This window comes from Phycodurus eques, chromosome 1, assembly GCF_024500275.1.
Source record: "Phycodurus eques isolate BA_2022a chromosome 1, UOR_Pequ_1.1, whole genome shotgun sequence".
NCBI classification, from domain to species: domain Eukaryota; kingdom Metazoa; phylum Chordata; class Actinopteri; order Syngnathiformes; family Syngnathidae; genus Phycodurus; species Phycodurus eques.
This window is the reverse complement of record NC_084525.1, coordinates 14367420-14603168: the sequence shown is the minus strand read 5'-3', so window position 1 is coordinate 14603168 and position 235749 is coordinate 14367420. Positions and strand designations below refer to the sequence as shown.

General features: G+C 42.2%; 16 protein-coding genes across 39 annotated transcripts in view; 3 read left to right on the top strand and 13 right to left on the bottom strand.

The window, feature by feature from the left end:
- Positions 1 to 1075: 1075 nt before the first annotated feature.
- Positions 1076 to 7437, top strand: LOC133404031 (cytochrome b-245 heavy chain). 2 transcript variants are annotated; one of them, XM_061679597.1, is made up of 13 exons: positions 1076 to 1211; positions 2891 to 2983; positions 3312 to 3422; positions 3487 to 3571; positions 3645 to 3793; positions 3867 to 4048; positions 4127 to 4259; positions 4329 to 4421; positions 4501 to 4754; positions 5155 to 5314; positions 5572 to 5718; positions 5791 to 5915; positions 6007 to 7437. In XM_061679597.1, the coding sequence occupies exons 1-13, from the start codon at positions 1167 to 1169 to the stop codon at positions 6122 to 6124; spliced, it is 1695 nt and encodes a 564-aa protein (XP_061535581.1). In that variant the 5' UTR covers positions 1076 to 1166; the 3' UTR covers positions 6125 to 7437. The 2 variants fall into 2 exon arrangements, with proteins under 2 accessions (XP_061535581.1, XP_061535588.1); XM_061679604.1 differs by lacking the exon at positions 1076 to 1211 and having other exon boundaries at positions 2918 to 2983; positions 3389 to 3571.
- A 3705-nt stretch (positions 7438 to 11142) lies between these two features.
- LOC133404026 (dynein light chain Tctex-type 3-like) lies at positions 11143 to 15465 on the bottom strand. The gene is made up of 5 exons (XM_061679582.1): positions 15302 to 15465; positions 14907 to 14948; positions 14502 to 14625; positions 13209 to 13286; positions 11143 to 13135 (listed from the first exon to the last, which is right to left on the bottom strand). Exons 1-5 carry the CDS (start codon positions 15320 to 15322, stop codon positions 13062 to 13064), a joined length of 339 nt encoding a protein of 112 aa, XP_061535566.1. The 5' UTR covers positions 15323 to 15465; the 3' UTR covers positions 11143 to 13061.
- Positions 15466 to 18770: 3305 nt separating this feature from the next.
- On the bottom strand, positions 18771 to 30095 carry rpgrb (retinitis pigmentosa GTPase regulator b). 2 transcript variants are annotated; one of them, XM_061679547.1, is made up of 14 exons: positions 30002 to 30095; positions 29463 to 29588; positions 29247 to 29339; positions 29098 to 29160; positions 28875 to 29033; positions 28301 to 28450; positions 27438 to 27596; positions 27209 to 27364; positions 26184 to 26308; positions 25938 to 26114; positions 25693 to 25864; positions 25384 to 25478; positions 25236 to 25295; positions 18771 to 20758 (listed from the first exon to the last, which is right to left on the bottom strand). In XM_061679547.1, exons 1-14 carry the CDS (start codon positions 30030 to 30032, stop codon positions 19064 to 19066), a joined length of 3261 nt encoding a protein of 1086 aa, XP_061535531.1. In that variant the 5' UTR covers positions 30033 to 30095; the 3' UTR covers positions 18771 to 19063. The 2 variants fall into 2 exon arrangements, with proteins under 2 accessions (XP_061535531.1, XP_061535521.1); XM_061679537.1 differs by having other exon boundaries at positions 18772 to 20761.
- A 2291-nt stretch (positions 30096 to 32386) lies between these two features.
- On the bottom strand, positions 32387 to 34216 carry LOC133404011 (tubulin alpha-1A chain-like). The gene is made up of 4 exons (XM_061679560.1): positions 34166 to 34216; positions 33823 to 34045; positions 33578 to 33726; positions 32387 to 33502 (listed from the first exon to the last, which is right to left on the bottom strand). Exons 1-4 carry the CDS (start codon positions 34166 to 34168, stop codon positions 32522 to 32524), a joined length of 1356 nt encoding a protein of 451 aa, XP_061535544.1. The 5' UTR covers positions 34169 to 34216; the 3' UTR covers positions 32387 to 32521.
- A 2555-nt stretch (positions 34217 to 36771) lies between these two features.
- Positions 36772 to 57358, bottom strand: bin1b (bridging integrator 1b). 9 transcript variants are annotated; one of them, XM_061679455.1, is made up of 18 exons: positions 57075 to 57356; positions 53599 to 53679; positions 53416 to 53470; positions 52271 to 52365; positions 52054 to 52089; positions 51781 to 51876; positions 49151 to 49258; positions 47630 to 47722; positions 46037 to 46122; positions 44687 to 44762; positions 44538 to 44593; positions 44421 to 44462; positions 42134 to 42176; positions 39863 to 39952; positions 38575 to 38595; positions 37698 to 37751; positions 37532 to 37633; positions 36772 to 37441 (listed from the first exon to the last, which is right to left on the bottom strand). In XM_061679455.1, the coding sequence occupies exons 1-18, from the start codon at positions 57162 to 57164 to the stop codon at positions 37340 to 37342; spliced, it is 1326 nt and encodes a 441-aa protein (XP_061535439.1). In that variant the 5' UTR covers positions 57165 to 57356; the 3' UTR covers positions 36772 to 37339. The 9 variants fall into 9 exon arrangements, with proteins under 9 accessions (XP_061535439.1, XP_061535481.1, XP_061535455.1 ...); XM_061679497.1 differs by lacking the exon at positions 47630 to 47722 and having other exon boundaries at positions 57075 to 57357; XM_061679471.1 differs by lacking the exon at positions 52054 to 52089 and having other exon boundaries at positions 57075 to 57357.
- A 912-nt stretch (positions 57359 to 58270) lies between these two features.
- LOC133405864 (indian hedgehog B protein-like) lies at positions 58271 to 70234 on the bottom strand. Its single transcript, XM_061682891.1, has 3 exons — positions 69935 to 70234; positions 65012 to 65273; positions 58271 to 59367 (listed from the first exon to the last, which is right to left on the bottom strand). Exons 1-3 carry the CDS (start codon positions 70232 to 70234, stop codon positions 58688 to 58690), a joined length of 1242 nt encoding a protein of 413 aa, XP_061538875.1. The 3' UTR covers positions 58271 to 58687.
- A 3497-nt stretch (positions 70235 to 73731) lies between these two features.
- Positions 73732 to 99557, bottom strand: nhej1 (nonhomologous end-joining factor 1). 2 transcript variants are annotated; one of them, XM_061679441.1, is made up of 9 exons: positions 99254 to 99557; positions 98517 to 98680; positions 98221 to 98440; positions 92591 to 92812; positions 92347 to 92485; positions 90412 to 90470; positions 80318 to 80480; positions 76326 to 76432; positions 73732 to 74317 (listed from the first exon to the last, which is right to left on the bottom strand). In XM_061679441.1, exons 3-9 carry the CDS (start codon positions 98404 to 98406, stop codon positions 74243 to 74245), a joined length of 951 nt encoding a protein of 316 aa, XP_061535425.1. In that variant the 5' UTR covers positions 98407 to 98440; positions 98517 to 98680; positions 99254 to 99557; the 3' UTR covers positions 73732 to 74242. The 2 variants fall into 2 exon arrangements, with proteins under 2 accessions (XP_061535425.1, XP_061535419.1); XM_061679435.1 differs by lacking the exon at positions 98517 to 98680.
- Positions 99558 to 99967: 410 nt separating this feature from the next.
- Positions 99968 to 123036, bottom strand: ptprnb (protein tyrosine phosphatase receptor type Nb). 3 transcript variants are annotated; one of them, XM_061679389.1, is made up of 22 exons: positions 122562 to 123036; positions 120075 to 120125; positions 116108 to 116218; positions 115945 to 116041; positions 115706 to 115853; positions 113853 to 114228; positions 111880 to 112023; positions 111687 to 111721; positions 109864 to 110000; positions 109713 to 109768; positions 109545 to 109609; positions 107987 to 108202; positions 107439 to 107711; positions 106673 to 106820; positions 106517 to 106590; positions 106025 to 106102; positions 105616 to 105735; positions 104371 to 104537; positions 103469 to 103522; positions 101488 to 101552; positions 101325 to 101398; positions 99968 to 101226 (listed from the first exon to the last, which is right to left on the bottom strand). In XM_061679389.1, the coding sequence occupies exons 1-22, from the start codon at positions 122644 to 122646 to the stop codon at positions 101155 to 101157; spliced, it is 2646 nt and encodes an 881-aa protein (XP_061535373.1). In that variant the 5' UTR covers positions 122647 to 123036; the 3' UTR covers positions 99968 to 101154. The 3 variants fall into 3 exon arrangements, with proteins under 3 accessions (XP_061535373.1, XP_061535392.1, XP_061535382.1); XM_061679408.1 differs by having other exon boundaries at positions 107439 to 107696; XM_061679398.1 differs by having other exon boundaries at positions 109545 to 109603.
- A 2867-nt stretch (positions 123037 to 125903) lies between these two features.
- Positions 125904 to 135014, bottom strand: dnpep (aspartyl aminopeptidase). Its single transcript, XM_061679421.1, has 15 exons — positions 134916 to 135014; positions 134488 to 134578; positions 133864 to 133952; positions 133678 to 133791; positions 133487 to 133612; positions 132125 to 132249; positions 131079 to 131172; positions 130887 to 130994; positions 130723 to 130800; positions 129715 to 129795; positions 128236 to 128396; positions 128080 to 128119; positions 127632 to 127733; positions 126798 to 126965; positions 125904 to 126523 (listed from the first exon to the last, which is right to left on the bottom strand). Exons 1-15 carry the CDS (start codon positions 134919 to 134921, stop codon positions 126473 to 126475), a joined length of 1434 nt encoding a protein of 477 aa, XP_061535405.1. The 5' UTR covers positions 134922 to 135014; the 3' UTR covers positions 125904 to 126472.
- A 1571-nt stretch (positions 135015 to 136585) lies between these two features.
- LOC133403920 (transmembrane protein 198-B-like) lies at positions 136586 to 150337 on the bottom strand. 4 transcript variants are annotated; one of them, XM_061679348.1, is made up of 5 exons: positions 149998 to 150337; positions 142494 to 142623; positions 141653 to 142234; positions 140749 to 140948; positions 136586 to 139227 (listed from the first exon to the last, which is right to left on the bottom strand). In XM_061679348.1, the coding sequence occupies exons 1-5, from the start codon at positions 150088 to 150090 to the stop codon at positions 139075 to 139077; spliced, it is 1158 nt and encodes a 385-aa protein (XP_061535332.1). In that variant the 5' UTR covers positions 150091 to 150337; the 3' UTR covers positions 136586 to 139074. The 4 variants fall into 4 exon arrangements, with proteins under 4 accessions (XP_061535332.1, XP_061535340.1, XP_061535361.1 ...); XM_061679356.1 differs by having other exon boundaries at positions 142494 to 142761; positions 149998 to 150085; XM_061679377.1 differs by lacking the exon at positions 149998 to 150337 and adding an exon at positions 145003 to 148987 and having other exon boundaries at positions 142494 to 142761.
- A 443-nt stretch (positions 150338 to 150780) lies between these two features.
- On the bottom strand, positions 150781 to 160390 carry LOC133403915 (sterol 26-hydroxylase, mitochondrial). Of its 2 annotated transcripts, XM_061679334.1 has the most exons (10): positions 160176 to 160390; positions 159519 to 159831; positions 158535 to 158725; positions 156818 to 157017; positions 156540 to 156737; positions 154967 to 155130; positions 153398 to 153564; positions 153186 to 153267; positions 151319 to 151534; positions 150781 to 151230 (listed from the first exon to the last, which is right to left on the bottom strand). In XM_061679334.1, exons 2-10 carry the CDS (start codon positions 159717 to 159719, stop codon positions 151114 to 151116), a joined length of 1536 nt encoding a protein of 511 aa, XP_061535318.1. In that variant the 5' UTR covers positions 159720 to 159831; positions 160176 to 160390; the 3' UTR covers positions 150781 to 151113. The 2 variants fall into 2 exon arrangements, with proteins under 2 accessions (XP_061535318.1, XP_061535308.1); XM_061679324.1 differs by lacking the exon at positions 160176 to 160390 and having other exon boundaries at positions 159519 to 160137.
- Positions 160391 to 161776: 1386 nt separating this feature from the next.
- On the bottom strand, positions 161777 to 185957 carry nr2c2 (nuclear receptor subfamily 2, group C, member 2). 6 transcript variants are annotated; one of them, XM_061679269.1, is made up of 15 exons: positions 181744 to 181908; positions 180169 to 180256; positions 179885 to 179980; positions 179581 to 179781; positions 174048 to 174153; positions 173730 to 173909; positions 172970 to 173126; positions 172796 to 172880; positions 172418 to 172563; positions 171325 to 171487; positions 171041 to 171162; positions 169316 to 169455; positions 166726 to 166863; positions 166535 to 166640; positions 161777 to 163725 (listed from the first exon to the last, which is right to left on the bottom strand). In XM_061679269.1, the coding sequence occupies exons 2-15, from the start codon at positions 180226 to 180228 to the stop codon at positions 163551 to 163553; spliced, it is 1875 nt and encodes a 624-aa protein (XP_061535253.1). In that variant the 5' UTR covers positions 180229 to 180256; positions 181744 to 181908; the 3' UTR covers positions 161777 to 163550. The 6 variants fall into 6 exon arrangements, with proteins under 6 accessions (XP_061535253.1, XP_061535287.1, XP_061535272.1 ...); XM_061679303.1 differs by having other exon boundaries at positions 173823 to 173909; XM_061679295.1 differs by lacking the exon at positions 161777 to 163725 and adding an exon at positions 163732 to 165970.
- Positions 185958 to 186580: 623 nt separating this feature from the next.
- b3galt4 (UDP-Gal:betaGlcNAc beta 1,3-galactosyltransferase, polypeptide 4) lies at positions 186581 to 189777 on the top strand. Its single transcript, XM_061679244.1, has one exon. The coding sequence runs from the start codon at positions 187079 to 187081 to the stop codon at positions 188192 to 188194; it is 1116 nt and encodes a 371-aa protein (XP_061535228.1). The 5' UTR covers positions 186581 to 187078; the 3' UTR covers positions 188195 to 189777.
- Positions 189778 to 192135: 2358 nt separating this feature from the next.
- Positions 192136 to 207610, bottom strand: wdr46 (WD repeat domain 46). The gene is made up of 14 exons (XM_061679234.1): positions 207512 to 207610; positions 207148 to 207285; positions 203532 to 203615; positions 203346 to 203458; positions 203182 to 203269; positions 202994 to 203055; positions 202443 to 202547; positions 198026 to 198176; positions 196626 to 196861; positions 195036 to 195189; positions 193120 to 193267; positions 192827 to 193017; positions 192633 to 192746; positions 192136 to 192534 (listed from the first exon to the last, which is right to left on the bottom strand). Exons 1-14 carry the CDS (start codon positions 207566 to 207568, stop codon positions 192415 to 192417), a joined length of 1761 nt encoding a protein of 586 aa, XP_061535218.1. The 5' UTR covers positions 207569 to 207610; the 3' UTR covers positions 192136 to 192414.
- A 6510-nt stretch (positions 207611 to 214120) lies between these two features.
- LOC133403859 (cytosolic sulfotransferase 3-like) lies at positions 214121 to 219999 on the top strand. Its single transcript, XM_061679222.1, has 7 exons — positions 214121 to 214271; positions 214385 to 214513; positions 217260 to 217360; positions 217453 to 217579; positions 217669 to 217766; positions 219548 to 219722; positions 219806 to 219999. Exons 1-7 carry the CDS (start codon positions 214133 to 214135, stop codon positions 219916 to 219918), a joined length of 882 nt encoding a protein of 293 aa, XP_061535206.1. The 5' UTR covers positions 214121 to 214132; the 3' UTR covers positions 219919 to 219999.
- Positions 220000 to 220141: 142 nt separating this feature from the next.
- Positions 220142 to 235749, bottom strand: part of LOC133403850 (proline-rich transmembrane protein 3) — a 29046-nt gene continuing 13438 nt past the window's right edge. The window contains exons 2-5 of one of the 2 annotated variants that reach the window (XM_061679209.1): positions 230242 to 231019; positions 229845 to 230159; positions 225900 to 227330; positions 225679 to 225758 (exon numbers count right to left, since the gene is read on the bottom strand). In XM_061679209.1, the coding sequence (XP_061535193.1) occupies positions 225757 to 225758; positions 225900 to 227330; positions 229845 to 230159; positions 230242 to 230965 (2472 nt within the window). In that variant the 5' untranslated portion in view covers positions 230966 to 231019 and the 3' untranslated portion in view covers positions 225679 to 225756. Of the gene's footprint in view, positions 227331 to 229844; positions 230160 to 230241; positions 231020 to 235749 lie in introns of both variants that reach the window. The other variant, XM_061679200.1, reaches the window with a different exon arrangement.

Genomic DNA, 235749 nt, shown 5'->3' with positions numbered 1-235749 from the left:
GGCACTATGACACCGGTATGGTTGCTTCATGCTGGAGGTTGTGTAGGTTGCATCACGGGGCTGTTGATGGCTTGTAGATGAGATCAGTGTTCGCTAGCATTTATTGAGCCAAGGCACATATTTTACAAAATGTAACAACATTTCAAGGCACACTTCCAAACAAAAATGTAACCAAAAGTATATAGACTGAAATATTGATAATCTCATCTCAATTCATTCGCAATTACTTCCTGAGTGTGAAATGTGGACGTTTAGTTGAATACAAAGCTGTTATTTGTTGTATTAATGGCAACAGGTGGACACACAGGTTAATTTGACCTTCTGCCATCTAGTGGAAGAGCATGTAATTGCTTATTGCTCTGATTGTCACGATACATTCTGGGCATAGATAGTTGAACAAAGACACCTGTACATTATTGAAGTAAATCCATCCATCCATTTTCTGAGCCGCTTATCCTCACTAGGGTCGCGGGCGTGCTGGGGCCTATCCCAGCTATCATCGGGCAGGAGGCGGGGTTCACCCTGAACTGGTTGCCAGCCAATCGCAGGGAACATATAAATGAACAACCATTCGCACTCACATTCACACCTACGGGCAATTTAGAGTCTCCAATTCATGCATGTTTTTGGGATGTGGGAGGAAACCTGGGAGTAGGTGCTGGTAGTAGGTTTGAAAGAGGAAACCTAAAGCAACTAATCTTCTGTTTGCTTCAAGTTTCGAAATATGCCACTTCCTTCACGCTGTGAACATCCGATGTCAAGTTCCTCCTCAACGGTCACCTGAAAGGTGAGCGCCCAAGTGGCCAGTTTGAAGCCAGGGAGTTGTGCCTACAGTATATCTGTCACTCTTACGTGAGGCACTTTATGAAGTGAAGGTCAATGAAACGGTGTTTGCAAGGATACCGACGTTCATCATTTACATACAGTATGTCGTAGATGGCAGTGTGTAACACGGTGAGGTTTCATCTGCTTACTATAAATGATTGCCAAGTTGACAGTGAAGAAATTCCTCTGCTTACATGACATCACTTAACTGGAAGAGAACATTTCAAGAGTGCAGTCTTAAGCTCCACTTCCCTATTTGCCCCAGACAAAAAGGTTGAAGCTTTACGAGTGTGCATTTACTGTTCTGTTCTCCTGTAGCACCACACTCACTCACACTGACCATGGGAAACTTGGCAGCCAACGAGGGACTCTCCATCTTTGTCATTGTAAGAATGTTTCACTTTCTACAATCTTTACTTGCTGACTTAAGTATACTCTATACTAATGTACAAGATGTCACATATGTACATAGGTTGTATATATTGTATTGTATATAGCCAGGGATTTGTGATGTAAAAAAGGACACCAAGATAAATCATTTCAAAACTTTTTTTTCCCCCACCAAGACTGTGATTTATAACCTGTACAACTCAATGGGTTTGAAAAAAACATTTTCAAGAGAGGAAGTAAAAATAAACAACTGAGATAATGTCGTTGCACAAGTGTGAACGCCCTCTTGGCGATGTGGCTATGTTCAGAATTAACTGATCACATTCAAATTCAAACTCATGTTAAATGTGTGTCAGCACACAGCTGCCATCATTTAAAGTGCCTCTGATTAAACCCACATTAGGTTAGAATGTTCTAGTAGGCTTTCCTTGACTTTTTTTTTTTTTTGCTTTCTATTAGAAGCCTGAAGGTTTTCTGCTAACACTCACTGCTATTCCGAACTGTTCATAATTCCACCTTAATAATAATAATAACACATTTTATTTGTAAGTGCCTTTTGTGGCCCTCAAGGACATTGTACATCAATAAAGCAAAATGAAAAAGAAATTAAATTATACAGAAAAAAATAAAACAAATGAATAAAAATACAGGGCAGCACAATTCGATTGACTAGGTGATATAGAACAGGTGGGTTTTGAGTTTGGATTTGAAAGTGGTGAAAGAGACTGAGTTGCAAGGATCCTGTGGCAAAGAGTTCCAGAGCTGGGGAGCAAAGCGGCTGAAGGCTCTGCTACCCGTGGTGCTGAGACCGGCAGGTGGAATGGTCATTTGAACTGAATTCTAAATTTGACCGGGAGCCAGTGAAGTTAATCAAGGACGGACGGGGGTGATGTGATGGAAAGAGGTGGTTTTGGTGATGATACGAACAGCGGACGTTTGGAGCAGTTGGAGCTTATGGAGGGGCCAAAAAGGAGAGAGTTGTTCAACCTTGGTTTCTTTGGACCACAACATGTTTGGGAGATTTTGTTTCGGTCCGATGAAATGGAGGGAATTATGAACAGTGTGAGTGTCAACACAAAACCTTCAGGCTTCTACTAGAAAGGGGAACAATTCTCAGAAGAGCTTGCGACAAACAATTGAACTTTATTTGGGGTGAATCAGAGACACTTTGAATGATGGAAGGTGTGTGGTGGCTCCCATTGAGCATGAGTTTGAATTTGATTGGTTAATTCTGAACACAGCCACATCCACAGTTATAAGAGAGTGTACATATTTGTGCAACCACATTTTCTTGAGTGTTTATTTTTTACTTTCCCTCCTGAAAAAACAACAACAACAACAAAATAAATTGAGTTGTAAATGTTATAGGTCACATTAATGGCGGAACAAGTTTTGAATTGATTTATCGTGGTCCCTCTCTTTGTATCACCCAAAAAAAAAAAAAGGCATTTGAACTGGGGTGTGTAGACTTTTTAAACCCCCTCTAAGTAACACAAGTGTCGCATGAAACATGGAGCTTGGTGTTTGTCCTCAGTCTAAATAATCAAGTGTTGCCTCAAAAGGTAATTGAAGGTAGCTAGAGACACAAATGAACGCAGTCTAATTAATTAACAATATTGGAATGAAAAACAGTGCTATCGGATGGACTCAAAAGCCTTGTTAATATTTGCTTCAGCTGGTTTGGCTCGGGATTAACGCCTTCCTCTTCGTCCATTTCTACATGGCCTTTCTGGTTGACAAATGGTTCTACACGCGTGTGCTGCTCGGGGTAAGTCCTAGTGCTTTAGCTCCTTAATACTTGTTCATTTTAGTGTCACATCACATCTCAGGTTCATTTGAGCTTCACCGTCAGCATCCTTTTGTTTCAAATTTAGTTCTAATTGAGTTCCTTTCCAAACTGTACCAGACAGGAAACCGCTGCTCAGATTTAAAATGTAAATAAAAGCCATGATGCAGAGAGGAATTTATCACTTAGGGTGACCACACGACACCATAAGAAAGGAGATTTAGATTTATTCCACAAGCAAGTATCAAACCATTTCCTGTTTGCTGCTGGTGTGTTGACACTGGAGGTAAATGGAGTCTCTAATTTCCAGCATGCTCTTTCATGGGCCCGAGCTCCAGCCGCCTGCCTTAACTTTAACTGCATGCTCATCCTGCTTCCCGTCTGCAGGAACCTACTCTCCTTCATGCGTGGCTCCATCCAGGTAGCAAACATTCCAACGCTTTTCAGCTTCTAGGAATTGTTCTCCTAACTGAATAAGTGTTTAGTTCTGCAGCCGCACAGCCGCTCGGCAGCTGGACCGAAACATCACTTTCCACAAGCTGGTGGCATATATGATTGCCTTTCACACAGGTATTGCTGTTTCCAGCTGTTAACATGATGTTCCGCGTCACCTCTATGACCTTGTCCTGACCTCAATTTTTAGCTGTGCATATCATTGCACATTTGTTCAACTTTGAGTATTTCATGGATGCTCAGCTAAACCGCAATAGCAGCCTTCTGCCCTTCGTACTGTCTGAATTTGGCAATGGCGACAACGCGTCCTTTCTCAACCCCATCAGGTCCAATGAAACGGTGAGTAAGACACATTTCACAAAAGGTGGCGACAAAAAGAGAGCGTTGTTTGTAAATGTAAACTTTTTCACAGAACCCAACCATCGTCATGTTCACCACCATCGCTGGTGTGACCGGCGTGGTTATCACGCTGGCACTCATTCTCATCATCACTTCATCCATGGAGGTCATCCGCCGATCGTACTTCGAGGTGTTCTGGTACACCCATCACCTTTTTGTCCTCTTCTTCATCGGACTGGTATTCCATGGCTTTGGGTAGGAGAACACCGAAATCAAATGTTTTCTTTCTTCTATTATAGTGACGCTCATCAGTATTTCTGCTTTACCCCTTAGGCGGATTGTGCGAGGACAGACATCCACCAGTCTGAAAACAAATAACCCACGAGTCTGTGCAGACCGGTTTGAGGACTGGGGAAGAAATGGAACAGACTGTGGGGTTCCAGAGTTTGCCGGAAACCCACCAATGGTACGCCACAAAGCCTGCTGGGTTTAGGTGGAATTGTATGCATAATACTTCCATGTTGCATTTTTCCAGACGTGGAAGTGGATCGTGGGACCCATGATCCTTTACATATGTGAGAGGCTTGTTAGAATCTATCGATCTCACCAAAAAGTGGTCATCACTAAGGTGTGCGCTCATCAATAAGAAATGAAATGAAGAAAGTTGTGACGTCACCAACGTCAATCTGCCAAAATGGGGCCCACAGGTGGTGATGCATCCCTCCAAAACTCTGGAGCTGCAGATGAAGAGGAAAGGTTTCCACATGGAGGTGGGCCAGTACGTCTTTATCCAGTGTCCATCTGTCTCCAGACTGGAGTGGCACCCTTTCACCCTGACCTCAGCCCCAGAGGAGGATTACTTCAGTGCCCACATTCGAATTGTTGGGGACTGGACTCAGGCGTTGTATGAAGCCTGCGGAGGAGACAAAACTGAACCTCAGGAGGCCTGGAAACTGCCCAAGTATGAAAACACTATCTTTTCTTGAAATTGTCCCTGATTATGTTTGATTGCACCTACCAGCAGTTGTTGGAGAAGGCTCATCTTCACGCTGAGTGGCCCATTGTGCCACTGTAATTGTTCCCATCTAAAGAGTGTTGCAGACGGAAGCGATGCTAGCAACCATCAATAGGAACAATGTGATCTAAGCGGCATAAAATGGGTGTTGCGCTGCAACCCCGCTAGAAAATATAAAGCATTTTTCTTTTTGGATGAGACAACACCAATAATTTAGGCACGCATAACGCAATGATTCGTCTTTGAAATTCTTCCACAAACAAACAAAAAAAACCCCGAAGATTTAAGCATGTTGACAGCTGCTTGGTTCTGCTTTTAAGGAGTACCGGTACATGGGTTCTTACAGGGTGGCCATCGACGGGCCATTTGGCACTGCCAGTGAGGACGTGTTTCGATACGAGGTGGTCATGCTGGTGGGGGCGGGAATTGGTGTCACACCTTTCGCATCCATCCTCAAGTCTGTGTGGTACAAACGCATTCAGAACCAAGATGTCTTCACCCAAAAGGTAAGAAAGCTGTCAAAGTCTACCATGATAAAATGCTTTAACACCTACATGAGAACTTGAAACTTTACAGCCAGCATCATTGTTTGTGATGGTTTCAGATTAAAATTCAGGTAAAAGATAACAGGAAGTTAATGTATCATTGTTTGCTACAATCATTTAGTCAACAGAATGTTTCTGCATGAGAAGAGGTGCTGGTGAACAAAATAGTTTTCTTAGAGAAAATGAACCAGGGTCATTTCCATCATTTTCCTGTCCAGATCTACTTCTACTGGCTTTGTCCAGAGACACAGGCCTTTGAGTGGTTTGCGGACTTGCTGCAGTCGCTGGAGAGCCAGATGGCGGCGAAGAGTGTGACAGACTTCCTGAGCTACAACATCTACCTCACTCGCTGGAAGGAGGCAGAGGTGTCTGACATACAACAGTTTTTCTGACCTTTCAAAGCGGAATGGTTCCTTATTTAACCCTGTTGTTTATAGGCGGCCCACTTCTGGGTGCACCACGAGGCGGAGAATGACCCAATCACAGGGCTCAAGCAGAAGACTCTTTATGGGAAGCCTAACTGGGACACTGAGTTTACCAGCATTGCATCCAAGCATCCTGGGTGAGATCACATCTATCTCTCGAGTAAAGTTATCTATCCAGATTCCTGAACGAGACTTTGCAAAGAGCCACTTGAATTTGTGCTTTTATAGAACCAAGGTTGGGGTGTTCCTATGTGGGCCACCACAGCTGGGCAAGTCGCTGGAGAAACAGTGTTTGTCGCACTCAGAAGCAGAGGTCAAGTTCATCTTTAACAAAGAAAACTTTTAACATGCCCATCGATACCTGGGTCCAAAGCCTTAGCGATGTGCTTTGACATGCCTGTGAATATTCTCATTCATCCTGGTTGTTATACGTACTCCCAAGTCATTAAATTGATCTCAACTAGACTGGTTGTCTTAGAAGACGTTTCGCCATTCATCCGAGCAGCTACAGCCTGGAGTTGTCCTATGTAGAGCTGTTCTATCTAGCACTGGAGCTGATGAAGCCTTCTCAGATGAGATGCTAAACCAGTACAGACAAGTTGCGATCGATTCAATGCCATGAGAATGTGCTCCTACATCGCGTAAAAACCATTAGCTAGTCATAGCTTAAAAGTGATTCAGAACTCGTCTAGGAGAAACTATGACAAAACTTTTTTTTTTTTTTTTTTTTAAATCTTAGTGAGCAGGCAGGCAGAGTTGGCCCTGTTGCTTGGTATGACATACTTTTAAACACTGAAGAAAAAAAACTCTCTCACACACATAAAAGCATTCTTCTATGTAAAATAAACTTCATTATGGTCTGGCTGTTCCGTTTTGTTAAGGTCAAATATGTAATTGCGCTTCAAACATTGACATTATCACCAACAAAGATGATTCCTGCATAACCTAATCTGTAGTATTTTAAAATTTCTCATATGCAGTAAATGAAGTCTTCTCATCATCACTCCTTGCACTTTTCAGGTCTTAAGATACTTTCTCAATAGCATTCATTTATCTTTCCGACGAGCAAATCTTAGAATTGCTGAGAGTGGCATCACAAGGAGCTAATTTTTGCTCGAGGATTCTTTAATTAATTGGGCACAGAATGGTCCTGACCTTTCTTGATTTAGATTTTGAGGAAGCGCATCTCAAACTCTGACATCTGCCTTTACCAGATGTTTTGCAAATGTGCCATTGTTGCACAAAAGCAGTGAAATAAACAGACACGGTACTTTCCACGTTGACATTGTTCTGCTTTAGCGGTGTATTCATCGTTGGTTTCACAACCACGCTTCTGTTTTTCTCATTCAATAGCCTCTCTTCCACTCTCTCGGGTCATTTGTATCTCACTAGCCATCAACCACACAATGTTCATCTGAAAGCAGGAAATTTTTCACTTCTTCCTTCTGAGCCAGATGCACCAGAATTCACTAATTTGATATAAAGAACAGATATGTACACTATAAAACTGGTATACTGCCTCGAGCAGCATCTTGGCGACATGAGAAGCACACATGAATGACCCTTCTAATGACATCTGGGGATTGTGATTCACATTGCTTCTCAGTTTTTGTAATGAACATTTTTGAAAATAAAAACAAATGTTGGTATGGCTGTGCACTTTTGGCAACTTTGTCCCTTAAACTTTTTAGTTTTTTCAAGTTTCTTTTTTTTTTTTTTTTTTCCCAAGAACCTAATAGAAACATGCAAAAAATATTAGGCTTTACACGATCAGGATTTTGGGGCCGATCACCAAGTTTAAAAAAAAACGATAACCGATCACCGATCCGATCACAAGATGGAGCAATGTGTCTATTTACATGACTTGTTCATTTATTGTATATATTTGTGTACTGTATACTGTATCCATCCATTTTCTGTACAGCGTATCCTCACAAGGGCGTGCTGGACCCCGTCCCAGCTCAAATGATTCTCTTAGCATTTTAGACAAAAGTTAAAACATCAATGACCTCTCGGGGCATTCAAGGATTGGTCACTGATATAAGTTTAGGTCAAATCAACATTACAACATGACAGAAATAATGGGTGCTAACTCACTGTAATTAAATTGCTTTATTGCAATTAAATTACTTTCATAAATACTGTTAATGACATGCTTACTCTAACCTCACTGTCCCAGCTATATGGACAGGTGTTGTCCAGTTTGTCCATTTTACTTTTTTTTTTTTTTCCCCCACGCTGCGTTGCTTGAACGCAGCATCCTCCTCGTGTACATTCTTCAGGTGCTCGATCAAATTTATTGTGTTTTGAAGCATTTAGATGACGTTCCCCACGATGTACTTCAGTTGTGCACAGACTGCAAATAATTTACGTGTTGTTTGTCTGACACACCGCAAAATAGTCCCACATCGACGACGTGTTTTTTCACCGACAAGATTGAAAAAACTTTATTGGCCCTCAGATAGTTACAGTACTACGCTACAAGACACGTGACGAGGCTAAAAATTAACTAGCTTTTGGATTCATACGCGACGAAGACGCGGAGTTAAATGTCTTGTGCGGAGCCGATTGATGACGTCATTGATCTGATCGGCGAATTATGACATGAAAGCCAATCAACCAATCAGCATAAAATGCTAATTATCGGCCGATACCGATAACACCGATCAGATCAGTGTAAAGTCTAGAAAATATATTCTTTAAAAATGCTGAAACTGCCAATTTGCTGAAAACTAAATTTGAGTCACTGCCAAAAACTTTGACCAGGATTATGCATGTAGGATTTAATCTAAACTAACATTAAAAAAAAATATTTCTGTGAACAATGTTGTTTCTCATTTCTGTTTAGATCACTGATATCAATATATAACAAGTTTGATAGTTTCCAACAGAGCCTTGTTGAATGGAAACACCTTAATGAGGTTGTAAATTTAAGTATATCAAGCATCTTTGGGTGTCCTGAAAAGGATTTAAAACTGTCATCTAATTTGTTTGGTCGAGTTCTGGATGGTTGGTGGATGCCTATAATGTCCCACCAATGGTGCGGTCAACAAAGATGTAGCGGAGTGATGTTTTAGGCTGGAATAATGACGAGTGAAATGGTAGGCCGCTTTAAGGTGCCTGAAGGTGAAAAAATGACCTGTGCAAATTTTTGAAGTTTCTATTTCCTGGCATGTTATATGTATGTAAAAAAAAGAACTTTCACACACACAAGACAATGCACCATCCCATGAAAAAATACTAGTGAAGGGTGAATTGTCCTCTATCATGCTGCAGCCCAATATGGGATACCAGTAATTGTCACTTCCCTCCAGACAGAGCAGACCCTGGTTTTAGGAACTGGGGTGAAAAAGGCTTAAAAGATTGTGGCTCTTACAATGTCGGGGATCTCATGGGATCAGAGGGTGGAACGTTAATGTCATTTGATGTGTTTATTGCCACGCAAACATCAATTTAAATATCTACAGGTGAGAAACTTAATAAGATCATCTCAAAATCAGTTTGTGTCGATTGCCCTGTTGTATACTTTGGAGACGGCAGTGAAAGATTATTGCTATGGAAAGGGAATTATCTCTCAGTTAACATGTTAGAAGAGGAATCCTGTGAGCCCTCTCTACGGAAATATAATGCCTGGAGGGAAGATATACAGGAGAACGTTTATGTATATATATATATATATATATATATATATATATATATATATATATATGATTAGCCACTTTAACTTTTCTTTTTTTTTTGTAACAAAACAACCCCACAACATGATACTGCACAACCCTGTAATTAAAAGTTGGGATGGTGTTCGCAGACTTGCAAGCTTCCCTGTTTTTCCTCCAAACGTAACAATGCTCATTATAGCCAAACACTTCAAATTTAGTTTAATCAGACCACAGGACATGTCTCCAAATTTGTAAGGTCTTTGTTTCTCTGTGCATTAGCAAATCTTTTTTTGTGTGTTTATTTTGGAGTCATAGCTTCTTCGGTACACTACTCGTTTCACTGTGAATACTGATACACTTCAGCTTCAGCCAGCATGCTCACGTCGTCTTTTGCTTTTGTTCATGGGTTGATAAGCACATTTTGGACCAACATATGTTCATTTCTGGGACAGTGTGATTATTATAATTACAGGTGATAAATGTTGCACTTTCAAATACTCATATACTCATGTACTCTGTGCTTTTACCTGCTGATGTGTGGTATCTCAGTTAACTGACGTACAAGGAAGGGTAATGTGAATGTTGGACTGTAAGCTGCCCTTGATGTTTCCTTTAATGTGAGAGCAATCCTACTTCTGTGTATTTTATTGAAAACATTTTGAAAACTAATAAAGATAATGTGATAGGAAAAACACCATTGATGCTTTAGCTGCTGTGGGTATATAGAGGAAGAAAAATTCATGGTGTTGCAACCATCACGCCCTGACATCAACCTTATTGAGAACCTGCGCAGTATCCTTAAAAGGAATATTAGGGTGGACGGCAGTATGCCTCCAATCAGCAACTCTGTGAAGAAATTCTTGCATCTTCAAATGAGATACAGGCAGAAACAATCAATGGACTTACAATTTCAATGGAAGAGCATCGTTAAGGTGATACTGAATAGGGGCTCTTTGATCAGCAAAGATGTTTTTGGGTTGAAATGGAATTTTGGATGTCTATAAAATGACATGACAATCATTTACAAGCTATTTGACTTTATGAAACTTGTGCATAATTTGAAACATTGTATTTTGAGTAATATGCAGAAATAAAAATACACTGGCGGCACAGTGGACGACTGGCTAGCACATCTGCCTCACAGTTCTGAGGACCCGGGTTCTCCCTTGTGTGGAGTTTGCATCCTCTCCCTGTGCCTGTGTGGGTTTTCTCCAGGTACTTCGGTTTTCTCCCACAGTCCAAAGACATGCCTGGGAGGTTAATTGAAGACTACATTTTCCTGACTGCGAATGGTTGTCTGTCTTTATGTGCCCTGCGATTGGCTGGTGACCAGATCAGGGTGTTACCTCGCCTCTCGCCCGAAGTGAGGTGGGATAGGCGCCAGCGTACACAAAAATGGATGGATAGATACAAATCCACTGAGGTGTTCGTCATCTGTAGTTTTTAGTGAAAGAAAAATCCAGTTTATTATTGATCCTAATGTAATCGTGATTAAAAATGGTATTCAGTGAACCCCATTATTCATAGATTTTGGAAAATAAAAAACTGTGTATGCCTGATCATTTGGAACAAAGTGTACATCTGACTAAATTAAATGAATTGAACACCATCAGCATAAATACAAACGAGAAAATTAAAAAGGAAACAAAGTTAAAAGAAAAATCCGCCAAATGGATAAAAACAGTTAAATAAACTATAAACTACATACAAAATAATCAAGAGTGCTTGTTCGTTTAATTGGAAAATCAGGTACAGCAAGACAGAAATTCCTTCCTTCCTTCCTCCTGACACGTCTAAGACAGCAGACTAAAAAATAGAATAGAATAAAAAAGAATAGAATAGAATACAGTGGGCCAAAAAAGTATTTAGTCAGCCACCAATTGAGCAAGTTCTCCCACTTAAAAAGATGAGCGAGGCCTGTAATCTTCATCATAGGTATACCTCACCTATGAGAGACAAAATGAGAAAACAAAATCCAGAATATCACATTGTCTGATTTTTAAATAATTTATGAGCAAATTATGGTGGAAAATGAGTATTTGGTCACCTACAAACAAGCAAGATTTCAGGCTCTCACAGACCTGTAACAACTTCAAGAGGCTCCTCTGTCCTCCACTCGTTACCTGTATTAATGGCACCTGTTTGAACTCGTTATCAGTATAAAAAACACCTATCCCCAACCTCAAACAGTCACACTCCAAACTCCACTGTGGCCAAGACCAAAGAGCTGAACCAGGCTGGGAAGACTGACTCTGCAATAGGTAAGCTTGGTGTGAAGCAATCAACCGTGGGAGCAATTATTAGTAAATGACCACTGATAATCTCCCTCGATCTTGGGCTCCACGCAAGATCTCACCCCGTGGGGTCAAACTGATTACAAGAACGGTGAGCAAAAATCCCAGAACCACACAGGGGGACCTAGTGAATGACCTGCAGAGAGTTGGGACCAAAGTAACAAAGGCTGCCATCAGTAACACACTACGCCGCCAGGGACTCAAATCCTGTAGTGCCAGACGTGTCCCCCTGCTTAAGCCAGTACATGTCCAGGCCAGTCTGAAGTTTCCTAGAGAGCATTTGGATGATCCAGAAGAGGATGGGGAGAATGTCATATGGTCAGACGAAACCAAAATAGAACTTTTTGGTCAAAACTCAACTTGTCGTGTTTGGAGGAGAAAGAATGCCGAGTTGCATCCAAAGAACACCATACCTACTGTGAAGCATGGGGGTGGAAACATCATGCATTGGGGCTGTTTTTCTGCAAAGGGACCAGGACGACTGATCCGTGTAAAGGAAAGAATGAATGGGGCCATGTATCGTGAGATTTTGAGTGAAAACCTCCTTCCATCAGCAAGGGCATTGAAGATGAAACGTGGCTAGGTCTTTCAGCATGACAATGATCCCAAACACAGCACCCGGGCAACAAAAGAGTGGCTTTGTAAGAAGCATTTTAAGGTCCTGGAGTGACCTAGCCAGTCTCCAGTTCTCAACCCCATAGAAAATCTTTGGAGGGAATTGAAACTCTGTGTTGCCCAGCGACAACCCCAAAACATCACTGCTCTAGAGGAGTGCTGCATGGAAGAATGGGCCAAAATACGAGCAATAGTGTGTGAAAACCTTGTGAAGACTTAACAGAAAGCATTTGACCTCTGTCATTGCCAACAAAGGGTACATAACAAAGTATTGAGATGAACTTTTGTTCTTGACCAAATACTTATTTTCCATCATAATTTGCTCATAAATTCTTTAAAAATCAGACTATGTGATTCTCCAGATTTTCCCCCCTCATTTTGTCTCTCATAGGTGAGGTATATCTATGATAAAAATTACAGGCCTCTCTCATCTTTTTAAGTGGGCGAACTTGCACAATTGGTGGCTGACTAAGTACTTTTTTTTTGCCCCACTGTCGAATAGAAGAGAACAACTTTATTGTCACAGTAATTAATTAATGTGTCCAATCGTGCAAAATAGGTGTTTGGAGCTGCAGTATGTGGTACAATTATTTGCAATATTATGCACAGTACAGTCCAAAAAAGTTATACACATACTGTGGGCTCACAGCCTGTGTATTGAAGTGGCACTTGGAGGTCTTCTATTCTTTCCCAGAAAAAGATGAACTCTTGCATTCTAAGCAGTGGCAACGGCAAACACGCTGACAACACAGTACATGGTGCGGCTTTCCCACCTCACTGTGGAACTACCTATAAAGACATGATTATATTAGACAACATGCAAGAGTCATTTAGGTCAGCCTGGCTGATTGTCATCATGTACCGTCCATGGCTGTGTCCCAGTAGCAGGAGTTAGCTGTGTGGAGCCCGGCACCAGTTTTCTGCATCAGGGCACACGTAACTACAGACAAACAATTTAATACACACATTTCAGTTTAGTCATAAGAGTGAAATTCCAATAGAAAAAGGAAAGATGGGAACAAATGGCAATTGCTAATATAGTATGCTGAAACAACATCTCAAGCAGGATTCTCAAACAGTTCAGTGGAACGTTGACTTACGAGTTTAATTTCTTCAGGCACCATGCTTGTAACTCTAATCATTCATATCTCAAATCAACGTTCCCTGTTGAATTGACTGGAAATGCCATTAATCATTTTCAAAAATGTTTGTAACATGTTTTTAATAGGGAATAATAGCACCCTACCGTATTGTACAACAACATACGATAATAGCATAACAAAATACGTGAGAAAATAAACTCTCCTTAAATGCTATACTTCACTTTTACATAACTGAACCTTCTTCTAATTTTTTTTTTTTTTTGCCTTTTTCGGCACGTTTTTGTCTTTCAGCAGCTTCTCCTGTTTTTCAAAGAATGGTGTCTGCACTCTGTAGCTTAGAATTTTTTTTGTTCAATGCATTGGAGCCTTGACTTTCAAGTTTAATTCATTCCGTCACCAGGCTCATAACTCAAAACACTCACATCACAAATAATCTTTTCTCTTTAAAATGAATGGCGGTGCCAATAATGGGTTCCAACCATTGTCTCTTTCTGGTGTGTGCGCCTTGGCCACCGGGGAGCAGTATAAATAGTCATACAGAGAAAAACGAAGAAGAGTTTCACAACTAAGTGACGCAGTATGCTGCAGTAATATGAGTACTTTTTTCCCCAGAGGATAAAGAATCTATGCCTGAGTACTGTTATACTGTTCGTCTATGTGTTGTTGTATCATTTGTGTTCAAATAGCCGTTGCTTGAAGGGCTATAACACTGTTTCATTGAAGTCTGTCTGTCTGTCTGTCTGTCTGTGAACCAAACTGCTGTTCATTGTGAAGTGAGTTCAGTTCACACCCACCACCTAGCACTCGTATCTCACATTTTTGCTTGCAAGTCAAAGCAAACAATTGGCTGAGCAATGACTCATATCTTGAAAAACTCTTCAGTCATGTCACTTCTAAGACAGGGTACCACAGAATAGCCAAAACGACTCCTTCTGCTTCGGTGTCGTTAGTACATATCATACACATACTAGACCAAAAGCTAACTAAATTAGTCAAATTTTAGCACACAATATAAAAAAGAATTGATGAAGTGATTTCATAATCAAACACACCGATGAACTTATACTGTTTTCCCAGTTTGACCAGCTGTGTGAGGCAGCGCTCTACGATAGCAGAGGTCCATTTGTTCACCAGATTCTGGTTATAATCATCGTTGCCCACCACGTTCTCGATACACTGAAACACACAAGCACACACACACAACACGTCAGATGAAAGCACAGGATGGATTATGAAACAGGCCAGATAGGAGCCACAAACAGAGCTTCTTTTAAAATATGCCTCAGGCATCCTTTGGGGGGAATGCAGCAACTAATTAGTAATGGAATAGGAAAGTTAAAACCAGTTGGTAATGTGTCATCTTTACAGACCCCTCCCCAAAAGAGCAACATTTTAACATATTCTCACACAGTCGTGCAATTATTTTGGCAACATTCATTACAATGAGAAGATGTTACCTCTTTGACAATGTTATCAGCTTCTTCGGTGTTGAACGAGCCCTGAAAACAGCAAGATATAATAAGTAGTGCAAAACTGTACTTCATTACAATATTATTTATCACTCTTTCGGGCGTAATGCAACCCTTGGGTTTGAGGGGGAAAGAGCAAATAATACAGAACATTACGCAGCAACCAAAAGAAGCCAAGAAAAAAAAACATATGAGGAATTTAAGTTGATCATTTCATAGTACATACATACATACATACATAGTAGTAGTAGTAATAATGTACCATTATAACCACCATGTTGGGACCATTAGTTAAAGTGCAATAATATGTTCAGTACTGTACTCCTATATTGCAAACAAGCATTAGCTATTCCACCGCGATTAAGTACGAGACAAGTACGAACCTCGTTATGATATTCGTCCATTCTGTTGTTGTTTTCTTTTTCACTCTTGAAAATGGTCACAAAAGTGTTTATTGCTAGTTAATACGAGCAGAAAATGAAGAAAGAGGAAAAAAAGCAAAAAACTGGGCGCTGGATCCGGTGAAATTAGTCAACGAGGTGCTGAGAAGAGAAACTTCACCAGGACGCTTGGTTCACGAGTGCCCTCTGTTGGTGGGAAGAGTAATTTCCTCTTCAACTTTTCAGCAACAGACTTCAGCAAACAAATCGATTGACTCACCGCTCATCTTTGACTGTCGCCACATATTGAGGTGTATATATAAACTCAAACTCAAGTTGCAAACTCAAAACTGTTTTTATTTTTTTTAAAGAGCAATTTTTCCACACTGCAGTCTGACATTTACATGTTGTGTTACCAAAAAACATGGATCACAAATAATTGTTTGTGTGGTATTAGTTTGAGCAGACTGTAAGGTTCATATACTTTTTTTGTATGTTTTCATGTCTTTAAATTGTCATAAGGACGATCATCAGTTCGAGAACGCATGACTGCCCATGCTCACAGACAATATAAGCACGTGAAGAATAAATGTTGCGCGTCAGATATTCCCTTTCCCTGGTCTCATTTCAGAGAACTTGTTAAGAGACACTATATATATCATCAGCAGCCATTACCTGTCCACTGCAGGATGAAGGCCTCTTCTTCACGTTTCCAACTACTATGACATTTTGCCATTTGTTGCCGATGTTTTGCCCTGAATTTAAAAAAAAATGCCCCTTTTTGCTGCACACCATTATTTTTCTTCATTCATCAACATTAGATTTTTTTTTTGAGTGCCTAATCTGTCATCAATTTTACATAAAGTGTTTTGAAATCAGATGGTCATTTATTTGAGTCCTTGGGAGAATTGTACAAATGCTCCCGCCTTGCTCCCAGCACCCTTCCTTCTCCTTCTAAAAATCGGACATTTAAACAGGGGTGTGCTGACTTCTTATATCCACTGTAGCCTCCCTTAAACTCCTTTGTTAATGGTTGTATTATTGACTGCGTTGATTGTGTTAACAGAATTAAATAGATACAACTACATACTACTGTTTTTTCTTCATTGTGTGAATAATTATGGTGATGGGTGCACTTTGTTTGGCTAGAGCACCTGTCCCCAAAAATGTCAGTGCACATGCTTGACGTCCTTTATGTTTGCTTCCTTCCTGTGTGTCAGCAGTTCTTTTTGATGCGTTACTTCTTTGATGGCTGTTTTCTCCGCGAGGCTAATATGAGTAACAGCGCCTCAATAAATATGCTATGCTTGGCTAAATGTAGTCTTTTTCTCCATCATCCATTCGGAAGTCACTCGGAACCATGTGAGAAGGAAGGTTGCTCCAGCACGGTGACGTTCTTCTCGGCAAGGAGCTATCAGATGCTCAGGTCATTGTGAGCAGGCACATTGTCATAGTCTCGCCTCTTTTAGCGCACTGTAACAAGAGAAGGCCGCCCGCAGGATCTCTGAAGATGTGCTGGTTGAACATCTGGCCCACAATGAAGAGCAAAAATCATAGGTTGGGTTTGAAATATCTTTTGTGACACCAATCCAGTCACTGATAACAGTATATTGTATCACGCTGAGAAGACAAACTGCTTGTTTGTCGTGAAATGTCGTGAAATCAGTTAGGTTGAATGACACTGTTGGCATTTATTCAGATTTAAATCAAAATGCTTTTGTGATAACCCCTTTCGCTAAGGAAAATTGCAAAATGGCAAAATGTCATGACATCAGTCAGGTTGTGTGACACTGTTGGTATTTATTCCAGATTTACTGTACAGTACATCAAAATGCTTTACTGATACCCCCTCTTGCCTAATAAAATCACAAAATAAAATGATTTGACATATTAATGACAATTTTGAGTGTATAAAAAAATGCAACAGCTCATCAACACACATACAGCTCATATTAAAAGTGTAAATTTGCTCAGAAAAATTATTCACAGATAGACAGACGCACTGAGGAGAACTCAGAGGAGGTTGCAGGCTCCGGAGCGAGGTTCTCTGGTACCACTGGTACCAGACGACTGGCTCCTTGTCAGCTTTCTGTTGGAGTCAGCAGATGTAGCCTGCAACTGAGCCTTCTGTGACCTTGAGCTTGACAGCTGCCTGAAGAGAGACAACTGAAACAGACAAGACACATGTAGAGAAATCCCCCCCAAAATTAAAGCTGTGGAATCTCCATCTTTTTTCATATTCTTAAGTATCTGCCACTATGTAAATACAGGGTGTCACAAAAGTCGCTACAGTAAACACTTCCTTTTTTCTAATTGGCTTCGGGTATCACTCGGACATGACATTTGACCGCTTGGGCTTTTCGGTTTTTGTAAGCATATGCCCATGGCTCACCAACTGACACAGGAGCAGCGTTGCAAAATTGCCACCTGATGCCAACTGATGTCAGTTTGAGAACATTAATAGCCATCACACTGCTCCAGAAGTACCAATTTCGCTACCGATGGCAAGCTTCTCAAAACAGGATCTGTTCTTGACAAACCACACAGCAGAAGGCCTGCTACCACCACCACTGACGAAAACACCACCAAACTGCTGGAGCAAGCGTTCATGCGAAGCCAGTGGAAGTCTATCCGGGAGGCTGCGCTGGAACTCAGCATCCACAGAAGATCCAATCACCGGACACTTTGATGAGTGCTAAAGCTTTACCTTTATGTCGTCAATCATTGGCAACTGTGGGCCGGTGAAACCCGTTGACTCTTTTGTGATTAATGGCGATACAAATAAACTCAACCAAATATAAAAAAGCATATAGTGACATTTGGGGCACCTTGTAGAGAACCCAGGTAATTAGCAATTATTTCCCATCAGGCAGATGTTACTAAAGTGTGTAAAAACTAATTTTAATTTTACTTTTTATGTCTGCACCTTCATTTTGGTGGAGCCTGATTGGCTCTTTGAGACAATTTCGGCCATCCCATTGGCAGGTTGCGTGGCACCAAGTGTCTCTTCTTTAATTGAGTTGTCAGCTTCACTGACTCCAGACACAGTGTGTGAAAGCTCCGGTGCTTGGTCGTGCGGCTCTCCATCGGGAGCACATTCTTCCGGAAGCTTGTCAACATTCTGCGAAGCTTCCTCCAATCTCTGCACAGACATGCCTCCTGCATCCTCATCATAGTCATCCTGATCGGACTCATCTTCTTCATCTTCCTCACCTTCGCTGCCAGTCTGACCAGATTCTTTGGTGAAATCCTGACAAAAAGTGTGTGAATTCAAGAAATGAGCAGTTGCGGAGCTTTTGTTTTCATTTGCGCTCGCAGTCAAAGACGGGCGGAGCTTAAACACGGAGGAGTAAGGACATCTTAAGACAAAAGTATTTCTATACCTAACCTGAGCCGAACACAAGAAACAAGAAACAATCGAGCAGCAAGAATCTGATGATGGAAAACGACTAGAGGAAGGGATTGGGATCACTACCAGGACGATCCGACTGAAGGAAGAAAACAAGTCCCACCTGCTACTGAAAGCGGCCAGTCACAACGTTCATCCTGCAGCATTAGCCTGTGATTCCAGATTGAATTTTTACAATACTGCGGCAAGTGACAAAGTGCCATTTATACATGGGTGGGGGGGGGGTCACACTCAAGTGGACAAATTTCCTAAATTAATGTTTGAAAGTATTTCATACAACAATAAAATACCATTTATTTTTTTTTAAATGCAGATTCAAATCAAATACAGTACAACCACAGGAGAACATGTTGTGGTTATTTCAGGTTGAGGTACTGAGGTAGAACATCATCCCAGAACTCTTCTGACTCTCCAGCTGCATGACCTTTGACTCCTGACCTGGGTGTTCTCTGAGTTTTAGCACTTTTCTTATTGACCGCTTCTTCCTCCTCCTCTTCTTCTTCTTCTTCATCCTCACTTTCTTGCTCATCCTCTTCACTCTCCTCTTCTTCATCATCCTCACTTTCTTGCTCATCCTCTTCACTCTCCTCTTCTTCTTCATCCTCACTTTCTAGCTCTTCCTCTTCACTCTCTTCTTCCTCCTCCTCATCTTCATTCAGTTCTTCCTCTTCATCATCCTCTTCCTCACTCTCTTCCTGATCACTCTCATCCTCCTCTTCTCTACTCTTTTCTTCATTTTCCTCCTCATCCTCCTCCTCCTCATCCTCCTCTTTTTCAGTCTCCTCCTCCTCACCTTCTTCCATTTCATTTTCTGCTTCCTCACTACTTTCCCCCTCTTCCTCTTGCATGTTATCATCACTTCCCTTCGAAGACACAGAATCCTCTTCCTCACCCTCCTCTTCTTCCTCACTTCTATCATCCTCCGTTTCTTCTTCTTCACCTTCTGATTCATGACCTGACTCTGATTCATGACCTGACTCTTCCTCCTCTTCCTCAGTTTCTTCTTCAACAACCCTGTCTTTGCTCTCTTTCTCTTCATCCTGACTTTCCCTTTGAGCGGTCTGAGTTTTCTCATCTTCTTCCTCCTCCTCCTCTTCCTCCTCTTGAGCACTTTCACCTTCTTCCTCCTCATCAGTTCCTGACTTGGTTTCTGGCTTAAGAGTGTCACTGTCCTCTTCTGCAGTGACTTTCTCAGAGGTCTGAGTTGCCTCCTCCTCTTCCTCACTTGCATTTGTTACCTTCCAAACCCGGTCTTCCTCTTCCTCCTCTGTTTCTGCACTTGTCTGTCCATCCTGGTCATCCTCCTCCTTGTCCTTTGTGACTGAGTCTTTAATGCTTTGTCTTCCTCTTTTGATTGAAGGACTGCTGCTGACACTCAGTGCAGATTGATTGTTGTGAGACGGAGTCGCTCTGTCCCCGGTGTCATGGTGGCTGCTGTCAGATGGCGCGGGCAAGCTGAAGGCCGCCACCTCCTGGAGCAAGGAAGCAGCTCCAGCAAGCAGGTGCAAAGATGGCGCTGCTTCTTCATTTGTTGACTTTTGGTCTTTTTTGTTTCTCTCCTTTTTTGATGTCTTAGGATCTTCGGAGCAGGTTTTCTCAGACTCAGTTTTTCCCTTAGGGCGCTGTTGTGGGCTCACTTCACGTGCATCACTTAAACTGAAGTCTGACGTCTGCCTTGTGACAAGTGTTGGTTTTCCTGTACACCGTTTTGAACCTGTTTTATGATCTGATTCCAGTTTCTTCCCACCATCTATCTTCAGACCTCTGGATGCCGATGGCTGAAGCTGCCGTCTGGCTGTTGCTTTCTTGAAGTCTCCTGAACGCCCCCGAGGCTCCTTAGAAGCTGTGATACGATTCTCCTTGTTCTGCTTGGTCATCTTCTGAGATGGAACACTAGAGCTCATGAGCTTGGTGGGTGCTGCTTTGCGAGCAGCCAGAACCTCACAGTTATGTGATAGGGATGTTGCAGAGAAACCGGGCCGCTCTGAGAGCTTTCTCTCTTTTAATGGTTTCTCTTTCGGACTTGTTAAGGTCTTACCATGTTTACCCTTCTTCTATTCCAGGAACCAGAGAGCAAGAAGATAGAGAAGAGGCATGCATTAGCAAGGGAAGAAATGCAGCAAAGAATAAAAATCATACAAGATCAAGTCATAAAACCTGAAGATAAAGATTACAGGGTGGGAGTCAGCAGTTTTCTTGGAGCTGACACTTGCTAGCATGGCACTATAAATCACTACGAAAGAGAAATTTTCAGTAGAATATCCAATGGGAAAACATATTTTGTATGCATGCTAAGGTACAGTGCTGTGAAAAAATATTTGCCCCCTTCTCAAATGCTTATTTTTTTGCAGTTTATTCACTTGAATGTTTAAGATCATCAAACAAATGGAAATATCAGACAGTGTTGTTTTTGGCAGCCATTTTAATTTTAGTCTTAGTTTTATTCTCTTGGATGAAAATACTGATTAGTCTTAGTCACATTGTAGTCCAGTTTTAGTCAATGAAAATTCAAAAAGATTTTAGTGTAGTTTTAGTCACGCTTTTAACGTCCGTCCATCCATTTTCCATACTGCTTCTCCTCACTAGGGTCGCGGGCGTGCCGGAGGCTATCCCAGCTGAGTCTGTGAGAGAGGTACACCCTGAACTGGTCGCCAGCCAATCGCAGCGCACATATAAACAAACAACCATTTGCACTCACATTCACACTTCCGGACAATTTAGAGTCCCCAAATAACCTACCATGCATGTTTTTGGGATGTGGGAGGAAACCGGAGTGCCCGGAGAAAACCCACACAGGCACGGGGAGAACATGCAAACTCCACACAGTCGGGGCCGGGATTTGAACCCCGGTCCTCAGAACTGCGAGGCAGACGCTCTAACCAGTCGACCACCATGCCGCCTAGATTTTCATAATTAATAAAATAATAATTTATACTGAATAATAATTCATAATGAATTTCATAATTTTGACAAAATACTACTATTATGTTAAGAAAATATAATGGCCTTAACTATCAAACAATCAAAACAAAAGCACGTTTTGATGGATTATTAACCAATGGCTAAAATTATAATGTACGGTATCTGTAGTGTTCGGTTTGTTGTTGTTTTTTGTGGGGTGAATAGCAACAAGTCTAAAATGCAGGTGTTACAAAAAAATTATATTTAATAATACGTAAGTGGAAATCCAATCATACCACTATAAATTTGCCTCAATCAGGTCCTCCTTGCAAGATTTCTGACAAAGGAGTGCAAAGAATAATCAGAAGAGTTGTCCAAAAGCCAAGGACCACCTATGGAGAGCTTCAAAAAGACCTGCAATTATCAGGTACTTGTCACAAGGAAATCAGTAAGTAATGCACTCCGCCACCATGGCCTATATGCATGCTCACCACGCAAGACCCCATTGCTGAAAAAAAAAAGCATGTCAAAGCTTCTTTAAAGTTTGCTGAACAATACTTGGACAAGCCAGTTAAATACTTGAAGAATATAGTCTGGTCTGATGAGAGCAAAATGTAACTGTTTGGATGCTATAAAACACCATACTAACAGTGAAGTTCAGAGGTGCGAACATGATGGTGTGGGGCTGTTTTTCAGCAAATGGTCCTGGTAAACTTCACATTATTGAAGGGAGTATGAATGGGCAAATCTACCGAGACATTCTTGACAAACATCTGCTGCCATCTCCGAGGATGAAAATGAAATGAGGGTGGATGATGCATAACATACTGCCAAGGAAACTCTCAATTGGTATAATATGGTATAAATAAAATAAAGCTGCTAGAATGGCCCAGCCAATCACCTGACTTGAATCCGATCGAAAATCTATGGAAAGAACTGAAACTCAAGCTCCATAAAAGAAGCCAATGGAACCTTCAAGATTTGAAGACTGCTTGTGTGGAGGAATGAGCCAAAATCACAGCAGAGCAATGCATGCGACTAGTTTCTCCATGCAGGAGGCATCTTGAACCTGTTATTGCAAACAAAGGCTTTTGTAGAAAGTATTAAATAAATACTAGTTGGCGTGTTCAATACTTCTTCCCTGTGTCATTTCACATTATTACACATAACTTAATTTCTGAGCTTATCTGTTCAACTTTCGTTGTATGTACGGATTACTTGGGTTGTTCCCAACATCTGGTGACATTTTCATGTCAGTAGCACCATGGGAAATATATTTAGTGAGAAAAATGGTGACGTTAAATACTAATTTCAGCCGCTGTATCATGACTCAGGTGGTCTAAACTTCAGCAACAAACAGATATTACAAACATGAAATGGCGATGTCAACTCCTCTCAAAACGCACACGCTTAGAAAATATATATACCTCTTGAGGAAAACTAACACACTTTATGTTCATAATCTACTAAATATGCGTCACACTATTCAAACTGCGCAACGACCGTGCGGTCACGAGCCACGGAGGACACAGATTAGCTGCCCTAACATTGCCTGCCTAAAAATACAAACAACATATGTCTTTTGTACAGCAATCATTTTGAACGTCTGACAGACCACCCACTAAAATTTCGTCGCGTCTCATCTCGTCAACGAGTCTGGGCACACATCTCATCGTGATTTTTCAAGCATAAACTGCCTTCTTGAGGTCATGCAGTTTGAATAGCATTTCAATCGCATTTAATTCCTGAGTTTGACTAGGCCACTCCAAAACCTTCATTTTGTTTTCAAAAAAACTTTCAGAAGTTGATTTGCTGGTGTGTTTTGGATTATTTTCCTGCTTCACAACCTTAGTGCGCTTCATCTCGAACTGATGACATTCCCCTTCAGGATTTTCTGTTAAGAAGCAGAATTCATTGTTCCATCAATCACAGCAAGTTGTCCAGGTCCTGAAGGAGCATAGCAGCCCCGGACCATCACACTACCACCACAATGTTCAACTGTTGCTATGATGTTCTTTTCATGAAATGCTGTAGTACAGATGTAACGAGACACACACCTTCCAAAAAGTTCAACTTTGGTCTCGTCAGTCCAGAGAATATTCTCCCAAAAGTCTTGGGAACTACCGTATTTTTCGGGCTATAAATTGCAGTTTTTTTCATAGTTTGGCCGGGGGTGTGACTTACACTCGGAAGCGAATTATATGTGACATTATTAACACCTTACTATATAATTTCACGTTATTGTCACACTGACAACCGCAAGAGGGTGCTCTAGGGCTGTGTATCTGTACCTGCAACTGACAATGAGTCTGACGAAAGCAACGTAGAAGAGGAAACGGCGCATCGTCTACCTCCGGAGTTGGCGGAGTTGTTTAGAAGTGACACCAAGGATGAAGATTTAATTGGATTTCGTGATTTGGAGTGACACTGATGGTGTGGTAAACTTTTTAGCATGTTCTTTATGCTATAGTTATCTGAATAACTGTTAATATAACATACCAGGCACGTTCTCAGTTCGTAGTTTATGCGTCATGTAACTTTAGCTGAATGTGTTACGTTAGCATACCGTACACCTATTCAGCCTGTTGTTCTATATTCTAGTTTTATTTTAAATTGCCTTTCACGATTAAATGTCTGTTCTTGGTGTTGGATTTTATCGAATACATTTCCACCAAAAAAATGCGACTTATACTCCAATGCGACTTATATATGTTTTTTCCTTCTTTATTATGCATTTTTTGGCTACTGCGACTTTTACTCCAGAGCGACTTACAGTCCGGAAAATACGGTATTCAAATTATTATTATTATTTTTTTTTTGCAAAAATAAGAGGAGCTTTTATGTTCTTTTTGGTCAGCATTTGTTTTCACCTTGGTTCTATGCCATGGATGCCATTTCTGCACAGTCTCTACCGTATTGTTGATTCATGAACACTGACCTTAACTGAGGCAAGAAAGGCCTGCAGTTCTTTAGATGTTGTCCTGGGCTCCTTTGTGACCTCCTGGATGAGTCATCGCTGTGCTCTTGGGGTAATTTTTGTAGGGCAGCCACTCCTCGGTAGGTTCACCACTGTTCCATGTTTTCTCCATTTGAGGATACTGACTATCACTGTGGTTCACTGGCCATCCTAAAGCTTTATAAATGACTTTATAACCCCTTCCAGACTGATAGATTTCAATTACTTTATTTTCTGCTTAACTTTCTTCAGATCGTAGCATTTTGTTGCAGCTTTTTGAGATCTTTTGGCTCCCTTCATTTTGTCAGATAGGTTCTATTTAAGTGATTTCTTGATTGAATGGGTCTGGAGGTAATCAGGCTTGAGTGTAGTAGTAAAAATTCAGTCAGCTTTCCAAAAAGTGTGTTTAGCTATGGTTAATTCATGATTTAATAAGAGGGCAATTACCTTTTCACACAGGGACATATAACTTTGAATAGTTTTTTCCCTTAATAAATCAAATCACCATTGAAAAACTGTATTTTATGTTTACTTGGATTTTCTTTTTTTTTTTTTTTTTTTTTTTTTAGAAAAATAAATAAATAAATAAAATAAGAATTTGAGAGGGGGGTAAATACTTTTTTACAGCACTGTATGAAGATCTCAAATGGTAATCAAAAAAAGTGACTCACCTTGTGAACTGGAGAAAGTGTAAATGTTTTATCACCAGGGTCCATCTTCATCACATGTGTCTGTTTGCCAGAAAACATGAGAGGAGACATGAGCAGACACATCGCTGTTCTCCACTTTGTCGCACCATTTAGCTGGTAGCTCTCTCACCATGTTGAGGAAATCTGTGGTTTCTCCCAAACCTTTCACGCTGTCTGTGTCACTCAGACTCTCCACCACGTCATCACCCTGGTCCCGAGACAGTTCTAATCACATATGGCACAATGTGACAAACACCCATCAGTCAGTAAAATCTTCTGAAAACTGTGGAATTCTTCAGTTAGGATGCCATGACAAGCAACATGATGCACGTGGACCAGCACAGATGAAAATGTACACATTCTGTCACATCTTTTACTATATCTGGGTGTTTGCTGGTCAATGAACTAGAGGATAAGAAGTTAGAGGTGAGGTAGCTACCCTTGTTGCCATGTCGATGAGCGCTATGGAGCACCTTTCTGTGGGCCAGCTCTGATGAAGACAGGCTGTGCAGGGTGGTGTGGCTGGAGACAGGAAGTGGTGGCTGGAGATAACCTGATGTCATGGTGGGTAATGTACAGGATATGTTGCCAAACTGCTCCGGTGACTGTTCCTTTGGCGGTAAAGTTGAGAAAAGCACGTCCAAAAACATATTTAGTAGAAAGACGTGTATGTTTCAAACCCACCCTCTCTCTGCGGCGAACACGGGCCGGGTTGCAGGTGTCGCCCATGTCCCCCAGTAGCTCCACATATGGCCTCTCCAGGTAATCTTCAGAGACGTCATTGTCCTCCAGCAACACTGCCCCGCAGCTCGCATCCCTGGGTCGCGCCAGCACGACCATGTGACAACCACCACAAACTACCTGCCAGTGGTATTGTCAAAAAAGCTTTGCAATGGCAACACGTGCGTGATTTAATAGGAAAACACATACTTCTTGGACCTGACACTTGATGAAGCGTGGACACAGAGTTGGCTTGAACTGGTTTGTGAAGTTTTCTTCTCCCAGACCAAGTTTGCCATGTCTGCCGTCACCAAAGGTGTAAAGCAGGCCGCTGTCTAAAAACAGAAAAGAGCAATACCTTCTATTTTAAAAGCCAAACTGGTAGTAGGACCATCCGTAGCAAACCTAGTGGTAATTGTAAAATTGCCCAAGTGAGCTCTCCCTGGGGCAGTCAGCTTTTGCGACACAATACTCTCAAATGTGGAATGCATTACCAATGTGTATGAAATAAACAGACACAAAGACTATAACAAATGCAAGTGGCTTAAACAAAATCAGAGATCTGAGCACTTAATTACTCCAGGTTTTGATGTTATTTTATGCAACTATGATGTAAGATTTTATTGTTTAGTCTTTTAATTTATCAAGTGTAATTGTCTTTGTGCAATTTCTATGCAAACGTGATATCGATACTTGACCTTTCATTTTCTAAAAGCCTTACTGGGGACAGCAGATGGAAACTAGCAAAAGTTATAATCTCTATACAATGAAAAATCTGTAACTTTTACCTTGTTTGTAACGGGCTGTAATTTTGCACTGTCGCTATCAAATAAACTCACCAATAAATACATTTTATATAACACCTTTAAAAACACACATTGACAAAGTGCTTTGACAAAAGCATGTGTAAAACAAAATGAGACACAGTCACAAGTATAAATAAACAACTGACATAGACAGCAGCTGTCATATAAAACCAACTGAAGAACCCATGAAATGCAAGAACCCCACAACAGGAAGTTGTGACCAGGAGAGTTGGTTGTGGGATGATAAAGTTAAAAAAAAAATAATAATAATAATAAAATAAAATAATTTTTAAAAAAGAAGTAAATTAAGTGTGTTTCTGTGTGTGTCAGTCTGTAAAAGTGAGTTGTAAAAAAAGTGATTTAAAAAATATCCCCAATTTTACGTTAACTAATGATATGAGATGAAAAAAGACCAAAGCTTTCAGACACCTGTGATGACCGCTGAGTGGTTCTCGCCGCATGTCACCTGGCGCACTCGACCCTTCTTGAAGTGCTCTATCTGGTGCGGCAGCCGAGACTCAAATATGAATGTCCCATGTCCCAACTGACCGAACTGGCCCAGCCCGAAGGCGTAAACACCATTCTCTAAAAGACAGAGGAAGATTGGGTGCTGCCAAAAAGTCGACTAAGCATAATTCGTAAAGAGTTTTTTTCTTACCTGTAATGGCCAGAGTGTGCCCCCCACCACAGGCCACCTGGGTGACCGGCTCAGACATGCTCTTCACGAGCTGAGGGACTCGATGACGAGCCAGCTGGTCTGTTCCCAAACCCAGTTTACCACTGTCACGTTCTCCAAACGTGTACAGAGCTCCGTCCGCTAGCGGTCACAAAAATTTATTTCACAAGAAAATGGGTGAAAAAACGTGAGGCCTGATTTACTAAACTCACAAAAAGCAGGCGCTAAATTCCATGCTCACCCACAAACAGATCGCACATGCATTTGTCAACAGGTGTAAAAGTAGTGGAGACAGCAGTATTTAAAAGAGGGTTTTGTGTTTTAGGAAGCTCTAATGGTTTTAACCATGGAAAATGTGGGAGAGCATCACAAGCGTGAAGTTTGAAATGAAGGAACTGTTCGTGGAAGAGGCAAACAAACACTACTGAGTTACAGAAAAATACATCTATTTTTCTGATAATTTTATGGAAGACAGCAACTGCACAATAGCCATGTTTTGTTTGAGTTAACTGGGAATTGGATGCATCGGCAGGTCCTGTGTAACATTACATTTAAAACTTGGGACAGTACACCTGAAAAACTGCTCTTGGAGAGGCCAGCACCAATTGCCACAGAGTGTTAAAATGACCAATGCAGACTCCCAGAACATGCTAAATTAACTGCGCTGCAATTTTGCCAGTTTGGCAGCCACAATCCTGGCTGTACCCAGTTCATATATCAGCTTCCACACATCTGTTTGTGTAAGCAATCAAGTTTCCACCTGATTTTGTATGCACAAACCTTCAGTAAATCAGGCCCATGGTGTCTACTTTAAATGCTGACAGTTTTCAGCTATTCCAGCTCACCTGTAACATAGGCAGAGTGGTAGTACCCACAGGACACCCAGGCGATGGGCTGTCCCGCGCTGACCTCCTGTGGCGAGCAGGCGTGGCTCTCCTTCCCCAAGCCGACTTGACCTTCAGAGTTGTCTCCCCACATGAACAGCTCACCACTTTCTGAAACCAGGAGATGGAAAAAAAGAACAGCAACCACTGTTCACATTTATCTGCGCATAATTAATTGGTGGTGGTGAGGCCGGGGAACAGTTGTGTGGGGAGCGGACTAGTATTATCATGCGACTATTATATTACTGTTGTTGATACAGCTGTTGGTGTGCCATTTTCTCTTGTCACTCAACCCCTTTATCCTGTTTTCTCTCTCTATCTACCCTCTGCCCTTCTATTCTGTCTCTCTCTGGGGTTTAAAGTTTTTTTTAAATGTATGAGGGGTCTGCTTCTTAACCTGCTCAATGTGTGACGTGCATTGAGTTAACATCTGTTGTGAATTGGCGCTGTAGAAATAAAATTGACTTGAGTCCCATGAGTCATTTCAGCTGTAGTTGCCATAAACAGCTGGATGGCGTGACATCAAGTCTCTCACCAGTGAGGGCTGCTGACGTGTTTGAACCAGCAGCAAGCATTCTGATTGGCCCGCAGGAGTCAAAGAACTCCAGTCTCCGGAAGGAAGTCCTCTCATCGCAGTCGCCGAGGCCCAGTTGACCCTCGCTGTTGCCGCCGGTGGCGTACACATGCCCCTGAGCTTGGGTGGAAAGAAAGATGGGAAGAGAGGCAAGAAGGCTTTAATGTGATCTTGTGATGCTGACCTGTACAGATGAGTGTATGGGTTCTTCCACAGGCCACGAGCTGTACATTCTGCATCTTCAGGGCTTGAAACAAACAAACACGCATGAAGTGCAGAAATTAGTGCACATTCATCAGTATGTTCATCACAAATGCTTGATTAAAGGCAGACCTCTGACACAAGTGGGCTTGTTGACGGTCACTTTGGACCCCAGGCCGAGCTGGCCCCAGTTGTTGCTGCCAAACATAAAGAGTTTCCCATTTTCTGTGAAGCCAAAATAAACAGGTAGTGTGACTCTATGGCTTTTTAACTAGTAAACAACAAATCAAAGACAAGAGTTAAAGATGCTGAAGCTATGGCTCATACTAAGCACATGTGAGCAGGTACCTGTTATTAAGGCGGTATGTTCATCCCCACAGGCTATTTTTCGAGGAATATCATTTTTAAGCCAAAATTTACTGGGAAGGTTGTCAGCAAATTTACTCTTCCCGAATGTGAAAACTGCTCCGGATTCTGCAATACAAGAATAGAGGAAGTTGTTTTATTTTTCTTTTGCATGAATTGTTTACCAATCACATTATATATAAACAATCATATTTATACGATTTTTTTCTTAATCGTATTAAAAAGGAAAAGGATTGAAAAGTGAATGAAAAAAAGGATTTAGCTGCGTGGGGGCAATCAGTTATACGACAATAAGGGAATAAGCTTTTTTTGTGCAAAACAGTGCATGGTATTGTAGCAGATGAACATTAAATGTGCGAGTTATTTGCCGGTATTTAAATGCAATTCGTTTTTATTTTAACGTTGCTTTGAAACTAACATACTGCACTGTATACCATTGGCCACTGTAACGACGACATGGTACAGCTAACAGTAATTTGACTCCAACACGCGTGAAAAGGTGCAAGAAGCGTTTCATTTACCAGGCATCTCATCCACATCCTCCCCTGCCATCTCTGTGGCATTTTAATCCGCTTTGCTCCGCGTCCTGGGCGTGTTTGCGTCCCTCCTGTTTGTGACCTGCTAACCCGGAAGTAAACACAATATCGCCTTGGCTACGGTCACGTGATTTTTAAAGGGACAGTTCGCTTTTTACACCTCCGTGCTGTCCCTGCGAGTTTTTGTGAGATTGACGTTTCGTGCACTTTAAATCAAGTTTGGTCAGACAGTGACGCAAATCAAAGTTCGTTATCGCAACGTCAGTGAAGTTCATTGGAGGATGACATAACTAATAATTTTCCAAAGGTGTGAGATGTGAGACATTGGAACAGTTTTTGAGGGCAATGCAAACATGCTGAGCTCAGTTATGCTCCAAATGAATTTACTGTAATTGTTGTAATTCATGTATTTAGACTAAATAGTGAATTGTATTGTGTTAAAAGCTACATTTTGACTCAAGGCAACTATTTGTTGATTTGTGCCTGGATTATTAGAAATTGCATGGGAGGGGTAAAAAGTTATGTTTCCTCCAATTCTGGAATGGCCCCGTATGTTTCTATAACTTGGAAATAAAAATATTCAACAAAACACACATGTAGAATTTCCCCTTGAGCTATTGTAATCAGGTCACTGATGGTGAAGTGGTACGTCTGATTTTGGTGTAGGCAGCGTGATTGTTATTCAGTAACAGTGTGAATGTCAGTGCGAATGGTTGCCCATGTCTATATGTGCCCTGCGACTGACTAGCGACCAGTTCAGGGTGTAGTCCACCTTTCGGCCAGTCAGCTGGAATTGGCTCCATTGTCCCATGGCCCTGAACAGGATAAAATGTATTGAGAATGGATGGATTATAATCAGTATAATCCGTTCCATCTTCTTCCATTTAGAGGCGGTACAGGAAACCCAGACTTCTCTCATAAATCAAAATAATTACAAATATTACCATTATATTACCCTTTAATTAAATTCACCCAAAAAACTTTTGCAGTGTGTATCCATTTTTCTATATTTTTAAAAATTGTGCGTACATTTTGAGCACAAACTGCTACCTCATATTAGCCGTTCCGAGTTGTGACGCCGCTTCACATTTCGGAGGTCATGGGTTCAAATCCGAATTCCGGCCTGGAGTTTGCATGTTCTTCCTGTGCCTGTGTGGTGTTTCTCCAGGTACTCCAGTTTCTCCCACATTCCAAAAACATGCATGTTAGGTTAGTTGTCCATAGTTGTGGACGTGAGTGTGACTACATGTGCCCTGCGATTGGCTGGCGAGGGGCGACCAGTTCAGGGTGTGACTCGCCTCTCGCCCAAAGTTATCTGAGATAGGCTCCAGCACATCCACGACCCTAGTGAGGATAAACGGTACAGAGAATGGACGAATCGATAGTTGGGACTCCCGAATGATTATCAGGGCAAATCTTCCTAACCCTCCTCCCTGCACCGTGCACGAAGAATGTTGTGAACATGAGGACCACTGTTGCCATTGTCACTTTTTTTGAAAAATAGTTGCTATAGGGACCGGGAAAGTGGCTAACTATAGCAGCACAGGGCTAAATTGGCAACAATGTAGACAGAAGATTTCGCTCTTCCAAGTATTGCCAAATTATCGGTAAGGAAAGTAGCTATTGGCTGTTCCTTGAAGTGGCTAGATGACGTAATTTCCTCATTTGCATAATTTGGACCAAGTCGCAGTTGAAGGTATGTGAGTCAAATGCAGTGATTTATGTTAGCGAGATTTAATTTGCAGTCTGGACGCGGTGGTGTGTGGGTCTCTCTGCTCTGACTGCATCTGAGACTGTCGCGCGAGGCTACTGTGAACCTGGCCGCCTCTGAGTGCTTTGCGATGGCGGAAGGGCTCACGGCAGCACCTGCTGCTCGTTGAGGACATTAACTGCTGAGTGATACGTGCTTTCATACCACCAAAACATCTGAAGAGTCGCTAGATTTGTCGCTAGTCGCTTTGTGGAAAATAAGTCGTTAAGAGGAGTTGTAAAGTCACCAGATTGAGCAAGAAAGTGGCTCTTGCTCGCCCACACACAAGCAAATTGTGCCTTATAGATTGGGGTTTATTCTCCTCTCACAGATTTCACGTTGCTGTGTATTGTTAACTGACCACAAGACAGATTTATTTATTTATTGGTTTATTAATGATGCTATGATTGTTAAAAATCAATAAGTGAAACTCATACAGAATTTGAGAGGATGTATTGCCAAATACAAACTTTGTGTTGGACAGACACAGGACTGCAATTAAACAATTCAACAACGTTCTTGTGAGCTCTTACAGGTCACCCGACAACAGACTTGTTGGTTCACCTGAGTTGTGGTTTGTTGTTGTTATGCACCCTTACAAGTGGATGAGAACAGGACAGACATGCCTTTTACAGCAGTTGAACAGTTACAAATGACGCCATCTGTCAAACAGCGAAACATTGAAACTATCACTTCACATGTGACAGAACAAAAGCCTGAGAATGTTAAATAATGATACAGTATCGCTTTTACAGTTAGTACTCTTCCCCCTCTTCCTCTTCTTCATCCCCAATAGTGTCTGTGCCCACCTCCTCGTAGTCCTTCTCCAGGGCAGCCATGTCCTCTCTGGCCTCGGAGAACTCTCCCTCCTCCATCCCTTCGCCGACGTACCAGTGCACAAAGGCCCTCTTGGCATACATCAGGTCAAACTTGTGGTCCAGTCGGGCCCAGGCCTCTGCGATGGCGGTGGTGTTGCTCAGCATGCACACGGCTCTCTGGACCTTGGCCAGGTCTCCCCCAGGAACCACAGTGGGGGGCTGGTAGTTGATGCCCACCTTGAAGCCGGTGGGACACCAGTCCACAAACTGGATGGTGCGCTTGGTTTTGATGGTGGCGATGGCAGAGTTGACATCTTTAGGGACCACATCACCGCGGTAAAGCAGACAACACGCCATGTACTTGCCGTGGCGAGGGTCGCATTTCACCATCTGATTGGCTGGCTCAAAACAGGCGTTGGTGATCTCTGCGACAGACAGCTGCTCATGGTACGCCTTCTCTGCCGAGATGACGGGGGCATAGGTCGCCAGAGGGAAGTGGATGCGCGGGTAGGGCACCAGGTTGGTCTGAAACTCTGTCAAGTCCACATTCAGAGCGCCGTCAAAGCGCAGCGAGGCTGTGATGGAAGAGACAATCTGACCAATCAGCCTGTTGAGATTGGTGTAGGTGGGACGCTCAATGTCCAGGTTCCTGCGGCAGATATCGTAGATGGCCTCGTTGTCCACCATGAAAGCACAGTCCGAGTGCTCCAGGGTGGTGTGTGTGGTCAGAATGGAGTTGTATGGTTCCACGACTGCAGTCGATACCTGAGGAGCAGGATAGATGGCGAACTCCAGTTTGGACTTCTTGCCATAATCCACTGAGAGACGCTCCATCAGCAGAGACGTGAACCCAGAACCGGTTCCTCCTCCAAAGGAGTGGAAGATAAGAAAACCTTGGAGTCCAGTGCATTGGTCGGCCTACCATGGTAAAAAAAAAGACCTTCATTAGTCAGAAAGCGTAAACGTCTGATCAGATTATCCAATAAAGCTCACCAGTTTTCTAACCCTATCCAAAACCAGGTCAATGATCTCCTTGCCAATAGTGTAGTGACCACGAGCGTAGTTGTTGGCTGCATCCTCCTTCCCTGTGATCAGCTGCTCAGGATGGAAGAGCTGACGGTAGGTTCCTGTACGCACTTCATCTAAAAGGCAAATATTGACAGGCACAGATTTTGCATGATGAAAATGATGGGAGGGGTTGTTCTACTGTGAAACTACTTGTGCCAGTGTTGTCTCACCGATGACTGTGGGCTCCAAGTCCACAAAGACTGCCCTGGGAACATGTTTGCCAGCTCCAGTCTCGCTGAAGAAGGTGTTGAAGGAGTCGTCTCCTCCTCCGATGGTCTTGTCACTGGGCATCTGCCCGTCCGGTTGGATGCCATGCTCCAGACAATACAGCTCCCAGCATGCATTGCCCATCTGGGCCCCAGCCTGGCCAACATGGACGGAGATACATTCACGCTGCAAGAAGATGTTGTTCAGAAGTTAAGAATAAGAAGTACAGTGCACATTGTAGTTCAACTAACACAATGTAAATATGATTTATGTGAATCGATCGGAATGCTTGTGTTGACTTCTCACCATGACTCTTGAAGAGGTCTCTTGTTCACCTGAGATGAGAGCTTGGGGATGTTGTTGCGTCCAAAAGCAGGACACTGCTTTATATTGCAGTGTTGCCTGGCAACAACTTGGCATGTTGTGGCAACCAAAGGAGCTACTGAGGCAAACACTACTCAAGGAGGAGCACAGAAAAGCTCACAAGTCTGACCTCTGACAATGGTTGTTGTTAGCAACCAGCAAAGAGTGGATGTGCCGTGAAATGCGACACGCAACTGCTGAATCTCCTCATGTTTCACTTCTTACATACACCTGCCTGTCTTGTGAAGAGATGCACCAGAGATGGCAAAAGTACTTACCCTCTGTACTTGAGTAGAAGTACAAATACTTGTGTAAAAAAACAACTGGTAAAAGTAGGAGGACTGATTCAAATCCTCTATTTATGTAAAATAAAATAAATACAGACTGGCAAAACTGAATTTTTACTGTCAATTATATACAATAGCCGTTTCAGAAAAAAAACAAAAACTTCTCTGCACACAAAATAGTTTTCCTCATTGACTCACTTACAGTACAGTACATCGTACTCGTACTGAGGGGAAGGAATTTTTTAAAAACGCTATAGCAATCTTGACAATGACAATGTTCTTTTCAGACAGGAACCAACAGATGCTCAGGGCACTGTGAGCAGGTGCGCTGTCATGGGGAAGCAGCCACAGGTTGTCACACTAAATGAAGCAAATAACACAGGATCTCTTTGTAGCTGTGCCGGTTGATCGTCTGGCCCACAATAGAAGGGAAAAAGAATAGTTTGAAATACACAGTTTCTTTTGTGACGTCAGTCCTGGAACTTTACTGACACACCTTTTATATCTGTTTTCGAATGTACGGAGTAAAAAAGGAAAATTGTCAGGAAAATAAAAAGTCAGGTAAAGTACAGAGACCTGAGAAATCTAACTTTAGGACAGTCATGAGGTACAGTATTTGTACTTTCGTGACTCCCCACCACGTGGTATGCACAAAGAACTGACTCCTGTGCCGGAAGCATATGATGATCACATTCGCAAAAACAGGTAGGATGGTATTTCACAGAATTCCGATTGACCTGATGAGACTGGAGGTTCCACGTGTGTGATACAATATGTCAGCTCTTTAGGCTCAATGTTACCAGGAGCTAAAAAACCCAAAGAGATCATTTGCCCCTACAGCTGAAGATGGTTGGTTTAGTGAACATTGCATGTTTGACTTGACTTGTGCCTTCCAGGGTAGCCTGGTAACAGTAACCTGCCACCATTCAGCTTCCCTGGTTACTTTTTGTTGACTTACACTGCACAACTCCTGTTGGAGGACATTTAGATCCACTAACCCATCAACAGCTCAATCTAATCGTACCAAAACTGAAATGCTCTTCATCTAGTGCATATTGACCATCCTTCACAAGGTGGTGACTGTGAGACCCTTTCATATTTGTTGAGATACATGGGTGCACCAAGGAGTTCCATTCCTACGGCAGCAACGCAAACTCAATTTGTACCTAAGTTGGAACGCTAACCTACACTATTGCAGTAGGAAATATAGATTTGTATGAAAACGCTACTCAGCCATGAATACAAAACAATCGAATTACACATTAAGTATGGCGGTAAGTGAGCATGCCTTCGTTTGCCGCTTGACTAATTGTACAGTTCACTGTACTTCGTTTGTGACATGTAAAGCATGTACTCGATGTTGGGGCCTATAAACCGAGGACTCCCTGTACATAGGACTCCCTAAAGTGGAACTCCCCGAAGTTATAGATTTCATTTTAGGGTTGATAGGCTTCTGGTTGCTCCAAAATACGCATATTGTACAAGACTTCAGTATACCAAGCATGAAAGGTTTAACAATTGGCATTTACTCCAAAAGAAGAACCAGCCTCTACAAGAGGTGTTAAGAGAAGAACACGAGAAGACCGTACATCCAAAGTGAATGAGACTCCAGTATCAGCATACATATCACCAGAATTTTTTTTTTCTTTTTACAGTTGACAACTTGTCGTGACAATTAAGAGTAAAATATAAGTTGCATGAGGCGCATTGGCAACAACTCAACTTTGCATTATGCCTTCATCATTCTTCATTAAATTAAGGCCAAATGGCAAAAATGGTAAAAAAAATTTCAAGTGTTACTATTGACTGGATGGAATTTCACAGAATTCCGATTGACCTGATGAGACTGGAGGTGTTCCGGGCACGTCCCACCTGGAGGAGACCCCGGGGACGACCCAGGACACGCTGGAGAGACTACGTCCTTCGGCTGGCCTGAGAACGCCTCGGGATCCCCCCGGAAGAGCTGGATGAAGTGGCTGGGGAGAGGGAAGTTTGGGCGTCCCTGCTAAAGCTACCGTCCCCGCGACCCGACCTCCGATAAGCGGTAGAAAATGGATGGATGGATGGATGGATAGATGGATGGACTATTAACAATGGTTACCTTATCTGTACATGTGCATGGTAAATAATTGAAAAGTGACTTAAATAATTGCCTGTAGCATTCAGCCTTTGAGACGTTGGTTACCTGACAGGTCACAAACTCACCTTTGTCAATTTTCCCCTCCAAAACACGAAATCCCATTTGTAATAAAACACAACACGACAGTTTTCATCAATCTTTAATGATAATAATATAACGTGACTGCTTCATGGAGGTTCTCCACCTGATTGAACATCGCCCAAAATATTTTATGTCCTTTAAAAAAGGAAAGACAATGCACGGAAGCAAGGATATCAACGTGACAAAAACAATCAAACTAAACACGAAATATCAAAAGTTGAGGGGAGATTTCCTTTTTTCCATCTTTGACCAATCTCAGTTATTAGCACTCTGGTCAGGTCACTTCAGTGTCACCTCAGTGTGAGCTTGACTTTTTATGTCACTGACGCACACCATCTATTACTTCCTGTCTTGTTCACTTGTTATCAATGGTTGTGGGTGAACTCTCCACAAAAATAAAACGTGAAGAATGAGAACTCCAAAAAAGATAAGATACCTTCTGTGAATCAGGATTCCATGTAACAAATAAGATGCATTTAGTTGACTTCGATTTGAAATTAGTTCTCGACTTTATAAATGACAATTTTTAGACTCACAAATATATCATTAGATATCTCATGTTTTATTCCAAATAACTCAGTGAGCACCATGAGGAAGGCGGTGTGAACTTCAAAGCTTCTGCGTGAAGTTTTCGGGGAAGACACCTTTGGATGAAATATCTTTGTTACGTATCCAGAGAGATTCCTGCACACCCATGAGCCAGCCGTCGTCCTATACAAACACATGCATACACACATTAACAAACACTACAGCAGTCACACACATGCACCAGAGTGCAAATTCTGGAGGGACATTACTGACTTGCTCATCAGGGTTGTCAAAGGCCAAAACGAGGACAGTGTCCCCAATATTGAGCTCCAGCTCGTCCCCATCAGTGGCAGCATATTCGTGGATGGCTTTGACCTGGAGCAGGACACTTGAGTCAATACATAAAGTCGCACGGTCCATCGGCAGTGTAATGGCTCACCTTGTAGACAAATCCAGGAGGGAGCTTGTATTCTGAGCTGTTGGATTCAGAACCCTGCCAAGAAAGAAAAAGTCATTTGTGGGTTATTTGAGGAGAATATTTGAACCAAGTCGTTTACCCCCAAACAATCTGACAGATAAAAGCACGCCGAACATAGCAAAAATCACTGAGTAATCGACGCCCACCTTAAAAAGGTTTAAAGTAAACCCTCACATTCACAGGTCCACAGATTTTTTTAACATGTCCTCTGATTTATTTATTTTTCTTTTTTTAAATCACCTGCTTGCTGTTTTGTGCTCAGGCCAAAGCCCTGTCTGAAAAATATTGCTTTGGCGCCATCGTGTGGCAATCATACATTGAACCCCTGCTATTGGCATGGGATGGGGACTGAGCCAATCGTGAAAATGTGCTGGTAATTGACACCCCCCTAAAAAGGTTTATAATTGCTTATAGATGCCTTATAGAGGGTAGCAAACCTCATTTTTGTTTTCAATTTGACAAGACTATGGCCTGACCAAACATGTCAACATAGTAACAAAGCACTACTTGTGTCTAAATGAAGGCCTTAAACTCACGTCAACATAGTTCCTTGACACAAAGACGGCAGCAAAGCACTATTTTGTTTAAAAGAAGCTCCTCAACTCACTTCCATTCAGTTCCTTGGGACCAAGATGGCAGAAAAACACTACTTTTGTCTAAAAGAAGCTCCTCAACTCACTTCAACTTCAGAAGGATGTTGGTGGGAGGCGTTTAGTAGGTGTTTAGTAGGTGAGAGGGTGGGGTTGTGTTAGTTGTCAACATGCAGAAGAGGAGAAAGCAACTTGAAGTGATAAGCCTATATCGCTTTTAAATCCAAAAGAAGGGAGTCCATTCTTACCCACGAGTCCCAAGATGGCGCCTTCATGTAGCAGTAAAGACAAAATGAGTAGCTTAATAAGGCTGACTAAGCTTAATGAGGCTAAAGAGCAGCAAAATAGAGTTAAACAAAAACAACAAACAGAAGAGATCGGGGTGGTATTAAAGTGAGCTCCGATTGAAATGACAAATACATTTAATTTTACAACTACTGACATCTGTTACTGAAATATAGTGGTATATATTTATAATTTATTTCCATAGGTTAACAAAAACGATTTTTATTTTTTTTTAAGACCATAATATCATACACTATCACCACCATGTTTTAGCATGTGCAAAGCATTCTGGGAATGATGACATAGAATGGCTGTTGTAAAATTATTACATTGCTGCTCTCCACGGAGCTAAGTTAGCCATTTGCGAACAACTTATCGTCAGCGAAAAGAGTTAAATATGTCATACTGCGCCGCTTTTGGATGCAATTTCCAATCAGGACAGAATGCAAAAAAGGAGGGAAGCATTCATCGCTTTCCCAAAGATAGAAAGTTGAGGAAAACGGTTGGAGGATGCGGTCAGAAGAGTTGAGCTGCCGAAAGATCTGTGGCTGTGTTCTTGTCACTTCAGCCCAGATTCTTTCTTTTTATTCTTTCCTCACAAGGAGCCTAAATGGCCGCGTGCAAGCGAACAAACCAAGTACAGTATTTAGTATTTCTTTACACTTGTATCTGTGTGTGAGTGTTGTAGCCACCAATGCAGCCTTGTCTTTCGCCTCATCAGCACCCACCACACCCACCTGGGGAGCTGGACATGTGATGGGCTGTAAACCATGCAAATCCAGCAGGTTGACCTGTGGCCAGGGCTCACACTACCTCACACACACACATGGTCACACACGAGGGCATGGGTGTCAAACTCAAGGATTCGGCCCGCCATATCATTTCATGTGGCCCGCGTAAGCAAATCAGCGCGTCTACTTCTGGACCAAAATTTCCAAAGTTAGGAGCGACGTGGGCAGACGGATGCGTTTTGTGTTTGGAACATTCTCAACTGTACAAAAACCAGGACAAGATTTTGGCAAAAAAAAAAAAAAAGGTCAAAAACTACGGCATATGAAAACCAAGGTTCCGCTGTGTATGTAAGGATACGTTGAGGCGATTATACATTTATATGGTTCCACAGACATAACAGCCCTCTGAGGTAAACAATAACTACAATGTGCCCTGCAACAAACATTTGTTTGACACCCCTGCACTAGGGTTACTAAACATCTCGCACACTATGTGGGTTCAGTCCAACCGCCGGCTGACCTGTGTTCTGGACTCTGTGTTAATGTCAGAAGTGTCGTCATCGAGCGGCTCATCATGCTGCGGAGGCCGGCTGGGCAGCGGGTTGGGCCTCTTCCAAACACATATGCACATGCAGAAGCACACACTTCAGTATACAGTGGTCACTCGACTTATGAGTTGAATTAGTTCCATGATGAAGCTTGTACTCGTTGGTCAAATAAATTTTGCCCACTGAAATTAATTGAATTGCCATTAATCCGTTGCAAAAGAGAAGAAAACACATTTTTTTGTTTTCTATTTGATGAATATATATATATATATATATATATATATATATATATATATATATATATATATATATATATTGTTTAAAAACAATCAAATATAGTAAAAGAGAATGGAAAGAAACTGGTTTTATAAACTGTAATTACTGTGCGTTGTGACAAGCCGAAAGTCAAAAAAACAACAACAACTGTGTGTTACGCTATTTGTGAGGTTGTCTACTCTTTTCCTAAATCCAAGATAATGTACTAATTACATTCCACTGTAATGTAGTTGCGGCACGGTGGACGACTGGTTAGACCCAGGTGGAGTTTGCATGTTCTCCCCGTGCCTGCGTGGGTTTTCTCCGGGCACTCCGATTTCCTCCCACATCCCAAAAACATACATTAATTGGAGACTCTAAAATTTGCCCGTAGGTGTGACTGTGAGTGCGAATGGTTGTTTATTTGTATGTGCCCTGCGATTGGCTGGCAACCAGTTCAGGGTGTACCCCGCCTCCTGCCCGATGAGAGCTGGGATAGGCTCCAGCACGCCCGCGACCCTAGTGAGGAGAAGTGGCTCAGAAAATGGATGGATGTAATGTAGTTTCCGGTTGACTACCATTAAAGTATTGCATATCAGTAAAGAACTCACTCCTTGTATCGTTTTTACAGAATTGCGTTTAGCTCCCTTGCTGCCAACATAAAACAGGCGAAAACAACCCTCCAGGGTCGACTGATACCAAACAAGCAAACTCCCAGTGGACCCTCGCTATACTACATCTGTTCCGTGCAAAGCTTCGGGCGTTTCTACCCCCATGCACGCCACTGATCAGTTACATGACTTAATAAATGCTGTGGGTTACGAGTGTACTATACTTACTGATTTACCTGGAGCTCACTTGTATCTAAAATTTTGGCTTTTAACACAAAGCAACAACAACAACAAAACGACAAGTGCCAGCTCTTAACTTGAAAAATACAAAAGATTGGGGCACTCCTACAGGTACATCTCCATAAATAAGTGTCAAAGGCGGAATTTAGTTGTGTAGTTCAATTCAAAAAGGCAAACTCATATGATAGGAATGCACTACACACACTCAGAATGAAATCCATCCATCCATTTTCTGTACTCCTATCCTCACTAGGGTCACGGGTGTGCTGGAGCCTATCCCAGCTACCTTCGGGCGAGCGGCGGGGTACAACCTGAACTGGTCGCCAGCCAATCGCAGTCAGAATGAAATATTTCATGATTTTTTAAAATTTATTTGTATGTAGAATATTGATGATTAAAACTTACAGCAAATGAAAACATAAAATTCACCATCTCAAGAAACTATAATATTACCTAACAAACAATCAAAAAATAATGAAAATTATTTTAAATGTAGAAATTAGGCAGGTTTTTGCACTCTGAAAAATGTTTTCCCAAGCGTTTAATGAATCTACAGGTTGATTGAAAAGTAACTCCCTATTTTTAAGTACTTTTTAAGTAATTTATTTCTGAACTATAATTCTTACAAGAAATTAACATGAGAAGAAAGTGTATTGCATGGAGTTTTATTTAAAATTCGATATGGGCGCCAGTATTAGCCACCGGTTTCTCAAGCCGCCTGGGAACCGCATTAACTGATTTCACAAGGAACTCTTGTGAGATGGAAGACATAACTTCTCGTATTCACCCTTCAAGTTCTTCCAAAGTCGTTGGTTTCGTAGAATAGACTTGTTCCTTTAATCATGGAACATACACACACAAAAAAATTGAGAAGAATATTACAACATATGAATAAATAAGTATTTTAAAATAGTGAGTTATTTTTCAATGACCCTGTATATAATGTATGAGCACTGAAATCAATTTACTTTTCTACGATAGTCTAAATTACTGCGCTGTACCAGTAAGTCAAGGTACCACTGTAGATGCTTGACATTTGACTGAGGTGTTAGTTAATGACGGGATGCAGCACCATTAAGCCAAAGTACAAAGAGGGATTATTATTATTAATATTTTATTATTAATATTTTTTGTTACCGTTGGTGGCGAGCTGGCTGCCTGGCTGTGGTTGGCTTCTTCACTGCAAGACACAATGACAGGTGGAGAGAAGTGACAAAAAAGGTACATGTTCCTGCAAAATGATGGGAAAATGACACATCTAATCACACAATCACTGCCACGACTGACCATGTTGTGACTGACCATGGAAATAACGTAGACAGTCACGAATACTCAGTAAGCTGCAGTAGTATTAGTTTTTATAGTTGTTTATTAGTTGTATTTCAAAGAGGAAAAAGAATAAAGGCCTCTGAGTATTGTTATATTATTTGCTCCAATATCTGTTGCTTAAAAGGGTTTTAACAGCAACATTGATGGTATTCGTTGGCCCGTCTAAAGAGTTTGCTTTGATTTTTAGCATTAAGCTAGGAGGCTTTTGTTTAAGGCAAAGTTATGTGGTTGTTTTAAATAAATGTGTAATTCTTTGTTTTATGTTTAATATGACAGTAAACCTCAACTAGGAGTGGCAATAAACAGCTTGAAGAAAGCACTTGACATCTTTTTGAAGAATTATTCACTAGATGCCAAACTGCTGCTCATTGTGCAGTGAATTCTAGTACTTGTATCTCAAACGTTTGCTCACAAGTCAAGGCCAACCTCGGCCATCTCTCGAAAAACTCTCAAGACCCAACATTCAAAGGTCTAGGTACCACCATATACATTTTCTCATTTTGCAATTTTTAAAGATGTTTGTTGGACTGGTCAAATAACAAAAACAGTTACGTGTCTAAACCAAGCAGGTGCGTCAAACTCATTTTTGTCGCCGGTTTCCTACAGAGGGACGTTATGACTTTTAAATCATATAAATGTTTGATTGCGTCATCATAAAATAAGGAATAATAAGGAAACTAAGTATTTGGTGACCTACAAACAAGCAAGATTTCTGGCTCTCACAGACATGTAACTTCTTCTTTAAGAGGCTCCTATGTCCTCCACTCATTACCTGTATTAATGGAACCTGTGTGAAGTTGTTATCAGTATAAAAGACACCTGTCCACAACTTCAAACAGTCCTGCAGAGAGCTGGGACCAAAGTAACAAAGGCTACGATCAGTAACACACTACACATCCAGGTACTCAAATCCTGCAGTGCCAGACGTGTCTCCCTGCTTAAGCCAGTACATGTCCAGGCCCGTCTGAAGTTTGCGAGAGAGCTTTTGGATGATTCAGAAGAGGATTGGGAGAATGTCATATGGTCAGATGAAACCAAAATAGAACCTTTTGGTAAAAACTCAACTTGTGTATGGAGGAGAAAGAATGCTCAGTTGCATCCAAAGAACACCATACCTAATGTGAAGCATGGGGGTGGAAAAATCATGCTTTGGGGCTGTGTTTCTGCATAGGGACCAGGACGACTGATCCGTGTCAAGGAAAGAATGAATGGGGCCATGTATCGTGAGATTTTGAGTGAAAACCTCCTTCCATCAGCAAGGGCATTGAAGATGAAACGTGGCTGGGTCTTTCAGCATGACAATGATCCCAAACACAGCGCCCGGGCAATGAAGGAGTGGCTTCCTAAGAAGCATTTCTAGGTCCTGGAGTGGCCTAGCCAGTCTCCAGTTCTCAACCCCAAAGAAAATCTTTGGAGGGAGTTGAAAGTCTGTGTTGCCCAGCGACAACCCCAAAACATCATTGCTCTAGAGGAGAGCTGCATGGAGGAATGGGCCAAAATACCAGCAATAGTGTATGAAAACCTTGTGAAGACTTACAGAAAACGTTGGACCTCTGTCAACTTTTGTTATTGACCAAATACTTATTTTCCACCATAATTTGATAACTTCTTTTAAAAATCAGACAATGTGATTAATTGGATTTGTTTTATCTCATTTTGTCTCTCGTCGGTAAGGTATACCTATGATGAAAATTACAGGCCTCTCTCATCTTTATAAATGGGAGAACTTACACAATTTGGCTGACTAAATACGTTTTTGCCCCGATGTACTCAACAAATGGATGGATAACTAGTTTGTAGTCAAAGGTAAAGGATAATTGTTTGTTCAACTTACTGTAAAAGGGGGTTTGGTAACAGACAAAAAAAGTTTTCAATATCACAACGTTATTAGCTATTATTATTGACGATTTAAAATTTTGGTAAAGATTCTAGCAAGTGACATGGAATTTGACACAGCTGATTTGCTTTCGTGGGCCACATAAAATGATGTGGTGGGCCGAATGTGGCAGACGCCTATGTGTGACACTCCCAAACATGAGAATGAAAATGGACTCAGGTGTTGAAGGAAAAAGCATGCAGCAGCCATGCCAGTTACCTCTTTGCGTTGTCCCCAGGCTTGGCTGCTGCAACATCCTTTCTACAGTAGGGGGTGAGGGACATCACTTTCTGGCTCCACGTTACTGTGATTGCCTCTAAAATCGGACTGACTTACTTGAGGTGCCTCTGCTCTTCAAGTTTGGTCATGACGTCATTCAGGTTTTGACTCAGCTGAGGATGAGGAAGGAGGATCACAAAGAAGGATGAAGCATCTCTGATCAACTCATGGACAAGGAAGTGAGAAATGTTAACTGACTGACTCACCTTGCTCATCTCCTTATGAAACTTCTCTTGGTGACTCGCCAGACTCTGGAATGTGTTAACATAGACGCCAACACGACTATCCATGTGTACACCGACACAGACACATACGCGCACACGCACACACACACACGCACACGCACACACCAATGCACACAGTCAGGTTGAATGGTTATAAATACAGTGGTACCTGGTAGGTTCAGGTACCACTGTATTTACGGCTTGAATAAGCACAATTGGTGTAACACACACAGTTGTTGTTGTGACTTTCATCTTGTCCCAATATACAGTATCGTAATTGGATTTATAAAGTCAGTTAATTACTTTGTTTTCATACAATCCAGTGCTATTTTTCTGGATTAAAAACACACACGATAGCTGGGATAGGCTCCACCACGCCCGCGACCCTGGTGAGGATAAGCGGAACGGAAGATGAACGAATGAATGAAAAACGCACACAAAATGTGTTTTGTGTTTTTTTGGGGGTACTGGAATAGATTACAGTGGACCCCTCCAAATAGCTGGAGATAGGGACCAGGCCAGACCACGAATAGCAAAACTCTGCGGATAATTGAATTGCTTTGGAAAAAATAGATATATCGCTGAACCGCAAGTCTGCAAGGGTCCACTGTAATGGTATTCAATTAATTTAAATTTGGAAAACTGATTTGATATACAAGTACAACAAACCTCTGCATACTGGTGGGTTGGTATTCACGAATTTGCCTAAGCAATTCTTTTTCAACCTGTCCTCAATTATTCGCTAAAAAATATTCATATTTGCTGTTTTTAATAACAGTATCGTTTGGCAACATCTGGGTATTAAGGAAGTTTGTTGAAGTAAGTTGAGGACTTTCGTTTGGCCATAGAGCTTTGCCACCATCATGTGGCATCATTAGGATATTAGAATAGTCATTGGCGGTCCTGGACCGAATGGTGGCTTGTGCGATGTCCCTAGATTGCGCCCGCCAGCCACTCGTCAAGGGGAGGTACTGCTGATGAACTGCCACCTGAACAATAATTTGCCCAAAACTATAGGCCCTGTGTGACGCTCCAAAATTGCACTCCCCCTGACCGACCATCAACAGGGGCGGGGGGTTGGCTGCTGGAGTGCCGCCCTCTACAGAATGTCGCCATATCGCCCATATTAGAAACCACCCCTGAGAATAGTTTCGATGGAGGGACATAAATTACTCACGGATTTTTGGCTATTTGCGGCAGGGCTCTGTCCCTATCCCCCGCCAATAGAGGAGGTTTACAGTCAATTGAATTTTCACCTCGGTCACAGAACAAATTCAACGCAAAGGTCAAAGTACCATTCAGTAATGTTTGGATCTAGTGATGTTGTTTCACCTGTCCCACAGCACTGGAAGCTGGTCTTGCAATTCCACGTTCAGCTCTTCGAAAATTTTCTGAGAGCGACCCAGCTCCTCCTCGGCCTGCATGCACACGCAAACAAACAATCAGCCATAACGCAAATTCAACATGATCCAGTGATGCACATGCAGATAAAAAATGGAGTCACATCAACTTATTAATAGGCACATCAACTCACAATGACACGCTGTCAGCTGACATTTCGACAGACCCAACAAAGCCTTAAACATAGGACATTTCATTATATTTGTAAAGAGTTGAAGCTAGGATACTTCTGGGTGGCAGAACGTGAATGACTATCACTGACCTCAACTGAAACCATGAAAAAATGAAATCTAAATAATTCCAGCATAAATACGGTTGTACAAAGAAGATAGCAAGACTGCCTGGTGGTGTGGTAGCCACTTCTAAAGGGACATTTCCTAAAAAGGTATGTATAAAATGTTTAGTTGGGTTGTCTTCAAGTCATTTAGAAAAGCATACTACTAGTCGACTACAGCATGCTACCCATTTCAGCGTCAAAAGAGCACTTCTGTGTCATTAAAAGCACAGTCATGCTCAAGCCGTCATAGCCTTCTTACTTGTAGTCGATAAAAGGGAAGAAGAGCATCTACCATAGCCTAACATATTAGAAATCAAACAGTCACCAAACGACGAGGCTAGTTTCATTTACAAATTATGCTAGTATGCTAGCATTCAGGCTACATCTACCATGACCAAGGTTAAGGAATTGTATTTATTGTTATCTCCTCAAGTACAAGCCAGTCCCTCAATGATCAGAATCAGAATCATAATCCTCTTTATTTTGCCAAGTATGTCCAAAAAACACACAAGGAATTTGTCTCCGGTAGTTGGAGCCGCTGTAGTACGACAACAGTCAAGTGACAGAGAAACCTTTTGAGACATAAAGAGACTGAGAAAAACAGTCACTGACCAATAAAGGATTGCTAGTTATCTGGTAATACCGGTATAATTTAAAAAAAAATAAAAATTGACGATTGTGCAAAAAGATGCAGAGTCCTCTAGCACTTACAGCAGTTTACCTGACTAATATAGCAATAGTCCGGTGCAATGGCCATTGTGCAAAGGGTGTCGAGACTTCAAGGAGTGTATGCAGTTTAAAGTGACTAGTAGCGCGATAATATGGGCCAATGTTGATTGTGCAAATGTTGCAGATACTCCTGTCAGTGTGCAAGTGGTGCAGAGGCTACTCTGGCATGAGTGGCCAGTATTGGTGAACAACAGGTTAAGTACAGTATCTCTGAATTTCCACCACATCTACATTGAATCTATTTACCAGTTGAAATGTAAATTATTGCCGCCATTGGGTCTCACACCAAGCAGCTTACCTCACGTAACATCTTTTCGACTGACATGTCACACATTCAAACTAGGCTAAAATCCTTATTCAAGCCATTTAGCCTGTTTTCTCAATGGCTCTGCGTTGGTCAAACGACAGAAGCGTTTGTTTCCTTAGTGACACTGTCGCAGAAAGCTTGGGCTACCCGGAAGTACGTGTGACGTCATGGTGAAATGTCCTTTACATTTGTATTTAGGGTCATTCATCACCTGGTTGTAGGAGAGGTTAGTCTGAGCCACCTGGTGGGCTGAGAGCAAACCCTGTGCCCAGCTTGGTGCCGCCATCTCCAACAGGGCTGCAGGCTGGCCACGCACACCATGCAAATGAAAAGGAGCAGGAACAGTAGTGGGGAGAAAGGTCAAGGGATCAAGAGTGGGAAAGTGGGAGCATGAGGACGAGCAGGAGGAAGCAGAAGTGAAGGAGGAACAAGACCAAAGCCAACAAAAAGCAAATAGTGCCAAACAACAGCAATCGTGTTAATTCCTTTTTGGAAAGTGAACAGTAAGCAAGTAAAAAGGCAACATTTAATGTAAGGGGCCCAAAACATTAAGCCCACGGGCCAAAACCTAGCCCCAGGAAGAATTTGAAGTAATTTGAGTAAACAAATTACATTTACTCAAGCAACATTTTGGATAAATTATACTTGTCAGAGGAGTTTGAATGCACCTTACCTTTTACTTGAGTATTTATGTTAAGAAGAATCGATACCTTTACTCTGTTACAATGATCGAGATGCTGCTCGCTACTTTTATTTATCCATTATTGTGTGCGCAATCTATTTTTAGACTTGATTTTCCACTTCCGCATAGGGCGCTGTTGTGCCAATGTGATCACTAGTGTCATTTGACTCCAATTCACCAACCAGATGGCACAAGGCAGTCACATGACCGCACACAAACCCTTTGTGGCCCAATCAAAATGACTCATTTTGGGAAATAAAAACCCCAGCCCCGCGAGTATTTACAGGCTCAGAAAAACAACAGCTTTATGATGCAGATTATGCTTATGATGATTTAGTTTTGCATCTGCCCAAATGTGGATATTTGAAGCCCACTTCTAACTTGAGAAAACACCTTGCGGTAAGTTGCAGATTTTTCTTTTGTTGTTTTGGCAGTGCATCTGGCAACATTTGCCATATTTTATGGTCATAAATCACTGTAAAACATGCCTCTTGGGGATACGTGCAATAATCTCTCCCTCACTCTCTCTCTCTCTCTCTCTCTCTCTCTCTCGCTCTCTCTCTCTCTCTCTCTCTCTCTCTCTCTCTCTCTCTCTCTCACAAGCGCACACGCAATCAATAAGTCTGTCCAGCGAACAGTTTCTTCATTATTTTATTTAAGTCAATAAAGCACATAATGTTTCTGGAGGGCCCAATGCACGTGTTGTTGGTTTCTGAGCACTTAAAATTTTAAATGGTGGCAGGTGTGTACTCCCATATATTAAAAATCTTTATTTTATTTGATGTTCATGCTCTGATTAAAAAAAAATATATATATTTTTTTTTTTAAAGTCAGAAGTTACTCACCAGTTACTCTTTACTTCAGTAGTTCTTTCACTGAGTACTTTCTTACTCAAGTAAATATGTGGAGGACTACTTTTTACTTTTACTTGAGTCATCTAATTCTACAGTAACATTACTTTTACCTGAGTATAATATTTGGCTAGTCTACCCACCTCTGCAAATTGACAAACATGTTTCCTGTAAAAACATTACATGCTGACTGAGTTACCTTAGCGATCTTGGCTTCGTCCTTTTTCTTGCCTTTCTGTAAAGAGGCAAAGTGGTGCCTGGCGCTGTCAAAATCCACCATTTTACGGTCCCGCTTTGCAATGCGTGCCTGTAGGGGACCGCAGGAGAGTAAGCAGGTCCTCGTTATCCACTGGATTCACCACTTGCTCAATCTCATTCACAGTATATACAGTGGACCCGCGTTTTAGTATTTATATTAATGTAAAAAGCTTTAAAATCCATTAAAAATGATCCTAGTGCAGTTAGGTGCAGTCCAAAATAAAAAAAAACCGTGTTGTAGCTGGGCCGCGAAAAATGAAGTGCGAAACGGGGGTAACCTTGATATTGTATGAGGGGCCATAATGGACATTATTCAGGATTAGCGCTAACATTTACTTTTCAAATGCTCGCTCGCTCTCACACACACACACACAGACACACACACACACACACACACACACACACACACACGCGCACACACACACGCGCACACACACACACACACACACAGTACTGAAAGGCTCTCTTACACACTAGTTACAAGTTAAACGCTCTCATCATACGCACGACTGAAAATCTTGTTTTCATGAACACTAGTCAAACGCGCGAACGCAAGCATGTCACTGGCACTCATGTCAATCACATTCATGCGTACATGTCACTGGTGTTCACGCACACGTCAATACCGTTCATGCGTGCATGTCAATCATGCTCACGCACACGTCGATTATGTCTAATTTTAGTTCGGTAGCTCAATTCATACAGTGAAACTCACATTGTAAATATGCAGTGCACACACAGACTGAAATATTTCACATTTAAAATATATACATGTATAATTTTGGGCGGCACGCTGGACGACTGGTTAGAGGGTCTGCCTCACAGTTCTGAGGACAGGGGTTCAATCCCCAGCCCCGCCTGTGTGCAGTTTGCATGTTCTCCCTGTGCCTGTGTGGGTTTTCTCCGGGCACTCCGGTTTCCTCCCACAGCCCAAAAAACATCCATGGTAGGTTAATTGAAGACTCTAAATTGCCCGTAGGTGTGAATGTGGGTGTGAATGGTTGTTTGTTTATGTGTGACCTGCAATTGGCCTGCCCGAAGATAGCTGGGATAGGCTCCAGCATTCCTGCGACCCTAGTGAGGATAAGCGGCTCAGAAAATGGATGAATGGATGGATGTATAATTTTTATGATTATAGCTCATAGCAAATGAAAACCCCAAATTCCCCATCTCTAGAAACTAAAATATAAATACAAATATTAAACACTAAAGTACTTTTCAGAGGGAAAATTCCTGACTAATTTCTACATTACAATAATCTTTATTTCTTGAATTAATTCATTATTTATTTTCAGTTTGTATTTTAGTTTGTAAAGATGGGAAATTTGGGGGTTTTGTTTGCTATGAGCTACAATAATCAAAATTATACGTATATATTTTAAATATGAAATATTTTACTCTGAGTGTGTGCAGTGCATCTTTATGAGTTTCACTTTTGAATGGAACTATGTACAGTGGGTACGGAAAGTATTCAGACCCTCTTATATTTGTCACTCTTTGTTATATTGCAGCCATTTGATAAAATCATTTAAGTTCATTTTTTTCCTCATTAATGTACATACAGGACCCCATATTGACAGAAAAAAAAATGGAATTGTTGATTTCTTTTGCAGATTTATTAAAAAAGAAAAACTGAAATATCACACAGCCATAAGTATTCACACCCTTTGCTGTGACACTCATATTTAACTTGGTGCTGTACTTTTCTTCTATCATCCTTGAGATGGTTCTACATCTTCATTGGAGTCCGACTGTGTTTGATTATACTGATTGGACTTGATTAGCAAAGCCACACACCTGTCTATATAAGACCATACAGCTCACAGTCAGAGCAAATGAGAATCATGAGGTCAAAGGAACTGCCCGAAGAGCTCAGAGACAGAATTGTGGCAAGGCACAGATCTGGCTAAGGTTACAAAAAAAATTCTGCTGCACTTAAGGTTCCTAAGAGCACAGTGGCCTCCATAATCCTTAAATGGAAGACGTTTAGGACGACCAGAACCCTTCCTAAAGCTGGCCATCCGGCCAAACTGAGCAATTAGGGGAGAAGAGTCTTGGTGAGAGAGGTAAAGAAGAACCCAACGATCACTGTGGCTGAGCTCCAGAGATGGAGTCGGGAGATGGGAGAAAGTTTAAGGGGGTCTGAATACTTTCCGTACTCACTGTACCTAAATTAAGATTTACACTTTGCGTGTTTGCATAATTGAGGAGCGTGTGACTGTCATTGACATGCGGGTGTAAACATGATTGAAAAGCGTGCATGAGTGTCAGTGACATGAACGCGTGAGCACCAGTGACATGCGTGCGTGAGCACCAGTGAAATGCTCGCATGAGCATGTTTGACTGGTATTATGAGAACAAGACTTTCAGTAGTGCTCATGCATGTTTGACTAGTGTTCATAAGAGCATTTGACAAGTGTTCATGAGCGCAGTTGACTAGTGTTTATGAGAGCCTTTCAGTAGTTTGTGTGTGAGAGCATTTGAAAGGTAAGTGTGAGAACTATTCCTGAATAATGTCCCTAACCTCATAATATTGTCACATTTGAACATACAACAACAACAAAGAAACACCTTGATTTCAGGGAACTGAGCCAGGTACGAATCAATCGACAGCATTGAGTTGTCAGTGATGTTCTGATGGAAGTCCAACCACAGTGTGTCTGTGTCCTACAACACGCACACACACACAAACATATTATATAAAGCATAAGATTCACATTTAGTGCACTGCAATAGAAATTTGTCTGCTCACTAAAACTCCTACAAACAAATATGTCTTTGTTTCTTGGTGGTTCTAGTGGACCTAATTTCTGATGTGACATTTTTAACCAATCTACATTTTACCTCCAAGTTATTGTCCATCTCCTTCTCTATCATCTCCTTCAGCAGGAAGGACACACGCATGCAGTTGAAGCAAAGAAAGTGACAACAGAGTGAAATAAAAGTGTGCTGGTGCTCAAGCGCCAGAGAAAAAAAAGTGGGGAAATGCATCACAGAATATACTCCATTCCATGTATATATGTATAGGGAAGGCAGCAGAGATCAAAGGTCAGGATCTCACCTCCACCATGGCATCCATCTCCTCTTTGCCGAACCACTCGGGCTCGTACATGTCAGCCAGGCAGTCCTGCAGCCTCCGTGATGCCTCGTGTAAAGCTGAAACATGTCAGAGAAGAGCAGGTGGCAGACACCATCTTAAATAAGTCAGTGTGATGTTCTTACAGTCAATTAACTATATCAATGCTAGTTGAAACGAGGCCAAACTCGTTCGTCGTCTTGTAATGGAAATGAGTTCAAATATAGTACTGCTATAGAATTTTCATGTATGGCAACTTTCACTTTTACACCAACATTTGCCAAATAATATAAATTGATGGTTGATGAAATGCCTGAAAAGAGGCACACAAAGTGGAGGAAAAAAATCCTGCCTGCCCATAGCAAGGTGCGCAATTTACCCCTGCGTAGTAGATGACAACTTTTGACAAGACGGAAACACCTGCTGCTGATTCTGTTGTTCACACAATATCAGCAGCAGATGACGGCCAAAACAACTACAATGTTGAACTCATCAGGATAACATTACATACTTGTGGGCATATTTACAGGAAGGCTTTTCGTACATAATCCTAAAGTAACAGACATTTTGGCATGCAAAAGCTCCCCATCCAACCTCAAGAAGTACATGGAGGTAGGTTAAACTAATTGATGTTAAGCCATTAAGTCAAAACTTTCAGTTATCATGAGCTCGATTGGCCATATGGTTAACGCGATGGGCAGGCTAGCTAGGCGTGTGCTAGCTAACCTGGCCCACTAGCCAGCCTGCAGCTTTAAAGAACTGTACACTGAAGTCAACTACATTTTAAAAATTAAAATAAAAACAATCCAAATTCTAAACCCTCACTTTCTTCAAAATACCTTTACTTCAAACCTCAGGTACAATTCATATCAGAAAATTACTTTTGATACTTAAATACAGTACTCCATATTACTTGAGTAATCCTTTTACTCAAGTAATATTCTACAAGGTGATTAGTAATATTCTACTCACTTACTCAAGTAATATTCTACAAGGTGATTTTTACTTCTTCACCCAAAATAAGTTTCTTTGAAAGATACTTGTCCTTTTACCCAACTATCGCATTCAGGTACTTCACACAAGACTGTCCGTGAACCACTTATCAAGGGAGAGCGTCTACTCTGTCTTACTCTTCACTGCTGTCATATACGCTTTCAGATCCTTCTGCAGCTTGGTGCCTTCTCCCTGGACGTGAGAAAGGTCAGAGAGCAACAGCAATGTGAAACAAGCTTCTATTATAAGCATAAAGGTGGCAAATAAGTGTTCATGACAAAAAGTGAATGATGTTGTGAGTGACAACTTGTGGTAATGACCATCTGCTTGTTGAAGTTGGACACCATTTCCTCAAAGACGACATCTCTGGTCTCATCCGCTTTGCCGAGTTTCTGCAAAACCTGAAAAGCACAGCGACATGTTTTACAATGGTGGGACAAGGTGTTCTCAGGGGGAAGTGGCCACTCAGCTTAAACTGTCACATAGTGTCATGAGCAAGTTGCAACAGAGAGACTGGAAGAGTCGCAGAAAGGCATAGAAGTGGACCTTTGTAGAAATGTGAAAAAATAAATCAAAATAACAATTGGCCATTCAGCTCCTTGTTAGAGAACATTAAGTTGTCCAAAAAGTGATGAAACATTGAACAATTGGACATGTGCATGCAAACATTTACAGAAGGTTAAATTAAGTTCCTGAAATTTCACCATGAAGCTGAATATCCCTAACTTTCAGGGAGTAGTTTCATTAATTCAATTAATTTGCACTAACATTCACACTAATGCACCATTGAGACTGGAGTCTTTAATGAAGCTAACAATGTGGGAGGAAGCGGGAGTACCAGGAGAAAACCCACGCAAGCACAAGGAGACCATGCAAACTCCACACATGCTAACCACTATTCCATTATGCTACCCCACACAAATATAAGAATATTAAGTCTATTTTTCATGTGTCAAGCCAATTTTATGTAGGTGGTGTCTGCACTATACTTGAGGATTTATTATTTAATGAAAAATAAATTTGAGTTCATGAATGAGAAAGTGGCAATTCCGCTGAATGATACGAGTTGGGCTGCACTTTAAGATAAACCCAGATGTGTTTGGTGTGAGTGTAACCAGGTCACTAATGTGGTCAGATGACCAGTGCCACGAGCCACAATTAGCACACCCACAGGGACTTCCCCACAGCCTGCTACACACGCTCATATTTCGTCCTCTAACGCCACCGCGGGGGTTGACCTTGATGTTGCAGGGAGCACTTGAGGCAACATCCATCCATCCATTTTCTTTGTCGTTTATCCTCATTAGGGTCACTGTTGAGCTGGAGCCTATCTCAGCTGACTTTGAGCGAGAGGCGAGGTACAACCCTGGACTGGTCGTCACCCAATGGCAGGGTACATATACTACCCCCAAAATGTTTATGATATTGGGCTTTCCAGATTAACCTAAAATGCACTATAACTTAATTTTACCTTGTGTAAACTTTTGAATGCACATGTCCAACTCAATATTAATTAATATTTGTAATTTAGTAGTTAAAACAAGGCATTGAATGGCAACAGGTGTTTGATGAATGAATGGACCAATATATTTCCTGGTTCAATTAGAATTGGTGTTTAAACAGTCTTGCTGTTCACATTTTGACATCATGGGACAAAGACGACATAACTATTGATGAAAATAGAGATACAAAGGGACTGGAAGAGAAAGGCATACCAGTATCCAAAGTAAACACTTTTTATGTTCAGTTCTTTGTTGGAGAACAGCAAGTCGTGCAAAAGGTACTGAAACATTGAATCGTTGGATAAAGAAGGTCAAATTAGGGGCGCCTGTAAATATTACAGCATGTGAGGTTTATTCTGAAATTTCACCCAACAGCCCAAAATCCAGGACTTTTTTGAGTAGTGTGTAGACAAACATGAATTCACACTCACAATCACACCGATAGACAATTTAGAGTCTTCAATGAAGCTAACATTGATGTTTTTGAAATGTGGGAGAAAGCCAGAGTACCCGGAGAAAGCCCACACAAGCCCAGAGAGAACACCTTAAGTTTACACAGAAAGGCCGGCGCTGAGAGTCAAACCCCGATCCTCAGAACTGTGAGGTAGACATGTTACCCACTATTTCACTGTTGTGCCCCATGCACAATTAAAAACGATTCAATAAGATCCCCTGTATGTGGAGGTTCAATGCCTCACACATGCTCACAATGTGCTGGTGTCCAATTTCTGAAGCCAAAAATACACACAGACACTTTGTGGCTATGAGAGAAATGGGGAAGCAGGGTTGGGGGGCTATTCATAGATGTGTATCTCCTCCCCCAAGCCTCTCTGGCACTGAGGCATCCTGGGAGTCCTGCTGGGAAAGACGGACAGGTGTGCACACCAAGCAGGGTTTTAATTCACGTGACTCATCTCAGAGAGGCTGGACACAAAACAGCCCATAGATGATTTTTCGTTGGCTGCTTCACTCACTAACATACAGTCAGAGCGATGAGCAATGGGCGCCTTCGTGGCTGCAAGGCAACGCCAGTTAACGGACAGCTGCAGCCCACACCCAACGCCCCCCAACGACAGCCGGCCCCGACACGGAGGATAAAACTTTGACCTACCTCGTTACTAGCATAAAGCTGCTTTTTCTGGTTTCATCTATTTCATCAATTATTCATTTGGACACTTAACATTGTTTTCTTTCGTGGTTGCAACTACACACTTGTCATATATTATGAAGTAAACCAATTTTGTGTGCGGTGTGTGTTGTGCGTACAGGGATGCTGCCTGGATTTGTGGCCCGGTGAAAAACACTTTTGGCCCCACTATGAATTGAACACATTATTTTCTAGGGCTCCTGAGAATGGTCATCCCTTTTCCTCCCCAGTGTGTGTGTGTGTGCACATGCGAGGTGATGAGATGCTATAAGATCAGCAGGCGTTCAGTTGACTTTGCACTAAGTGATTAGACAGGACAGAAGAACTTGCTTCACAATGAGGACCTGGGTCAAAGCATTTTTTGGGGGGTACATTTCCTTTGTGGATGAATCAACTATCTATCTAACTAGATAGATAGCTGGATAGCCAGCTAGCAAGTTATCTAGTTAGCTATCCTCTGTCGATCTGCCTTCAAAAATATATATTTTTTTACAGTCGTCTACTTTTATCTCATTTTATTGTCGTCTACTTTTAGCCCGATGAACACTTTATTTTTTTACGCTTTGCAAACTGGACTCGCTTGCTTTTTCCTTATGAGCACAAATGCAACTTAATTTCCCCCAATGGAATGTAGCAATTTTCCTACACTATTATAGTCTTTTTTTAACGAATCCCAAACACATCAAATCTGCCCCCCTCAAAACCTAATTTCTGCAATTTGTGAGGTTTATCATAAATGTCTTCCTCATCATGTACCTCCTCGGGAGTGAGGTGTCTCACTGTCTCCCTCTACTGGTGAACAGCAACCCTGCAGCGATTTGAGGTTGGAGCGTTTTTTTACACATCGACGCTCCACAGGCAAGATTGAAAAGCACAAGTGCCCCTTGACTGGATATCAGAAACCTTTTTTTTATTATTATTATTATTTTATTTTTTAAATTGTATTTATTTTTTTAAAAAAAAATTTAAGAGTTGTATGAGCACACTTTCTTGACTGGCATGATTTAATTGATGTGGTTACAAGGACTCAATAAGTGAGTTTAAATAGAACAGTTGAAATCAAGTGTGGTGTCAAATAACTTGACCATAATCAATATCCTACACGTAAACGAGGCCAAGAGGTGATCAGTGAAGGGTTTTATCGTACCTTCTCCTGCGCTCTGCTCAGCCTCTTCTGGACCGTGATGGCCAGTTTCCCGGCGGTGACCCCCTTTCCACTGTTCCCAGTCTCGGCCATGACTCGTTGCGTTCTGGACTGAGGCGGCACCGAGTCAGTACCGAGTGACAAGCGTCTCCCGAGGAAACGAAGTGTGCGTAGAAGCCACCGGACGCCGAATTGGCTCGTTGCGCGTAACTCTAATCCCGTTGGATCTTCTTAAAGGAGCAGTGCATAATTTAATCCGGTTTGTTGTTTTGTTTTTTTTGTGAGTCCACAAGAACAAGGGAAATAAAGTGGACGTGGAAAAGAGCCTTTCTGCTCTCCTAATTCATGTAGACTTGCACTCTAAATGTGGACCTATTAGATTTCCTCCTCATCTTGCTCTTAAAGGCGTAGCGCTGCCTGCTGGTATTATTAGGCGACACCTGGTGCGGGCAGCTTTCGGGCCCATGCTTGATGTTTATTTGTGTACATGCACTTTTCCAGTTAGATGGGATTTTATATAGGCAACACCACCAGAGGGCAGTAATGAAACAATTACATTCCTTTTCACAGATTTATTTCCCCAAAAATAAATATTTCCTCCAACCACAACTTCATGATGACTTTCTGTAAACAAGAAGATATTAAATACATTGTCATTGTCCTAAAATATATTTAATTGTTACATACAAGTTTTACAAAAGGAATCTGCCGCATATCACTGGAAACGGTCTTTCGAAATACAGTATATTGACCAAAAGCGTAAATGCACTTTTGTTTTTGCTCCTATTTTTCATGAGCTGAACTTAAAGATCAAGACTTTTTCTATGACACAAAGGCCTAGTTCTCTGAAATATTGTTCAGAAATCTGTCTTAATCACAGTGATTGAGCACTTCTACTTTGCCAAAATCTACTTTGTCCCAAAACCAGTCAGTTTCTGGTGTGACCATTTTCCTCGTGCAGTGTAACGCCTTTGTGTGCCTTACAGTATGTTGTCCACAATAAAAGGCCACTCTAATAGGTGCAGTGTCACGGTATTGTGGGTGGGGTTGGGGCTGGGGGTCAGTGTTAAGGCACATCTATGCAAAAAAAATAATAAAACATGTGTTGCACTGCATAATGAAAATAGTGGTCACACCAGATACTGACGGATTTTCTGACAACGTTGAAATCAGCAAAGTAGAAGTGGTCACAAACCCTGATTTAGACACATTTGTGAACAACATTTGAGATAAATACTTCTTTTGTGCACAGTGAAAGTCTTCGATCAAAAATGCGAACAAGAACAAAGGTGAATATTGACTTATATTTTTGTTCAGTGTAGTTAGTGTGCAACTTGTCATTTCAGTAGGACTCCATAGTAGATGGTACACTGTTGTGATAACATTCGCTTTCATCTTTGTCAACAATGGTTGATTTTTGTTTTTAATTCATTGTTCTACATCAGGAGATTAAGACCAGTTTACATGTTAGTATATGATCTATAGTCAGTCTGTCTGATGAATTAACACTTCTGGACTCCTCTTTCGCAACCCAAGTGATACTCCCATGAGGCTTAGCAGCTATCCAAACATCCATCGTATAGTTCTATTGGCTTATCTTGTTGCAGTTTCCGTCCTCACCTGTGGGCTGCGGCAACACCCAGTGGGTGGAGGTGTCCGGAGTCCAGCAGCATCCCCCCCAGCCAGTGTAAAAGCTCAGCGTACCAGTGGACCCCATCACCACGGTAACCACTGGTGCCGGTCCAGCTGTGCATCAGCCTGAGTGGCGAGAAGGCCCAGTGAGCCAAGGAATGCTGTTCCACCACCGCATAGCAGGACGCCACCACCCCATCCACCACCAGGGTCCCCTGTGCCGTCAGAGGAGCGAACGCCCCCGTCCTCTCCGTCACAGTGACACTCGCGACCCGAGAAAGAGTTCCCAATCTACCGTCGGCCACCAGCACACACTGGCCCGGCCGAGCGTCGCAAGCATACACCGTCCTCAGGGAGCTAGGAGTGGGCGGCACCCCGTCTGAGCAGTTACCCTGAGACACAAACAGCAAGTGGGCGGCGGTCAGAGAAAGGTGCGCACCACCTTCGGTCTTTAGGGTGTAGAAGAGCTTGTGTATTCCTGGGTCACGGTCCAGAAAGGTCAGGACTTGGCTGTACACCAGTTCAGCGCGACTGTCTCTGCCAGACAAAGTCAGGACTTGTTCACCGGGGCGCAGGTCACGGATGGACTTCTGGAGGCCGTTTTCCACAATGACCAAGGCGTCGCCCGGGAAACAACCTCCAGACTTGGCTGCCACTGAGTGGTCTGAAAGGCAGGAAGATACAATTATTGCAATTAGTAGTCAGGTATTTATAGCTTATCGTTTCGATGCAGTTACATTTTTTTTTCAGCACTAACAGAACAATTGACATTGTACCCTTGACAGGATTTTGTATTTTATTTTTTTCATCTATGGGCTCTACGCTGGCTATTTGTGTCCACCGAGCTTCCTTTTTTTTTTTAATTACATTTATTTGGCTGTGTTAATGTAAATCTAATAAAACTTTTCAAGATTGGGAATTTTTTTTTTTCTGATTTTATCATTTTCCAACCTCTTTCCAACCTCTTTCAATATAGCAATAATACACTGTTTACATCAAATTGTACCTTTTGTGACCTCAGTTGACCAATTGAAACCCACATTTTTCAATTCCTCATCATTTACTGGATTTAATCAGACAATTTGTTCAAAACTGGTTTAAGTCTAGACTCAACACTTAATGTTTTTTTTTAAATAAATTTTTTTAATAAAAATCGGTGTTTTCGACTAAATGACATTTATTAATTTTGGGACGAGGGAGCACTTTTGTAATATTATCGATTTCCAAAAGAGCCGTTTAATGGCTTATGAATGGCAATTTTGATTTTAAGAAATTGACATACACTTTGTTGATCATGGAAATTTAACTTAGGAAGTGGAAGCTTGCTCTGTTGGCTGGAGAAAGACTCATGAAGACGGTACAGTACTGAGTCAATATACTGTATATTAAAAAAATGTTAAAACATTTTTGGTTGTTTTACAACCTACGCATTGTGCAAAGGGTTAAAAAAAAATTAAATGAATGGCTTTTTCATACTTATAACAATAACTGATGTGAATTTAAAATTAAGCAATAAAAGAAGCAAAACATTTAAAAAAAAAAAAAAAATCTTTCAAATTGTTTGTACTTGGACAGAAATGGCCAATAAAAAGGTGTAAGGGTAATAAAATCCAACAAGGCTTTAGGGTTAACGCAATATTAAATTCTCATGTTGATTCATTTCGCATGATTCTCTTGTCAATAAAGATTTAAAGCAAGAGTTTAAACTATTTAACAGAGAGTTTACAATTAGCACAATAAAAACAGCAGACCAACATCGGGGATGACTCTCAGTATGGTCCTCTTAAAATGTATTTGCTGGATCTGTTCCATCACAAGAATGATTTCTTTCCCGGTCTCAATTTAAGGAAAAAAGAGAACCCAAAAAGATACCAACTTGATTGGTTGCCCCTGTAATCAGGTCAAGGACTGCACCCTCGCAACCCGATCTGGGAGGGAAGGAGAGAGAAAAGGAGGAAAAGAGGGAAAGAAGAGGAGAATCTTAGTTACTGCTTAAAGTATACAGCAGCGTACTTGGGCTTCAAGTGGTGTATCTGCGTCTGTTTTCACATGCACGTGAGACTTTCAGCACGTTTGCGTCACACGCACTCGGGTTAGTTTTGCTAAGTCGCAGCATCGTGATCATCATCGTGAAGAGGTTAGCGGGATGCAGAAAGGGAGGGAGGGAGGGAGGGAGGGAAAAGACGAAAGTGCAGATAGGTTACTGAGCCGGGACAGCGAAACCAGGGACAGGACAGAGGAAGCAGCGGTCCAGCTTGTCTTGTGTTGTCTGCATGTTACTCGACTGACTTTCAAGGTCACACGTTTTAGTCACTGGGCTTGAAGCGACATAACATTCAGTGCTGACAATTGTGACAGTTACAACCTTGATAACTACACGACTGTAGCCCCTTTCGTGGTCATACGAGTGAAAAGGGCTTTATGTACTGTTCTGATTTACAGCAGTTGGGTCACTCGGGAAGTCGAGGGTGCTTTCACGCGACCGTGCTTTGGTCTGTTATAATTAAACTCATCCCTGCCTCCTCAGTGCGGTTCATTCGGGATGATGTGAACAGTCATCAAATGGTTCGGGGTTATGACCACATCAAAAAACTGAGCTAAATCTGTTTGGTCATTTTTAAGTCAAGTACATTAATGAGTGAGAAAAGACATCTTTAGGATGAATACTGGTCCAAATCAAGGACTTCCAATTTACTTCCAATTTTGACATATACGGGGCAGTCCATTATTCCATTCAGCACATTTCCTGATTCAGCACTACAATACTGGGGCAACTCCCATTTTTAAGATTGCCGCGGCCCTGAAACCAAGGTTCTCCCCCTGCAAAAACATCCCAGAAAGTGAGGTTTCCATGTTGTGTCTTGTACTTCCTGGTTGTTGCTGTTTCTTCTTCTTTTATTGGTAGATCACTTTTGAGACGTGAGACTTCTGTCTTGGAAAACTAGATTCCAGATCGGTGGTGGAACAGAATCTTTGTCTGTGGTGTACTGTGTTGAGATAAGCGGAGCACACTACACACGGTACAATCAAGACTGTTGAAAGCCTGATTTTTTTTATTTTATTTTTTTTACCTTCAAGTGTGGTATTAAAAGATAAACAATCTCTTAAGATGTAAAAAAAAAAAAAATCCTTTTGTGTGCAACAGGCCCAAGTTGTATTTTAGCTTGGGTGCCAGTGCATTTGGTTGTTAAGAGAAGTGAATATTATTTATTATCTTTCATAAAATATTGATCCATTTCACTGATGTTTGGATTTAGACCACTATGCACTGAACTATTTTTAATCAAAACAACTATTATTATTCTTCCTATTCATCCATCCATCCATTTTCCGTACTGCTTATCCTCACAAGAGTCGCCGGCGTGCTGGAGCCTATCCCAGCCTTCTTCGGGCAAGAGGCGGGGTACACGCTGAACTGGTCGCCAGCCAACCGCAGGGCACATAGAAACAAACAACCATTCGCACTCACATTCACACCTAAGGGCAATTTAGAGTCTTCAAGCGACCTACCACGCATGTTTTTGGGATGTGGGAGGAAACCAGAGTGCCCGGAGAAAACCCACGCAGGTACGGGGAGAACATGCAAACTCCACACAGGCGGGGCCGGGATTTGAACCATGGTCCTCAGAACTGTGAGGCAGATGTGCTAACCAGGCGCCCACCTTTCCTATTATTATTTTTATTAAACTAATTTTAGTAAACTAAATAATTGTTTTATACAACAAAATGTCAAAAGGAAACCCCACCATTTCTGTGGTGTGGGGGGGTAAAAGAACCCTTGGATTTAATAACTGGTTGACCCTCCTTTGGCAGCAATAACCTCAACCAAACATTTCCTGTAGTTGCAGATCAGACGTGCGCAACCATCAGGATGAAATTTGGAACATTCCTCTCTTCAGAACTCTTGCAGTTCAGCAAAATTCCTGGAATCTCAGGTCTGAATAGCTCTCTTGATGTCATGCCACAAAAGCAAAATCGGTTGGAGGTCAGTACTTTCACTGAACCCCTCCAGAACATGTATTTTCTTCTCCTGAAGTCATTCTGTTGTTGATTTACTTGTGTGTTTTGGATCATTGTCCTGTTGTAACACCCATCCTCTTTTGAGCTTCAACTCTTGGAAAGATGGCCTCAAGTTCTTCTGCAAATTATCTTGATAAACTTGTAGTGAATTAATTTTTCCATTGGTGACAGCATCCTGTCCAGGCCCTGAGTAAGCAAAGCATGCACCCTCCACCATGTTTCACAGTTGGGATAAGGTTTGGATGTTGGTGTGTTGTGCCATTTTCCCTCCATGTACGCCTTTGTGTGTTCCTTCCAAAGATTCATTTCAACTTTGGTTTCATCCGTGCACAGAATATTTGCCAGTAGTGCTGTGGAACATCCAAGTGCTCTTTAGCATACTTCAAACGTGCAGGAATGTTTTTTTTTTTAAGACAGCAACGGCCTCCTTCTTGGTGTTCTCCCATTAACCCCATTCTTGTTTAATGTTTTAGGTATGGTCGATTTGTCAACAGAGATGTTGGCGTGTACCAGTGATTTCTTTAAGTCTTCAGCTGACAATCTAGGGGTTATTTATGGATTTGTTTCTTTATTTTACCTCATTGAGCATTCTGCGCTGTGCTTATGCAGTCATCTTTACAGGACGGTTGATTACTCCTTGGAAGAGAAGCAACAGTGCTGAAATTTATCCATCCATTTTCGGAGCCGCTTATCCTCACAAGGGTCGTGGGAATGCTGGAGCCTATCCCACCTCGCTTCGGGCAGGAGGCGGGGTACACCCTGAACTGGTTGCCAGCCAATCGCAGGGCACACATAAACAAACAACCGTTCGCATTCACACCTAGGGGCAATTTAGAGACTCAACCTACCATGCATGTTTTTGGGATGTGGGAGGAAACTGGACTGCCCGGAGAAAACCCACGCAGGCACGGGGAGAACATGCAAACTCCACACAGGCGGGGCCGGGGATTGAACCCCGGTCCTCAGAACTGTGAGCCAGATGTGGTTGGGGAAAGGATAATCTGGACATCCCTGCTAAAGCTACTGCCCCCGCAACCCAACCACGGATAAGCGGAGGAAAATGGATGGATGAATGAATAATTGTTTCGGTGGTAATAGTTTAAGCAGACTGTTTATTCTTTTTATTTAGATGAAGATCAGACCACGTTTTATGAGCAAATTTTGCACATATTGAAGAAAATCCAAAGGCTTCACCTACTTCATCCTCCCAACGTACACCACCATTATACTAACTTCTCAACACATAGTTGGGCCGATCCACGGACCCTGAGATCCTGACATGAAAATAATGATACCCAATTAGAAAGTGACCTGAAGCTGGTGTTGTTCCCGGATACAAACAGAGGAGCAACTGGTTGTTTTAAGTGTCTCCCAAGGTATTCGCTACAATAAAAATGACAAGGAGAAGAGTTTGCTTATTTTTCCACACGACTTTGTACTTTTATTCCCTACACTTGAAAATAGATATCTGTATTTTCTGCTCCTTACTTTCTCATACTAGACTTGTTACGTTTTTCAACTTGCGTGAGAGATGACACAATGTCAAAAAGATGTAAATATAGCTTGAGATATTGATTGACTGAGATGTTTTGGGTCAGCAGCGACATGGAGGAACATGAACCAGGGAGCATTAACGACAACGGCAACAGTTGGAGGGAAATATATTCTCCATCCATGGGCCTTATTTGAGAATATTGTTTGATTTTTTTTTTTTTTTGCTCCAAGAATGATTCATGGCGAATGAGTTGTCTCGTGCACCAACCTAAAACATTGTTTTTAAATGTTGTACTTACTTTTAGTCAGTACTTTTTTTTTTTTTTACTTTTTCTTAAGTGTATGAATTGAATGAATACATCTGCTTATACCAGTATTTTTTTTTTTTTTTTTTTTTTACACAAATACCTGTACTTTTACTTAAGCACAGAGTGTGAGTACTTTTGTCACCTCTGAGAATTGTTATGTGTGTACCCCACTTTACCGAATGGTTTAGCATCCCACTGTAGTGTACTCAACAATATGCTGCTGTACTGTGGTGTGGTAGACTGTCTGGATAGTTATTTAAGTAATTAAGTCAATAAAGCCAAAATATGACTAATTTTGAGTTTACAATAATAGTTTTTTCACAAGTTGTAGATACCCATCCTTTGAGGCATCTCACATGAACAGATCAGGTTTACAAAACCATCAACTGGTTTGAACCAGAGAAAGCAAACTACTGTATAGGTGTGAAAGCACCCTTGACTCAAAATGCGTATCCACATTGCCATTAGTGGTGACCCTAAACTCACCTGACTTGACACTGCAGTGGATGTGGGCCTTGGACTCGTAGTAGACCCAGTCAAAGCCCGCCTCCACCGCCAGCCGAGCCAGCATGGCATACTTGTTCCTATCCCGGTCCGAGGTGGTGATGTCCACCGCCCGCCCCTCGTAGTGGAGCGACTCCTCCGAGTGGTGGCCGTCCTCGTCCCAACCCTCGGTGACCCGCAGCCGGACCCCGGGCCAAAGGTTCATCACGGAGATGGCCAGAGAGTTCAGCTTGTCTTTGCAGCGCTGTGGCACAGACACACACTTTGGATATGCCCTTATGTAACCACCTTTTCAAATCAACTCGACACCGGTAGTCCCCAAACGTCAGTCCAGGTGCCATGTGTGGCCCATTGTTTGTTTGTCATGGGCATGCAGAATATACTAAAAACAGCATTAGATACAGCCTGCGTTGTAATTTAAAAAAATAAATAAATAAAATGAATTTTTTCAAAAAGGCGGGTGGGCTTGACAACTACAGAAGTGCCATAAAATGTGTATTTTGAGTGACGAGCATTGTCACAGAACAAATTAAAATTGATCTTTCCCCTTTGAAATGAACAGAAACCCAATTAATCGATTCCAAAAGTTTTTTTTTTTTTTTTTTTTTTTTTAAATAACACTATACTTGTATTTCATAAAAATACATACAGTAGTAATGACATAAATAGATAGAATGTAACGAATTAAACCGTTTTGCCACAATTCTTGTTTCACTCAATGGACAAGTGCAAATCATACGAATGATTAAAATGAAGTAAACATGAAAAGATGGTCAATTTACTACAGGTTGCTCCAGTTTTGGTTCTGAATGTGGAGATGTGATTCCGCAGCTGCTCAATGCAGTGGTGGATCATTTCTAGAGGGATACGTAGGCCGTGGGCCACCCCAAAATCCTGAACTATTCACCTAATCGCCTTTGACAGAAAGCTGAGAAGTAGCAATTATTAAAATAAATATAGTATATGAGCGTGTTTGATAAATTAAAGGTGATGAATGTCCTCTGATATACATGCAGCTTGTCTGGGTGGACAGGTGAAACATTGCCCTTAAAAAAACTAATAATAATTTTAAAAAATAAATAAATAAAATAAAATAAAATAAACTTACTGTTGGGCTTGATTGACTCTCAATAAAGTCAGAAGGTTGACGAGTGAAGCTTTATGATTGACGCTGTCGGGGTGGTGTGTGGGCCTTAGCTGTCTGGTTAAGCAAACACAAGTTGAGAGGGCCTATTGACTGCCCCCTCCTATTTCCCCACTCAGAATGCCGTTAATAAAGCCGTCGTCTGCACCGTTCGTCTAGCTGGCGGGTGCTCGCGAACACCTTAACCAGATTGTTCACGCCAAGAGCAACAAAGTCCATTTCCTCTAATGTGAGACATGATTGGCTGACAGACAGGAAGTCAATTAGCTAAAGCAGGGAAAGCTAAGCTTAAGCTCGGTTAACTAAGTGGTTGACTTAAAACAGGTATTGTTTATATGTTGCCGTTTAGACACTGCATAAATATTGACAAATTGACCTAAAACATGGGTGTCCATCTTAAGGCCTGGGGGCCGTTTTGCAGCTCGTCGTCCATTTTTTTAGCGTCCCGTGGCATAAACTAAAATTAACTATTAACACGGTTTGTTATTTGCTTGCATTGCACTACTTACTTTTTACACATTAAATGAGCCACTGAGAACTAGAATGGGCTAACTCCCTTGTCATTTTTAAGTTAACCACAGAAAAGAAAAAAGACAAGGCATAAATGTCAGATGAGAACTGGCTGAAGTCAAGGTTTCGTACCAATTTTGACATGGATTCAGTCCATTATTGCTCCCAGCACGTTTCCTGATTCGTCAGTGCAACATTGGTCCAGCTCCCATTTCCAAGATTGGCGCGCACACGAAACCAGTCTTCAACTCCCGGAAAAAGAGCTCAGAAAGTGAGGTGGAGATTGCTCAAAAATGCAAAAGTAGTGTTTTAGTTTGTATCCCAGTGCATCTGTATTTTAGTATTAGTTAATGTTATCATCTTTCATGAAATATTGATAGATTTGACTGATGTTTGGACTTAGACCACTATTGCACTGAACTTTAACAAAACTCTCTTCCTCATTTTCCACCAATCACACATCACTAAAACAGTAACTATATTATATTATACTAATTTCTATTCATAATGCTACAATCAATAAAGACAATTCAGCGGCAGCAAGCAGCGTGTAAACCGCGATTGTACGCTCGACTGTCTGCTTTGCGGCAAGATGAGCTTTGTACAGATTGCTCTCATTTTAGTTCTGAATGTGGAGATGTGATTCTACTGCTGCTCAGTGCAGAAGTGGAATTATTCTATTGTGCTTTAGGCATGCTGGCAACCCCAAAATGCTGAAAAAAACATCATTTGTGCTTTGCTGCGGGATTGGAACCAAGCCCTGGCACAAATAGCAAAAATCCATCTGAAATTGCCAGCCCTCTAAAAACGTTTATACAGTACTGTAATTGCCCTCAGATGCCACAAGATGGCAGAAATTAACTACTTTTGTCTGCTGCGGTTGTTTGGAAAGTACTCTATAACGATACAGCAGTCACTCATTTATCACAAGGGTTACATTCCAGAAACCTCCCCAATAAACGAAAAGATCCGCTAAGTAGCGACCATACTATATTTGAAAATGTTATACATAGTACAAGACATGCAGGTATTATTTTTGTCCACTTGGGGTGACTCTGAATGTGTGTGGCTTTAAAGGGCGGGGCCTGGCCTGGCGAGTGACAAGAGAGTCAGCAAATGAGAGTGAGTTGCGATGGGTTTATTTCGTTACCGTTTGTCCAATGTCGCGATCGAAAGTGCACTCGTGGCTACAAAATCAGATACGTATGATTACAAAATCTGTGATACGGTGAGACCACAAAAACTGTACCACTATATGGCAATATCCATCCATTTTCTGTACCGCTTCTCCTCACTACGGTTGCGGGCGTGCTGCAGCCTATGCCAGCTATCTTCGGGCGAGAGGCGGGGTACACCCTGAACAGGTCGCCAACTAATCGCAGGGCACATATAAACAAACAATCATTCGCCTTCAAATTCACACCTACGGGCAATTTAGAGGCTTCAATCAACTTACCACATTTTTGGGATGTGGGAGGAAACCGGAGTACCCGGAGGAAACCCACGCAGGCACGAGGAGAACATGCAAACTCCACGCAGGCGGGATCAGGATTTGAACCCCGGTCCTCAGAACTGTGAGGCAGATGCGCTAACCAATAGACTACTATAATTGAGTTGAGTAAATGGAGCTCCTCAACTCACTTCAGCAACAAGATGCCACCAGATGGTGCCAAAGCAACACTGTTATTGTTTTGGCCTGAGCAACAAAAACAAATCCCGAAATCTGCATGGGTACTCATCATACACTGCATATAAAATATATAATTGATCACATGTGGACTGGTTTTAGCGGTAAATGAATTAAACGTGAACAATGTCAAAGTGGCCCTTGCATCCTTCCATTTTTTTCTTTGGAGGTGGCCCTTGGAAGAAAACGTTTGGACACCCCTGGACTAAGATGATCAACTACCATTTGGACAAATGTTGCTAGATCTTGATGACACTTACTTGAATATAGAGTGGGCTACAGTATACCTTTCTGGGGGGGGGGGGGGGGGGGGGGGACTGTAATTGCTTTTTTTTTTAAAAGAACAGACATTGTCTGTCTGCATGTTGATCATTTCGGGCGAATGGGTTTTGGTTAGGTGCGGCATCTCAAGTCTGTGAAGGGTGCAAAGTGGGATTAAAGCCAATATAACTTGGTGGTTGTGATAAGAATAGCCCGCGCCGGTGACCACAGTTGCCTTTTCACAGGTCCCGGGGATTCAAACATTGGTGTTTTCTCTGTGCGGTAAAGACTTCATAAATTAGACGCTCCATTTAGCACACATGCACGGCGGTTTGTGCACTAAACCGCTGGCTGCACAAACATTGCACACGCAAGCCAACAATCCGCACCTTTGCGCACCTTCTGCCTCTGATCAATGCGTCAATGATGGCTCGCTCTCGCAAAGTCAAACGTGTTGACAGTTTCTCCTCTGCGGCGATAACATGAATTTGACCGCAGTAAAGTTACACGTTTGTGTCGCCACTTCGCGCCACAAAAGTGATTAAGTGTGCTTCGGGAACAGGAGCTTCTGTATGTGCGGTAGCGCGCAGGAAAAGCGAATAAAAAAAAAAAAAATAAAAAAAAAAAGCCAGGAGGTGAAAAATTCACTTTCAAAGAGGCCAACTGCGTTCGCTATTTCTGTCCGTGTGCGCTGAGAAAACAACCTAAAAGTAACACGGAACAGTCAAAGATAAACAGGCGGACTGTGTGCTCCGCACTGGCGCTCGTAAATTGCGCGAACGCGCTTTAAAATAATATACAGCCTAAAAATAAGGTCTGCATCTGCAGAATATAAAGCAAAATTGTGGGAATCCGTTTTGCGTACGTGCCAATCAACAAAGCAGGGCTCCAAGACGTGGAGGTCGTACACTTTTATTGCACAACGTATTTCTTGCAGTGTGCTGTTCAGGGGAAATTAGGAGCCCGCCTGTCTGTCTTACGCGACAGAAACCAGCGTGATGTGAACACGGGACGGCAACGAGCACGTGTTCACGACTCTCTGCAGTTTGCATGTGACGAAGCAATTACTGCAAGCGGTTTGGGCGGAAGACGCGACCGTGCTCTTCTTCTGGCAGCAAAGACACAACAAAGCGCTCTCTCGGCCTTGAGTCAACAAGGAATGTGGGGGGGGGGGGTGGTGGAAAAAGCGCATATAAGCGATAAGCGCATCCACGCGTCTCAAGACTGGTCAAAGTGCACCACGCAAGTCACAAGCAGCTTGGAAGCTACATTATTTGGCCGGAGCTCTGTGTCTCACTCTCACCTGTGTCATCATGCGGTCTGCACCGGTGTTCTCCTCATCCTTGAAGATGATGTCGGGGTTGTAGTTAGGGGTGAGCTCCTTGAAGCGCTCGGAGTTGCGAGTTATTTTCCCTTCGTACCTCCCGCTGGCCCCTAAGGTCTTCTCGGCCACGTTGGGGCTGAACTGCTTGTAGGCGAGCGGTGCCAACTTCCGCGGCGAGCGCCTCTTGCCGTAGCCTCGACCCGGCCCGCAGCCCCCGCAGCCCGGCGTCAGGAGCAAGGCGCACGCGGCGACACACGTTAGCAGCCTTGGGAGCAGCATTCCAGCCCGGACCGATGTCCTCTCCTCCCCCACCCCCACCCCCGCCACCCCAGGGCAGGTGGTCAGAGGGTCAAGTGCCGAAGCGAGAAACTATAGTTTGGACCTTCAGAGTGCTGGGAGAAGAGCCGCACTCCCACCCGAGTCCCCCAAAGCTGCCATTGCACGCGCGTAAGATGGTGCGCGCCGCAGACGAGGTGCAAAGAGGGAACCTGCCAGCCTGCTGCCGACAATCTAGTGTCCCGAGGCCACTTGGAGGCAGGGGCATAAATAGGCGAGGTGAGTTTGTCTTGGCAGGCGCGTTCAAAGCGGTCTCTCAGTCAGACGCGGAGGCGCGCGGCGGTCCAAGGGTGTCCCCGCATGCAGCTCAATGTTTCCCTGTTCGTCCGGGCCATCCGAGCGTTTGGCAGTGCTGCCGGTGAGTAACGTCGTCACTTCAACTCCAGCCGCGCTCTGATCTTGTATGGCACCTGGTGGCTTTGACCCTTTCCTCTCCATGTTATTAATAAGTGTCACCTATTTCCCATCATTCCCCAAAGACACCACAGCCCCACCCTGTATCTCTTCTCCAGAGGACAAGTCCACAAGAAGGGGGCAAATTCCTCATATAAACGCCAATATAAACTGCCGTCATACTATTTCACGCAGCATTTTTCTCTTTCTTCTTCTTTCTTTTTTTGGTGGTGCATTTGCCACCCCGTATGCTGCACATAATGCACTTACCAGAAACCGCCACTATGTACCAAAAATCTGGATGGACAGCTCCTTTCCTTTGGCAAGTGCTGGTACAAAGCACAGTAAAACCGGCAGGCATTTTCTTCTTTCCCCTTTCAAGTGACCCGTTGAACATTTTATAGTGACCATTTGACATTTTGATTTTCTCTTCGGGGCCATTGTTACTGTAGTCCTTGTTGTAATTCTGCATCATTTTGTTGATTACTATTACACATTATTGGGCACTTTTCTATTGCTGAATGACACTCCATACTTTGTTAAACTTGTGTTTGTCATATAGGCAGATTTTCTTTTTTTTTTTTCCTTTCCTTTCCTTTCTGACAGTGGAAAACATACTGTAAATGCATAATCAATCATTATATTACATATACACAACTGCCCCAGCATTTGATTGTTGTATATTTTTAACAAATTAAGTTTAAAATTAGAAGTCATGGAAAACTGTTCAATTTATGTCAAGATGGGATTACATAGCAAAAATGCAAATAGATAGATAGACAGACAGCGAGATAGAGCCACCACAATTGCGGTTTCTGTAATCCATAGTTTTTTGTTTTTTTTACAGGAGCAGGTGATTGGACTACCGCTCAACCCCAGCACCTGGTATTCCTAGGTGGTCTCCCATCCAAGTACTAACCAGGACAGACCTTGATGAGCTTCCGAGATCGGGCATTCTCAGGGTATTTGTGGGCAAAAGGCAAAGAAAACATGCAATTATGTTACAGGTTTTCTGCCAAAATGAAAAGGATAAATACATTAAGCAAAAAACATTAAGTTGACAGACTATTTGCCTTAGTGGGCTCCCAAAAATTATGTGGTGGGACAGATCTGGCCCCCGGTCCTCAAGTTTGAAACTAGCGATTGCAAAGTCTGTGCTAGCTGATTTGCAGCAAATAGTCAATTGCTTACTTCAGTCAGGCAAGTTTCCTAAAGCTCTTAAAGTAGCCATCATTAAGCCTCTGCTATAAAATAGAACACTGGATGCTTCCATGGTAGCAAGCTATAGACCGATCTCAAATCTCCCTTTCATCGCCAGGATTGTGGAGAATGTTATTTTTAATCAACTCAGCAATTTCTTGACCTTAAATGTACTTTTTGACACATTTTAATCAGGTTTCCAAACTCATCACAGTATAGAATCTGCTCTTATCAAAATGCTAAATGATGTAAGGTTGAATACTCTGACTCGGAAAATGTGTCAATTCTGGTCTTGTTGGACCTCAGTGTGGCTTTTGATACGGTAGATCAACATATGCTGCTGAACAAGTTGGAAACGTGGGTAGGACTAAATGGAACAGACATTAAATGGTTCGGGTCCTACCTGGAGGAAAGGAGTTATTTTGTAACCATTGGAAGTTTTCAATCTCATCGAATGGTAATGACCTATGGGGTCCCTCAGGGGGCTGTTCTTGGACCCCTCCTGTTCAGCCTGTATATGCTACCCTTGGGTCAAATTCTTTAGAACTTTAATTTTGACTATCATAGCTATGCAAATGACACGCGGTTATATCTTGCAGTATCTCCAGATGACTACAGTTCAATTGAGGTGTTGTGTCTAAAACAGATAACTGGACGAGCCAAAATATTCTTCAATTAAATCACAGCAAAACTGAGATCATTGTTTTTGGCAATAAAGAAAATAGGATTGCTGTTAGTAAATACCTGGAGTCACTCTCTTTAAAAAACACGAAGACCAAGTCCGAAACCTTGGTGTTTTGATAGATTCCAACCTGACTTTCAACAGGCATATCAACTCAATTACTAAAACTGCCTTCTACCATCTGAAGAACATATCCAGAGTAAAGGCTTGCATGTGTCAAGCAGACCAGGAGAAGCTCATCCTTGCTTTTATCTCCAGTAAACTTGACTATTGTAATGGTCTTCTGACTGGACTCCCCGAAAAGAGCATTAAACTGCTGCAGCTCATTCAGAATGCTGCAGCTCAGGTTCTGACCAGAACAGAGGTCAGAGCATATTACTCCAATTATAAAGTCTTTACACTGGCTTCCAGTCAGCTTTAGAATATATTTTAAAGTTCTGGTCCTGGTCTATAAATCACTAAACGGTTTAGGTACTTAATACATGAAAGAAATACAAACCCAGTAGGGCTCTGAGCTCGACAGACTCAGGTCAAATAGTGGAGTCCAAAGCAAACATGGTGAAGCAGCATTTAGCTATTATGCTGCACACAAATGGAATACGTTGCCAACAGAAGTAACGTCAGCCCCAAGTGTGAATATTTTTAAGTCCAGGTTAAAAACTCTCTCATGCTTTTTAGAGCATTTCCACTTTTAAATGATATTTCTTGCACTGTATGCTCTTTTAATTGTACCCCCTCCCATGTTTTAAATGTTTATAAGCTCTTTTTTGTCTTTGTTTTTAAATGCTTTTAATCATGTAAAGCCCATTGAGTTACCTTGTGTATGAAATGCGCTATATAAATAAATTTGCTTTGCTTAGTATAAGAGTGACTCCAACTACCAGGGACAAATTTCATGTGTTTTGACATTCCTGGGCAAAAAAATATGATTTCCTCCATTTCAGATTGATTCCCGCATTAAATCCTGCATACAGTCCCAGTATGACGCGCGTAACCAGCAGACAAACACTTTAACGTTCAATTGAATTTCTGATGCTGCAACACCTTGATCAACATCTACTGCCATCAGCTCTTTTTGTCAGCCGGACCTCACTGACACAGATAGGAAAGCATTTTCGAAATTAAAAAAAAAAAAAAAAAAAAAAAAAAACTAACAAAGCCACAGTACCTTTAAGTTTTATCCTTGTTTTGACGTTCTTTAAGCCTCTGGGCTCTCTATACTGGCCCTCTGTGAACCCCCCCCAAACATTTTGGCTGTGTTAAATGCACATGTAATGTAATGAAGCTTCCTAAGAGTAACGATTTTTGCCTGACTTCTCCATGTCCAACTTTAGCTCTTTAACCATATCAACACTGTTTTACATCAAATTGTACCTTTTGACTCTATCATGGACAGTTTTGGCCAATTAGAAACTTTATAAAATTTTTATAAAGTTTCTTTATAAGAATTTTTGTTTGAAGCAGATTCAGCAAATAAGATTTATCTGAAAGCTTGTTTAGTTCAATAGAAAAGTAATTTATTTTAAATATGAAATCTCAGATAAAAGGCCTATCTCCCATGATAAAAATCATTAAAATAATGGATTAACATTGAGTCTAAAAGATTCAAAACTATCTAAAAGTAATTCATTTAAATTTGTCCATGCATTTAAAAAGGCATTTCCCTCTCCTGGCGCTCATCTGAACAAGCCCACCACTTTCTTCTTCTTTGCTTTGGAAGACACTCGCTCAGCACGGCCACAGGTGACGAGCTGTGGAACATTTAGAGATCAGCATTGAACACCAACTTTCTTTGTTTGGAGCATTCAAACATTGGAACAAACATCGAATTTAGCAGGCCAACTTCCAACATGTCCACACCAACACAGGTATTTTCTAAAAGCAAACTCCCCAACACACACACACACACACACACACACGCACACACACACACACACACACACACACACACACACACACACACGATGTTCTCAAGCAGGTGTGGGCAAAACTGTGCTCAAGGGCCATTATTGATTTTTAAAACCAATAGATGGATCTAGGAATTTGTAAATGAAGTAAAAAAAAAAAAAAAAAAAAAGGAAAATGTCGAGGTAAATTAGTCAAATTACTTAATTTTAATAACAACACATAGATCCCGCTATTATTTATAATTCAATTATAATTATTAGCTTGATAACATGTATAAAGAATGCTCATGTATATTTAAAATTATTATATCAACTGACTGTTTATTAGAGTTAAAGGAATTTTAAAAATGTAATATATTTTACAACTGAATTAATGCAGATTAGCTGGCGACCAGTTCAGGGTGGACCCAGCCTCTCGCCCGAAGACAGCTGGGATAGGCTCCAGCACGCCCACCACCCTAGTGAGGAGAAGTGGAATGGAAGATGAATTCATGAATTAATGCAACACATTGCAGGACACCTGATAATTAAAGGCTCACTTGGCTGCATAATTTAGCTTCCCATTTTGAAGTGTTGGTTGACAGTTATAGACTATCATGCAACAGATGGCACTTTAATTTCTTCCGTTAGGCCATTTAACAATCCAGAAGAAAGTCCCAGGACATTGGTCAGCAGACATTTCTGCAATCAGCAGTGTGTGCTCTGACAAGAATGAGAATGACTGAAATTTGCATTATGGAGTGCGGCAAAAGCTTCCGATGTCTAACTAAGAACCACTCAAATCTGTCATTTACGCAACCTGGGTGGAACAACCCCAGAATGTGGGCATTCCCTGTCAAATCTGGCTCTGTGCGTATGGTGCGTGCATTCTGCCATGGACTTAAAGGTCAGGGGGCGAGAATGTTATGGCGGTCAGTTAAAATCATATTTACATTGTTAATGTTTTTTAATGCATACATCATTTCCTGCAAGTGTTCAACAAAAAACTGGCTAAAAATGGGGGTTTATTCATGACTCCTGAATGTTCCCGATTTTAAGCCATCCTGAGTGTTGGTACTCTATCTCCTCTAATTTACCAGTACTGCAACATTGGTGTTAATCTTATTAGCATGTCTAGCTTTTTTTTCTGTATGTTAGCACTTGGGTTAGCGGACATTTGTTAATTATTTGTTTCAGGTGACAGTTTTACAGAAAACTACAGCTAGGAGGAACAAATAAAGAACGAAGCAAGAACGCTTTGCCTCTTGTTTGGAGAATGTGTCACTACATGTTAACCTATTCACAGTACAATTGTGATTGGTGGAATGATACACACAGTGCATGTTGGGTACCAGAGTTCTTTTGCCTCCAACATCGCCAGGACTTTGCTATGTGACTATTATTCATGCGCACATCACGATGACAATGCTCAAACAATATAACGTGAAGCCCTATCCTCCATCCATATGCTCAGCAAAATGTAAAAAAATTAATAAATTAATATATTCGGCACCTGTCTACAAAATGTTATGGAGGTCCATGTTATAGGTTGTGCATAACCCTCCTAATAAACCAACAAACATTTCGCCCTCCTGCTATCACATACAGTATGGCTGAGATACAGTAACAATGGCCAACTGAGGAAAAGGTGATTCATGCATGTCATAATCTTTCATATATACAATTATCAAGGCAATAAAGAGTTTTGAAGTAGTTACCCTGGCCGGAGTTTTCCCAAAAATAACCAACATACAGTTAATGTGCAATTGAAGGGTGCAAATGTGTCTACAAATAAAATATACAATGTTATACCCGTGTTTGTGTGGACATGGCCTTTGAGACAATTCTCACTTTTATGACAAGTCTGCCATACCTGCGGTGCCGTGGCTGTGTGGACCATGTGGTCTCCAGCGTCCTCCATTGGACTAGAGTGGTTCGGTTCGCTGTCGGCTTCTCCTCCCTCAGCACCTGCTTCAGCGGCTGGATGATATGGAAGCAAATGTTTTTAAACCCTCAGGCCATGTTGGATTTTACCACCCTTTCAACTTGTACAGACATTTTTAATTTTAAAGATTTTTAAAAATGTTTTTAGCTTATTTTACTGCTCAACGTTTTAATCAACATTTCTTGACAGTTTCCTGCTATATGCATAATCTGAAATAAAAACTATAAAAAATATACTGTTATCTAAAAGAGCAAACAAATTGGTCGTTCATTATTAAGTGAAATGTCTCATTTCCTCTCATGATTCATAATTACTCGTCAACCAAGCAAAATATATTTTATTCTTATATTTGATTTTTCCGATAAAATTGGGAGTAGATTACTCGATTACTAATTGCAGCATTACTGGATGAAAATTCTTATTTGTGACAGGTCTATTTAATGTCACTTCAGAAATAAAGTGAGAAAAGTCATAGCATAGCATTTTCATAGAATAACTGAAAACCTATCATCAATAGGTTTTGAATAAACTAAGCCCACCTGCCCCCGAAGTGTGGCTGAGGGTGCAACATTTTTGATTGGCCCCCTAGTTTTCTTATAAAGGTTTAATGCACTTGTTTATCAAATCTCTTTTGATAAATGTGTATTTAAAAATATATTAAATATAGAAATGCAGTATAAAATGTATACATAATTTTATATATATATAAACACATTTTTATTTTGTTGGTAAAAGGACTCGAAACTCAAAGCGTAAGACTTGCGACTTGACTCGGCACCTGCATGCCTCGATTTAAGACTTGACTCGGGAATTTCCTGTCTCGACTTGGGACTTGACTCCAGACTTGAGGTCAAAGACTTGAGACTTACTTGTGAATTGCAAAGCAATGACTTGGTCCCGCCTTTGGTATAAAATATCCATATTTAAAAAAAAAAAATAATTCAAAATTTCCATACCGCCTCAGGAATGTCATCAGGACCAACTGCCTTTCAATTTTTCATCCGCTTTAATGCCTTTCTAACGTCCTGGTCCACACTTGCCTCTTCTACTCTCCCTTCTCTCTCATTTTCCTCATTCATCAACTCCTCGAAGTATTCTTTCCATCTATCTAGCACACTACTGGTACCAGTCAACATATTTCCATCTCTATCCTTAATCACCCTAATCTGCTGCACATCCTTCCCATCTCTATCCCTCTGTCTGGCCAACCTGTATAGATCCTTTTCTCCTTCTCGAGTGTCCAACCAGGCATACATGTCATATGCCTCTTGTTTGGCCTCTGCCACCTCTACCTTTGCCCTATGTCGCATCTCACTGTATTCCTTTCGCCTCTCCTCAGTCCTCTCAGTGTCCCACTTCTTCTTAGCTAACCATTTTCCTTGTATGATTTCCTGTACTGTGAGGTTCCACCACCAAGTCTCATTCTCTCCTTTCCTGCCAGAAAATACACCAAGTACTCTCCTGCCTGCCTCTCTGATCACCTTGGCTGCAGTGGACCAGTCTTCTGGAAGCTTCTCCTGTCCACCGAGAGCCTCACCTCTTCCCGAAAAGCTGCACAACACTCGTCCTGTCTCAGTTTCCACCACATGGTTCTCTGCTCTGCCTTTGTCTTCCTAATCTTCCTCCCCACCACCAGTCATCTTACACACCACCATCCTATGCTGTCTAGCCACACTCTCCCCTCCCACTACTTTACAGTCTGTAACCCCCTTCAGATTATATCATCTGCACAAAATGTAATCCACCTGCGTGCTTCTACCTCCGCTCTTTTAGGTCACCCTATGTTCCTGCCTCTTCTGGAAAAAAAGTGTTCACTACAGCCATTTGCATCCTTTTTGCAAAGTCTACCACCATCTGGCCCTCCAAGTTCCTTTCCTGGATGCCGTACTTACCCATCATTTCTTCCTCACCCCTATTTTCCTTCACAAACGTGTCCATTAAAATCTGCACCAATCTCTCTGTCTGTGATGCTCAGAACTACTTTGTCTAGTTCCTTCCAGAATTTCTCTTTCACCTCTAGGTCACATCCTACCTGTGGGGCGAAGCCACTAATCACATTATACATAAAACCCTCAATTTCAAGTTTCAGCCTCATTGCTCGATCTGATACTCTTTTCACGTCAAATACATTCTTAGCTAAATCATCTTTTAAAATAACCCCAACTCCATTTCTCTTCCCATCTTCCCCACATTCAGTTCTAGGCTCTGTGCTTTCCTCTTCTCTTTCTGCCGAAGAACCCGCTTTCCACCTCGTCGTCTTCGACTTCAACGCACAGTAGCTGAATTTCCACCGCTGTCCTGCAGGTTTACGGCGCAGGTGGCGGATGTTGTTAACCTGGGCCACGACCAATCCGGTATGGAATTCTTTGGATGAACGCTCATATTTGTTTGGCAAAGTTTTAAGCCGGATTCCCTTCCTGACGCAACCCTCTGCATTTATCCAGGCTTGGGACCAGCCTACAGTTCCCACTGGCTTGTGCCCCCCATAGGGCTGCATTCGACACCTCCAATAAACAACAGGGGCCAATTCTGGAACTAACAGACTTTGTCAATGTGAGTTTAAGCGACAAATGGATACTATTTTTGGAGACATTGTTTGGTCCCGAAAAGTCAGTTTTATTCGATAGCCGTTACATCGGGGTCCATTTTATTGAGGTTTCACTGTATATGTTTTAGGAGCAAAAAAATTAAAAAATAATAATCTGGTCTTGTTTTTGATAAACACTAAGATCTACTATGCTACCGTATTTTATTATTGGTCATTATGGGGGTACTTGGAGAGGTAGGTTTTTTTTTTTTTTTTGATTTGATGTAAACAGTATATTATTGATACACTATATTGCCAAAAGTATTCGCTCACCTGCTTTGAGTCACATATAAATTTAAGTGACATCCCTCTCCTAATCCATAGGGATCAATAAAACATCGGTCCACCCTTTGCAGCTATAACAGCATCAACTCTTCTGAAAAGTTTTCCACAAGGTTTAGGAGTGTGTTTATGGGAATTTTTTACCATTCTTCCAGAAGCGCACTTTTGAGGTCAAAGACCGATGTTGGACGAGAAGGCCTGGCTCTCAGACTCTGCTATAATTAGACCCAAAGGTGTTCTATTAGGTTGAGGTCAGGACTCTGTGCAGGCCAGTCAAGTTCATCCACACCAAACTGTCTCATCCATGTCTTTACGGACCTTGCTTTGTGCACTGGTGCACAGCCATGTTAGAAATGGAAGAACTGTTTCCATATTGGGAGCATGGAATTGTCAAAATATTAGCTCCTTAGTTCCAGTGAAAGGAACTCTGAAGGAATAAGCAAGAGCTTTTGGGAACAGTTTGGGATGGCCCCTTCCATTTCTAACATGGCTTTGCACCAGTGCACAAAACAAGGTCCATAAAGACATGGTTGAGAGAGTTTGGTGTGGATGAACTTGACTGGCACCAACCTGATAGAACACCTTTGGGATGAATTAGAGAGCAGACAGAGAGCCAGGCCTTCTCGTCAAACATCCCTGTGACACCTCACAAATGCGCTTCTGGAACAATTGTCAAAAAAATCCCCACACATACTCCTGAACCTTGTGGAAAGCCTTTTCAGAAGAGTTAAAGCTGGTATAGCTGTAAAAGGTAGACCAATGTCATTAAATTGTATTGATTAAGAAGGAGATGGCACTCCAGATCATATGTGAGTCATGACAGGTGAGCGTATACTTTTGACAATATAGTGTACGTTTATAGAACGGAAGTTGGAAATGACAAAGAAAGACAAAAATCCCCACACCCTTGGAATTTTCATTAATTTAAAACAACTAAAATGGTTTTTAAAAAAAAGAAAAAAGGAAGCTTTGTGGACAAATGGCCAGCATGGAGCTCAAAGTGTTAAACAAGCTTCTGATAACTCAAATAAAAAAAGTTAAAGACACAAACCTGAGGAAGCTGTGGGGTCAGGTCCCGTGGCAACCAACTGGTCCTGCTCAGACAGTTTGCGTTTGCGCATGATTCCGTGTGAAACGATGGCAGTATAAAGCTCCTGGAGGTCTCCTCCAAAGTCCCAGATGCCGTGAGGGTCACAACAAACCACAGGAAGAGTCTGATGATGAGATCTAATGAGAGACTTTTCATGTTATGCTTAGACTAATACAGTGATTCAGTGACACATGAAGCTCATTGAAAGTTTACGTGATTACGTGACAAGTTGAACCATACTGACAGACTATGCTTGATTTCGCCACTTTTTATAGTAATGGTAAGACACTTTATAACAACTTGTTTTGCAATATAATATTACAATACTAGATACCATATTGTTCGTATTTAATATTTGCCAATAAACAAACAAAATAAAGCTCACATTAGCTAATAACTTGCTTCCATCCATCCATTTTCCGTACCGCTTATCCTCACTAAAGTCGTGGGCGTGCTGGAGTCTATCTTTGAGCGAGAGGCGAGCTACACCCTGAACTGGTCGCCAGCCAATGGCAGGGCACAAATAAACAAACAACCATTCGCACTCACATTCACACCTATGGACAATTCAGAGTCTTCAATCATCCTACCATGCATGCTTTTGGGATGTGGGAGGAAACCGGAGTACCTGAAGAAAACCCACGCAGGCACAGGGAGAACATGCAAACTCCACACAGGCGAGGCTGGGATTTGAACCCCACTCCTCAGAACTGTGAGGCAGATGTGCTAACCAGTCGTTCACCGTGCCTAATAACTTGCATCTCACTCTTAAATTATTGATGCCTCTGTTACTTTTACCTCTTATGTAGGCCTACTATCATATACAAATTACAAATGGATATGAGCCTTACAATATGTAAATACATCACACGTAGAGGGACGTTTCACCGTCTGAACACTTTTCAATCAACAATTGAATGATTAACAATTCTATGAGTCAATAGACTTGTAGACTTTCACTACATCTTTCGTGTAGGCCAAAGTTAAAAGTTGTCAATCAAAAACATCTTTCCTGGTCAGGCCTGTGGACAGATTTGGGCCACAATTCTCCATAACGTCATATTCAAGGCAAATTCTGGTTGCCGCTGTTGTCCAGAAGCTTCTCTGTATAGCTTTGCCTGGCGTCAGCTGGTCCAAACTTGCATACTGCGATAAAAAGCCATGAAAACAAGGTTACTTAGCCAATATTATATGGAAGTCAGTGGGACTTTTACCAGCCAATGTTCATGCGCATGCGCCAAATTACATCGTGATGACGTTTCGCGAACGCTCCTATCGTCCAATTTTGCTTATCCATCCATCCATTTTCTGTACCGCTTATCCTCACAAGAGTCGCGGGCGTCCTAGAGCCTATCCAGCTATCTTTGGGCAAGAGGCGGGGTACACCCTGAACTGGTCACCAGCCAATCGCAGGGCACATATAAACAAACAGCCATTCGCCTTCAAATTCACACCTACGGGGAATTTAGAGTCTTCAATCAACCTACCACACGTTTTTGGAATGTGGGAGGAAACAGGTTTGCCCAGCGAAAACCCACACAGGCACAGGGAGAACATGCAAACTCCACACAGGCGGGGCTGGTATTTGAACCCCGGTCTTCAGAACTGTGAGGCAGATGTGCTAACCAGTGTCTTAAAATTATTTATTTAAGACCCAATGTATCTTTGTTTATCTATGCCAGCGACGTACAGTGACAGCCAGAACAATTAAATGCTGGCAGAAGGTCCAATGAACCTGTTGCCATTCATACAACAGAATAACAGCTTCCAGCGTCCAGCCGATGCTGTCTAAGTAGTCAGGCTCACAGGTTTTCACAGCTGCGGGGAGCAGCGCATCAGGGAAGAGAAGACCCGATGCCGCTTGGCATCGAATTGAAGCACACATATTTATTACCGTGACGTCCATTGGAAGTGTCGATGGTCAATGTGTGCCTTCCTCGCTGCCTTCTTCATCAATGCACGGGCCGCTTATCTCACTTTGGTTGTCATCCCGAGCGGTGCCAGCGGCGCTGTCCTGAACCAGGTCGTAGCTAGTTAGTCATTTGCAGTGATGCGTTAAGCCAAAATTCCGCCATTTGCACGATTTCACTATCGCCACACATGTTTTTATTTTTTATTTTCCTTTGTAAAAAGTGTATTTGATTATTGTTACTTTTATATTAACACTTCTCCCCCCGTCAATTACCCACAGCTTTGCTAGTTAAAAAGTACACACGTGCGCTCCTTGGCTAAACAAAGGTTGGGACGTCCTGTGTTAATGTGCGATGACCAGACTCATAAAGGTGTCAGTATGTGCGCCGATGCTGCAAGCATAAGTTGCCCCCACCATTATGAGACACAGATAGAGCTGCAACCATTAATCAATAACTAATCCAATAAATTAATCAATAACTATTTTGATAATCAAGTAATCGCTGAGTCATTGTTGAACTTAAAATTTTACAAATCATCTGATTTCAGCCTCTCAATTGTAAATACTCTGATTTCTCTAGTCCTCCATGAAAGTCGACGGCTTGTCTGTGTTTACTCAGGATAAGACCGTTACAAACATCAGCTTTTACTGTGGAAAAGAATGATTAACAGTTTTGTCCATTTTATGACATGTTACGGTAACTAGTAACTGAGTCATAAACACTTTATTGAAAATTTTTTTTTAACTATTCTGAAAATAATTGTTATTTGCAGCCGTATATGAATAGCCAGTTATTGACATGAACCTGAAGCAGCCTCAGAAGTGTATGTAAAACGTATAACGAACTATTAGTCCATCGCATTAATTTGTTTAATCAAATACCAATAAATTACTGATCGGTTAATAAACAGTATTTAGAAGAAAATATTTTGCAATAAAATTGAACGTAAATAATTTTTGTGATTATTCGATTAATCTATGGAATAATTGAAAGAATAATTGATTCTAAAAATATTCAATAGTGACAGCCCTCAACACAAAAAACGCTACAGTCACCAAGTCCTCCTTTCCCCCAATGGATAGCACAAACACTCCAAATTAGCTTCTCAAATATTGACCATCAGAAATTGGTGGTCTTCTGCTCGCTCTCAGGGCCGAGGGGCTCTTCAGCACACTTTGGTCAGGCTTTGAGGTTTTGCATTGATTTATTTTTGTGATTTGTTTGTTCAAATAGCTGGGGGGGGGCTTCGTTCTGCTTTGGGCACAGAGGAACCAATGTACTGGGGGGGAGGACGACCAAGCAGAAAGCCGACCTTATACTGTATTTTTATTCACAGTGCCCTCTCCCTTTACTAGCTGACCTGTTCTCCAGCCCCCTCTAGATGATATGAGATGGTGAGCTCCATTTATTGGGAACATATTATCAACATGTATTGTATGACATTTGCTTGAGGATGATTAAGACAAACACTGAGCGAATCACACCTTGGTTCTACCAGCTCAGCAACACCTGAGTCAATAAAAGAGAGGCAGCACATCATCTCCTTGCTTGCTTCACTTTTTGATCAAATCTTACACGTTTTGCTTCAGTAGAACTCAGGTAATAAATTCATCCAAAGAAGCAAAGACTAATAGGATGAAAAGTCAATTACTTCTCCATGTTGCAATCTGCTAGAGGATGGATCTGGAATGTCCTTTTCTCTTCTTGTAATGGGACAAAGTCCTCAAACGATGAAGGAGGCGAGAGGGAGTGCTCACCTGGTAGCCACACCCCTAAATCCTGCCTCCTGCGGTGGAGAAGGTGAGGTGAGGAAGGCTAAAGCCTGTTGACGTTTGGCTATTATTAGCAAGTTACCAGCTCTGATTTTAGAAGCTGTTGTTTTTTTTAAAGGGGGCCTGGGGGAGATGGTGGGTTGGGCTGGGGGTTTGCTGGTGCCAGCGAGTCTCACACTCGCTCACTTTGTCTCGTCTCTGTTGCCGACCTCATGTTTACTTTTTCCACACCATGTGACCTCAACTTCCTGCCCTGAATCAAAAAGTCATCTATGGCAAGCTGCTTCATCCCTGAATTAACCATCAAATTCGACAAAGACAAAAATCAACGGACATCTTGTCAACATTTTAAAGACTGGGCTTTAAGTTCGTACTATCCTGAGGCGCATTAATGACGCGCTTGCACAGGAAGTTGAAAGTGTTACCTTGGGGGAAAAAATAGGTCTTTTCACCGTGACATCATGCGTACTTTGAACATACAAACATGCATTTTGTGATTTCATGGGCTCAAGAGGGGAACAACAGCTTGGCCAAGGGCAGCCAGAATGCAACGGTCCTAACTTCAGAGTCTCACTCACAACATGGCAGGAGAATCTATGAAAGCAATAAATGCTTCAAAAGAAACAAAGAGGTCTACTGTCCTTTGTTTTAATGAAGAGCAAACTTCCGTGTTGTACCAAGGCAACCTTGTCAACACTTAAATGGGGTGGTGTCATCTTAGTTGTGTCACCCTATACCACCCTTACCGCTAAGGCAGGATACAAGGTAGCTACATTATTAATGTTCTCATTTGAAATTGACGGATAGGGGTATGGCATGTTAATCTTAGGCGTCTCCCTACTCCTTTTTGAACAGTGATTTGTATATTTTTTGTTGCAGACTTTTTATTCATTGTTTTGAAAAATCATAATCATAATCATAAAAGATTCATTAATTCATTCAAAAACATCTTAGCAGTCACCTTGAATCGCTTATGTTAACACTAATAATCAAGTTAACAAATCTAGAGGTAACAATGTAACAGACCTCAACCTTAAGAGCCACATTAAATATCAACATCATCAACCCTCTACCATCTCAAAAACATTGCTAGAATCAAAAGGTTTATTGTATATAGGAGATCTCTAACATACTGGTCCCATATGAACTATCTTGGACCCTGAAAACCTCAGTCTCCGGTGCCGAGACAGGTCTCTGGTGCCCAGAGTCAGAGCAAAATTTTGTGAAGCTGTGTTTCAGTTCCATGCAGCTAAACTCAGAAATAGTCTTGATGACGTGAGACAGGACTCTAATCTGACAATGTTTAAGAAAGAACAGAAGTCCTTTCTGCCCTGTGTGCATATAACAAGTGAAGGTGTTCTATCAGTGCTCTTCTCTTTTACTTTATTCTAATGGATTATTTTTTTTTTTGTTGACACCTTGCCGGAAGACTGGTTAGCACATCTGCTTCACAGTTCTGGGGACCGGGGTTCAAATCTCGGCCCCACATGTGTGGATTTTGCATGTTCTCCACATGTCTGGGTGGGTTTTCTCAAGGCACTCCGGTTTCCTCCCACATCCCAAAAAACATGCATGATAGGTTGATTGAGGACTCTAAATTGCCCGTAGGTGTGAATGTGAGTGTGAATGGTTGTTTGTTTCTATGTGCCCTGCAATTGGCTGGCGACTGGGTCAGGGTGTACCCCGCCTCCCGCCCGAAGATAGCTGAGATAGGCTCCAGCATCCCGCGACCCTAGTGAAGATAAGCGGTATAGAAAATGGATGGATAATTACACCATAACTGTAAGCATTTTTAATTTTTGTAAAGCACTGTGAATTGTGGCATACATATAAATCTGTGTCACCTTGCCGTTGCTTCAACAGAAATTTCTAGGCTCCATTATGTTTAATAAATCTGTTAACACCAGTTGGACTTACAAATGAGGAAAACCCAACACTTTCTGCCACCATATTCAAATCATTTTCAGCACTGTGAAGTGGCGTGCAAAGAATGTTGGCATATAGGAAGCCACCGAGAATAGCAGAGGTATTTCATCCAAAAACAGGAAAAAGAAACCCCACTTCTTCTTCTTCAACTTCTGTGGAGCATGGATGTAAAGATGAGGTTTTGTGTTCGGATTTTAACTTTGTGCCCTTGCTTCCGGCACACATTTTAGGAGAGGACTTCACGATTGGTTCACCAATGTAGGCAATCAAGAAAGCTGATGTGGACAAGTGGGTAGTTCAGGCTAATTCAAACCAAGTCAATGTTGAACAAAACCGAGTGGAAGAGGCTTGAGAGGAAGACCATAAGTCATTCCACCACGGTCCCGACTCCCTTCATTGTCCAAGCTGTCTCAAAATAACTTTTTCAATGACTTCATTTGAGGAGCAACTTTATAATTGTGATGAGCAATTTTTTGCAGATTACTCCCATTGGGACCTGAAGAAATTGTTTTATTAAACAAAAATATGACTATAACGGGGGGCGGGGGCATTAAATGTACGGCTGCAGCTATCAAATATTTTAGTATTAATGTATCCTACTGAAAATTCTCTCGAATAATCGAGTATTCAAAATCAGATAAACTATGTTTGCTTGGCTAGAGAGCAACTATGAATACAAAAGAGAAGACTGTTAATTCAATAACGAACAACCAACTGGTTTCCTTTTATTTATTATTTATATTACACACACAGAGAGAGAGAGTGAGCGAGTGAGTACTGAAAGTATTCACATCCCCTTAAATTTTTCACTGTTATATTGCTGCCATTTGCTAAAATCATTTAAGTTCATTTTTCCCTATTAATGTACACACAGCACCCCATATTGACAGAAAAGAACAAAAAAACAATTGTTTAAATGTTTGCATATTAATTAAAAAAGAAAAACTGAAATATCACACAGCCATAAGTATTCAGACCCTTTGCTGTGACACTCATATTTAAGTCGGGTGCTGTCCATTTCTTCTGATCATCCTTGAGATGGTTCTACATCTTCATTGGAGTCCAGCTGTGTTTGATTATACTGATTGGACTTGATGAGGAAACCCACACACCTGTCTATATAAGACCTTAGAGCTTACAGTGCATGTCAGGGCAAATAAAAATAATGAGGTCAAAGGAACTAGCTGAAGAGCTCAGAGACAGAATTGTGACAAGGAACAGATCTGGCCAAGGTTACAAAATAAATTCTGCTGCACTTAAGGTTCCTAAGAGCACAGTGGGCTCCATAATCCTTAAATGGAAGATGTTTGGGATGACCAGAACCCTTCCTTGAGCCAAAGATCACTGTGGCTGAACTCCAGAGATGCAGTCGGGAGATGGGAGAATGTTCTAGAAAGTCAACCATCATTCCAGCCCTCCACCAGTCGGGGCTTTATGGCAGAGTGGCCCGACGGAAGCCTCTCCTCAATGTAAAACACATGAAAGCCCACATGGAGTTTGCTAAAAACCACCTGAAGTACTCCATGATGGTGAGAAATAAGATTCTCTGCTCTGATGAGACGAAGATAGACGTTTTTGGCCTTAATTCTAAGCGGTATGTGTGGAGAAAACCAGGCACTGCTCATCAACCTGTCCAATACAGTCCCAACAGTGAAGCCCTGACTTAAACCCAATTGACCATCTCTGAAGAGACCTGGAAATGGCTGTCCACCAACGTTCACCATCCAACCTGACAGAACTGGAGAGAATCTGCGAGGAGGAACGGCAGAGGATCCCCAAATCCATGTGTGAAAAACCTGTTGCATCATTCCCAAAAAGACTCATGGCTGTATTAGCTCAAAAATGTGCTTCTTTTTTTCTGTCAATATGGGGCGCTGTGTGAGGGGGCAAAAATTAATTTAAATAATTTTAGCAAATGACTACAATATAACAAAGAGTGAGAAATTTAAGAGGGTCTGAATACTTTTTCTACCCACTGTGTGTGTGTGTCCGGGAGGCATCCGAATCATTGCCTCCCGGACGCCTCCCTGGTGAGGTGTTCCGGGCACGTCCCACCGGAAGGAGACCCCGGGGAGGACCCAGGACACGCTGGAGAGACTACATCCTTCGGCTGGCCTGGGAACACCTCGGGATCCCCCCGGAAGAGCTGGATGAAGTGGCTGGGGAGAGGGAAGTCTGGGCGTCCCTGCTAAAGCTACTGCCCCTGCGACCTGACCTTGGATAAGCGGTAGAAAATGGATGGATGGATGTGTGTGTGTGTATATATACATATAATTTTAAAAAGTTTTATTTCTTAAATTCATACTGCATAGCAGCAAACTACTGCCATTTTCAGTTGGGCAATTTCAAACAAAAATACATAAATTTCAGTTTAAACTTGGCATTTCTTATGTCAAAAACATAAGGCATTATTTAAAAAAAAAAAAAAATAAAAAAAAAAAAAAATAAAAAAATAAAAAAAGCCTTACCAGCCTTTATGCAACTTCACTTCAGCAACTAGCATTTTAGCATGCGACATTAAAATACAGTAGGTTCATGGCTGTTTGTTTATGAGCTTAGACCAGAAGTATGACAAATATTTATACTACTAGAAGTTTTGGAAGTTTTCAAAATAAAATGACACCTAGAGAGGAAACGTATACAGTATTTCCTTCATTTGACTTCACCAAAACCCTCCTATTTGAGTACATGACCCATTTTACAGTTAAGTCCTCCCTGACCACCTTTGCCACATTTTGTACCCACATGACTCAAAATGTAGCCACTTACAGATCAGGTTGTATTACACAGTCCATATGTCTCACAGTGCCGACCGAGTGCCTACACTGAGAAATTATGATCAGGAGCATACTACATACTTGATAAAATAGACACAAATTTGATGTAAGGCCTCTGCAGGGCTAACATTATGTTTGTAAAGGAGATTAACATTAATCTCACTGATTCACGCTACATTAATTTCATTTCGTCTCGGATCCTACGCGGCTTCGTACTGGGCGTCTGAGGCAGAGAGCAACGATTACGTCACGGTGCTTGCATTGCATTTCAGTATGAAATGCTCCCAAGACTTTCGCCATTTTCTGTAATTTTTTATCTCTCATATTCTTCTCAAATCGTCATCTCAATCTTCGAGCTCCGTCAACCAAATAACTTCGCTTCAGCCTCTGACTTCCCTCACGTAAGTGACATTAGCGCGTTGTACCACATTAATGCCTGTTCGTCCAGCCCAGCGAAGCTTTTTTGGACTGTCTCTGCGGTTCAATTAACTAAGAAATGTAAAAATCTGTGATTCACAATTCTGCTTTTCAATGTGTATTTATGAGCTGCAAAATGCGAATTTTTACTCTCAAATTGTGATGCGAATCTGCTTATTTTGTGGCTTGTTGTCACCAAGGAGACGGAAATGTGGTGGAAAAGGGATACAAGACATTTGGATGTTGTAGTAAACACATTCATAAAAACCTCAATCACATGCCAACTCAGAAACGATCAGGCCAAGGTGAGTCAAAGTCGATTCACTAATAATCACAGACCCATTCACAATTGAGTCAGATGCACCAGGTGTGTTACTATGGTAACGAACACACGAATAGCGCTTGTAGGGAAGACAAGAAACAAGAGTGCACAAGGGCGACGAAGAGTTTGCCTTGATAAATATTGCACACCAACACCAAACGCCTTCCCCATACCTACATACACAGAGCTAAAACCGGTGTGTGGTTATCTCTGTAAAGCAACATTTTCATTCATTTCATTTGGGTCTCAAGTCTGAGGGCGGCCTTGTCACTGCCCAGTGGAATTTGCCACCAGAGTCCAGAGACCAAGTCTTTGTCTGTGCCTTCTTCTGTGGTGTTTACCAACCAAGTGATGTGACCAGCTAAGAAGGGGAAAAATAGCAACCCTCCATAGTACCACATGCATTTGTCTAACACTTGGAACCAGACGGAACTTTCCGTTAATGTGCATCCAAAAGGGTGTACCGCCTGTTAATGTGATTTGTTTTTGCAGTTTGTCTCAACCAATATTTTATCTATAGCGAACACCATTTGTTGCACCTGAGCCTGATTTTTTATCTAAATGCTGTCCCATCGCTGAGGAGGTAGAAGGACCATAATACAGTCAGTGGCCTGAAATAAACCTGTGATACAAAAGAGTCAGAGTGGCACACCTTGGACATTCCTCAAGTAGATATGAAATGTTAAATCACTTACACACACACACACACACACACACACACACACACACACACACACACACACGCACGCACGCACGCACGCACGCGGAGTCAGGGGTCAACAAAGGAAAAGACAAGAAATTCCACACCTCAACACAGTAAACACACAGCTGCTATAGAGACACCACAAGGTTCTCTCTCCTGGGCCTTGTGAGGACAGTGACAAAAAGATATGACATGGCAATACCGTGACACGTGAGTTGACCGCACCTTTGCCAGGAAGCTTCCTTTGTAGATGTGCCGCTCAAAAATGTCCGTCTGCAGGCGTGCTGCACACAAGAACATTTCAGCTTTACATTTTTGGGGCATTTTACAAGACGTCATATGTACTCTCGTGTGGCAAATGTCCAAGCATTCTCCGATATCATAACAAGCTAACAAACACTTCCATCTCATTTGACCAGGTTAGAGCCATTGAGAAAACAGGAAATGGCTCGAATAATGATTTTAGCCTTCTTATCTAACGTTGTAGTTTGAATGTGTGAAGTATTGGTGGAAAAGAAGGTGCTAGGTGAGCTAATTTGCTTGGAATGGAGATTGATTGAAGAATATATGTGATGGCAATTGGGACAAAGGTGACATCATCATTAAGGGAGTGGCTAGTTAATTTACTTTCCTTTTTTGCTGAAATGGCTAGCGAGCTGGAGAGCTGACATGAGCTAGCAGGCTAGACTTTGTTTTGCTAAATTACTCAAAGACAAGCCAAGCACAATTTTATACACATCAGTGAGTAAATGCCTTCCACAAACTCGATGATGGAGGTTTGGTTCCCAGTTTGTCCCTTTAGTAGTGGCTATTATATCTTGCCAACTATTCTAACGACAGTGGAACCTCGATTTAAAGGACTAAATAGGGGTTTGGCGTTGTCCGTTAAAAAGATTGTCTGTTAAATTGAAGCACTTTTCTATGTTGCCTAAAAACATCAGTACATTACAAAATTGTTTTCCACTTTTTTTGTGGCCTAAAAACACCCAGCAGAGTACAAAATTATTGTAAATAAATATAAAAAAAGCTTTAAAATGTTTGAAAAGCTTTAAAGGGCAAGGAAAGTCACAAATGTATTTTGCAAGAATACGCATTATGTGCCACCACTAATCAAAACACGGTATTCTGGTTATTGTTGTATTCATGCAATAAGAATTAAACTGAATAATTCATCAACCTCCAGCAAACTCAGAGCACCGCCATTTTAGGCAGTATCACCCTCTGCTGGTGACTGAAATTAATGTCACAACTAAGATTTTATCAAGTTCAGGTTCAAGTTTATTGGAGGCTGATGAATTATTATGTTTAATTCTTATTCCACAAATGCAATATTAACTAGAATATCATGTTTTCATTAGTGGTGACACAAACGACATTCTTGCAAAAAAGAATTACGGGTTTCCTTGCCTTTTAAAGTTTATCCAAACTTGCCTCGCTGATGCATGGGAGGGGTGATTTTGACAAAACTACTGTCTGTCCGTTAAATCTCAAGTACTTTAAGACGGGGTCCGTTAAATCGAGGTTCCGCTGTATTTACGACATTGACTCTATTTAGCCTGGATTGGCTGGCAACCAGTTCAGGGTGTACCCCGCCTCCTGCCCGATGACAGCTGGGATAGGCTCCAGCACGCCCGCGACCCTAGTGAGGAGAAGCGGCTCAGAAAATGGATGGATGGATGGACTCTATTTAGCCTCCTCCCCCAAAGGTTCCAATGGATTAAGATTTTTTTTAAAGGAAACTGAAACTTTTTCATGATTAATTCAGTCTAAAAAAAAAACACTCAAAGTTGTACGTGTGCATGGACGCTATAAGTGGGCGCTTAATATCAGGAAATGAGTGGTAAGGCAGATGACTGGTATGGATCATTCTCAAATTGACAAAAACTGAGTGAGTGTACAAAAAGGAAGACAATTTTTTTACGAAAAAAAAAAGTTCTAAACTGACACATACGACAGTTGAGGTTCTACGTTATATGGCAGCGCAATCCCAAATAAGTTTTTGTTATGGGCTCAACTCACATTCTGCCACCCAGAACTACCCCCCAGCCTACTGTTTACCAAAATTATGGTCTATGCATAATACGAAAAAAAAAGCATAGACGTGAATTATGCAAATAAACAAATGTAAATTTGCATTCACCATTAACAAGCTGTGTGTACCTCTGCTGAGTGTGGCTCCATTCTCCTTGTAGTCCTGGATCTCAGCATCCTTCCTGGCCAGCAAGCCTTCCAGCTGCTCCACCTGCCGGTTCAGCACGTGGCTCATAGACAACAAGGGCTGAACCAGATGAAGACATACCTAGCAGAGAAACCTTCAAAGGTGACCACTCTTAATTCTATCATGTAAAACTTTCAAACCTTTACCATGCCGACTCAAGAGCTCAAAATAAAATGCCAAGCGTACCACAGTGATGGGAGCGGGGGTGCAGCGAAACTCCCAATAGAAGGGCAGCCCTAATAGCTTGCTCTTCAGCCTCAAGCTCAAGTCACCGCCATCCAGTTGCATCACAGAGATGCCAGCTTCGTCTTTGGGCAGCCGACTACTGCCTGACAGACACGGCTGAACCAACTCGCACAGGTGTGAGAAGAACGCTTTGACTGGGGCTTGCAGACGCTTGTTCAGCTCCTGGCACAACCAGTTGGAAAACAACCAAGTTTGTAAGATGGCAAAAACACTGACACCATAATACATATATTCTATGAATTTTATGCTTGCAATTTGTTTTTAAGTGTTTAAATAACTTTCAAAGTCTTTACAGCATATGGTGGGTAAAGCTATTTTAAAAAGGTTTATTATATGGTCTCTCTATATTCCTGATTTTCACCTATTGTGGGTTGGTCTGGAACATATCCTCCTCTACAACAAAGGTCACTGTAATCATTCTTAATTGCCCTGTGAGGATAAATTAGACATGCAAACACCAAAGCCATGAAAAACGTGAGAGAAAAAAATAATAATTCTCTGCCCCCGCAGAGAATTTTTTTTATTTTAACATAAATTAAGCAATCTGGAAGACTCTGAAGAGTACTTCTTTTCCTTTCGGCTTGTCCCGTTAGGGGTCACCACAGCGCGTCATCCTTTTCCATGTAAGCCTATCTCCTGCATCCTCCTCTCGAATACCAACTGCCATCATGTCTTCCCTCACGACATCCATCAACCTTCTCTTTGGTCTTCCTCGAGCTCTCTTGCCTGGCAGCTCCATCCTCATCATCCTTCTTCCAATATACTCACTATTTCTCCTCTGGACGTGTCCAAACCATTGAAGTCTGCGCTCTCTAACTTTGTCTCCAAAACATCGAACCTTGGCTGTCCTTCTGATGAGCTCATTTCTAATTTTATCCAACCTGGTCACTCCAAGAGCGAACCTCAACATCTTCAATTCCGCCACCTCCAGCTCTGCTTCCTGTTGTCTCTTCAGTGCCACTGTCTCTAATCCATACATCATGGCTGGCCTCACTACTGTTTCATAAACTTTGCCCTTCATCCTAGCAGAGACTCTTCTGTCACATAACACACCTGACACCTTCCTCCACCCGTTCCAACCTGCTTTGACCCGTTTCTTCACTCCCTGACCACACTCACCATTGCTCTGGACGGTTGACCCCAAGTATTTAAAGTCCTCCACCCTTGCTATCGCTTCTCCCTGTAGCCTCATTCTTCCCCCACCAGCCCTCTCATTCATGCACATATATTCGGTTTTACTTCGGCTAATCTTCATTCCTCTTCTTTCCAGTACATGCCTCCATCTTTCTAATTGTTCCTCCAGCTGCTCCCTGCTTTCACTGCAGATCACAATGTCATCTGCAAACATCATGGTCCACGGGGATTCCAGTCTAACCTCATCTGTCAGCCTATCCATCACCACTGCAAAAAGGAAGGGGCTCAGGGCTGATCCCTGATGCAGTCCCACGTCCACCTTAAATTCTTCTGTCACACCTACAGCACACCTCACCGCTGTTCTGCTGCCCTCGTACATGTCCTGTATTATTCTAACATACTTCTCTGCCACTCCAGACGTCCGCATGCAGTGCCACAGTTCCTCTCTGGGTACTCTGTCATAGGCTTTCTCTAGATCTACAAAGACACAATGTAGCTCCTTCTGACCTCTGTACTTTTCCATCAACATCCTCAAGGCAAATAATGCATCTGTGGTACTCTTTCTAGGCATGAAACCATACTGTTGCTCGCAAATACTCACTTCTGTCCTGAGTCTAGCCTCCACTACTCTTTCCCATAACTTCATTGTGTGGCTCATCAACTTTATTCCTCTATAGTTGCCACAGCTCTGTACATCACCTTTGTTCTTAAAAATGGGCACCAGTACACTTTTCCTCCATTCCTCAGGCATCTTCTCACGCACTAGAATTCTATTGAACAAGCTGGTCAAAAACTTCACAGCCACCTCTCCTAGATGCTTCCATACCTCCACAGGAATGTCATCAGGACCAACTGCCTTTCCATTTTTCATCCTCTTTAATGTCTTTCTAACTTCCCCCTTATTAATCATTGCCACTTCCTGGTCCACCACACTTGCCTCTTCTACTCTCCCTTCTCTCTCATTTTCCTCATTCATCAACTCCTCGAAGTATTCTTTCCATCTAGCAAGCACACTGCTGGCACCAGTCAACGTATTTCCATCTCTATCCTTAATCACCCTAACCTGCTGCACATCCTTCCCATCTCTATCCCTCTGTCTGGCCAGCCTGTATAGATCCTTTTCTCCTTCTTTAGTGTCCAACCTGCCATACATGTCATCATATGCCTCTTGTTTTGCCTTTGCCACCTCTACCTTTGCCCTGTGTCGCATCTCAATGTATTCTTTTCGCCTCTCCTCGGTCCTCTCAGTGTCCCACTTCTTCTGAGCTAACCTTTTTCCTTGTATGATTTCCTGTACTGTGAGGTTCCACCACCAAGTCTCCTTCTCTCCTTTCCTGCCAGAAGATACACCAAGTACTCTCCTGCCTGCTTCTCTGATCACCTTGGCTGCAGTGGTCCAGTCTTCTGGAAGCTCCTGCCGTCCACCGAGAGCCTGTATCACCTCTTCCCGAAAAGCTGCACAACACTCGTCCTGTCTCAGCTTCCACCACATGGTTCTCTTCTCTGCCTTTGTCTTCCTAATTCTCCTCCCCACCACCAGAGTCATCTTACACACCACCATCCTATGCTGTCTAGCCACACTCTCCCCTACCACTACCTTACAGTTGGTAACCTCCTTCAGATTACATCGTCTGCACAAGATGTAATCCACCTGTGTGCTTCTACCTCCGCTCTTGTAGGTCACCCTATGTTCGTGCCTCTTCTGAAAAAAAGTGTTCACTACAGCCATTTGCATCCTTGTTGCAAAGTCTACCACCATCTGTCCCTCCAAGTTCCTTTCCTGGATGCCGTACTTACCCATCACTTCTTCATCACCCCTATTACCTTCACCAACATGTCCATTACAATCTGCACCAATTACGACTCTCTCTCTGTCTGGGATGCTCAGAACTACATCGTCTAGCTCCTTCCAGAATTTCTCTTTCACCTCTAGGTCACATCCTACCTGTGGGGCATAGCCACTAATCACATAACACCCTCAATTTCAAATTTCAGCCTCATCACTCGATCTGATACTCTTTTCACCTCCAAGACATTCTTAGCCAACTCTTCTTTCAAAATAACCCCGACTCCATTTCTCTTCCCATCTACACCATGGTAAAATAATTTAAACCCTGCCCCTAAACTTCTAGCCTTACTGCCTTTCCACCTGGTCTCCTGGACACACAATATATCAACCTTTCTCCTAATCATCATGTCAACCAACTCCCGAGATTTTCCTGTCATAGTTCCAACATTCAAAGTCCCCACATTCAGTTCTAGGCTCTGTGTTTTCCTCTTCTCTTTCTGCCGAAGAACCCGCTTTCCACCTCCTCTTCTTCTTTGACTTCGACCCACAGTAGCTGAATTTCCAACGGCGCCCCGCAGGTTGACGGCGCCGGTGGCGGACGTTGTTAACCCGGGCCACGACCGATCCGGTATGGAATTCTTTGGATGAACGCTCATATTTGTTTGGCAAGGTTTTAAGCCGGATGTCCTTCCTGACGCAACCCTCTGCATTTATCCGGGCTTGGGACCGGCCTACAGTTTGCACTGACTTGTGCCACCCATAGGGCTGCATTGAAGACTCTGAAGAGTACAATTAGGCAAAATAAAAAAAAATCTTCACACAGAAATACATTTATTTACACCGCTCAATTAAATGTTCCATATATTTTCCGTACTGCTTTCTCCTCACAAGGGTCACGGGTGTGCTGGAGCCTATCCCAGCTATTTTAGGGCGAGAGGCGGGGTACACCCTGAACTGGTCACCAGCCAATCGCAGGGCACATAAAAAAAAACAAAAAAAACATTCGCATTCACATTCACACCTACGGGCAATTTAAAGTCTTCACTCAACCTACCATGCATGTTTTTGGGATGTGGGAGGAAACCGGAGTACCCGGAGAAAACCCACGCAGGCATGGGGAGAACATGAAAACTCCACACAGGCGGGGCCCGGGATTTGAACACCGGTCCTCAGAACTGTGAGGCAGATGTGCTCACCAGTCGTCCACCATTCCTCATGTACATGTTGATGTACAAATTTCAGATTAAAATTTAATTTGCCTCATTTTCTTCTTTTTGTTCTGGGCTCCAGCTTGAGCCAGGCCCCATTTCCACCTGCACCTAATGCCTGCTTCAAGCTGTGCCACATGAATAGCATACTTCTCTTTAAGCACTCTCATTCTGGAAAACAATTGACTAAAATCATTGTCTGTTTCACATCATTTTTCACTATTACCAACTTCAAAGGCTAATCCCAAATGCATCCTCCAGGAAAATATTAAGTACAGTATTTTTCTGTTTTTATTGGCCATTTCTGAATTTGAAGTGATCTCATTCTGTGTTGTGACATAATCCCCAATATCGCTCCGTCACTTAATACATTTAACATTAACATCCGTAAACTAATTAGATAATTGTAGGCGCGTTTCCTAATTAATACAAGATGTACTAGCGGACCAGCTCGTCGCCGATGTTACGTGTGCTTTGCGGTTCCGCTGGCAACACAACCAGGGCCACGACCCACAGCAACTCAACGCAAAAATACAAAAGACCAGTGCAACAAATATGACACTGGCTTATCTGATGAGCAAATATTTTGCTAAAACGTAAGAGTAGCAATAGAGGATGTCCGCTCCAGAGGTGGGTAGAGTAGCCAAATATTGTACTCAAGTAAGAGTACTGTTAATAATGTGACTCGAGTAAAAGTAAAACGTAGTCCTCCAAAAAAATACTTAAGAGTAAAAAGTACACACTGAAATAATCAAGTACTGAGTAAGTAGCACAAACAATAACATAATTTAAAAGAATAAACAACAAAAACATTTGCAATTTACTGCATGGTGTTTTCTCAAGTTATAAGTGAGCTGAAATTTCCACGTTTGGGCAGACAGCGCCAGACAAATACTACAATACATGAAAGCTGGTGTTTTTGTTCATCTAATGTAAACAAGAGAAGCGCCATTGCCTTCATGGTCAGGAGGACCTTCCCAAAATGGTGGCCATTTAGGCAGGACGAGCAGCCGGGCTGGCTTATCTAGTGCAAATAACTATGCCCGGGAAGCCCAATAGAAGACGTTGTGTGAGGTAATGTGACTTTCTTGTGCGTTTGATTGGTAAAACGTAACTAGCGTTTAAATTAGAAACAGCACCCAATGTGGAAGTCAAAGTCAGTCGCACAAAATAGTTGATAAATAAGCAATAATTGATAAATAAAGCAGAGAGTGACATTTAGATCACTGTAACAGAGTAAAAGTACCGTTACTTCAGAAGTGTTTTTTATGGTCTCGTCAACTCCTGTGACTTATCCGGCGACAGCGACCCCCCAAGGAAAAACTAATTGGAGCTATACGATTCACGTAAATGGCCTATTTTGAGTTCAAAACGGCGAATTTCGCCTCAAGGCAACTGATTTGCATGTATGATAAATACATTGTTCTGAATCTGTGCACCTGAGCGCGGCTCTGGATGGCTGTCGAGTGCAAAGTCTCCTCCCACACGCAGTGCTGGTCAGTCAGCAGGATTTGGTACCTTGTGTCCCCAAAGCAACTCTTTGCAAGCAGTTGGCAGCCATCAATGGAAACAGGAAGCCATGGTTTCTGCAGGAGAACATCTGTAGACGCACCAGTCGCCTCCATCTTACCCAGTGGCCCAACAGTTAGTGCTAACAGGCTGCAAGTCAAAGATGACAAGATTCAAAATAATCGATCAAATAAATTTATATCAAGAAACAACAGCAAAGGCTCACAGTGTTTCCTCATGTCAAGTCAATTTCATTTCTGTGGCACCAAGTCACAACAGAAGTTATCTCATTGAACTTCACACAAGCTGGTCAAGAAACACCCCACATGAGCAAGCACTTGATGGAGGCAAGAAAAAAAACTCAGAGAACCCAGGCTCTGTGCGTCGACTCTGTGGCTCAGCCGGTTGGGTTGAGATGAGGAGACAGAGCAGAGGAACAGAGAGTAGACACAGAGAAACACACAGAGAGACACAGAGAGTGAACAATGGTCATCCCATTATGATAATCAACATCCACATGTACTATATATGCAACGTATCTCTTGACACACACATACAAAATCCAAAAAAAAAAAATATTTAAACGTGGACTTGTGTGACACAACTCACTCAATAACAGACTGATTTCAGAAAGTCTCTCTTTTAAAGGTTATTTGTCCATGAGTGCAATTGTAACTCAGCCAATCTTCACCCACACCCAAAATCACGGTGGAATCGGCTATTTAATCAACATGTGTTTTATACTTATTGAACTTTTAGGAATGCACGTTCAAATTCCAGGCCAAGATGTGTAAAAATCGTGCCTGCTTTCGGGTGTTGGCTCGGGGAGACAGCTCCTGCAAACGAGCCATGTCATGTCATGTCATCTGTCACAATTACTATACAAACAAAACATGTTGACCTCCTTCGAGTATGAAATGAGCAAAAACAAAGTGCGTAAAGCAAACATAAAGCCATACTCACAGTTCCGGGCAGAGGCAGTTCAAACACACATCATTTCAATGAAGGAAAAAAAGCGGCAGAAAAAGGAAATTCCAACATTAATATGAAATCCTTTCAGTTTTGCCGGCTGGCAAGGCGGGGTTAACTATTGCAGCTTATTTTTCTACCAATAGGGCATCCATCACATTCTTAAAAGTAGCTCAGTTAATAGTGAATACAGCAGCTCGTAACAAAGGCAAAACGACAACAACAACAAAAAAGCGTTTCAGCTAATGAAACATTAGCTCCAGCCGCAGCTGCTTATCTATCCGTCCTTTCTGGACTGTCGAGTACACACACCGACGTGAAACAAGACAATCATTTAGCGTTCCGCTTTCATTTGAACGCTCAGAAAATTATGATTGTTTCAACTTGTTTATGGGGGCCCAGGAGTCACTTTACATGTAATACGGGATTATTATTTTTTTGTTGTTTTTGTTTAAAGGAAGCATATTTTCAATTTATATATCATCAAACAGAAATTCACCTTCATTGTTGGTTAGATTTATTTGGAGACTGAATATTATTTTTTATCAAAGGAAACGGTGGTTTTCATTTTTTTTAACATAATTTACTGTGTATATATACTAATTGTGCATGTATCGAGGCCTTGTACATTATTTAAGCACAGACAAAGACAAACAAACTGATTGCAGCACTTAAACACGAAAATATTTATTTATAATTTCACAGTTATAAAATATTTTCTCATTGACTAGTATTTCTCTTTTTTTTCATTTTCTAAATTGCATGAGGTATACGACAATATAACCAGTTTAATGGCACACAGAAAATGACAGATCTGCAGATGTCATGGGTGGTATCAATAATACTCAGACCAGTATCAACTCGCTAATCATATACTTTACCGGAGTAGTAAATTATATGAAGTAGATCCATTTTTCAAAACTTTGCTGAGTCCAACATCCACTTCCTGAGACATAAACATGATCTATTCATTGGCACAATTTACAACAGACCACCACATGGGCAAAAGCTGAAAGGAATTGGCTTGAGGCTCCCACAAGAAAACTGTCACAGGATCTTCAGGCTGGATTTGTGCAGGTACGAGTGATACTGGAATTGTAACTTAAACACCGGCACATCCAAAAGGGTAGGGGGGAAAGTTACATGAGTAAGTAGCAGGTAGGGACATGGCATCTTAATGGTCCCATATTTTGCCAAACCAACTTTTTCGAGTATTTTGGATGTAATATTGTCTCTATGGTGCCTCAGTAAATAATTAAAATCGCCCATCCATACCTGAGTTTCAGACGTTTTTATGACGAGAGGCTTGAAATCAGGTCATTTGAATTTCTTGAGTTTATCTGCATCACTAGCTAATACGTCTGCCTTCCCTTTCCGCTCCCGAGTCAGGGCTGTCAACATAAACACGTGCGCTCTCACAAGTGGGTCTTCTGCACGGAGGAAACCAATCAGAGGAAAGGGGGCGGTCTTAGCCAAATATGGACACAGCAGCTACAAAACTGGGTCAAACAGAAGTAGCTGTCAGAGGGGCCTTTTTTGGACACTCGTATGACAAAACCATGGTGTTTTTTTAAAAATTAAATTGACACTTTCATCCATGTTAGAGTGTCAGTCTACGGCGGTCTAAATAGCCAAAATACAGGACCTTTAAAAGAGTATATGTAGTGTAGTTTTTCTAAGATTACTCATGCAGATGTGCTATTATATGTGGCAAATATTATGCTACAAATAATTCAACATGACATACGGCTTTGTGCCTGTACAAATCCTCCCCAAAGGTTACACTTACAGACTGTTTTATTTTCATGGCGTGACATCACTGTTAACTTGCAAGGCAAAAGGTAGTCAAGAGAGAAAGGAGGTCAGGGGTCTTCAGATTGTGGTCAAGTACCGCTTTACTGAGGCAGAGCTTTAAGGATGGCGTTCACCTCCTCAGCCACAGCAGTCAGGGCAAATTCAAACTGGTCCTAAAATTTAAAAAAAGAAGTTAAAACAAATTCTTATGACTTTGAATTATTATGATATCTATCTTTCTAGAAAATGTGCCTTTTACACAAATGTTTACCTTCGTGCGAACCATCCCAGGCCTCTGGTCACGAATGTGCTCCAGTGTCGCAGCAATGTCGATTTCCTTCACACCTACAGAACAGAAAACAAACAAACAAAAAACAATCTTGCTCTTGTCATTTATGATCAGGCCACATTTTTTTTTTTATGTTAACACTCACCTTTAGCCATACGATTTAGAGCCATGTCAATCAGGATGTAAGTACCAGTCCGGCCTGTTCCGTTACTATGGAGATAGTGACAAAACAGGAAAACCAGCAGTCACAGCCTTTAATGTCTTTCACCGACACTTTTGTGCACATGCAAATCCTCAGTGTATACACACTGATTGAAATGTAACTCCCCATTTTAAAATGTAGTACTTTCGGTATGTGAATAGTTTTATTGTATTTTGTTTCTTTTTTTTTGTATTTGTTCTTTAAAGTAGGAGAATTTAATCCGTTTTTTTTTCATGTTTGTTCAGTATTTTGGAGCCATTCATTCAATACCACGAATGTGGAAAGATACCTGACCGTGATGCAAGATGAAATCTGGTGCATTGTCAGTGCTTGGGAGAATGTTGAAGATTCGACTTTATGCAAGACGGGGCCCATCGACATTTTGCTATTGTTGTGGGTGAGTCGCCGTAGTCTGAATGAGTGGCCAGTCTTGTCCCAAATTACCACCCTTTGACTTTTTTCTTTGGGTTGGTGCAAGGAGAAGGTCTACTGTACGAGATATCGTTTCTTACATCTCACAAGAGTTCCTGTTGAAATCAGTCGATGTCATTCCCGGGCCGCCCGAGAAGCTGGTAGACAATTTCTTTGCCCAAATCCACCTTTAAATAAAACTTCATGCTAAAGTATTTTCTCATATATCCATTTGTTGTAAAACTCATACATAAAAGGAATAACTCCCAACCTACTGTTTTAGAGATCATCGGGTGTGCTGCGGACAAATAGGCATTTTTTCTAAACTTGTCTGAAAATGATGAGTGAATGAGTACAAATGGTATCTCACTCTTCATCTACTACAGTGATTCTCAAAGTGTGGTATGTGGGCTCTCTCTCGTGGTATGTGAAAGTATCACTGCCCAAGTACAGTTCAGTTGTCTTCAATGTTTTCGGACAATACATTCGCATTAATCTTTAGGAAATGTTTTATTTATTTAGGTATTTTCTATTTTATTTGCACACTAAATTTCAATTGAATCATTATTTAAGTGCAGCTTTTCCCCCCCCATATGTAAACCTAGTGTTAACATTTAAACTGTTAATAATGTTGCAGTGGCTTACAATCATAATGTACTTTTTAGAAATTTTAGAAATAAAACCTTTTTGGCCTACTATGTTACTGTATTTTAATGTTGGTAATAATGGTGGTACTTGCAGAGTTAAGTATTTTTTTACTTGGTGTAATAAGTTTCAGGACCTCTGATCTGCAACATCTTTGCCAGCGTCTTATAGTGAGAGGATGAAAAATTGAAAGGCTTTCCTAGATAACAGAAGATACAATTAACCTGTGTATTGTACATTGAGTAAGTCAATTTGTGAGTAAATTGAGGCGTGATAATCATTATTTCAGTATAAATTTTTCTTGTGACATTTTGGATTAGTGTTGGACTCGGAGATTTTTCTAATGTAAAATACTGTAAGTGGCGGCACGGTGTATGACTGGTTAACACATCTGCCTCATAGTTCTGAGGACCGTGGTTCAAATCCTGGCCCCACCTGTGTGGAGTTTGCATGTTCTCCCCGTGCCTGCGTGGGTTTTCTCCAGGCACTCCGGTTTCCTCCCACATCCCGAAAACATGCAGGGTAGGTTAATTGAAGACTCTAAATGGCCCATAGGTGTGAATGTGAGTGCAAATAGTTGTTTGTTGATATGTGCCCTGTGATTGGCTGGCGACTGGGTCAGGGTGTACCCCGCCTCCCGCCCGAAGATAGCTGGGATAGGCTCCAGCACGCCCGCTACGCCAGTGAGGATAAGCGAAACGGAAGATGAATGAATGAATGAATGAAAATACTGTAAGTGTCTTGGCTTAATAAAAGTTGAGAAACTGCGTTAAATTACAAACATGCAAAATGAGAAAACAGTTACAATAAATACATTATTTATAGGTATTTTAAAATAGGGAGTTCGGAGATGAACATCATATCAAACCTGCAGTGGACGATGATGGGGCATGAGCGTCCTCTGTAGCATTTATTCACCTTCCTGAGGAGAGACAAGTGGGAAAATGTCCAGTGTGAAAACATGCAAGGTCAAAGTTCAACATTTGAGTGACGGGCTTCTTGCTGCAGCCACATCAGTCCATGATCATTTTTGTGACTATGCAACTGGACTCAGACTACTAGCTGCAAACCACAAGAATGACACAGACAGATATGTTAAACAATAAACCACTGGATTCTGTGATTCTGCATGGGTAAAAGTGATGTAAGTTGATCGATCGCCACTGGTGTTACTGATTTGAGAAGCACTCTGATCGGCATAGGGAACCTATATTTTCGCTTCTAATGCTAATTTCATGAGTTCTATCAACTAAAAATGCCTTTTTGCTTTGCTACATTTATTCCTTACTATGTATCGAACAATGTATGTAGTGTTGGTTCATACTCGGCTCGTAAATAGTTTTTGGTGGAATGATTTGTGGCGCATTTTCTAATTTTACTTCGAATTAAAAATTATTAACATGATTATTATATGATGTTGATTTCTGTGATTAGTAAGCTTTCCGATGACACCAACTTTGTGAACATAGAATAAAGATGAAGAAAGTGATAACTGTCAATTTCTGCGCATTGGCTGAGATGCATCAGACGGATGTCCATTTACAAGTAAATAGGGGCGCGCTTTACACAGATTGCAGCTCGCAGGTACAAGTCTGTCATTTAGAATGACTTTTGATTCAATAACATACGCACGGTAGCATGAAGAAAATTAGCCGGTACACACGTCATGAATTGGACGATAATTTTTCGTATCCACTCAACGTTTGTGCAGAGCGAGAACACTTCTATGCATTTATAAGTGAATGAGGCCCATTGTCATTGGCGTTGTACCTGCGGAAGTCCAGTAGAGGACGTGTGGAGGTGGGGATCCCATGAGCCGGCCAGCTGAGGAAGTGGAACTGAGTGAGGGTTCGGGTCTCCTGCGTCTGAACATTCTTCAGGTAGAAACTTCGCACCAGGAAGTCGTTGCACCAGATGTGCTCGGACACCAGGTTCACCTGCAGATAGCAGTTGTGGGAAGTAGCCAGGTACAAGTACTTCTTTACAGTACTTAAATACATTTTACAGGTATGTATCTGCACTTTTTACTTTTACTCAAGTAAAGGAGTTGAATAAGTATGTCTACTATTGATAGTCTTTTTTCACGCAAGTGTAATTCTACTTAAAGTGCAACCAAACGGACCAAAAAAATGTCTTGAAAATTTGACATCACAGGAAAGAGTCTTGTTAACAAGCCGGAAAAGGAATGAATGTATTAAAAAATAATAATAATAAATAAATAAATAAATCGTCACGTATGTGAAATCAGTCTTCCAGATGCTGTGGGCTTGTCACGAAATGCTCTCGAAATCCCGCCTCCTCAGAATTTTCAGCTATCAATCAAAGACGTGTCTCCTCTCACGGCTCCTCTTAAGTGGGGAAGAGACACTCGCACGGGACACAGAGAGACATTCTGGGGCGGCCACCCCTTTGTCTCCCTTGAATTTCAGCGGGCTGTTAATCGACGGCGTAAAGAGTCGTCAGCCGTAACGCTTCAACCTTAGGCGGCCATAGCCAGATTATCCCCCCCCCCCCCCCCCCCCACCACCACAATCCCCTCCTCCTCCTCCTCGTCCGCCAGGTGTGGTTGACGGCTTTAACGCCATTGCGTCGGACCTCCGGCTGCTTCTCTAGCTAATGAACGAGTAAGTGGCAATTCTGCCGAAAGGCCACTGCATGGGATAAGAGCATTTGGCATTTATCTAGTGGGCTAGAAAGTGTACACCCCAGCCAGGTGATGTTACTGGGCTAGTTTTTAGCCCCTTCCAAAATAGGTGAAGAAAAAGAGTCTTAAGCTATATCTCAACAATTCAGTACTATATTCTTCTCAATATTTACAGGTTTTTAGCATTTACCTTCAAACATACTGTATTTAATGTATTTAGAGACAAAACAAAGATGTGAGTTTGGTTGTACTTTAAGTACTGAGTGTGAGGACTTTGCTACATCTAGCAGATACAGACAGACAGTCAGACAGACAGACATAGAACAACAAAGCCATTGACATGACGTTCGGGATGTGACTGCTGAACTCGCCTCGTAGATATGGTAGAGCGAGGAGCCCTCATCTGGCCAGTAGCGGTCACATTGTTTCTCTCCCTCTTCCACCAGAGCTGTCATCATGACGATCACCGTGCAACCAGTCTCCCACACCATCTGCACACCAACACATCACATGCACACAGTGGTCGACTATAACCATGTAAAAATACTTGGTTAATGTATTTAAATAGTTTTTGCAGTTATCTGTAATACATGTTAGCATTTTGGGGGGGATTTTTTGTTGTTGTTTTTTTTACACTACATTTAAAAATAGAAATCTGTCATTTTTACTCCGTACTTTGTCAAAATAAGCTTGTTTCAGCCATATTTCAGTCATCGCTAATGAACATGCCTAAAAGTATTTGAATTGCAAGCAAAGTGTTAGTCAAAGTGTGTCACTGACCTGCCAGAAGTCAGAGATGGTATGGGACAAGGGGCCCTGGGTGGCGATATAGGCCGGCATCCGAGGGTCGTGTTCAATCTAAAGTAAGGGAGAGACACGATGAGCTGATGGCCAAGTGCCCATGGAAACCAGCTGCAGTGACGAAATGCACAACTCACGAAAAAAGTTAGGGGTATTAGGCTTTTGGATTAAATTTCAGGATGACCCTAAAATGCACTACAACATTTCCAGGTGAACTTCATTTGACCTTCTGTAAACTTGTGAATTTTGCTGTTCAGCTCCTTGTTAGAGAACAGCAATTTGTGCAAAATGTAATGAAACATTGAACAGTTGCATATGTGCTTTGAATGTTTAGAGAAAGTCAAATTAAGTTCACCTGTAAGGTTATAGTGAATTTTAGGTTCATCCGTAAATTTCACCCAAAAGCCCAACATCCCTAACTTCGTGTGAGTAGTGTACAATTTTGAGCAGTTTCTCAAAGTAGGGACTCACTATGGTACTGGCGTTGATGTAGTCGGACCGAGAAGGGTTAATCTCTGGTTTAAGCTTCACCCTGGCGTGATCATCTATAGGAGAACCAAGATACAGTATGAAGCATATATATGTTATGTTTCATTGTGGAGACTGAAAGCTCTTGTGGGGACTCACAGGGCACGGAGTGGTGAAAGCGGTTCTTCTTGGTGTTAGGCTCACTCTGAGCCACAGAAACGCTGCTGGGCTCCGCCTGGTAGGAACAGAGAGCCTCCCACTCCTTCAACAGTCGGTCTTTGTTTCTCAGGTGGTCCTCCATGTATGCCTTTTTTTTTTTTTTTTTAATTGAGTCACAACAATTAGTGTCTTTCACAGATGCTAATCTCAAAAAGTTCAGGATATCATGCTTTGGGGTGAAATTTTAGGATGAAACTAAAATAATCTTTACAGGTGAATTTCATTTGACACTTCTTTAAAATATTTTGAATTCACATATCGACCTGTTCAATGTTTCGGTATTTCTTCCACAACTTGCTGTCCTCTAACAAGAAGCTGAACGTCAAACATTTGAATTCAATTAGAATTGCTTCATCATGCTGTTCACATTTTGACATCATGAAACCAAGGCGACAGTACTTGACTTATCAAGACTGATCAACAGTACGAGGCTTCAAACAGGCAGTGGCCACTGAGTTTAGGATGTCAAGGAGTTTCTTTTGGAGCTTGCAACAGAGATTCCGAGAGATTAGAAGAGTCACAGAAAGGCGTAGAAGCGGACAGTTTTTGAAATTTAAGGTTATTTTAGGGTCATCCTGAAATTTCAGCCCAAAGACCAATATCCCTTTCTTTTTGTGACTAGTGTAGTAAGGGATTCATTACTGATGAGCTCTTTATTGGACACAACTTTGATGACTTCGAACACAAGCGAAGACTGAGAAGTTACCAGAATCATGTGCCCAGTGGAGATGTCCATGTTGGCCTGTGCCGGCTCCTCGCACCAGGACGGCGTGCTGCTGTGAGAGCTGGGACTGGGTTGGGCTCCGTCACTGAACTGGGACGACACGCTGCTCACTCTTGAGTCAGCGCCCCCTACTGCTCCGGCCCCCTTCCCGGCACCAGCTGCTCCTCCTCCGTTCGGCCCCCCCACGGCCCCCAGGGCGGCGGCTTCCAGGCGTCCGAAGGCACCTTTGGACGCCATATGCTGGCGACACAGGTCCTGGTGAACCAGTTATGCATGTCTTTTGTCATTAACCAGTTTTAAATTTCAAAGCCTTGTCAATATCCTGGCTATCATTAACATTTACTGGTGTTTCCCAATCTTTATTAAACTGTGGTCACACTGATTTATTTAAAAAAATCAAATCTATTAAAATTCCCAGATATTGCATCATGTCAAACAGCACAACTGATGTACATTGTCAAAAGACACAAAATACCAGAAAATATTTAACGTTACACCTCATGGTCTCTACATTCCATGGGCTTCCTCACCTGGTACTCCTGATGGCTGAAACTTCCACCCTCGGCCCCCAGGCCCAGCTTCTTGGCTGCCAATCGGTGGGCGTGGTGACGCAGGCAGATGACGCTCAGGGCCGCCACCAAGATGCCACCAATGCAAGCGAAAGCCACCAGGGTAGAGGAAAGCCAGCGAGAGCCACGTTGGACTTGAGTAGCCAGTGGCAATGCTTTGCCGTCATTCTTCACTTGCTGAAGTAGAGTAACAATAAAATGAAAAAATAAAAACACCAAATCGTCTTGTTAGCTACCCATCCACCCATTTTCTCGACTGCTTATTCTCATTAGGGCCGAGGGTAACTGGATCTTAACTGACTTCAAGCAAGAGTGGCACAGTGCACCTTGGACTTGGTCGCCAGCCAATCGCAGAACATATATAGCCAAACAACCATCCATCCATTCATTTTCTTCACCGCTTATCCTCACGCGGGTCGCGGGCTGCTGGAGCCTATCCCAGCTATCATCGGGCGAGGGGCGGGGTACACCAATTAGCTAATATCACAAAGATGTAGAAAAAGATTCAAACCCACATCACTAGTCTGTAAATCAGACATGCTCAGTCTCCTGTGCTGTTATTGCTGTTGTATTTCATTGCCAGTTTACCTCCACCATGCACAACAAGTCGACAGGTAATGTTTGTACTATTGTTGGTTGATCACTTATTTAGTATGACACATGGGTGATAGGAATTTAACTTTTGAACTATGTAAATGTTCCTTTTAAATTAAAAATTGCCTATGATTTCGTAGTCCAAATTGCCCCATTTGCATATTTCCTGTTTACATACATGGGTGAAGTGCAGCATCAAGCAGCCTCACCCCACCTCAGATTGCGCAATTGCTCCCTAACTAGGTTGAGGAGGCTTGCAATTGGCAAGTGCCTGTTTCTGTCTCTACTGACATTTCCAATGTTTTCAGACACTTTTAATATGCACTCTAATTTTCCATAGTCAGGCTAATGCATTTTTAATTTGTGTGTTACATATTTAGTTTCTCTGATTGCATATAACCGCAAATAAAATAAAAAAGTGCATGCTGAGGCAGACAGTATTGTGTCTGACAAACAGGGGCGTAGGAGAGAACACACAAGTTCACGTTGTTGCTGTTCTTCATCGCAGAGATGTATTGTATTTGGCTGCAATTCTGAAATGAAGCGCAAAGCTGCAGTACATTCGGTCAAAAATTTTAAACTTAAAAATTTCTCCAAAGTGGACTACCAATCGAAACCGGATCACCGGAGCTTAAAGATCAGCTTCAAACATAGAAATAACAAAAAATAACACGCTCTTCTCAAAGTGGTACCTACGTATGCCACTCTGTTTGGCTCATCCATCCATTTTCTGTACTGCTTATCCTCACTAAGGTCGCGGGCGAGCTGGAGCCTATCCCAGCTAACTGCGGGCAGGAGGCGGGGTACACCCTGAACTGGTCGCCAGCCAATCGCAGGGCACATATAAACAAACCAGTCATCCACCGTTCTACCTACCTACCTATCCATCCATCCATCCATCCACTGTATGTTTGCTTGTTGTCACCTGGCCTTCCATGTTCTGTAGAACCTTCAGGCTTGTCTCATGTTCCAGGATGCTCTTATCTGCAACTGAGCATGTGCAGACTTACGACTTCATGACCATACAACTTTATGCCCAAAATGTTATGAATAGGTAAATATGGCAAATATCCAGTAGAGATGCAATATTAACCTTCTTTCTCTGAAAGGTTTGGGCTTGTCTCATAGGTGATCACTGGGGCCAATACACTAGCAGAAGGACAGAATAGAGCTTTTGTTAGGAAAATCATTCTAAAAGTGTTTTGTTTATACAAAACATTTGGTTGGTGACAATCTAGGCATACTCTTCAGGTTTGTTCTTTCCCAGTTTAGCAACCACAGCAGAGCTTGTAGCCTTTTGGACGTCCACTGGTTTAGAGGACTTCATTATTGGCAGACCGTCTGGGGCGGCCATCTTGTGGTCCATGAAACCCTCTGTGATCTGATGAATAAAAAATATTATTGTCACTCTCACAATTAAATGTATAAACTGAGGTTTTTAAGTTCAACATATATAGAAACTTTGGAAATCTCTCTCTCATCAAGATGAGTGGTCATGGTAGCCTACTTTCATTAGGAGCTAAGAACTTAAACCTCTTGGCCTTTTGTGTTCAATTTGCTTCCTTTTTTTCCAACCAGCTTAGCTGTGTTAATGAAAATGTAATTAAAATTTATTTTTGCCTAATTTTCTAATTCCCAACACATGGTTATAGCCCACCGCTGTGTTATCGTGGTACCTTTGTACCTTTTGGCTCTATCGTGGACACTGGTGGCCACTTGAAACCAATGAAAAGACTGCACCATAAAATTTTAGTAAAATGGGTTTCATTCGACTGAGCATTTGAAAAAGTTAGTTTTAATCTTTCCTCAACTTTTTTTTTTTTTTTTTTGACAAGGCAGCATTTCATGTTATATTTGTTGTTTCCGAAAGAGGCGTTTAATGCCTTACTGCAATCTAATGGAGCAAATGAGTGACATAATTTGGATTTTCAGAAGTGAAGAATTCAATTTTAACTGAAGAAACGGAAGCTACCTCTGTTTGCTGTAGAAAAACTGTACAATTTTAACAATACATGGGGGGCGGGGGGGAGGAATGTGGTACTGATAATACTGTATATAAAAAAGTCATTTTCGATGTTTTACAAGCTCTCTAATTTGCGAACACACTGGAAATTAAAGGGTTTAAAACAAAAATAAATGTATATTTTATTATGACAAGAACAGATGTTACTTAAAGCTTTATTCAGTAAAAGAATTATGGGGCAGATTTGACATACACTCAATACATGTGACAATTTGGTGGCTGAAAGTCAGTCTAAACTTATGCCTGCTCAGACCACATCTAACTTTTCGCACAAAGTAGACCACTGGTCTAACGCAATTTTGGTGAATTTGATCGGGCCACATAGGTAGACAGATACGAGAGCTCCGCAGACGTGGTGGATACGTCAGACGTATTCCATTCAAAAACAGCCCTATGTGAACAGTGTGATTCAAACCCTTTGAATCATGGTACAAATCAATTCATTTAACTCTTATTGTTATCATCATCATCATCATTATATTTCTTAAATCATCCCACTGGTTGGCATGGGGCAAGTGCCCACTTCACAACACAGATCTGTGATCGCCCCTCAAGTTAACTTAAATCATCCGCCCGTGGAGGTCTGCGCTCAGTTCCGTATAAACGTACTTTGCGCGCTTCGACCTCCCAGACTCAAGCAAATCAGTTTCTTCTTCCGCCATGTCAAAGACAGTCAGTGCACCACTCCCACGCCACATTTAAAGGGAATGAGAGGAGGCGCTTTGATTGGACAGGTTTGAAGTTGGCTGTGTTCATGGCCACAGCAACGCAGAAGTCAGCGCAGCAGATGAGCCCGGGTGCGATGGTCCGCGAAATTACCAACACCAGGTGTAACTTGCACCCGGACAGAGTTATGCCATGCACCATGCTGGAGTCACGCTAGTCACAGAAATAGAGCCCTTTGTCTGTACGTGGTCAAAAAGGGCCACAAACAAGCTGAATGAGTAATAAAATATAACAAGGTCGGAGGGTTGAATGATGCTAGAAAGGTAAGAATACAGTATACATGTGTAATGTTGTATTAATGACATGCATCACGCTCACCTTCTTCCCTGAGCCAACATTGTTTCCATAGTTTTCTGAAACATAGACACATCACAACAAGATTTGTTGTACTGTATGTACTTCAGCTTATCTCAGTAAACAAATGTGCATCAAAATGATCATGCATCATGTTGCTTTACTGAAGTATGAGAGATTGCATTGATAGAGTATGTGAGGCGCAGGATGCTGAGACCTTTAGAGGCTTTGTGGCTGAAGGAGCTCTCCAGCTGAAGCTGCTTGAGCAAAGCCGGCAGTTTGTCTCTCTGCTCGGGGGACAAATCCTGGATATCCAGGCCGTAGTGGTCCAGCAGCTGATCCAGACGCTGCACAGAGCGTGCTGGAAAACAGTTCAAAATTACAGTGATTATTACTGCATTTATCGTAAAAAGAAATGCATTTCTCTTTTTATCCTTAACTGTATATTTTTATAGTTGAATCCAGTTGTAATCCTGCTTGTATACTGTAGTGGAAATTCCTCAAGTAGATTTTTTCAGGCATTTGTATTTGAGTATTTCATTTTCCGTTTTACTTTTCTAATCCTTACTTTGTCAAAATAGGATTGTTACTTTTATCAACATCCGCCGACGACCACACAATGTAAAAAAGCTGTACATAGAACGAGGTGAACTTCACTGTGGTTGAAATTTTGATTGATTTTGGCTTTTTTTGATTGACTTTGATTAAACTGAGATATGGCTGGGAAAAACACAGATACAGCACCATGGAGGAACCAGGGAACATAAACAGCAGCAACAAGTTTGAACTGGCAAAATATCCCATCTATCGCCTTATTTAAGAGAATTGTTTGATGTTGTCAATTCCAAGAACGATTGGTGGCGAATACGTTGTGTTTTGTGCCAGCCTAAAAACCACCAGCCTCAATAATTCTCTGTCTAATCAGAAAAAAAACAACTCCAGAGGTAAGATACATTTTTCAGTTGTTATCATTAACACATTTTTTGTTGGTCTGTTCACAACATTCGCAAAGCTATGGAAACGTTTGATCGTGCGTCCTCTCCAGTGATCATCTTCTCAATATGAGCACTATGCAAGTTAATAAAATAGGGAAACATATTTTGTGTGCATAGAATTTTGTTTTCATTGTGCCAAGTTGTTAAAATAATGTACACTGTATAATTGACAGTAAAAAATCATTTTTAGGATTTACTGAGCAACTTTATTTGACCAACTTCCAGTATGAATTTCTTGACCCACATCCAATTACAGTGGTGCCTTGAGGTACGAGTGACCCAACTTACAAGTTTTTTTAAATACAAACTGTAATTTTGTCAATATCTTGATTTGACAGAAATTTGAGATACAACTGCTGTATGGTGGCAGTAAACTCAACTCCTCTAACTTCACAACAAGCAGCAGTTTGGCAGCTAGTGAACAATTCTTCAAAAAAAAGGCTTCAATCGGTTATTGCCACTGCCAGTTCACTTTTGCTGTCAAACAAAACATAAGACAAAGATAACAACAAATCATGTATTAAAAAAAAAACACACATAGCTTTGCCTCCACAAAGTTTGTTGAGCCTAATGCTAACAATGTAAAATGCCATAGATGGGGTAACGAATAGAATCATTGTCGCAGTGTTATAGCCCTTTAAGCATCGGAGATTTGAAACCAAACGGTAGAGCAACACATGTAGACGGATAACAATACTAACAGGCATATATTCTTTAGCCTCTGTAAAAAAAATAAAATTAATTAATTAAAAATAAAAAGACTATAGGAAAGAATATGTCTGCAGTTTACTGAGGAGTTTTAACTGGCTTTATGTATATCCATGTCTGTATTATACAGTATTACCCCAAGGTGGCTAAGCCGTGCACACCAGAAGGAGCAGCACAATGTTCATTAAATTGAAGCAACAAAATGTGGTAAAAACTGTTTATTTCTTAACATTCCATTTAATTATGTCATTACTGTATGTTTTTATAAAAATACAGAGTGCTATTTTTAGGGGAAAAAACATTATATACATTTTTGTTTTTAGGAATGGATTAATGGCATTTCGATTCATTTTATTTGAGAAAGCTGATTTGAGATATGATACTGTTTTGAGCTACGAGCATAGTCACAAAATGTATTAAACTTGTACAGTATTTCAAGGCACCGCTGTATTTAGGCAAAAGGATCGGTCTGTTTGACTTTTCTCACCGTCCAGTCCTGCCAGAGCGTCATACTTTGGCACCACCTTGTTCTCCAGCTGATTGCTAAGATGTTCAACTTGGGAAGCATAGTCTTGGTCGTAGTCAAGCGGAAAGTCAAGTTCTGTGAAGGAGGAGGCTAATGGGAATGACGCTGCAGGTGCCCCCCTGTGGCGGGAAGCAGCGTGGACGGGGGCGGAGGGGGAGGGGGAGGGGGAGGAGGAAGAGTAAGATGTAGAGGAGAGGTAATAGGACACCAAGTTCTGGAGAAGGTGCTTGTCTCTGTCCAGAGCCTTTTCTCTGGATCTGGAGCGCGGGGGGGACAAGCGGAGGAAGGTGGAGGTTGGATTATTTTCCAGGGAGTTGAGGGATCGTTTAGCCTCATCCTGATGATGATGATAATAACAATAACAATAATAGCAAGTTTATTTCTGTACAGGTAGGACCTATTAAACACGTTTACAAAGTGTTTTGACAGGACAGAAGAGCAAACATAAAACTTAATAAAACACAATTACATGCATAAACACCAAAACAGAAATGCAGTAGATGCCAGCTGTCATACAGTTTTTCTTATAACACCCATTAAGGAACCCAGGCAATCCTAGAACCCAACCGAGACTAGGAGCACTGATGTAGGTTTGTAGCAAATAAGTAAATAAATAAGTAGTGATGCACCGATACCACTCTTTTCACATTTGAGTATTTGCCGATACCAAGTACTGATCTTTAATCATTTCATTATGTCCTGCAATTGTGATGACCGTTTTATTTTAATCAAATATGTTCAAAAAGATGAACTTCTTTTCAATATGGCATACTGTATGTTTCACTCAAATAAAACACGATTTAGAGGAACAACTTCACATTGCTGACATTATAACATCCAACAGCATGTTTTTCTAACACTCTTGCCACGCATTTGACTTAAATGTAGCCGTAAAACAAGGCATTTCAGTTATGCGTCGTCTCAGTCTGAAAACTAAGGGGTACTATGTAAAAGGAGTAAATACAGTAGATAAGAGACAAAGAAGAAAAGAAATGAAGAAGAATGCAGTCTGGTGGTTATACAAGTAGCAATATGGAATACAACACTGCTTCTTGAGATTATCACAAAAATAAAATGGTGACAGGACAACTATGATGATACTGTATCACACCATCGCTTACTTTTCTCTTTACTCAATGTGCCGGCTGTCACAGCTTCAGTGCGGAGTGGAACGGTAGGGCTCGAGAAACTTGGTGCCGGCCAGACTGCCTGCCGCCGCAACTCGCGGCCTCCGTCACCACCCGAACGGAGTTCCTCATCAATTTTGCAGAGGATAATTTGCAGTCGGCTAACAATGTGTTTACATTAAAGCATTTCAACATGGCTCCTACTCCACTTGCCTGAAAATTATGTCAGGCTGATGAAATGGTGTCAGTGTGTTGGTAATGAAGCCTTTGTTTCGAGCACCGATACGATTAGAGATGTTTAGTATCGGCATCGAAACAGATACAGGTATCAGTGCATCCCTATAAGCTGAGCGCTTGTGGCAAGTTCGGAGCCACACCCAGATAGTATGTGCTTTAAAAATCTTAAAATCAATTCTAAAACAAGCTGTCAGCCACTATAGTGATGCTAAAATTAAAACTAAATACCAGAGAGGAAAGAGTTGCAATAATCTACTGCGGCGAAAATACGAGTATGGCTCAATCCTTTGCGATGCGGTTTGATAATTATGGATTTTATTTTGGCTATGGTGCTAATGGTAGCCTAACTCCTGCTGTTGCAAAAACATAAATTCAAAACAACTTCTCCCATTTTGGCACGGTATCACACTGGCACTACTTATTACGTATACTTCACTCATATTTCACTACCTGCTGATAGCTGTACGGATCCAGCGGGGCCACCTGCCCATGTATGGAGGATGGAGAAGGGTCGAGTGTCAGGTATTCTATGTACTGTTGGATCATTTGTGGGTCAACGGTTTCCTCTGGTCTCGGAATCCTTAGTTTACTGAGCAGCCTGGAAGCGTGGGAGTGAAAACATGGAATTAAAAAGTCTCCTCTGGGATCTTGGTGATCAGGTCGTGCTGGTGTGACATTTCTCTTCTTACCATTTGCGCTGGTGAAGCTGTGAGGAGGTAATAGAGGGAATGTAACTCAACTCTCGTCCAATTGCTGCTTGGGTAACGTCATCCCTCCAGGTCAGACCTGCTCAGCCCACACAGGTGTCAAAGGGGGTTTCGGCATTTTACACAAGTTGATGTTGGCACTCACCTTGTTCCATCAGGTCTTTAAGAACCTCCTGCAGCTTATACAGAGCAGGTACAGACACCAGGTACTGGACTGGATCGTGGTGAGGAGCCCAACACTGTCCAAACAAACCATCTGCACAGGAATAGATTATAAGAGGCCATGTCGCATGCCCATTAAGCCTCTGTGACAACGGATCTGTGGAGGATCCTGGAGGAATCCTCTCAGGAGTGGATGAAGGCGTGCCAGAGATGTTTGAGAAAGCGCAATAGACTCAATGGGGATTACTTAAGAGGGGAAAACTTGTAGTTTGGATTTGAATACTGGATAACTTTGGACCTGGACCTTTTCTGACACACCTGATATACAGCACAACTCATCATTATGCTGAATGTAGTTGTAATTAGTGGGAGCTCTGCATTAGTTTCTCTTCAACGAGCCAGTCCCATCTTGGGGTAATCTTTTTTTCTTTCAATAAACTCGAACTTTTAATGGCAGGTGATTGGGCTCCATGTGCCGAAGTAGTTTTGATGGCTTAAATGTCTCATTTGCAAGCCTATCACAACACATTACCCAGAGAACGGGTTTGGTGCGTGCGAGTAAATTAGTAATAGCCTGTACCTTAAGTAGGACTGGCGATATTGTCTGATTTGGTTTCATATTTTGGCTTGTTCCCTTTTTCAAAGAAACTTTAGAACACATTTGTTTTTTACAAATTTTTGCTAGCTTGTGGGCTTACTTTTTTCCTACATCACGTGACCGAGATGAGCGTTTGGACAAAAGCAGATGTACATGATTTTGTACATCTGCTTTTGCATGAAAAAATTCAGATGAATAAAATATTTTTTGTTCAGTCACTCTCTGCGGCCCGGGACCAAATGGGGTGAAGCGTCCCTGTGGTTGGGGAACCCTTCTTTACCACACTTACATTGGAGCAAGCTAGCGAGGATAAACGGTACAGAAAATGGATGGATGGATGGAAGTGGAGGTACCCTCTGCTGACCATGGAGAAGAATTACATTTTAATTTAAGAAGTGGAAGCTCCCACTGCTGGCTGTAAAAAGAACCCTGCACTATTTGCACTAAAAGGTGGTAGTGGGAATAAAAAAAATTTGCATTATTGAAGTTGTTTTACAACCTGCGCATTGGGCAAACAAAGAGGAATTTGAAGGGTAAAAATAAATAAATAAATAAACTTAAAAAGAGTTTATATTAATTAATGAGAAGGACCAATGTTACTTAATGTGTCAAAAATGACCACAGACAAGCTGAAAGGGTGGTAAATCGAACAAGGTGTGAAGCTTAAGGAAGTCGTTCTAAATCGAAACAGAAGCTACAAGTGAAGAAATTCATTGACTAATAATTGGGCATGACTGTAACCGTAGGCTGCAGACATGTTCCACTGCACTTTCACACTTTTTGACATCAATCCCATCAACATTCACTGCAGCGGTGATGTTACTTTGTGTGTGTGTGTGTGCATGTGCGTACGTGTGCGCTGATGAGTCATCGCATCTCTGCTCCCGCTATCTCTGATCAAAACAAAGTCACGCACACACACACGGGAGGCACACGGTTGTCAGGCAGGTGATGTCACCGTCACCATAGTAACAGCTTCCACAGCCTGCAATTGGTGGTGACGGTGGAGACGTTTACGTTTCACTTCCTCCCACGTTCTCTTACGCTCATAGCTTTGCGTATGATGCATTGAATCTCATAGAAAAAAAACAATCAGAAAGACGCGCACTTGTTTTAGGACTCCATATTCAGTGGGTACGGAAAGTATTCAGACCCTGTTAAATTTTTCACTCTTTTTATATTGCAGCCATTTGCTAAATTAATTTAAGTTATTTTTTTCCAACATTAATGTACACACAACACCCCATATAGACAGCAAAAAAACGGAATTGTTGAAATTAAAAAAAGAAAAACTGAAGTATCACACATCCATAAGTATTCAGACCCTTTCCTCAGTATTTAGTAGAAGCACCCATTTGAGCTAATACAGCCATGAGTCTTTTTGGGAATGATGCAAAAAGTTTTTCACACCTGGATTTGGGGACCCTCTGCCATTCCTCCTTGCAGATCCTCTCCACTTCTGTCAGGTTGGATGGTGAACATTGGTGGGCAGCCATTTTCTGGTCTTTCCAGAGATGCTCAATTGGGTTTAAGTCAAGGCTCTGGTTGGGCCATTCAAAAACAGTCACGGAGTTGTTCTGAAGCCACTCCTCCTGTATTTTAGCTGTGTGCTTAGGGTCATTGTCTTTTTCTGAAGGTGAACCTTCGGTCCAGTCTGAGGTTCTGAGCACTCTGGAGAAGGTTTTCGTCCAGGATATCCCTGTACTTGGCCGCATTCATCTTTTCTTCGATTGCAACCATTCTCCCTGTCCCTGCATCTGAAAAACAGCCCCACAGCATGATGCTGCCACCACCATGTTTCACTGTTGGGACTGTACTGGACAGGTGATGAGCAGTGCCTGGTTTTCTCCACACATACCGCTTAGAATTAAGGCCAACAGTTTCTATCTCAGTCTCATCAGACCAGAGAATCATATTTCTCACCATCTTGGAGTCCTTCAGGTGTTTTTTAGCAAACTCCATGCGGGCTTTCACTCCATGCGGGCTTTCTTGCACTGAGGAGAGGCTTCCATCGGGCCACTCTGCCATAAAGCCCCGACTGGTGGAGGGCTGCAATGATGGTTGACTTTCTAGAACATTCTCCCATCTCCCGACTGCATCTCTGGAGCTCAGCCACAGTGATCTTTGGGTTCTTCTTTACCTCTCTCACTAAGGCTCTTCTCCCCCGATTGCTCAGTTGCACGGTGGCCAACTGGTTAGAACGTCAGCCTCACAGTTCTGAGGACCAGGTTTCAATCCCCGGCCCGGATGGATGGATGGATGGATGGATGGATGGGGTGCTGTGTGTACATTATCCATCCATCCATTTTCTGAGCCGCTTCTCCTCACTAGGGTCGCGGGCGTGCTGGAGCCTATCCCAGCTATCATCGGGCAGGAGGCGGGGTACACCCTGAACTGGTTGCCAGCCAATCGCAGGGCACATACAAACAAACAACATTCGCACTCACATTCACACCTACGGGCAATTTAGAGTCCCCGATTAATGCATGTTTTTGGGATGTGGGAGGAAACCGGAGTGCCCGGAGAAAACCCACGCAGGCACGGGGGAGAACATGCAAACTCCATACAGGCGGGACCGGGGATTGAACCCCGCTCCTCAGAACTGTGAGGCTGACGCTCTAACCAGTCGGCCACCGTGCCGCCGAGTGTACATTAATGAGGGAAAAAAATTACTTAAATGATTTTAACAAATGGGTAGCTCGGTCATCCGAGCGGGGCTCAGAGTAGAGCCGCTGCTCCTCCGCATTGAGAGGAGCCAGATGAGGTGGCTCGGGCATCTGATTAGGATGCCTCCCGGACGCCTCCTCAGTGAGGTGTTCCGGGCACGTCCCACCGGGAGGAGACCCCGGGGACGACCCAGGAAACGCTGGAGAGACTATGTCTCTCGGCTGGCCTGGGAACGCCTCAGGATTCCCTCGGAAGAGCTGGAGGAAGTGGCTGGGGAGAGGAAAATCTGGGCTTCCCTGCTGAGGCTGCTGCCCCCGCGACCCGACGTCGGATAAGCAGAGGAAAATGGATGAATGGATGAAAACGTTCCGTACCCACTGTATATAAACCTGCACAGTAAGTTTTATACTGCTTACAGGTTAGTATTTCTATAGAACTCCTGGAATAACATATACTTTGTCTAGCTTTACACTCAGTCGCATCCTGAAGCCTAGTGGGAGCAGAAATCGTCAATAAAGCATCCATGAAAGCCATAGGCCTGCTGAGTTGTAATGACATCTCATTATGTTTGAAAAAGCAATGGGCTCATTATGGTGTCAGGCATATTATAAATGATTATGACTAGAAATAAGCAGCAGGTTGTAAAAGCACCACATACAGTACGATGGAGGATGTATAAACTCACCATCACTGCACAGCTGTTCTCTGGGACAAAGCTTCTTCTCAAACAAGCAACCTGTAAAGAAGAAACAAACTCATTCAGTCTTCTCGTCTAGATTTTTTTTTATAAAAATGGCCTATATCATGCTGTATAAATAAAATGTACACTATAATAGGACCGAGCTGAATAAGTGTACCTTCTGTTGGATATTAACCGTAGTGTGGGGGTGAGGGGGCAGCTGACTTTATTAACAGATTTGAAAGAAAATATCATTATTCTTCCAAGACATCATCACACTGACATGATGACAAGAACTGCAGGAATCTCAGTGAAATGGGAAAGCTGTGGCTAAACATACAGGAAGAGCTTCTGCATGCATTACCCCAAGATGATTTATCCCCCATGCACCCACGCATGCAACATTACCCCTCATCCAACCTCACCCAATCATCTCTGTGCACTCCTCTCCCTTCTTCAGCTGGCAGCCTGATACTAAAACATTTCAAGCAATCACTGTCAACAATCACCGAAAGTAGAAAAATGGCAGAAATCTAATTTGGCCTCTTAAGAGCAGACTGGTTCATAAAATGTTCACAAAACGTTGAGCACTGAAACATTAAATTAAACCTGCACTAAAAACATAATGGAATGTCACACATTGCAAATCGCTTGATATTACCTCCCAAAAAGGAGGTCATGTTTTCAGTCGTGTGTGTTAGCAGGACTAAAGGACAAAACTGTGATAGGAGGAGGAATGGGCCGTTCCTCCCAATCACGCCCTTACAGGTCTCACTGTCATTGCCCATGTGAGCATTGAAGTCCCCGAGCAGAATGAAGACGTCCCCAGCGGGAGCGCTCTCCAGCACCCGATCCATGGACTCCAAAAATGTTGGGTACTCTGAAATGCTGTTTGGTGCATAGGCACAAACAACAGTCAGGACCCGTCCCCCCCCACCCGAAGGCGGAGGAAGGCTACCCTCTTGTCCTCCAGGGTGAACCCCAATGTACAGGTACTGAGCCGGGGGCCAATAAGTATACTCACACCTTGTGAAGAACAGTTGCGGCGAAAAAGGCAGGGAATTATGTTTCATGTGATTATTACTGTTGTTGATATGGCTATTGCTGTGCCCATTGTTCTCTCATTACTCAACCCTCTGCAACCCAACTGGCCAAGACAGATGGTCGCCCCACAGAGCCTGGGTTCTGTTCAAGGGTTCTTCCTTGGAGGGAGTTTTTCCCTTGCCTGCGTCACCAAGTGGTTGCTAACTTGGGGTTCAGTAGGTTTTCTTCAGTGTATGAACAAAGTGCTTCTTGAGCTGATCAATATGAAAAGTGCCTTGAGATAACTTTGTCAATTGGCCCTATTGAAATTAAGTTGACTGTACTTGACTTGACAGAGAATGGATAGGAGGCAGGGGCTTGATGAGGATCCTAAGGATGCTCAAGATGCTGAGAAAAGCACCAGCCAGGATGGTGCTGCTGCTACCCTTGCAGCTCAGCTGAACTTTGGACTGTGACACCCTAAGCACTGTGACTGCACCACTGTAAGTGCAGCCTAATGTGGCTCAAAGATATGGGCAAGGGTTACTGGTTCTACCGTGAACACACACAATATTGACTCCTCCTCTAATGGACTGCTAAGCGCCTTACTTCCTCCATAATGATCATGCTCTGCAGTGGGTCAGACCTGCAGCGGCCTTTTGTCATTTAAAGCCACAACAAGTATAGATGAGAAGATGATTGATACCATGAAACGAACATCACTGACCACTCGTCAGTGACTAGTGGTAATCCTTTAAGAAGAGAGGGATTTCTTTTCGGTCTTAGGTGCTGAATCAATGCTCCAAGTTCATGAAAGCTGTGGAAAGTCACTGTTATGGAAGATTCCACTTCTGGTACCTGTGCATGATAGGCCGACCGCACATGGAGCAAGAAGACTGGTGTGGATCATTGCAAACAAGTTAGCGACTCTCACCAAGTGATTCGGCACCACACATCCACCAACGCTTTGCAACGGGGGGGAAAAACCTGCTACCCTGGGTTTTGAGGCTCCACATACAATATACTGTAACTAAACCACAAAAACAAGACGCGATTGTCAAAGAAGAAGCCGGTTGTCACAAAGAGAGAAAATGTGTGAAAAGTAGAACATATATTGACTTGTTTACATTAATGAGGAAGTTGCATGTTCCTGTTGTCCTCCAAAATTTCACCATTTGAAAAACTGCATTTTATAGAACTATCATTTCTTCTCCTGTTTGGCTGGACAAGACTCGCCTTCCTGCTTGTGTTTTCCTTGTGCATAACAAAATCATCCAACCAGACGCCAGAAGCCACCATTTGCGTCAGCTGCACACATACAGTATATCTTACCGACCGTTTACATCAGCTCACAAGGCTAAAACAAACTGTTCGATAAGTGTATAATAGGATGTAGGAAGTAAAGATAGCTGTTGGATGAGCTAGTTACTTGGGGGTGTTTTAAAGTGTGTGCCCCGGAGCTCCTCTTACCGTGTCGGGCGGCCGCACTGAAGCGACGGCCGGTGGTGAGGAGGAGAAGGAGGCACACGGCCACCCACGGGCGACAACACTTCATGATAAACCCGAGATCCACCGGGGCGAGGAAAGGAGTGAGCCGCTGCCGGTGTTAACGTCTAGCAGCTGTCCATTGTCGAGAAGATGCTGCAGCTCGCCAACGCTGCTGTTTCTTCTACTGCTGGGATGGACACAGAGGGGGCGACGGATGCGGAACATCACCAAAGGGGGGCGCCACACCACACGACACTCACTCACTCACAGGATCACACTGGCTACATCAAACGTATACAGAACAAGCAAATAGTCAACAGCAGTCATCCGGGTTTGATTCGTTCTTTCCATTTCCAATTGTTAATAAGTGAAGGATTATTTTACTGCAGTATCTTTTTTAAAACAAACAAACAAACAAAAAAAGTAAATTTTTACAAAGTAAAATTGATACATAGATTCAGTCATTGCAAGTACAGGTACATTAGTTTTTCATTCAGCGGTCACCTTCAAGAAGGACGTATGAAGGTATTTTAGAACGTTAGAAAATATACCACTTACAGTGGGAGGAACAAGCATGTGAACCTTTGGAATGTATTAAATATCTTCACAAAAGGGTCATAAGATGTAGTGTGATCATCAAAATCACAAGAATAAAAAGAGTCTGCTTAAACTAATACGACACAAATATATTTTGTTTTCATATTGGAAAAAATATATATTCACAGTACAGGGAGGGAAAAAGTAAATGAACTGCTAGGCTATGGATTCTCCCAGAGCTAATCAGAGTCAGGTGTGAGGCAACCTGGAGTCCAATCAATATTAAAGATTGGAGGTGTGGCTTAAAGCTGCGCTGGTCGCTGGAAAACACACACCAGTTCAGAATTGTCACTTGTAAAGAAGCATTGCCTGTGTACCATTTCTTGCTCAAGAGGTGTCAGAAGACCTACTTTAAGAATTGTTGACTTGACCACGGCATTTCAATCGGGTTGAGGTCAGGACTTTATATATGAACTTGTGTAAACCTGTAAAAGGTTACAAAAGTATCTCTAAAAGTCTTGATGTTCATGAGTCCACTGTTAGACGAACTGTCTATAAATGGAGAAACTTCAGCATTGTTGCTTCTCTTCCAGAGCGGGGCCGTCCTGTAGAGATGACTGCAAGAGCACAGTGCCGAACGCTCAATGAGATTTAAAAACAAAAAAAAAGTACATCAAAATATTATTCCCACTCTGAAGCAAGTGGAGGAAGCATCACTGTAAGGGTGTACTTTACAACCTCAGGGCCTGGATAGTTTGCTATCATCAATGGAAAAATGAATTCACAAGTTTAGCGAGATACTTTGCAGAAGAATTTGAGGCCATCTGTCCAACAGTTGAAGATCAAAAGAGGATGGGTGTTGCAACAGGAATATGATCCAAAACAGAAGCAAATCAACAACAGAATGGCTTCACAAACGTTTTGGAGTGCTCCAGACAAACTCCTGACCTCAACCCAATTGAGATGCTTTGGCACAACTTCAACAGAGCTATTCACACCAGACATCCCAGGAATCTTACTGAACTGTAAACAGTAATAGTCCAAATTTAATCATCATCACATCACATCAAACAACTACAAGAAACATTTGGTTAAGGTTATTGCTGGCAGAGGGTCAAACAGTTATTAAATCCAAGCATTAATGTACTTTTTCCTCCCTGTCCGGTCAATTTGCATAAGCTCTATAAAAATATGAAAACATAATTGTTTGTTGAATTAGTTTAAGCACTGTTGAGCACTCTTGGGATTGAGATGAATATCAGACCACATTTTACGACCAAATTAGGCACGAAATTTAAGGAAGTCCAAACGGTTCACATACTTTTTCTTACCACTGTATTCTGTTGAGGATACACCTCCAAGGGAAGATGGAGACTCCATGCAATACACTTTCTTCTCATGTTCATTTCTTGTAAGAATTATAGTTCAGAAATAAATTACAAGTACTTAAAAGTAGGGAGTTACTTTTCAATCACCCAGTACATATATATATATATATATATATATATAAATGTGTAAACAGTGCGTACGGAAAGTATTCAAACCCCCTTAAATTTTTCACTCTTTGTTATATTGCAGCCATTTGCTAAAATCATTACATTTTTTTCCTCATTAATGTACACACAGTACCCCATATTGACAAAAAACCCAAAATTCAATTGTTGACATTTTTGCAGATTTATTAAAAAAAAGAAAAACTGAAATATCACACAGCCATAAGTATTCAGACCCCTGTGACAGTCAAATATTTAACTCGGGTGTTGTCCATTTCTTCTGATCATCCTTGAGATGGTTCTATCTCTTCATTGGAGTCCAACTGTGTTTGATTATACTGATTGGACTTGATTAGGAATGCCACACACCTGTTTATATAAGACCTTACAGCTCACAGTGCATGTCAGAGCAAATAAGAATCATGAGGTAAAAGGAACTGCCTGAAGAGCTGAGAGGCAGAATTGTGGTAAGGCACAAGACCAGAACCCTAAGCACACTGCTAAAATAACAAAGGAGTGGCCTCAGAACAACTTCATGACTTTTCTTGAATAGCCCAGCACGAGCCCGGACTTAAACCTAATTGAGCATCTTTGGAGATCTGAAAATGGCTGTCCACCGTTGACCATCCAACCTGACAGAACTGGAGAGGATCTGTAAGGATGAATGGCAGATGATCCCCAAATCCAGGTGTGAAAAACTCATTACATCATTCCCAAAGGCTCATGGCTCTATTAGCCCAAAAGGGCGCTTATACTAAATACTGTGCAAAGTTTCTGAATACTTATGGCTGTGTGATATTTCAGTTTTTCTTTTTTAATAAATCTGCAAAGATTTCAACAATTTAGTTTTTTTTCTGTCAATGTGGGGTGCTGTGTGTACATTAATGAGGAAAAAAAATAACAAATGATTTTAGCAAATGGCTGCAATATAAGAAAGAGTGAAGAATTTAAGCAGGTCTGAATACTTTCCGTACGTATGAAAAGCACAGTGGAAGACTGGTTAACACATCTGCCTCACAGTTCTGAGGACCGAGATTCAAATCCCGGCCCCGCCTGTGTGGAGTTTGCATGTTCTCCCTCCCCAAGCCTGTGTGGGTTTCCTCCCACATCCCAAAAACATGCATGGTAGGTTGATTGAAGACTCTAAATTGCCAGTAGGTGTGAATGTGTGCGCGAAAGGTTGTTTGTTTCTATGTGCCCTGGGATTGGCTGTCGACCAGTTCAGGGTGTACCCCGCCTCTCGCCCGAAGTCTTCGCCGTGGTCGCTTTGTGTCCAGTGGTATCCAAGTCATAGTTTCTGTGGTCCAGCCCATTTCCATGTAAGGCTTTTTATTTTTTTGAATGACGTCAGTAACTCGCGTCTGCGGTCTTATCCAACTGCATCTTTTCTTGTCGGGAATGCTTATTTTCAACATTTGGCGTTCCATGCTCCTTTGCGTAAGCAGAACGGGAGATGAATGAATGTATACACACAAAACTACATACAGATACACACACAAACAGGAATGGTTTGCTGTCATTCACAGGGCAGCCACACAGAGCCTTCTTCACACTGCTGGCAAATCAGATTTGTTAACCAAGTTTGATCTTGAAGCTCTACTCTCATTTCCAAGTGGTCAGATGGGATTTGCTGCGTCCATATATCAACGTTCGCTTGCAAGGCCACGCATAAATATGAGCAGTGAAAAACATACGAACACAACAGCCAACTGTGAAATGATGATGTCTCGGAAGATAGTAGAAACAACTTGTAAAGTGCTTCCATCTTTGAATGTCCTTTATTGCAGGTATAATTAAAGGTGTGTGACACTTTCATGTCAAGTATGTTCTGAAGTGTCTCCACCTCATGCTGGTCATTCCCATCTAATCGACCACCAACGTGCTCCTCACGTGAGGAAACAACTCAAAGAAGGTCTGCAGAAAGACAGATACAGATAAGCAGGCATTGCTAGACATATTTGAGGCAATTCCATAATATTTCTGTTTTTTAACTTTTTTAACTTTTATGTAAATAATTATTTTTTTCCAATCATCAATGTTTGTTCTTCTTAATCATATTCTATATTATTATCTATATTTCCCCAATGTGGGATCAATAAAGTCTTCAAATAAGAATTTTTAAGCATAATGTTAACTAGCTTTTACGCAGTTATTCAAATGCTCAGAGTTTTTGCTGTGTGGGGGTTACCTTAAAGAGGGTGGTGCTTTGCAATACGCTGGAAGTACAGCACATCTCCCGGATTGAGTGCATGGAGAGCTGGGGAGCGCCGATGTCCACCACGGGCACCCCGAGCCGAGCCGCAAGGATGGGTCCGATGGTGGATCCACACGCGCTGTCGTTACGGACCATCACATCCTGCAGGAGGAGGAGCCAGAGTTCAGACTAGTCATTGAAATGTGAGTAGGCAGCATATAGTGTAGGCTGTTTCACTATGATGTCAGATGTACTTCCAGGTGTCAAAAACCGAAGCGGTCTCCGATGGCACCACTAGTAAACAAAGCATTTTGTCATTTGACAAAGGCAGAGACATTGAGAAAACAGGGGAAAGTGATTGAATGATGCCCAATACGCCATAGGCAGTCCTGCGATCTTTTCTGCAACTATTTATGGCCACTCCATTTAACCTCCTCACGCACAATTTTGAGGAAATGAAACAAATGGCAGCGCAACACCAAACAATTTTTTGTCATGATTTCAGTTCAGGTCAGCGTTAGTCAATCACTTTTCTGCCACGCAAAAGTAGCCCCCTACTGTTTACTAACATTATGTGTCGATAACACATGACAGAGAACAGGCTGTTTTATTAAACTGTTGAAAAAGCAGGATACTCAGGGGCTGACAGCCCTCTAGAGTAATACAAAAGATCAGGGACTGCTTTTTTCTATGGAATAATGTATTTTGTACTTTTCTTTTGCAGAGTGTTTTTTTTGTCACTCACTCACCACGTAACTACAAAAACCTAAGGCACCGAAAAGCTGCAGAGGTGCCACAGCTCAGCCACGACAATGCAGATGATCGTACCTGAAGAGGAACGCTGGCCTGCCTGGCGATCTCGCGGACAACTGCGGCAGTCACAGCGGTGGTGGCATAGCGCTGGTTGCTGTTGAACTTTATCACAGGACCCTGAAACAACACCAAATATAAATGTTCAACACAGAAACCCTGGACAGCTGTACCTTGACTCCCGTTTTTTTTTTTTTTTTTGTAGGTACGAGCTGTCGCTTGCTCCATTTATTTGCTTTGTGTTGCAAGCCTCTTAAAGACACAACACACAAATACTACGTGTATAACTTTCATCTTAATTAGTTTTTAAAACCCACTCTATTTCTTCATAGTCTCTTTTCTCTCAAACAGATTCACAACATTTCAATTCATTTAAATAGGGTGATATATAAATCTAAGTCAAGGTACCATTGTAATTCTAATTTATACATTTGAGTCGAATATACAATTTGGTTTGACACTCTACCTTGTGAAACGCTGGCCGATGGTTCTCCTCATGCTTCTCCCTGGGAAGATTAGATGTTTGATTCACTGAGCCAACTCTAATCCAGTTGCCACCAGTAGTTTTCATATTACTGCATCACTTGTTCATTTCTTTTCTTGTGTTCTTTGTGATACTGACTGGTAGTTTGGATGCACGGCATGGGCCATGTCAGCGCTAATCATGAAAGAGAGTGGCGCCGCCTGCTGGAAGGCGGTGGGGTTGGAGGAGGAGCTGGCTAGCCGGCTGAGGATGAGCTCTGTGAGGTTGGACTGCGCCCCCTGAGCGCTCCCGGAGCCCACCTACACGACACACATTCATGAAGAGGTTATTCTGCATTCTTATTACCCACTCTGGGTACAAAATTCCAGGAATTTTCCAAGTTGAAAACGTTGTATGGAAATCCACAGGAATAACTCAGGAATTAATAAAATTGAAGGTTGGTTCTTAATAGGGAACTTAAGCGTAGTTGGGAAAAAAAAATATATGTCATTAAACGTAGAGGCTAGGCCTTGAGAAGCTTGAGGGAATATGCTTTGTTTGCATGATAAATGTGACTTTGGTGGAAGAAGAGGGGCTCTTTTCATTGAACATTTTGAATGAGGCGGTATTGAATTGGGGGTGCATTTTTATTAAGGGAGTATTTCTTCTTGTGCTGGATAATGTATTCTTACGCTGGCCAGGAAACTAGTTTGCTGCATTTGCACCCTTAAAACCTAGTTAGTTGAGGCCGTTATATCATGGAGCCCCTGTACCGCAAGTGTAAAATGAATTTCCTCTTAGGTGAGTAAAATTAGTATACAGTGAACCCTTGCTAAATCATTGTCTATATTTTGCGCCGTATTTTTTTCTGAGACATGTAGCGTAATAGATGAAGAGCAACACGAAGAGGCAGAGAAGGTCCCCAACTAAACTCCAGAAATGGTCGTTTTCCCAGAGCAGAGAGAATATAGTGTATCTGTGAGTGATGTTGTATACACCGTTGCTGTGCCGTATATGTTAGAGGAGAAGTTTCTTTCAAGGTTTTTATGTACCATAACATGCTAACGAGTGTTAGCCCACCTATAGCATTTCGCATTATATGTCAGCATTAGCTGACTTTCGTTATATGGTTTGGTTGAAAGTTTGGCCTTTAAATATAAAATGTTTAATTCTATTTTGTTTTATGTGTCAATTTTACAGTAAACTTCAGCTGGGAGTGACAAAAAGTTTGAAACAAGCAGGCTTTGCTTCTTATTTGGAGAATAGCAGGTCTTCCTTTTGTCTCTAAGTAATGTTATACAATAATCTCAGATTTCTTGAAGGTGTTAAGGTATGTGCTTAATTGTTATGAACAAGTTTAAATGTGTTTAAAATGTTGGGGTTAAAGTATTTGAAAAGAAAATTGTCTAGATGGTCTTTCTATATCACAGATTTTTATCTATTGCGGGTGGGATCGAAAGGTTTCCCCTGTGATAAACAGGGGTTCACTGTAATATTAAACTAACTAAAAATACATGAACAATTATTAATAAGATTACTAAATGAATTTTGGAATATCTGAGTATAGTAATATGACAAAGAGGATTCTAATGAAGAGGCAGATCAGTTCTTAACTACATCGAGCCAGACATCACTAACCTCTTCGTTGTCGAAGAGCGTCACCATGCGAATGTTGGTATCTTGGGCCAGCGAGTCTCCTGAGCAGGATTCAATCAGCCCCTGCACAAATTAGAAACAAATTGATAACATTAGAATGTGATCGATAATGATGACTCATTACAATGTAGGGCTGGGCAATATGGCCTTATAATAAAAATTACTGACATCTTTTTTACCTCCAAAAATCGGATTTTTGATTATAATAGATTTTCACCCCTACCTTCAATAAACAGAAAAAGCAAATGACAAAGATATTATTCAACATTTATCTTTTTGGATTCACTTTATTTATGCTGCAAACACAGATTTTTAAACTGTTTTTTTTGGACTTAGAATTAACTGTAGGATTTTCCACAAAAATATTTTTTTCCACCTTTACAAATAATGTGGGGGGAAAAAAGTGATTGCTATTGCAGACTATGGCCCTTTAAACACAATCCTAACATATTTTAATAAAACATTTTAAATGTTTGACAATTTAACAATTAACGCCCCACCCCCAAAGAATACTACCTTTGAGATTAATCTAACAACTGTCACTGAACATAATGTAAATCAAAGGCGCGGCTTCCATACAAAATTAACTTTTGTCCGTGAAAATGCAAACAAAATCACGCAAACAGTGTATAGTACTCAAGGTACCTGCCAGGCAAATGCCTTGTTTTAATACAAATACAAAATAAACCTGTCTACAATACGACATTACAATGCTACTCCTACACTGAGAACCCTCTATGATGAGGTGCTTGTAGCATGGATAGAAAGCAATTTCTAAGCTACAGGTATATTACTCAGCTGTGTGAAGTTTAATTCATGCTGCTTGCGCAATTGCAGTGGATCAGCATGTGGATAAATCACTGCTATAGGAATGTATCATAGCCTGACCGCCCCAAAAAAACTCGAATGAATCGATAATACCACTTAATCGCCTAGCCGTTTTACAATGTCATCTAAACAGTCCGGGGACTGCAGATGAGTGAGTTAGACCTGCAGGGCGCAGTAGCAGCTGTGGAGGTTGTCCAGGCGAGGAGAATAAATGAACTCTTCATACACGCCTCCCAACGCCTGCACACACGATAGAGAAAATGTTACATAAAATCTCTCAAGTTTACAGCAAATTATTGTGGAGGTGGCAGAAATAATAGGCTCACCGCTGGCTGAGTGTCAGCCAGACAGAGCTCAAAGTCGAGCAGGACTTCAGGCTCAACTTGCAGCACCGAACACAAAACCTTCACCAGGGCGGGGTGGTGTTTGTCTGCCTGAAGGGGACAGGAAACAAATATAAGTCAAACAATCTAATCAGCTTCTGATGTGCACATAAAGTCCTCAATATGTTTCGGTACCGTCTTCACTGTGTTGGCAGCACCGATGACGTCCCCTGACGACACGCTGCCTGTCTCCAGCTCTTCCTGAACAGCGGTGGCCAGAATGGGCACGCTGAGACAGAAACCATTCAGAGTGAGAAAAAATGTTACGAAACATAATTACCTAGTTATGTCAAAAAGTCTTAAGACACCCATTAGATGTGTTGTGTCATAATGTCTATATCGTTGCTAGTGGGTGGAATTCTCTCATCTACAAAAAGAATACTTTTCAGCAAATAAAAAAAAAAAAAGTCTGGGCTTCTCTGCTAAAGCTGCTGCGCCCACGACCTGACCCAGGATCAGCGAAAGATGGGTGAATGTATCACTAACCGATTATGCTGTCATTGATTAAAATGGTAGGACACGTTGCCAGCACCAAAAGTCCACATCAAAGTCTGCGCTCACGCCACACCCCCATCCAAACAAAAGGCCTTTACCACTTTACAAAAGCAAACTGTAGCTGCGTCATCTTGACAAACAATTTTTCAAAGGTCTTCGAGCCATGAGTGATGCAATCAAATCAAATCAAATGATGGGTTGATAAAGCGGTTTAATTGGCAGAAATTAATCTGCACACTTACTTTCGTGGCTTACCAATTCCTTCTGCACGAAGCATTACATCTATCCATTTTAACTAAAATGACTTACTCAAATGTACCTAACCTATTTTCTCTCATTGTCTTGTCTTTCAATCTTGAGCCGGCATGACGCATGGCTCCCGCAGAGTAAGGGAAGAGGCAGTTTTATAACTCTTCTCAGACACAAGCGTTCAAGAGAGCTCACAGATATGCTCTCCAGCTATTTTCAACACTTTAAAGTGTTTGATTTGTAAAATAAAAAATAACATACATGAGAGGTAAATAGCATTGATTTGTGAAAACAAAATTGAAATTGACTAAATTCCAAAAATATGCATGTTAGGTTGACTGAAGACTTGATTGTCTGTCTCTATGTGCTCTGTGATTTACTCCAGGGTGTGTATCCTGCCTCAGGCTCAAAGTCGGAAATCACTCAGAATAACTGACAGGTGGTTCTCCTTGTTAGGGCCAAAGGAGTCGTTGATGTCCCTCTGTAGGTGGATGGCCAGGTGAGGGATCCTGAGTAGAGGTCGTGGCACATGCACCAGCCGCTGGAGCAGTCTGCCATCACCCTGCATGAAGGTATATGTGCATGAAAAAATCTCAGATGCCCATGTGTAATGTAGGATTCTAATCGGGTTGCAAAATAGTGGGAATTTTCCAGGGTGGAAACTTTCCATACAAAATTATTGAAATTTATGGGAATTAACTATTAGTAGTTGGCAATTAACTCATTTACTGGCACTCCCGTGAACGTTTTTGATTGTCAACTTTAATCAAACAGCTTACTACCAACAATGTAGACATTCGACAAGAAAGTTTTTCAATGGGCAGGCTCACTAGGGTCGCGGGCATGCTGGAGCCTATCCTACCTCTCTTCGGGCGAAAGGCGGGGTACAACCATTGACACTCACATTCACACCCATGGGCAATTTAGAGTCTTCAATTAATGCATGTTTTTGGGATGTGGGAGGAAACCGGAGTGCCCGGAGAAAACCCACACAGGCACGGGAGAACATACAAAATCCACACAGGCGGGGCCGAGATTTGAACCCCTGTCCTCAGAACTGTGAGGCAGATGCACTAACTAGTCGGCCACCGTGCCGCCGATATGAGGAACTTCGTTTTGAAAATGGCTAGCACCGAATGAGTTAATGGAAATAAAATAGGAATTTACAAAATTTAAGGTTAACGGGGACATTAAATATAGCAGGGGAAATTATAGTTTAGCATAATCCTGACTTCATGCAAGTACAGCACTACCTTGACTTACAAGTCCCCAGTTTATGAGTTTTTCCAGTTACGAGCCGTTGCTTGGTAAAAAATGTTTGCTTTTTGTTGCAGGCCAGAGTTCAAGATATGGAACACAGCGCTTTATACTTGTGTGAAAGGGGGGTGGGAGTAGCAATGCAGCATGAGAGTCTGGCCTTGTTTTAGTGTTTTACGGTTTTGTGTTTTATGATCTATGTTTTACTCATATACAGCACTTTGTTTCAGCTGTGGTTGTTTACAGCGCTCTATAAAGTTGAATTGAGTACTGCAATGTCTTTGCATGGGGGCAAGGAGAGCAACAGTATCTATTTTGCATGGATAAAATAAAAACACTAATATTTATACTTTAATATGATACCTTCCCATTAAATCACCTTCAATTCCCAGTAAATCTCTGTAATTCCCATGGAAAGTTTCCAATTTTGAATATTTCCTAAATTGTTCAGCTTAACTTCCCATTGAAATTTAGTGGAAACTTTCCTGAAAATTACTGTGAAATTCCCAGCCCTTTGCAAGCCTCCATTCTACCAATATTACCTTAACCATAACACGGCCCGCAATGGTCAGGTCACGGTCAAACCAGGTGTTCCAGATGCCCCCACCATAGCACTCCACGCCAACCTGAAGGCAGCCTTGCTTTGTCTTCATAGACCTTGGCTTCACCTAAAATACAACATGTTGTGTCATTTTAGTTGGCCTTAAACATCAGACTTGTGTTTAATTCTCACTCTGAGACAGGGGCTGTCAGTGTGGGCTCCGATCATGGAGAAGCCATTTCCAGGGGAGTAGCACCCCCCTACAGCAAAGGCTAAGACACTGGAGAAGTTCCGGGTCACAAAGTACTGCAAAATACACCAAATTTTTCAATTTCGCAACTACTATGACCACTACAGCACATGACCAGTACAACTTACTTTGTTGCATGGTTGGATGTCCCACTTGTCCATCTCCTTCAGCTCGATGAATCCCGCCTCAAGCAGTCGCTTCCGGCATTCTTCCACCACTGAAGCAACACATTTATTTGAACGTACTTTCGTAATTAAGTGTAAGCATGTTATGGGTGCTGGTAGCCTAAGTGCAAAGGTGAGAGACTATGAAAGACCACTGTAATCTTATCTCAATCTCAAAGATGTAGTTTGACCGGCACACAAGTCAACAGACTGCGGTCTTTCACATCAGATTCATGTTATTATAAAGCAGTGATTTCCAACTAATGTGCCGTTAAAGATCATAATTAATGGGTCCGAAAATTATTACTTACTGCAAATAATGTATCTTTGTTTATCTATGCCAGAGAGTTAAAATGACAGGCAGAACAATTTGGCAAATACTCTTCCACCAGATCGTCGAGGGTATATGTTTAACCTGTGGATCCACTTTTGTGACATTTTCGTTTGTGCGAGCGCGTTGCATTCTTTCTAATTGAAATAAAGCCTCAGCTCAACAAAGGAACCACAAGACACACATGGATAAATATCAAGTTATAGTGCAATACAACACAGAAAATACATAAGGCGGAAATATTTATTTTACTCTACCGTGATATGGAGACACGCCTCTGTTGACAAACTGCAAAAACTCTTTAGCTGCTGACTGCACGGCTTCCTTGGAGTTCTTCATTATTACGGACTGTGCGGAGGGGAAATGAAAAGAAGAAAGAAAAGTTTATATATATATATATATATATATATATATATATATATATATATAGGAAGATTATCATAGTCCCAGTTTAGGACTGAATGATTGAATCGACGAATATCCTTTTCACTACAAGTAAGGCTAAACGATGTGCCCAATAATGGATCAACAATTAGTAGCTAACCTTTGCTAGCAAACCTGCAAGCCACTACGACAAAGCTTGTTCCCTTGTCTAGTTGTGGCAGCGAAAGTCCAAGCTGCCGTCTCGGTAAAAGCAACAACTGCCGCATGCCACAGTAAAACGAGACGTTTAAAGAGTTCTTACCTGCATTAGTTGGACTTTGAGACCAGTATTAGAAACGGCCAAGCATTGAGAAGTGGCAGCGGCGGAAGCGAGGATTCCCTCACCGCCGCAACCGGAAGCGCGATGCTGGTACCGGAAACCAGTTTTTAGTTTTCAAAACAAAGTTATCGTCTAGCCCATTGTATTTACCAACTGCAGTTTTTTTATGCACAGAGTACATGAGCTTGGGACTCGTGTACAACAGGCGCGTACGCGCAAAAACGTGGCGTACGTTGTTTTTCACGGCAAAGTTCAGATGTATCAAGAGTGAAATGAGCGTGGAAATGTACGGCATAAATGATCACCTTGATCAATTAATACCTGCCCTCACTAATGTCAGTGATTCATTAATACACTGGTCAACAAGTGAATTCCGAGTCCTTGCTTCTTTTACATTGTTGAAATCAAATGTTGCCGGGCATGAATTGTTCATCAGTCCTAATTGTTCATGTGTCTCTGATGTGCAGATTTATGAGAACAGTTTCCCAGCATCACCTCTAAGTGTCGCCAAAGCACAAACAGCTGCAGAAACGTGCGTACTCCAGCCATGACGTTGGCGTGATACATCTCTTGATACATCTGAACTTTGCCGTGAAAAAGAACGTACCCCACGTTTTTGTGCGTACGCACCTTTTGTACATGAGCCCCCTGGTCTCCACACACACACACACACACACACACACACACACACACACACACACACACACTTGTGCAACTGAAAAGCGTTCACTTCTCTTTCCCATGACATCAAGACTGAGTGTTTTCAGTTGCACAGAATTGAGGAGTGTTGTGGTCATGTGGACAACGACACTTTTTCCAGGCTGGAGGCAGAAATGGCCAACATGAAAGCGATGGCGCAACATCTGCGCAAGTTCCAGGACCATCTTTTCTATTTGCAAGCCCTGAGGGATAAGGGAGCTTCATTTTGTTACGGGTGTTTGACAACAACATTCCCAAATTCTGATGTGTCATTGCAGTCTCTAAAGGGGTTTCCACTTGTATCGTTGATATGGACCAACACCAGCCGTCTCCCGGGTCCCTACTAGCCACCAGTCAGCAACCGCTAGTAAGGGGAAGATTCCAGACAAGTTGTCGTTGCAGCAGTCCCGTTATTTTGGCATCGGCCCACGCCAATGTCAACAGTCTCTCAGAACCCGCTTTAGCTCACAGACCAAAGCAATTGCCTGGGTTGCCTGTCCTGTTGAGACATCTCTGAATGTAGCACTGAGACATATTTTAAAAGAACGATCCTCATCGAGACCATCATGACAAATTCTAAGACAGGTTGAAGCACGACGAACGAAGTGGCACGTTGAGTCAGGTCATAGTTGCTGTCATATTTTCACGTGCCTCTTCACAAGTAGCATGTTCAAACATCATGTTTTAGCATTCACTTATGATAGCAGCTCTACTTCAAGTCAAATGAGGTAAGCCAAAATAGAATCCCTTATAAGCTCTCTTTGCCATCCCAAACATGCTCAATAAACGCAGATTTCCCCCCCAAAAAAAAGGCCGAAAATGAAGGCTGTGTATCAGTAGGGTGCCTTCTGGCATGGTGTTTGTGTTTTACACCTGGTCGGCTAGTCAATGCAGTACCAACAAGACATCATGAAGCCAACTACACAAGAGAGACAATAAATCACAAACACAACTAAACCAACAGTGATGTGATTAACATCACCAGTTTATTATCAATGTGTTTGTGCATGTAGCAATGGATTTTATCTACATATTTCTACATATACAGACAGGTTAGAGAACATGTTATCAAGAGTAGACAGATGGAGGAGATAAAAGTCTTTTGATGTGTGGGCTGAGAGAAGTGTTGGACAGTGTGAGCAACTCAAATGGGTATCTGTGCACCAATGAGCACTAGAGATGTTCAATCTGCAATAATAAAAAATAAATACATTGAACTTTATGTGTCAAAATGAAACAACAAGAACAACTCCCATACACTGACAGCACACTGGGCCACAGGAAGGCATGCTTTAGTGTTGGAATAAAACTACATCGCAATGGAAAAACAATTGTTTCCTTATAGATTCCAACCAAAGGAAAGATAACAGAGAAAGAGGACAAATTGTTCTTCTGTAAAAGTTGACTTGGGTGCACACTGAGGGTTTTGTGGGTTTTTGGAGACTAAAGGAAGCCACTATCATGCGTGAGGGGGCTTTAGTTCATGCAAACATAATGTATTTTACATTCTCTCCTTGCTTTTACAAAGGTCAAGACTCATATTTTTACAGAAATTATGCCATTAAGGGACTCTCCACAGCCTAATCTGCCTCTCTGACACTTAATGATGTTAACAGGTCGCTTTGTGACAACAACAGAAGGTGAAACGTATCTGACCATAGAAGCAATGCATTAAACCTCAACGCTCCAACCGAAACAGAACGCTTCAAGTGCTTGAAGCTAGAAGTGACTCCCAACCACATTAGTGTGAAAGAGATCATCTGGTGTGCCATGAGAAATTACCCCATTTCTAAATGTATTTATTATTTGCAGTAAATGTATTTCCTGCAAATAATGTATGTTTGTGCATCAAGCTATGCCAGCGACATAAAGTGACAAGACAGAACAAGCATTTTGCTATTCCACTACTTGGTAGAAGTAGCAATGTGACAAGATTTCCTAAAAATGAGTGTCAAAATGCTGACTCTGGTTGGAATGGCCATTTTAACCTAAGTACAATGCACCAAGGATTTTGAAAATCAGATGATAAGTTCACAAAAAAGATAGTTATTATTTTGTATTGGAAAAAATTGGAAAAAACGCCTTTAGAGAATCTGGTCAAAAATACCTTTAAATTAGAGTGAAACAGTACAATTTAATTATTTTTCAACATATCTGCTCAACCCTTTCGTTCCATCTGCTACTCGGGAAAGCTCTTCTCCAACTGGCTGACAAGTTTCAGATAAAAGTATCCAGCAACAAGCTGGGCCGAAATTCCGAGGGGCCCTCCAAGTGGACGTGTCAAAATTACGTTTCAAGCGGTGTCACTTGCCCTAAAAACTCAATTTAAACTGCGCATATGCAACACTTTTTCATGAGAAGAGCAGTGAAGGCAGTAGAAAATGTAATTTACTTTAGTCATCCATGATATTTTCGTCAATGTATTTGTAATGGATAAGTTTAGAGGCATTGCAAGTGCTCTTTCCATGTTTTTTAGAAAATTCCATAAAGATGGTGGCCACTTGTCACTTTGCTAGTGGGAGGTCCATTTAACCGGTGCATTCACCTGTTGCCATTCATAAAAAAAGAATAATGTGCTTAACTAAATAGACCCACATTTCACATTTAGTAAATTGAGATGAGACCATCATTATTTCAGTACATATATACAGTACTTTTGGTAAAAATCTTTTGTTTGGTGGTGTGCCGTGAGATTTTTCTAATGTAAAATATGTGGGTTGGATCAGTAAAATTTGAGAAACACTGAGCTTGAGCATGATAGAGCTCAAAATGATCTTTGGGGTTCTGATGAGATTGTGTGAAGGTGGCACTGAATGCAAGCTGTGAGAAATTGTGTCTCTGGTTTCCAGCACGTGTGTTTGGGAGAGTTGTGGCAAAGTGCCACTATCCATATGGCTTTCTAGAACTGTAGTTGGCTCAACGTGCACTCTCTCCTCACAGGTCCTGGCATGGTAAAGACAACAAGCTAAGCCCCGAATCAAATGTGACCCTGTGTGAGCACCCAAACGCTGGCAGAACACCCCTCCATAGTTTACAGGAGGAGCAAGGCACCCATTACAGCAAAATCCACTTGAAGACATTATGGTCCAGCACCAAGAGGGACAAGGCCCATTAGAAAGTTGACTAATGGAATCCAGATGGCACAAGGGACCTGCAGATTGAGGATCATCTGTTTTTGTTGTTGTGAGAATGCCAGTGCCTGAGTTGGGTCTGCATTCTGATCCCTGATGTGATCTGAGGCACTGAAACAGATGACGACCCATCACATACAAGCTGCTGTATGTGTGTTTGTGTGTTTCAGCGTGTGAGTGAAATCATGCAGTGAGAGGAGGTCATGACTGGAAGTGTTTCCCCATCCACTGTGCATGGATACAACTAGCACGGGTGTGCACGCACAGGTGAATGTACAGTAAGTGTTTCTTGAGTGAGTCAAGGTAACGTATTAGAGTCGTAGGGAAGGTCCCGTGGCCCCAGTGAGGGGCGCCGTCGAGCCAGATTCGTAGCCCACATCCACCACGGCGTGTGGCCCACCGAGGAGCTGTCCTGGGAAAGGCTGAGCCTGCACCTGTCGGTCCCGGAAATTCTGGATGTAGCTCTGCGTTACAAGATAATAACAAGTGAATTAAACTTCTAATATCAAACAGAACTCACGGTTTGGTTCTACCCAGTGGCATTTACATCTGAAAAAAATCTAATAAAAATGGTGGGGATAACCACTTAAAGCAGGAGTGTCAAAGCTGCTGGCCCATTGTCCGATTTTTAGCAGCATTCACTAAAATTAACAATGGACTTGCATTGTAAGTGAAGTGGTACCTTGAGATACGAGTGACCTGACTTCCCATTTTTCTGCGACAGAAGCAGTCAATTTTGGCTTTGACTTGTGAGCACAAACTTGAGATACTGCTACGAGCACTGCATTGGGGCAGGTGACTCAACTTACTTCACAACTGGCTGTTTGGCAAATAGAATTAGTCGTAATTAGTTTTAAGCTGTTTATTGCCACGCTCATGTGAAGGTTACTTGTCAAACTAAACATCAAACAATGAGAATTAATTACACATTGTCTATTTGAAACATCCACATACCTCGGCAGCCAGAGTGCTAACATACAGTACAATGGGAAACTCCATAGGCACATGGGCTAACAATTAGCATCTATGAGGCGGATTTGTTGCCCTTTAAGCAACACATATCTGAACACAAACGGTCCCGCAACACATGTAGATCAGCCAAATATAAAATTACTCACAAATATTGTTTATCCTTTGTGAAGGACGACTAACATTACTGCCGTACTGAGAAGTCGAGAGAGGAGCTAGGCCTCCATTACAGTACATCCGTATGCCTGTCTTATTCTGCCCCCAAGTGGCGAAGGTGTACACACCAGAATAAGCACCACAATTGAAAGAGAAAGTGTGAGATCAACTGTTTAAGTCTTTTTTTTTTTTTTTTTTTTTTTTTATGTAATTATGTCGTTGTGGTATGTTTTTATGAAATATTATAATGCTATTTTACATTACATTATTATTTTGGGGGGGGGGGCTGGAATGTATTAATGGCATTTCTATTCATTTCAATGGGGAAAGATGATTTGAAATAGGAGTGTTTTGAGTTACGAGTGTGGTCGTGGAACTAATTAAACTCATACTGTATCTCAAGGCACCACTGTATTTAATGTCTACACTGGGTGGTGAAACAGGAGAATACTTGAAATTTGTTCTCATCCCTTACTTCCTTGTTTCCCACTAATCACACCACTAAAATATGTAGTAACCCATTTCTATTTGTAACATCGCAAGGAATAAACAAATTAATTTAGAGTAGCAACTAGCGTCAATCGCAATTGTTTGTTCCACTTTCCGCTCCGTGTCAAGACCGGCTTAGTACAGATTGCTCTTGTTTTGTTCTGAATGTGGAAATTTGCTCAGCAAAGGGGCTGCCATTATCATGCGTAATGTAAAATGAACATGATACATGAGGCGTCAACAAATTGTTTGAAACCTCAGGGTGACGTTTTCAAAATCTGAAACAAATTAGTGGCTGACCAGCGATCTAGAATGGATCGCATCGGATCGTAGAGTTTCTACTGTACTTAGCGGCGTTTGTTTCTACTCACAGGTGAGAGGACGTCAGTGTCATAGCGGCGAATTGGGTTTGGCTTGCGGCGATGGGCAGGTTCCTGGTGGAGTTGCTTGGCTTGGCTTTGGTTGGAGGAGGACCCGAGATGCTTCTTCTTCTTCTTCTTGTGGCGGTAGCGGTCATCCCGTTGGCGAATTCGCATCACCTGCATCCTCCTCTGCTGACGACTAATGATGACTGCGAAGAAGGAAGGGGGCTCAGTTCGGTAGTTAAAATGAACGAGAAAAGAAGCTAGAATTTGAATCAATAAATGAACAATAGATTGAAAGACTATCTGTGACCCAATTCAGGGTCTGTATCCTAGGATGCTGCCTAGTAGATCCACGTCGGTGTTTTTCAACCTGAGAAAAATCTCACTGCACACCTCAGAAAAGGTGCAGTTTTTACAGTGAGTATAAAATGTCTCCACACTCTTGTTCAAATGGCAGTTTGTTGCAATAGGAAAAAGAAAAATGTATTATGCGGTTGCACAAGTGTGCACACCCTCTTATAACTGCAGATGTGGCTGTGTTTTTGAGTTTGCCAAATATCCTGTACCTTTTGGAATAATGGACAAAAATAATGGACAAAAAGTTCAGCCTTGGTTTCATCGGAACACAACACATTTTCCCACATCTGCTTGGGAGATTTCAAGTGTGTTTTTGAAACCAAGGTTGAACTTTTGGGCCATAATTCCAATATGCATGTTACGTTCCATATTCACACAGATATTTTAAGATTCTAGAGTTCCACAAAGTCTATCATATATCAGGCTGAAATGAGTCGTTAACGTGATTGAAAATCCTTCAAATTTTGTCACCCATTCTGCAGATGTAGGATAGCGTCACTTCTGAAAGAATTAACCCCTGAATTAGGGCACAGCTAATGTCATGTATCCTCACCCTTGGTATGCGAGTAGCCTTCAGCAGTCACCTTCCACTGGACCACGACTCCCAAAAGCGTGAGCGCAGGCCACACCCCCAGCACCACCCACGTAAGCCAGCAAACTGGCTTCCCGGGGACGGCTTTCATCCGCTCGTACATGTACAGAACGAGCGCAAAGAGCTCCACAAAGTAGTCCAGCGCTACGGTGATGACAGCTGCGCCGAAAACGGCTGTGGACAGCGTGGTGAAGATGCGCTGCCACTGGAGGGTGAGCACGGCAAAGAGCATGCCCAGGCCAAGCAGCACGCCCAGAGGCACCCAGACAGAGCGTGGCGGGCTGTGGGAAAGCTCCTCCATTCCCACCAAGGTGGCCACGGCCACCAGCAGGCCGAGCAGCAGGCCGACCATGAAGAGGCCCACGCTGCGAACCAGCATGGTGACCAGGCCACACAGCGTGCCGATGCCCAGGCCGATGCCCACCGAGGCCTCCACACTCAGCTGGGTGTCCAGCACGCGCTCCTTGTAGCAGAGCATGAAGATGACAACCGAGCCAAACATCAGGCCTGTCAGGAACATCACAGCCTTGAAGCAGCGGTAGCCTAGAGGAGGGTCAACGACAAATGGTTTACATGAAACTTTCTTCAAGGTCCAGCATGTACAGGGATCAAAAATGAAGCTAGTTCAATTGTGCCTGGACTACTTTGGTTAGATTTATATATCAAATATGTGCCACTCGACGTGCATGAAAATAACCATATCTGAAAATGTGATATAGGCATTAAATAAGAATTGGCCACTTGGACCTGAAGTGTAACCCTTAGTGTGGTGACAATGAGGGCAGCCATATGTTCAACTCACCAAAGAAGCAGTAAATGACACCAAAGAGGCAGCACATGGAGCAGACTACGGAGGGAACTACTTTGTAGCGGCCCACCGAGTCTTCGCATCCGTTCAGCAGCCTGGGGCTCAGCTCCAGTTCGGGACGAGTCTGCAGTGTTTCCAGGGTGGTCGTCATGATGAGCAAAAAGAAGAATGGAGAACCCAGGAAATGAAGGATGAGAGGTGATCAGATGAGAGGCCAGCGTACGGGGAGACTATGGAGCACCGGTCGGCTGCATGCCTTCACCTGTGGACGCAACAGGTGCCTGTGACTGAACGCAATCTGGAAATAGCTCAGAGAATATAAAAAAAAAAAAATGTTCAAAATTTGAAGCTATTGAAATTAACAGGAATTTGTGGGAAATAATGTGATTAAACAGGGAATTTACAAAGCTGAAGTTTAGCTCTTAAAAGGGAATTTAGTGGGAGAAAATATATTTTAGCATAATTCTCGCTAAAACAAGCAGATTTCATGAAAGTGCAGTTGAATATGAAGAGCCCACTGCCTGAAAGGGTTTAGCAGAAATGCGGGCGAGGCTTGAGAAGTTTGGGGGAAGATGTTTTTTTTTTATTTGCATGTTGGATGGGACTTTTTGGGGAGAGGGGCCCTTTTCATTTAACATTTTGAATTTGAATTTTGGGGTATTTTTGGTTCGGGGTGCATTTTTGTTGAACACACACACACACAGAATTGAATGGTTTGGTTGTGGGGGATGAGCAATCTTTAACTCAACATTCATGTTTTTGTTTATTAATGAAAAACAATAATTGATTGTTCAATAAAATACTTAAAACTCGAAAAGTTCTATTGACAAATATTGAAATGTGATCTTTTTCAATTGTATTATTTTTCATAGATGTTTTCTTACGACAAAACAAAATGTTTATATTTGTGCTTTAATATAATACCGTTCTGGCGGCATGGTGACCGACTGGTTAGCACATCCGCCTCACAGTTCTGAGGACCCAGGTTCAAATCCGGCCTCGCCTGTGTTGCTTGCATGTTCTCCCCGTGCCTGCGTGGGTTTTCTCCTGGGTGCTCCGGTTTCCTCTCACATCCCAAAAACATGCACGGTAGGTTAATTGAAGACTTTGATTTGCCCGTAGGTATGAATGTGAGTGCGAATGGTCGTTTGTTTAAATGTGCCCTGTGATTGGCTGGTTACCAGTTCAGGGTGTACCGCGCCTCTTGCCCGCAGTTAGCTGGGATAGGCTCCAGCACGCCCGCGACCCTAGTGAGGATAAGCGGTGTAGAAAATAAATGGCTATAATATATAGCCATTTATTTTATAATACCGTTCTATTAAATTACCCTCAATTACCCGTTAATCCCCATGGAAAATATAACAAAAAAATCTCCCATTGTAACTTCTTATGAAAATATACCAGAAACCTTTAATAAGTTTATTGGATATTTTCCACCCTTTGCAAGATACATGGAAAAAGCATTAACAATGACTTAAAGGGGCTTACCGATCTGCTATTCTTCAACTTCAGTGATGTGATAGTAAGGAGAAGCACTTGGCAAAACAACAAATACTGTACCAGTACCTTCAGTTTAAGTGTTACTAGTCGTCGTCGTTCCCCCCCCCCCCCATCCTCGTGATGACTGCAATCTTCACGGTGTTGTGGCTGAGGAACACATGAAAGTGCACTCTCTCTCTTCAACTCCACTCACAGGTCAAAGGTTAACATGCATGTCAACCTTGGACTTGTCAACATGGATAATATAATTCACCATTTCATTTTCATTCAACACATTTCAAAAACGTTCCTCATCTTGTGCAGTCACTACAACATCCCGCACGCACCCAAACATTTCATTAATAAGCATATTTTGGTGAGGGATTATCACAGACCACAGCCAAGCACCCCACTGGACTGTCTATCGGTCTGTGTTCGTGCGTGTGTGTATGTAGTCGCATTAAGCCATTTCGTACCGCAGATGTCAATGTGCATCATCCTCTTAGATAAATAAATGAAACAAAATCTCAGACGAGTTTTCATCCATAGCTAAAACATAAACACTGACCCACCCCCCTGCCCTGCTTCCTGTCTGTTGCTAAGACAACGGTGGAACACTGACAGACAGTTGTGAGCTCTGATCTGTCGCCTCAAAATGAAGGACCAGCGACAGCCATAGCAACAGCACGCGAGCCAATCAGAGGCTCGGAAGGTAGTCATGCACAGACACACAATCTGTGTGTGTGTGTGATGGTGTTGGTGTTGGTTCAGGCTCTGTTATGCACATGCTGATCAATAATTGGATAAAAGTAAAGGTCCGTCCATCCATTACTATGCTGATGACCCAACAACTCCACACACACAAAAACAGCGCACGTACTATAGAATTATGCAAGCGGATCAGACTCAAGAACTGTTTGTTTGTGATGTAGACAGAATGAAAGCCAGAAGCAATACAGTTGGAGGTGAATCGGTTCAGTAAAAGGAGGCAATGTGCTAACATTTAGCGTCTGAATCTACTCACGCTGACCTGACGGTATCTCCTTAGCATCTCATCCTCAAATGACTCCATGCACCCAGCGACCTCTTTGTTTTATTCGCACGCCATGTGAAGTCACAGGCAACAAAAAGCGGGCACAGCAAGCTCTGAGTGGCTCTACTAGATTCTTGCGGCTCACTGTTACTGTCCAGAGACCAGCTGATGTGGATCGATATGAGGCCGCTGTGGAAAGCGTGACAGCGTGGCATCACGTGTAAGACATGTCTAAACCTGACACAGACGACACGGTGGTACAACTCCGGGCACAAAATTTAAAGGTTGAAACTTTCCATGGGAATTAACGTAAATAAATGGGTATAAACCTGGAATTTTTAAAATGTTTATTTGGGGAAAATGCAAGTACAGTGGTGCCTTGAATTATGAGTAGTCCTCATTTACCAGTTTTTCGACATACAAGCAGTCACTTGGTAGATTTTTTATTTATTTTTTCCTGTGTTGCGAACCATAATTTGAGTTACAAGCGAGCTTTGGCTACGCCGCCGGTTGAGCGAAATGAAAGAAGAAGAAAAAAGAAAACATGGAGCAATTGAGGTACTGCAATGTACTGTAGCCGATTATTGTCTTAAAAAGTCATGGTTTCAAAAGCACTCAAACTTTCCATCAGCGGTAAGTGCTGTTTGTTTGTTTGTTTGTTTGTTTTTTGAGTAGTCGGTGCAGACAAAGGGACACAACTCTTCCCTTTCATGTTGTTGGTATGTGCAAGAATATGCAAAATGCGTCAACGAAGAGTGGCTGCTCGAGGAGGCAATACTTCTAATACAATATCACATTTACAAGATCGTCACCAATTACTCTTCGACAAATTCAAAGTTACGTTATTATTAATACAAAGCTGTCTTGAAATAAACATTTGTAACCAGTTACAAAATTTAGCGCGTGAAATTTATACAATTGGTGAAACAAATACTATAGACTTGCTACCGAGGCAGACAACATGGCTAAGTAGCTTTGCTAACGTAGGCTCATTTCTGCTCTGACATTACTTCACAAAGCGGAGAAGAGCAGAGAAGTAGCTACTCATTTTCTGAAAAATAAGTACTTTGACTTTTGTACTACATTTTGATTTTAGTCATAAAAATCGAATTGCTGATTTTATTTTTACATTTACTAATGTGCCAAATATACTATATGTTGTCTAAAAATAAAACAGATTGCCTTCAATGTAAAAAGTTATTTACTCAAACATTCAAAAATAATACATTTTGGAGCTTTAATCGCAATACTGTGATGCTTTGAAACTGCGATATATTTGTACAAGGTTATGAAAACATCAGAATCTGATAGCAGCCAACGCCTTCTGATGCAGGAAAGGAGATCGGCTTATGACAAAACTAAATGTTTATATTTACGTATGAATATGATACCTTTCCATGAAATGACCCTCAATTCCCAGTCAATTCCCATAAATTCTCAAGAATTCCTATAATTGCTAAGGAAATTTTCCTATCCAGCCATTCATTTTCTATACCACTCGTCTTCACGTGTAGGGCCAATAAAAATGTATCGTAAATGTTTCCTTCATTTGCAACCCTATGTGCGATTGGAAAAGGGTAAGCATTTTCAACTATCTGACACCTCTTTTCATTGACCTCATGATCTCTGCCTCCAATCCGTGTGCTGCATTTGGACTTTGCACTGCTGCAGGTGGTTCTCAGGCCGCCCACCTTCGTATGCAGCTACTCATCACAATGTAAGTGCCGACCTCCTCTGACAAAGCCTCCTCTTTTCCCGTCGCCTCTCAGCCTGAGCGAAAAGGGAACCAAGACGCCTCCCTGCAGCGTGAGCCGAGGAATGTCAATGATGCTTGTTGCCATGGACAACAGCAACCGTTCTTTAGTGGAACTAAACAAACAAACGAGCCGCGTGGAGGCGTCGCAAGGAGCTCAGGCTGAGAAGGGGGTGATGATCACGCATGACCGGATCTAAACTGACATGTTGTTGGGTTTTTTTCCCCCCTCACAAACTCTTACTGAGCCGCGGGGCTTGCATGGAAGCCTCTGACTGCGCTGATATGGTAACCACTTGCACACAACCCTTAGCCTGTCACACGAGACAGTCGACATGCTTCCACAGTCCAGTTAGCTAGCACCACTTTGCACACAATTTCTTAAGCTTTCTTCCCATCCATTTTCAACACCGCTTATCCTGGTTAGGGTCGCGGGGCGCTGGAGCCTATCCCAGCTGACTTCGGGCGAAAGGCGGACTACACCCTGAACTGGTCGCCAGTCAGTCGCAGGGCACATATAGACACGGACAACCATTCGCACTCACATTCACACCGTCACTGAGTGGGAACTGAACCCATGCTGCCAGCACCAAAGTCAGGCGAATGTACCACTACACCATCAGTGACTAAGCTTTCTTCCCATATGTAGTTAATATTTTATCCAGAATATTATTGTATAAGGCTGTTGCTGTATTCATTACCTCTGTGCCATCTCTCCGTGCTCTTTTTGTGTTGTGTGGGCCAGGACAGTCCCAAGTTACCATAGAAACACTATTGCGAGCATGACTGACAAAATCTAAGCATCTATGTTGATTTGTGTGAAGACATTTCCCCAAACTCATCACATCTCTGTTGGATTACAGAAATGCACTTTTCTTTGGAGCCAGCCAGTCCTCCCTCAATTGTCTCCAGTTGGTAGAAAACGCTGCTGTTCGCCTCACAACTGGAACACATACCTCCTATTCTGTGCGGATGCCTGTGAACTTCGTAGTTCATGTTATGATTCAGCTGTTAGTTTTCAATTCTCTAAATGGTCTTTAGAGAGTGGCCTTACCTCTCTGAACTGCACCATCCCTACGCTCCTGCCTGGTACCTCACCAGCTGCTTCTTGAGCTTTTTTCTATTGTTGGTCCCAAATTATGGAATGACTTCACGGTGCATATTAGACAAGCACCCTCACCGTCCATTTTAAAACCCGCCTTAAAACACAATTTTATTCCTTGTTTCTCCTCCTTATCTTGAGACCCTGCTCGTTTCAGTGTCTTGTTTTTATTTATTTATTTTATTGGTTTTAAGCTATGTTATGTTTAACTGTTTTATGTTTTATCTTTGATTTATATTTATTATTATAAATTAGACATTGTAAATTCATACGTAGTTAACATGATTGTTGAGGGACTGCCTAATTAAATGAATTTTCTGTTGCTCGGATTAATTCCACAGACATGCTCTTTTGGATAGTGCGCTGTAGAACTGCTGTTAGCTAGCGACCTAGTCATTATGTTCAGCTTAATTACTAAAACCTGTGCGAAAATGAGGCAGTCTCGCAATCTCATAGTTATTTACGACGCCCACTCGATTAAGACGCCTCACCCACATAGTCAATCAAATGATGAGATTTCCTCGTATGTAGCCCACCCAAGTAGTTGGCATCCCATCACTCTCACTCATATAAATGTCAGAAAGCTGCAAAACATGCCCACATCCATTTCGTACTTTTTCTTCTGCCACTGAATCAATCCCAGGAGAACTGATGCCAGAGGAGCAGAGACATCTTGAGGGTGTCTGCAGCTCCACCACGTGAACCTGAAGCAAATATAGAACAACTAACTCCATCCTACTGTTCCATTTTCAATAGCACTTGTCCTCATTAGTTAGGTGACGGTCGGAGGTGGACTGGACCCTATCCCAGCTGACTTTTGGCCGAGAGGCGGGGTACACCCTGAACTGTTTTTCTATACTAGTGCCTTCCACAACTGTATGACATTTCTGCACACTAGTAGAAAAACTATCGTGCACTAGTAGAACAACTACATGTTATTGTACATGCCAATTGTCTTACAAGTGAGGACAGTGTGTAGTAGTACATGGACAATTCACAGTCCAAGTAGGATATTGAATAAATACTCAGAAAACTTGCCATATAAGACAATTCAGTGGACTAGTAGAATGACTAGGGTGCCCTAGTAGAACAACTGCATGTTACTTGTGAGGCAAAGCTGTGCATTTGTTGACAACTGCATGCTATTCGTATTACTAGTGGCACGTAAAATTCTACGAGTTAACAAGTAGTGCTTCACTAGTTCTCCTAATAGCACACATAAACTAATGCACAGGTCTGCCACACTAGTAACATGTAATTGTTCTACCAGTGTGCCCTAGTCCTTCTACTAGTGGACTTAATTGTCTTACTAGTGACAACAAAGAGCGGACTGGTACATGGTCCTTAAGCTATAGCTCAAGGATATTGAACAAATGCTAAAAAAAATGGGACAAATTGGGAGGGGAGGGGGGGGGGGGATTTCACGCTGAATTTCCTCGAGCACAATATACTAGTTCATCATGGACTTGAAGCTGATATCAAATATTTTATTGTGTACGGTAGGCTAAAAGTGGCCCTCGTAGTGGACAAATGTTACTCTAAGGCACAGTTGTTCACCTAGTGAACAGAAATGTCAAACACTTGAGGTAAAAACGTACTGCGTATTCTACTAGTGCAGGTACTACTACATGACCAATTCAGCGCACTAGTAGAATATACTAGTGGGATCAATGACTCAAACAATGAAATCATCCGGTATTGTAAAACAAGTGCTAGGAACCAGTGCAAGAGACATTGGCACAGTTGCACGCCACTTGCATGACGCTTTTGGGGAAAACATGATGACATTTTGTGTATCCGTATATTTGTATCTTGTTGTTTATATCGTGCATCTTGCTCGTCTACGCCCGGACCTCGAGTCTGTGGCCTCTAACAAAACTGCTTGATCGGGAATAATTGCACAAACGGTTTTGAAATGTTTGCGCTGCCTTCGTGGACCGCCGGGAGACCTCGGGGTTGAAAACAGCTGCCCCCATGTTTGCGCCTCACGTTGCAATGCTATCCGTCCTCACCACGAAACCATCGACCGCGACGCGGCCATCCGGTTAACCGGATCGATAACCATTCCAAATCTTTCTGGCCATCCGTCGTTTGACAGCAGGTGGTGCGAAGGACGAAGGAGAGGACTCACCATCGCCAGCTCCGACGGGGGGGCGCGCCATCCCCGCGGCGTCCCCGTGACTGCACAGGGGGCCACCGCAACCCCGAGCCCCGACCATGCCATGGAAGGTGGATCCGGATGCGACTAGTCCCCCATGACTGCAGGGAGCTGTTTCAAATACGGAGAGGAGCACCGCGTGACAGGGGGAGGGAATTCGGCATCTGAATCTGGAGCGGGTCCCCGAGCCCGGATGGACGGACGCGGGATGTCGTCCTCCCCGTGAAGGTATGGCGCATCTCCTGTTATACTGTGTGGAGGTCAGATGCGCCCACTACAGGCTGAGAGACGAAAAGCACCCCGCTCCTAAAAAAATAGACGCACAAAAACCCTTTTCTCTCCTAAAAAAACGATGCACCAAAAACACCCTCTTTGAAAAAAAATCATAATAATAATTTAAAAAAAACGCATAAAAAAACACCTTCTAAAACAGGATCCACAAAATATATTATTCCTCTAAAAAAGGATGCCCAAAAAGGAAACACAAAACCATTTTGACCATTTAGAGCAAATGAACCTGGGAAGCAACCACAAATACTGAGTTACTGCGCTTAAATCGATTTTTTCCAGGTATCTGACTTACACCTCACTTGAGCATTTATTTTTCTGACGATGTTTTACTTTTTCTGTGTACATTTGAAAACAGTTACGTGTACTTTCTATTCCTTTGTCAAAACAGGCATGTTACTTTATTCATCACCCACCTCTGCCATATGTTTGAGTCAACAAACTGAGAAGACTCAATTCACTAAATACTAAAACTAAATCCATCCCTTTATTTTCTGTCAGGAGTTAAGGATTAAACAAGTTTAGAGTAGGGGCTAAGATACCCAGTAGCCCCACAAATGATTGGGCCGGTTGTCACCTTATCCCTGTATATACAATGGAAAAAGTACAAGAGCATTTCACTCGTGGCTATAAATGTACAATTGAGTATGTGACAAATATACTTGAACTAAACTGAATGTGTTAAGAACAACTATTTGGAAAAAAATAAAATAAAACAATTTTGTTGTCGTCTTTGTCCTCAGCGTCATTTGTCATTGTTTTTCTGTTTGCGCTGTGTGTAGACTTTTCGGTTTCGTTGCCTTAGGCTCTGTGCAGGAAAAGAAGGTTGATGGGCTTTGCAGGGATGAGCAGCGTCCGCGTTTTGGCCTGGATGGGGGCACGGTTGTCTCCTGGCCGGACCTCATAGTGCTGCATCAGCTGCCAACCACAAATCAGCATTCCTGACCAGGTTCTTAGCACTTAAGATTCTGGCCACGTGATGCGAGACAAACATGGCGCCACTCACCCTGCACAGAGCAAAATACATCTCCATCTCGGCCACTCTCTTCCCCACACAGCCTCGCACACCCACGCCAAAGGGGATGAAGCTGTATGGGTGGTGCTGGAAGAAACCTGGTGTCACCCTTTCAGTGCGAAGCCATCGCTCCGGCATGAATGCGTCGGGACAGGGGAATTGTGTCTGGTCGCGGCTGACGGCGTAGTGGCACAGATGGAACTGAGTCTGGAACCACATGACACAAATGTTTCTATCAGATCTCACAGCAGCAGCTGGAGGCATCAGACTGTAAATTCTATTCATCCATCCATCAGTTTTCTTTAGCACTCATGAGAGGGTCACAACTCCTCAGTAAGCTGCAATAATATTAGTCATTTTTCTCAAAGGATTAAGAAGATACAGTGTACCTCCGCCGTTTGTGTTCAAATATCAATTGCTTACAAAGTTATAACACAACAACACTGATGATATTTGTTAGCCCATCTATGACATTTTGCATTGTGTGTTAGCTTTAAGCTAGCAAACTTTTGTATCAGGTAAAGTTATGGCCATCCATCTATCCATCCATCCATTTTCTACCACTTATCCGGGTCGGGTCGCGGGGGCAGTAGCTTTAGCGGGGACGCCCTGACTTCCCTCTCCCCAGCCACTTCATCCAGCTTTTCCGGGGGGGATCCCGAGGCGTTCCCAAGCCAGCCGAAGGACGTAGTCTCTCCAGCGTGTCCTGGGTCGTCCCCGGGGTCTCCTCCCGGTGGGACGTGCCCGCAACACCTCACCAGGGAGTCGTCCGGGAGGCATCTGAATCAGATGCCCCAGACACCTCATCTGGCTCCTCTCGATGTGGAGGAGCAGCGACTCTACTCTGAGATCCTCTCGGATGACCGAGCTTTTCACCCTATCTCTAAGGGAGAGCCCGGACACCATGCGGAGGAAACTCATTTCGGCCGCTTGTATCCGGGATCTCGTTCTTTCAGTCACGACCCACAGCTCGTGACCATAGGTGAGGGTAGGAAGGTAGATCGACCGGTAAATGGAGAGCTTCGCCTTTCGGCTTAGCTCCTTCTTTACCACAACGGACCGATACAAAGTACGCATTACTGCAGACGCTGCACCGATCCGCCTGTCGATCTCCCGTTCCATTCTTCCCTCACTCGTGAACAAGACCCCAAGATACTTGAACTCCTCCACTTGGGGCAGGATCTCATCCCCGACCTGGAGAGGGCATGCCACCCTTTTCCGACTGAGGACCATGGTCTCAGATTTGGAGGTGCTGAATCTCAACCCAGCCGCTTCACACTCGGCTGCGAACTGCTCCAGTGAGAGTTGGAGGTCACGGCTTGATGAAGCCAACAGAACCACATAATCTGCAAAAAGCAGAGATGCAATACTGAGGCCACCAAACCGGACCCCCTCTACGCCTCGGCTGCGCCTAGAAAATATGTCCATAAAGGTTATGAACAGAATCGGTGACAAAGGGCAGCATTGGCGGAGTCCAACCCTCACCGGGAACGAGTCCGACTTACTGCCGACTATGCGGACCAAACTCTGACTCCGGTCGTACAGGGACCGAACAGCCCTTATAAGGGGGTTCGGTACCCCATACTCCCGAAGCACCCTAAAAGTAATGTTATGTAGTTGCTTTAAATACACTCTTCTCGTGTATTGAGAGTAAACTTCAACTGGGGGTGGCAATAAACAGCTTGAAGCCTCTTTTTGAAGATTTGTTCACTATCTCCCAAACTGCTGCATGTTGTGAAGTGTCTCACACAACAAGAGACAAAGTGAACCCCGCATGTGCGCGCACTAGTCCACGGAGGCAAGGAAACACTTCCAAGGGAGAAACCTCGAGCAAACCCCTGACTCATTGTGTCTGTACCTTCTTTGGGAACCAGTAGTTGTCCAAAATCACCTCATTTTCTGCAATGAAGCGTCCGTTGCCAGGAACAACAGGATACAAGCTGGAGGAAAAGGACAGATAGCAGAGTCAGCTCACATGAGAGACTTGGACAATAAACATTTGGTTTGCAGAGAACCCCTGCCTGAATTAGTCCAAATATTTGTGCATGTGAAACAAATGAGTCAGCTCACCGTAATATCTCCTTGATGACAGCCTTCAAGTAGGGCATCCCTTTAAGGTCGTCCATGCCGGGCTTACGTCTGTTGGCACACACGGCATTCACCTCATTATATAGTCGATCCTGAGCCCGCGGGTCCCTCGCCAAGTGGTACAAGGCCCAGGACAGCGTGTTGGAGGTCTGAAATCACCACAGCAACAGTTTAACTTTGCATCACAGTAGGAGACAATTCTGACGTTGCGCGCGGCCCGAGATATGTGATCTTTGAGCGGGTGTTCCAGTAAGACAAACACGTCCCAGCCGGACGTGCTAATTCATCAAGATTCACACAGCTGCAGGCAGGCACAGCAACACAAGTTTGAGTTGGCTGCAGATTTATTCCTTCACCGGAATACGCTCCATGTCCTTTGACATCTTTCCTCACTATTCTTGGACAAACAGGAACCATTCAATTCGATGAGGTTCTGCTTGAATCCGAAAGAACCTAAACTCAGCATCAAGTGGAAGGTTTTCACTTTAGGCTGTGTTCACACTTACACCCAAGTTTGGTTAGTTCCTTTGCTTTGTTTTCAGTTCTCAATGCACAGATCAAGCAAACCACTTTAAACACTGAAGCCTAACCGTAATCCTAACAATGAAAATACTGTACCAGATCAAGTGAATCTGACTGGACCACTGTGTGCACACTGCACAAGTGAACCATTTTGAGGAGTTTACGGTGGCCAAGAAGTATGGACCAAATTACAAGAACAAAATCAAATTCACAAAATGTGAAATATATTTACAACCTGTGAACACATTTACAAAGAGCCACAAAACCAATGAAAACATGTTTTATATGGCAAGCTTATAACGAGCATCTCTATTGGCTGACAGAAGTGGCCTTCACATCCAGTACTTCCACACTTCTCATATTCACTTTGCATTGGAGACAGGCCACACACCACGCTGAAGAGGAAAGAAATGCACTGTCACGCCAAAGGGCAAACAGCCTTGGAATGTTTTGATCAGATGACTGACAACAAGAGACGGATTTATATATTACTGAGCCACAGCCACCCAATTATGAAATTCTGAGGATTTGATGACAGACATTGTAGCTTTGTGGAAAAACAGTGGTACCTTCTTGACGTACGAGTTGAATTTGTTCCGTAACCAAACTCGTAACTTAATTTACTCATACTGTATAGCAAATGGCGGCACAGTGGACAACTGGTTAGAGCGTCAGCCTCACAGTTCTGAGGACCAAGGTTCAATCCCCGGTCCCGCCTGTGTGGAGTTTTCATGTTCTCCCCGTGCCTGCGTGGGTTTTCTCCGGGCACTCCGGTTTCCTCCCACATCCCAAAAACATGCATGAATTGGAGACTCTACATTGCCCATAAGTGTGACTGTGAGTGCAAATGGTTGTTTGTTTGTATGTATGTATGTGCCCTGCGATTGGCTGGCAACCAGTTCAGGGTGTACCCCGCCTCCTACCCGATGATAGCTGGGACAGGGTCCAGCACGCCCGCGACCCTAGCGAGGAGAAGCGGCTCAGAAAAAGGATGTATAGCAAATACATTTCCCCCCCTGTTGTTCTCACCGTGTCGACTCCACCCAGCAGCAGCTCTGTCACACTGATGTAGATCTCAGATTGGGTAATCTTCTTGCAAGACAGCAGGTGGGTCAGGTACAAGCCTTCCGTCAGCTCACCCCGTGCCGTCTGTGTTTGTATGTCAGCCAGTCTGATGTCGATGAGCCTCTGCGCTATAGTATCAAAACGTATGGTGAGCTCCTTCAACTCGAAAGCGAAAGAATCTTCGAGCCAAGTGAATCTCAAAGTATGGTATGTGTAACTGTGCATAATGTTACAGTGGCTTTGACTTGTTTAATCCAGCACAGTACATTTGTTAAGTACAGTTCAGTTGTATTTAACTGTAAAGTTCTTTTTTGTTTCCTATATTTAAGCGCAATGTTATTGAAACTTTGGATGATTTTACAGTGGCTTGCAATAATATTAAATATACTTTTTAGGAATAAAAGCTCCGCCTCATTGTTGATGCACACTTTGGTCTATACTACTGTACAGTGGTGCCTGTAGATACGAGTTTAATTTGTTCTGTTCTGTGACCTCGCTCGTAGCACTAAACACTCGTATCTCAAATCATCTTACCCCACTGAAATGCTATTAATCTGTCACAGCCTCTCTCCCCCCAAAAAAACAACAAAACATTTTGTAATGAGTTTTTTTTAAATAAGAAAATAGCATTGTATAATATAGCACTTGTCATGAGCTGCCCTGCAGTTCTACTGTTGGAGTCTCTTTCCAGCACCTTCCTCGGCCACGCACCTGTCACCAATCAGCCCTCGTTACCACCTGCATTTAAGCCTGCCTGATCCCGGAAAACCTTGCCAGAGTATTACAGTGGCTCCAGCGGTACAACGGCTCCCCAGTCTCCACGTAAGATACACTATTCCTCATCTCCTTTCTGACATCTGTGTCTCTACTTGCCCTCAGTGTCTCCTCTTGTGTTCATCGCCAAGTGACTTCCTACCGCCACACAGTCAAGCCAGCCGCCTGCGCTCGTCACCGCTTGCCACGCGTTCCCTGCCTCCACTACCCACCAGCGCACCTCAAGGATCATCTACATTTCCCCTTTTCAATAAACTGTTCATCACAACCTCTCAGCCGCTGCCTGCTTTTGGGTCCAGTCTCCATTCTGACGTGACAGTACTTTATTGAAACGGAGAAGAACATGAAATACAACTGAATTAAACTGTGTCCATCATGATTTAATGCTTCAATTCAATTGTGCTACTCCTTCTGTGTGCCCGCCTTGGCCATTGGGGGACAATAAAATAGTCATGGAGACACAAAGGAAGAATACAGTAGTTTTACAACTACTATGACTCAGTATGCTGCTATAATGTTCGTCATTTTTCACAGAGGATAAATAATATATGGCTGTGAGTATTGTGATATTGTCTGTCTACTTGTGTTGCTCTTGAGTTCAAATATCAGTTGCATAAAGATTAAAAACACTGCACCTATTGATGCTCAGTGTTAGCCTGTCAATGGCAACACATTTAATGTGTTAGCAGGGGGCATTCTTAAATTGAGACTTTTCTGAGGTGGTACTTGGTGTAAAAGTTTGGGAACCACTGTTCCAGCCCACCTGTGTCATAGAGGTCGTCCCAGGCCTGTACAAAGCGCTTCCAGAAAGGCAGGATGCGGTAGGTCCAGCGTGGAAAGATAACAACAATCTCAGACAGTGTCAGCATGTCGTTGACAGCAGCGATGAAGCGCGCAGTGTCTTGAGGAATATTTTCCTGGAGGCAGCCCAGCCTGGTCTCAAACAGAATTGAAGAGATACCTGCATGATGGTGTTCAGGAGAGATTCAAAAGCATCTCACTCCCACTGCTGCCTCCAGTATCAATGCAGTGCAGTTTCACCTTCAAAGCCAAACTTGTAGAGCTCAGCAGTCACATCTAAAACTGAAGCTCGGTCCGGACTGCAACTGCGGAGGAACTCGATGCGTTGCAGGAGATCTTCAACCACCTGGTGGATGATGGGAGCATATGCTGACACTTCCTGCAGCTTCAGCATCTTTGGGTTCAGTGCACTGCGGATCCTGTACCACTCCTGCCCTTTGCTAGAAGGTAAAAGTAATCCAAGTCCACCATTCAGTGCGTTTGCATTTTCATATATGAAAGCAAAGGCCATGAAGTTTAAATATACTTTAGAAAAAGACACATGCTTCTTTTTTTTCTTCACTGTCTGACATGAAATCAAACTCATTTTTTCCTGTTTTAAGTCAATTAGGATTACCAAAATCATTTCTATATGTTAGCTGGTAGAATACTGTGTCATGGTCTGTGTTTTGGTTTAGTTTTGTTTTCAAGTTTTCCTGTGTCCCATGTTTTTCCATGTCTCGTGTGCTCATTCAGTTATTGTGTCCCCGTTCTCATCAACCTTCTACCTTGTGTCGACCAATCAGCTCCCTCCAGCCACTTGTGTCTTGTCCAGGTGTTCCTCGTTGTCTCGTCAATTTGTGTATTTAGTTCCCTGGTTGCTTTCACTTCCTGTCTGTGTCACATGTCACAGATGCCTGTCCATGTCTTGTTTTAGGTTTCTTCAAGTGTTTCTTTGATTATCGATTTTGGGACCTTGTTTAGTTTGCTTTTTCCATTAACTTTTGTTTGCCTTTGATTTGGAATTAAATATAATTTTTGAGACTTCTGCCTTGCCTCCCTGTGCTTGGGTGCTCCATGTTTTGCTTGCCTTAAAAAAAAAAATTTTAAAACCTACGTGGCATTTTTTCCTTCAAAGTCATAAGTTTACCTACATTAGTATTTGGTACCATTGCATTTAAACGGTATGACTTGGGTCAAATGTTTTGGATGTCCTTCCACAAGCTTCTCACAATAGTTGTCAGGAATTTTGGCCCATTACTCACAACAGAACTGGTGTAACTGAGCTACTTACATATAGCTGTTTGAACAGATGAAGGAGGCACATTCAGGCATCTGGAAATTGCACCCAAAGATGAACCAGACTTCTGCAAGTCCTAAAATCTCTTCCTGAGATCTTGGGTCATATCTTTACTTTCCCATGATGTTATACAAAGCAGCAGTGTGTTTCAGGTGTGCCTATTTCAAATACATCCACGGGTGTGTTTCTCATTAACTCAAATGTTGTCAATAAATCTATCAGAAGCTTCTATCATTATCTGGGTTTCCCCTAATTGTTTAGACAATAATCTTACTGTACTTCAAAATTCTCCCCCCCCAAAAAAAATCCTCATTATTCTGACATTTAGGCGGCACTGGTTAGAGCGTCTGCCTCAAAGTTCTGAGGACTGGGGTTCAATCCCCGGCCCCGCCTGTGTGGAGTTTGCATGTTCTCCCCGTGCCTGCATGGGTTTTCTCCGGGCACTGCGGTTTCCTCCCACATTCCAAAAACATGCGTGGCAGGTTAATTGAAGACTCTAAATTGCCCGTAGGTGTGAATGTGAGTGTGAATGGTTGTTTGTTTGTATGTGCCCTGCAATTGGCTGGCAACCATTTCAGGGTGTACCCCGCCTCCTGCCCGAAGATAGCTGGGATACCCTCCAGCACTCCCGCGACCCTTGTGAGGTTAAGCGGCTCAGAAAATGGATGCTGTACTCACTCTACATGCAGGCCGTAGGCTTGTCCCCTCAGGTCCCTGTATTCCTTCCAGTGCGGCAACTCTGCTCGCACAGGGTAGCGTCCTTCCTGATGGATCACCTGCGCAATGAGGTCGGGACTGGCCACATTGACCAGGTCCAATGGGCCGAATTTGGAGCGCCAGATGGGCCCGTACAGACTCTTCTGTACACACTGGAGAAAAACGTCAGGTTGAAAAAGAACATGGAAGGTCCTTGGTTAAAATGGTTCCAACATTCCACATTCCAACGGAGAGCGGCGTGAATACGTCATCACGCGACACAAGGAAGGCATGCCCAGTGTACAGTATTGACTTTATTTTAGCTTACTGTTTTGTATTTTTGGCCTAGAAGTGTTTTTCATTCAAAGATGTACTGCAATTTTGACGACTACTGCACAGGGGTAGCTAATGTACTCACACTGTACTTACGTAGAAATACGCACAGTAGTAAAAGTAAAACTGATTCAACTCCTGTATTACACTGGTCATCTGACCACATTAGGGACCTGGTGTGATCACACCAACCACATGGGTTTATCTTGTTACAAGTAAAAAAATAGAAATAAAAAGGCATCACGCAGCTGGATTGGAGCACATAACATGATTTGTATAAAGTACACATGCTTTCAAATGTGGGAGTAAAAGTCAAGTTGTCAGAAAAATAAATAGTCAAGTAAAGAGCATCTGCACTTCGATACTTCCCAATTCCCATCACTGCTACTGCGTAAATTAGACGCGACTTCCGCCGTTGCGCCGCCAGAGTCGTAAAACGAGGACGCCCTGCAAAAATGTTTGCTGGGTTGCCGCCACTAGATATCCATTATTACAAAAACAACCAAGGACGTGATAATCAATTGAGAAACTGTGCACAATGATCTTGGTGAATAATTACAATGGCAGTATCGGTTTTAAAATCACACCACGAAGCAACGAACCGAACCACACCCCTGCAATAGTTGTGCTTACCTGCAGCAAGTGGCTCTTATCCGCATATCCTTTGACAAATAACCAGAAAAGAGTTCTGGACAAAGTGGGTCCGGGCAAGTCATCGATGGTCTTCAGTTTGGCCGCTTCGGTCCTTGCCTGGACGAGTGTTCTGGTCCACAGGCCGACCGAACCTCCACGTCGGCAGAGTGCAAAGAGGCGAGGAGACGGAGCGGGGGACATTTCCTCGTGACGTGCTTCCAATTTATTTAGCACTTCGAACCGGTGCTGTGCTGTACTTTGTTTGTTTGGGTTCGCGTTTGTCCGCCTGTCTATCCAATAGTATCCGCCGTTGCTGTTAATGGCACCCAGTGGAAATTATGTGCAACTGCATCGCATTGTCTTTCATGTCGTCTGTCTCAGACTCGGAGACACTCGCAACGTATTTTATTTTTATTTTTGTAATTATATATATATATAAACACAACTATTAACTTATCTTAACGCCATTACGTCTCCCCAAGATTGAAAGTCTGAATGTTTTTTTTGGGCAATACAGAGTGAAAATATGCACAGTTAGCTTAGATACATTTGCGTAAACCTCTTTTGGTAAAAAAAAAAATAAAAATGTTTGCTGTAATGCTTCAGTGCAGAAGGAACTGGTTAGCCATGAAGATAAATGCATGCAGATTAATTTACCTTTAACTGATTAGGCGAGCGGCACGGTGTCGGATGGTTAGCATATCTGCCTCATGGTTCAAATCCGGCCTCGCCTGTGTGGAGTTTGCATGTTCTCCCCGTGCCTGCGTGGGTTTTCTCCAGGTACTCCGGTTTGCTCCCACATCCCAAAAAAATGCTTGGTAGGTTGATTGAATACTCTAAATTGCCCGTGGGTGTGAATGTGAGTGCGAATGGTTGTTTGTTTGTATGTGCCCTGCGATTGGCTGGCAACCAGTTCAGGGTGTAGCCCGCCTCCTGCCCGATGACAGCTGGGATAGGCTCCAGATAGGCTCCGCGACCCTAGTGAGGAGAAGCGGCTCAGAAATGGAAATATAGGGTGACGTGTAAAAGTAACTCTCACCCAGTATTTAAATTCTCAAAAAAAAAAAGCCATCACAATTATTAATTGAGCTGGCTGCATAGAACCAACTGCATAGAACCAAATATACAAATAGAACCATAGAACCGTGATTTATCAACTTAAATACACTCAAATTTTACAACTCAGTCGAATTCAAAACAGCACTGATAATGTCGAAAATAAACATCTTACTTTAAGAAACAGGTCTATTTAGAAAAATCCATGACAAGAACAAACATGAAACAGAAATGTCACTCCATTAGATGAGTTACCTTGTGGAAAGACTATGATTATGAACAGAAAACATGTAGTTCCCTTAGTCTGTTTAACACAAGAGTTATTAAAAATATATAAATCAAATATAAACAAAACTGTGATGATGATGGTTATGTTGACTAGACCAGTTGACTATGTTAGCTTGACTGTCTTGGTTACCTTACATCACAGGTGTCAAACTGGTGGCCCGGGGGCCAGATCCGGCACACCACATCATTTTATGTGGCCCGCGAAAGCAAATAAAAAAATGCTCCTTGTGTTCCATTGAGATATTTGCAAGCATTTTTTTGTTACCAATCCCCCTTTGAAAAGAAATGTAATAGTTGAAAAACATGTTTTTATAGGCTTCTGATTTCAAAACTGGTTATTCATCAATGTGTTCCGTATACTGTGTGTAACTACAGTATATGAGGTAATCTTTCATTTATATGGGTTCACAGTCGTAGCGGCCCGCGAGGGAAGTCATAACTACGACGTGGCCCGTGACAAAAATTTGTTTTGACACCCCTACCTTACATGGAGCCGTTATTTTTGGATACACATAGAGTTTGATATATATGAATACCTTCCTATTTCGTCATTAATATAATTATTTAAGTCAAATGTGTACTCAGAATTAAGTTTTTCACTTCTTCCTATTCCTATTGTACATGCACATTTGTATCAAATGATATCTACTGCTGCCTTTCTTTTTTTTTAACCTGTCTTGTATTGAATCGTTTGTATACATTCTATAGTTATGACAATAATCGAAAAATGATCAATTTATGTGAAGCTAAAATAAATCTAGTGAGCATTCCAAATTTAAAACTTGTTTTTGTAAATGCTGTCATTTTAGCATTCGCAAGTAGCATTCGTGTTGTGGTGACAATTGTTAGAGACAGTAAAGTGTATTCATGTATTATGCAATAGCAGTGTAAAAAAGAACGGTCCAATAGCCAAATTGGATGGAAAAGTTTATTCATTGTGTGTGGCTTTAACAAAGCCAGCCTCAGAGGCTGGAATGTTAATATAGGAGTTCAGCTAATACAATGGGTTACATCTTCGTCAGTGAGGTAGAAATAAGGTTGCAATCAATTTGGGTAAAACAATAACTCAAATTTTCTGTTTAAAGAAAACCGTACATATACATTAGCAAAAAACAAACAGACATACTGTATGTCATACAAAATGTTAATCCGAGAATACTCAAATCACTAAGATAAAAAAAAAAAAAAAAAATCAAACATCTTCCAAGTGGGTGTTCATAGTAACCACATTTAAATCAACTCTTTTCATATGGCATTTAATAAAATGCAATGAGCCACTTCTTCATGCACGACAATGCACTATAAAATGATTGTTAACAGGGCAGACGGCATAAACGTTATAAAATTGCTTAAAAACAACATGCACTCATTTTAATTAAATTACATGTACAAAGCTAAGTTCCAACAAACACCTATACAAACTGTCTCAATGAGTTTTAAACCCAAATATTACCATTCACTTTTATACTAACATTTAGTTTTCCATTCTCGTTCATGGATACATTTTTCTCTCATCATACAAGCAGGAAGCAGCTGCATAAAGTCTTCAAGACGATGTACTTGGGACTTGCTTCCAAGGATTCTTTTTTCCCCCCTTAAATTAAGGAAAACCTGCCCAAAATGACTTAAGTACACTTATTATGCGACGAGCAAAATTGTTCAGAACAAATTGTAGTTTTCAGAAAACATACAAAACACAAAAGGTTTCGTCAGGATGGATGTGGATGAACACCACAAAAGCTGACTGATGTGCACTGAGCAGAGTACAAATGCAAACACAAGCACAAAAACAGTAGCATAGGTACACATAAGCAACACATTTGAAAAGCAAAACATATGTAAAAATAAATCCTTTTGATAAATAAACATACACAATTGAGACAAACAGTCGAGAGACAATAAAGGGCCAGGGAAAAAAAAAAATCAATGATTGTCATAAAGGGAAAATTGATGAGGCGATTGCACGGGATACATTAGCCATGTATTCAAGGCCAGAAACTAGGTGTGCATCAACATAAACACACCCACAACTTCAGAAATGCCGTTCGGCAATTTACAAAAACTAATTATACAACCTAATCCGCTCATTTGGCCAATTGCATGAAAAAAAGCTCAAACTAAAAACTGGAATAAATACATAAAGAATAATATCAATGAACTGTACAAGCAATTTCCTTACAGATTAAAGACTGAGGTCTGCTTTTGTTACATGAGCAAATGTGAGAAACTGATAGATGGTCTCCTTCCAGTTGTTGGTTACATGTATTCATCGTATTAAAAAAAAAAAAAAAAAAAGCGAGAGAAAGAGATTAGTAAAGCCATTGCAATGCATATTTATATTACTTGTTAAATAACATTTTGAATTGCTCACATGAACAGCGCATGACCAGGTATTAGGTACTACTACTTTGTACCGCAAGGCAACTCACACATATTTGAACATACCTTGAAATGCAGGCAACTTAGAAATTTAGATGCCATATTTTCTTTTATAAACTGTATTTAGTTGGATTCTTTATTATTCTACCCCAAAATTAAAGGGGAAGTTTGTGAATAATGAGAAATGAGGCCACTGCAGGATGCTCATTACAGTTTCAACTATAAACCTTGAACAAACCTCTGGGGAACAAAGGGCACCTGAAGTGGAGATTTTGATACTTTTTTCGAAATCACCCGGGTGAGGATGCGTCAGTCCGCGGGGTCAATGTCCTGGCTGTGATACTCAGCAGTTTCCATCTTGAGGATGTAGGGAATGATGCTGTCAATCGAGACGTTACCGATCAAGCCGGTGAAGAAGAGCTCCTCCGTGATGTTGGAGTTCATGAGGCGCAGCGCCGGGAGACGAGTCAGGATGCGAGTCAACCTGGAGATGCACACGCACACCCACAAACACGACATAATTTTCTATGTTTGCGACTTTTTATTACAAATCAAATCTTTATTTAAATCTCCAAAGATCACTGAGGGCAGGCCGGCATTTTAAATATTGTCCAGAGGACATAGGACAGAAACAGAAATAACAACAGAGCAAACATGATTAAATACAGTTCTATATTAAATCATCTTTACCCACTAAGATGAATACAAATGGCATTATTCCGTTCTAGCCCTTGTTGTCCTTCTAGTGTGTGCGTCTTCGTCACTAGGAGACAATGTCACAAAGAAACAGAGACTCACATGAAGAACAGTTTCATAACTAAAGTAGTAAGCTCCAATGATAGTAAAATTAGCCGTTTTTTCCGCAGAGGATGAATAATATATGCATGGGAGTATTGTGAAATGTCTGTCTCCATGTGTTGATGCATCATGTGTGTTCAAATATCAGTTGCTTAAAGAGTTATAACACCGCAACTATCGATGCTATTTGTCAGCCCCTCTGTGGCAGTTTGCATTGTGTGTTAGCATTAAACTAAGGAGAGGTTCCTATGGCCAAGTTGTGTAGTTGTTTTAAATACACAATGTGTATCTTTGTTTTAAGTTTAGTTTGACAGTAAACTCTAACTGGGAGTGGCAATAGACAGCGTAAAGCCTCTTTTCTCAAAGTGCTCACTATCTGCGAAACTGCTGCTTGTTAGGAAGTGAGTTGAGTTTGCTGCCACCAACTTGCACTCGTATCTCAAATGTTGGCTTGCAAGTCGAAGGAACAAACTGTCAGTGTGATGGCCTGTATCTCGAAAAAAGTCTGGTCGTTTGTAAGTCAAGGCACCACTGTGCATTCAGAAGTCAAATATTTGTTGATTATATGACTGAAATGGTACATGGTAACAATTGTTTTGAGTGTGAGTTACTAGAATAGTCCAAGGATATGCAGCAGAAAAACCGAAAGCGGTTTTACCAGGTTCAGTCTAAGTCTGGCAAACTTTGAGCAGTAAAAGGTCACTAACTTGAATGTGTTGAGTGGTTATTTACGTGGCCAGTTTAATAAAGTGCTGATGTACGGTCGTGATGATTTTCAAAACTTTGTCAATCAAGATGACCCCGTGCATATCTCGCTGTGTTGATAACGGTGCCCACCCCACCTTTTGATTTAAAGTGCAGTGATGTGTCGAGTAACTGTCGTCTGTAATGAATTTAAGTGCGAGAAAAAACAGTGTGTAGCGGTTTTAGTGTGGAGACATATGCATGTCTATAGATCAGTGAGTCTCAATAGTGTGGTGCAAGTACTACTAGTGGTATGCAGGCTCCTCCTAGAGGTATGTGAAAGAATCACTGAATTAAAAACAAATACAATTTACATTAAAAACAAGAAATTCAATCAAGCATATTAGAATAATATGTAGCTATGCATACAGCCTGTTTAAACTTTTTTTTTGAATTCAGTACTGTGTGGTGACCCAGACAAGGGAGATATTCACCAGGGGCGTGTATCTTCAAGAGTGGGGCGAGAGATAAAAGATTCTAAGGGAGTGGTTGGCTGTTTGATGTGAAAACACTCAGTTTGTATATGGAGAGTAAAGTGACATGACTGGGACTCATCTCCTCGTCTTGTTATTTACTGCATCTCCACAATTGGTAACCCTGACATATCAATAACGTCAGAACACGACGGTGACAACAATTGACCCGTGGTGGCTATGCAGAGCGCAGTGAACGAGGTACCCAAAGCCAGCATCTATGCCGCAACAGTCACGTTGCCTTACTTTTGGCAGCACAACACGCAGCCGTGGTTGCAGCACATTGAGGCCCAGTTCCTGCTGAGAGGAATGACCCAAGATGTTCCATGTGTTAGCGGCATTGGACGCCTTGACAACAGCCAGAGTGATGGTGCTCCTTTAGGCTCCACCAGCCAGCGACAAGTACGATGTGCTCAAGGCATTCCTCTTGAGACTCTTCAAACTGTCCGAACTTTAGAAAGCGGGTCGCCTGCTCTCCCGCAAAGGCCTCTGTGACGGCAAACCGTCCAAGATGATGGAAAGACACTTGCTGTGCTGGGCTCCGCTGATCCCGCATCTCCTCCTCCAGAAACAACTGTCGGACAGGATTTTCCTTGCCAACAGGCAACAGTTGGTCCACACAGGAGCCGCAGTTACGGCCCACTTCCAACACAACGATGGGTTGTGTTCCTCCCATGCCAGGTTTGGGGCCAAGGCCTAGCAGTGTCGCAAGTCCTGCAAGTTTGGGGGAGTTATGGTGAATTCTGGTGGGGGGTAGGGGGGGGGGAGACTGTGTGGTGACCCACAAGAGGGAGACGTTCACCAGGGGTGTGTATCTTCAAAGGGGGTTGTTGACTTCAAAGGGAGTGGTTGGCTGTTTGATGTGAAAACTCGTCTGGTTATTTATAGTACATTTTATAAGTACTGTTCAGTTGTATTTAACTTTTAAGTAAGATACATTTGCATTTAACATTTATGTGCAATACACTTTTAATTGAATAATTTAAGCAGCTTTTTGGCCAATATTTAGGCACATTGTTAATGTTCAGTGGCTTATAATGATAAATAAACTTTTTAGGAAAGATATCTTTGTCGTTGTATTTTAATGATGATCATTATGGTGGTACTTTGAAAGTAAGTATTTTTCGAGGTGGTACTTGGTGTAAAATATTTAAGGAACACTGCTATAGATAATGTAACCATAATCCAGAAATTATTAAAATACTGCTTCAACCACTTGTACTTGTAATAAGTTGACTCTTGTGGGGGAAGAAGGACCATATGATATCACTTCTGTACCTGTAGGTGTCATCTGGATATGTTTTCTGTACGTAGTCCTGCAGCTCCATCAAGGCTTTCTCTTGAAACTTTTCCACCTGTCCGCCACAGTCAACACCAGGGTGATCTGATGACATGATACAAATGTGCTTTTATTCCTCAGATCTCCATCATTTGACTAGTCACAGTACTGGTGAGATATAACGACTCACCTGGACTGAACAACACGATGGCCTTCAGGTAAGCGTACTCATAGCTGTCTGTCTCCAACCTCGTCATGCTGTTGCAGAACTCCTGGAACTTCCAGATGTGCTCCATCACCTGCTTCACCCTCTCCCCTGACAGCTTGTCTACAAGACAACAACGTCTGTGTCAACCATGCGGGATTATCTTCAAGTGGCAGCAATCTCATATAGTCCTGGATGATACAGTGGTGCCTTGAGATACAAGTGACCCGACTTGGTTTGTCGAGATATGAGCCATCATTCGGACGATTTTTTTCCTTAAACTTGCAATCAGGCAGCATGGTGACAGACTAGTGAGCACATCCGCCTCACAGTTCAGAGGTTGACAGTTCAAATCCTGGCTCGGCCTTCCTGTCTGGAGTTTGCATGTTCTGCCCATGCCTGCGCCGGTTTTCTCCGGGTACTCTGGTTTCCTCCCACATTCCAAAAACATGCATGGTAGGTTAAATGAAGACTCTAAATTGCTTGAGGTTTGAATCTGAGTGTGAATGGTTGTCTGTCTATACGTGTCCTGCACTTGGCTGGCGACCAGTTCAGGGTCACAACGCCTCTTGCCCAAAGTCAGCTGCGACAGGCTACAGCACACCTGCGATCCTCGTGAGGATAAGCGAGGCTGAGATTGGATGGATGAATGGACTTGCGAGCAAAAATTTGAGATACACGTACTGTATGGTGGCAGTAACTCAACTCAACTCGCTTCACAACAAGCAGCAGTTTGGCAAATTGTGAACAATTCTTAAAAAAAAAAAATAAAAAAAAAAAAATAAAAAGGCTTCAAGCTGTTTATCACCACTTCCAGTTGACGGTCACTGTCAAACTAAATATAAAACAAAGAAAATTACACGTGTATTTAAAATAACCGAATAACTTTGCCAACACATGTAGAAAGATAATATAACCATATTATTTTTCCTCTGCGAAGAACAATTAATATTACTGCCGCTGAATGAGGAGTTGTGACCGATGTCTGTATTAGACTACCACAGGTTACCGAGGCACACACACCAGAAGGAGCAGCACGTCCATTGATTACAGCAAAAAAAAAAAATGAGGCAAAAAATTTTTTAATTTCTTTACATTCCATTTATTTATGTCATTACTGATTTTTTTATAAAGCACAATACTATAGAATGCAATTTTTATTATTGAAAAACACATGACAAATATTTATGTTCTTTATTGGGGGGCTGGCTGGAACAGATTAATGGCATTTCCATTCATTTCAATCAGGAAAGATGATTTGAGATACGAGTGTTTTGATTCACAAGTGTAGTGGTGGAACTAATTAAACTCATATCTCAAGGCAACATTTTATATCTATTTTAAAGTGACATGAAAATCTGACATGCCTGCCAGCATCAAACTACACTATGTTGGGAAAAGTATTTGCCCACCTGCCCTGACTCAGATATGAATTTAAGTGACATCCCATTCTTGATTAATATGGTTTAATATGACATCGGTTCACACTCTGCAGTTATAACATCTTAAACTCTTCTGGGAAGGTTTTCCACAAGGTTTAGATGTGTGTGTTTGGGGGGGGATTTATGAATTTTTTTTCCCCAGATCCGCATTTGTGAGGTTACGCGCTGATGTTGGACGAGAAGGCCTAGCTCTCAATTTCTGATGTAATTCATCCAAAGGTGTTCTATAGGGTTGAGGTCGGGACTGTGCAGGCCAGTAAAGTTAATCTCTCATCCATGTCTTTATGAACATTGATTTGTGCACTGGTGCACAGTCAAGTTGGAACAGGAAGGGGCCATCACTAAACTGTTCCCACGCAGTTGAAAATGTCCAAAATATTTGCCCCTGAGCTCCAGTGAAAAGAACTCTGAATGCTTCGGCACACCAAGAAATTTTGGACAGTCAAACAGTTTGGGAATTACCCGTCCCTGTTCCACCATGTCTGTGCAACGGTGCACAAAGCAAGGTTCATAAAGACATGGATGAGAGAATTTGGTATGGCGGAACTTGACTGGCCTGCACAGTCGTGCCCTCAACCCGATAGAACACCTTTGGGTTGATTTTGAGTGGACAGTGAGCCAGCCCTTCTCATCCAACAACCGTGTGTGACCTCACAAATATGCTCCTGGAAGAATGGGCAAAAATTCCCATAAACTCACTGCTAAACCTTGTTGAAAGCCTTTCCACAAGAGTTCATATTAAACAAAATGGATTTAGAATGGCATATCCCTTAAAAACAAGTGTGTGTCAAGGCAGGGGAGGAAATACTTTTGACAATATAGTGTAATAGTTTCTTTGTGTGTTTTTTCTTTTTTTAACTGAAATTTGAGTACATTGTATCAGATGGCGGTGGAGGTTATGAGGGAAGACTTGCAGATACCTAGCATGAGAGCAGAAGACAGGGAGAGATGTGTAGCTGTGGACAGCCCTCAATAGGGTTAAGATCCAAGGGAAATAAGAAGTGTAGATTGTATGACTAAAACATTCTGTGATTCTTGCCTGTGAATTGGGCATATTGTGATACTCCAAATGTTTTGTCCTACTATTCCTAACTTTTGTCCTACTGTGAGATGAAGAGGTTGGTGGTCCATACCATCCTGGATGCTGCTCTGAAGGTGGTTGACAATGGCAGCCAGGATGGTGGACAGGTTCATCACATGAGCACATTGAGCGAGACCCAGAGTGAACAGCTCATTCCAGCAGGCTCGCACCAAACCAATATTTTCTTCCTGCCTGAGAAAGAGCCATGACAATAGAATAGACAACAAGTTTCATGTCACATGCATGCTTGAAGTATTAATTGTTTGTTTCCCCTGACAGCTCGGCTCCTAAAAAATAAAAGAAAAACGGAATTGTTGAAATTTTTGCAGATATATTAAAAAAGAAAAACTGAAATATCACATAGCCATAAGTATTCAGACCCTTTGCTGTGACACTCATATATTTAACTTGGGTGCTGTCCATTTCTTCTGATCATCCTTGAGATGGTTCTACACCTTCATTGGAGTCCAGCTCTGTTTGATTATACTGATTGGGCTTGATTAGGAAAGCCACACAACTGTCTGTATAAGACCTTACAGCTCACAGTTCATGTCAGAGCAAATGAGAATGATGAGGTCAAAGGAACTGCCTGAAGAGCTCCGAGACAGAATTGTGGCAAGGCACAGATCTGGCCAAGGTTACAAAAAAAGTTTCTGTTGCACTTAAGGTTCCTAAGAGCACAGTGGCCTCCAGAATCCATAAATGGAAGCCGTTTGGGATGACCAGAACACTTCCTAGCGCTGGCCGTCCGGCCAAACTGACCAATCAGGGGAGTAGAGGCTTGGTGAGAGAGGTAAAGAAGAACCCAAAGATCACTGTGGCTGAGCTCCAGAGATGCAGTCGGGAAATGGGAGAAAGCTCTAGAAAGTCAACCATCACTGCAGCCACCAGTTGGGTCTTTATGGCAGAGCAGCCAGACGGAAGCCTCTCCTCAGTGCAAGACACATGAAAGCACGCATGGAGTTTGCAAAAAAAAAAAAAAAAAAAAACTGAAGGACTCCAAGATGGTGAGAAATAATTTTCTCTGGTCGGATGAGACTAAGAAATAACTTTTTGGCCTTAATTCTAAGCAGTATGTGTGGATAAAAACCAGGCACTGCTCATCACCTGTCCAATACAGTCCCAACAGTGAAGCATGGTGGTGGCAGCATCATGCTGCGGGGGTGTTTTTCAGCTGCAGGGACAGGACAACTGGTTGCAATCGAAGGAAAGATGAATCCCACCAAGTATAAGGATATCCTGGATGAAAACCTTCTCCAGAGCGCTCAGGACCTCAGACTGGGCCGAAGGTTCACCTTCCAACAAGACAATGACCGTAAGCACACAGCTAAAATAACGAAGGAGTGGCTTCAGAAGAACTCCATGACTGTTATTGAATGGCCCACCCAGAGCCCAGACTTAAACCCAATTGAGCATCTCTGGAGCGAGCTGAAAATGGCTGTCCACCAACGTTCACCATCCAACCTGACAGAACTGGAGAGGATCCCCAAATCCAGGTGTGAAAAACAATGGCTGTATTAGCTAAAAAAGGGTGCTCCTACTAAATAATGAGCAAAGGGTCTGAATACTTATGGCTGTGGGATATTTCAGTTTTTATTTTTTAATAAATTTGCAGCGGCACGGTAGACGACTGGTTAGAGCGTCTGCCTCACAGTTCTGAGGAGCGGGGTTCAATCCCCGGCCCCGCCTGTGTGGAGTTTGCATACCATTACTGCTTACAATTAAAGTACATGCCTTTTTGTGTTTGTCCTTAAATGTGCACTGCTCGTGTCCTTACCCGAGGGCTAAGAACGCAGGGATGGAACGTGCCCAGTGCATCGAAAGAAAGAGAAGCCTGGAAGCTGACTCACAGATGTAGTGTACATTCAGATACTCAGGCATGGGGCTGGGCATAGTCAGCTAGAAGGAAGAGGTAAAGACAACGGTTTTCCAGGTTATTTCAAGGAGACGTATCATTCACAGTCCTTTTTCATGGCAATACCGAATACTTTAATTGTAAATGATGATAGTTGACATTGGGATATCTGATATTGGGCTTATGAGCTACCCGATCTCACCCACCTTAAAATTAACATGCCCGTCTGTGAGCAGCGGCCCTTCCACCTCAATGATCGGAGTTTCCTGGTCTCGGTCTATTAGCTGAAAGGTCGTTTCACTAACACACTTGTCAGCTACGATTTTCGCTTCAGGTGGATTGAGCACTTTGGCCAGGGTGTCAAAGGCACTGTGCAAAACACACACACACAGGTGCACAAGCATGTCAATTTGTTGATTCACAGAAAACTCCTCAAAACACCAAACATGTTTTCATGATAACATTAAAGAAGGCAGCACACATCGCTTAGCTGTGTCTTGATACAGCAAAATGTCAGAAGAAACCTACTAAGGCCCATTTGCTGTGGTGGGAAGTAATAAAGTACAAGTACTTCATTTACTGTACTTTAGTAGATTTTTCAAGTATCTACACTTTATTTTTATTTTTCTGATGACTTTTTACTTTTACCCCCTACATTTGAAAACAGTTTTTCTGTACTTTCTACTCCTTACTTTGTCAAAATAGGCTTGTTACTTTTTTCAACCTCCACGGATGAGGAGGTTGTCCACGGACAATGTGAAAAAAGTAAACTGTGTCTTGCGCCAGCCTAAAGACTGCATGCTTATAACATTAAAAATTTATCTAATCTGAAAAAACACATACAAGTAAGGTGTATTTTCTCTATTGTTATCATTAGCTAAGTTACCATTTTTTGTTAGTCAATGCACAACATTAGCAAAGCTATGGGAAAAAACTGTTTGTATGACATAAAAACCTGAGCCAATGCTAGGTATTTTTTTCTGTCTGAGCACCATAAAAGCTGGTAAAAGAGATAAACTATTTTTATATTATGGTGCCAACGTATTGTATATAACTGATGGTTAATAAATTAATAAATAAATCACATTTCCTTTTGTACTTGAGTACTTTTCAGAGTCTGTACATTTTAAATTTTACTTAAACAGTTGAGTACTTCTACCTTCATAAGTCTATATTTCCACAAGTACCTGTACTTCTACTTAAGTACAGAGTGGGAGAACCTCTGCCACCTCTGCCCATTTGAGGAGTCACGTTCATGATAAGAAGTCAAATCATGAACCTTGCAGTGCTTTAACTGACCGTGTTATCTCTGTAGTGTTCCTTTCCACATATTGGCAGTCTGATGAATCTCCATTTTTCAAGTTCTGTTTCAAAGAGTCACTCAGGCTGGCCAGTGATGTCACCACATTCGCGAGTGTCCCAAGGTCACCATGACCAGACTCCATCTAAAGACAAATACAACAGCAATGCTTCAAACTGTGTCAGTATCGTGCGCCGCGGCTGCATGAAGTCAGTGGAAATATTTTGTTTTTTTGCTCAATCCAGCACACTGAGAAAAAAACAGATGTGTCCAAAACACAAGGTAAAAAAATAGCAATGTTCTCTGCTCTCATTCACAAAGAAACACCCTTAATAGCCTTAAAAGGACAAATAATTAAACAACAACAAGAGTTGTACCTGTGAGTCAGTTGTCAGCATCAGCGTTCCATCACTCTGCACAACAGACTGCTGGATATTAACTAGCATCCCCTGGTCCAGCAGGCTGGATCGGCACACAACATTCAGTATTCATACAACCTGCACTGCATATGACGCATAACACCTTGGCATATCCCGCTGTGATCCACTAACCTGGAGCCATCTGTTTCTGTGTCTGAGATGAAGGTTGGCGTGGCAATGAGCGGACTGTTCATGTCCTTGCGGATGTAGATCTTTTGAGTGGAGGGAGCACAGTTGACATGTTTCTCTCGGGGCACAACATCAGCAGGCTTCCTCTCACTCTGAACAGCTGAGGACAAAGAGCAAAATGTGTTCTGTAATCATCCATCCTATTTCAATGATATAGAATACATATATAGTACCAACCCAATTCCACTTGTTTTTTTGTTTTTTTTTAATAACAACTGTGCTACATTACCTTTCATTTCATTTCAAAATCACCTTTAAAAATACTCTTATCAGCATTTGGGTACTGAGAACACTAAATGTTGTTGGTGGAATTCAGCCCACCGACTCACAACGTCCCAAGTCTACATAACTCGTTACATGTAATTACTTACTCCCCAACACTGCCCACAGGTAACTAAATTAATGTATCTTTTTTTCAAGGAAATTGTGGGAAAAAAAAAAAAAAAAAAAAAAAACTTTTGGGGAATATCTTGCGAGGGAACCTCCAATACAATTTTGCTTTGTCATTCAGTCAGTCATCAGTTTTTGTCATAATTTTCAGTTCAGGTCAGCGGTCCATAAAAAGGTCTGCTTATTATTTTAACAGGGAACCACAACAACTTTAGTTCCAAGAGTCTTCCCTTTCTTATCACTTGCTGACACAAAAGAAACCAGAGTAGTATTTGGAACTATTTTTTTAGTCACCATTCTATTGTTGACTCACAGTCAGTCTTCATCCCCATATTAATGCATTTCTTCAACCGACAGAACTGGCAGCGGTTGCGGTGGTGCTTGTTGATGACGCAGTCTTGCTTACTGCGGCAGCTGTAGGTCAGGTTTTTTCTCACACTCCGCTTGAAGAAGCCTTTACATCCTTCACAACTCATCGCTCCATAGTGACGGCCTGAACACAGATGACATGACTGTGAGAGTCACTTTGTGTGTGTGCGAGCAGATTAGCATGCACTTGGGCTGAATGGATCTGAATGACAGACAAACAGATACAATTTATAACATTTAAGTCTGCTGACAAGTGAAACACCTGAAGCCTTGTCTCCACACACCAAGCAGAACTCCACCGTCTGCGACCGACTAAGATCCCCTGATTGGCCGATGAAGTGCTCCATCGATAGTGGATCTGTGACAATCTGAGAGCAAAGTGACATAGTTATTAATACAAGATCAATATTGAGATATGTGAACCAATTTTCTTAATGGATCTCTAGAAAAACAAACATCAGTTGTTGAAACATCTTGGGATTAAAGTGAGGGTGTATTGCCCTTTAAGATATATGCAAGAGAGCGAGACAGCCATCTGATTGATTAGGTTTTTGTGCTCTCTCAGTATGGCCCTAAGATGGCACGACGGCACCAAAACCCCGCTAATAGGAAAGTAGTAATTGGTGTCAAGGAAGAATGTTGAAGTGATACATCTCGACTTTTCTAATTTGTTTATATGTCGGGAGGAACTAAGTTTAGCCCAGGATGTAGCGGAAGTTACAGAGGCTCTTCGTAGCATGATTATGCATGTTTTTTTTTCTTTTTACTTTTACTCCCAACATTTAAAAACAGAGGGGTGCCTTGAGATAGGAGTGTAATTAATTTTGTGACCACGATCGTATCTCAAAACACCCATATATAAAATCTTCTCCAATCTTTTGCAATTGTAATGAATGGAAATTAATTAATCTGTTCCCAAAACACAGAACAGTGCCTCAGATTTTTGCTCGTATCTTAAGACAAAAAAAATCAGATGGGCAACGGCTCGTATTTCAGAAAACCTCCAAGACAAGTCATTCATACCTCAAGCCACCCCTGTATCTGTACTTTCCAGTCTTTACATTACAAGTAGGCTCGTTACTTTTTCAATCTCCGCAGATGATGACACGACATAAAAAAGACGTACATAGAGAGAGGTAAAGTCAACCATGGTTGAGATTGATTGACTGATTGATTGATTGAGATCTTGGGGACTTATAAGGCAGAATACGCACCAGGGAGCATTATCAATGATGATGCAACAGATTTGAAGAAGCAAGATATTCCCCATACATGGGGGAAACAAGCAAATCTAAACAAGTAATGTCTGATTCACTCTACCGCAGAGAGAAAACTTGTTTTTTGTAAAGTAACAGTGGGAGAAAAAAGTATGTTAACCTTTTGGAATTTGAAACATTTCTGCATAAAGTGGTCATAAAATGGAGTCTGAACTTCATCTAAATCACATGAATAAAGAGTGTGTGTAAATTAATGACATACAAAAAATATATATTTTTTCATATTTTTATAGAGCAGATTTAGGGAGGAAAAAGTAAGAGAACACCTGGATTTCCCGTTTCCTGTAATCGCAGATCAGACGTGCACAATGATCAGGATGAATTTTGGATCATTCCTCTTTAAAAGAAAAAAACTTGCAGTTCAGCAAAATTCCTGGAATGTCTGGTGTGACTAGCGGTCTTGATGTCATGCCACAGCCTCTCAATCGGGTTAACTTTGACTGGGTCACTCCAGAAGATCTTCTGAAGCCATTCTCTTGTTGATTTGCTTCTGTGTTTTGGATCACTGTCCTGTTGCAACACACATCCTCTTCTGAGTTTCAACTGTTGGACACATGGCCTCAAGTTATTCTGCAAAATATCTTGATAAATTTGTGAATTCATTATTCCATTGATGATGGTAACAAAGAACACCTATACCGTGACCGTCACTCCACCAAACCATAAGGTTTTGATGTTGGTGTGCTGTGCCATTTTAACTCCACACATGGCGTTGTGTGTTCCTCCCAAACAACTCAACTTTGGTTTCATCTGTCCATAGAATATTTTGCCACTAGTGATATGGAACATCCAAGAGCTCTTCAGCAAACTTCAAACGTGCAGCAATGTTTTTTAGACAGCAACGGCTTCCTCCTCTGTTGTAGTCACATGAACCCCATTCTTGTTTAATGTTTTACACATGGCAGATTAGTTAACAGAGATGTAGGCACATGCCAGTGATTTTTTTTAAGTCTTTAGCTGACACAAAGGTTTTTATTTTGTTTTTTTTACCTCATTGAGCATTTTGCGTTGTACTTTTGCGGTCATCTTTAAAGAATGGCCACTCCTTGGTAGAAAAGCAACAGAGCTGAACTTTCTCCATTTAGAGACAATTTGTCTAACCGTGAACTGATGAGCATTAAGACTTTCAGAGACACTTTTATAACCTTTTCCAGCTTCATACAAGTCAACAATTCTGAGAGCTCTTTTTAGCAAGGCACTGTACACATCAGGCAATGCTTCTTGACAGGTGACAATTCTAACCTGGTGTTAGTGTTGGGTGATATGGCCTAAATTTCATATCACAATTTGATTTCACATTAACACAATTTAACTCTCGGGAAACATCGGCGTGTATCCGGAAGTGAATCTTCTTCTTCGGTTTTGTGAGATAATGTGTGCTCACACGAGAATTCGAGATTGGCAGTACAGTAGAATCTTTATGTGTGTGATCTGTTGAGATTCTCAGAACACAGCACACCCACGACGACCAAAAGTGTAATACACCCACGAAGGGCAGACCGTCCATTTTTTTCCCCTTTTCTTTTAAATACGCCGGCTGCACTCGTTTACGAAATTACGCCAAGCGCAGTTCTGGACTTGCTGGTCACGAAAATAGAGCCATGTAGGTTTATTCTTGAAACAGAGTGGTCGCCTCTGTGACAAGCTCTCTAGTACTGTCTATGTTTTTGTGTTTTGTATTCGTCAAAAGATCAACAAAACGGCGGGCCCAGACCTTGTGTCCCTATCCTGCCTCAAAGTCAGCGTGGACCAGCTCACTCCAGTCCTTCAATAGTTCTCTGCAACTGTGTGAAGTACCATCCTGTTTCAAACGCTCCACCATCATCCCAGTCCCCAAGAAATCTGCAATCTCGGATCTGAATGACCACGGGCCTGTTGCCCTGACATCTGTGGTCAAGAAATCCTTTGAACGCCTCATGCTGGACCACCTCAAGAACGTCACAGGGCCCCTGCTGGACCCCCTGCAGTTTGCCTACCAAGCAAACAGGTCTGCGGATTATCAGTCAACATGGGACTGTACTTCATCCTAGAACACCTCGACGGCGCGGGGACCTACACGAGGATCCTGTTCGTTCTACACGAACAACTCCACCTCAACGCACCCGGCTGTCAAACTCCTGAAGTTTGCAGAGAACACCACAGTCATCAGCCTCAATAAAGATGGTGACGAGTCTGCATCATCAACTCCATCCTCAAAAAGGCCCAGCAGAGTATGGACTTCCTGCGGCTTCTGAGGAAGCACAGCCTGCCACAAGAGCTGTTGAGGCAGTTCTACACAGCAGTCATTGAATCAATCCTGTGTTCATCCATCACAGTCTGGTTTGGTGCTGGAATAAAAAAGGACAAAATTCGACTGCAAAATCGTCGGCACCCCCCTACCGACACTTGAGGACTTGCACGCTGCCAGAAGTAAGACGAGAGCATGCAAAATCCTCTTGGACACTCCACATCCTGGTCACCACTTCTTCCAGCTCCTTCCCTCAGGTAGGCGCTATCGATCAATGCAAACGAAAACAAACAGACATGCCAACAGCTTGTTCCCTCTTGCCATTAAATTGCTAGAGGACTCTGCATCATTTGCATAACTGTAATTGTATCAGCATTACCACATTACCGGTAACCTTTTATTGCCAAGTAAGTCTCTATAGTGTCTTTTTATGTCTCAAAAGTAGTTGTTTTTTGGTCAAAATGCCTGTCAATTGTCGTACGAGAGTGCTCCAACTACCAGAGACAATTTCCTTGCATTTCTTTTGACATACTTAGCAAATAAAGAGGATTCTGATTTAGATGAAGATCAGACCACATTTTATGACCAATTTATGCAGAAATTTAAGAAATTCAAAAGGGCTGCAATACTTTTTCCTTCTACTGAAGATCAATAAAAGTCACTATAGATCTTCATTTTTTTCTATTTCCTTTCAGGTATATCATTCTAAGAGACATGACTCCATCAGCATTTGATAGCTTCGGCTTTACAATTTTTGTATGCTTATAAACATGGCACCCCAATCAACATTTAGAGCAGTGTTGCAAAATTGCTGCCTGGCAAGGTTTGCTGTCCCAGACTGCAGTTCAGGTCAGTGCGCCCCTTTGGATAAACTTTCCCTGGTTTAGCACGAATGACTGTTCTTGGATTTTGGTATTTATTTATTTTTATTAGTGGTGGTAGTAGCATGCTTTCTGCTGCATGATTTGTCATGAACAGATGCTGTCTTGAGAAACTTGCCATGGATAAGTACAACCCCAATTCCAATGAAGTTGGGAAGTTGTGTTAAACATAAATAAAAACAGAATACAATGATCTGAAAACCATGTTCAACCTATATTTAATTGAATACACTACAAAGACAAGATATTTAATGTTCAAACTGATAAACTTTATTGTTTTTAGCAAATAATCATTAACTTAGAATTTTATGGCTGCAACACGTTCCAAAAAAGCTGGGACAGGTGGCAAAAAAGTTGAGGAATGCTCATCAAACACCTGTTTGGAACATCCCACAGGTGAACAGGCTAATTGGGAACAGGTGGGTGCCATGATTGGGTACAAAAGGAGCTTCCCTGAATTGCTCAGTAGTTCGCAAGCAAAGATGGGCGAGGTTTTCACCTCTTTGTGAACAAGTGTGTGAAAAAATACTCGAACAGTTTAAGGACAATGTTCCCCAACGTACAATTGCAAGGAATTTAGGGATTTCATCATCTAAGCAACGTCTTTTTCATGGATGCCCCTGCTTATTTCAGCAAGACAATCCCAAACCACATTCTGCATGTGTTACAACAGCGTGGTTTTGTAGTAAAAGAATGCAGGTACTAGGCTGGCCTGCCTGCAGTCCAGACCTGTCTCCCATTGAAAATGTATGGTGCATTATGAAGCGTAAAATACGAGAACGGAGACCCCGGACTGTTGAACAGCTGAAGCTGTACATCAAGCAAGAATGGGAAAGAATTCTACCTACAAAGCTTCAACAATTAGTGTCCTCAGTTCCCAAACGTGTATTGAATGTCGTTAAAAGAAAAGGTGATGTAACACAGTGGTAAACATGACCCTGTCCCAGCTTTTTTGGAACGTGTTGCAGCCATAAAACTGTAAGTTAATGATTATTTGCTAAAAACAATAAAGTTGATCAGTTTGAACATTAAATATCTTGTCTTTGTAGTGTATTCTATTAAATATAGGTTGAACATGATTTGCAAATCATTGTATTCTGTTTTTATTTATGTTTCACACAACATCCCAACTTCATTAGAATTGCGGTTGTAGAATTGTACTACGCCACAAAATTGGTATTGAACTGCAGTCGGCAACCAGGCAGCAATTTTGCAAAACCTAAGCTGTCAAATGATGATGGCCTCACGCCTTTCAGAATGGTACCTGAAACAAATTAGAAAAAAAGGAAGTGTATAGTGACTTTTGGAACACACTATATTCTTAAATTAAAAGTTATATTGAAGAATCAAAGTTTTGCTATTCATGTCAACAGAGAGAGAGGTGATTTGTATGCATTTTATGGTTATCACCTGTATCCTTCCTGGCATCAAGCTCTCTGCAGAGGTAAAGATGAGCTGCTTTGTGTTGTGGTTGTCTGGAGAGGTCAGAATAACCTTGCCTGCCCCAGTGCTGTCCGAAGTAGTCAAAATGAATTGCTGCTTTGGAGCACTGGAAGAGTTCATGGCAGTCACGATCTGAATTTTCTGACCCCTCTGTTGGTCAGTTATAATCTGAGAATGAGAATAAAGAGTGACAGTGTAGCAGACACACATCGGCACAAAATAATTGTGAAAAGAGTAGACAGCACTGAAGGTGGAAGAAAGCAAAGTTTACCTTTATCGGCTGTGATGTTGCTGGAGCCTCACTAGAAACGACCTGAAAGCGCTGAGGTGACTGACTCATCGCCGAGTCTGTTGGGGACAATGACACCTACAATTTGAAAGACATTTTAACACACTAGATCTCTATTAAGAAGCCAAAACAAACACAACTAATGCATTGCTGTGCATGTGCTTGTTCACAGAGGAGCTTGCAAGTCAGTCTTATTAGAATTCCAAAATTTTGTCAAAAAATAAAATAAACTGCATGGAACAGACCACACAAGAAGCCACACTCACCTCTGCCTCATACTCAAAGTCAGCTTTCTGCTGAGTGAGCAAATTCAGGTTGGTCGTCATGATGACGATGTAAGGTCATTAGTGAGGACTGTTTGGAACAATGCAAGGTGGATGATTAATCAACTACATAGGTGCATAACAATAAAAGGGGTGATACAATATTTAAGCTGGTGTATATCATGAAAGCTATTCATGATTTTTGGTTTCCCAACCTTTATTGAGCCAAGGTGCATATTTTACATTTGAAAACTCTCACGGTACATCACAAAACAAAAATGTGGGATTTGACTTTCTACCATGTCTGGTTTTGAGTCACCCTATCTGTTGAAAAGTAAATTACGGCCGGCGTTCCATCTCCCTTGGAAACAATTTACCTCATGTAACATTTTCTTTCCAACTCACACTTCACACATTCAAACGACTACAGTAGAGAAAAAGTCCAAAATCACCTTTCACCCATTGAAGCTGTTTTTTTTCACACCCCAGTTGCTCTGCATTAGTCAAATAACATGTAATCACATCTCTTTGATCAACAGTGCTGCTGCCTTTTCAGTTTTGTCCATTATGGTTCGCGGACAATCCTCAGCAACCACTTCACAGCACCATCTCCAAGCAGAGGAGCAGCATCAGTGACAGGCTGCCGTCACTGCCCTGCTCCACTGACAGACTGACAAAAGCCTTCCTCCACCATGGCATCATTGGCATGCAGCTTTTTAATTGCACCCTGGTAGGGAAACCGTAATATCACATTCCCTCAACTCCATGCACCTTATTCTGGACTTTCAGAATGCACCGGAATGGCCTCTGTTTTATTTCTCTATATATTTCTTTAAAAGGAGTTTTAATATCTTTACTTTGTAAGTAACTTGGCACGCCTGGTTGGCTTGTGTTGTTTTCATTGTGGACACTACTGGAATATGGAAGTAAGGGTTTGTTTACAACGAGAATTTTATAGCGTTGCCACCCGGAAGTAAGTGTGGCGTCATGGCGAACAAACTTTTAAAAGGGAGGGGCGTGGAGCTACACACCGCTAAGTGATTGGTCCAACACTACTCCATCAAAACAGGCTTTCCCTACCACATTGCGAATCACAACACAACAAAATGGAGAATTTGGCAAACAGCCAATTACACAGGGGGCGAATCTTCACAACGAATACATGCCAGACCATTATTTGACACGCTCTGAACATTACTGAGAATGTGCTGGTCGGAAATAAACATTTGGCGAGGTAAAAAATCCCGCGACATTTCCGCCCCATTTGTACCTCCGGGAAGGCAAAGGTAAAAAGGTCGCGTTGTCTAAGGTTAGCTGTCCAAGCTAGCATAACACGAACAGACCCGCAGCTTGTTCGTCATCCCTACTAAAGTGACACATTAATACCTCACGTTGGTTACACTGTATGTCCTACATAAGTATATGTATATACAATTCGGAGGAGCCACTGTGCGCCCATGGTCCTTGGCCGCGAACTAATTGGAGCTAGCATGCAAACCCGGAGCTTAGCGCCGCTCTTTTATCAAGAGTAATGTCTCAAGGCTTTTCTATGCTTTTCAAGCCAAGGCAGAGTCTTACCTCCAAAAGTGGACGAACGACGAATTCGGGTCTCTCTGCTATTTATAAAAATAATTGTTTTGTTTTTCTGCTGTTAAAGGTCATAGTTCGTGACCCGTTGATCGTTGGAGGTTTTTTTTCTTTTTTTTTTTTTTTCCTTTCTTCCTCCGTCGCGTCCCCGCACTCCTCCTCTGACGGGCGCGTGCGAGCCAGACAGCGGTGACGTCATAGTGTCTACCCGTGGCGAGGCACGTGTACAATATACGCACAAAAATACTCTTTGTACAAATTTAGAATTCGTGTTTGTTTCGTTTCCCCCATATTCGAATGGCAATCGAAAAAAAAAAATATTTCGACTGATTATTTTGTCAGTGGTTTTTAACCTTTCTATGGTGTTCACCTGCTCTCCTCACTGTAAGGCAGGGGGATCAAACTCATTTTTGTCGCGGGCCAAATCGCAATTATGGTTCCACTCGGAGGGCCGTTCTGACTGCAAACCCACATGATTACCACATATTATTACATATACACAAATGAATGGATAATTACTTTTGAAATCAGAAGCCAGTAAAAACTGTTTGTTCAACTACAGTATGAATCAATTTTATTTTAAAAGGGGGTTGGTAACAAAAAAATGCTTACAATATCTCAACATTTTTAAAAGTGAAGCCGATTTGCAATTTTGGTATTTTAGCAAGAAACAAGTCGATGCACACTCTCGCTGGCCACATAAAATTACGTGGTGGGCCGGATCTGCCACCCGGGTTGCCAGTTTGACGCCTGTGCTTTAGGGCATCATATCAAACTCAAGGCCCGAGGTCCAGATTCTGCCCGCCACATCATTTTAGGTGGCCCGCAAAATCAAATTGTATCCATGATTCTCGCTAAAATCTGAATAACATTTTCAAAGTCATGTGGGCGACTGATCAGCACATCTGCCTCACAGTTCTGAGGATCGGGGTTCAAATCCCGCCCCCGCCTGTGTGGAGTTTGCATGCTCTCCCCGTGCCTGCATGGGGTTTCTCCGTGTACTCCGGTTTCCTCCCACAACCCAAAAGCATGCAGGCTAATAAATAAATAAATAAATAAATGACTGCCGCATTAAGTATGTATGCCTTTACGGTGATTGTCAAGTGGGTTTCAGCTTAACTTGCGCTTGGGGCCAGACTCTGCGCTTCAGTCGGCTTTTTAAACTGCACTGCGCCTCTGGGCTTGCGCTGTCCTTTGGCCTCAGAGGATGTTGAAATTGGGCCCCAACCCTCTAAGTTTGAGAACGACTGGGTTAGTGTTTGATTCAAAAAGTAGTGATTGATGTCAGAAAAATAAAATGGAAAAAAAAATGTTTATGGGTTTTCCAAGCAAAAAAAAATTATGGACTAAAAGTCTTGTTTTGATTAAAAAACTAATTTGTCTGCTTTCATGCAGAACTAGCAAGATCAGAAAGTATGTATATCATAGGATTTGAACTTTAGAAAACAATACAAAAATGGTTCAAAACATTTTCACTCCCTTTCCATTTAGGATACAATAAAATTGTTGGCACAGCACGGTGACCGACTGGTTAGAGCGACTGCCTCACAGTTCTGAGGGCTGGGGTTCAATCCCCGGCCCCGCCTGTGTGGAGTTTGCATGCTCTCCCCGTGCCTGGGTGGGGTTTTTCTGGGCACTCCGGTTTCCTCCCACATCCCAAAAACATGCATGGTAGGTTGATTGAAGACTCTAAATTGCCCGTAGGTGTGAATGTGAGTGCTTGTGTGTGCCCTGTGATTGGCTGGCGACCAGTTCATGGTGTACCCCGCCTCCTGCCCGAGAATAGCTGGGATAGGCTCCAGCACGCCCGCGACCCCAGTGAAGTGAAGCGGCTCAGAAAATGGATGAATGAATGCCAGCCGTTTTACAGAAATTGGGAGACCCGGGTGCCAGCCATTTTTGACCATTTTTACAGATTTTTGAAGGCCTACAGAAAATAGTGTTCTATAGCTATAGAAACATGGAACCTACCAAACGAAAGATTTAACCCTCTTCTTTTATCAGGAAAAAAGTAAATTTCTACCTTTTACCGTTCTTTAGTAAATAGTACAGTTAAGTTTCTTGAAAATACCTGTTTGCAAGGAAAAAAAACAGAAAAAGAGCTCAAATATTGAAACAATGCTTCCCTACTATATAACAACATAAACAACACAAAAAGGGTATTTTGATAGCAAAATAACAGTTTAAGTATAAGACAGGCATTTTCAAATTGATGATGCATGAACTTTGAAATATGTACAGCTGTATGTGTGTGCGTGGGGGGGACTATTGTGGGTTCCAGTCATCAGACGACTAGCCATGAACAGCCCCACCTCTGCTTGATGTACCTCCTGTAATTCCGTCATTAAAAAAATGGTAAACAGCGTAATGGCTAACGCTATGGACATTAGCTGTGACTTTCTGAGGGGTAAAGGGGAGGACGCCATGCTGCTCCCAGATAAGGATGAATACGGATCAGGCTCATTATAATCAGAGTCTGAATATGGCCGAAGGCGGGGACCTTGGCTATCCGATCCCCGGCTACAGAAACTGGCTCTAGGGAAGTGGAACGTCACCTCTCTGGCAGGGAAGGAGCCCGAGCTGGTGTGTGAGGTTGAGAAGTTCCGACTAGATGTAGTCGGGCTGGCCTCCACACACGGCTTGGGCTCTGGTACCAGTCCTCTTGAGAGGGGTTTGACTCTTTTCCACTCTGGAGTTGCCCATGGTGAGAGACAACGAGCAGGAGTGGGTATACTTATTGCCCCCCCGGCTCAGCGCCTGTAACGTTGGGGCTCACCCGGTGGACGAGAGGGTAGCCTCCCTCCGCCTTCGGGTGGGGGGAAGGGTCCTGACTGTTGTTTGTGCCTATGCACCAAACAGCAGTTCAGAGTACCCACCCTTTTAGGAGTCCTTGGAGGGGGTGCTGGAGAGCGCTCCCGCTGGGGACTCCATCGTTCTGCTGGGGGACTTCAATGCTCACGTGGGCAATGACAGTGAGACCTGGAAGGGCGTGATTGGGATGAACGGCCCCCCCGATCAGAACCCGAGTGGTGTTCTGTTATTGGACTTCTGTGCTCACCATGGATTGTCCATAACGAACACCACGTTCAAGCATAAGGGTGTCCACGTGCACTTGGCACCAGGACACCCTAGGTCGCCGTTCGATGATCGACTTTGTGGTCGTCCCCATGGAAATAAAATGCAGTCCTGTTCAATCCTCAATAATACAAACAATCCTCTTCTCTTTCCCCCCTTATCTGGGCAACAGACGGAGTGTAATAAAACACCAGCCTTTTACAAAAGGTAAAGTATATAAAATTAAAATAATACAGTTTAAGTTCGATTTATGTGCATTATCCTCTTCTCTTTAGTTTTCTACAAAAAAGTAAGTCAGTGCAAAGTAAAAAGCAGCATCCTCTTCGCTTTTGACACGCACAATACAACGCAGCCATCCTCGGACCTGAGCAACAAAACAATAATATCCCTATGTGTCATTCCAAATATATACTGACAAAAATCAGAAACCACTTTGTAAAAACAGACACCTTGTTGCGAAATATGGGCCTATGACAGAATTGTCTTCTTACCCGTTTAATGTGACTTCTGTTTTCGGACATCACTGGACAGCTTCTCAACACCGAGCATGTAAAATGTAACTTGAATCTTGGCACATGACTCATCTGTGAGGCGGTTGCGGTATTTGGATATAATGTAGTTTGTGTTTGAAAATATCTGCTCGTATGTTGATCCAAAGATGGATAATACTGCAAATGCATATTTCTTCATGTTCCTATAACTGTCAGGGAGAGCATTGCCAGTTGTTTACCGGGTGTTGCGAGGCTTTCAATTTCGCTCCATTCGTGGCTCTGGCCAAGCTGGGCTTTCTGGCGAGTGACATTTTCAAGCTCGGCTGTCAGACTTTTGAATTTGGACACCCATAAATCTTTGTCAGCTATATCGGCCATTTCCATTTGGAGGTCAGCTTGATTTACTCCTGGGAATGTGTTCAACAAGGACAGCAAGCATGCCTTCCCTGGAAATGTCTTTCCACATGACTCTTTTTTGTTATTTGACAACTTGTCATTAAAAAGCAGACATGTCGGCAAACCTTCCGCGTTGGCAATGAAAGCAAATGATTCGGTTCGAGAACTGTTGAATCCTCGGCTGTCTTTCTCTTTTTCGCTTTGCGATCCATGGCACATCACACACCCGCCGGTTTGTTTGCGACAGCCACCTGCCACGCCGAGCTCAAAGAAGCCAGCGTCGCAGGCTATGACGCAAATCTTCGTTGACAGAAATGTTGAAATGTAATATTTATTCCACACATTTTTACAGCATTGGAAAACGTTAAGAATGTTTGTGTCATGTTTGCACTCCTACAGAAAGCACATTAAAACCCAAAATATATTTTTCTCCCCCATCTTTTTTACATTTTCATACATTTTTGAAAAAGCTCCAGGGAGCCACTCGGGCGGCGCCAAAGAGCCGCGGGTTGCCGACCCCCGCCTTGTTGATGCGCGTCGAACGCCGTGGAGATCATCTCTCGGGATTGGTCCGTTTTAGTCACATGCTGTGATGACGTACACAGCGTGCCCCTTGGTTCTACATACAATCTACGCCACCGCATTCTCGATCGATTTTGCAGCATAATTAAACGTCATCTGGTCATCTAAATCCATTTGTTCTAGCAGACACTATTCCACAGTCACCATTGTTGTTCCTTTGTTCCTTGTTACGGAAAGGAAAGTAAAAACGGCTACCGGAAATGGCCCAAAAAATGCAGAGGAAACGCCACCCTCTGGTGTCCTACCCAATACCAGCCGTAGCGACACCCCCCCCCCGACTTGGAGGTGAACTGCAGTACATTTTCAAAACAGCGCGCGTGGGTTGCGCTCGAGTATAAAGGCAAACTACGCGTGGGACAGCCGCAGTGACGTCAGCGCGGTCGTCGTCCGCGCGAGAATAAAGAAGCCTTTAGCCCATGTTTCAAATGATTGCGGCGTGTGGAATTGGATGTGATGCCCACGACGGGACAACACAGAACGTTCCTCGAGCAAATCCTAAAGTCAGGTTGTTCTTTTGTCTGACTATTAGCGCGTCTAATTCTGCTTCAAACTGAACAGTCTGGGACATTTGCATGTGCTACCAGTGTTATTTCACTGCCTAGATCGGGTGTCGAGTGGAATGCGTACTTTGACACATTTAGGCGAATGTGTCGCAATCGACAATTCGATCGTGTCATGTGCGTAGCTGCGTAGCCCCACTTTCGTGGCGAGGGTGGGCGACCGCAGCATCCGCAGGACCGGCGCAGCGCCAGAGGAGGCGTGGACACCGAGTTGGAGCAACGATGGCCGTCCGGGGGCTGTGGATGTGCACGCCCCGGGTTGGAAAACGAGGGAGCCGCTCCGGTCTCTTGTCGTGCCTTTGCGCGACAACCGTTAGCGCTGCTGTTTTCGCGTTGCTCTTCGTGGACGTTGTCGAGTTCTGGATCACGTCCATGGGCATGAGCGCCGTGCCGGAGCCGCACGCAGGCATCTTCCCCCCGCAGAGCGTCCCTCCCACCAGACCCGAGGAGTTCCTGCTCATGCCCAGTCCGCTAGTGTGCCAGCGAGCCAAGCCTTATCTCATTAGCATGGTGACCTCGGCCCCTGCTCACCACAGGGCGCGGCAGGTCATCAGGGACACTTGGGGTGGGGAGATCGAAGTGAGGGGCCTGAGGGTCATGACCCTCTTCATGCTGGGTGTGTCATCTGACCCAGGACTGACCAAACTGCTCATAGAGGAGGCCAGGGAGCAAGGGGACCTGGTTCAGGGGCGGTTCCTGGACACCTATTCCAATCTGACTTTGAAGACTTTAGCCATGCAGAGCTGGGTGCGCCGCTTCTGCCCGCAGGCTCACTTTGTGGCCAAAGTGGACGACGACGTCCTGTTCAATCCGAGCGCACTCCTGCACCTACTGAACAAGAGTCGCAGCCCGTACGAACAAGCCGACTTGTATCTGGGCAGGGTGCATCTCCACGTGGCTCCGAACCGGGACCTGGAAAGCAAGCATTACCTGCCAAAGGAGGCCTACCCGTCCTCTGTTTTTCCAGACTACTGCAGTGGTTCAGCTTATGTTCTGTCCCGCTCCGCACTGCTCAAAATATCCTTGGCTGCCTCTCCGTTAACTCTGTCTACGGCTCATCCCCCCGAGGATGCGTTTGTGGGTTTGTGCGCCCGGGCAGCCGGCGTACCACCCACGCACTCACCCCTGTTCTCTGGCGGTCCTTCTATGCCATATGGGCGCTGCTGTTATCAAGCTATGGTGTCGGTGCACAACATCCCACCCAAGGATATGCTGCAATACTGGACTGACATCCACTCATCCGGGCAGTGCCCCTGGCTGAGCATGCGAGTGTCGCTGTCGATGTGCAAAGTCGGGGCCCTGGTGGGCTCGGCTCTCGGCCTTGGGAAGGAGGCGTGAGTGGGACTCAATCTGTACTCTGCCAGCACACAATTAAGGTGGTGAAAATAAATAATATTTTTTATGTCTTGGTGTTGGTACTAATGGGGCTAAGCACTTTTGCAGAAAAGGGAAATAATTGAGTTTCCTGGAATGATCATATTGTGTGATGTGAGCATCTTTGCATTGGCAAAAAATATCATCATAAACCAGTTTCCTAACCTTTATTGAGCCAAGGTACATATTTTAGATTAGAAAAATCTACAGCACAGCAAACCAAAAAAGTATACATTGTGAAATAATGTAATCTCACTTAAATCACATATTTACTTAGTGTGAAACCTGGGCCTTTTTATAGTTGAATAGTTTGTCATATGACTGCAAACCGGCAGAGACACTATAATTGTACCTTGCCATATATATATATATATATATATATATATAGATATACACACACATACACATATATATACATACATATATATACATATATATATATTTATATATATATACACACACACACACACACACATATACATATATATATATATATATATACATACACACACACACATATAGTGAAATTGAATAATTTCCCACAGCACACTGTGGTTGGGAAGCACTACTATAGTGAGCGAAATAAAATGAAGACACCAGCCCATAACTGGGTGAATACTAATGAGCAAATGTCATTGGCATTCAAGACTGTCCTGCAGGATAGCTACTGAAGTACTTCATGTCATGAAACTAATACTGAACTGGCAGACAATATTAGCTATTAGCTGTCAATGTGCAGAGCTGCTCAGGAAAAAAGAAAAACTACAGTATTTACATACTTGTAAGTTCCATACCTTCACATTTGTGTCATGTACTGTGCTTGACCTCATTTTATTGTAAATTCTTAAAACACGTATTCAAATCGGAAGGAAATTAACAGTTTCTTGGAAAATCAAAAAAAATGTTAGGCATATTAAGGGTGGATGGATTGTGCTCTTCTCTAACTTCATAAATTGTAATATCAGTAGTTAACAAAAACACACAATTGCAACACGTACTGTATGTATAACACATTATACATGATGCACCGAGTCCCAATCCAAACAGTATTTGTGTTCATGAGTAAACATTGACTGAGGGTTGTGCCAATGTATTAACAAATCTACAGTTCAACCTCAGCTTGATCTGCCACACTCAATCAATATCCAATTTATGCCTCAACAAGAACAAATTATTTGTTGACGCACAAGAAATATGACTGGAATGTGGTCATTCAATAAAGTCTCAATCTTTCCATGATTCCCGGCTTTGTCTTGTCACACCACATTTCAAAGCAGCTTCTCACGAGTCAAAGTATGCTGCTTACACTAGCACTGTAAATGTGTAATATTTAACCAGCACCAGGAAATGCATGTCAGGAAGAAGATAAAGTGGTGGCTGTTCTTGGGAAGGCTTGTGTAACTGTCAGAACGACACATTTCATTGTACATGTAAATTTATGTTTCACGTTTCAAAATACATTTGGTTTCATGTAACTAAAAAAAAGGTTACTAAATATAAATGTAAATATAAGAATAAATAAGACTTAAACAAGTTTGTTATAAATAACGTGAAATGTGCGATGCAAAATGGTTTTGTTGTATAACAACCTTTGTGAAGACATTTTATTGTGATGGTGTACGGTCACATGACCCTGGTCTCGTTCGAAGCAGTGGGGAATTGTGGGTAAGAAGCGGGAAGATGTGGAAGCAGGAACACACTGTAAATATGAACGCACCTACATTCCTACACCTGCAACGGCTAAAAGATGGAAACACCTGAAAGCTGTAGCACAGGAAATACCACAGTTGTTAGATTGTGAAGTTGGAGTCTTAATAGGCTATGACTGCAGTAGAGCATTAGCACCACGTCATGTCATTACAGGTGGTGATGAAGAGCCTGAAGCCATTAAGACTGATTTAGGATGGAGCATTGTGGGCAGCTCACCAAAGATTGCTAAGTCAACAGAATTGACAGGTCTTTGCAATCGTGTGTCGGTTAAAGTACTGCCGTCATTATCACCAGTTGCTGTTATCAGAGTACTCAAACCTGATTTTCCGGACACAAACTATGGGGGAAAGATCATGTCACAAGATGATATTCAGTTCATGCAAATCTTGAACCAAACAACAGCGGAACGCAGATGGGCATCTGGAAATGCCACACCTTTAAAACACACCCACATCTACCAGAAAACAAGCGACTCGGTGTGGTGCGACTTAAGAACTTGAAAAGGAAACTGAAGAGAAATCCCAAAGTTAGATTCATGACAGGTGTCATTGAGAGTGGTGAAGCGAAGAGGGCTGAGTATCCAACCAAGGCTGGTTTGGTGCTTGTGAGATTACCACAGAAAGATGTTTTCAAAGAAGAGTTGCACAAGCTAAAGCAGGGAAAACTGTCACACAATAATCGGTTGTACCAGCTTCACCCAGTGGTGCAAGAGGCTGTACTTAGAGTGGGAGGAAGATTAAAAGCAGCTTCTTTACCTGTTGCCCTGAAACATCCTGCCATTCTACCAAAAGATGGTGTCGTCACAAGCCTAATTTTGGATTACCATTATGAGAAAACTCAGCATCAAGGCCGAGGTCAAGCCTTGAATGAACTGAGAGCAAATGGCTACTGGGTTGTTGGTGGCAGTAAGGTTGTGGCAAATCACATCGGACAATGTGTTCCATGAAGAAGAGCTCACAGGCCAACGGAAATACAGAAAATGGCGGAACTACCTGTGAATCGTGTGGTCTCGTCACCAGAGTCATCATCTTCCTCATTCTGTGGAATGGACTGCTTTGGACCCTTTCTAACCAAGCAGGGTCAGAAGGAATGTAAGAGATATGGACTGATATTCACTTGTTTGTCATCAAGAGCGATCCACATAGAAATGCTGGAAGATCTAACATCAGATGCCTTCATTAATGCGTTGAGATGTTTTATAGCCTTCCGAGGAGCTGTGAGAGAGATCAGATCTGATCTAGGGACAAATTTTGTAGGGGCCAAGAATGAACCCTCAAAAGCTTTAACAGAAGTAGACAAGGACAGAGTTGCTACTTATTTAGCAGAGAATCAGTGTGACTTTGTTCTGAATGTTCCGGATGCCAGTCATATGGGAGGTGTATGGGAGCGACAGATTAGGACAGTGAGAAGTGTGATGACTTGGGTCCTATCCAAGAGTTCTGGAAGAGTGAATGATGTTTCCTTGAGAACGCTTTTCTATGAAGCCATGTCAATAATAAACAGTCGTCCACTCACTACTGACAGCATCAGTAACCCCAAAGGTGAAGAGCCACTTACCCCAACCCATTTGCTCACCCTGAAAACCTCTGTTGTGGGTAAGAAGCGTGAAGACATTAAAGACAGATGTGGAAGCAGGAACGCATGGTATATATGGACAGAGACATTTACAGTGTGTTCAGGAGGTGCACACGTTTTCACGGTGTCACGTGATTTTGTGACGTCATCGGTGGAGGAGGAGAAATAAATGAAAGTCTGGACATCAGAACTAATCGTGGCATTATTGCTGGACCGGTGTCGCTACAGCTTGGTTATGAGATAAAGTGGTGGCTGTTCTTTGACTTTTTCGTGTCATGAATAATCAGTAGGACCATCAACGAAACTAAGGAACAGTATTTTTCTTTTGATTTTGTTTGTTTGCGTGGTATTGTGTGCTTATGGTATGACTGCTGCCGACTGCAGAATAAACAAACATTGTGAACACATAAAAAACATTAATAGAATTAACTCCCCACAACAAATACGAAGTACAAAGGCAAGGCCACGATCAGTTGTTAAATCATAAGGCATTAGCAAATATCCACCGTCAGCAACAAGCTATAAATTGTACTGACATTCCTTTTTGACGCAACAAAGCATTTGACTTTAACCTCCATTACCATTTTATCTTTTTAATGTCATACTCAAGCGCTTTGACAGTTGGTTTATTTGTTTATTAGAGAGTCAGCTCGGCTATAAAAGCACACGAGTAAGGTCAGGAACATGTCCCAGCTGATATTTTCCTGCGTTGACAGGAAATGCTTTAGGCATTAAAAAGCTGCCCTACTGCTGCACTCACCATTGATTACAAATGAATGCCACGTATCAGAAGTAATTTCCTCCTTCCGGGTTTGTGGCATGACTTGTTTTGCCCACACACAGGAGGTGCTTCATTCTCAACCGGATGCCAGTGTTTTTGTAGCACAATGGCTCCTCTTCTATTTTTGGAATCTGTCCAGAGCTGATTTTCGGCTCGCGAATGCTGCCTTCTTCTTTTCCTTTGCTTTTCTTTCTTCCTCCATCTTCATTTTGTCCTCCATACTTTTCACGATTAGATCCTGGTTGATGAAAACAATGAATTGTTGAGCCCCAGTAGATGCAATCAGCTAGATGTCATCATTTGATTGCTGACTGGTTTTAAGGTCATCACGCTTACCCTCTTGTCAGCATCAGCCACTTTATTCTTTCGCCTTTCCACATTGCCTGTTGAGCTACGACCTTTTTTCTTATACCTGGGGACAAATCTTTCTTTGGCAAGAGGATCATAGCCCTGGGAAGACAGTTTTCATTCATATTTAGCAGAGTATCTTAATGCTTTTGAGCCTCAATGACACACATCCCAAAACTGACCAAAGCTTGCACTCTGTCTTGGTGCCTTTGCTTGAAGGTGCCAAGATCAACCTTTGCCAGTTCAGTGGGGTCTAAACTGATAAGCTCCGGCTGAATCTTTTCCAGCAGGGCTTTAACTTCCCATTCCTGCCTCTGTTTGGCACTGCGGTATGGATTTGAATCCAGGCCATCAAAGTTAGGCTCACCTGCTCCTAAAAACAAAAACGAGGTCAAAGCATGGCAATTTATTCGGTTTTCTTTAATCTTTCAATTATCTTTTAAAAATAAAAGCACCAAGAAAAATCAGGTCAGACCTGGTACGAGCATGCTAGTGAAGCCTTGTCCATGGCCGACCCCGAGCACATCCTCAAAGGGGCAAAAGTGTACCTCCCATGCGGCGGCCCGTACTCTGTGGGCAATGTAGGGTTTGGTCACTGGCGAACTCCACACATTCTTGTATACCTGCAATGAATCCATACAGTGTCAGAAGAAACAACAAATATATTTACCGTATTAGTTTTTCTAGGGCCTGATTTATAAAGATCCCAAAGAGCGGGCTCCAAATTGCGTTTTCGCTCTAACCGATTGCATTTGTTGTTGGTGGGTGTATTGCATGTGATTTGCTAAGACTATTCTTTTACTAAGATTCCAAATAGTGGGTACTAAATTGCAGGTTCACTCACTCTAACAGAATGCACACGCTGTTGGCAACACGTAACACAGCCGTGGCCCAATGGTTAAGATCAGCGCCTGCCACCATGGGGGACCTAGGTTCAAGACCCTGACTGGACTATCCGCCAACATCCCCCGGACTCACGGCTGTGGTGTCCTTGAGCAAGATACTGATACCCCGAAATGCTCCCCGGGCGCTTCAGCTGCCCCTTGCTCCAGTGTGTTCAACTAACATGTGTATGTGTTCACTGTGAAGGGTTAAATGCAGAGAACAAATTTTGTGTGTATGCATGTTCACAATAAAAGGTGATTCTTCTTCTTCTTCTTCTAAAAGTGGTGGAAAACGGTGGTTTTGTACAATAAATAACTGGTTTTCACCATGGAAAATTTGGGATAGCACCGCAAACACAAAATTAAGTTTGAAGTGATGGAATTGGAAATATTAGTAGAGGCAAACAAATACATTACAGAGTTAAAGAAAATAAATTCATCGCTCTGATAATTTTGGGTAAGTCAGCAACTGCATAAAAGCTATGTTTGGTTTAACTCACCCTTAATGCGTGACAATGGGATAGATCTGTCCATGTGTTGAGAAAGACTTAGCAGAAAGCATTGGATACAGAGGTGTAGTTAGGCAGAGGCTGTAACCAGCTGCGGTGCCAACTATTTTTCCTACGACCATCGGGACCTCAACCGGCTGGCAGCAAGAGAACTAAATCTCGGAGCCGCCATGGTGCAGCGGCGCAGACAGGAGGTGAGGATTTCCTTGTATATACCTACGACTCTATTATGGTTATTATGCACTAGGAAGTAGAAAATAAGACCCACGCAGTACTTTTCAGTACTGTCGTCTGTACTTTTGCCTATATGACAATCCAACAGACACGGCAAAGACTTTCTGTACGGCGTGTTATAAAGCTACTCGAGCGAGGGGCACACAATAATTAGGAACACTGCATACTATGTAAAAGCTTGTGCCGTGTCACAGAAACATATATAAATAAATAATACGTTTAGTTGTGCTAAAAAATATTGGCACCTCTGGGGTGCCATTATTTCTTGCCATGACTGGATAAAAAGACATGCTTTTGACATACCGTCATAACGACCCAATGGCCACTCTTTTTCTGGTACTTGGCTGACCTCCTGATCAGCTCAAACATGTACGATTCAGTTCAGTTGTGTGCTCCTGTATGTCGAAATCTTCCCCCTCCTCATATTCCAACAAATTACTCGCCATTGCGTATAGTGCGCTGTGTTTGGCAATTGGAACGTCACTTCCGGTCGCCCTTGCGGTGGATAGAGTAACCACATCCCGGTGTCTTGACCTTCGGGTATGTTCGGGGAGTGGTCAATACGTGTAATAAAAACCTAATTTTTAGCTAAACCATAGTTGACAACTTGCTGGAAGATATGTGAATGTATTACATAACATATAAACATTGCAAATATGAATTTTAACTGACCCCATAACATCTTTGTCCTCTGACCTTTAATGTTCACTAACTGCGTATTGTATTGTAATGAGTCCGTGTTCATCCGAGATGAAGTGACTGACCTGGACGACATCCCCCGTGGCTGCAGACAGCAACCCCCGCTGGCTCAGCGACAAACAAGAAGCTCCAGCTGGGAGGAAGTAAGAATTGAGGGGCTGGAAAGTTCTGACATCAAACACCTTCAGCTTTTTGTCCATGCCTGACGTCACCATATATCTGCCAAAATACGTATCGTGACAATGGTGTCCTCTGGTGGACATGTCAGAAATAGCAGACCACAGCAAATAACAGAGAAGTTGTGTTCACTTATTCCCAGTTTTTCCCCCCATAAAACGTAAAATTTGCAGAAAAACTCGCCTCGTTGTTTTTGTGCTCTTTGTGAAATTCCGTATGCTTTCACAAGATAGTGCCAAAGCCCTGTCTAAAAGAAAGGTAAGTCATACTTTTATATAAGACAGAGCTTTGGCATTTTGGTGCCGAGGAATTATGTTGAAGTGACACATCTTAACTAAAAGACAGGCTTTGTATGTCAGGTCGGAGCTAAATTATGCTTAAGAGGTGGAAGAAGTGAGGAGAGAGCCATCGCCGCTTTTACATGCGCACTTCGGTTGCATTTAAAAATAAATAAATAAATACAATCATGTGTAACCCATTTATTTTTTTTTAAAAGTTTGAATTGATATGAAATTGTTTTTGGGTCATAGTTTTTTGGTATATTTCCATCTAAAACCACTATTGTAGGCAATTATAAACCATTTTAGGAGCGGCGTCAGCTTTTTGTATTTGTGTACCCACAAAGACATTCACGAAAATGTTATTAAATACACATGCACATCTAATTGAATTAAAAAAATACCATACTAAGTATAATAATGCTTAGGTTTGATCATACTATGCAATGCCGTTTATCCTGTTAAAAGCTATGGACTACAACTCGTGATCCCCTGCAGATTTGCGATTCGTTGCCTGCTAATTTACCTAATTTACTATGCCAATTACGAGTAAAATTGCTTCAGACATTAATTTACCTGCTATTTTTTTCTTCAAAGTTGGTTAACAGTTACCGTCCGCAAAAATGTGGGTCCAGCCAGACCTATGTGACAAGTGTACTGTATCAGCCAATCACTTATTTTGGTGTTTCGTAACTTCATGTTAGTGATAGCTTGGAAATTTAGCATAGCTTCTTCATCTTCCTCCTGTAATTATTCCTCAAGCTCCGATAGTAATGACTATACTTGTCCGAAATAGTTTATTCGGTGCCATTTCGGGGATGATTCGTGACTTATGTTGCGTTGACACCAGACGCGAAGCGAACATTTGCCTCTGTGGGTCGGCATAATTTTTACCGAACATCGGGAAGCAGGGAGGTTGGGCAACGGTTTGATGTGGATGAGCTGTTTTTTTTGTTTTGTTTTTTGTTTTTAAACAATATAGTGTATACAACCACGCGCTAGTTGCGGATTTTACTTGTGTCATAACAACATCCTGTTTGGGCCGAAACAAAGGCTACCTTTTTTTTCCCCCTGGGGGTTGGGGGGGGGTCAATTATTGGTGGTTTTTCACCATTTATGGTAGGGCTCGCTGGTACTGTACAATATGTACAGAACCATCACTCTTAAGATATGTCCACATCGTCTTAAGTTTTAACTCACGTTCCAGTTTTGTCCACGGCAACGGAACGCACTCCTCCCCGGTGACAGAGCATCTTGACGAGGGCCTCTTTTTGATTGGGCGACCAGAGGGTGAGTGTGCCGTTGGGGTGGCCAAGATGGATGATAGCATTGTAGGGGTTCTGACACATCACGTCAAGGCGGCCCGTTTTGGTGCAGATGGCGGAAACCTCTTTTCCCACGGATACATCAAGATATTGCAGGAAACCTGTCGCGCTCTGAAAACAGGAGCAATTCACCACAATACAGGATTTTAAAAACGACAGTGAACCCCCTTTTACCGACAGCAGCTTCTGCGTGAGTGTGCTTATTGAGTATGTGTGCACTCTTCTCCACGTGTTCAATAAACGGCTGAAAAGTGCACCAGCGACTGTGGCTTTCCTTTCCCACATGCAAGGGCATAAGTATACTGTAAAAACCCATAGAAAATAGATCACTATAAACTGCAGATTTCTGCAATGTAGTGGAGATTTCTGTGATAGACAAGTACATTCCACAAAAAAGAAAATCTGCAAAGTAGCTTGGCCGCGGTCATTCAACACTGTAAATACAGTGCTACCTTGACTAACGAGTGACCCAACTTGACCCAAGATACAAGATGTTGTTCAGTGATTTCTTTGCCTTGCGTTGCGGCGCACAAAGGACTTAAGTTATTTACAACATTAAAAAGGGTAAGTCTGCTTGCTTCAAGTTGTTTATTGTCACTCAAAGTCGAAGTTCACTGTAAAACTAAACATAAAACAAAGAATTACACACGGTTGTGTATGTAATCAAAATCCTAAATTTGTCCTACGAAAGTCTTTGCTTTTTCCGAATGCAAAATACAAAATGCCAACATCGATGTTGTGATTGTTATTAACCTTCAAACAATGAATATTTGAACAAACAGTGCAGTAACATATGCATAGAGATAATTTAACTCTCAAAGGCATATTGTATTATATTTTTACTTATATCATCTCAAATTTTCTTATTAGTATTCAGTCTTGAGTAAACAATGATACCAATACTTCTCGTACTTTTGATACATAAAATTTCAATTAACACAATGAGAGATAATTGTGAACGAAGACTTTTCTATCGTTCTGCCGCACATGATAATTTGGCAATGTATCAAAGTGCTGCAGTGTAGCAATGAGTACTGGCGAGGAGGACTGACTTGATGTCAGATTTTTTCCGCCTTAAGTACGTCCTCGACACCTTGAAATAAGGCGTATATTGGCCCGATACCTTGTATCGGTACTCGCCAATGCCTAGCTTACTGTCATAATGGCCCTCTGAGGGAAACCAAAACTGCAATGTGGCACGCGACAATAATGAGTTATGGTGTATATCAAAGTTATTGTGCTAATACCTCTGACACAAGCAGGACATAAACTTACAGCGGTGGCCAATAAAAAGTGGTAGGGCAGAAACTGCATGCGAAGGACGTCGTTGAACTTGCGGATGCAGTGAAGCTCTATTCCCTTTGAGTCGTAGATGTGCAGCCACTTTTTCTGAGCCACTGCAAACATGGCCTCAGTGTGAAGCCATCTGAAATGTGCAAATTTATGTGAGTTATTGTTATATAGTGGATGATAGTAATGGGTAGGGATACACCGATACAGATGCCAGTATCGGTGCAGATACCGTACATCTGTATTCGCAGTCCTCACTTTACCTCAACTTACCGTAATTTCATGTATAATGCGCATTTTTTTACCCCAAAAATTGTCAAACGTCAATAATGCGCATTATACATAGGTATGGGGGAAATGAAAAATACTTTCACATTTTATAAATGTATGCCGCCACGAGGTTATGAAAAAGCTGTACACTTTCATTCCAATATGGCACTGCCCCCCAGAGGTTAGGAAAAAGTTGTACACTTTCATTCTAGTATGGTACCTAGAGGTTATGAAAAAGGTGTAGCCTACACTTTCATTCCAATATGACAGTGGTACATATGACTACATATATGTACAATTGTGCTCACAAGTTTACATACCCAGGCAGAATTTGTGAAATATATATATTTTTTAATACGACTGATGACTGAACAACAACCATCATTAATGTCTTTATGGTTATGTTTTGTTTAATGATAATGCTTTTTTGAAATGCTTGACAGTTTAATTTGAATCCCATTAAAATAAAATGTGTTTCGCCTGGTCCTTCATGTTTTCTTTAAAGAATCGTACAAATCTTAAAGATTTTGCCTGGGTAATCAAACATATGAGCACAACCGTGTTTTCTCATTTACAAAATAAAAGTAGGCTGTGAATTTCAAAATAAGAGCAAGTCAATAAAAAAGTGATGTGTGTTCAAATAACGTGCTTAACTTCGGAATCTTCTTTTCCTTTCGGCTTGTCCCGTTAGGGGTCGCCACAGCGCGTCATCCTTTTCTATGTAAGCCTATCTCCTGCATCCTCCTCTCGAACACCAACTGCCATCATGTCTTCCCTCACGACATCCTTCTCTTTGGTCTTCCTCTAGCACTCTTGCCTGGCAGCTCCATCTTCATCATCCTTCTACCAATATACTCACTATTTCTCTTCTGGACGTGTCTAAACCATCGAAGTCTGCTCTCTCTAACTTTGTCTCCAAAACATCGAACCTTGGGTGTCCCTCTGATGAGCTCATTTCTAATTTTATCCAACCTGGTCACTCCGAGAGCGAACCTCAACATCTTCATTTCCGCCACCTCCAACTCTGCTTCCTGTTGTCTCTTCAGTGCCACGGTCTCTAATCCGTACATCATGGCTGGCCTCACTACTGTTTTATAAACTTTGCCCTTCATCCTAGCAGAGACTCTTCTGTCACATAACACACCTGACCCCTTCCTCCACCCATTCCAACCAGCTCGGACCGGTTTCTTCACTTCCTGACCACACTCACCATTGCTCTGGACGGTTGACCCCAAGTATTTAAAGTCCTCCACCCTTGCTATCTCTTCTCCCTGTAGCCTCACTCTTCCCCCACCACCCCTCTCATTCATGCACATATATTGTCTTACTTCGGCTAATCTTCATTCCTCTTCTTTCTAACTGTTCCTCCAGCTGCTCCCTGCTTTCACTGCAGATCACAATGTCATCTGCAAACATCATGGTCCACGGGGATTCCAGTCTAACCTCATCTGTCAGCCTATCCATCACCACTGCAAAAAGGAAGGGGCTCAGGCTGATCCCTGATGCAGTCCCACCCCCACCTTAAATTAATCTGTCACACCTACAGCACACCTCACCGCTGTTCTGCTGCCCTCGTACATGTCCTGTATTATTCTAACATACTTCTCTGCCACTACAGACTTCCGCATGCAGTACCACAGTTCCTCTCTGGGTACTGAGTCATAGGCTTTCTCTAGATCTACAAAGACACAATGTAGCTCCTTCTGACCTTCTCTGTACTTTTCCATCAACATCCACAAGGCAAATAATGCATCTGTGGTACTCTTTCTAGGCATGAAACCATACTGTTGCTCACAAATACTCACTTCTGTCCTGAGTCTAGCCTCCACTCCTCTTTCCCATAACTTCATTGTGTGGCTCATCAACTTTATTCCTCTATAGTTGCCACAGCTCTGCACATCACCTTTGTTCTTAAAAATGGGCACCAGTACACTTTTCCTCCATTCCTCAGGCATCGTCCCACCCACTAGAATTCTATTGAACAAGCTGGTCAAAAACTCCACAGCCACCTTTTCTAGATGCTTCCATACCTCCACAGGAATGTCATCAGGGCCAACTGCCTTTCCATTTTTCATCCTCTTTAATGCCTTTCTAACTTCCCCCTTACTAATCATTGCCACTTCCTGGTCCACCACACTTGCCTCTTCTACTCTCCCTTCTCCCTCATTTTCCTCATTCATCAACTCCTCGAAGTATTCTTTCCATCTAGCTAGCACACTGCTGGCACCAGTCAACATATTTCCATCTATATCCTTAATCACCCTAACCTGCTGCACATCCTTCCCATCTCGATCCCTCTGTCTGACCAGACTGTACCAGCCTTTTTTCCTTCTTTAGGGTTTAACCTGCCATACATGTCATCATATGCCTCTTGTTTGGCCTTTGCCACCTCTACCTTTGCCCTGTGTCGCATCTCAATGTATTCCTTTCGCCTCTCCTCGGTCCTCTTAGTGTCCCACTTCTTCTTAGCTAACCTTTTTCCTTGTATGATTTCCTGTACTGTGAGGTTCCACCACCAAGTCTCCTTCTCTCCTTTCTTGCCAGAAGATACACCAAGTACTCTCCTGCCTGCCTCTCTGATCACCTTGGCTGCAGTGGTCCAGTCTTCTGGGAGCTCCTCCCGTCCACCGAGAGCCTGTCCCACCTCTACCCGAAAAGCTGCACAACACTCGTCCTGTCTCAGCTTCCACCACATGGTTCTCTTCTATGCCTTTGTCTTCCTAAACTTCCTCCCCACCACCAGAGTCATTTTACACACCACCATCCTATGCTGTCTAGCCACACTCTCCCCTACCACTACCTTACAGTTAGTAAACTCCTTCAGATTATTTCGTCTGCACAAGATGTAATCCACCTGTGTGCTTCTACCTCCGCTCTTGTAGGTCACCCTATGTTCCTGCCTCTTCTGGAAAAAAGTGTTCACTACAGCCATTTTCATCCTTGTTGCAAAGTCTACCACCATCTGTCCCTCCAAGTTACTTTCCTGGATGCCGTACTTACCCATCACTTCTTCATCACCCCCATTACCTTCACCAACATGTCCATTACAACCCGCACCGATTACGACTCTCTGTCTGGGATGCTCAGAACTACTTTGTCTAGCTCCTTCCAGAATTTCTCTTTCACCTCTAGGTCACATCCTACCTGTGGGGCATAGCCACTAATCACATTACACACAACACCCTCAATTTCAAGTTTCAACCTCATCACTCAATCTGATACTCTTTTCACCTCGAAGATATTCTTAGCCAACTCTTCTTTTTAAATAACCCCGACTCCATTTCTCTTCCCATCTACACCATGGTAAAATAATTTAAACCCTGCCCCTAAACTTCTAGCCTTACTGCCTTTCCACCTGGTCTCCTGGACACACAATACATCAACCTTTCTCCTAATCATCATGTCAACCAACTCCCGAGATTTTCCTGTCATAGTCCCAACATTTAAAGTCCCCACATTCAGTTCTAGGCTCTGTGCTTTCCTCTTCTCTTTCTGCCGAAGAACCCGCTTTCCACGAAACACGATAGACGACCTAACGAATAGCATTAATGTCGCAGTATAAACCTTTAAATAACAACTTTTTGAAAACAAACAAATCCAAAACACTCACAGGCATTTATTATTACAACTCTACGAAAAACAAGTTATATTACTGCAAATTTGCCGAAAAAGTTCTTTGTGCTTTTTCATGAAACCTTAATCATATTAAACCGAATGAAATTAGAATGGGACATCACAAAATCATATGCGAGTCAAGGCAGGTGAGCGAATACCTTTGGCTATATAGTGAACCTCCCGGGCAAGTGGAATAGGATTAAAAACTAACATTTCAATAAAATCTATTCCATGTTAATAAAAAGTTGATTGTTTGAATAAGAAGGTTTATATTTGAGTGAAATTTATGCCGTGTTCAATAAATGTTTGTGTTTTTGAACTGTCCGATTAAAATAACACACATTTTCATCAAATGTGCAACGCGTACTGTAATGGCATTATCAAGTATTGGTACTCAATATCGACTGCATATTCAAATGTAAGTACTTGTATTCATACTCAGTCTGAAAAAAATGGTATCGGTGCAGACCCAGTAATTGGACAAATGTTCTTGTGTGTGTACATGTGGAAGGCTTACCGAACATCATTGATGGACTCCATCACGTTTATCTCACACATCAACTGTTTGGATTGCCAATCGAGACAAGCAACATGGCCTCTCCTCCCACCGAGCAGCAGGTGACTAACGCAAAACATTGATGCAAACAAATAAGCACCAGATAAGAATATCCACCTGTACCCAAATTAATAGTCATTATTTTTTAGTTGAATTAATTAAGAGACATTGAGCAAAGGAAGTGGTATACTTTCATTGCTCAATGGTTCTTACTCATGTTTTTTACATCCTTAATGTATATTTTGTCATAGTGGCTGTTTGTCACCATACTAGAGTGGCGCCAACTACTGGAGACAAATTTCTTATGTGTCTTATAACATGGCGAATTAAGCAGATTCTGATTCTGATATTGATTGCATGTACAAATATAAATTGGAGGTTGTTTTTTTTTTCCAATAAAATAAATGGGTATCATCTGACTGGAAACAACAAAAGAAAGTGGCTGACATGCACTCTTTAATCAATAGAGTGCCAATACAATCAAAACTGAAATTAGAAAGTGGGGTACTGACCGTCCAGTCTTGCTGTAATCCAGTCGGTATGGTCCAAATTGAGATAGATTCAGGTTAAAATACTGATGACAAAGTAGGAGAAAGGAAAAATATATCAACAATAATAATAATAAAAGCAGTTTCCGTACCTATTTCAACTTGTATCGTAATTACATAATGAATTGTACTCTCAAGAGAGTATTGCCCACCTTGGCCCCAGATGAAATATCCACAGCGTCTGCGATATCTTGCTGTGAGATGGTACATGTGTCCTCATCTTCGTCTCCTTCTAACAACCTAAGGAAGTCGTTGATCGGGTTATAACAATGTGACATTTTGAGACAATAATTTCTCCAAGCCATGAATATTTTACCCTGCTTCCTCCGGGAGTAGAAGGTCAAACCGGGCAGCTTGTTTTTGGGCCATTTCAGAGGTTTCATCTGAACGAGCAATGGCTTCTTTTAGTTTCATGTGATGCTTGGAGACCTGGAACAAATGCATGTGCTACAGCCAACAGATAAATTGAAATACTGAAGAGAAATCTTAACAAATTGCTGACCTGATCTTCCGTTTTCCCTTCCCTTGTGAACTTCTGCAGCTTAGCCTCTGGAATACAAGCAGGTCCTGGGAAAGCATCCCGTTTCTGAGGGAGGGCCCATAATTGGATTAGTCAAAAGTGAGGTAGAAGTTATTTGAGGAATCCTAGGTGGGTTGTTTTTGACCAGAAAAGCATCTTTTTATTTTTTTTACAGAGAGTATTTGCAGATGAAATACTATTCCTTACTTGTCACATTGTGTTTGCCTTTTTTATTTAAAACAAAGGCTGGAATATTGTCAGAAGCACCATTAAAAGCCAACCGTGAATAGCAACTTTAAAATGTTTAGTTACTCATGCAACAATAACCTTAAGTATATTTCTGGTCAATCAAGTAATCGTCAAAACAGTTTTATCAACCGAATCTTGTTCTTCACATCTATCATAAATTAGCTTGGGAAAATATTCCTGACACAGTTAAAGGAACATAAGCTGTCTGGTGTGTTCTTCATGTATTCGTGAATTTCACTGTGTTAGATCTATAATAGTGTGAATGTTATTGTTCACTAAAACTATTTGTATTATCATAATTATTTCATTTTTCTACTCCAAGATTTCTGTACCTATTCAAACGTCAAAAACATCAGGTCAACCATGGACTTTCAAATTACATTTCTTTAAAAAAAAAAAAATAAATAAATAAATAAATAAGTTATCCCAGAATTCAACATTTTCAACCCCCTTAAAAAAACTAAAAAAATCATGTGATTTAGCTATTTAGAAAGAAAAAAAGTTCCCCATCTTTAAAATTCTAATTCTTCTGAACATATTGGTAACCTGGTAAACTTTCACAGTATAATTCCCAAATTTTCAGTGATCATTTTAAATCCAAGAAACACTCTACATAACATACGCCTCCTCCATTTCAAATTTAAGTCTCACATTCTACATTTCAAAATTTCACTTTATCATTAGGGCGATGCACGAATGGGTGGTGACTCGAATTGGCATTGGAGTTCACCAAAAAATAAGAATGTCAAATCTGAATTTTCGGATTTAAATCACGACGAATCAAAGAATAACAATTTATTTTGACAAGAGCTGTAGTACTGCCACACTGCATTTACTGATAAAAAATGCAAAATATGTCCCAATTTTTGGGACATGCTCTGCTGAAGATGCACCCTTCACCTGTCAATCAAATAGATGTTGCCCTTCCCTCAGTGTGCCACTGAGGTTATGCTTTAATAAACAGTTAACGTTTCCGTGTTTGTGTCAATTGAGGACTAACACACTAATGGTAGACTGATTTTTGGCCAGGCGCATTATCGGGGCGGATATTTGGCATTTTGGCGCATATCGGCATCAGCCTTTTTTTAATCCGACGGCCGATAATTTAATACTGGTTTATTTTGGCTCTGATGCAGCTGCAACGAGCATCTCTGTCTGTGACCAGCATTGTCCCACCCACAGCACCACCTGATTGGTTACCCTTGCACAGCCACTGCACAGCTAACAGCCAATCAGGATGCAGTAAAAGCCCTGCACTGCATGCACAATAGTCTCAGGCTCACACACATGGGACAAAGAAGAGAACATTTTACCAAATAGACGGTCCAGGGAGCAAATACATGTTTCAAAGGTAAGTTAAGGGAGCAGACTCTACATAAATTGTAATAAATCCTAGTCCTCTACAACGCACAACTACTTGTAACATCACAATGAGCCCATTATGGTTATATACAGTATATATAAACACACACTGCTCGCAGTCCCTTCAGAAGTGCTTGTTAGTGTTAATCGTGTGAATTTCCTTAGAGTAAATGGACTTTTAATCATGTAAAGCACATTGAGGAACCTTGTGTATTAAATGCACTGTATAAATAAAGCTGCCAGTGCCTTGCCTTGCGCTAACCCCCGCTAGTAGACAATAGGGGAAGAGATTAGCTCTCAGGCTAACACCTAGCTAGCTGCTAATTTGCCATGTCAACCATACTAGTGGTTCCGGGGAGCGGATTAACCACTTGAAACATGGTTGCTAATAATATTGCTAGGGAAATAAATTGTGATAAAAGTAAGAAGTGTTTGTTTTTATTTACTTTATAAAACTTGAGGCAACCATTTAAATTTGCAGTTAACTGTATAAGAGATGCTGCTGACCCTGGGAACTCCCTGCACTTTTTGTTTTGGAAGTTTAAACAAAACTATCATTATTATGTAAAACATTAACATTTCAATTATATTGACATGTTGGAAAACTATTTATTATAGAAAACTTTACAGAGCTATTTATTTAACTCTGTAAGACATGTCGCTGCATCTGGGAGCTGCCTGCAGTTTTTGTTAGAATTTTAAAACATCTATTTTCTAAGATTTATAAAAAATAAAAAAATAAAAATTAAAAAAAAACTAGCATGATGCAAATTTGGAAATGTGCTTAATAAATGTGCTTAAAGCCATTGAAATGAAGCCAAGCCTGAAAAAAACATATCGTCTATAACTATAACCACAGGGGCAGCCGTGGCCCAATGGTTAAGATCATCGCCTGCCACCGTGGGGAACCTAGGTTCAAGACCCCGACTGGACTATCCGGCAACATCCCCCGGACTCACGGCTGTGGTGTCCTTCAGCTGCCCCCTGCTCCAGTGTGTTCCACTAACATGTGTCCACTGTGATGGGTTAAATGCAGAGAAAAAATTGCATGTGCATGCATGCATGCATGTTCATGACAATAAAAGGTGATTCTTCTTCTTCTATAACACATACAACAACACGGCGCGAAGCACTGATGTTTTAAACGACATCGCCACAGTGGGGGAAGCTGTTTAGCACCTGAACTCGCTAGCTCATTAGCTCCCGACAACAAACTGTTCACTTTCCCTAAAGTGTCTCTGTTGTGTGACTCTACAGTGCTGCACATGGAGAAAGGCTGTGGCGAGTGAAGTATTGGACGGAGGCAACACTGGCAAGAGGTTACCGGTGCGCCAGTTTTCCATGAGCCCACTAGCGGCTAATGACACAGCCGTCCAACTCTGTTGGCTCACTGTGTAATCCACACGCCGGTTTGCAATTTATGAGACCGGAAAAACTATTGTGTCCATTTTATTTATCAAATGATAAGTCAATATAGTAATTATTGTGACAGGCTTAGTTACTCTCGATACTTTTTTTTATTATCCACCATAAGCGTCAGCTCTTCAACATTCACATGCAATTTGTACAGAAAGTGTGGTACACAAAAGAATCATCAAGTTAAGTTCAGTTGTATCTAACTTTTTAGTACTATTAGCATTCAATCATTTTTTTCAACTTTTAGGAACAATTTTTATTTAACTTCTAGCTGCAATACATTTTAATTGGATCATTATGTACAGTTGTTCATATTCATTCATTTAAATTGTGCATAATGTTACAGTGGTTAGCAATAATATGAAATATACTTTTAAGGAATAAAAGTCTTGGTTCTTGATGAACTCTTGGACTTACTACTCTACTGTATTTTATGTCGGTCAGGATGGCGGAACTCAGAGAGCTAAACTATTTTTGGTGGTACTTGGCGAAAGTTTGAGAACCACTGCTCTAGTTGTAACATAAGGACTTGAGGCAACTGCAATTGCTTAAGATTTGACATTTATCTTACCCCAGATACAAAGTGCTTTTCTTGTCCATCGTCGTTTGGTTTCTTTCTCTTTTTTGTTGACGTAGTGTCACGCTTCTGCTGCTGTGCATCAGCAGCCTGTTTTCCATCTTTTGTCTTCTGCCAGTAACGACCTGGAGGCTGTCAGAAAAAAAAGCCATCGGTACTATAAGCTTAGCAGCAGACATGTTGTACATCGAATAGCTTGGAGTGTCTACGGGCAACAACTCTGATAGCACGCGTTGCTAAAGTAGCTCAATGTCACGCTCTGCCACTGCTTTATATGTCGTCGTGTTTTCCGTCGTGGCCGTAATCAACCAATAACCCACACAAGTGCAAATGTGCTATCTTATTTATAATCGGTTACCTTTTTCTTTTTCCCCACGTGTGACTCTTTCGCTGCCTCCTTACCGGCCGCTGCCATCTTGTTTGTGTACCACCCCGGCGGCCCGCCCCCCGTTTCTATATACGTTGCTTCTGGTGTGAAAGCCAAGGCGCCCCACCATCCGCTGACCGACGTGGTTTTTAGACTGGACACGCCCTGCTCAAATATTATTGGCTCAGGTCATGCGTCGCAGCACTATGATTGGCTGTTGTATCCCGGTAGAACACGCCCTACTGCTTCCAGACGGGTAAAGATGTGACTTCAGTATGGCGGCGTTATTGTTTCCCACTAACCCTAACCCTAACCCTAACTGTTAGAAATTACTGGGTGCGCGCTTACACAACACTGCATACACGTTTGTTTGATACATCCCATTACAGATACATAGAGATGGCGAAATGAAGCCCCATGAAGCATCGTAACACGTCAGCCATTGGTTCGAGTAATGGTTCATTTCTTGATGCTCCATTGCACACGAAACCACCTGCTGGGTATGTGCATAATCACAGCCAGCTGTATCGTTACCACATACAGTGTGTGCTGCGTTGCAATTTTGCGTCTTTTTGGCTCCTGTGAATGACGATGTATTACAAAACAATGTTTGAACAAGTAATTTCCCAACATAAAGTGTAAAATATATTATTTTTTAACGTATTCTGTGTGCTTAAAATGTTCATCATCACTGGTATGGCAGGTTGTATAATATTTTTCTGTCACTTTGGGCATAGGCTTAAGAGGGCAGAGGATTTTGAAAGTGCTTATTTAGAAATAACAGTTTATCATCATTTTTGTGTTAAGTGATTCATTCAAGAGCAAGATTTTTAAACTGGGGTGCACTAATTTCTCCTCTCCCAGTGAGGTTTTATTTTACCTTACTTTCTGTAAACACAATAAATACTTTCCCCATGAATAGAATAAGAAACGGTGGAAAATGCAGTTGTTGATAAACAAATGTAATTAATTCTTTACTTTATAACCTGTGGCCCAATTTAAAATATGAGATAAACTTTAATAAATACAATTTTAAAAATCAGTTATTCGTATTTTGGCAATAGAAATGAAAACCCTAATAGATACATTGCATCAATGTATTTTTGGCAGCCACTTTAATGTCATTACAGTGAAACATTGATGAGCAGGTGACAGGCAGTTAGTGCAGCACTAGCTCAGTATGCAACAGTTGGGACTTTAGAGTCAGAGAACATGGGTTCGAGTCCCACTTCTCATTTTATGCACTAGACCACGTTGCCCGAGATCAAGACAAAGTCTTTTAAAAGTCAAGATAAGGCCGAGACAAGACTATCCATCCATCCATCCATCCATTTTCTTTACCGCTTATCCTCACTGGGGTCGCGGGCTGCTAGAGCCTATCTCAGCTATTTTGGGACAGCCAATCGCAGGGCACATAGAAACAAACAACCATTCGCACTCACGTTCACACCTATGGGCAATTTAGAGTCTTCAATCAACCTACCATGCATGTTTTCGGGATGCGGGAGGAAACCGGCGTGCCCGGAGAAATCCCACGCAGGCACGGGGAGAACATGAAAACTCCAGACAGGCGGGGTCGGGAATTGAACCCCGGTGCCCAGAACTGTGAGGCAGATGTGCTAACCAATCTTTCACACTGCCGGCGAGACAAGACCAATACCACGAAAAAACAGTTGAAGCACATTCTCTTTAATTAGAAATTTCTTTTTAATACATTTGATAGCCAAAAACACACTGTCTGCAACTCTTTCAAAGCACAACATGCAAAAATCTCAAATCGTAATGATTTTCTTTGCGGTTGAGAAAGCCAAATTCAATTACCGTTGAATTAGTGGCAGCGGCGGAGCTGGCCTGGAGGCACCCAGTTCGATGCACAGGGGGGTTGCTGGCAGTGGATTGCTGCCAGAAAAATAGACGCAGGGGTCCAGGGTGTGTGGGTGGGTGGGTCACAATACTGCGATGTTTGCAGTCATTACAGGTGTGGTGGGGGTATTTGTTGTTTTACAAAGTGCTTCTCCTTATCCAGAGGTGGATAGTAACGCACTACATTTACTCCATTACATTTACTCAAGTAACATTTTGGCTAAATTGTACTTGTGAGTGTAGTTTGAATGACTACTTTTTACTTTTACTATTTATGTGAAGAAGAATCGATACGTTCACCCCATTACAATGATCGACATGCCGTTCGCTACATTTATTTATCCATTATTGTGTGGGCGATCTATTTTTAGACTTCATCTTTCACTTACGCATAGGGCACCGTTGCACCAATCCAACGTGATCACAAGTTTTATTTGACTCCAATTTACCAATCAGACGGCACAAGGCAGTCACATGATCGCACACAAACCCTTTGTGGGCCAATCAAAGTGGCTAATTTTTTGGGGGGGATCAGTTGCGAGTGTTTACTTTACAGACTCCCAAAAATATAGTTTTAAATTGTGACTGTCCAAACATGGATATTTTATATGTGCCCTGCGATTGGCTGGCGATCGGTTCAGGGTGTACCCCGCCTCCCGCCCGAAGATAGCTGGGATAGGCTACAGCAGCCCGCGACCCTAGTGAAGATGAGCAGTGAAGACGATGGATGGATGGATGTTCTGTCCCGATGGTCAGTTTTATCCGATATCCATATCGTCGTCGGTTTGTTTTATCAAGTTTCGACAAGTCAAAACACACACAAAAATAATAATACAATTAAAAAATTCACCAAAATAAAAAACTGCACAAGGCTATGAAACAAGCAACAGAAAATCACGATAGTACTTGCTGCTGGTAACACATCACATGAAAAGGAAACAGGACAACATGGGAAACGAGCAGGAGAGTATCAAATTCTGTGGCAATGGCGACAAACAAGGAACAATTAATCTGCATTTTCCGCCCGTCTAAATGATGAAGATTGACTGCAGGTGACCCAAGACACTTCGCCCCCCAATACACTCCAAGGAAACTACGAGAAGGAAAACCACCAGCAGAGGGGGGCAACAAAACAGCATTGTGACAAAAGCAATGTTTTCCTCCTCTGTAGATTGTTTATGTGGCTCATAAAATTTCCCACTGTGATCGTATGAACATACATGGCTGAGCAACAATGAATACTGGAGCAGCTCCCTGCCTCCCTCCAGAGATTTCTGCATGGAAAGAGTGGGTACACTATGAACTACAATTCCAATCTCACTGTATTTTACGTGGACACTTTTGGAGATCTCTACATTCGTCATATGAATTTGTCATGTGATTCCAGTCCTGTTTGGATCATGTCATGACTGTGAGCACCTGACTGGTGGGTGAAGATGCAGACTTGTGCAAAGCTCCATTCATTTTTTTTAAAAGGTCTGATTGAGGTACTGTGCTTCAGTTGTTTTTACACCTGTTCTTTGCTCGTTTTTAAATGGTTTTCTGTATACACAGGAAAACTTGGTGACTGGAAGAATCACTTTACCGTGGCCCAGAATGAATTGTTTGCCAAAGATTTACAAGAGACAACTAACAGAACTCATACCTGAGTTTCGCACTGAAATTTGAACAACGCTGTAAATGTTGCTGTGTAGTGCAACAGTACAGTATACAGTATAGCCCAACCCTACTGCACGAGAATAATCTTATATCCTAATTACTATTTTTGTATGCATTAGCTAATCACCTCTAAATGTGAAGTGCGTCTATGCGGATAAAGAATAACCATGACTGATATATAATGCAATTTCTATTGCTTATAAAAACATTATTTGTATTTGCACAACATGTAGCGCTTTAGGTTTGAGGGAGACATTCTACAAAAGGATTTGTTAAAATGCTTTATGCGTAGTAATGATCATCATCCACTAGGGGGTGCTATAAAAGCAAAGCGTGTGTCTCTTTAATGAGCTCATTCAGGGGCTAACAAACTGTTTAGGAGTAAACCAATATTTTTCATATATATTTTTTTTTTTTTTCGGGGAGAACATGCAAACTCCACACACGTGGGGCCAGGATTTGAACCCCGGTCCTCAGAACTGTGAGGCGGACGCTCTAACCACTAGGTTAGAGCGTCAACAAGGCTATTGAAAATGTTTTGAACCATTTTTGTATTATTCTCTAAAGTTTAAATCCTGTGATATACTTTCTGATTTTGTTAGTCCTGCATGAAAGCAGACAAATGAGTCTTTTAATCAAAACAAGACTTAATCCATAAATGTTTTTGTTTTGGTTTTTTTTTGCTTGGAAAACCCATAAACATTTTTTTTCCTAAAATTTTTCTGACATCAATCACTATTTTTTGAATCAAACACTAACCCAGTCATTCTCAAACTTAAAGAGTGTTGGGGCCCAATTTAAACATCCTCCGAGGCCCACTAAAACCTTAAATTACAACTCTGATCAACACATGAAATAAATAAAATAATATTTGATGATTATTTAATTATATATTTGGCAATTATACCGTTTTCATAACCAGAATATAAAATGTATGTGAAGATGGGGATTTAAATGTAAAGTAATAATCAGTCAACTTAACCGTATCTGAACAAATGTATTTCAACACATGAATGCATTTTATCCATCCACATAATAACAATTAACATCTTCCCACAACACCTATGTATGATTTTAACCTGACACATTAGAACATATCGATTTTTTTTCACAATACGATACAGTTGGTGTGCAGGCACAGCAAAGACAGAGGGCCCCAACACATCCACATGGAGAGTGGTGGGAGCTCCAGGGAAGGCTCGACAGTTTGGCAAAGGGGCCAAAGAACAGCACAAGCCCACAGGCACAGTGCAGTTTAAAAAGCGCACTGAAGCGCAGAGTCTGGCCCCAAGCGTAAGTAAAGCTAAACCCCACTTGACAATCACCGTAAAGGCATACATACTTAATGGGCCAGTCATTTATTTATTAATTGAAAGCTCCATGTTGTGTTACTCCAATACCTTTACTTTGACCATGAGTCAATGGTTTCCTAATTTTGCATTGCTTTAACCATTTTGCATGCACTGGTTTATATGAGGGGGCACGGTGAACGACTGGTTAGCACATCTGCCTCACAGTTCTGAGGACCGGGGTTCAAATCCGGCCCCGCCTGTGTGGAGTCTGCATGTTCTCCCTGTGCCAGCGTGGGTTTTCTCCAGGTACTCCGGTTTCCTCCCACATCCCAAAAATATGCGTGGTAGGTTAATTGAAGACTCTAAATTGGCCGTAGGTGTGAATGTGCGTGTGAATGGTTGTTTGGTTCTGTGTGCCCTGCGATTGGCTGGCAACCAGTTCAGGGTGTACCCCGCCCGAAGATAGCTGGGATAGGCTCCAGCACGCCCACGACACTGTTGAGGAGAAACCGTACATAAAATGGATGGATGGTTTAAATGAGATTCTACAAAAAAAAAAAAAAAAAACATGTGACGTGACAACTATAATTTGTCTGACATGATCTTGCTTGCAGAAGAGCACTCACACTTTATACCTACACCTTGGAGGATCGACAGCTTGGTGTGAGTGGCTGCATGCTTTATGCTTTATTCTCACTTTTAAATTGCTGAATATAAATTGTTATGTTTTGTGTGTGTTTTGCTTCTATATAACAACTCTGTTTTACTTTTAGTGGTGCTTTTACTTGAATATTTGGTGCATTGCTATTTAAATTCCTCATAATTTTCAGTTCAACTATAATACTTTCTAACACGACTTGATGGTACCTGGTCACTTTGGTCAGTCTGCACAGGTAATATAGGTTCCAGAAAAATGGCACATAATAAATTGTACATGGTGTACATGATATGATACAGTTGTAATGAAAACTTGAAACAAGGTTCTATGATGTTAAAAGGATCATTTTTGAGTTCTCGGCGAGTCAAGATAAACTTAATTGTTTTGTAAATTTTAGACCATTCCAATATTTCGTCAAGTAAACCATAACACTTATTGGGAAGGTCTGTGACTAAACCTTCAAATCTGATGGTTACTTAAATGTTGAGCCACACCGAAAGAGGAATAGAGTGGAATCATAAAAATTGCAACGCTATTAATTTCTGAGACTTATTTATTTGGACTTTTAATTGAAATGCAATGCACAACAAGTCAAACATTCATATCAATTGAGTTTGTGAATGCTTTGGGCAATGACAGGTGAACTCTTTCTCTTTGCTCCTTGGCAGTCTCCCAGACTTTCGTCTCACTCTTTACTGAGCCAAGGAATATATTTTATATTAAAAAAATGTCGTAGAACACTACCAAACAACAAGTAGATATACTGAAATAATGATGATCTCATCTAAATTTATTTACAAATGTACTTAGTGGGAAATCTGGGCCTGTTCGGTTTAACACAAAGCTATTCTGTTGTATAAAAAGCAACAGGTGGATTGACAGGTTAATTAAACTTTCTGGCATTTAGTTATAGAGAATTTAATTATTCTGCCTGTCACTATACACCACTTCCATGATTTCTTTTGTAAATAAACAATAATTCTCATGGGAGTGAATGAAAAAAAAAGGGAAATTGGATAATTTTCCAGAGCACGGATGATGATCTCTCACTGCACAGTGGTTTGGAATTACTGTTATAAACCGTCCTCTCATGATTTAAGAAGTAAAAAGTATTGATTTTGCATTCAAACAGAAAAACAGATGGAGGCGCCACCTCGACCAGAACTGTTTGACTTCCATGGTGTCTACATGACAAAATACTTCACTGACAACTGGGAAAACGTAAAGAACTTCAAGGCCAAACCAGATGATATTGTCATAGCTACTTATCCTAAATCAGGTAAGAATATACAGAAGTATGAATATTAATTTCTCATGCATTGATTGTTCATTAAAATGATTTTTTTCCCCCTTTGGAATGGCTCTCAGTGTCTTTTCTTTTTCTCACCTCAGGAACCACATGGGTCTGCTACCTCTTGGATCGCCTGTACTTTGGAAAGACGTATCCAGAGAAAGACACATCCCTCCCTCTGTATTTGAGAGTACCATTTCTGGAGCTGTGCATCCCTGGTCATCCCAAAGGTTATAACAAGTTGGTCATATAAATCAAGAGATTAGATTCAAGATCTTTTCACCATGACGTCACATATACTTCAGGGTTAACAAACCATTCTGTTTCATTTGACCAAGGCAGAACCACTAAAGAAACAGGGGAAATGGCTTGAATGAGGATTTTAACCTTCTTCTCTACCGCTGTAGCTTGAATATGTGAAGTGTCAGTCGGAAAGATGTTAAGTGAGGTAAACTGCTTTAAAGTGATACGGAACACTGACCGTAATTTACATTTGAACAGGTAAATTGGTTCAAAAATAGAAGTGGAAATTCAGACATATTGTAGTGAACATCATCATTGAGGGACTGGCCAACTACCGGTAATTGACATTTCTGTTGCTTGGATTAATGGCACAGACCTGCTCAGTTGATGCTGAAATGGACGTTTCAAAAACTTTTTTTTTTTTTTTTTGGGTGCCCCGTGTGAGGCACTGAAATAGATAACATGCTTTAAAGCTCACGTTAGCCAGCAAGCTAGCAATTATGTTTGGCTAAATGACTCAAAGACAACACAACCAAACAGTTTATACATACTGTATCTCTGAGAAAATACTTTCCGCAAATCCGATGATTGAGGTTGGGTTTGAACTTCCCCGTCTGTCTGTCCCCTCAGAAGTGCCTACTAAATCATGTAATCTTCTCTGTCCAACTATTTACAATATCCATTCGTTTTATTGTCCTCACCCACAGGTTCCGTGGGATATATGTTTATGTTTTTAAGGAAATCAAATAAAACCTTAACCTTTTGGGCTATTTTTTTATTTTTATTTTTTTTACAGTAGCCTGGAAATGCAAAACAATATAACAAATTGGGAAACACTTTTACATTTCAGAAAACAAATTAACAAAAACGAAACACTTTAACAAAAGACGAAACAAATTACAATTGAGACAACCCGGAAAGATCCTGAGAAATCCCATGCCCTTTCTCGGCAAGAACCCGCCCCGCTTCAACATGACTGGCTCCTGCATCCCGGGAAGGGTAGGCTACGCAGAGGTAACAAGATGTCAATCCCAAATATAATAAAAAATACTCAGAAGTTTATTATGGTTAAGTTTAGAACTAGGGTCGGGGTTAAGGCAGTTTAGGATGAGTTAAGGTTAGGATTATGCTGGTTATGGCTGGCGCACACAGAGCACCTACGCCGAACCCGACTGCACTATGGCGCAGTGTGCGTGGGTTGGCAACGGTTTCCTTGAGCGGCCGATCGGTCGGCCACTGGTTTTGACGCGATTCAAAATGATAATTTCCGTTGCACGGGGTTTTAACGTCCCATTTTACATTCAATCAAAATGCACAGAAGCTTTCCCCTACGTTGAAAATACATTTCCGGGTTTGCGAGCCGGGGCGGCGAGTTGCCTCGGCTGAAGCCATATAAATAGTACGTAAAGCAGCAAAATCTTGTTTAACATCAATACTAACCTATATAACCTAACCGGTAATGTGCTTGTGCATGAAAAAGCAAAGTTTGTGACCCGAATGTACGTTCAAATGAATGGAGCCGGCAGCTTCCTTTCAAATATCCACACTTTCCCTTGAATTCTCACCAGCATCCTCTCTCTTTAACAACCTGCTTCTTCCTTAACTCTTAATCTATCCTTTTAGGGTTTAAGAAATGAATGAAATGAAATGTGTACAATATATTGTATATACATCATCAAACGTCTATACAGGCTCGCTGTTCAGAGAGTCTATATATACACAATCGCTCAATGCGCGGGGGTGCGTCGGCAACTCTTATTTTTATGCGATGGTTCGGTCCAGTCGGGTTCGACCACATTGCACAGTGTTCGATAGGCTTTAGGGTTAATGCCATTGAGATTAACGCCGCCACACTTAAGTCACATACTTCTTTTACCATCTGAAAGCAGTAGAGCGTGTTCTACAGGGATACAGCAGCCAGTCATAGTGCAGTGGCACGTGTCCTGGAGCCAGTAATATTGGAGCAGGACCGTGTCCTTCCAGGTAAATGCACTGGATTCCTAATAATGGGGGACGTTCCCGTTCCGGGTTGTCCATCCATCCATCCATTTTCTGAGCCGCTTCTCCTCACTAGGGTCGCGGGCGTGCGGGAGCCTATCCCAGCTATCATCGGGCAGGAGGCGGGGTACACCCTGAACTGGTTGCCAGCCAATCGTAGGGCAATTACAAACAAACAACCATTCGCACTCACATTCACACCTACGGGCAATTTAGAGTCTCCAATTCATGCATGTTTTTGGGATGTGGGAGGAAACCGGAGTGCCCGGAGAAAACCCACGCAGGCACGGGGAGAACATGCAAACTCCACACAGGCGGGGCAGGGGATTGAACCCGGGTCCTCAGAACTGTGAGGCTGACGCTCTAACCAGTCGGTCACCGTGCCGCCCTTTCCGGGTTGTCTCAATTGTAATTTGTTTCGTCTTTTATAAAAGTGTTTCTGCTTTTGTTAATGTGTTTTCTGAAATGTAAAAGTGTTTTGGCTTTTGTTCATTTGTTTTGCAATTCCAGGCCACCGTAATTTATGGCCACACAACCACAAACATTGTTATCATTTTAAATTCAAGTCAGTGATAGTCAAGAAGCTAGCCAGTTAGCCAGAAGTATCCTGGCACCTATTGTTTCCTAACATTATGAAACGGTCTAGAGATAGATTGATAGCTTCACTCACCTGACCACGAGGCCATATTTGTGGCTGTGAAAGACAGTCACTCATTTGCTCTCTTCTTCATTAAGGAAAAGACCTGGCAGACCAGCTAACGATCACTCCTCGTCTCATTAAGACTCATCTGCCAGTCCAGCTTGTACCAGAGACATTTTGGGAGCACAACTGTAAGGTAAAAAGAGCACCATGTCGGCATACAAGTGTGACAGGTGAAGAATTGAATGCAGAGCTATGTTGCCACAGTTGTAACTCTTCTTTGTGCAGACAATCTACGTTGCTCGAAACCCTAAGGATGTTGTAGTGTCTCACTTCCACTTTAGCCGCATGAACAGCATCCACCCTGCACCAGGAGACTGGGATGGGTTTCTGGAAAGATTCATGGAGGGCAAAAGTGAAGTCAAAGTGTCAACTGTGTATGATTTTTTTCCGAAAGGCTCTTCCATCCTGCTCTCCTTTATGAATGTACTGTTGTGGTTTCAGTGGCATATGGAGCCTGGCATGAGCATGTGGTTGGCTGGTGGGGGAAGAAGCAAACGTATCCAAATCTACATTATATATTCTATGAAGATTTGACTGAGGTAAAATGTTTGCAAGTCACTTTCTTGCAAAAGCACTGCAAAAACACATTCCTTCAGAGTATAATTTAACATTTAAAGTCCCTCTAAAATTATCCATCCATCCATCCATCCATTTTCAACCCCGCTTATCCTGGTTAGGGTCGCGGGACGCCGGAGCCTATCCCAGCTGACTTCGGGCGAAAGGCGGACTACACCCTGAACTGGTCGCCAGTCAGTCGCAGGGCACATGTAGACACGGAAAACCATTCACACTCACATTCACACCGTCACTGAGTGGGAACTGAACCCACGCTGCCTGCACCAAAGTCAGGCGAGTGTACCACTACACCATCAGTGACTCCCTCTAAAATGAATGTTTTATTAATTTAACAATTCATTCACGTCTTATAAATTTCATACCACAGAGAAGTGTTCTCACCAAGCCTGTCAAATCGCCAAGTATCTAAAATGAGGCTTCAAAATCATGAAAAATCAGGCTATTGTCTCTGCTCTCAAATGTTGTGGGCGTGTCCCCTGAAAGTGCCTAAACCACGCCAACTCAACTGTCAATCAAATTCAATTTCTATGACTTAGAAAAAATGGTTGCTACTTTGTCTAGCATCATTCATACGCGTACAGATAAATATGTTTGAGCTGTAAAATATGTCCGCTCACACTGCTGGCTGTCAAGTCTGATTTAAACCCCCCCCCCCACACACACACTCTCCCGCCTTTCCTTTGACGTGTGTTCACTCACAGCCGACAACGAGGCTCTCTAACGCAGCCACACTAGCAGACTATCCGAAGAGAAGATGTATTATCGGTCTATAGGTATCACGAGCTAGCTAACTGCACATCGCAATTTTGCATGATAACTGCTGATACGAATGAAGGCGCTCAAGTTCTTACAGTATATACTGGGGGAGTGGCAAATAATGCCTGGACCCAAGTGCGTCACTTGACTCTTATTTTCCACTCCCAAAAAATCTTTACCATTTCTGGAAAACAGAACAATTGATTGCTAAATCTCCACAATTGAGTGGCTGCTATAATAGTTCTCAGCCTTTGCATAGGTTTTCTGCATTTATCTTTAAACATGTATGCTGTAATGTATTTAGAAATCTCTGAATTCACTCAGATAAGGGGTAGAAAATGGATGGATCTCTGAATTCGCTTTATAGGGTGTTGAAGGGAATACAATTTCATTTTGTAAACCTTTATGAATGACTTTTGTGTTGAGTTTGCTGCTACGACTATTTGTATTTATTTTAAATGATAACTCTCACTTTCGCTCTACATACAGGTAAAAAAAAAACATACTAAACAACTGTTGTTACTGTATAAAGAACTTGACTTTAATACAAACCTTATCTGGACAGTGGTACACACTCACGTTCCTGACAGCACTCATGTCACTCGACAGTGTTAAGGTCAATATTTGATGTATGTGTAAGTTAGGACATACGTACAATGTTTGAATTCTTTAAGTGCAAACAAAGAACGAAAGATTACTCTGAGGACATACAGTATATGGTCAAAAAGGCCATTTCTGTCCCTATAGGTAACATCCACACTAATGCACCGTATGAGGATTATTATGAAGTCCAAGGTGTTCTCATTCATTTCTTTCTTTCATTGAAAATATGTATGTCAAGGGTACAACCTTTAAGCGTAACCATTGCAGTGACAAGCCATTGGAACCCTAGAAGTACAGTGTTTGCCATCATTTCTGAGTGCGTAGCGCATGTTGTGAATTTAACAAAAAATGTATTGATGTCTGACCGAGCCTTTCATGTGTGCAGAATTTGGGACGTGAGATTGACAAGCTGTGTCGTTTCCTTTGTGTTTCTCCCTCAACTGAGGAGAAAGAAAGCATCATGGAGGCTGTGAAATTTGAAAATATGAAAGGCAACAAACTGACCAACTTTGCCAATGCCCCCTTAATGAATCTGAAGGAGTCTCCTTTCATGAGAAAAGGTACCAAATAAGATGGCTGAGTGTTTTATATGTAACATGATCAATTGGAATGCCATCTGAATTGATCTCTCTGCCTTTTGAAGGGAAGGTTGGTGACTGGAAGAATCATTTCACTGTGGCACAGCGTGAACAGTGCGATGAGCACTACAAGCGGAAAATAAAGTCACCTGGATTGCAGTTTCGCACTGAAGTTTAAGGCTTGGACCGGGAAAACAAACCAGGATTTTTTTCTTCGGCTAAAGATATCGAGTCAGGCTGCACGATCAAGCTCTTTCAGATTTCCCGTCTTGTCATCATTGTCTTCCTTCGGGCATTAACTCATTTGGGTTTGGAAAATGTATTTACTGTTGTGAACAAAACCAACAATATGATGCAATACAGAGAGTGATCATCAAACACAGGAAAAAATTGGATTGTGATCATTTCATGTTGTAATTTTTATTTGAATCTAGACATGAAATTCCACGAAATGAAAGAACAAATGATAGATAGTCCAAATAAACAGATCTAATACTGAATGTCTGCAATGTAACTACACACTGGGGCGGGCACATGGATTAATTTTCTATGGCACATATGCTTTTCAGAGTGGGCAACACTGAATACATTTAATGCTTCCACTCTAGTCTGGAAGAAAAAGAACAGCAAACAGCAAGACAGCAACATCTTAAAAAGCCATTGGAATGTAGACCACAACACAAGACCCTTGGACTAAAAAGACTAAACAATTTAAGCATCACTGGAAGAACTGGATGTCATCTTGTCATGATCTGTTACGCGAATAAAGGCATTGGCCATTTCTGGAAATCATCCCTGAAATGATAATATTCCAATAAACTAAAACATATATTTATTTTCTGTATGTTGTTTGCTGCAACATCCCAATTGTACATGGTCAATCAAGCTCCTTTCTGTACACTTTGAGTATTTTCAATTAAAAATACTTGGTTTTCATCCAGCAAAATAAAAAGGAAATCTAAGTATTTTTGCAATACCTGCTTGATATTTCAATCCTTAGCGCAGCTGAGAAAGTCTATCAAAATAACAATACAGCACAGTCAGCAAAAATCACTTTCGATTGTCTTTCACAGTGACAAATATGACTATGTTTCAAATATATCTTTATTTAACAAAAATAATAATAATATTTACATTGCTGCATCTATATAATATATTCAAAAGATACTTTTATCTTGAGTAGTAAAATACTTCAGTCTAGTGCTTTGATGAAAAATGAAGTACTGCGTTATGGCAAACCAGATTATTATTTTATATATTTCTTTTGGTTCCGTCCTGGAAACCTGTGTCAGGTTGGAATTCAATATTCCAAACCTAAAATGCAATCACCGGCATTGACATCACCCAGTAATGATAATAGTCTACAATTAGCATGTAAGCATGTACTGCCTGTTCTACATGTTATAGCAGATGCAACTGTGGTAGTTGTTTACTACTTCAATATGTTGTCAGTTCCAAAGCAGCCAGGACAGCGGTAGCATATTAAGAGCTTAAAAATATTTGAGTCACCATGTTCAAGATGATAGGCTGTGGGTTTACAGAACGATTACCAGCACAGAACAAAGCAAAATAATATATGGCACATTTTACATGACAAAGGAAAATTGAAATGAAAATTCCCAGGTCCATATGAAATGAAATGACTATTGTTGATATGCACACAGAAGTAAAAGCTAGGGGACCTACAAGAGCACAGCTTGTCTTCCATTCGTAACAATTATATTTAGCAATGTTTCCAGACAACGATGAGATGATCTAAATCTATTTCAATTGGAAGCTTAATGAGCCACGCATTACAAATCAGTAAAGACCCACTGAGGAACCATTCTTAGGAGTGGAAAGTATGCATGTTCCACTATATATATATATATATATATATATATATATATATATATATATACAGGAAAAAATATAAACGCAACCCTTTTGTTTTTGCTCCCATTTTTCTTCACAAATCTGTCTAAATCTGTGTTAGTGAGCATTTCCCCTTTGTTGAGATAATCCATCCCACCTCACAGGTGTGGCATATCAAGATGCTGATGAGACAGCATGATTATTACACAGGTATGCCGTAGGCTGGCCACAATAAAAGGCCACTCTGAAATGTGCAGTTTTGTCACATAGCACAATGCCACAGATGTCACAAGTTCTGAGGGAGTGTGCAATTGGCATGCTGACTGCAGGAATGTCCACCAGAGCTGTTGACTGTGAATTGAATGTTCATTTTTCTCCCATAAGCCTTCTCCAAAGGCGTTTCAGACATTTTGGCAGTACATCCAACCGGGCTCACAACCGCAGAACACGCGTAACCACACCAGCACAGGACCTCCACATCCAGCATGTTCACCTCCAAGATTGTCTGAGACCAGCCACCCGGACAGCTGCTGCAACAATCGGTTTGCATAAGCAAAGAATCTCTGCATAAACTGTCAGAAACCGTCTCAGGGAAGCTCATCTGCATGCTTGCCGTCCTCATCGGTGTCTCGACCTGACTGGAGTTCGTCGTTGTAAACGACTTCAGTTACTGCCAATATCCAGCAAAATAAAAAGGAAATCTAACTGCTTTTGCAATACCTGCGTGTTATTTCAATCCTTAGCGCAGCTGAGAAAGGCCTTCCATCAAAATGACAATATGGCACAGTCAGCAAAAAACCCTTTCGATTGAGTTACTGCCTATATCCAGCAACTTCGCACATCCATTGAACAGGAGTGAAACAAAATTCCACAGGCCACAATCAACAACTTGATCAACTCTATGCAAAGGAGATGTGTTGCACTGCGTGAGGCAAATGGTGGTCACACCAGATACTGACTGGTTTTATGACCCAACAGACACCCACAATAAAGCAAAACTGCAAATTTCAGAGTGGCCTTTTATTGCTGCCAGCCTAAGGTACACTTGTGCAATAATCATGCTGTCTAATCAGCATCTTGATATGCCACACCTGTGAGGGGGATATATATATATATATATATATATATATATATATATATCCCCCTCCTTGAGCCGTCACCTTATCGTGGTGGAGGGGTTTGTGTGTCCCAATGATCCTAGGAGCTAAGTTGTCTGGGGCTTCACACCCCTGGTAGGGTCACCCATGGCAAACAGGTCCTAGGTGAGGGACCAGACAAAGCACGGCTCCAAAACCCCCTATGACGAACAAAATAAATGGACATAAGTTTCCCTTGCCCGGACGTGGGTCACCGGTGCCCCCTTCTGGAGCCAGGCCTGGAGGTGCTGCTCGAAGCACGGTGCCTGGCGGCCGGGCACAATCAGAAAGGGTAACGTGAGTCCCCCTTCCCGTGGGCTCACCACCTGTGGAAGGGGCCATAGGGATCGGGTGCAGTGTGAGATGGGCGGAGGCTGAAGGCGGGGACCTTGGCGATCCGATCCTCGGCTACAGAAACTGGTTCTAGGGGCCTGGGACGCAACCTCTCTGGCAGGGAAGGAGCCTGAGCTGGTGTGTGAGGTTGGCAAGTTCCGACTAGATATAGTCGGGCTCTCCTCCACACACGGCTTGGGCTCTGCTACCAGTCCTCTTGAGAGGCGTTGGACGCTCTTTCACTCTGGAGTTGCCCGTGGTGAGAGGCGCTGAGCAGGTGCGGGTATACTTGGCGCCTGTACATTGGGGTTCACCCCGGTGGACGAGAGGGTAGCCTCCCTCCGCCTTCAGGTGGGGGGACGGGTCCTGACTGGTGTTTGTGCCTATGCACCAGACCACACCAGATACTGACTGGTTTTATGACCCAACAGATCCCCACATGCCTATGCACCAATCACCAGTTCAGAGTACCCACCCTTTTTGGAGTCCTTGGAGGGGGTGTCGGGGAGCGCTCATGCTGGGTACTCCATCGTTCTGCTGGGGGACTTTAATGCTCACATGGCCAATGTCTGTGAGACCTGGAAGGGTGTGATTGGGAGGAACAGCCCCCCCCCCCCGATCAGAACCAGAGTGGTGTTCTGTTATTGGACTTCTGTGCTCACCACGGATTGTCCATAACGAACACCATGTTCAAGCATAAGGGTGTCCATACGTGCACTTGGCAACAGGACATCTTAGGTCGCAGTTCGATGATCGACTTTGTGGTCATGTCATCGGACTTTCAGCAGCATGTCTTGGACACCCGGGTGAAGAGAGGGGCGGAGCTGTCAACTGATCACCACCTGGTAGTGAGTTGGCTCCGATGGTGGGGGAAGATGCCGATCTGACCTGGCAGGCCCAAACGTATTGTGAGGGTCTGCTGGGAACGTCTGGCAGAATCCCCTGTCTGAAGGTGTTTCAACTCCCACCTCTGGCAGAACTTTACCCACGTCTAGGGGGAGGCGGGGGATATTGAGTCAGAGTGGACCATGTTCCGCCGACCGGAGCTGTGGCCGTAAGGTAGTTGGTGCCTGTCGTGGCGGAAATCCCGGAACCCGTTGGTAGACACCAGTGGTGAGGGCTGCCGTCGAGCTGAAGAAGGAGTCCTATCGGGCCTTTTTGGCCTGTGGGACTCCTGAGGCAGCTGATGGATACCGGCTGGCCAAGCGAATTCAGGTTTGGTGGTCGGTGAGGCAAAAACTCGGACGTGGGAGGAGTTCGTTGTGAGGCGGTGGGGAGAATACTTCGAAGACCTCCTCAATTCCACCGACACGCCCTATATATATATATATATATATATATATATATATATATATATATATACACACACACATATATATATATATATATATATATATATATATATATATATACACACACACATATATATATATATATATATATATATATATATATACACATACACACGCACACACACCTGTGTTTGGTTTCCTTGCAGTGGAAGGACAATGTCATTTGGTGGCAGTAATGTGGTTTGCTAAGTCCCAATAGACTCCACAGAAGAAGAAGAAAGAAGAAAAGGGAAAAGTTGTGTTTTGTGCTTGCATTTTCTGTGTTCGCAGGTTATGTGGAGAGCAAATGTTATGAGGCCTACTGTGTGTTTTTATATCGTACAATACTGTTGAATGCAATTTTTCTGATGAAAAGACATGACCAGAACAAATTTTGGGTGTTTTCTGTGGGGGCTGGAACAGACTAAATGCATTTCTTTCCATTTCAATTGGGAAGTATTTGATATCTGAATGTTTTGAGATACGAACATAGTCACGGAACAAATTGCATTTGTATTTCACGGCACCGCTGTAGGTGACTCTCTTTTATAGTTTGATAGCACGGTGAGCTAGTGGTTAGCAACTCTGCCTCACAGTTCTGAGGTCCGGGGTTTGAATCTCTGCTCCGGCCTTCCTATGGAGACTTTTTTTGGTCTTCCCATGTTGATTTGGGTTTTCGCCCACATTCTACAAACATACGTTCGGTTTATTGAAGACTCTAAATTGCCTATAGGTGTGAGTGTGAATGCTTGTATTTTTATATATCCCTTGCAAATGGCTGGCGACCAGCCAGCTGGGATAGCCTCCAGTTCACCAGTTACCCAAGTGAGAACAAGCACTAGAGAAATTGGATGCATGGATGGATGTTTTATAGTTACATTTCAGATGATTGTTTTTCTTTGTAGCTGACAAATTTTGATGTGTGCAGGCCCTTGGTTCTCATGTCTAAGACTTGGTTCATAAGTCAATAATTTCACTGCTCACACTGGCAGAGTCGTCATGTCGGCTGACCTCCAGGTAACTGCGTGAACCGACGGGCCTTGCAGCCCTCCCCCGTCCCCGGTCAGAGTCTGGTGTGATGAAAGGTCGTGTGTCATCAACTCCATCCTCCCCCAGATGTCCCGTTGATGTTCTAGAGGGGTGAAGTGACACGGGGCAGGACACCGACGAGGGGACGTTTCCTGCCTCGTTACCGGCCCACCTGTGACCCTGGTGGGACGGTGTGGGTGGAGCAGTCACCTGCCTGCTGGGCACACTGCTGAGAATGCTGCCCCCCAGAGGCATGGAGGACTCAGTAGGCGCCTCACTGCTCTCAGAAAACTGGGGGTCACTGTTCCTGCGCAGCCAAGGCCCTGGACTGACTCCTGATCCAGGGGAGAGAGATTGTGAATTTTGGTTAAAAGAATGGAACAAGCTACCACCTTCGAGCAGGTGCTCTCGGTGCAGCGCTTCATCGATGCTGCGGGTGAGGTTAATGGGAGATGGGGGCCGGAGATCAAACTCACACATAGAGAGAGACGTGTCCCTATCCGGATCCAGACTTCCACTGACTGAGCGCTGTGGTGTCAGTCCTAGTGCCTGGAGTCTGAGCAGTGAACCTGCTGAGCCGTCAGATATACCACGCTCTGCAGAAGTGCCCCTGTGGTTGCGTACTCGGTTGCTGTCTTTGACGCACTGTGGTTGGGCAGCTGTTTGATCATGATTATGGTTCCTGATGAGACTCTTTGTGATGTCAACTCCAGAACGTTCTTGGCCAGCCCAATTGTTTGGCATCTCTGCTTGACCTCCTCCTCCAACTCCGCTACTATCAGATTTTCTGCAAGGTTTCCCTGTCAGACTCTGAACTATCTTTGACCAGCACGTGTGTCTATGAGAGGAGCCTCCAGATTGGCCAGGGGATGGCATGTCTCCTGCTGTTCTTCCATCTCCTGCTCTCCCGTCATCTCTTCCTCTGCAACACTGAGGCCTCCAGAACACCCATGAAGCCAAGAAAAGGAGGCATAATCCCCAGGCCAGCTCCAGGAGTCTGTCCCAGAAATGAACCAGCCACCAGCCCCAATTGAAGCTCATCCAGTCCCCTAGAAGTCCATAGAGCCAAAGGGTGGCATGAATATGTAGCCCACAGCACAGTGCTCCAACAACGGCACAAATTGCCAGCACCTTTCCAAAAATCACCCGTTCTCTCCTGCTCCCCGTCCAACCCTTTCTCCTGGCCTCGTCGGCGATTCCAGGGTGAGGAATGGGAGGGCATCGTATATGTGGAAACAGATAGAAGAGGAATCCTAGACAGAGACCCAGACCCCAGCACAGGGAGAGAACCTGCAGGGTGACAGGCACCACAGGCGACAGGGCTGGGGAAAGCAGATCTGCAGCCAGCAGCAGAGTGCACTGCAGCACAGCCAACACAGCCACCAGGGGAGGACGCTCCAACGTTGAAGGTAAAACTGTCACTCCAGCCACCCTCAAGGCCAGCAGGGCCAAGGCAGCCTGCGTCCACACCAGCAAGTGTAGTGGCAAGTTGTAAATGGCTGCAACTGCCGAACGAGGAAGGATCTTCTGTGTCCCATAGGGATCAATCAGAAAAAGAGATGCCCTAAGTCCTCCAACTAGAAACAACAGGGCATTGGCGAGAGCAAGAGCCCCCCGATGAGGACAGTTTGAAGTCGGGGCCAAGATGAGCCCGAGAGCAGATCCGGCAAACAAGAGCAGGAAAAGGCTTGCTGACCCGTAGACATGCAGCTCCCATGCAAAAGTCAGACTCCTGTTCAGGTCACCCCAGTAGGTAAGGCTTCCATTTGGGGCGGGCTCAGAGTTGGGAGAAGGGGACGGCTCAGAAGCTTGGTGAGGATCCGCTGACAAAATGGAATGGTTCTTCTGATCAATAAAGCTTGTATAGGCGACTGGTGTAACACTGGTGTTCAGGAAAGATGAGCTCACTGGAAAGAAGGAAAAAAATATTGGTTTTAATAATTAAATACATATTTCAAAATTTCAAATGTTTTTACACAGAAAGAGAAAGAGAGAGAGAGAGAGAGAGAGAGAGAGAGAGAGACTTAACTGCTTGACAACGATACTCCCTTGCACTTACAACTTATTTGAGGTAATTATAACCTCAAATAATGTTTTGGTTTATTGCGGGGATAAGAAAGTAAACCTCGCTTCTGTTTCTCTATGATATTGTATTAGAAGGTTGCTGCAAGAGAAAGCAAGTTGCATGAGGCAGATAATAAGTGCCTGTTCATGTGTGTATATGATCTCACTTAAAAAAGAATAGAAACTTCTTAGCGGTGCCATCCTTGGTGAATTTGCAAGATTTTGTGTTTTTTTTGCAAGCACGTTTTTATTAAATTGTATCTCTCCTAATTATCCATTCCTTCATTTTCCCTACAGCTTATCCTCAGAAGGGTCGCGGGCGTGCTGGAGCCTATCCCAGCTATCTTCGGGCGAGAGGCGGGGTACACCCTGAACTGGTCGCCAGCCAATCACAGGCCACATTTAAACAAACAACCATTCACACTCACATTCACACCTATGGGCAATTTAGAGTCTTCAATTAATCTACCATGCATGTTTTTGGAAGGTGGGAGGAAACCAGAGTACCTGGAGAAAACCCACGCAAGCACACTGAGAACATGCAAACTACACACAGGCGAGGCCGGATTTGAACCTGGCTCCTCAGAACTGTGAGGCAGATGTGCCAACCAGTCGTTCACGGCGCCACCCTCTCATATTTATAATCTTAAAAAAAAAGTGTTTGTCCCATCTCTTGTCCATTAAATGGGTTAACATTTCCGCGTGACATTAACGTATTATCCTAATTTTAATCCCTGAAGGAAATCTTAACTAAAAATAGCCAACTATCAAAAACAGTAAACATTTACGATATGATGCTGAAGCCGCTAGAGGGGTGTGGTTGACCGTCATGGCAACAATTTAGTACCACCTGGTCCAATCCAGTCTCTCATTAGATTGATAACTTGTTATGCAGCTCATCACCTTAGGTCTAAATATGATTTCCACAAAGGTAGACAACAAAGTAATCTAATGAAAGCTCTAAATGGCGATTGTGAGCTTCATGATGTTAGCCGCAGCACTGCAAACCCTCCTACACGAGGCCCGATAATACCAGTTCACAGGGTTAAGAGAACAAATTTGAGCCATTGCAGGGACTGCTGGGATATTATAGTAAAGTCATTTCTTGCATATGTACAGTGTATATGTATAATTGTATCATATTGTATAATTCAACTAGAATCGTAAAATATCAGATATATAATCTCAGATATATAATGATATCGTGATAATAATGGTCATTAATGCACCAGACATAATGCAGAGCTGATCATCTGGAAAAATGGTATTTACGTGTCTTAATTGGATTAGATTATGTAATTAATGACGAGCTCTACATGTTACATAACGCTATAGAATATTTTAGTCTACCTAAGAACACAGCAACATTTGACTGGATTATATAGTATTATAGTTTATAGCATACCATTTCATTTCTTTGTTCCTGCACTAGGAATGCACCATAGGGTTGCAGCATGACGGACGACAATTTGAGAGACTACAGATGTGTGATTGCCACAGGGTAATTTATGGAAAAGTGAGCTTCTTCATATTTTGAGCTTGATGGATGGCAGCATGAAGCAGTCAAACAGTAATTTCCTATTTCGGCCTCTTGGAGGACCTGACCCACCCCTCAGTGTGACACGGAGCCTAATGAGTCATTGTTCACTCCCAACATCTTCTTATCTTTTGTTCTCCTTTTACTTGAGCCATGCACAAAGCTATTCCACTTCTTCGTTTATGTCAAACTGTTTGACTTCCTTCCTTCACCCTATTCCTTAAAGGGATGTGATCTGGACACATTCCGCAAGGCACAGCTGGGTATGTTTAAATCACCTCTACCCTGGAGTCTTCCTCTTACCACATGCACAGTTGAAGTGTATTGTGTGTGCACATGTGGCAATGGAGTAATATAAAATCCTGAGAGATGTCTACATTAGAGTCAATGCCATTACCATGTTGTATTTCGGCCCATGTGTCACACTTTCCCTTCTCAATGTGCTTTTCCTCAAAGCTTAATTCAGTTTTCTATGCATCTGCTTTTCATTTCATTCTCTTGAGTTTCTGTACCGTATTTATTTCCCACACATTCACCCAACCTATTGCTTCTGTACTCCCAAAAGTCCTTTTTTCTGAACCGACTTTCCTCTTACGTGCTTGTGTGTCAGGGATTCCAGTTACCCCACCCACTTTTATCCCACCCTGCAGCCTCCTGCTCTTACTTTCTCCTGTCTGTCTACCTCAAAATGTTTTTCCCCCATCCTTTGAAACATTTTTCTAGGTTGTCAGATAACTGATTTGTTTCTCACTGTGTATGAAAATGGTCAAACTAGTTAGACAAGCTTGTGTGGTTTGCATCGTCCACATTCTTCAAGTACCTGTTGGTGTTGGTTGCACAGTTGTCCTTGTTGTGTTTCTTTCCGGATGTGCAGTTTTGTATGGTTTGTTTTTTGCTTTGGTTGGTGTTTTCTCATCCAATCCAGTAGTTATAAGCAGACTAGCTGCAGTTGTTGCAGCTACTTTCTCTGTCACGATCTTTGAAAGAGAAATCTGCTTGCTTCGATTGGTAACTGGCGGTCTAGGAGTCTGTGGTTGTTTTCCAATGGAGCCGACTGTGGTTGTGGTGGAAGGTCTGCTTAAAGTCACTGCAACCCCTGACTCATGTTTTCTGTCAGTGGGAGGTGTCAATTCACCTGAGAATTGGAAGAAAATACACAACTGTGAAATGCAAGTTCAGATTTAATCTTAAAGGCTAAATAGAAGCGAGTTTCTCACCTGTTAATACAACAGCAGGAGGTGTGGCTTGTGTTACTATGGGAGACGGCATGGCTCGTGATACAGTTTGTGTCGTCAGTGCCAACACTTGAGGCATGGGAGTCTGAGTGTCCACTGATGAATTGTGCACAACAGCTATTTTAGTCTGTGCTTGAGGTTGATACTGTGCCATTTTATCAGTAGTCATTGGCATAGGAGTGAGGAGTTCTTCTTTTTCGAGCATCAGCATTGTACTACCTGATCCAAGTCCCTGCAAATCCCTTGCCCCTTTAAGTAGACTGCTAGCTGTCACCGGTTTGTCGCCAGAGGGTAAAGGGAGCACAGATGTCGTCAAGGCTTTTTCCTTATACAAAGTCCCACTAAGTGACGGGCTAGTTGATCCCATCCTGGGCCCGGTAACGCTTAGTCGACTGATGTTTGTCCCACGGCTAAGCGTCTGAGAAGAAAGAGTCGACATAGTAGAGGGAGCAGAGTGTATCCTTGACCCTTGCTGTGCTGCATTTGTTATTGTCAGCCAATTCCACGCTGTAACCTTAGCTGGCTCAGGACTGTGCACCGTGGGAGGGAAAGACGACCAGGATCTATCTGTCTGCTTTGTAGGTCGAGATTCTTTAGGAAGATCCAGAGGAGAGAAGGAGGGCGATGTGCCAATGATGACCTGGGCATCACATGGATGGAGGGAGGAGATAAGGAAGCTTACAAAAAGGAGTGGCACAGAAGCCATGGCCTGAGTAGTGAGAAGTGCCTCTTGCGGTTACACCATCCTCATTCGGGGCTTCTGTTGATGTAGAAAAAAACAAAACAAAAACAAGCATTTACTATATTTTATGGTGCAAAACCATGTTCTGATCCATTAGAAATAGTTATAGTATTTTCTATTGTTATATCTTGGTGTCTTGGGAGTTTCATTCGTTTCGTGACCACGCTCATAAATCAAAACACGTATTGCAAATCATCTTTCCCCATTGAGATGATTGGAAATGCCATTAATGCGTTCCAGCCCCCCATCCTGATGGAACATTTTTATATATTATTGCATAAAAATACAGTCTTGCTGTAACTGCATTAAGATGATAGCACCCTTGTTCACTGGAAACAAGAGCAGTTTGGAAAAGTACTACAATGCGCATTTCACAAGGCAATAAAACCACACACCTCCAGGCCCTGACCACATCTTGATAAACAATTCTTTATAAGGTCATGGAATGTGATACCACCTACTCAAGCTTAAAAAAAGGGCACAGGGGACGCAGACATCAGAAGATTCCAGATCGCTGAAAGAGCGACTGCTTCTCCTTTTGCTGCAAAAGATAGGTCCTGACTCATGTTGTGTTTTGTCTCTCTTGTCTCCTTTCGGTGCATGCTAAATTGAGAATATCTGTAGACAGAATACAGAATAACCCTGACTTAAAACTTGGTCCTTCGAGCCGGATGCCAATATATCTGCGATCGTTGGGGTGTTGCTGACGGCGACTAAAGACTGTGCACAGCCAGACGAAATCTGCAAAAGAAGTCCACTTTCCGTGGCCGGTTGCGTCAGTTTCGTCCCCGGGGACGTGGATTGACGGCATCCAGAACTAACAGCGCCCATTGAGATGGGGAGAAAACGCAAGCCGTGAGTGCAGTTTTATTGTTCGGGCACTTGGAACCAAAAGGTCCCTGCCGAGAAGAGTGGCGTTTTAGTCTCGCACTCAATACAAAAACAGGGTTAAAGTCCCGTGTTAGGTACGTACGATATTGTGTGTGTGTTTGAGTGATTGTGTGAGTGTCTGCAACAAGTCACCAAACGCTGAAGCAGCGGGACAGCTGGAAACCAAACAGTGTTAACTTAAAGCTGTCTGATCAGTTGAAGTAAGTGAATGGTGACAAGTCGTTGATATTTTGGCAGTCAAACGGTGAATCTAAAACAAGTGACACCCGTGATAAGGTTGAGCTTGCTCTGTTGAGAGATTTTCACTCAGTTTGTTGCAAGTATTGTCATTGTTACCAGAAAATGGGAAATTGTTGTTGTAAGAAGCAGAGTGACGATGAGATCACAGGAGATGAAAAGTATATGAAACAAAAGTATGAAAGCTCAACTGAGTATATGCTCAGGTGGAAAAAGAAATATAATTTTAATGGAAAATTGACAATACCAGGGACCATTGAATTGGTAAAAAAGATGAAAGAAGAGAAACTCAGAACAGAAAGTACAAAAAAAAACCAGGTTATGTTAGATAAAGAAATAGCAGCAGCTATTAGCTGGGTAGTAGAAGCGCAAAAACGGAAAAAAGGTCAGTTTGACGCTAAACAAAGATTGTTTATAAGAAATGAAGACAATGAGACGCAGCAGGGACGCACACAAGAGGGAGGGGCACCTGAGGCCTCTGGTCCTCTCTTATCTGGCCCTGCGGGGGGAGGAGGAGCCTCCAGCATATACTGGCTCTCCTCCACCTTCTGTAAACAGGAATGTGTTAAACCTGTATCTGCATTTTGCCAGCCACACTAGCACAAACAAGAAGTAAAACTGGTGGTGTGGGCAATTGGAGCAGAATGATGGGTGGAGTATTAAGTCCAGACTCCTCTCCCAAATTGCAAGATTTAACTGAAGCGGACCTGTATCCCATGATCGAAGTGGCAAATTCTGCATATGAAGGTGAAGGAGGCAGAGAAGGCAGAACCATTCTTGTTTACAGACCTTGGTCAAAAGAAGATTGTGTAAAAGCGGTGGAAAGCTTAAACCTTACAAAAGAGATGTAGAAAAGTGGTGCCGTGATATGCAACAGCTGGTTAGCAAATATCACTAAAATGGATTAGAAATACAGCAATCATTGTAGACTCCCCTCACAATAGATTGGGGCAGAGTACGAGGCATTTTTAATCCAATGGGAGGTAACCCTCCTACACCGTTGCCTGCTGACAGTCAACAACTTGCAGACCAATTAAAAGATGTGCTTAAGAGAATGAGACAAATATTCAGGCACAGAGCAGACTATGGTCAAATAAGTGCGACCGTGCAAAAAGAAGATGAACCAGTCGATGAGTTTAGGGCACAGTTTGAGGAAGTCTTTAGAACAAATAGTGGTATAATAGATGATGGACAGGCAGGCGGAGCTCAACAGCAGTTTAAAAATGCATTGCTAAATGGAATGAGACCAGAAGTAAAAGAGTGGATTAAGAAACATGATGTAAACCTGGCCACTCAAAGCCTGGATGAGTTCATGAATCATGCTAGACATGCTGAAAGTGGAGTACAAAATAAAAAGAAAAAGAATGTAGTGAAAAAGACAGAGACATTCTGGTGTACTGAAGGAGAAGAAGAAGTACATTATGTTGGAAATAGGGGAAGAGGTAGAGGACGCGGCAGAGGCCGTGGTCGTGGTAAAGGAAGAGGAGGTTGTAAGAGTGGAAGAGAGAGTTGGAATCAGTCAAAACTGAATGCAGAAGGTTGCTGGAATTGTGGCAAAGAAGGACATTGAACAAGAGACTGTCAAGCAATATAGCAAGTTCAGCATGACTAGATAAGTCTGAACACAGACAAATTGTAAAAAATGACTGTGTTAGCGACATACAAATAGAAAATAATATAAATCAATTAGAACAAGTAGACATACGAGCAGCAGAAGTTTATTGAAGTCCAAAGGCGAACCCTGAAGTTACTCTAGAAGTAGCTGGACAAAGTTACATGTTTTTGTGTGATTCAGGAACATGTAGAACAGTGATGAGACAATTAAAAAAATCACAGAATGTAGAAAAGTCTAAAGAGAAAATCATTGTTAGAGTTGCTAGTGGAGCAATACATTTCGACACTCTGACAGAACCACTAGTTTTCTATGATCCAGAAACAGGAAACCAGGCTACAGCACCCCTAGTAGTGGCCCTACAATGCCTAGTAAATTTACTGGGCAGAGATTTCATGACAGAATTAAACATGCAGTTGTCCCATTTAAAGATGGAACGATGGCAAAAAGATTGGGCAAAGAAAACAATATGTATGTGCGTGAGGGCCATGGGACTCCACATTTTTATTGGACTTTGTTATTGGTGAATGTGCCCCCTGTGTGGGCAGCGGAGGAATTGCTTAGATGTACTGAGAATAAGGTTAAGAACCCTGAAGATGAAATGACAAAAAACAATTTGCATATCACATTGAGACACAAGGAGACCCTGGTCCTGACAACAAATATGAACATGAAGTAATGAAATTAGGGCCACAAACAGTGCTATATTTGTACTGGAATGAGACTAGTGCAGTAGTAGCAGTCACTTTAAGTGACGAGGCAGAAAGACTGTTTTGTAATCATACGATTTCACACGAGTCTCTAATGAAAAGCAAACATGAGACATGGGTAGATTTGGGCCTTATGGCAGCTAGAGGGCAAAGAGCTACAGATTGGGAGCCAAGGTCTGGGAAAAGAACAGACTTTAGCAAAACATTGCAGATGTGGAGAATGTACTCAGGATGCCAGCGCAGCACATTGCAGACACACAAATAGAAGAGGTATGACAGCAATTTGTTTTACCACAGAGCAGGAAGAGCAGCTAAACCAGCTTTCTGATGAATTATGGACAAAAAGCAGCTCTGATGTTGGCCTAATGATAACATGTGAACCAGTGATAATTACAGCCAAAAATGAATATCGTCCATGCCAAAGACAATATCCATTAAAGCAAGATGCTAAAGAAGGTATGAGACCAGTAATTGATGTATTGCTAAAAGCAGGAGTGTTAATTGAGTGTCCAGATTCTCCATGCAATACACCAATATTTCCAGTAAAGAAAGCACCCCCCATCTGTAGGGTGGAGGAGGGTCCATGATTTGCAAGCAGTAAATGCAGCCGTGATTGCTGGAGCACCAAGTGTACCCGATCCACACACCTTAACTAATTTTATTTTCCAAAGCAAAACTATTTTCTGTTGTGGATTTGAGTAATGCATTCTTCTCTATACCAGTACATCCAGATAGCAGATTCTGGTTTGCATTTACATTTGAAGGAAAAATATACACATACACCCGGTTACCTCAAGGATATTGTGAAAGTCCCACAATATTCTTCCAAGCAATCAACACTTGCTTGGGCACATTTGATCCTCCACGTGGAAGTCAGATTTTGACTTAGGTGGACGACATTCTTGTGGCATCACAAAATGAACAGGAATGTGAAGAAGACACATTGGCTATGTTGTAACACCTTGCCAAAACGAGAAATAAAGTGAACAAAGCTAAATTACAATTTTGTGTGACAGAAGTGAAATATTTAGGTCATATGTTGACTGCAAGCGGTCATCATGTGGAAAATGTTATTTATGGAACACCAATGACAATGTCAGACAAAATTCAATGGACAAAGGAAGGAGAAAGAGTATTTTGCGAATTGAAAATCATTTTGGCAGGAACAGCAGTATTGGCATTGCCAAATTATGAAAAACCATTTGTACAGACAGTTGAGTGTCGAAACGGTCACATGACCTCCGTTTTGTTGCAAAAACATGGAGCAAAACGCAGGCCAGTAGCATACTATTCAGCTA

Excerpts from the sequence above, each read along its gene's own strand:
- LOC133404031 (XM_061679597.1), top strand. The coding sequence starts at position 1,167 with ATGGGAAACTTGGCAGCCAACGAGGGACTCTCCATCTTTGTCATT. Across the intron at positions 2,984-3,311 it reads ACACGCGTGTGCTGCTCGGG|CATGCTCTTTCATGGGCCCG; the intron begins GTAAGTCCTAGT and ends TCTAATTTCCAG. Across the intron at positions 5,315-5,571 it reads AAGATGTCTTCACCCAAAAG|ATCTACTTCTACTGGCTTTG; the intron begins GTAAGAAAGCTG and ends TTTCCTGTCCAG.
- LOC133404026 (XM_061679582.1), bottom strand. The coding sequence starts at position 15,322 with ATGGACGAATATCATAACGAG. Across the intron at positions 14,949-15,301 it reads TGGACGAATATCATAACGAG|GGCTCGTTCAACACCGAAGA; the intron begins GTTCGTACTTGT and ends TGCTGTTTTCAG. Across the intron at positions 13,136-13,208 it reads CTGGGACACAGCCATGGACG|GTAGTTCCACAGTGAGGTGG; the intron begins GTACATGATGAC and ends ATGTCTTTATAG.
- rpgrb (XM_061679537.1), bottom strand. The coding sequence starts at position 30,032 with ATGGCAGGGGAGGATGTGGATGAGATGCCTG. Across the intron at positions 29,034-29,097 it reads CCATACACTCATCTGTACAG|CTCAGGGGCATGTGTACGCC; the intron begins GTCAGCATCACA and ends TTTCCACCCAAG. Across the intron at positions 27,365-27,437 it reads GCACACTCTGGCCATTACAG|AGAATGGTGTTTACGCCTTC; the intron begins GTAAGAAAAAAA and ends TCTGTCTTTTAG.
- LOC133404011 (XM_061679560.1), bottom strand. Across the intron at positions 33,727-33,822 it reads CTTGGAGCCCACAGTCATCG|ATGAAGTGCGTACAGGAACC; the intron begins GTGAGACAACAC and ends TTTGCCTTTTAG. Across the intron at positions 33,503-33,577 it reads TGGATAGGGTTAGAAAACTG|GCCGACCAATGCACTGGACT; the intron begins GTGAGCTTTATT and ends TTACCATGGTAG.
- bin1b (XM_061679455.1), bottom strand. The coding sequence starts at position 57,164 with ATGGCCGAGACTGGGAACAGTGGAAAGGGGGTCACCGCCGGGAAACTG. Across the intron at positions 51,877-52,053 it reads AGATGGACAATAACTTGGAG|GACACAGACACACTGTGGTT; the intron begins GTAAAATGTAGA and ends TGCGTGTTGTAG. Across the intron at positions 37,752-38,574 it reads CGCCATCTTGGGACTCGTGG|GGTTCTGAATCCAACAGCTC; the intron begins GTAAGAATGGAC and ends CTTTCTTGGCAG.
- LOC133405864 (XM_061682891.1), bottom strand. The coding sequence starts at position 70,234 with ATGCTGCTCCCAAGGCTGCTAACGTGTGTCGCCGCGTGCGCCTTGCTC. Across the intron at positions 65,274-69,934 it reads CAGACCGCATGATGACACAG|CGCTGCAAAGACAAGCTGAA; the intron begins GTGAGAGTGAGA and ends TCTGTGCCACAG. Across the intron at positions 59,368-65,011 it reads CCACTGCAGTGTCAAGTCAG|ACCACTCAGTGGCAGCCAAG; the intron begins GTGAGTTTAGGG and ends CCTGCCTTTCAG.
- nhej1 (XM_061679441.1), bottom strand. The coding sequence starts at position 98,406 with ATGGAGGCGACTGGTGCGTCTACAGATGTTCTCCTGCAGAAACCATGG. Across the intron at positions 92,813-98,220 it reads CCATCCAGAGCCGCGCTCAG|GAGCTGAACAAGCGTCTGCA; the intron begins GTGCACAGATTC and ends TGGTTGTGCCAG. Across the intron at positions 74,318-76,325 it reads ACACAGCCACGGCACCGCAG|CTCGTCACCTGTGGCCGTGC; the intron begins GTATGGCAGACT and ends AATGTTCCACAG.
- ptprnb (XM_061679389.1), bottom strand. The coding sequence starts at position 122,646 with ATGAAGTGTTGTCGCCCGTGGGTGGCCGTGTGCCTCCTTCTCCTCCTC. Across the intron at positions 115,854-115,944 it reads CAGCTTCACCAGCGCAAATG|GCTGCTCAGTAAACTAAGGA; the intron begins GTAAGAAGAGAA and ends CCACGCTTCCAG. Across the intron at positions 111,722-111,879 it reads CAGCCACAAAGCCTCTAAAG|AAAACTATGGAAACAATGTT; the intron begins GTCTCAGCATCC and ends TCTATGTTTCAG.
- dnpep (XM_061679421.1), bottom strand. Across the intron at positions 133,613-133,677 it reads CTGACAGCCCCTGTCTCAGA|GTGAAGCCAAGGTCTATGAA; the intron begins GTGAGAATTAAA and ends GTTGTATTTTAG. Across the intron at positions 132,250-133,486 it reads CGGGCCGTGTTATGGTTAAG|GGTGATGGCAGACTGCTCCA; the intron begins GTAATATTGGTA and ends ACCTTCATGCAG.
- LOC133403920 (XM_061679348.1), bottom strand. The coding sequence starts at position 150,090 with ATGGCATGGTCGGGGCTCGGGGTTGCGGTGGCCCCCTGTGCAGTCACG. Across the intron at positions 142,624-149,997 it reads CCCCGTCGGAGCTGGCGATG|ACTCGTCCCGAACTGGAGCT; the intron begins GTGAGTCCTCTC and ends GAAACACTGCAG. Across the intron at positions 139,228-140,748 it reads ACACTGACGTCCTCTCACCT|AGCTACATCCAGAATTTCCG; the intron begins GTGAGTAGAAAC and ends CTTGTAACGCAG.
- LOC133403915 (XM_061679334.1), bottom strand. The coding sequence starts at position 159,719 with ATGTCCCCCGCTCCGTCTCCTCGCCTCTTTGCACTCTGCCGACGTGGA. Across the intron at positions 156,738-156,817 it reads CTACAAGTTTGGCTTTGAAG|GTATCTCTTCAATTCTGTTT; the intron begins GTGAAACTGCAC and ends ACCATCATGCAG. Across the intron at positions 155,131-156,539 it reads GGACGACCTCTATGACACAG|CGCAGAGGCTCATCGACATC; the intron begins GTGGGCTGGAAC and ends TTGATACTATAG.
- nr2c2 (XM_061679269.1), bottom strand. The coding sequence starts at position 180,228 with ATGACGACCAACCTGAATTTGCTCACTCAGCAGAAAGCTGACTTTGAG. Across the intron at positions 171,488-172,417 it reads AACACTACAGAGATAACACG|TGCCTTTGACACCCTGGCCA; the intron begins GTCAGTTAAAGC and ends TGTTTTGCACAG. Across the intron at positions 169,456-171,040 it reads CCTGCGTTCTTAGCCCTCGG|GCAGGAAGAAAATATTGGTT; the intron begins GTAAGGACACGA and ends GCTCTTTCTCAG.
- b3galt4 (XM_061679244.1), top strand. The coding sequence starts at position 187,079 with ATGGCCGTCCGGGGGCTGTGGATGTGCACGCCCCGGGTTGGAAAACGA.
- wdr46 (XM_061679234.1), bottom strand. The coding sequence starts at position 207,568 with ATGGCAGCGGCCGGTAAGGAGGCAGCGAAAGAGTCACACGTGGGGAAA. Across the intron at positions 203,270-203,345 it reads CTACTCCCGGAGGAAGCAGG|GTTGTTAGAAGGAGACGAAG; the intron begins GTAAAATATTCA and ends CGACTTCCTTAG. Across the intron at positions 192,535-192,632 it reads TGGCTGATGCTGACAAGAGG|GATCTAATCGTGAAAAGTAT; the intron begins GTAAGCGTGATG and ends TTCATCAACCAG.
- LOC133403859 (XM_061679222.1), top strand. The coding sequence starts at position 214,133 with ATGGAGGCGCCACCTCGACCAGAACTGTTTGACTTCCATGGTGTCTAC. Across the intron at positions 214,272-214,384 it reads AGCTACTTATCCTAAATCAG|GAACCACATGGGTCTGCTAC; the intron begins GTAAGAATATAC and ends TTCTCACCTCAG. Across the intron at positions 219,723-219,805 it reads GTCTCCTTTCATGAGAAAAG|GGAAGGTTGGTGACTGGAAG; the intron begins GTACCAAATAAG and ends TGCCTTTTGAAG.